At 38.2% G+C, this 274,784-nt stretch overlaps 7 protein-coding genes and 1 long non-coding RNA gene across 10 annotated transcripts; 5 read left to right on the top strand and 3 right to left on the bottom strand.

Annotated features, from left to right (window-relative positions):
* Positions 1–2,697: 2,697 nt before the first annotated feature.
* LOC127436121 (homeobox protein DBX1-B-like) lies at positions 2,698–61,152 on the bottom strand. Of its 2 annotated transcripts, XM_051690060.1 has the most exons (6): positions 61,060–61,152; positions 51,283–51,616; positions 5,262–5,852; positions 4,942–5,043; positions 3,379–3,581; positions 2,698–3,284 (listed from the first exon to the last, which is right to left on the bottom strand). In XM_051690060.1, the coding sequence occupies exons 3-6, from the start codon at positions 5,617–5,619 to the stop codon at positions 2,985–2,987; spliced, it is 963 nt and encodes a 320-aa protein (XP_051546020.1). In that variant the 5' UTR covers positions 5,620–5,852; positions 51,283–51,616; positions 61,060–61,152; the 3' UTR covers positions 2,698–2,984. The 2 variants fall into 2 exon arrangements, with proteins under 2 accessions (XP_051546020.1, XP_051546021.1); XM_051690061.1 differs by lacking the exons at positions 51,283–51,616; positions 61,060–61,152 and adding an exon at positions 26,246–26,322.
* Positions 51,516–60,530, top strand: LOC127436120 (exocyst complex component 3-like protein). Of its 2 annotated transcripts, XM_051690058.1 has the most exons (13): positions 51,516–51,660; positions 53,838–54,013; positions 54,147–54,366; positions 56,489–56,901; positions 57,073–57,362; positions 57,447–57,564; positions 57,673–57,798; positions 58,026–58,126; positions 58,228–58,344; positions 58,485–58,755; positions 59,401–59,556; positions 59,652–59,785; positions 59,900–60,530. In XM_051690058.1, exons 1-13 carry the CDS (start codon positions 51,621–51,623, stop codon positions 60,084–60,086), a joined length of 2,349 nt encoding a protein of 782 aa, XP_051546018.1. In that variant the 5' UTR covers positions 51,516–51,620; the 3' UTR covers positions 60,087–60,530. The 2 variants fall into 2 exon arrangements, with proteins under 2 accessions (XP_051546018.1, XP_051546019.1); XM_051690059.1 differs by lacking the exon at positions 51,516–51,660 and having other exon boundaries at positions 53,895–54,013; positions 54,151–54,366.
* A 46-nt stretch (positions 61,153–61,198) lies between the features above and the next one.
* On the top strand, positions 61,199–80,386 carry LOC127435998 (protein arginine N-methyltransferase 7). The gene is made up of 17 exons (XM_051689865.1): positions 61,199–61,421; positions 61,718–61,754; positions 66,860–67,009; positions 67,115–67,223; positions 67,338–67,450; positions 69,567–69,796; positions 69,889–70,069; positions 70,161–70,285; positions 70,437–70,572; positions 70,675–70,758; positions 70,864–70,911; positions 70,995–71,084; positions 78,550–78,711; positions 78,808–78,882; positions 79,071–79,231; positions 79,314–79,410; positions 79,563–80,386. The coding sequence occupies exons 1-17, from the start codon at positions 61,327–61,329 to the stop codon at positions 79,719–79,721; spliced, it is 2,052 nt and encodes a 683-aa protein (XP_051545825.1). The 5' UTR covers positions 61,199–61,326; the 3' UTR covers positions 79,722–80,386.
* Positions 80,066–84,234, bottom strand: LOC127435999 (anamorsin-like). The gene is made up of 8 exons (XM_051689866.1): positions 84,097–84,234; positions 83,372–83,534; positions 82,429–82,572; positions 82,265–82,344; positions 82,017–82,185; positions 81,719–81,911; positions 81,456–81,537; positions 80,066–80,629 (listed from the first exon to the last, which is right to left on the bottom strand). Exons 2-8 carry the CDS (start codon positions 83,526–83,528, stop codon positions 80,519–80,521), a joined length of 936 nt encoding a protein of 311 aa, XP_051545826.1. The 5' UTR covers positions 83,529–83,534; positions 84,097–84,234; the 3' UTR covers positions 80,066–80,518.
* Positions 84,235–91,950: 7,716 nt separating this feature from the next.
* LOC127435619 (ubiquinone biosynthesis protein COQ9, mitochondrial-like) lies at positions 91,951–96,879 on the top strand. Its single transcript, XM_051689214.1, has 9 exons — positions 91,951–92,209; positions 93,433–93,652; positions 93,750–93,885; positions 93,967–94,109; positions 95,417–95,501; positions 95,667–95,771; positions 95,882–96,037; positions 96,177–96,230; positions 96,402–96,879. The coding sequence occupies exons 1-9, from the start codon at positions 92,092–92,094 to the stop codon at positions 96,435–96,437; spliced, it is 1,053 nt and encodes a 350-aa protein (XP_051545174.1). The 5' UTR covers positions 91,951–92,091; the 3' UTR covers positions 96,438–96,879.
* Positions 96,880–97,473: 594 nt separating this feature from the next.
* LOC127435621 (DNA-directed RNA polymerase II subunit RPB3) lies at positions 97,474–104,018 on the top strand. The gene is made up of 9 exons (XM_051689215.1): positions 97,474–98,463; positions 98,775–98,824; positions 98,958–99,026; positions 99,112–99,164; positions 99,266–99,394; positions 99,483–99,534; positions 99,640–99,808; positions 101,712–101,789; positions 101,924–104,018. Exons 1-9 carry the CDS (start codon positions 98,378–98,380, stop codon positions 102,066–102,068), a joined length of 831 nt encoding a protein of 276 aa, XP_051545175.1. The 5' UTR covers positions 97,474–98,377; the 3' UTR covers positions 102,069–104,018.
* A 32-nt stretch (positions 104,019–104,050) lies between these two features.
* LOC127435624 (SH3 and multiple ankyrin repeat domains protein 2-like) lies at positions 104,051–262,159 on the bottom strand. The gene is made up of 25 exons (XM_051689219.1): positions 262,138–262,159; positions 253,911–254,104; positions 252,874–253,077; positions 247,869–247,940; positions 244,632–244,740; positions 243,016–243,167; positions 238,687–238,854; positions 237,157–237,273; positions 226,140–226,217; positions 220,044–220,110; positions 205,160–205,511; positions 179,831–179,988; positions 179,075–179,188; positions 165,526–165,607; positions 162,735–162,737; positions 159,095–159,225; positions 157,149–157,273; positions 115,771–115,906; positions 115,331–115,411; positions 114,794–114,802; positions 114,133–114,153; positions 112,122–112,246; positions 111,667–111,778; positions 109,077–111,444; positions 104,051–105,666 (listed from the first exon to the last, which is right to left on the bottom strand). Exons 2-25 carry the CDS (start codon positions 254,094–254,096, stop codon positions 105,129–105,131), a joined length of 5,508 nt encoding a protein of 1,835 aa, XP_051545179.1. The 5' UTR covers positions 254,097–254,104; positions 262,138–262,159; the 3' UTR covers positions 104,051–105,128.
* Positions 159,301–177,106, top strand: LOC127435625 (uncharacterized). The gene is made up of 4 exons (XR_007896258.1): positions 159,301–160,895; positions 160,979–161,063; positions 176,392–176,447; positions 176,546–177,106. It is a non-coding gene; the product is annotated as an uncharacterized LOC127435625 (long non-coding RNA).
* Positions 262,160–274,784: the final 12,625 nt, after the last annotated feature.

Here is a 274,784-nt window from a genome sequence, read left to right as displayed (position 1 = left end):
TTTAGTTTATTTGTTTATTATGTTTGTTACATCTGTCATGTCTGTTTTGTACAGGAATGGAGACCCAGTTCTATGGGCGTGCTTGAGGGTGCTAAGCACCTTCAAACGAACCTTAGAGCACCCTCAATTGTAGACCAGGAAAAACTACTACCCTCAGGTCAATATATCATGAACGTTTTTTATTAGATCTTTCATTTATCTGGCTTTGGGACCCTTTGCATGCACAAGCTTGTAATATGCTCAGGGTTGCCAGATAATAGATGCAACACCCCAAGCAGAGATTTATAAATGCACAAATAGGAAATATTTCGCCTTATGTCACACTTAATTTATGCAATCTGGCAACCATGCATGCGAGTGCGCGCGCTTTCTCCTCTTTGAAAACAAAAACAAACAAAAAAACAAAACAAAAAAACCCTTAGCGCTCAATAATGCAATATTCTGCTCAAAGAAAAGTGTGATGCAGCCACTCCGTGTCCATTCGTGAGGCTGCGTGTGCTGTTTAGTGCGAAATCTGCGAGCAAACCTTTTTAGTGATGAACTTTAGCATCATTGGCACACAGAGGAGACAGGCGAGCAAAACCAAGTGAGAGAGGACGATGTTTGTTCTTTGTGAAATTCTGAAGTCCACCTGTACGCGAATGTTACTCTGGCAGTAATCATTTATCAGTGTCATGCAGCCTGTTTTATTCAGTTGTGTGCTGAATGGGATGCCAAACAAACCATTGACAAGACCCACATCATGACCCATGAGCATGTAAACAGGTTGATAATGCTTTCAGAATAAAACAATAAACGGGTCCACTTTGCGGCCAACTTTAATATAAGCTTTTAGAATCTGTAATTTCCGAATATTTTATTTTACTATTAAACCAGACTCCTGATGTAGTGTTAAATTGAATACTAAACTACCACAGCATTGAAGTATGGTAAAATAATTAATAATTATACTCAGTCTTTATTCAGTTAGTACTAACACGTGATAGAAAATTAGATGCAAAACTTTAAGCAATCACTGAATGGTCCCATCAGCTCTTCAGAAAATTGTGCATCTTTCATACTTCTGGGCTTAAAAGCTACAACTATGCAAAGATTGTTATCTTCTCTCTTCCATGTTCTACTTAACGGCTGATGTGGCCCCTGTACCAAAATAACTGCACACACACCTGCTCAATCGAATATGTAAGACTAATACTTTAAATTGGCAAGCAGATTTCCTTGAATCCCAGCAAACACAAAAATCTCTGCATTTTGTGAACACACAAAATGCAGCATCAATGTGCAGTACTGTGCAAAAGTCTTAGGCACATAAGATGTTGTCTTAAGATGGTTATTTATATCTTCAGCTTTAGTGTGTCAATAGGAAATATAAATGTTAGACTCCCAAACGTTACTTTTGCAAATAGAAAAGATTAGAATAGAAGAACAGGGAGCACTGCAACAGATATCATGGCCCCCACAAAGCCCCCCACTGAACATTGTGTCAGTCTGAGAATACATAAAGAGACAGAAGCAGTTGAGACAGCCTAAATAGATAGAAGATCTGTGGTGAATTCTCCAAGAAGCTTGGAACATCCTATCTGCCAACAACCAAGAAAAACTGTGTCCAGGTTAACCCTAGAGAATTGGTGCTGTGGCAAAGGCAAAGGTTGTCACACTGGATACTGATTGAGCTTTTTTATGTTTACTGGACTTTGTATGACATTAAGTGATAAATGAAAACTATTTATGTGATTATTTTTAAAGACATCCTCACTATGCAACATTTTTCACAAGTGCCTAAAACTTTTGCACTGTATGTCCTAATCTGCAGGTGCAGCATTTTGCTGTGATTTTCAGCAACAGATCTTGTGAGAAGAAAAAAAAATGAAGCAATAAATGTTTTGTACATGAAAACTGTTCTTTACATTGTTTTAGTACAATTTAAACGATTTAATCTATTAAAAAATATGTAACGATACATCTCCACTTTATACAGAGCACCCCCACTATTTTCAGAAGCACCCTTAGTGATTTTGATCTGGAACCGGGCCTGCAAGAATGTGTGTGTGTGCAGGGCTGTAGCAATGTATTCTGGACCCTCTGACTGTATATTGCTCAGGGCCCCTTTATATTACAAAAATACAGTTTAGAAATTGTTGTGGGGCCCCCCTGGACCTGTGGGCCCCTAGAAACGTTACCAACTTTCACCCCACTAGCTACGGCCCTGTGTGTCTGTGTGTGACTGTATGTGTATGTGTGTGTGCATGTTTGTTAACAAGATGCAGTCCCAGTGACAGACAAAACAGTGTGTGGGAGAGCAGGTATGGGAATAGGGTTAATGTAAGTGGTGTTTATAAGAAAGGAAAAAATCTAATTCATAGATGTACAAAAAATACATAAAGCAAAAAATAAAAAATGTAATGGTTTGAACAAAATTATTGAAAAATCTTAAAAAATGTATGATGTGTATTTTAAGAGTCTTGACAAAGTAACAAAGTTTGGTTCCCCTACTAAAAACTATATGTGGTATTTAAAAATTAGTATCTACCTCTCCCGGGTCAAAAATGACCCGAAGGCAATAGGATGTTTACTGCAGGCCAGACAAGTACAAATTGGTTTGTATTTTTAATTTGTAAACATTTTTTTCACATGTATATACAACTTTACAAAAAACAACAGTATACAAAATAATATACGAATTTTAAGTTAGAAATGTTCCATCTACCTATTTTAGATTATAGACAGAGAATCCAAAATCATCAAGAAAGGGTATAATAATCTTGGTATAAAAATTCCATACAAAATATTCATACAAAACACTTTATACAAGCTGCCAAAACGCAGCAGTTAGGTCAAAATGAAAAGTCTTCAACTGTAATGTTTCCTATCAATTAAGTTCACAAGTTGAAGTACACAGCTACCGTTGTGTGAACCAAAGTACAAAAAAATAAAAATAAAAAATAAAAAAAAATAGAGAGTTTTGTGCATAAACAGAAGTGTGATTATGACACGGTTATTTCTTCGTCCTCTGATTCTGAAAAGTCCGAGTGCTTGCTGGAGATGGAAGATGGCGTGAAATGTAAATCTACGTTGTGGATGAGCTCGCGAGACTGGCAGAAAGGCGCGCGCGGGCTTTCTCTCAGAGTCACATCATTTTCAAACTGTTTTCCAACATCGCTCAAGTCGGGGTTAGGGTTCATTTTCGTAGGTAAAGTTTGTTCCCGGCAACCTCCAGACGACAGAAGCTCTCTTTCTTTTGAATTGCGCCATTTCATTCTTCGGTTTTGGAACCATATTTTTACCTGGCGAGAAATAGTGAGCGAAACATGAGCACACCAATTTACCTCAGACATTTACCAAGGTTTGAATCGATAAATTTGTACAACATGAGCGTACCTGAGAGTCTTTGAGGCCAAGTTTTGTCGCCAGTTTCTTTCTGTCTGGTTTGCTGATGTATTTTTGTTTCTGGAACATCTTTTCCAGAGCTTTGCGCTGCACGTCTGAGAAAACGGCCCGTCGGAGCATTCCTCTCCTCGGCTTCCCTCGAGCTGTGAGAGGCCATGCGAAAGTTCCGGGAATAGGCACTACTGAAGACGATGCTTAAAGAAAAAGAGGCCAATTTCACCATTAGACTGTCACTATTAGCAGCTGTCCCTCAAAATAAAGCTAGCGCAACGAATCTTTTCTAAGAACAGGAAGTAGTCATTGGGCTTGGAATGAAAGTTGGACATTTTTAAAACACGTCCGTTTGAGTGATACAGAACGAGAAAGCTAATTAGCACATTGCTTGGTTCCCAAAAGCATTGGTATGGTAACAAGGGCGAGCAGTCATTCAGAGCGCTCCAGTGAAAGATAGAGGTGCTAATGAAGCGTGGACGGTAATTGTGTAGTAATGAACTGACTGAAAAAGGCTTAGGACAGGCCACTAAAGCCATATATTACAGCCACAAAAGAGATTTACACTTAAAAACTAAACACAACGGCATGCCAGGGACATTTTGAGAATACTGATGGCGGGGGACTATGTTTGCCCCCAAATATTTTCATTAAATGGACACGAAAAGCCATTCAAACAGCTCAAGTTGTTTTGTTGACGTATTCACACCGCAGTGAAAGGAATCAGTCTATTATCGTCGATCTGAATGAGTGTTTTATAAGCCACTTTCAAAGACTGTTTGTAGCACGCATTCATTGGAGTGATGGACATGAAGCTTAACTCAAAATGTACCTAGATTTTATTGGCTTTATTTGAGATAAATGTGATAGATTAAGCGTTAGGCAACATGCAAACACAACTGTTGTAATCATTAAATTATTCAGAGTAAATTCGTATTTTTTAAACCACATAATCCATTTAAATTGCCATTAGAGAACAGAGTAGCCTAATTAAGACTACTTCGCCCTGTTAGGCAATTTTCATGCTGCTACATGAGACCAAAACTTTTGCTTGGACGTCCCGTAAAGACCCCCACACGCTATGTGGTCTTGTGAGAATATTGAAACACTGAATAGAAGCTAATAGGGGAATTAGTCCATGACTGGTAAATGCCTATCAGCAGCATGCTTAAGTCAACGACGGGTCTGTGTGTGGCTGCCCAGAGGGAGCTGACCAATTGGTCATGGTGCTGAAAGCATTGTTGCCAATCAGTAACTAAGTACACTGGCTCGGTGGGAAAAGGCAGCGTTGAAGAGACGCCAACAGTTTTGCTTGTAAGAGTGGACCCGCCTTAAATTGGGACCATGGCAATTCCGGCTAATTTGTGGATTAGGGGAAGCGGTGCAAAATGTCAGCAGTCACTGCGTTTGCTAAATAGGGTCTCAAATTAGCGAGACTGATTCCAGAATGTACTACAAATTCAAGCATTGGAAGTAGATTCTGAAGACCCATCAGTTTGAACAAATTAAGAAATGACACAGCACTTCATAATAATTGCAACATATAAGGAATAGCTGACCCACCTGGGAAATATGTTGCTCTGATGAATGGGTGGAATGAGCCATCAAAACATGGGAAAGGAAATGTTTTCGTGTGCATCCCTTGCACTGAAGGTGGTGGTGAAGCTGTTACACAAAATAAAGGCGACCACAATCAAACAAACAATAAGGACAAATATGGAAAGTGTTTGCCGTTGTTGTGGAAAATTAAACAATGAGTGCCAACAGTGAGTGTTTGACAGAAAAGGCAAAGGTTTAAGACAAATATTCCAGGCATGCTGACGCTTTTACAGTAACATCTAGTTTCCAGTTTATACATTGCCATGGCATAAGATAAAACTTACCGTTTCGCGTTGTTGACGCAAGAATCGCATTGACTCCAAATTTCAAGTAATTTGGATCGTTGTTGGAAATCGATGTTTGTGGTGAGCTTGATCTTTTTGGCAAAGATGTAAACATGGCATCGTGGACTGGAGAGGAGTTATTCAGAGTTGTGGCTCCCGTGGCCGGAGGAGATGCACTTGGAGATGGGATGCTCCTGTGCATGAAGGTGGCAGGTCTGCTGATCCGCAACAGGTCCTCCACCAGGAAACTCGAGTGCGTGGTAAACGCCGTCTGTAAAGACGGAGAGAAGGAAAGCGCCGCCGAGGGCCGCAGAAAGTGCGGATACATCGAAGGTGCAATAACACTTGGAAACATCATTGCACCGTTTTCGTTGAAAATAAAATCGAAGAATTCACGTGGTGCTACTCTCACTGCAGAGGCTTGCGTAGTTTAATGTCCAAGAGGTTGACTGAAGGAGCTCTTGCCTGTCGCTCTTTTCCAGGGGTTTTATAGTGGACCGCTGGAGAAGCCTTTTCAGTGGTGACAGCTCTAACAATGAAGTTCAACCAAAATCTCCCCATGAGATCCGTTTACTCTAGAATCTTAGCGCCCTGATTGGACAGAAAAAGAAACAATTTTAGATTGGATTAGACTTCACGGCTCTTTACAAGGGGAAACCCCCATAGTGTGAGGAGGGACTTTGATATAGCTCGGCTTAATAGGTTATTAATGATCATCATCATTGTAATGTGTTTCAAATGTTACAAATATTGCAATCAAAGATCATTTTCTGCGTTACCATCCACCCGCGAATTGCGGAGAAATGGTTATCTTTGTAGCAATAAAAAGGTAAGACAAAATTGAGTAATTAATAAACAAGACAATAAGCAAAAATGATCACCAACGTAATAAATAATAAAAAATAAAATGAAAATTGGAAAATTTGGTGCATGGTTGATAGCTGACCAACTTTATAGCCTATTCATTATTCATAAAGGTCAACGTAAATATATCAGAATTGAACTTTTACATAAAGGGGCAATATTTGCCCCTGGATTTGATTTTCAGGCGTATTTTTTACATTAATGATTTTTTCCAACCATTTAAAACATTAACGGTGAACATTATCCGTTTATGTCAAATACGTAAATGTGATAAACAGCATTTATAAAATGTTCTTGAGAATTTATTGCCTCTTACCCTAAGAATTAAATCAGCATCAACCCAATTGTATGCCATGATATGTAGGACTATAACAACAAGAATATAAGTTACTAATAAACAAAAGAAAATAATTCATTAGAAATAGAATATAATTTTTTTGCCAACATAATTTTTTACTTTTGGGGCATTTTTGCTCCAAGCCGCCCTGATACTGTATATATTTAAAGTGTATGTTACTTTCCCCTATAAATACCTACAACTTTTCTGCTTATTCCAAATGGCTGATAAAGGGTTTCTTACCATCTATACCATAGATAGATAGATAGATAGATAGATAACACTACTTTCCCCTCACGGTTGAGTAAGGCTTCATAGGTCACACACATTTTCTTCCACTGAGTAACAGAGAGTGAAAAAGAGGAATTTCATTGTGAGTGAAGCTGGGTCAGAGAACATGCTGCGCCACACGTGGATAAGGTTTAATATGCTATGGCAAAGCACAACCTTTCAAGTATTGCTTCTGAACCGCAGGGGGAAAATGGCCAACGCCTACCGATAAAATGAATTATAAAACGAGAAAACCGAGAGGGAACAAAAGGATTTCTTCTTGGAAGGTTTTTATTGGGACATACGCTCTCTTCTGTCAGATGCCCCAAAAGAGGTGAATCCCGCAGCCTGTGGGCTAAGACCTGTGTCTAATGGCGTTTGACCGCTGCTCTGTCAGGATTTGTCCTACTAACCATTCATTTTCGATCAGCTACCTTCACATTTATCCCCGCGGAGTCAACTTGTGTGCTTTGATTTGGGCAGAAGAAGAGGTGAAGACAGTCTGCGTGAGCCCTGAGCGCTGACACGGCGAGTAAATCTCCATGAAATTATGCACCAGGCGTTGCTTCTTTGCACAAATGGATTGCAATACTGGATCTTTAGACAATATTTCAGAACTTTTTAAAAGGGATCAGGTCGACAGCCTTCTTAGTCCATCTTAAGAAGTCTTAGCAACCATCTTAGTAAAATCAGAGAAATCTTTGTGGGGGGCATCGATGTGTGTAGCGCCAAGCAAATGTTAGGACAACTGTAATTCACGTAAATCACGTCTTCCATTTATTTTTTGTATTTTTAAAAAATTTTTTTATTTTTTTTATCGTAAGCAACAAAGATAACCCAAAACGTTTAATAGCTTTATTAGATGTATTGGTGAATTTCACTGCTATATCACAGTGGATTGATATCCTATTTTCTTCGCGGACTAAACTGCAGAATTTTATGCTGACCACAGCCACAGCTTTACTTTTAGCTGCTGCTTAAACAAGTATTAAAATCTATCAACGCACGCCAATAACATGACCATAAGTTAGTAAGCATGTAATTATTCCTATTTTTACCAAATAATACGACCGCAGATTTGCATTAGATGTGATTAGCACCGCCCGGAGCAGTCGTATTAAGACACCTCATCACCTTCAGGAAACCAAGAGGACTGCTGCACGTTCAAAGCACTTATTCTTTCTCTTTGCACTTGAAAATCCCTCTATTGTACCTATCAAGCAGATGGTTTGCAGCAAATATAGCTTAGCCTTGGTGACCGAAACTAATTTCTGCCTGCTTTCCAAGCCTGCGGCACAATTGTTTTTTCTTTACCAAACAGTGGGAGTACATCTGGTCGGGCACTGAATTAAACCTATTAAAGACACATTTCTAAGATATTATATCCACATAAATGTGCCTTCCCTCCTCCAGGCACACACTAACATGCTAAACAGATTCAGACATTTATCCCCATTGGGTGAGCTCATAACAGCATAAATCGAAAATTATTTGGTTTAATTTCCCATACAAAAATCTAATATGGCAATACATAGGGTATTTATACATAAACTATGTATGTTAATGGTTCATTGATGTGTTTTACTGATATAAAAACAGGTAGTCCTATGTCACATTGTACAGTATGTACTGTATATATGCAACATATATTTCAAAATACTACACAAATGGCCTTTTTCTTTTATATATTTTACCAAACAAACATATATGGCATTTCTATGAATTTCATATCACATGTGTTTTAGACTGCAGAAGTGTATTTTTGCATATATAGGTTACTTTAGAATAAATGTCAAACCAATAGTGGAATTGGAAATATGTACATGTCCACACGTGCTATAATTATACATGTTCACATGGCCATATTTCAGATTTATGAATGGATTTATTATCTAGCCTTGATTCTTAAGTGATAAAATGATAATGCAATGATGACAGCAAATTACAAACCTAAAATCATTCATAAGGCTACATTTTGTTGAATTAATTTTACGTAGCATTTTAACACTGCATTCGTGTCTGGCTTTAACACCTTAAGCCGCCCCTTCATGCAGACCCTTTTAAGGCAGGCCAGCATCTGTTGCTAGATCCGAAGACGGCAGAACATTGAGGAGATTAACAAAGGGCCAAATTACAGAAGAGCAATGACAGGCATTAAATTGATATTAACTCTGCGTTAAACATAACGTTGGCACTCAGACGGAGCAAATACAAGTTTCAGAACAAAGCCTTTTGATTTGCATCAGACATGCACCTGTTCTTTCGGTTAGGCAGCATAGCCGCATAAATTATGGGCTGCCTCACAAATCACCAACAGGAGAAACTTTTGTTCATAAGAGCAGTATACAGTCTTGTCATTAGGTTTTTATATGTATTATGTTTTACTTAAATCATGTTGACTAAATGATTGAGAAATGAAGACATTTTGCATGGGTGAAAAAGTGGCGAACCTCTAACACAGGAAACACAGAAAATGTCCTGACACAGAACATGATAGCAACAATAGAAACACAAAAATATGCATAACAAGAGCTAGTGCTTATGAACTTACATAATAATTCATAAAATTAATAAATTTTTGTTTTTGTAGGGTTGTCATGGATCAACACTTCAATTTTGAATGCTAAGAAACTTAATGACCCAAGCAGCCTTGACCCAAGCCAAAGGTCCATAAAATTGTGATCGACTGAATATATTCAGAATATATTCAGAAGCTTTAAAATAATCTACGAGTCTGACATTAACATTAACAACTCCAATTCTACTTTAGCTGCCACATATATATTAAATAAACTGTTGTTATGACAGATAAAGTTTTAGGGAAACATAACAATTTGTCCTGACAGTGCTGCACCAGAGACCGTCCAATTAATTGCTAAAATAGCATACAATTTATCTATAATTTATTTTAATGTAACCTAATATATCTATCTATCTATCTATCTATCTATCTCTATATATATATATATATATATATATATATATATATATATATATATATATATATATATACTATTATTATTATTATTATCATTATTAAATATATAATAATTAATGTATTGTTAATTAATATAACAATATTTTTTATTTTTATTTTTATTTTTTTTATCACACTTGGTTCTCTTAAAAATAAGTCTTTATTCAAATAAATTTTAATATCATTAAGATATAACTTTTCATATGCATTTCAAAAGAAACAACAAGCTTTTGAGATTAAAAAAAATCTCACAGAATCTATTCATTAGATTTAAATTGGTCATGGGAGCTCAGTCCACAACAATGTGCCAAATGTATTTTATTCTTATTTTAATCTTATAAAGTTTCACAGTTACGGCAAATCTCTTCAGAGTCCTTAGCACCTGGTAGGTTGTTTTGCAGAAAGCTTGTAAATGGTTCTAGTTAAATTGTGTTTTGGGGAAGCCCAATCGTTGCTACGCAGCCTGAAAAAAGGAACAATCCTTGTGGTTGTCAAGACCACTTTAAATTAAGGGCTTGTTACTAACAAGCAATCACTGCTCCAAAAAAATGACCCTAGGTCATGTTAACCTGTGCCATTTTTCTTGATGATGGTTATAATGGGAGCATTAGAAAAGACATTCAATGAGTTTCAAGATGGGATGCAAAAAAAAAACAAACAAAAAAAACAAACAAAAAATAAATAAATTTCACAGAGTCCTTGGAGGGAGGATTCTCTATTTAAAGCTAAATGCTTGTATGGGGCTGTAGGGTGGTGTTGAGAGTTTGAGCCCAACAGCACAATCTTTAGCTTTGTTTTAGACCTAAACTCAGAGTGCAGGGAAGAGAACCTTGTCGAAAGGGTTCTATTGAGGATTCCTGATAAGTTGAACATGGGGCAAAGCAGACGAAGCTGAGGCGCTTGTGTACTGAGGAGGAGCTGGGGTTGTTCGCTGGCCACTTGAATGGGGGACGCCAGCGCCCGTTGGCTGACTGGTATTGATGTGGTTTAGCTGAGTAATCGGATTGAAAGTGAGCCACGGTATTTGTGTCATTTCACATTTCGTCAAATGCATAATATGCAAGACCTTGGTGTGGGGATTCTGTATTGAGACTTTGGCTTGCAATTCAGTGTTATAAAAAGGAGAAGCCTCATTTAATTCAAATATAACTCTCACTCGAGCATTTAAAGACTGCTATATTTGCATAACAGCAAAGAACTTTTGCCTTTTCAAGGTCTGGGTATGTGTGGGTCACTTTTTCCTGTGCTTCTCTTTGGCCAGGCCTTAAAAGGGGGAAAATGTAGGCAAATGTGCTAAATAAATGTGTACATCGTGAAGGATTGGCTGTTCTCACAGGGATAAGCAAACAGGGGTAAGGGTGAGAAGAAGTTAGACTATGACATTTAGCTTTTTCTCACTGTTGGAGCAATATGTCGAGTTGGACAACAAAGCAAATGTGCTATGGTGGTGTAATTTTCCTTAAATGAAGTGAACTCTCACACTGTAGCATTTTTGAATGGGAATTCATTCTGGGTTTTGCTGTCATGTTTCAATTATTATTATTTATTTATTTTTTTTGTAATGTTTTTACACTTTTTTGTTTGCTATGTGGAGTCCTCATTTTATCTGTAATTATGTATCGCTTAGAATATTTTTTTTTTACTACAATATGAAATACAGTTTTAATAGTCAGTTTAATAATCGTCTTTGATCAAAAATGTTTTTTCTCATGGATAGAACATAGACATATTGTATTATGGGATTCTGATTTTTTTTATTGTTAGTCAGTAATAATAAAGCACACACTTATAGGAGTGTAGAGGTCACCCTTCCCTGAGACTGAACCAGCAACAGTTGCAATGCTAACCCACAGCCTAAAGGTGAGGTCACGTTTACCTTTGCATGGCAAATTTCCACAGGCCAAATACAGTCATTTCAATGGGAATCCGCACAATCTTCAATTTCGCGTGACGGACTTCCAGTGGCAAAGACTTTCCCCTTGCAGATTTCACGTGGAGTTCAAGTTTAGTGAATTTTGACAGGTAAATTCGTTGAACAATAGGAAGTTGCTTGGTTTGGCAGTGACCTCTGTGTGGGTAGTTCTTCGTACACAGCTACACTGAATATTTACAATGGACAAGGTTATCTTTCTAGCAGCAAGTTTCTTTTTAACTTCACTCTCACAGAGTATAAAGTGCAGCATTAAAAAGAAGCTGCTTGGCCATTAGTTTTCTGCAGGTTTCACACACGCTCAACCTCTGCCCACGCCTTCTTCGGCTGCGGAATTTCGCCATGCAAAGGTAAATGTGACCGTGCCTTTAAAGCTGAAGTGTTGAGCTGAACTTTTTCTGTTAAAATATTGTCTCTTATCCAAGCTTTATATGTAGAGACAACTGTAAGTAAACCATTTTTAGGTTAATTTTCTCAAAAACTGCAAACTCTGTGTCTCTGTAAACTATAAAAATTCCTCTGTTTGTTTTGAGCAACATACTAACACAATAACCTTGACTCAACCAATGGCGTGAGTTAGGGGCATGACTATCTGTTTGTTTGATTAACAGCCGGGGGGCATTCAGAAAGCTGTTTGAAAACAAACATTTATTTTTGCGAATTCATTCAGTGGTGCAAGTGGCGCTGAAATTACTCACTTCATCTTTAACTAATAGGCGTAGTTCTGTCGATGTTTTTGTATAAACTCTGTTTTCCGTTTAATTGGGTCATAGTTTTCTAAAGTGTGTGGTAGAGAGCATTTTTTAAAGTCTTTGCTTTCGCTGGAGAAAAACGAATTCCAGTGTTCCAGTGAGGAAGAGAGGTGTAAAATATTGCACTTTTTAACCAATATTGTATTAATGTGGACGTAGCCTTGTTTGGGGTTCCTGCATGTTGTTTGTCTGAATAACTTGAGTCTTTCTTTGTCTCCAAACCCAAGATCATCACAATAAAACAAACAATATCTAACAAAGTACCTGAAGGTATCAAAATGCAGAATGCTGTATGTTCACATCTCATAAAAAGTGGATACCCACAGGCCCTAGAGTGAATTTACAGATATTGTAATCTTCAGACATGCTCCACAAGTAAAGTGAAAAAGGCTTGTGAGGCCTAAATACATTAAAGAGAAGGGAGGGGATGTTTCCTACACCATGGAGCTGTGCTCATGGTATCAGACTCAAATAAACTGACATACACACCTTTGTGCTGAACTTGCTGCTAAGATGTGTTGCTTGAGAGATGAACACTGTAAAACAAAATGTAAGGTAACCTAAAAAACCTGTGGCAGCATCTAAATGAACTGGGTTCATTCAGGTCAAAAGGCATTATGCATTACGTGATGTTTGTCATGCATTCAGACCATTGTAGCACAGGGGTGCTCGGTCTTGCTACTTGAGAAATATAAATCTTTTTGCAGTTTAGTTCCAACCCTGCTCTGTGTAGCTGGTTCATGTGTGTTTGATTAAAGCTGGAATTAAACTTTGCTGGAAGGTAGATCTCCAGTAGCAGAACCCTGTCATAGAGTTTCAGGTAGAATTAATATGTTTATGTTTCCACTGGTTGAAGATGCTTCACCACTCATTTAAGTGACTTCATCAGTAATGTATTGCTTCATGTGTTATATCAGTTATATTCTTCACTTGAAACCAATATAGCTTTGACAAATAAAGGCAGTTGTTCTCAACTGGTTTTGCTTCGGGACCCAGATTTTACATTGGACATAAAGTGGCCAATCACCATAGTAAAAAAAATAAAAATGTAACCTGTAATAATGTATCCTGGTACAGATTTTCTTTTATCTTGCATAGTTTTGTTCATGGTTTTCAAGTACAAGGGCACGTGTCAAGTGACATTATTTTTGTTGTTGATGCCAACAACAAAAGATACTGGAGGCCAAAAACAAAAGATACTGGAGGAGCCCCCCCACCCAAAAAATATAAGAGCCTATTTATTCATATGAGCCCATTATATTTATCATCCCGTTTATTTCCTAATTTCAAACATCATTCAAACAGAACATATATTACACAGGAGGAAAACTTAAGTTGTCCTTAAGTCTTAGAGGTTCAGACTTTAAAGCCCTTAATGAACTTGCCCTTATATTTACAGCGCAATGACATAGTACTGTATAAGCGAAGGTAAGAGTCGACAATGGATGGCTCCTCATTACCATGGTTAGGTCAATGTAGCTAGTCTTAAATAATAATAATAATAATAATTCTAAATTATATTATTTATGAAAAAATTGTAGCCAAAACACATTTATACATTTTAACTACAACTGTCACAACTGTCTAATAGATTCAAAAGTCTAATAGATTCTACCTAATAGATTATTTAATATGAAACTATATTTTTTGTCAAAATATCAGTTACTTTTACTACTGTAAAATCATGAAAACATTTTGTAAAGGGGATGATGTTTAATGAAAAAAAAAACTTTATTTTGGTGCAGGCACAGTGTTTCTCTTTTCCTCCTCAGTGCTGTTTAGCATGTCGGCATGCCTACTGTTTGAGAGGTTTGACTTCCTCCATAGCAATTTAAACTAGAAAATTCTCACTAGAATTAAAATGGGTCACATCAGATTTAAGGTATGTGCTTTGCAATATCGAGGGAAGCTCGGTTGTTGTGAGCGTGCCAAAGCAGCAGATTCAACCCAGTCTCATGGAAATTTGTACATATTTTACGAGTTGGTTATTTTGTATGATTTCGTACGAGTTCATTCATATGAATTTGTACGATTTCATCATGTGCAAATTCCCCGATGTCTAATGCGGAAGCGCGAGTTTTGCGCACGAGGCCCTTACCCAATTATGCCCTTACTCAAACACCTTATCTAAACCTAACCGATCGGTAGAGTGTGTAAACATGATAGGATGGTGTTGTGTGTGACAGAAGCAAGTAATTGTCACATATTAGATGGAAAGATGTCCAGCGACATCATTGGCTGTAGTGAAGTCGTATGATATCATACGAATTAGCCAAATTTAGAAGTCGGATGAATCCTTATGATTTCGCCGTGAGAGTGTAGGTAGATTAGAGCAGAACAGATCATTAGCGTGACCTAATGAGAGAAGCCTTTAGCCGAATGCGAGATTATCATTAAATTTGTATAGGCAGACCTAAATTTCAATTGGGCGGCCGCCGATAAATTTTCAATGGGAGAAGCATGGTATTGTTCTTTCCTTGCTATCTGTGACCCAGTCCGAATAGACCTGCAACTCACTTTTGGGTCGTGACTTGCCAGTTGAGAAACACTGCTTAAAGGGATAGTTCACCCAAAATTTTCTTTTTTTTTCTCACCCTGTTTCATTCTAAACCTGTACAACTTGTGTCAACTTTTCCAGAATGTTAGGGACTGATGTTGTCATTCTAGTAAATATCTCCTTTCGTGTTGGTACACATAAGAAAGAAATTCATACAGGACTGGAATGATTGGGTGACTAAATGATGACAGAATTATCATTTTTTAATAAACTATCCCTTTAGGTATTAAAAGCTACACAAGCAGAGAATGAACTAGACATCACTTTGGCTGCTGTAAGAATGATACCCTATTCTTATTTCTAGAAAACACCAGGCTTTTGAACCTGTCTCCATTTTCTGGGCCAAATCCATGTCCTTGACTTTCATTTGGTTCCTACCCTGCTCAAACTCCAAAAACAGATGCAACAAGACTGCCACTCTTCCAGTGGAGAGTGTAGGGTACAGGAAAGGTGGTATTAATATCAGCATGTCAGACCTGAGATTAATCCTAATCTCCTCTCTGTGTGTTGAAGGACATGGGGTTGAAAGGCATGGGGAAGTACCAGCGGGGGTGCTCCGGCCCAGGATCTCCTGCCCAGAGAGGATAATGCCAGTGGCGAAGCCTGCTGGTCCAATGGAATCCAGCCGGAATCCCCACTGCTCTGGGCTTTCAGCACACACTTCCTGAAAAGGTGCATGATAATGGCCTCCCTCCTCTCTGGCCCAAAGAAAGCCCCAGCTAACAAGCTGTTTCTGTACTCCTAAAAGCTGTTTCTGGTGAACATCAAAGTTAATGCCACTTCTTCAGAATGTGTGGAGATGTGTGCAGGACAAATGAATGTTAATCTCCATATGGAATAATTCCTTATGGAGAAAGAGAAAATGGCAGCAACAGGGCACACATGGTTATCACTGGTATCCTGGTAGGTCAACAATGAGAAATCAAATTTAAGTCACTTTACAGAACAGGTTTGTAGAACTAACAATCACTTCAAGACAACACTAACCTGAGTTGACAATTCACCTCAAATCTTTCAGGCTTTGAATTGAGGAGATCCGATCTCTCTAAAATTCTTCCCTGCTTCTCAAGTCTTTGGATGTTCTTGTGCATCTACTCCTCTCTGTGAAGCTAAAAGCATGCCCTCAACCTCTTCTTAATCTCTCCCTCTAAATGCGGTGAATGAAGACAGAAGCTAAGAGAAGCACAATGCTTGAAAAGTGGAGGTAGAGAAAGAAAAGAAAAAAAGGCCAAAGAAGGACTTAAATTCTTCTTTTCTGAGGGACTTCATAAAGTGAACAGCCACTCTAGACTTGGTGTTATTTTCTGATGTCCACTGATGGTCAAGACTGATGGCAGCAAGGATCTATACATTGCAGCGAGACCTTTGACCTCCTATACATTCTAAAGACGCTCTTTCAAGACTGGCATGTATTCAAGCTCTTGGCAGTCCTTTTGCCAAAAATGCAGATCAAATCGACATAGAAGGCCACAAAACTGTCCAGAAAAAAATATAAAACTGTATATTTGCTACATCGTAAAACCATATGGTTGAAGTGGGCAGTATTAATGTCCCACAAGACAAATTTATTGTCTTTCCTTTCCTTAAAAAAGGAGTGCTGGAGGCCTCTCCTCAATTTTTGCACAAAAACCCATCCATGAGTAAAGAGGCCGGCTGAACACTTGGCCTGCCCAGCTGCCTTGAAGTGAATGGGTTTTCCTTTTGAGGCCATTCAATGCTTTCTGTCTCTCTGCATACAATGTAGGTGTTACTGCTTAGAGAGAGAGTGAGAGAGAGTCAGAAAAATAGTCACTTGAGAACTGAGGCTGTTCTTCATTCTCAGTCAGTCATGAAATCATTCCTTCTTCAGATGAGGAGGGGTCCCGCTCACAAAGGGCCAGAGGATTCTCAATAGCTGTCCTAACATTTTTATGGGACCCTTTCTTATCCCAGATAATAAATCTGATTTTGGATAAAACATGGATCCTCCTGTATATTCTTATATGCTAAGGACAGCCATTGACCCATTCTGCACTAATAACTTGTACGTTTGGAATGCATATTTATCAGCAAACTCAAGGACCATAATAATCATACAGTTCTTAAAGACTCTCGCACAGTCTTTTGTGCACACTTGACCTGATATTAAAGGACATGCCATCTCTTTCTCGTTTGGATTTTTATTTTAGTATTTTACTGACTTCTTTTTCCTTTTCCTTATCAGTCTCAAGTCTAGGGACAAAAGGAGCTCTTTCAGCAGTCTATAACCCTTACTGGGTCAAAGCGAAATCTAAAGACTATTAGTGGCAAAGAGAGAACAAAAGATTGGTGGGGGGAGTTGTGAAAATGGAAGCCCACCATTCTACTTCAGTCGAACGGGATGTGGAGAGTGAAACTTTCAGTTTAGATTTTGCCATATTCATGGAGGTCGAGGACTGAATGGGAGTCCGCTGGATGTCCGCAGCGGCGCAGGGGACTTTTATTTTCTGCAGCATTTTAGGGCACAGTTTGACTTGCACTTAAAAGGGTGGCATGCTGGAGACTTCGACCAGAGGTAGCAAATGGCGCAGGCATGCGAGCCTGTCTGTCTGGCAGGGGGTTACTAATCAACACCCTGGGTTCACCAGTGGGCCTGACATCAAGAGGCTGCCTCTAAGAGGCCAGAAAGTCTCTTCCCCTCCCTACTGTTGTTTTGAGTCAGTATGGAGAGACTTTTTATGCAGCTGTCTGTGATGCTGAGAGCAGGCTGTCGTTAGAGAAATATCTATGTTAGACATTTTCTTAAAAACCAACATGAATAGATTATTTTGCAAATGGTGCAGTGTTAACCACTTAATTGAAGAAGTGGCATCCACTTTGACGGTAGAATAATGTTTGAGATTGCATTACATTTAGGACATTGACAAATAGTTTGCCCTTTTGTTCATTTCCTGTAACCAGATGAAAGTGATTTACTATAAATGAAAAGTTGTCAATGTCATCTTGGGATTCCAGGCATAAAGACATCACCACTTCATAATTAGGTTTAGGCTATACTGGAAAAAAAAAAAAAAAAAAAAAAAAATCACACCATAATAGATTAAGTTATTGTTTACAAACAAACGCTCGGCGGCTGCACTCCAGAAACGAACTGCTTTCAATGGGCGCTTCGTACAAATTTAGCTGAAAATGCCCAAAAACTGGTATTTGTGGGGTTAAACAACCCTGTAAACAAGATTATCAAGACATTTGGGCTCCTTTCGATATTCATCGGGATCAATTAATCAAATATTTATTTGAAATTATTTTGAATGCATTAAGTAACTTTTACAATCAAAATTGTTATTAAGTTTGAATATTGAATAAATTCAACAGTAAAGACGCATCTTGTATGTCTGATGGTAGTTTTTATTTTGTATTTGCCACATTTCTCAGGTTTTAGAAGTGTGTTAAACGTGCACTGCAAGTATTTTTGTCTTGTTTTCTAGTAAAAGTACCTAAACATTCGTAGAACAAAATACATTTATTTGAGAAGACAAATTACCTAAGATATTTTATCTTGTTTTCAGAGAAATCAAACAGAAATTAGTCACTTACAAGAAAAACGATTTGCCATTGGGGTAAGAAAACAAATCTTGATTCAAAGGGAAAACAAGTTTATTTTTCTTACACCATTGGCAAATTGTTTTTTTCTTGGTTTAAGGATGTTTAGACATTTTAACAGAAAAATAAGGCAAAATACTCAGTAAGAAAATCCATAACCATAGACTACCACTATAAACCATAGGCATCCCTCTATAATAACATTTATTACTGGTAACAAACATTATTACATTATATAATGGTTAACAGATTATTAAAACAACAGCGCTGCTTATATCCACCATTAACTGCTACAGCTCTGAAGAACCTGTGTGACATTACTAGTTCAAAATCACACACTTACAGTATGTTTTAAACTTGATTTAAAATTTTGTTTAGATGCCTAAATCTGTTTCCCTGGCATTTGGCATAATAATTATATTTAAGTCTGAGTCTAATTATAACATTTTTGACTGATCCTAATGTTCTTTTGACTCTTTGACCTTTCTAATGACATTTGATAATATTAGACTTTTGTACCAGAGTGTCTAAAATCTCCATTAGCCAAAATGTGTTTTACTATTCCCAACAAAATCTGCCCTCAAACTATACTTGCCCTTTCAATAAATTTCTCCCTAAAATGTAGATAATTGAAATGACCCATTCTATAATATGCAGAACGATTAATAATATGCTTAAAGAAGTTTTAAAGATGTGTTAAGTCTTGTGTGTGCCATGATCCATGGGTTCATAATCATAAGGAAGTTTAAAAATACTGAGAAAGTGTAGGCAATACATTATTGTCCTAGTAAAAGATCAGAGACAAAACACAAAGCGAATAAACAACACAATACAAAAAACAAATACAGTTCTCTCCAGAGAATGATCACGTGCATCTTTTACTTCTCAGTTTGAGAGCCGTGTCGTGTTCACCATACTTTCTCTAACATTATAACACACGCTCAAGCTGCCTTCCTTTCAGTCAGGGCCCCAAATCAGATTTCTCAAGGGTTGTCGTCACACACACACCCACACACAGAGAAATAAAAAGCAAAGAGGAACTTGCAGCTATTCCCAAGCAATGCCTGCTCTCCGCATATTAGCCCCTGTTGAAAAGGGGTCTCGGCAAATGAAAGCATTCACTGGTCATTTATCTCCCATTGGCTGGTACTGGTTTGCCAAAATGTGCCATATCTGTAACACTTGAGGAAGTCCAAAGGTTAGGCAAGAGTGAAAGCAGACACTTGATGCACTCAGTGTCTTGGTGGTTATGGTGTTTGCTCCTTCTTTGTGGCTTCCCAGCAGGAAGCCTGTTGTCCAGTCACATTCACGTGCTGTCGCCACACACTGGAGCCCTTCACCTGTTAGGGAACCACCACCAGTCTTTTAACACCAGAATATCTCCCTTTGTGCTTTGCCTGCTCTGACCCTTTCACTAAACAGACTGTAATTTCATCCATTTTTCATGGCTATAGTTCCCATGAATGCTTTACATTTCGATGTCTAAACATCAACAATGAGGGAATTTCATGAACCGTATTGGCTAGATACTGCTGCTCACAGCTTTAAAAAAAAAAAAAAAAAAAAAATCGGACAGCTCTAAAAAGAAACACTTTTTCAGTCTAAAAGCAAATAGTGATTATTATCAACCTTAGAAGTGTCTAGGGAGGGTTAGCCGACTCTTTTTATTTCTCGCAACTCTACGATAAAATGGAACATTGAAATGAGATATTAAGATGCATTTACATGCATGATTTTACACCGATTATGCTTAATAAGCCGATGTTTTAAGCATAAACCAATCTGCACATCTAGATTTTTGCCCATTACGGCTATTTCGGGTTGCATGTCAACACCTTAACTGGAGTTCTTACCAGCTTATCCAATGTGTGCAAGGATTGTGGGCATGCCTGTTTACGTTTTGACATTAAAAGCAGATAATAATCCAATGATTTCAAGTCTAATATATAAATGCAGATTTCTTGCATTGTCAGATTTTTTTATTAAAGGGATAGTTGATGAAAATTCTCTCATCGTTTTCTCACCCTCATGCCATCCCAGATGTATATGACTTTCTTTCTTCTGCTGAACATAAAGATTTCTTGAAGAATATTTCAGCTTTGTAGGTCCATACAAAACAAGTGAATGGTGACCAGACCTTTGAAGCTCGAAAAAGCACACAAAAGGCAGTATAAAAGTCATCCATACGACTACATTCGTTAAATCTATATCTTCAGAAGTGATATGATAGGTGTGGGTGAGAAACAGATCAATATTTAAGTCCTTTTTTTTATTACTATTAATTCACCTCCCTGCCCAGTAGGTGGTGATATGCACAAAAATGGGAAACACCAAAAACAAAACAAAAAGAGTGAGAAAGTGAAAGATTGATAGTGGAGATTGATGGTAAAAAAGGACTTAAATATTGATGTTTCTCACCTTCAAATATCACATTGCTTCTGAAGATATGGATTTAACCACTGGAGTCTTATGGATTACTTTTATGCTGCCTTTACGTGCCTTTGAAGTTTCAAAGTTTTGGTCAACATTCACTTGCATTGTGCAGACCTACAGAGCTGAAATATTCTTCTAAAAATCTTTGTGTTCAGCAGAAGAAAGTCATGCACATCTGGGATGGCATGAACTATTCCTTTAAGCTGATATTTGATAGTTATCAGCGTACTGGTGTGCATGTAAATGAACGGCATCTTTTCAGTATCTTTATCACTCAACAAGTATTTCCACATCAAACTGCTCCATGTCATGCATTCTACTCTTCGGATTATGTTCAAGACAAAAAATATGTTATCTGTTATAGTTTTCAGAAGGTTTCAGTCGAGCAGTACTTTTATCATCTTCAAGATAATTACTTTTATCCTTAGGAGGCTGTAAGTCTTTGTTAACTACTTCTTGTATGAGAGCTGATCTGGGCATCAAGTGCCCGAATCTGATGGATGGGACACCCTTCACAAAAGTGTTTCCAGCGGTACAGACAGACGGCATTACCTCCCTCCTAACGGTATGCTTTTGCATTTGAATGCATCGGCGAGTTCCTTCTGTGGCAGAGGGCCGCGCCACTAACATCTCTAATCCCTAAAATATTGTCAGACACCATGAATGCGTGCAATCCAGGCATATGTGTAATTATTCTGTAATTCCCCCACAAATGTGATTTCTCTTGTATGAGTTACATCGACACCCCCCACTCTTTTGTCATCCAAATAATTGTTTCTCTTTTTTGGATAACTCTGGGAAGGGAAAGGGAGGCTCAGTAGATAGAGCGACATGAACAAGTCTAATATGAGTGTGCAATTTACATACTGATGGTTTCTTCCATCTCTAGATTTGAACAAAGGGGGCAGTTTGAAAAGATAAGTGAAGATGACGATGGATTCAGGGGCGTTGTTTCAAAGAGAACAGTATTCTTGGAGCCAAGTCACGTAGAAAGTGTTGACTACAATACTTTTGGGCCGCTTTTAGATTGTTATTTTGAAATAAACAGTGCCACAAATCTTCAAATAGTAAGGGAGATTAATATTAAACAGTAACTCTGCTCTGGTAGCAAAAGCGGAGATAATCTAAATAAGTCGAATATGTACTAGGATTTACAAGGAATGTTGAAATATTAAGAAACCATAATAATAATAATAATAACAATAAAAACATAAAAACTGGATGTGCATAGTGTCTAAAACAGTGTAAAATATATTTAAATTCTTAAAGTCCCTTATAATATATAAATAATTAAAAGTCATACAGTTTCGGCATATCAGAACACCTATGGAAAAGAAGAATCATAGAGATCTCTTCAATATCTCAGTTGTTTCACCTAGGCAGCAATTGAATTAATTCTGAGATTAAATGAATGAAGAATTTTGTTCATATTTTCTCCTAAGATCTCAGAGTTGCCACAAACTGTGCTTAGATTTGTCAAGAGTCTGCAATCAAAAGTCAGTGTTATCAATGTGAACAAATTTTCTCAAATTCTTTCGACCAAATTATCATGGCTACACTATGAGATTCTACATTATAATTTAGCCCTATAGACATTTTAGGAGAAAAATCTTAAAGTTGATACTTAAACATAACTGGAGACTTGAAAATGAAAGAGCAACCTGTGAGAAATACATTTTCCTCTGGGCAATTTCAGAGACTGTTGTCGTTTACGGTTCTGAGGTCTGCTAATTAATTCTGCAACAGTTGTCACATTTTTGAAAAGGCTGGAAAGTTTCCTTTAGAAATGAAACACTATTTAAATCACAGAAACTGAAATGAGAAAAGACCCAGACACCCAAAGAACCGTCACCCTATCCTCACCACAACAATCTAAGATGATACGCATCCACACTGGAGTGCTTTCCAAAAGAAAAAACTGTTAATTACCAACAAGGGTGGTTTGAAGGGGGACTTTGAAGATGCTGTATTCTTCTCCCTTTCAGTTCCTCATATTGGAAATAATGAGAGTGGATGACATAGGCCGTGGAGGGGTCTCGCCAGTTTTAATTTGAAAACCTCTCCAAGTCATTGTATCTATTAAGACCTTACACTGGCAGCGCCAAACAAGCTGAACTTAAAGTGCAACTTCACACTTCTCTCTGGCTTCTTTCGGCATTCAAGAAAGGAATCCCAAATAAGCTGAGCCTGCTTGTGATTCTCTGCCTTAATTAAGACACTTGTGCCCAACTATAGGGCTTTCTTTCCCATAGTGCTGCTCACGAGTGTGTGCAAAATGAGAATGAAAGGAGCGAGAAACCACAGAAGAAGTGTTTGGAGAGAAAAACATAGAGATTAATTAATGGACAACTTAACTTGAATTAGGTGGGGGGGAGGGGGGGTATTTGCGATCATTAACTCATCCCAGCAGATGGGATGAAGCATCAGTAAAAAGAATTCCTTAACAAACAATTCATTTTGCATTAAAAAGAAAAATAGTTTTACTTTGAGACAGACAACCACAACACAATTTTCTCTGTGAAATGTCTTTTGAGTTCCTCCAATTGGGTCTCACGAAAAGTGTATAATAGAAAGAGATGGCGGAATCATAAGAAATCATACGAGTAAAAATAAACAATCCAACGAACAATGTTATTGCAATTTTCCCTAAGTTTAACCCCTGACCCAAAGCTAACCATAAAGTTTAAACTTGTAATAATGAGTTGTCATGAGACTCTGTTGGATTCCTCTCCTCCCTGCCATTTGGCATAATAATTGTATCTACTGTGAGTATGAACATACAATGTATGACTGATCTGCCTCCTAATGTTCGTTTTACTCAAAGGGTGATATAAGCCAAAAGTTTTGGTGCCAAAAAGTGTATCTCGATTTTTAACCATTAGCCAAAATGGTTTTTCAGTCTTTTTTCTATTATTTATAATACTTTCAATATTTGCCACTATAAATGTTCATATTTAACTTGGACTCGACTGGCCCCTAAGGAAATAATTTACCTGTCCTATGATATGCATATAGATTTTCTTCTTATTTTGTTCCAGTTAGTTAGTGAGTTAGTTAATTAGTTAGTTCATTTTCAAGGATTAAACAGGTTCCCATATAAAAGGTAACAGCTTGCACTGCATAAATCCCATTCCCAGAGGCCTACTGTTTTATGAATACATTTACTTCTTATTCTCTCTTTTTCCTCACCTCCCTCTTCACTCTCTCTCTCTTTCCCTTTAATGTTTTCCTTGATCTAAGCTTATAGTTTCTCAGAGCTGGGAAGACACATGAGGTCAAGGCATGCCACAAAAGGCATGAAAGCTGCTCTCTCATATTTCTTTGAGACATTTTTCTAATCTTCTACGTCAACCCTGAGTGACTCACTGATAAGTCAGATTATAAACAGTGGCATTAAAGGACAGAGATCCTGTGATCTTGAGGGGATTTGGCCACTTCTTGGGGTGTCCAGGTTCATGATGTCACTCTTCAGGCTGTCACTCATTATACACCATACATGGCCATTGTGGCACTCTGTGTCATTTAGTGATGGATCATGTTGGAAGTGCATTCATGAGCAGATTTTGCACGCTGCGGTAGAGAGATTTCATTAAGGTGTGCACGTGTGTGTCCAATTAAAGAAATATGCCACTTGATGCCATTTCAAAATCACTGTAACACAGTCTTAGGTGGCTTATTACTTATTTAAAATGGCAGCAACAGCAATATGATGAAAGACATCAATGTTTAAAAAAAATTATTTAGCACGGAAGTATTTGCAAATCTGCATTGTTTTCGTTTAACCTTAGATCATTATTTAGATTCTGCGTCGATGGACAACTGTGTGCATCCTGCATTAGAAAGTAGCTAGTGTTCAAATAATGGCCAGATTAGCTTGGTCACAGTCCAACATCTAAACACTGAGCACATCAAGACCATGTTTAAGCAGAGTCTATTCCCTGTCAAAAGACAATGTCAATCAAACCCACTTAAAAATTATTTTGAATATCTTTACACCATTCCTTAAACAGGTAGATGTCATGCAAGCAAGAGACAAAGTATCCAGCTGAGAGACATTAAAATTGTTTAAATCTTCCAACTGGACAGATCCAATAAAGCTGTTAGTCATATGCAGGCCCAGAAAGAATCTGCTGACTTCTTTGCATTTTCCTTTCTAAATTTTGGGGGAATTCTGTGTGTTGGATTTAAAAAATTGGTAGAATGCGAGCAGAGAGCACCTCGCTCATTGGTAAGGCATGATCAAATTAGCTAAAATATTCAATAATTGAACATGCAAAGGGGCCAAGGATGTGCAGAACTTTGTGAATGACAGGCATTCCAATTTTGTAGAGGTCTGCAGAGATTTTTTTACAGTTTTGCAGGCGCAAGTTATATGTGGGCCTGGTCATATGGCAACTAGTTGTGCTGTGTTTTATAAATCAAATCACTATTAATTGCCTTTAGTCTTTTACACTAAAGGACTTCACATTTGAGATTTCATACATTTTGGGACTAAGTAGATTGTTTAAGTCTGTCCACAATAAATATGTGGCACTTTTTCAAAAAGCCCAAGACTAGAGAGAGTTGAAGACAAAGATTTGTGTCCCTGGAGCCAAATCTGGATGCCAACAACATTCTTTGATTTCAAAGTGATCTCATTCCACATTATTAGTCTACAAATGGGCTGTTTTACAGCAAAATAACCCAAATATCTTTCTGGATAGATCGATCAGCAAAACGTAATGGTTAAAAAAAATAAATAAAAAAAAAACATTTATTTAACGGTTGTTTTTTTTTAAAATAAGATTTTATGTGATTTCTTTGTCTTGCTCTTTGGCATGACATGCCTCGAGTCCATTCATGTGATCTATAAAAGTACGTTTGTCGGCATCTGCATTGTCTTGTTAGCTTAAAACCCTTTGACATTGGAGGTAATATTTAACATGTCTTTAAAGTAGTTAAAGATCTCATACAACAGCCCAGCATGTTCTTCACAGTCTTGTCTCATTGACAAGAGAACAACAATCCACAGGAAGTAAACACGACAGTCAAGATGAACAGATTTCTCTTCTTCATCAAGGATGGAGACAGACAATCCCTCATTGTACAGCTTCTTATATATATATATATATGTCTAGGAGCTAATTGAATATAAAATGAGAAACTTACTCAAGACAGAAGCATAATACTTAAGTGTGGTGATGAGAACCAATGGCATCTATCCTGCAAGAGCCAATGCAATTTTAGATATTTTATTTACAATGACGTCACTTGGGTTTTTACATTTTCAGAGAGCTTTCGCTACTTGGTTTAATGCGCTGTACCTGCATATTTGCAGGCAAGATGGATAGATTGCTCTTCAGTGTGCAGGCTCTGGGTTGATGCATCCTCGCCCTTTGTGCATGTGCAGAGAGGGGTGGACCCGTCGGGCTTTGATTCTCAAACAGACTCCCTTTTCAGATACTTCCCCCAAGCCTGGCTGTGAGCTCCTCTGCTCACATCCTCGGAAAATTCAGGAGGAGAAAAAGTTTATGGAGGCAAGCAGTAGTTTATTCACCAGTCCGCCAAGGCCTTTCAGAGCCCTAAGAGTGAGAGTCTATAAGGAGGCAATCAAGCATGTGCTGGGAATAAGCTCAGTTGCCTTTCTACCTGTGACGGCCCCCCTCAAGTGCGGCTAAGAGACTCATTGAATGGTGGGAAGAACAATGGATGAGAGGAACAAACAATTCAGAGAAGTCTATCATTTTGTATGCTGTTATCTTAGGCACTGAATAAAAGCAGACTCCCCCTCTTTCTGCCTGATAGTCAGCACTATTTTGAGGGAGCAGTAGCACTCCTCAGGTCCCTTTCAGAAACTCTCAACAGGTTCACAAGGGCAAGAAGGGTAGTATATTAAAAAAACTGAGGTAGTAACTTCACTTGACTGGAGCCACGGAGACTGAAGTGAGCAGCCAGAGCTGCCAAAAACAGAGCCTTTGTTTGGGTTTTCCAGAGTGTATAACAAAATACAAATAAATCAAGCAACTAGATTTGTGTTCAATGATACAGCAACATTGGCTCAACCAATGGTGTGCATTTAGGGCAGGGTTATCTGTTTGTTTAACCAATGGCAGAGGAGAGTATTCAGGAAACCTGTTTGAAAACAGACGTAATTTTTGCAATTCTAGAAATTACACACTTCACAGTATTAAGTATTTTTCAACCTCACAGATTGATATTAAGATTTTTGCAAAATTATTTTCCCATGCCATTTTCCTGGTGAAATGAACATTAGAGGTGCTAAAACAACAAATTCGATAGTCAGAATTGAGTGAGCTGCGTTGCTGTCTACATAGGGAGCTGTCATCTATGGCAGCATCCTTACTGAAATGATGCCTCATAAGAGACGAATTTCAAATGCTCTACATAGGCAGTTCTGCGCATCATTCAAATAGCGCTCGTCACACACATCGCACACAAGACTCATCCTGATTTCAATACAGGTGACGCGAGAGGAAAAATGCGATACTCTACTGAGCATAAAATGTCCACACACATTTTGGGTAAAATAGTCAGTTTTCTATGATATTAACTCATTTTTTACAATACTTTTCAGTATTTAATGGATTATAAGTATATTTATCACCCAAATTTCTCTAGGTTTGTCTGCCATCTTGGATTAATTTTTCCACCGAGTTCATCAAGGTGCATTCTGGGATAGCCTACCTGGGGAAGGATACATGCAGTGATAACTTAAAATTTGTTCAAATCTAGGTATCTTAGGAGGCAGCATAATTATAATTAAGATACCTACTTTTTGGAACAGTCTTCGCATCAGGAGCAAGCCTATGATGTCTTAAAATGCTGCTTCCGAAGGAAGCTTAGTAGGTTTTGGAACAGACACAATGATTCCCCTTTACACAACTCACAAGTAAAATGGTACTTACTTTCCACCCTGTTCCTCACGCAATGCTATCTTATGACATCAAAACACTTTTACTATAGCACTTGAATTGTAAGGTGATATTTTAACATTTGCTTTATACAATCAACTACATTTACAAACTTTTCGAGTGTGATCAAGTTGCACGGTGGCTCAACTGATAGAGCTTTTCAACTTGCGTTGCAAAGGAGTTGGGAAAGAGTCCTTGAGGGCATGCAGGTCGACACGTGAGGCGAAAGTGTAATAGAAGCACCACAAACTGACATAGTTGCTTCAGCAATAGCGTTTTTCATGTTACCAACATGGACCAGATTTTTATGACACTGTCGGTTAAGTTTAGGTAAAAAGTTTAGGGTAAGGTGGTAGGTTTAGTTTTAAAACTCGATAGAGCATTAATCTGTTTTGGTGAAAAATAGCTTGTTTTTAGCACCACTCAGTGGACATTTCACCTCGAAAAATATCTGTAAGGAACCATGTAAAATCATTTGCAAAAATTTCACCACAGTCATGTAATTTTCATGAGATTAGGCTGATGATTTTAAGTAAATCATATTTTTTCTTTTTTGTACAACTTTTAAGAAATAGGAATTATGGTTCAGTTTTAAGGATTTTCCTTTTGCAGAAACATCACTGTCAAAAACCATTGTAGTTGCAGTCGAAGAAAATCACATCTCAATCGTTCTCCCTTACATCCTCATTTCTCTTCCTTTCGTCATCTTTTTAAAGTAAAAACCCCCTCATGTCTAAGTAATGCCATCCAAGACCGTAAGCTCTTTTTATCTTGTGTGAGGAGTCGTAAAGCAGGGCTTCCTGGCCACCAGTGCACTGCCTCACAGATGCACTGGCCCCTGCCTGTGGGAAAAGGGGAACCATGACTTATCTGAACATATGGTTTCCCAATTCAAGTCAAAATGTCTGAGCCCTGTTGCATCTGGTGCCATTTTAGTTGGTTAAAAATGCCACACAGGACTGTGACGAAAGGGGAAGAAACAGAGGAAAATACAGTTATTACACACCCATGGGCTCATTTTTTCAGCTCATTAGCCACTGGCCTCCGTGACCAATTAGGCTTTGTCACCATTGCCGGGGTCATTATGCTCACATCTTCTTGCATGCTCATTCAGCTCTCTTTAGGGAGAAAATAAAAGATGCAGATAGAAAGCTCATTGATAGAGGCAGGAAAAGGCAAACCCTTATAAATTGATTGAAAATTAAAGAGAGAGTCACAGTGAGATCATTTTGCTGCCAGTGCTGTCTTTAACGGTTGGGTCTTCATGAGTATGTACGTGTGGAATTTACAGACAATCCCTAAATGTCTCCTAATTGATGCCTAACCATTGGGTCACTTTTATTTTTTATTATTTACATATTTTTGTCAGGTGCACAATTGACTGCATTAAAACATTGCTCAATTAATTGGAATTTTGTGACAGTGCCCGTATCTACCTCTTTAATTTGTTTGATGCTTTGATTTGGCAACTGCCTAAATTCAGACGTGCATACATTCTCCCCTTCTCTTTGTTTTTTTACAAAGTGGTGGAAACGTTTTAGCAGTTTTAATCTTGTATCACCAATGAAACAAAGTAACTTTAACTATAAGCAAATAATAAACGTCTAATGGCTTACCTGAAGTCATAAGTTAATCTCTACTTAAAAACTCTCAGCGAGCGAAGTAAGGCAAAAGCCAGTTGAAAGATTGGTAAGTGTGTTACCTCCCCTGTGCAGGTCAGTTTCTGGCCAGTATGTGTAAATGGGGTCCATGGGGAGAGGGTAGACCCGATGTCAATCAAAGAGTTAGCCAGTACAAAAGACCATAATTGGCGTGGGTCCACCTCATCCCTGCATCCAAGAGGACTGTTGGCACCATGGAGCCTCACGAACCCCCCACCACCCCCAGACTGACCACAGGCCATTTATCAGAGATGGGGGGCAGCTTGGCAGCCCCTACACACACACTCCCCTCTGAAAGCAGTGCACACACTCTCAAACAAACACACACACATGCATACGACCAAAACAAATATGTTGGGGACCGTGGCAGACACACCATGTAACAACAAATTTACAACAGCACCATGGAGATGGCTGGGTCAATATGATGACTAATGGTGTAACACTGCGTAGATAACAGAAAAGTGTGAAATAACCAGATTGCATGTTTAGATTTAGAGATCGGAGCATCATCGGAAGGCAAGAGAGATCATTCTGTTGGCAAATGGGGCTAAAGTAACTTATCAATTAAATTAAAGAAAATATAATGAAAATAAACATGGAAGATCATGAAAGATCATGCAGCAAAAAATAGATGGGGTTTTGATGCATAACATGTCTATAAGCTACAATTTTAGGTAAAAATGTATGAGTAAATTTATATTTTTAAGTACAACGATTCCATATAATCTCTCAATTAAAATAAGGTTATTTAAACTGCATGAAAAATTCTACAAGAATGATCAAAATACTGTTTAAAATAGTTTTAGATGGAGTATACAGGTGCATCTCAATAAATTAGAATGTCGTGGAAAAGTTCATTTATTTCAGTAATTCAACTCAAATTGTCAAACTCGTGTATTAAATAAATTCAGTGCACACAGACTGAAGTAGTTTAAGTCTTTGGTTCTTTTAATTGTGATGATTTTGGCTCACATTTAACAAAAACCCACCAATTCACTATCTCAAAAAATTAGAATACATCATAAGACCAATAAAAAAAACATTTTTAGTGAATTGTTGGCCTTCTGGAAAGTATGTTCATTTACTGTATATGTACTCAATACTTGGTAGGGGCTCCTTTTGCTTTAATTACTGCCTCAATTCGGCGTGGCATGGAGGTGATCAGTTTGTGGCACTGCTGAGGTGGTATGGAAGCCCAGGTTTCTTTGACAGTGGCCTTCAGCTCATCTGCATTTTTTGGTCTCTCGTTTCTCATTTTCCTCTTGACAATATCCCATAGATTCTCTATGGGGTTCCGGTCTGGTGAGTTTGCTGGCCAGTCAAGCACACCAACACCATGGTCATTTAACCAACTTTTGGTGCTTTTGGCAGTGTGGGCAGGTGCCAAATCCTGCTGGAAAATGAAATCAGCATCTTTAAAAAGCTAGTCAGCAGAAGGAAGCATGAAGTGCTCCAAAATTTCTTGGTAAATGGGTGCAGTGACTTTGGTTTTCAAAAAACATAATGGACCAACACCAGCAGAAGACATTGCACCCCAAATCATCACAGACTGTGGAAACTTAACACTGGACTTCAAGCAACTTGGGCTATGAGCTTCTCCACCCTTCCTCCAGACTCTAGGACCTTGGTTTCCAAATGAAATACAAAACTTGCTCTCATCTGAAAAGAGGACTTTGGACCACTGGGCAACAGTCCAGTTCTTCTTCTCCTTAGCCCAGGTAAGATGCCTCTGACGTTGTCTGTGGTTCAGGAGTGGCTTAACAAGAGGAATATACGACAACTGTAGCCAAATTCCTTGACACGTCTGTGTGTGGTGGCTCTTGATGCCTTGACCCCAGCCTCAGTCCATTCCTTGTGAAGTTCACCCAAATTCTTGAATCGATTTTGCTTGACAATCCTCATAAGGCTGCGGTTCTCTCGGTTGGTTGTGCATCTTTTTCTTCCACACTTTTTCCTTCCACTCAACTTTCTGTTAACATGCTTGGATACAGCACTCTGTGAACAGCCAGCTTCTTTGGCAATGAATGTTTGTGGCTAACCCTCCTTGTGAAGGGTGTCAATGATTGTCTTCTGGACAACTGTCAGATCAGCAGTCTTCCCCATGATTGTGTAGCCTAGTGAACCAAACTGAGAAACCATTTTGAAGGCTCAGGAAACCTTTGCAGGTGTTTTGAGTTGATTAGCTGATTGGCATTTCACCATATTCTAATTTTTTGAGATAGTGAATTGGTGGGTTTTTGTTAAATGTGAGCCAAAATCATCACAATTAAAAGAACCAAAGACTTAAACTACTTCAGTCTGTGTGCACTGAATTTATTTAATACACGAGTTTGACAATTTGAGTTGAATTACTGAAATAAATGAACTTTTCCACGACATTCTAATTTATTGAGATGCACCTGTATATAGCACATCACAGACAGACAGACAGACAGACAGATAGATAGATAGATAGATAGGACTCACTGAGCACTTTATTAGGAGCACCTGTACACCTAATTATTCATGCGATTATCTAATCAGCCAATCGTGTGGCAGCACTGCAGTGTATAAAATCAAGCAGATACAGGTCAGGAGCTTCAGATAATGTTCACATCAACCATCAGAATGGAGAGAAAATGTGAGCTCAATGATTTCGACCGTGGCATGATTGTTGGTGCCAGATGGACTGGTTTCAGTATTTCTGTAACTGCTGATCTCCTGGTATTTTCATGCACAAAGGTCTCTAGAGTTCACCCAGAATGGTGCCAAAAACAAATAACATCCCGTAAGTGGTAGATCTAAGGACAGAAATGCCTTGTTGAAGAGAGAGTTCGATAAAGAATGGCCAGACTGGTTCGAGCTGACAGAAAGGCTACGGTAACTCAGATATCATCTCTGTACAATTGTAGTGAGCAGAATAGCATCTCAGAATGCACAGCACGTCAAACCTTGAGGCGAATGGGCTACAACAGCAGAAGACCATGTCGGGTTCCACTTCTGCCAGCCAAGAACAGAATGCTGAGGCTGCAGTGGGCACAGGCTTACCAAAACTGGATAGTTTAAGACTGGAGAAACATAGCCTGGTCTGATAAATCTTGATTTTTGCCGAGGTACACAGATGGTAGGGTCAGAATTTGGCACCAACAGCATGAATCCATGGACCCAACCTGCCTTGTGTCAACAGTCAAGGCTGGTGGCAGTGGTGTAATGGTGTGAGGAATCTTTTCTTGACACACATTGGGCACGTTAATACCAATCAATCATAGCTTGAATTCTACAGCCTATTTGAGTATTGTTGCTGATCATGTGCATCCCTTCATGGCCACAATTTACCCATCTTCTAATGGATACTTCCAGCATGATAAAGCACCATGTCACAAAGCAAAATTCATCCCAAACTGGTTTCATGAACATGACTCGGAGTTCACTGTTCTTCAGTGGCCTTTCCTGTCACTGGATCTGCATCCAATAAAACACCTTTGGGATGTGGTAGAACGGGTGATTTGCAGCATGAATGTGCAGCTGACAAATCTGCAGAAGCTGTGTGATGCAATCATGTCAACATGGACCAGAATCTCAAAGGAAAGTTTCCAACATCTTATGGATCCATGCCATGAAGAATTGAGGCTGTTTTGAGAGCATAGGGAGGCCCTACCCAGTATTAGTATTGTGGTCCTAATAAAGTGCTCAGGAGTGTAGATATTTTTTATGCCAGATTCCAGTACTTCTCAGCAGGCTGTGTGTTTGCTCTCTCTTTAAATGAATAGGAAACCAGGCTGCTAACAGCAGGCTGAACAGTAGGCTAATTCCCTGTGTTTAATACAAAAGGACCAATTATATGGTAATCAGCACATCTCAGCACCACTTCAGCTCTCCATCCTTCACTGGCAGCACAAGAGTTAGTCATGCTTCCTTTTGGGCCACTGACTTACCAAGTCTGTAGTTAAAGAGCTCTTGTGGGCCAATTTATCATTCAAAGTCTGCTGTGGAGTTCTAAAATTAATTGATTGAGAATTTGTTGAAAATTAGTAAAATAAGCCACTCTTAAAAATGTATTTCATTGCATTTGAAAACTAAATGACCAAGTTGCATTTATTTGAAAGAAAGTCAGCAAACACACATTTCAAGACAAATGATTTACAAAAAGAATTGTTTTCGGTTTTAACTTTTTAAAATATTAAGATTAAAATACTGTTCAAAATAAAGACAAGAAGTATTTGGACACATTCTGGTTTGCCAAACATAGTGGAACATGTCCATAGTTAATGTGATGAACTACACCTGTGGTAACTCTGCTAGGACACTTGTGTAAACGTGAGTGGCATTATACATCCACATAAAAATGACTGTTGGACCAGTTTGTTGCATTAAACTGCAAAAATGTCTAAAGTGAAGTTATTCACATTTTTCATTTTTAATTGTGGCTTAAAGGGATAGTTCACACAAAAATGATGTGTATTGTCACAGTTCTGGTAAGCCCGCAGGTTTGTTTCGTCATTTTCTCTCCCTCATGTTTCGCAGGAGCGCTCAACTGGCATGATCGGCGTTTCCATGGGAATGTTCATTGTTCTCAGGGCAGCGCCGATCATGCCACTCCGCAGGAGGTTTCCTCACCAGCCCCCGCGACGCCTGTGTATTCTTGACATTTTGAAGCCCGCATTCCGTATCCTACCCCGTATTCAGGTGAGGCTGCAGCGCATTCATCTCACAGTGTACCCTGTTCTTTACGTTGTAACCCTCCACGTTCGCCTCGGACACCATAAGAGTGGCTTGTGTCATTACACTCCTCACCGGTAGGGCTGGTGGATTGGGCACTGCTATGTGGGACAACCAACTTCCCTGCTGCGCTTCATATCAGACATTTATTTCGAAACTCTGCTGAGTGTTTGATCGCTCGGCTCAAGGTTGGGAGGTGGTGAGGATTTTGTCTGGACCCTCCCAAGGATATCGACGTGTTGTGGATTACACGATCGAGTTTCGCACTCTTGCTGCTGCTTGTGAATGGAGTGATCACACTATGAGAGATCGCTTTCTGCACAGGCTTTCTGATAACATTTTGGATGTGATTTATTCATTGGATTTACCTCCACGCTTCGATTATTTGGTGGATTTGGCTATTAAAGTCGATAAACGCCTCGCTCTACGTCACCATCACCACAGACGCCGCTTTCCACCTGCTATGGCGGTAGATCATCCTGCCCGCTCTGCCTCGCCAGCCTACTCACTTGACCATCGACCTGATCATGAACCATGCAAGTCGCCAGGACTCAAATCTCCTGTAGTTACACCTTTTGGATTGGTCAACGCCCCCGCCATCTTCCAGGGGATCATGAATGACATGCTTCGAGACATGGTCGATCGGTTCGTGTTTATTTATCTAGACGATATTCTGATCTTCTCCCAGAATATCCAGGACCATGTGCAGCATGTCAGGCAGGTGCTCCAGCGACTGAGAGAATCGGCTTTTCGTCAAGGCGGAGAAGTGTGTTTTTCATATACAGTCGGTTCCGTGTCTGGGGTTCATCGTTTCGTCCGAGGGAGTGCACATGGACCTGGCTAAAGGTAAAGGCTGTTTCTGATTGGCCTGATCTGGAGATCAATGAACCCCAGAAACCTCTGCAAGGCCTTGCGAGACTCTGGGGTTCTCTGATTTTTATCGGAGGTTTATTAGGAATTACAGTCGGCTTGTCGCACCTTTGACGGATCTCCACACGCATTGATTTTTGTTGGTCCCCGGTAGCCGAGGACGCTTTTTCAAAATTAAAGAAGCGGTTTTCTACCGTGCCTATTCTAATTACTCCTGGTCCTGCAAATCAGTTCGTTGTGGAGGTGGATGCGACGGAAATATGCATCCGTGTGCTTTTTGTTCCACATCGTTTAACCCCAGGTGAATGGAATTACGATGTCGGCAACCGAGAATTATTGGCTGTCCCGTTGGCCTTGGGCGAGTGGCGTCACTGGTTAGAGGGTTCGGGGGTACCTTTCGTGGTCTGGACAGATCATAGGAAACCTAGAGTATATTCGTAGCGCCAAACGTCCCAATTCTAGGCAGGCCTGCTGAGCATTATTTTTCACACGCTTTAATTTTTTTGCTGTCGTATCGCCCGGGCTCTAAAAACATCAAGCCCGACTCTCTCTCTCGATGTTTTGAAGTCGAGACCTCCACTGTCCCACCGGATACCATTCTACCCTCCACTCGCGTGGTGGGTATGGTATCCTAGGAGGTGGTTGGCAAAGTCCGCATGGCGCTACGCAACACTTTGTCTCCAGCCACGTGTCCAGCGGGTTGGTTATTTGTGCCGCTATCTGTCCAGATGCATGTCCTACAGTGGGGTCACTCGTCTAATGACTCATACCCAGATGTTCATTAGACAATGATTCTGGTGGACATCACTAACACAGGACATACGTCGCTTCGTTGCAGCTTGCCCCATTTGCGTGACTAACAAAACGTCCCGTGAACCCTCAGCCGGGCTCCTCCAACCGCTGCCTGTAACTTCGAGACCCTGGTCGCACATAGCCATGGATTTTGTAACTGGTCTCCCCCCCTCCCATGGTAACACAGTCGTTTTGACTGTAGTGGACCGGCTCTCGAAGGCAGCTCACTTTATTCCCCACCCCAAATTACCTTCAGCAAGGGAGACAGCAGTAGCAGTCATTAATCACGTCTTCCGTATTCATGGCCTCCCGGTCGACGTGGTTTCTGCCCCCAATTTGTGTCACGTTTTTGGGCAGAGTTCTGCCGACAGCTGGGGGCTACAGTGAGTTTGTACTCTAGGTTCCATCCCCAAACAAATGGGCAAGCTCTGCATTGTGTGGCCTTCCATAATCTGTCTTCTTGGAGCAATCATTTTGTCTGGGTCGTGTATGCCCATAACTCCTTGCAGTCATCATCTACAGGGTTATCGTCCTTCCAGTGCAGCCTCGGTTACCAGAACCCTCTGTTCCCCGCACAAGAACCTGACGTCCAGTTTCCGTCCATTCACGCCTTTTTGCAGAGGTGCCGACGCACCTGGAAAGCTGCCAGAGAAGCCCTCATGCAGAATGGCGCGCGCATTAAGAGGTCTGCAGTCTGGCACCGGGTTAAGGCCCCAACTTAGGCCATGTGCCCACCAGAGCGCATTTTGCCTGCTGAAAATGCCAGGTGCTCTTCTGAAAATGCCCAGCTAGGAGCGCTTGAGCGCGCTTTGGTGGTGCAGCGTTTTTTCAGCTGAGACAATTTGGTTGCTATTATACGGAATATCCGCGGAAGTAATGCGTTGCAAGTGCCTAATTTCTCGCAGATAGTTTGTGTTATCAACAAGTACTGAATGTAAAAATGTCAGCACAAGGAAGAGTACTTGCTCTGGCCCTTGCTCTGACCCTTGCTCTGGATGAAGGTAAAGCTGATGAATTATTTTTCATATTAGTATTGTGGTAGTCCAGGAATGTCATCTTGTACAGACATGAATCCTCAGAGACCAGCAAACTTCTCCACTGTTGTTCAGTCATTGTACAAGTAGGATGTGACGGTTGGTTGGGGTGGTATTTGTCCTGCCCCTCCTCCACTGTGATTGGACGGCTGGGTAAAAATTGACAGTGATGAGCACTGCGTTTAACCCAAAGTTGAAAATTTTTCAACTCTTGACGACCAGAAAAAAAATGGTAAGCATGCAGCATTCAGCGTGGAATAGATGCTCAGTGCCTCGTCACGCTGCTGGCTTTTTAAATACGCGGCACTCCCATTGCAAACAATTGAATAAATACACTGGCCTCAGGAAAAAAGGCTTTGGTAGACACACAGCCTTACATGTATGGGCAGAAGGTTTGGTTGTCCTCTAAGGACATCCCTCTCTGACTCCCCTCACTTAAGCTGGGTCCCAGGTATATCGGACCGTTTCCCATCGCCAAGGTCATTAGCCGGTGGTGGTTCGTCTCAAACTACCTCCTCAGTTCAAGCGTATGCATCCGGTTTTTCATGTTTCTAAAATCAAACCCATTTTATGTTCTATGTTACATCCCGCCACTCATGTCCCTCCGTCTTATTGACGGCTCTCTGGCGTACACACTCAGGAGACTGACCGCCAGGAGGCCGATCATGCCACTGATTGCTTGTCAAGCAACACCTGTTCCAGCCTGATGAGTCCTTTTTTTTTTTACCCTAAATCTAGATTTAGAGTAAAAAAAGGACTTACATTTTTATGTTTCTCACCCACATCTATCATATCACTACTGAAGATGCAGATTTAACCATTGGAGTCTAATGGATTACTTTTATGTTTTGATTATCATACACTTGCATTGTATGCACCTACAGAGCCAAGATATTCTTCTAAAAATCTTCATTTGTGTTCTGCTGAAGAAAGAAAGTCATGCACATCTGGGATGGCATAAAAGTGAGTAAATGATGAGAGAATTTTCATTTTTGGGTGAACTATCCCTTTAAATGTCCAAATACTTTCCGCAGCCACTGTATTTTAAAAGTATTTTGGTACGCATCACTGTTTAAAATACATTGTGTCAAGATGCAATTGCAACTCAAAATAATAAAATAAGGAACAGTTAAAAAGTAGGTCTCAACTTTCCACATAAAATTCCTTTTTCCTCACTTTTTGGAAATGTCAATCACACCCACCAAAACCAGCATCAGCACCAGAAAAGCGCCCATAGCAGAGAGGAAGTGAGTACCCAATGTCTTGGCTAATGATTATCAGCCTTTTGTCTTTTCACAAAATCAAACAGCATGCCTTATAGTCTTTCATGAGACCAATTCAGCTGAGGAGTCAATTGTTTTAATATGAACTTCCTTAAGTGTTTTCATTAAGTGTAGACTAGCCCACTGCTATCCAAGCGGCCTCACCCCATTGGAATATCTCCACCCCCAAAGACCCGAAGTGTCTTTCTTAATCAAATGTACATTTACTAGTCGCTTGACTTGAGACATCTGCCCCAAGCAACCAGTCAATATTGTGGCCCCAGTTCAAAGCAGTCAGTTCATTAGCTGTGTCAGCTTTACAACCAGAAGGTAATGGGTTTGAAAGTGAGCAACGACAATGCACGGCAATACCGGCCTCATTTAATAGTGATTTATCACCAGCCAAAAGCCCTGTTTAACCTTTGGCCAGTGCAGACCTCCCTTCTTCTCTCAAAGGATCTATTGTCAGCTCCCCAGGGTATCTTACTGTGTGAATAAGCGAAAGATGATCTAGTTAAAGTCACATTATATCAGTATCCATATCATTATAAGTGGAGTTGTTTTTACTGGGTAGAGCAACTGGTTGGCAATTCGAGCATGCAGACAGTATTTTAAATGGAGAAGTTTCTGTTATTGTCAAAGTTGTTTGGGTTTCCAATATCAGCTGAAAAACAATTTGATGCATGCAAAAGGTTGTGTGCAAGACGTCATTTGCCATCACTTTTTATGCTTGCTTGTGTCTGTTGTATCTTTTTTCATTTAACCTTCTAAACCCAAGCACTGACATTTATGATGCATTTTCTTTTTCCCTTTTTGAAAGTGTTTTTAGGAAGCCACTCATTATAAAAATCTAGAGTTCTTTTTTCCACATAATTTTCTTTGGGGTGAATTTTGTGCTTTTTTGTTTTGTTTTACTTTAGCAGACTGTGAGATTTAATATGCCATTTTTCCCATCGAAAATGTTGTTGTGATACAGTTAAAAGTGTCAGCTACTGTTGTGTAGTTTTTTTTACAGTTTAAAAAAAAAAAGTATTAATTAATTGCTTTAAACAAATTTAATTCTGCTATACACTCTAAGGGTTAAAGCACATTATTTTTAATGTAATACTAAACAGACACGTCTATTTCAAATTCCATTCAATATAATCATGCCATCATCCTTTACCATTGTGAACACACGAGCCAGTCACTGAAATTTGCATTAAAGAGCACAGAGCACACAGAAATATGAAAGCATAGTGTTCCATGCATATGATGCCCAAAAATGCTGTCTAGGTTGGTAGCTTTAAGACACAGCTATAGACTCAATTCAAAATCAAGATTTTATTTAAATACAAACTTTTGTAACGGAGTAATAAAACTACATAGAAAAGAAGACTTCTGCTCTATATAAGTCGATTTGGCCCCTGCTTCTAATTTTATGGTATCTTGGGTTACCAGCAACGTGGTCTGCATATGTTATGCTAGTGATCTGGTATAGTTAGACCAGAACGGTCCTGTTAAGTAGTCCAGTGACAGGTTTACAATAAGTAAGCTTGGTGTGGTCCATATGGACCGCTTCGGTCTTTGACAGCACCCTCTGCACTTTATTAATCGCATGTCTTGCCAGCGCTTAGTAAACTGTTTTGTTAACAAAGCTTTGGCAGGAAGAAGAAAAAAGGGGGTCGGCGTTGAAAATGTGAACAGTTGGTGCGAAGTAAAGATGCGGAAAGCCTGATGGTACCTCCCCCACCCCACATCCACTTCACCTCCCTCTCTGCCTTCAGTCTATACCACTCCGCCCCATCCTTACAAGGCATGGCTTAGTCACACCAGCTGCCTGGACCATTCTTCACAGGTTGATCTGTCCCCTGTCAGGGCCAGAAGCCAGAGTCTTGCATCCACCCTGCTAAAGAGAAAATGCCAGACGGGTTAAGTGGGCCAAAGTCTGAGGGTCTTGAGATGAAGTGATCAGTACAAAACATATATTGGACCAGAGAACACAGAGAGCAGTATTGACAAGTTAGAAAAATTGTTTAACAACTGCCCTGCTTTGAGTTCCTTTAACTGAAAAATGTAGATCAAATTCAGTGTTAAGACAAAAGCACATACAAACGTGTGTATACACGTACAAGTGTGGGTGAGAAACAGGTCAATATTTAAGTCCTTTTTTACCATAAATCTCCACTTTCACTTTCAAAATGTGAAAGAATGTGAAAGTCGAGATTTAAAGTAAAAAAGGACATACATATTGATCTGTTTCTCACCCACGCTTGTCATATCACTTCTAAAGATATGGATATAACCACTGGAGTCATATGGATAACTTTTATGTGGCCTTTATGTGATTTTTGGAGCTTCAAATTTCTGGTCACCATTTACGTGCATTGTAAGGACCAGCAGAGTTGAGAAATTCTTCTAAAAATTTTAATTTGTGTTCTGCAGACGAAAGAAAGTCATACACATCTGGGATGGCATGAGGGTGAGTAAATGATGAGAACATTTTATTTTCTCTATAAAGAGGGGGAACTTAAGTCATTGCAATAACAGAACTATTATGTATTATAAAGTATGAATTTTGCTATTAAAACCTTAATTTATGGATCTCCATGCTTTTCAAAAAATAGAAGACATTTTATGGTCATTACATAATTCCCATATTCTATTTGTGTTATTTTATAGTTTTGATGACTTGTGATGATTATTCTTATAGTACTCTATTCTAGGGATATTCCATGTCAAATCAATCTAATTTCAAATAAATATAAATGAGATAAACACAAATTAGAACAATCAATATTGATCAATATTTAATAAATAATCAATTATTTTGTAGTGTGACAATGATAATGACAATTTTTGCCTATGAATTTGGAGCAAAACTCCAGTTTAAAAATGTTTTATGACTGTAGGAATGTGGCAGTGTAATTATTTTATTTTTACGCCGAGATAGGTATGTCTATTGCTACAATGAATTGACTTCAGCACCCCTTGTTGCATTATATTCCAAAGCTGTGAATTAATAAATTGGGAAAACAATGTGTGTGTTGTTTTTCCAAAGTTGGAGTGCCAATAATTCCAAAAGAATGAATAATATCTTTTCCTTTTAGATTCTAGTTCCGAATAAACTGTCATTTTGGTATCTTCAATTTTAGGCCCAATGTGGTTAAATCCAAGAAATAGAGGACTCTCAATGTGGCTCCATCCATAAAGTTACATTTTACAGTTTGCAATGGTCGAAAAACAAATGTTTGTCACAAGGTATGAGGCTAGTTTCTCTTGTCCAAAAAGACAAAGGTCTGAAGTACAAATAATGTTGGAACTAGAAATGTACCCTAATTATTGTATTGTAGTGTATATGTATTTTCAGTATTTTGTCACATTTTACTAGTTCCTTTTTCACATATATATTTCCTATTGTTAAATATTGAAATTCATCAGAAGTTGAATGACAGGGAAACTTTGACCTATCAGTTCAATTTGGCAAAAGATTGTGATCTTAGAATTAATCTGTTCTGATGAAATCCCTAATCAGAATTCTAGTACAGATGTTCATTCGGCAGTTCACAAACCAGCTAACTAAACTAAAAAAAAAAAAAAAAAAAAAAAAAACACACACAATGTAGGCGAAATGACTGAACTCCATTTAGAGCCTTACAATAATCCTTTTCTATCCTGACAGAATTTGTAACATTTCAATTTTCTTTGAAGTAGTTTTCGGCACATTTGATGGTGAGCTTCGAAAGCACAGCATTATAGGCGCAAGAATGGGGCTTTTCAAGGTGTTTATAGATTTCAAAGATCTCTCTCTTGTAGAGCACAGATTGTGTGGTCTGATTGGGTCATTCCCTCAAGAGTCACTTGAAAAATCCACAGTATTTGGTCTTACTGCCGATACTATGCACAAGCCATGCTAAGACTCTAAGGCATTTGCTTTGTAGCGGAATCTGCTTAGTTTTTTAGTAAGCATGCAGAGGTTGTGCGACACAAAGAAGCCCACAAAAACATTCCCAAGAACAAGTAGTAAAATTGAAGAATGGAGCGACCCATCTACTGAGCAAACAGAATGAACTAATGGATCAGCCATCTTCTCCTCCCATTCCAATTATCCAGAATCCATGTTAAGAATATGGCCACATTGGGTAACGGCAATGCTAATACAGATAATCCCTAACATACATATACATATCACATTCAGACCGGTCAGTTAGCCACCAAGCCACCCAAGCAGTCAGAGTGCAGGAGTTGAGACCGCCAAGAGAGAAAGTGCATCCTTCAGGTTTGAACAAGCTAATGAGGAATATGTAAATGCTGTTGGGGCTTATGAGATTACCACTAGTCTGATAGTTATTACAGGTGTAAGTAAACCAGAATTAGGAGCCTAGTTAATGATAGTACATTCAGAACCTGATTAATCTCTTAATACTGGTGTTTGTGGATGTGTTTGCTGCCCTGTGAGGACACAGGCTTGGGCTGTGGTGGGTCCACACTGTGTACTCAATGCTCAGGCAAAAATTTGCTCTCTGATTTGCTCATTTTCTTACTTTTCTTTAGATTTCTCCCTCTCACACACTTGTTTGCACATGCACACAGTATACAGTGACATAATATGCTTGGACAGCTTCAACAAGATGAATTCAAGCACATAGATGTCATCTTTCCCATTTTTAGGCTTTTTCATCCAGATTCAAAGAAGTCTTTGAGTGTCCTATTCCTATACCTTAGTCTATAAACTTCAGTTTTTCCATGAAAGTCTCCATTTTATATTTCTCTGCTCATTCTCTCTCTTTGGAACCAGCGCTTGCAAGTTTAAGTCATTAAGCTTATCCAAACACCACAAAAGAAAGATTTTGCAATGGCAAACAAGAGCGTCAAATCAAACAGATTTGCCAGAGAGGCTTTGGTGTGAGTTGGTGAGGTCCATACCAATTTGGAGATTTCAATGCTCTCTTTCTCACTCCTGGGAAAACCACTGAACTTGTTTGAAGAAGACAAAAGCACTAAATATGAAGAGAACAACTCAAGCACTGATGTAAGAGATGAAAGATTCAGTATCCCATTCCGCAAAGTGAAACTCACTAGAATTGTATGTGCACCTCTGTAGACAGCCAAGTATGGAAGTAAGTTTATTAGAAAATGTATCCAGAACTTATTTCTTCAAAAAAAGAAAACTATATTTATACATGTTCAAATCCAGTATAAATGTATTTTTCTGTAGCCCTCAACTATAAGATCAAACTTCCCTCTCTGGATCAACAATTGGCAGGACCAACTGACCATGAATATCCTGTGAGTCAATTAATGACAATAAGATAAGACAATAAAGCAGTATGTACTACTGAATTTAAAGTAAAATATCACTGCTCACTCCAATTTCCACCACCTGGCCAGAGCAGTATTTTTTAAGATTTGCCTCTGATGGGTTGCAAAGTTGGGGGAAATTATTGAGCAGATCACAGACCAGAGACTCGTAGCACAACATTCCTCAAGAATGTCCTAAATTACAACATTCTTAATTGGTCTATGAGTTAAAATACAATAAAATTAGGAAATGATGCATGGTCAATAAATAAAAACTCAATTTAATTTCTCATGATCAGATTTAAGCCTGTTTTTCAAAGAATGAAATGTCACTACTTAATAAACTTAATTATAACGTTAATTTATAATTGACTATTTTATGGCACTAATTTATTAATTATTAATGCGTAATCATGTTTCACTAAATCAGCTATAAACAGATGTATGCTTTTAAAAACTTCTCTGGAAAACCCAAGCATAGATACTTTTATAAATAAGTTAAAAAAAATATGCTAAATATTTCAATTGCTCCAACTATAAATCTGCTTCCATACATTTCCATATTTACGTAGTTGGGACTGCCAAAATAAAGCCAGTATTTGAACTTGTTATGAAACAACCATATCACCTTGGTGAGAATGAAGTATTTATCATTCATATTAATGGGGCATAATTGGTGTGAAAATGCATCGCAAGTTCATGGGAAAGCCCACTTAAATAGACTTAAATGGCTTAAGAATTATGAATGCAAAATACTTTTACTGTCCATGCTAATGTCGCCCTCTGCTGGCTGCAAAAGGGAACACATTTGTGGACGTACCTTTTAGAAAGTTTTTAAAAGTAGCCTATGGACCCTTTTCACATATCCGTGTTTGGAATGCAAAAGTAAACAGTAGCAGGACAAACTTGTATAGCGGTGTATGGGAGACCACAGCAAATATAATTTTTGTTTTCCCGTTGAGAGAGAGAGCGAGAAAGAGAGAGAGAGAGAGAGAGAGAGAGAGAGAGAGAGAGAGAGAGAGAGAGAGCGGGTTTTAGCAGTCAGAAAAGAGAAAGATGGCAAATTATTTGTCACTTCCTCTCAGCTAACTCGTTTTTGAAAACTTATTCCAGGGTAATATAATAAAAAGTATAATATGATACATTTACTCTAAATAATTAATCATTGCAAATTAATAATAAAAAAAAAAAAGAAGGAAAAAAAAATAAATAAAAAAAAAAGTTTATTTTGCAAAATGAGGCGGAACTGTGAAAATGGTCCATAACGTTTTATTGAGCAAAAACGAACAGGACAACACACGCTCACGGCAAAATCGTAAGGAATCGTACAACTTTTCTACATTTGGTTAATTCGTATGATATCATAGGATTGCACTCTTATGAATTCGTACGACTTTCACTGCAGCCAATGACGTCGTTGGACATCGTTTTCATCTAATACACCACAATTACTTGCTTTTGTCACACAAAACATTTTCCTGTCATGTTTACACACTCTACTGATCAGTTAGGTTTAGATATAGGGTTTGGGTAAGGGTATAATTTTAATAAGCATGTCCTTAACGCCTCATGCGTGGAACTTGCACTTACTTCCGCATTAGACCTCTGGGCATTTGCACGTGATGAAATCGTAAAATTTATAGTAAAGAAATCCTACGAAATAGCCAACTCGTAAAATATGTACGAATTTTCATGAGATCGGGTTGAATAGGAAGTGTATTACTGTTTAAAAGGGACATGATAAGGGATTCTAATGTTAAGTTTAAGGCCTATAGGCCTATTAGATATTTTTGGGTTTAAAAAAAGCTTTTCTTTTTTTCTTTTTTGGAGGGATCCAAAAATATTAGTGGCAGGAAAAAAAAAATTACCAATAAAAATCAACAAGTATATATGTAAAACATAAAGAAAGAAAGAAAGTCAGAAAGAAAGAATAGTTGACAAAGGGATCACAATGATTGAAAACATAAAATGCCCATCAAATAAGATTTAAATGTGTTAAATGTGTTGATTATATGAGCGAAAACTAATGTTCTTTCCAATATTGTCACAACAAAGCTGTTCCCTTGAGAAAACGCTAAACACCATGTAATTTCAACTCTGCCGCACCGTTTAAAAATTCATTGTGTTTCGCAACCTGAGACGCATTTGCGTGATTCATTTAAAAGTTCTTAAACGTGATGTTGGTTTCTTATGTTCCTCTTGTTCCAAATGTGACAAACAACACAAGCCTCGTCATTGTAACACGGCACTATTCCACTCTGAAAAAGACCAAGAACGATGGGAATTCACGATGCCAGCATTATTTCGGAGGTGCCACCTATTTGCTGCTCAGAAAAACAATATTTAGGTTGTGCTCAAGCGTCACCTCGCTGAATAGGCCCTATTCATATGGGGTTAAGAGTGTAGCGTGGGTCCTGTGAGGAGGTAGCGTGGGTCCCTGTGTTTGAGGGAGGAGCTGCTTCGGAGGACATGGAGAATAGAGACCCGCCAGAGTCTCATGCTTGGGTTCGAACCGTGGCGATTTAACTGCATAATCAGATTGAAAGTGAGCCGCGGAATTTATGTCAGTTCACATTTAATCAAACGGCGAGTGTGAATTGAAGTCGACAGAACAGAGGGTTAATCCAGAACTAAAGGCAAAATAATTAGGGGGCCCCCCATCTAATCTCCTGCTCATTCTAACACCCTTGAATGACATTAAAATATGGCAACGCTTGCTGTTGGCAGTCAAATGTGTTTCCCAACTTTAAATGGGCCAATCAAAGCCCGGCCATGGAATAGCCGAGGTTTGGTCATAGGATCCAAGAATAGTTTGGGCTGAACGGGGATGTCATCAGCAATTAATTATTCATTGAAATGTATTATGTCATGATTAAACATGTATAGGAACATTTATAGGAAAAACTGTCAATAGAAAAGCTGCACTAATGTAAGTATATCAATTCATATTAAAGAATTTCAATTTTGTGGTTAGTGTTTGGCGCAGACACTCCAAGTTGTATTACATATATTTCTGCAATGTTTCCAAGACATAAAGAAGAGCATTCTGACAGGGAAATGACCACAAGTTTGTAATTTTCTTTTTGAGAAGTAAATTGTAATGTCATATCCTGAATTCAAAGTCTATTGATAAATAAATTTCAACCTTAAAGGAACAGTATCCCAAAAATTTAAATTCGGTCATATTTACTCACCCTAATATCGCTCCAAATCTGTATGACTTTCTTTGAACACAAAAAGTGAATTTAAAAAAAAAAAGTCTTCACAGGGTTTGTTTAGACAGGGTTTATTCATTATATAATGAAAGTGAATGACTCGATCTTTTAAGCTCGAAAAAACAAACAAAACCACAGTAAAGTCGATACGACTCATGAACTATATTCCAAGAATTCTAAAGCCATATAATAATAATTTTGTCTGAAGAACAGAATTTAATTTATTCAATCTCAAATCAAATCATCAATAAAGCGCTGAAATCAAATATGATGGTTACGTCAATAATGTCAAAACTTTTTTCATCCTTTTTAGAGTTAGTCAGACCAGATTCGCTTTCATTACATGACAAATAACCCCTGTAAAGACTTTTTTAAATTTCTCCCTTTGTATTTCATGGAAGTAGAAAAGAAATTCATGCGAGTTGGAGCAACAATACGTAATACGAGTAAATAATGAGAGAGTTTTCATTTTTGGGTGAACTATTCCGTTAAGACAAAGTGTCATTTAACAGTGATCATTTCAAAAAGCTCACCAAAAATCGCTTCCAAAAAACAGATAAAATCTTAACCATGGCCACCACCCTGACTTAACTAGTCTGTACTATGCAGGAATGTAAAGCATTTGTTCCCAAGCTGTTAAAGTGTGTCTAACATTGTGAATTGTTCTCTAAAGACAGGCATTTCTAAAATGCACTTAAATGGTTAGTTCACCCAAAAATGAAATCTCTCTCATCATTTCCTCACCCTCATGCCATCCCAGATGTGTGACTTTCTTTCTTCTGCTGAACACAAACGAAGATTTCTAGAAGAATATCTCAGCTCTGTTGGTCCTTACAATGCAAGTGAATGGTGACCAGACCTTTGAAGCTCCAAAAATCACAAAGTCTAAGTAAAAATAATCCATATGACTCCAGTGGTTTAATCTATGTCTACAGAAGCTATATGATAAGTGTTGGTAAGAAACAGATCAATATTTAAGTCCTTTTTTTTTTTTTTTTTTTTTTTTACTATAAATGTCCACTTTCACTTTCAAAATGTGATAGAAATTGAAATTGAAAGAGGAGATTTATGGTAAAAAAAAGACTTAAATATTTATCTGTTTCTTACCAACACCTATCATATTGCTTCTGAAGACATAGATTAAACCACTGTAATAGTATGGATTAATTTTATTTAGATTTATGTGATTTTTGGAGTGTCAAAGGCCTGGTCACTATTCACTTGCATTGTAAGGACCAACAGAGGAGATGTTTGTCAAAGTCTTCCTTTGTGTTCAGCTGAAGAAAGTCATACACATCTGGGATGGCATGAGGGTGAGTAAATGATGAGGGAATTTTTATTTTCTTGGGTGAACTATCCCTTTAAAACTCATTCTCATAAGTTATTGTCTCTTACTGATGAAAAAACAATTAGATTCTACTAATTCTATTAGGTTTTGTGCAAGACAGAGAGATTACATTAAAGAGCCCACATTATGCTAATTTACAGGTTCATTATTTAATTTTGGGGGTCTACTAGAATAGGTTTACATGCTTTAATGTTCAAAAAACACATTTTTCTCATACTGTACATTTCTGCTAAACCTATTTTTATCCTCTGGCCCAAACATTCTGATTTAGGTCCTGTCTCTTTAAAGCCCCCCTTTCCAAAAAACCCAGTCTGCTCTGATTGGTCAGCTGGCCTAGTCTATTGTGATTGTAAATGTAATGCCCCTTACCATAACTGAGTTTCAGGCCTCCTTAACAGCTGCAAACACTACTGTAACTATGGTAACAATGGCGTCAGTTTTTGTCGTACCAGTTTGAGTCTGAGTCCGATAATGAAAGTTTGGAAGAATAAGCTGATTGACCTGAACCACCTTCGCAAGCACGACTTGAGCAGGACGTTTCACAGTGGTATGTTTTAATTTTGTAGCTTTCTTACAAGTACACTGTTGATTATTGTGAACCTAACAAAGCTTCAATTAAGACACATAGTGCATCAAAGTTAGTCATCTTTTCTGGAATGGGTGTAGCCAATCTTTTTTCGTCCGAGATATGAACAGAGAACAGAGGCTTACTCCCGGTTGGACATTACCAGGTGTATTAGAGAGTTAGTGAGCAAGTTAACCGTGGACTACTGTGGATAGCATCCATAACATTACAGCTTGTAATTATATAATTATATAAGACTCTTGAGATCGACCATTTTGTTACACAGTTTTAGGTAAAAGCCGGCCCACAGCTGAATAGTAAACCCTTACCAAAACAATAACATTACATAGCAAGTTAGCCGAGCACTACTGTGGATTGCAGACGTAAAATTACCGTTTGTAAAAATAGATCCATCTCCACACTTGGTCACTATTCATGATAGTAAGAAAGACAAACAATCTGCATAACTCTACACAATTGTAGGTAAAAGTGGGCCCGCAGCTGATTAGCAAAACTATTTCAACACAATAATATTAGCTAGCAGGTTAGCAGAGGCCCACAGCAGTGCACTGGGTGTATACCATAGCTACAACACAAAACTCCACTTTTGAACTCTCGGTAGCAGATAAATCCACAAATAATCAAGCATACTTACAGGTTGTGATCCTGAAGTGCCAGATTGTCCCAACAAAGTGGGAACTGTACCATCTTTCAGGACTAACCTTCTTGAAAATCCGGCATTGATTGTGGTTGTACTACTGAGCAATAGTGGTAAAAATGAATTTTAACCACTCATACTTCAATTCATCTGCCTTTGGAAGTCCAAACAAAGAGGTTTTGCTTTTGCAGTGAAGAAAACAGCGTCTTCTCAACATGGCGACAACACTAACCCAACTCATCCTGGCCTCTGCTATAACTACGATTGTTTGAGGGTGGGCCAAAGTAGCCCTTAGGTGGGCATTATGCAAATATGTTACATAGTGACGTAGATACTTTACGGAAAAATGACTGGACTACAATCCAGCGGTTTCTTGTAGTTCTTGAGCAGTGTTGTCTGTGGGAGAGAATAACGCCCTTTTGCGTGGAATTTGTGCTTTGTAACTTTGCAGACCTTTTACATGCACAAAGAGCTATATTACACACTAAAGGAAAGGTAAAATCCCAAAAAGCATAATAGGGCCTCTTTAAAATTACAACGAATTAAAATCTGTGTCCTTCAAATCACACATTCTAATTTAAGTCTCCTACATTGCCAGTTTGTGTTGGTCAGGAGTGAGATTTTTATGCACGTGTCATAAAGTGTACATTTGTCTGTCCATGTCTGGGAAAGCTGAGGAGAAGCAGGAAGTCAGCCCAGGTCAGGAATGTCAGACAGGAAGTCCTCCTGGTGTTTGGATGACTACTATTGAAATAGACTTCCTGTTCCCTAAAGCTCTGATGAGTACAGTGGTGTTTAATTTAAGGTGGTGATATGGGAAGGTGACTACAAGAGGCAAAACTGCGTAGGCCTTATCTGATGATACCTCAGAAAGAAGGGGGTAGCAGCACTACAGTAACAGTGCTGGATCTAGTCCGGCAAAGGTAACAGCATAATGCAGTGTTATAGGTAAACTGGTAGAGGTGACCCTTGTATGCTTGCTGACAGTGTGAGAACAATGGCTATGCAGCATTGAGGGATGCATCTCTACCCTTCTAGAGGCAGCAACGTCACTGCATATTTCAGTTCAAAGAAAACTATTACCATTGGCGGAAAAGCTCAGTTAGTCTCTCATGGTTCTCTGATTATTATGGTGCTTTGCAAAGACAACAATGTCTAGTCACAGCTATTTTTAGGATATACTGCTGCTAAGGAGCAAAGGTGAAAGATGCCACTTTCAAATCTTGCCCCAGAAAGCTTGCAAACTTTCAATAACCACAGAACAATTTGAATCAACTAGAAGGCAATATAGGTAGGAATAATGTACCGTTAGTGGGTCATAATTGCAAACTAACTCAGACAAGGTGATCAGGCTGGTATCACCCCGAAGGGGGTTGTTTTGTAATAAAGACCGGATGACAATATGTTATCCTACTTATTACATGGATATTTGACCTATAAATACATAAATAGACATTAAATATTTATATGAGTTGAACTTATTCTATTATTTGAGATGAAAGCGGAGTGAAACTAGCAGAGCTCTGTAGAAAATTGGTTGCAACAAAAGTCAATTATACAGTTTAGCAGTCATTACACAAAATATCTGACCACAGAATGCTATGATTGACCAATCAGAATCAAGTATTTCAGAGAACCGTGTAATAATACAGTCTATTTTTGTATAAACCTATTTTGTTTCTCATCAAAATCTATTTTCTAGCAGTGGATGGTGCGTTTCATATGTTAGTGAAGATTGTATCGACGTGTGTTTGGTATAGAGACTAGTCTGGGGAGCCAGAGAGAGATATAAACAGTCACAGGCCATGACACTTACACAAATAAACACATTCATTATGGGGCATCTGAGCTTAGATTCCTCTCATGTTTGCTCTACAACCACAGCTGTGAACAATCACAAGAAAAGATAAGAATATTCTAGAAATATAAAAATTATAATATGTCCACGACCATGTAAAAGGAAAACAAAATGATGTTGATCCATACAAAACCTCTGTCTGAGCACTTTAAAACATTCTCTAAAGCATATTGGATTATAACTACCTTAGACACAGAGAGGCACTGTTGTACATGAAGCCTGCCCCCATGCTCAGTCATTGCTCACCATCTGGATCATTTAGAGGGAGGAGTGCCCGCTTTCACTCCGTCCCTCTTGCTCTTGCTCTTTCTCCCTTCCTCCCTTCCCTTCCTGCCGGCCTCTGAGCAGAGGATGTGTCTGGGAGTGTGAAAGAGGAAGGCTGGCGGTGAAGTGGGTATGTACCCTCTCTCTTTCTCCCCTTCTTCGCTCTCTCTGCTGATTGCTGTATCTGGGGACAGTAAGCAGGCCCTCTGGGCAGGGCAGTCTCTTAGTGGAACAGTGGACGGTTAAGCAACAAGCCTAAATGTCAGACGGAGACAAAATTGGCTGTGACAATCATGAAGGTACACATCCTTTCTTTTTACTGGCTGTTTGCTTGCTATGTACTGATGCATTTAGAAAGTGTTTGTTTATAATGTCATAATGTTGAAAGATCTGGTTAAAAGAAAGAAAGAAAGACGATTATCAAGTCATAAAACAACATGAATATATAAAAGAGTCTATATGAAAACAGAGAACAGAGAAAAATAAATTGAAGAAAGGCACAGAAATTAATTTGTTCTTATTATTGTAATAGGCTTTATCAGAATGTACAATGTACCTAACATGCACAATATCCAAAGCCAAGTAGCTTTGACGTGTGTCAGTGTTGACAAACCTGGAACTTTTATATAAACCTGAACACAATGTAACAAGGGGCTATATCCAAACCAGATACAGATGTATATACAGTATACAGCACAACAGAAGGGTTCTAAATATAACAATCCCATTCAAAATCTCTAAAATTCATTTTTAGAAATGTATAAAATTACCACAAGCTCCGATATTGTTAATCTATGGTTTATGCTTCTGTACATGCCACAAGTCAGTAAAATTATTTAATAAATCATGTATAAATGCTGTTAAAATACTACACCAGCCACATTCCCAATTCCAATAGGAACATCTAAACTAAGACTGTCAAGAACCATGCTGTCATTTTTCATTGAAAGGGAAAAAAACATGTACTTTCTGCCCTGAAGCTGTTTCTCAGTAATATATTCTTACAAAATGTCTTAAGAGCTTGAGCACCCATGGGATTAACTCCTATAAAATGAAAATTCAGAAACTCTGACCTTCAAGACACAGCTGAGTCAATTCTTTGGGAAAGGGGTGAACTTAAGACTGACGTCAAACTCTGTTATATGTAGCCTTGTGCTGGTTTAGATCATCTCAGTCTCATGTCCATTAGCAAAATAAAAAAAGACTTTCACTGTTAAGAGTAGGGTTAGGAATCATAAGGAATTTTACGATTCTGGTTCCAGTAACGATTCCAGTAATTCTGTTAGGAATTTATTTTTAAAAGAATTATTTAGAAATGAGAAATGCAATTCTTATTGCATTTACTACCCTCTGCTGTCTGTTACCAAATAATGAGATCATTTCAGATTTGTACAGAGCAGATATAACAAATCAGAAATGCATTTAATACAGTTCTTGATAAAGGTGTGTTTGCAGACTTTTTAAAGACACATTACAATCCAATAATAGATCCTTACTCTATTTTAAATAAAGAAATCTAAACCAACACGAAATGTGATGGCATATTTAATTAATTCATTTATTATTTTATAAAATTCCACTTATTACAACAAAACTTGTGTATCTTTAATTATAAATTGTCATATGAACAACCAGTCAGTAACCGCACTGCTTGATTTAATAGAGACACAAATCATCATTAAATAAACAGAAACAGTACCAGAGACAGTTTAGACTGTGTTTTGTACCCTAATGTTGTACTTCAGGCTTGTGAGACTTCAACAGTTCTTATTTAATTTAGAGTTGGGCATTCATAACTTGCACATCAGTATAAGATTACTTGTATACTGGAAGCGTTGTATGTTTCGCACTGTAGATTCAAAAGAACCAGCTCATTAGAATGGTTCTTTTGGGATCGGACTATACCGGAAGCACCATACGTTTTGCACTGTTAATTCAAAAGAACCGGCTCCTTTGAATAATTATTTCTGGAATCGAACTGTACCGGAAACGCATATATTTCATGCTGTAAAAAGAGCTGGCTCAAGATTCATTCGATTGGGAATTAAATACACTGGTAGAATTGTGTGTTTTTATGCTGTAGAGTCAGTAGAGAGTTGCGCTGCTTTAGAGATGCGCTGCTGGAAACACTGTTAGAGTATTTGAGGATGGTGTTCCAGCCACATCGGCAGAAAATTGCATGCTGGGGAACCCTTAACGGAACCAAAAGTCACAAAGATCATATGATTTCGGTATTTTTTTTAAAAGAATGGAACCGGTTCTGAACAAGAACCGGTTCTTGGTTCCCAACCCAAGTTAAGAGTCATTCGCTGTGCAAGTCAGGCAAGACTCTCAAAGCGTGCATTCTTGTGGTACACACTGTAGCAATAATATAGCATTGCATCTGAAAAACTGCACAATTTTTCTCTGCTGTGAACATCGCCCTTTTGGCTTTGTAGCATATGGCAGAGTCATTTTTTCCTATTTTGATTGACAGATGCCCTTGTCCCAGTGGAGGTGTGGCCAGAGCTGGAGAGAGCCGAGTGTTTGGCTCGCGGTGCTGCACTGAAATGGGCCTCAGGTGTCTTTTGCCGTCCAGAGCATCTGGAGAGACTTGGACAATATAGGAAAAGGGAGAGTCAACGAACCACTTCTATTCAATCCAGATTAAAGGTAAGAGTAAGAAGTGATAATACTTTAATCATAAAAACAAAGCATCTAAAGTTTTTTTGCATTTTCAATATGTTAGTGTCTGCAGAAGCTGCAAGAAAAGTTACCTGTTCACTCTTACTTTTCTTATTTGAAGTCAGTTGTACAGTCCTATTTGGAAGGTGTTGATTGGGGTCTTGGTCAATTGCGAGAGGCACGAGCTGAGCTGAGAGAAGTGTCTTGTGACTTGCACAAGGCAAGATTGGAGACCAGTAAAAATTCTGATGAGGTAACTACACTGGAGACACTTCGGGAGGTGTCTCTCAATCATCGCCAGCTCCTTGCTGCAGTTAGCAACTTGCCACGCCTCTACAAAGGTTAGTGATTCTTCTTTCTTGAAGCAACATGGCATTTTCAGTGCCCTAAATGTCCTTCTAAATTTTGCATCCCTTTTATTAAAGGGTTAGTTCACCCAAAAATGAAAATACTCTCATTATTTACTTACCTTTAAGCCATCCCAGATGTGTAAGACTTTCCTTATTCAGCAGAACCAAACTGAAGATTTTTATAAGCACATCTCAGCTCTTTTTGTCCATACAATGGAAGTATACAGGTGTCATTAGTCTGCTGGCTGGATCTGATGGTCCAAAAGTTAATCCACATGACTCCAGTCGATCAATTAATGTCTTCTGAAGCAAATCGATAGGTTGGTGTAAGAAACAAATAGATATTTAAAACGTTTTTAACTTGAAATCCTTGCTTCCGGTTGCTGTTTGAAATGACCTAACTCTTGCGTGATGTTCGTTACTCTGTTGTATACCAACAGGTTCTAACTCCCAAGGCGTCAAAGACTGACGCTTGTGCAAGAGCCCAGCGCGTCAATCTACAGACACCAAAAGCGCCCTCTGGCGTCAGTTTTATGACTCATCCGGCAAGTGCATTTTTTTCAACGAGAAACCTTTGATGTCAACTAACTGACGCAATGGGCATTCGAATTTTAGTATAGTTTAATTATACTTTGGGGTACAATTTTGTCATCGTGACATGATGGGGGTATGATTTTCATTTCTTTTGAAATCAGCTACATTTATTGACAGTGGTTAATATTGAATCTGTCTGTACACATCCTGCACTGCTGAAGTCACCCGTTTCATTCCGGGTGTATTCCGAGCCTTACAAGCATTTTATGTGAAGAACAAACCTAAATGTACGTTTTTAGTCACCGATCACGGTCACCCGGTGTCCACCGTAACACATCCTGCACAAGTTTCGTTATAACACGAAATTATAGTTATATGCCTCAAGCGTAATGACACGGGTTTGATGCGTGTCTTGTGACCGATTGTCACGAGCTCAAGTATTTACCATTGGCTCTCACGTGTCTTGTGACCGATTACAACGACCTCAAGTTTGGGTGTACATGTATTTTTTGAAAAAGACTTGCCGGTAGAATCAGGATGACACAGGATCAGGATGCCTTCACGGAGGGGGAATATTTTTACCGATTAAAACCTTCAGTTTCACTCTGCTACTCACATAATGCCATCGTATGATTTGGAATATTATTATAGTGCATTTTATAAATAAATGATCATGACTGTACTTTATCTGCTTATGTCTTTTCTGTTGTTGAGAACTGGTTAGGCTTAGGCATAAATGTGCATTGGGTGCTTAAAAATATCTATAAATAGTGTAATGTATATCAAATTATGAAAATCTAAGTGTCTCTTTTATGTTTTATATTTCTGATTATCGGTTAGGTTTAGAAATGGGGTTGGGTTAGGGGATCTAAAATATATGATTGTATATGTAATATCACACTAATATATAAGTATTATAAAACATTGAGGTTAAGCACACAATAATATTCAAACATTGATAACTGACGACAAAGTTTTCCCATTGAAAATAATGGTTTCTCACCATGTCAGTGAGAGGACGCCAAAGGGCACCTTTGGTGTCATCATGCAGATGCAGACGGCTTCTGCACAAGCATCAAAATTGGATGCTTAGGGAATGATAATGGGTTGTGTATACAATGCGCGTGCTTCAACTTCTTGCGTGAACGCACTATTGCGCTTATGTCACTGATGTGTCAACTGCTAGCAGGAAGCGATTTTTTATAGTTAATAAAGGTTTAATTATTGAATTATATTTTACACAAACCTATCGATTTGCTTCAGAAGACATTAATTGATCGATTGGAGTCATGTGGATTACTTTTATGATGCCAGAATATGCCTTTCAGACCGTCAAATAGCTAGCAGACTGATGGCACCTATATGCTTCCACTGTATGGTTTAAAAGAGCTAAGATGTGCTTATAAAAATCTTCGCTTCGGTTATGCTGAACAAAGAAAGTCATACACATCTGGGATGGCTTATAGGTAAGTAAATCATGAGAGGATTTTTCATTTTTGGGTGAACTAACCCTTTAAAATGTGTTGGATAAGTTTCAAATGCCTAAGTCTCTCACTTTATCCAACCTTATTTCTGTCAGTGCGGAGTATGGTTCTAGAGACTGAGAGGCTTGTGGAGTCTCGGAGACTACTAGAAGCTCATGCTCGGCTAATGGAACTAGAGCGCTGGCAGGATGAGGTATTGCTACAGCTCCAGGGACCCAAGGGACCATCCGGGACAGGGATAGCTTCTGCGGATGAGGAGCTGGTGCTGAATTATTTTTCAGGTGTTGGACGCTTGGTGGATGCCCTTGCCAAGGAGCTCTGGGCAGTGATCGGGAGTGGGTTGTCTCTCTCTCATCAGAACCCCACACCTTTTGTGTCAGCTGTACGTATAGTGGAACGTGAAGAAGCGCTAGATGAGTTCTTTTTGGAGGAGCGAAGGTCAGCATCAGGACACAACAGACCCATGCCCCCTGGAAGACCACGCTGCTGGAGGAAACATTTCTTTGAGGTTTGATGATGAGGAGCACTAAATTTCCTATTGAGAGAAGTACAGGCAAAAGCTTTGAAGCCACTCTCAGAGTTTTTCTTCACAAGACTGCACAAGTTATATTAAATTTGTAAAAAGAATTGTGAATGTAAATTTACTTAATCTGTACCCTTTCCTCAAAATTTTGCCCAGGTGTTGGAGGAGGCAGTGTCATCACGTTTCCGTAGTGTGTCGTACTTGCACACTCGAGGACCAGGGCTTGCTAGTCACTTGTCTGCGCTACAGCATGGCATTATGGGAGACCTCTCAACAGTGCGCAATCTTTTGGAACAGTGTGTTCCACCTCACTATCACATAACAAGGGCCTATCTGCGCTCCTGCCACCAGTTCTTGCAAACCCATCTTGGGCTAGTTACCGGATGGGAGCTAGAAAGTGGAGAAATATTTGCTGTTCTTAACTGGGTTTTGCACATTTACAACAGGTAGGTAAAGCAAGCATATCATTTTATTTGAATTTTGGCTATTGGTAATCCTAAAGGCCTGCATATGAGAACATGTTCTTTAAGCTCAGAGATGATGGGTGATCCAGACCTTGTACCTGAGCTACAAATTGAGGACCTGGGACCCCTGATATCTCAGGAAGGTATAGAGCAGCTGCAGAATAAATATGTCCAAAAAGTTCGGGTAAGACCCGGGGTGGTGTATTAGTTTATAAACTTTTAACATCTACATTGTCCTGTCTGGATAAAAAGGCCAGAAGTACTAGACAAGTGTGACTGTGATTGTTTGTAGAAGAGTGTCTCAGAGTGGATGCACAAGGCTCTGGAGGTAGAGCTTACAGACTGGCAGAGGGACCAGGAACCAGACATTGACCATGAGGGCTGCTATCACACCAGCCTTCCAACCATCATCACTCAGGTACTTTAGATATGGCTAGTGCTATAGTACCTAAAATGAGAATGATTGTGTCACACGAGCATTGATATGCTTTAGACCTTAGTCAGGGTAGACACCATATTTAATTTTCCCCCTTAAGCGTTTTGCCGTCTGTTGATTCAGGCGCCCCTAAGTGGTGCAAACATTGCATATATAGTTTTTTTAAGCCCCTGCATGTATATGAACTATTCTGGTGACTGGATTTGTAGATGCTAGAAGAAAATGCTCGGGTGGCCTTGATGATAAGTGAAGCTCTGCGGAACCAGACAATCCTTATGGGTCTTTACGAGATGGAGAACCTCCTCAGTCGGTGTGTATGACTGATCATTACTGACATACCATTGTTGAAATGACTAGCATATCAAATGCAACATTTGTTTACTTTCCTATACTCCCTCTACATCAAAACAGATTTCGAGGTGCCATCATAGAATTTGGGAAGGAGAATCACAGGAATGCAACCACAAACAGTAACAAGTTCTACCTCCATTATCTGCTGGCCTGCATCAGCAACTGCATCATCCTCAAGTGAGATGGTGTACAAGTATCTTTTTACAGTATGTCTGTGCTGTTTGTTTGGAAAAAGTGTGCATTTCATTTAATGTTAATGTGTCAGATGCTTGCTTGGAAGAAGTATATTTACATCTTTAATATAAATGTATATCTAGAACCTCTGCAGAATGTCTGCAGCAACAGCTGTGCTCCTTTCCCTCAAACCGGTTTTCGCGTGTTCCACCCGGGCCTCTGGCTGCCCTGGACCGTGCTGTGAGAAAAGCTTGTCGTTTAGTAATGGACCACCTATTGTTTGAGTTGCAGCCCCATCTACAGGGGCTCCTGTGTCGTACCTGGCTGGTCCAGGAAGATGTAACCCCAAAAATGTGTGAGGTTCTGGAACGTCACTGTGAGCTCTACAACAGGGTGCGCCAACCTTGTCGTCAGGTAAGTCTTTAATCATTTAGCATCCTTAAGGGCTGATCGCACAGAACTTGATATTATGTCCATCTACTGTTTTTTAATTGTTTTTCTTTTTAATCGTTTTTTAAAAGGAACATAGCTGACCATTGTGAAATGTCTTGTCTCGCCTCGAGCATGAGCACAGCGGTTTTAATATGCATGTCAAGTTAAAAAAAAACTTTTTTGTACTTCTTCAAGAATGAGCAGTGTTATCAATGAGTTTGCAGGTTGATGTATGGAAAAACTGGTGCAACTGCACAAACTGAAAGATTAGAAAGAGCGATGTTTCTGATGCAATTTAACCACAAAAATACAAACTTGTTACTGAAAATTGCCTATACACAATTTATCTCCTAGCCTAAGCTAAAGTCAGTAATATATGTCATTTGATAATGTTTTGAGATAAATTTAATGAAAAACTATGTGAGTAGTGCTAAGTGGTGTAAAAGAATCTGTAGGTGGGCACAGTCAATGGACTGCGAATGGCGGCAGCGGTGTGCATACATTCATAAAAAACAACGGTTTCAAATTTTAGGACTCTGTATGCCATCTGCCTGACACGATTGGTGTGTGGCCTCCTCTAAAGGCAAGACTTGATATCATTACAAGTGTCATGTGACCTGTTTATAGAGACTGAAGGAGGAGTGTCAGAGGCTAATTGTTGTTGAGTATGTCCGCACATTAATGCAGAAGAGACTGGTCTGTCGAAGTAATGATGAGCGATGCCAGTTGGCCCAACGCCTGGCACAGGATGCTCAACAGCTAAGGGACCACTTTCAAAGCATGGTGAAAACCATTTACAAATACATTCATCTATTTGGACATTTTTAGTGCTTTAACAATATACAAAAATTGTCAATGTGATGTTTTAACATTTTAAGGAGATTGATGGGACCATAGGTGAGGTGAATCCTACTGCTTTGATACTTGCACTGGCAGACTTAATCAATTTGAAAGACCCGAGCATGCTAACACTGGAGATTTCTGAATTGGTAACCAAGTACCCTGATATTAGGTGAGATTTCAGACCAAGCACACACAACACATCTTCAGATCCTAAAATAACTTGTAATTCAGCGACTAGTCTACATCTTGAGATGTTCACAACTTATAAAGTGTTTCTTTTCAGTGAGGAGCATGTCTCTGTGCTGTTGGATGTAAGAGGGGATGTCCCCAAAGATGTGCGGGGGTCTGTCTTAGATTTTCTGGAGCAGAGTGCCCCGCCTTTACCACCAGGATACCGCCCAATCTTCTCAGAAATCCTTGTGCCCTCTTCCAGCATGCCATTCTGTCTGCCTAATGCAAAGTGTACTTGAGAAGCACTCACAGAAGCAATGGATATTCATAATTAATTCATCACTACTCCATAAGATTAGCCTTTTCATTGTCAGTGCTGTCATGTCTGACCAAAGCCTTGTTATATTAGTAAATCATACTGTGCAAAAATATTTACATTTATGATATTCATCGAAAAATACTTGTAAAATACCCTCAAAAAAGTGCACAAATCATGCAAGTGTCCCCACAATAGTAGACTAAAGTACAATCTGGCTCATTTTATTTTTACATATTTTGGGAGGGAAATGCAAATTATTGTCCATTTTAGAATGTAAATATATTACTGTGGTATTATTACCAAACATAACGTTCCCAAAGATATTTTGCTGGATATAATCTATTGGTCTTTACAAACTTGTATATTGTGGTTCACTATGTATATTGTGGTTGACTATTGAACAATAAAGTAATGCATTTTAATACAAACCATATTTTTGAAAGCCATAATTCATAAATTCACAGCAATAACAAAAGTGTGCCATCATACCATGGTATTTTACTGTTTTTATCATTTAAATAGTATGGCATTCTTTAGACTAATACCTTGGAGTCCCATGTACAGGTAAATCCTATGATAATCATTTAGAACAAGGGTAGTGAAACAATGCCAACAATTGTTACAGTGTTGCTCCGTAGCTACCATAGTATTATTTTCAAATACCATCAGTGTACCATGGTACTCCCACAGTGCTTTTTGTAAGGTTAAAATTTGTTATGTAGAAGCTGTTAAGTGTTTAATGGCTTTCGACAGTTTTTGCACTGCATGCAAATCAGTCTGCATTCATAGGAGCTCTTTACAATGTAATGCAAACTGCTAACCGGATCTAATAAAACAGATTGACAGCTAAATTATGTGCAACAACACAACACTACAAAAGTGCAAATTAGTTCATTCACTTTAAAAGTGGTTTTCGTCCCCAAAAAATAAAAAAGACAAGGACATGAACCTACCTTGATTAATAACCGTAACATTGGCGTGGATATGGTCTCTTTTGAGTAATACAAACACATCCATTTTATAAGTTGTATGTCGTTTTGGCAACCTCTAACTGAAGGGAGGGCGCTCTGGTGATGTCATCTTAAAGGCGTGTCTTAGCGGAAAAACATGGCCGCGCCCTAAGAGATCATGTTGGATTAATCTTTTTATGCACGAGTAACACATTTATAGAGCAAAATACATTAATACATAGGTTTTTATCTCTAAAGACTAAGTGTAAAATGAAGACATTTTGCGGTCGTGCAAATCCAACAACCGGAGCGTTGGACTGGGTGGAGGAGAGCGAGGAATATGATTATCATCAGGAGATTGCCAGGTGCGTAAATGAGTCACAGAATCTCATGTAATGTTAAAACGCATAAATAACAAATAATCCTTGCGGAATTGTGTTGGACCGATCTGTTATGTGATTTATATAAGCGGACTCCCAAAACTACAATACAATTGTTGTTAATTGTTGCACTTGCTATTGACACGTGGACATGTTGCTGACTGTGACAAATCTTCAGTTATACTGAATCTAATAGTAGTTTGTCATGTGCTGTCTTGTCATGGGACAGAGGGTAAATTCATTTGACGTGTCCTGATAATTGTTTTGTTTTTGTCTGCCAGGTCTTGCTATGCAGATATGCTCCATGATAAAGACAGAGTGAGTTTTGTTGTTTACATTCCCACATCCACTTGCATACACATGTGAAAACCATTCATGTAGATAAGCTGATATTGGAAACCACAGATCACAGTTTTAACAACCCTTATCAGGGTTCCCACAATCGTGGAAAACCTGGAAATATCAGGAAATTTAATATTCCAAAAATTTTGATTTCCAGGCTTTGAAAAGTCATTAAGAACATCTTAAAAAGCCATGGAAAATTATTTAGAGAATATAAAATTGTATTGTTATGTTTAGATCTAAAATATTTCTTTAGCTAGAAATCGCTATTTCCGAGTGCAATCTATCTATAAAATAATGTTTAGCAATCCTTCATCCAGTAATCACAAATAGAAATTTAGCCAATAGGGGTAAAATCTTTACGTGGCAGGGAGAGCCGCCACGGAGACCTGCCACCGCCACCTCTCACTCGACCTGCCCCCGCCACAGGCAGCTCTCACTCAAACTGTTACTGCCACAGACAGCTCTCACTCGACTCAACACCGTTCTTTGCGTCACCCCCTCGATGCGTCACAGTTAGTTGCGTCTCCGTCTCTATCCGTCACCGTTCTTTGCGTCTCCCTCTCTATGTGTCACAGTTAGTTGCACCTCCCTCTCGATCTGTCACCATCCTTTGCATCTTCCTCTTGATATGTCACAGTTATTTGCGTCTCCCTCTCGATGCGTCACCATTCTTTGCGTCTCCCTCTCGATCTGTCATTTTTCATTGGAATGGGTGGGGCATAAGTGTATAAAATTAGGCTTTACTATCTGCCCCGTTAATATGTTACTCTTCAGGAGCCTCAGTTTGAATCTTTATGTTCAAGTGCAAGTCGTTTTGTTGTTATTCAGTACCACCAGGATTTCACGGCACTTTTTCCTGAATTTTTGGGGTTGTTTTGCAGTGCAAACTCACAAATCATCATTATATACCTCTGTAATTGTGTTAATTACATTTTAAATGCAATTATATGTAAATATTTTATTGCACAATAACTAAATATGCAGTTAGCAAGAAAAAAAAATTACACACAAAAATAGGCTACCATACATTTAGGTGAAACCTGTTGGTATTGGAAGACACTTTGTATTAATTTTCTGCCTCAGAAAATGCAAGAAAACTCTAAGTTTAAAATAGATGTGCAATAAATCTGTAAACTAAAAACACAAATGTGGATTCATTAGGCATGTTGCAATTATTACATTGTCTGATATTGAAATCTGATATATGGCCATATACAAACAAATACAATTACAGTTACATTAACCAATCACAACCAAGTGTGCTGATAAAGATGAAATGCATGTGACTGCCCGCTGCTGTCCTTGAAGTAGCAGTAACCTCAGCTTATTATCAGAATAAGAATGAGCTTTATTGCCAAGTATGCTTACACATACAAGGAATTTGTCTTGGTGACAGGAGCTTCCAGTACACAACAATACAATACAGCAATAAGACTTCTAAAAAATAATTAAAATTGAATAAAAAATAGATAAATATTGAAAGAAAAAAGTATATATAGAATACACAGTAGACAGTGTGTGTGTATATATATATATATATATACATATACATTTACATATACACACATTATATACAGTTGTGCTCAAAAGTTTGCATACCCTGGCAGAAATTGTGAAATTTTGGCATTGATTTTGGAAATATGACTGATCATGCAAAATAACTGTTTTTATTTAAGGATAGTGATCATATGAAGCTATTTATTATCACATAGTTGTTTGGCTCCTTTTTAAATCATAATGAAAACAGAAATCACCCAAATGGCCCTGATCAAAAGTTTACATACCGTTGAATGTTTGGCCTTGTTACAGACACACAAGGTGACACGCACAGGTTTAAATGGCAATTAAAGGTTAATTTCCCACACCTGTGGCTTTTTAAATTGCAATTAGTGTCTGTGTATAAATAGTAAATGAGTTTGTTAGCTCTCACCTGGATGCACTGAGGAGGCTAGATACTGAGCCATGGGGATCAGAAAAGAACTGTCAAAAGACCTGCGTAACAAGGTAACGGAACTTTATAAAGATGGAAAAGGATATAAAAAGATATCCAAAGCCTTGAAAATGCCAGTCAGTACTGTTCAATCACTTATTGAACCGCTCTGAACAGCTGAAAGCCCGGCAGATGTAACGTGCTGTCCGGAATGGCTTCACTCAGCCAGGTTTCTGTGAAGCACGACCTTGTTTGTGCGGGTGAGGAGATGTAGTTCGTCCGTTTGTTTAGGGAGAGAGCAGAGATTCGCTAGATGAATGCTCGGCAGCGTTGTTCGAAAGCCCCGCCGATGGAGTTTGACCAGTGCGCCTGCTCGTCTCCCTCGCCTGCGTCTCCTAGCGAGTTTAAACAACACAGCCGCGCCTCTGACTAAAATGTCAAACAAAACGTCCGAATATTCAAAATCCGGGAAAAGATTGACTGGTATATGCTGTCGAATGTTCAGCAGCTCATCTCTGGTAAAACTGACTGGAAAAAGATTACTAAACACTGGACAAACAAACAAAAACAACAAAACAATAGAAGCGCTCCACACCGAGGCGGCCATCCGCGGCGCCATCATGATGTATTATGACCATATTAAAGAAATTATTTGCCGTAGGACCCCATAGATAACTTCATTTTTTGCGCAGAGGCGCTGCTGTTGCTCGCGGAAGAGATACGGGCAATGTGAACGTCCAACGCGACTGTCCCGCTCACAGAGAATGTGTGAATCCGGTGTTCCGCTCTCTCCTGTGAAAGAGGAGAGTTGTTATCTCAGTAAATAAAAGAATTTCTGACAGCGTTTCACTGTCAGTGATAAAATGATGGAGAAAGGACCTCTTAACACTATTTGGTGTACAAAACAAGCCCAGATGGCACTTGTGATAGAAATCAAGTATTTTTCAGCCTTTGTCAGGCACATTTTAATTAACACAGAAGCACACAAAATCTTAACTATCACCAAAATGCAGAGTGAAACGTTTTTGTTTGTAAGTGCTTTTTAAGAGGAGATCAAAGCACCGCACGACGCTGACGTTGACGCCCTATCGCAAATCATGAACGCAGCTTCACGATTGCTGTAACTAAGTCTATAGCCACAGTCTACTGGCAAATTAATATTGTGGCAGTTGAGAGTTTAAGGGATTTAATGCCCATTGCAATGAATATGCAACCTATAGTGGGGACTTGTTTTTTCAAACTCCCACTAAAGACTTTGGGAAACATTTAATGTTTCTTTAAATTGAATTTAATGAATGGGTGCTATTTTAGTGCATTGTCCTTATATTGTTGAAGGCTTTGTTTGGAAAATGTTAATAAAGCATTATATTGATACATATTGTTTTGTTTTCTTTCCTAAGATGGAAAACATTTATTTTGACAAGAAAAGAATATATATATATATATATATATATATATATATATATATATATATATATATATATATATATATATATATATATATATGTGTGTGTGTGTGTGTGTGTGTGTGTGTGTCAAATTTCAGCACTTCTAAAATGTGCGATTAATCGCGATTAACTACAAATAATTTTGCGATTTAATCAAGATTAAAAAATTTAATCGACTGACAGAACTACTATAAATGTTTGCTGCAAAGCAGTGAGTTGAAATGATTTCCTCAGTCCAGTCAGCTCTGTTGATGGCTTGAAGCTGTCTACCAGAGCCCTCGAAATAATTTTTCAACAACGGAATCCGATAAAAGTTTACTGTTTGCACACGGTTTATGCCACCACTTCCTGTGTGATGTAAGCGGTGACGTTGCCGAAGGATTGGTCTGTATTTTTTATATTTTAGATATTTTATATTAATTAGTTAATATATATTAATTTTAAATATACATATTTTTGAATATTTAAAGGTGCTCTAAGCGATTTTAGCATTCTGAAGCTTTCACGTGACTGAGCCGTTCAAGTAGCCACGCCCCCTCTTTCCAAAACCCGCCCTCCAAAAATAATTTTGAGACAAAAAAAGAGCAAAACAGCAGCATTTTTTGTTCCTGTGGCTGTCAAATAAAACTGAAACCCTGAACCGCACCATGAAAAAAAAAAGTGTTTTTAGGTGTCTAGTGCCTTCCTGAGCCTATGTCCTAAAAAAACAAAATTCTCTCTAAAAAGTTTTCTCAATATAAAAAAAAAACAACATTTTCTCAAATGTGTTTTTCTCTCTCTCAATTTTTTTCTCAATATTTATTCACTCCAAAAAACAACAAAATATAAAACAATTAGTATGCGGTACCAACCTTGGTCACCAGGTGCCACTATCAGTAAGCATGAAATGTGCTTACAAGGTGACAAGGTGACAGATGACAGCTGTGGTACTTGATCTGTTGATTTGTAGTTGTATAATACTCTGACATGAATGTTTTTCAAATCTTAATCAAGGAAATAAACACATTTGAGAGAGAGAAAAAAAATGTAGACAGAAAAAGTTTTTTTTTTTTTTTTGTAGGACATAGGCTCAGGAAGACACAAGACACCTAAAAAAAAATAAAAAATCCCTTACTGACATTTTTTATCAAATCAAATCACTTTATTGTCACACAGCCATATACACAAGTGCAATGGTGTGTGAAATTCTTGGGTGCAGTTCCGATCAACATAGCAGTCGTGACAGTGATGAGACATATACCAATTTACAATAACATCAAATTAACACAACACAATTTAAACATCTGATATACACATAATTACACTCAACAATATACAAATAATATACTGTTTTCACAGTGTGGTTCAGGGCTTCCGTACAATAGCGCCCTCAACTGACAAACATTATGAATCATAGCCTCAGTGATCCGCTTCAAATGAGAACGAGCAAAATGATTGACAGGTGAAAAGCGTCAGTGTCCGCAGACACATTTTTGTTTGCTGTTTAAAAAGTCTACAGCTGTCACAGAGATCGATGACATTTCTCTTAGGACATTTATTTCATGAATATCTTTACAGGAGTAGGTATTTTGTTGCATACTTCTCCATGAAAAAATCGCTTACAGCACCTTTAAATATAAATATTATGAATATAAAAATGATAATTGTTTGTATTGTATTAATGTCATTAATAATGTATTCCGCTACATTTTGATCTTTAGAATGAGAAGTACTATCAGGGCATTCGAGCAGCAGTGAGCAGAGTGAAGGCACGCGGAGAACGAGTGGTGGTTCTCGATATTGGAACAGGGACTGGTCTGCTCTCCATGATGGCAGTGACTGCTGGAGCTGACTACTGCTACGCCATAGAGGTACCCAGTAAAACACGTTCATGTGGCGAATGGTGATTAATAATTGTGATATTTGGTATTTGAAGACAAATATCCAAAAACAACATAAATCTATGCTATGCATAGGTGTTTAAACCCATGGCACAGGCTGCTACTTGCATTGTGCAGAGGAATGGCTTCTCAGACAAAATCAAGATCATCAACAAACATTCCACTGAGGTTACAGTCGGACCAGGTTAGACAACAACCAAGTATATGTGCTTGTTATACCAGTAGACCTGACAGGTTCAGCATCTACTCTGTGTAAAACAGTTGTAATTGTAAGAATTAAATAGCATTTTATCTGCAGATGGAGACATGCAAGAGCGAGCAAATATTCTTGTAACGGAGCTGTTCGATACTGAGCTGATTGGCGAAGGAGCATTGCCCAGCTATGAGCATGCACACATTCATCTTGTCCAGGTAACTACAGTTCAGAATTTCAGTGTGCCTTAAAGTAGTAGCACACCCAAAAACGCAAATTCATTCATTATATACTCGCCCTCATCTTGATTGTTGCCTATGTGATTACTTTCTTCCACTGTACAATTCAGCCGGCTCCGATGTGATTCACAACATTACAAACTTTTATTTAAAGAAAAGGGTTCACCCAAAAAGGCCATCCCATATGTGCATGACTTGCTTTCTTCTGCTAAACACAAAGATTTTTAGAAGAATATCTATTCAATACAATAGGTCCATACAATGCAAGTGAATGGTGGCTAGAAATTTGAAGGTCCAAAAAGCACATAAAGGCAGTCTAAAAGTAATCCATATTACTCCAGTTGTTTAATCCATGTCTTCAGAAGCAACATAAGTGTGGGTGAGAAACAGATCAATATTTAAGTCCTTTTTTACTATAAATCCCCACTTTCACTTCCACGTTCTTTTGATTTTGCCGATTCGCATTCTTTGTGCATATTACCACCTACTGGGCAGGGAGGAACATTTATAGGGAAAAGGGACTTAAATATTGAGCAGTTTCTCACAGATAAATATTTTAAAAAGTTGAACGCTTCCTTTCAGTTAAAGGTGCAATATGTAAAAATGTTCATGTAATATTCGCCTTTTTTTGCCAATGTATGAACGGCTTGTAACACAACTTAAAAAAAATTAGCCCTTCCCGGACTTCGTAGGTTGCCTATTAAAGCCTGTAGACTGATTTTCATGCGAAGGGAGCGGGTCGCTTTTGCCTGAAAAATCCAAAGGATGTGAGGTTTTGCGCGCTCCCGAGAGCCTTGCCTCAGTGCTTCCGCTATTCAACAGCGACAACAAACTGCAACACTAGGTAACGTTATTTTAGAGATGGAATCCAGCAAATGTCCGGCTCCCACAACAACACCGACTCCTACACAAACTCCGAGTAAGCCAAAAAATAAAAATAAAAAATATATTTATCTACTGAATCCCATCTGGCTAAGCGGGAACGTGATCGTGGTCGAGCGAAAACTAGAGTCAACATCGGCAGGGCATTTGATTCCTGGAGGGACTTACGTTTGGTTTTGGGGATCAAAACCGACCCTTAATTGGCGTTCTTATTGGACAGGTAAGCTTAGATAACTGCAAAGCATGTGAAATATAGTGTCATAAGGATTGATCTGTGTAATTTTAGCTAACATGATCTTGCCTGCTAACGCTGACGAATTGCAAGCTACCTTGCTTCGTAACTTACAAATAATTTCAACGATCTTCTCTTTATTCTAAAAGTCAGGTTAATGTCAATGTTAACCTGTAATTATTCAGCAAGATAAACTACAATACCACATGAAATGAATGCTAGTCAATGTTCAAGATAGTGCAAAAAGCTCCATTAGTGTAACGTAACTTGGTTATACAGAAAATATATACATTCTATTATTATAAAACAATAGCGCATCGATATATCAAAATGACAGTTGTGATGGAATCACATCAATACTGAATTGTGTCAGCATACTTATAATGTACAGTCTATTTTATAAACCGCTACTGTCATCATCCACCAAATTTAGCTAACAGCTTTTGATAAAGCTGGCTAGCTAGCTAAAGCCGACATAGGCTATCATATAAATGCTGTCGATGTATCATGCAAAGAAAAGTGATTACTTCAATCAGTCTCGCATAGTCAGACCTATATCCACACTTTGTTTTAGCCCTGTTCCAGCAATGGAGAGTCAAATATAATATGCAGTCTCAAAGTTTGTAGTAAAACAATCATAACTGTGTAATTTTAATTATGCTACCTCATCTGTCAGCATGATGCCGGTGAATCACGTTCAGTCTCTTTGTTTTAGTTGATGCTCTTGTCCCTATGGAGTGTGTGCGCGCTAGCACGAGCAACAGGTAGCTGGCTGCAGTTCCCTTAACGGCCACAGGTGTCATTAATAATAAGGGTTTATGAATCTTACATACTGCACCTTTAATTACTTAAATTTCAGGCTGTACAAAAAAATAATACAGGTTTCAAATGATATGAGAGTGACTAAATGATAGCAAGATTTTCATTTCTGGTGCACTATCCCTTTAACCTAAGTGTTTAAAGCTTTTCTAATTGATGCAGGTAGGTTGTGAGGCTGTGCCACATCGTGCTACAGTCTATGCCCAGCTGGTGGAGTCTGATATGCTGTGGAAATGGTCACAGATTCTGCCTATTGTGGTGGATGGGCACAAACTGCTTCCCCCTCCTGCTGTAGTAGAGTGTGCAGGAGCGCCCTCTGTTTGTGACATCCAGCTCAGTCAAGTGTCGCCACAATCTTTCACTCCCCTCGGGCCCATCTGCACCATGTTCCGGTACAAGTTTTTTATATATATTAGCTCTTCAAATGAGGATTCTTCCTTCTATTTTCCCTGCCTCAAGTAACAAATTTTTTCCTCTGCTTTAGTGTTGACTTCAGCAAGCCAGTCAGCAGTGCTGCTCAGTCATACAAAGCACAATTCAAGGCCCAGACTAGCGGGAGGGCACAGGTGGTCTTAACCTGGTGGGATATCGACATGGACCCTGATGGAAACATTGTGTGCACAATGGCCCCGAGTTGGACCTACCCAGAACCTAATTCTTACCCTGTAAGTATTGGGCCTTTGCCAATCCATCCTAATATGAAAATGTAATACTGTATATAAATGTATTGATTACTTATTGTTGTGTGCTGTACAGTGGAGAGATCACTGGATGCAGAGCGTCTATTTCCTCCCTGCAGAGAAGAACGTGTCTGAGGGAGAAGAGCTCAGTTTAACAGTCTCCCATGATGACTACAGCCTCTGGTACAGCCTTTCACACAGGTAAGGATGCATTTAATTGCAATTTGTTGTTTAGACATATAACTAAATAACTGTATAGACATGAATCAATAAAACAAATAAATGAAGACAGTGTTGCATTTTGCAGGTCTGTTTAACTGCTTTTGTGATCTATTGCATTTAATGTTTTTAGTCAACACCATGATGTCGAAGTGACACCTTTTCGGCCGTGCTGTACCTGTCAGGCCCATCTGGTCTGGACAAGGCCACGCTTTGGGGAACTGAATGATGAGCAGAGGACTGAGAGTTACGTGAATGCGCTACGCAGTGTGAGTTTGACTTCTATAATCTCTGTTGATGGAAATATGAACTTGAAGTGCTGCTTTTTGATGACTGCTCATATTTAAATATGTTTTAATGTATCCTTGCAGATTCTGAAACCAGACAGTGTTTGTTTATCAGTCAGTGATGGCAGCCTGTTACCCATCTTTGCTCATCTGCTTGGAGCTAGGAAGGTAAGCTTTATCATCTTTTTTATGCCACTCAAAAAAACAAAAACAAAAAAACTGCTTGGGTCACAAGATTCACATATTTACATTATAATCATTCTTTCTCTCTAGGTGTTTAGCTTGGAAAATTCTGGAATGGCAAAACAAGTGATTAAACAGGTGAAATTTTAATGGTAACATAGCTGAAATGTGTGCCTACATGAAGTTCACTCCTTAAGATATGTTTTTACTGTCATTCACAGGTTCTACAAACAAATTCACTGAACCATGGAGTACAGCTATTGGGAATCCGGTCCGAGCAGCTCACATTAGATGATTTGGAGGGAAATCAGGTACAAACTAAACCGAATCTATGTATACAAAGGCTGTCAATCGATTAATAATTTAATTGAATTATTGGCATGATGTGCTGAATAATTAATTGAATTAAAGTTGAACTCAGTCATTTTTTGTATGTCGAAGTATGACTTACACTGACACCTAGTGGCCTGGATGCTGCATTATTCAAACATGGTAGTGTTTCGTTACTAATGCCATAGTAGAAATTCACTATGCATAGTAAACCAGGATTAATTTAATCCATGAGTGAAAGTGTCCAATAACAGGGCAGTTACTGAGATTAAGCGAGTAGTATTTAGCTGGTCATGTGATGCTAACATGGCTGCCTGTAAGGTTACTTGCTTCTGTAAGGTTACTGATATGACTGAACTCTTCATCTCACATGTGAGTGGTCATGATTTTATACATATGTTTACAAATAACTATTCTTTAGATGTAAAACTTTTTAAATGAGAAAAAGAAATTACTGAGTGCTCCTTTAATAACTATTAATCACATGTATCAATATAACATAATTTAAATAATTATAAATATAATAATTCAGATAATTCAAATCAATTAAATTACTTTAGCAGATGAGTAAAAAAGTGGCATTAGAAGTCAAAATATTGTTTCTTTTCCATATAATTGAACAGAAGCCTATTATTCATCTACTCTCGACAGCAATCTATGTTCAGTTGAGTTCCTCAATCTCTCACAGGGTGCGTTCCATCTGCGCTATTCGAATTTGTACACATGCGTCAGACGGAAGCTTTTGGTGCGTCTCACATGGGTTGCATCGCAGTTCAGCATCTCATGCCATAAACGCCACATTTTAGGATGCTGTGCTAAGATAAAAATAGTTTGTAACTTTGAAACACTTGTCCCAAGATCCCTGCAGTCTTGGTCCAGCTGTCTTTGAATGCAAAAGCGTGTCATCTGTGAAAAGCTCCTAATTAATTTTTTTGCTGCCTGCTCTCATTTTAAACTCTATGGGCCTCCCGGCGGGTCCAAAGGGGGGCGCTGTATCGTGAAATAAATTTATGCTTAAAACGTTATAGTCCCTGGATACATAAGCCAGGCATTTGTGGTATCATTTGAAAGCTTAGAATCTGATCTTTTCATGGAAAACCACCATTTTTACATTTACGTTATATAAAATACCAAAATAAGGTCTTAAATAAGCACCACCTAGAGATAATGTGGTAGAAATATTAATATGAATATAAAAGTCTTTCACATAGCCCGGGTACGGCACGAGACCCATCTTCTTGGTGGTAGCTCGTGAAAGGAACAGTGGCATGCTCCTTCCCTCCATAGTGCTAGGGTCTTCTCCTTGGGCAAGAGAGAACAACCCTTGAGCCCCCTTCATGAGGGTTACAACTTTCTTGATTATACCTTTTGCACACGCCTTCTCCATCTAGATGTGCTAATACCATCCTTCATCTCTCTGTAAGGATCCAGAGTAAAATAGATCCTCAGTACCCCAATGCTGTTCGCAAGGAGCGATAAAAAGGGGCGACTTTTTTGCCGTAAGTTGCGACCCGTGTCGGTGGAGGAAAAGATCCTGGTGCCTGAGAAATACGGTTTGCTGTGGCTGCCACTATTTCAACACTGTACTTTGGCTCATACTTCACCTAGACGGGAGGTTGGAATGGCTCACTCCAATCAATCGGCTGGTCAAGACATGCTCTGAGTGTTCTGTGATAGCTCAACAACTGCTAACTTTCCAGAATACCCAGTAAGCGTTGGCTAAGGGTCAATCGAGTGGATAGAGCAGTTTACAATCTGCTCTACCTGCTCGAGTATATCATTCTAATAGCCCTGATGCATATTCTGCTGGAATTCCTTGGTGCTGTGCATCCCTTTTTTTTTGGGGGGGGGGGGCTCTAAGGTGGGTGGGGGCTCCAAGGTGGGTGGGGAATAAGAATGATGAAACAAAAATCTTAAAATATGGCTTCAAAACACACTTCCAAAAAGCGGTTTTTAGACTTGGAAACAGACTGTATTTCAGAGAGTAAATGTTTACTCATGCCAAATAGTGAAGAGTGGACAAAGTTTATAATCCTCGAAGCAGCATCACCAGATTTGCCAATCACTAAACTTTCTCCATTTGCTATACACAAGGGTATCACAGGAATAGCAGGAACAGTGAAAGAAGTGAAAAAGTTACGATCTGGACAAATTCTAGTGGAATGCCGTAAAAAGGCAAATGCAGAGGATTTACTACGAGCCACACTACTCGCTGGAGTTCAAATAAAGGCATCACTTCATCCAACATTAAACTACAGCAAAGGAGTGATCCGCACCAAAGAATTGGATGATGTAGATGAAATTACCTGTGAGCTCAAACCCCAAGGAGTAGTAAATGTGAAAAGAATTATAATCAAAAGAGAGGACAGAGTTATTAAAACTGGTACATACATCCTCACTTTTAATAAGCCTCTTCCCCCAGAAAGAATTCAAATCAGATATCTGAGTGTCACAGTGGATGTATTAGTGCCCAATCCATTACGATGTTTTAAATGTCAAAAATATGGACATGGGTCAAACAGTTACAAAAATAAAAGCATCTGTTGCAAGCGTGGTGAAGAAGACCACAACATGTAGAGCTGTCAGAAATTACCAAAATGCTGTAATTGTACAGGAGACCATTTGGCTGAAAAAGAATATCCTACATGGATCAAGGATAAGGAAATCCAGAGAATCAGATGCACAACGAAGATCAGCTACCCCGAGGCAAGGAAAATGGTAGACGCTGTCCCTTCTTTTACACTGAGTTAAACATATGCTTCTGTTGTCAAGAAATCTGTGAAGACCACGGAATGCCAGACAGACTTCACCTGGATGCACAAAGATAAACCTCAATGTAAACAGCAATAAATCTCTCCCAAGGACCAAGAATACAGGAACCCAAAGTAAATCTACCTCAATCAATACTCAGTCTAATCAGAACTCAATAGAAAATCAAACTACAAATAGAAATACAAGAAGATCGAGTTTTTCACAAGCAAAAGATGAAATAGCAAAGACAAAACAAACCAAAGATGTCGAAATGAAAGAAAGGGAGAGTCGGAGTAGAAGTCCATCCCCAAAAGGAAAAATTAGGGGAAATATTCCTATTTTTCCTATGTGAGAATGGAAAATATTTTTATCCAATGGAACTGTCGTGGACTCAGGGCAAATTTTGCAGAGTTGCAACGCCTAGCTACAATTCTCAACCCCCTTGGTTTTTGTCTTCAGGAGACAAAACAACCACCAGATTTTTTTACCTTCTCTTTTAAAAATGTTTACAATTTTAAATACTTTTGGTCCTACTAATAGACAGACTTCTGGTGGTACAGTCATTTTAATCAGAAACAATGTGATTCATAGTCGCATCAATGTGAACAGTAATTTACAGGTAACAGCAGTGCGTTTGACCCTGCAGAGAACCGATACAATATGTCCCATATACATTCCCCCTAATATTACTGTTACACACAAGGACCTGGATGAGCTAGTAGCCCAACTCCCTTCTCCATATATACTCATGGGAGACTTTAATAGTCACAACACTCTATGGGGAAATACCCATTGTGACACCAAGGGAAAGAGGATAGAATAATTCCTAGACAATCACGCCTTATGTCTTCTAAATGATGGATCCAGCACTTACCTACACCCAGGGCACGGAACATACTCGGCAATTGACCTAACAATTTATTTTTAGATCTTTCATGGAAAGTATGGCAGGACCTATGTGGTAGTGACCACTTCCCATTAATACTAACCCTAAAAGGAAAATAAGAAGCTCTAAGAATACCAAAATGGCAGTTTAAAAAAAGTAAACTGGTATAATTTTCAATCGCTTTGCTATGAAAGGTTTAATGAAGTCTCTGAAGGTGATCCAGATGCTATTAAACAGTTCACCAGCACACTCATCTCCATAGCAAATGAGACCATTCCAAAAACATCATCAAATGCAAAATACAAACGGATGCCATGGTTTGATGATAAATGCAAGACAGCTATAAAAGAACTAGTAGAAAGATTATTCTTCAGAAGGCCAACAAATGAAAATCTTGTTAAGGTTAAAATAAGTAGGGCACAAGCTCGAAGAATAATAAATTAAGCTAAAAGGATAAGTTGGAGACAATTTGTATCTGGTCTGACATCAAGTACCTCAACAAGAAAGGTCTGGAAACTGATTCAAAGGATGAAGGGCAGGAATGATGGAGCTCAAATTCAGCACATCAAATATCAAGACTCTATTCTAACTTCAAAACAAGAGATTGCAAATACCCTAGCAGAAAATTTTGAAAAGAACTCCATTGAGAATTGCCTTAATGTCTTCCAAGTTTTTTGAGCACAGGATGAAAAGAAAGGTATACATTTTTCATCTAATAATAAGGAACCATATAATCAACTGTTCACAATGGAAGAATTGACATGAGCTATAAACAGAGCACATGATACGGCAGTTGGACCAGATGATATACACTATCAGTTTTTTTTTTAAATTTGCCTCACATTATCCTGTCTCTACTTGGATATCAGGGAATATTCCACTCTCTTGGAAAGAAGCGATAATCATTCCCATCCCAAAAACAGGAAAAGATCATAATGACCCCAACAATTACCGCCCAATAGCCCTGACAAGTTGCTTATGCAAAACCATGGAGAGAATGGTTAATGAACATCTAGTATGGATCCTGGAATCGCAACATCTCATAAGTAAAGTTCAGTGTGGCTTCAGAAAAGGGAGAAGTACTGTAGATCACCTCATCAGCCTTGAAAGCTACGTACGAGATGCTTTCATCAGAAAAGTACATGCAGTGGCTGTCTTTTTTTACTTGGAGAAAGCTTATGGCATCACTTGGAAGTTCGGTATTTTAAAGGATTTATATCAACTTGGTTTTAGAGGACACTTACCCATTTTTATTGCTAATTTTCTATCAAACAGACATTTTAAAGTCAGAGTAGGTAATACCCTATCTGACCCTCATAAACAAGAGCTAGGAGTACCACAAGGAAGCATTTTATCAGTTACCCTTTTTAGGATCAAAATCAACGGCATTGCAAAAGCCATCGGGTCGGGAATCCATTGCAGTCTTTATGTTGATGACATCGGTATTTGCTACAGAAGCAAATCCATGACTAACACTGAACAGAAAATCCAGCTGACAATTAACAGAATGCAGTCCTGGTCAGTATCAAATGGTTTTAAGTTTTCAAAGACTAAAACTGTTTGTATACATTTTTGCCAGCTACGCTCTCTCCATCTTGACCCAGAGATATTCATGGCTGGTGAACACATCAGAGTTGTTAAGAAAACCAAATTCCTTGGAATAACTCTTGACCATAAACTGAATTTTATCCCTCACATAAAGATTTTAAAAGATAAATGTCTTAAAGCCTTGAACATTTTAAAGGTTTTAGCTAAAACAAAATGGGGTGCAGAAAGTTCAGTTCTTTTAAATCTCTACAGAGCACTAATTCGATCACACCTGGATTATGGAATTATAGTGTATGGATCAGCCAGGAAATCATATATCCAACTCTTGGACACAGTACATCATCAAGGCATACGTCTGGCTTTAGGGGCCTTTAGAACATCGCCAATTCAAAGTTTGCATGTAGAAGCAAATTATCTTTCTCTGGAGAACAGATGTCTCAAACTAGCCCTACAGTATACAACAAAGCTGAAGACCAACATAGAAAACCCAGCCTACCATCCTGTTTTCTTAACCCCTTCTTCAAGCCTATACGAACAAAAACCAAGACATATCTGTCCTTTTGGACTACGGATCAAACCACATTTACAAAATCTCAAATTAGATCTGAGCATACTGGAACAGACACACTTCAGTAAAATTCCCCCCTGGAACTTTAAAAAACCAAAAATAATCTTAGACTTAACAAGAAACAAAAAATCTGAAACCCACCCAAATGACTTTCAACAGCAACTCCTATTCATTAGAGAAATATTTCCATCACATATCCCTATATATACAGATGGATCAAAATCTGAGGATCATGTATCATCTGCATTTGTGATCAGCCATAAAAATAAAAAAAATCACAACTCAATTTTTACAGCAGAGGCAAACGCTATCGTCTCAGCACTGGACTTCATAAAGACTATGCAACAGAGAAACTTTCTGATCATTTCAGATTCAAAATCATGTCTTCAAGCAATGTCATCTTTAAAAATGATCACCCAATACTTGTAAAGATCCTTTGCAAACTGCTGGATTTTGAGGCCCAAAATTTCAATATCTGCTTCTGCTGGGTACCTGGACACTATGGAATCCCAGGAAATGAGGAAGCAGACGCTGCTGCAAGAGGCTTTATCAGAGGATTTCAAAAAGTGTCCAATACCTCCCACTGACCTAAAACCCATAATAAATTCATATATTAAAAACAAATGCCAAACTGAGTGGGATCAATGCACCATGAACAAACTCCATGAAATCAGCCCTATTGTTGGCAAAAGAAGTTCCTCTCTGTTTTCAAATCGCTGGGACCAGATCGTCTACACCCGCTGTCGAATATGTCACTCCAGGATGACACAAGTTTTTAATATTAGGAGAAGATTCACCAACATGTACCTTCTGCCAGACTGTACTGGTCTTTACCCATGAGAAACCTTTTTTATTCAGTCAGCACTCTGGAAGAATGCAAAACCGAATGCAATTTTAGAGTTTTTAGGAAAAATAGATTTTAAAAACCTTTTATAGAATTCCTTACACATTTCTCGCCATGGAAATAGCCATAGAAGCTGGCATGGCGTTAAAAACAAACAAATTGTACTGGCTGTACTGTTTATTTTGTTGCCCTTATAACACAGTTCAAATGATTTTCAAAGGAATCACAGAGTAAAATATGATTTCTGTAAGACATCAGATGCAAACGTCTCTTTTATGTGCTGATCACTGCTGTTGTGAGGCACGAGTAGACGAAACCTTTATATCTGCATTTAGTTTTCCTGTGAGTTTGCTTGTGTAAATAATCAAATATTTATATATCTTAGATGTCCAGAACAAAATATGCAGTCCAGAAGGACAATGCCATCCCAGATGTGTATGACTTATTAAATTAAGATTTTTAGAAGAATATCTTTTTAGGTCCGTACAATGCAAGTGAATGGGGTCCAAAACTTCGAAGGTCCACAAAGCACACAAAGGCAACAAAAGTAATCCGTCAGTGGTTAAATCCATATCTTTAGAAGCAATATGATAGGTGTGGGTGAGAAACAGTCCTTTATTTATTTTTTTTACTACAAATCTCCACTTTAAGCCCTCCTAAACGCTTTTCTCTCCTAAGAGTTCTTCTTTTGTTTTTGACGATTTGCAATTTCCGTGCATATCTCCACCTAATGGGCAGGGTGGAAAATTTTTAGTTTTCACAGAGTCTAAATATATGTATTTTTAAAAATTGCATATGTGAATATTTAAAGTCTTAGATGACCTTAAGCATTGCTCCAACCCCCTTCAGATATCAGTTTTGATGGGAGAGCCGTATTTCAGCACCAGCTTGTTGCCCTGGCACTCTCTTTTCTTCTGGTACTGCCGCACCTCTGTGGCCCGGCTGCTCCAGCCCAATGCCACCATTCTGCCCCGTGCTGCCACACTTTACATAGTTGCTGTTGAATTCAGAGTAAGTGATGTTTTGCTGACTTGTTGGATTCTGTGACATACCCACTGTACGTAATTATGTACTTCAAATTTTACATTTGAAACACTTAACTCTCAGGATCTGTGGAGAATCAGAGTTCCTTGCGGTACTTGTGAGGGCTTTGATGTCAGTCCCATGGATGAGATGATTCAGGTATGAACTGTTCTGCTTAGACTTGTACTCCTTGATAGTTTTTGGCCTGATTTGATTATGGAGAATTAAGGGATGGGCCTTGAAGTCATTCATTTTCGTTAATTACAGTTTTGCTTTTGGTGAAATTTTAATGCAAGTGAAAATCCTTACTGATACCGTTTGATACGAACTTAAATGCCCCCACACAGCGATCTCTGGATTTCCGTGAATCTTGGGAGGCAGAGCCACACCCACTGTGGGAGTACCCTTGTCGTGCCCTGACCAAACCACACCCAGTCATGATGTTCGATTTTACACAATGTGTTCCTGAACAACCAATCAGCAGTCAAGGAACTGTGCCACTCACAGGGTAAAATCAGAACAGATAATAATATATGCAAAAGCAATGGTTTATCTTGATGGTTAATTTCATTTATATGGTGACATTGTAGGAGAGGATGTTGTCATGCCGTTGCTCTCTGGATGGAGTATCAGCTGACAGAGGACATCACCGTAAGCATGGGCCTATCAAAACCAATTGACGAAGAGGTACTGTTTAAATATCTTCTTTGATAGATTTGCATGCTAAACAAATCAGAGCACCGTTCATTGAAATGTTCTTCAAACTGATATTCAAACGAGACAGTAATAAATTATACAGTAAATCAGTCGTAACCTATGCATCTTTCTTTTTTAAACAGGGAGCTTGTGAATGGAACCCACATCGAAAACAAGGAGTGTTCTTCTTTGGCTCTACTAATGAAAGTTCTGGAGATGGAAGGGAAGATCTCTTCTACAATTTAACCTTTGAACCTCATACTGGTGACATTAAAATGGACTTCTCTGTTACCGCACCTTGACCAATGGCCATGATGGTCAGGACCCAAATGAACTACGTCATCATCAGTTCACATTTTGTTTCTAAAATGATGCTTATCCAAAGAATTCCTTACATGAGTTTATAGTTCTTTTATCCTCCACATAATATTCATATTCACAGTTAATAAGCTTCAATAACTTATGTAAACAATCTGTGAAGTATTGAGATGAACAGACAGATTTTATTACTTAGAACTGTGTGTTTAGATTAGTTTGTGTGGTATATGAAAACATAAAATTGTGTGGAATTACACAAGTTCCTTTCATGCTGCTTTAAATAGTGATATGACATCTTGCCGTATGAGAGGTGAGACAAAGGTCCATGTATTCTTTTAAGATTTTATTTAACAGCTTTTTTTTTTAGCTCAAAACAATCACCTTATATTATACAGATGGCAAAATACACACAGAGCTACTTAAAAAAAAAAAAACATACACCCAAAGTGAAGATTCTCTGTTTCTAAATAAAGATGTGGGATGGATTGATACATCATTAGAGATTCATTTATATTTTGAGTATGAATTTGAGTGAAGTGCTGTTCAGTTGCTCTCTGGATACTTAAAACTCTTGGACAGATTAAAAATGTAACAATCTGATGGAATGAGACACTTCCAACTGAACTGTGCATAAATGTTTTCTATTGTATTAACTGTGGGTATCATTAGTTCTTTCATTTTAATAACATATTTAAGAGCTGCGTGTCTGTTAATTACAGAGATGGAAAGGTAATCCGGAGCCCAGAGTGAACGGAATGAAGTCTTATCTCATAATGAGTATCTATACATCAGCTATGTCAGTGTTGGCCAGCAAAACCTTTTCTCCAGGTTTGAAGGCAGGCATGCCTAAATACGGACAGCTGGCACATCGGAAGGCATCACCCAGATAACACTAAATGCCAAAAAATATGATAAAATGTGTTAGGTCATGGTACCATGGGTAATTTTACAAACAGCATACGACTATATTTCTCCTACTATTGCTGCAGTACATAGCATGTATAATGTGCTCAGTATGCCGATTTTCTATATGGACAGTGCGTAACAGAGCACACTGCACATAATACTAGTCCCACAATGTAATACACTTGTCCTTCCATTTCCAGTGTGATGGATGATCCGGAAGTAATAAATATGATTTTATGTCCTTGACTCATTATAGCATACTACTGTTTGAAACGTTCATAGTGAAATAATGCCTACTGTTTCACTTTTTCTTTTTTTTTAAGTACGTACTAGAGGTAGACCGATTAATCAGTGTTGATAGTTGCTTTATCGGTTAACGAAAAAAATATGTCGATAGTTTTCTCATAATTTCGACATTTCAAACTAAGAGTCCCCGGTGTGTTTCAGGCTTGTTTATACTTAAGTCCAGCGTTATGCACTAAATCTTTTTTTCTGGTTATTATTGGGATTTTGGTTGAACAAAAATACGCATCCAGGATTTTATTCATTTTGGACTCTTTGTCTTTGCCTGCCTTTTTACATTATATAAATCGATTTTAAAAACTATCGGCCGATTAATCTGTTATTGGCATTAGCAAAATCCACTATCGGTTGACCCCTAGTAGCTACTATACATTGTATACTACACAGATTCAGTAAGTAGTAAGCTAGTATTCCATTCTGAACAAAGCAGTTATGAATTTTTAACATTTCAGCAAAAGATAATGATATAGATTTTACTAAATTTTAAAGGCTTTGATAGAAATACTTACACTTCCACAGGCTGATTTAGGCAGGCTGGCTTTCTGAGTGGTTTTAGTTTCCTGTTCCAATTCCTCAGCAAGACCACATGTGCTAAACATAGACAACAATCATGTTAATCGACAAAAACTTTGTTGATCTCAGAGGGGAGGTTGGTGTAAACAATGTGTTATTAATACTTTAAGTCACTCCTACTAGAAAAGTCAAGAGTTAAAAATCACAGCAAAAGCAAGTTGCTTGGGAAGACTTGTGTGTCTCAATTTGAAGTAATCACCAATTCTTGCAGGCTTTTTTTTTCTTTTTTGAATCATCTCCACAGGGCGCCTTGAGCGAGGACGGGTCAGGCTTCTTCAGATCATCAGCATCCAGAAGTGCATCGGAGTCTACCAAATCCACATCATCATCATCTATATCATTGGCTGAGAGAGTCCACATTTTAGCAGTACTCGGATCAAGGGGGGGTTTCTCTGTAGAAAAAGAGGGGTAAACTTTGGATTGATCGTGTTTTTTGTATCAATTAACGTCCTATGTCAAAAGCCAGATTAAATGTTTAGAAACTGAAAACTACAGACCTGTTGTTGTGGTTTTCTTGCCAAAGGAGAGTTTTAGCTGGGTAGAGGAGCCAACCTCAAAGTTGGGTTTAGATGCAGACATGCGAACCCTTGAAAGTGTGTTTCCCTGGAACTGATTGCGCTCCTTTAGAGCTGCAATTGCTTCTGGGCTCAAGGGCTCTGTCTTGACCTGTCAAAATTAAACAAAGTTAGACTTAACATGCATTCGACATGCAGACGTCATTACAATCGGGTTTATTAATACTGACCTCTGAAACCGACACTAAACCAGAGAGTTTCAAAGCTGACATCAGCTTCCCAGCGGTTCTAACACCATTCTCCTCAGATCCTGAGAAGAAATATTTTAAGTCAAAGCATCAGCAACTAAGGTCTAAGCTTTTCTCTTGTATCATCTCTCCGGATTCCATCTCACCCATCACTGGCTCCTCTAGCACAAGTTTCCCACCAGGTTTCATCACTCTGGCGATCTCTGCCAGTATTTCAGAGCTGTGGATTGGTGAGCTGTCAGTCATAAGGCCTGAGAGAACCCAGTCGTAACTTGAAGCTTGTTGAGAAGCTGAAAAATACAGTAGCTTTAAAGTGATAGTTCACCTAAAAATGAAAATTCTCTCTTAACTGGCCATCCCAGATGTGTATGACTTACTTTCATCTGCAGAACACAAAGATTTTTAGGAGAATATCTCAGCTCTGTAGGTCAATACAATGCAAATTAATGTTGACCAAAATTTTGAAGCTCCAAAAATCAGCATGAAAGTAATCTATGTGACTCCAGTGGTTTTTAATACATGTCTTCTGAAGCAATGAAATCACTTTGGGTGAGAAACAGATCGATATTTCAATCCTTTTTCTTTACTATAAATATCCACTTTCACAATGTGAAAGAATGGGAAAGTGCGAGTGGGGATTTACAGTAAAAAAGGGCTTATATATTGATTCTTACCCACACCTATCATATAGCTCCTAAAGATATAGATTTAACACATATGGATAACTTTTATGCTGCATATATGTGCTTTTTGAAGCTCCAAAGTTCTGGCCACCATTCACTTGCATTGTATGGACCTACAGAGCTGCGATATTCTTCTAAAAATCTTCCTGTGTGTTTAGTAGAAGAAAAAAATCATACACATCTGGGATGGCATGAGGGTAAGTAAATGATGAGAACATTTTCATTTTTTGGGTGAACTATCCCTTTAACATTAACCATCAGCAGCATATTTCACTAGAACGTTTGTAACTGGTAAAAATAAAAATAACAGACAAGGCACTGTGAATAATGACAGTTTATAACTAAACTAGTAATAAAATGTGCACCAAAAAAATAAATAAATAAACTTGTATGCCTCTATACTCACCAAGTTGTAGTCTCTCCATGTTTTCCAAAGACACCAGACTCTGGTTGCCAACAATCTTGCCGATACGCTCAGCAAACTCCTTCAGTGCTGTGGAAGAAGATGGCTGGGTCCAGACCAGCAGAACTCGGTCTCCTTCCTTCAGTCCAAGGTCTGCCATCACCTTCTATATGTAAAAAGAGGTTGGACTCCCTTAACTGACTAGTACCTTATTAGAAGATTCAGATGCATTATGGTCTTATCTCCTTTATTTTGGCTCATGCTGTCCTAGATAAATCTCACTCACACACACACACACACAATACTTCCAATAGATAATACTGGATATGTGTGTGTGTGTGTGTGTGTGTGTGTGTGATTTATCTAGGACAGCATGAGCCAAAATAAAGGAGATAAGACCATAATGCATCTGAGTCTTCTGATCAAATGCACACTAAAACCACTGAAAGTGCAGCAACATCTTTTGTTAGTTGTTTTTTGTTTTGTTTTGTTAAAAGACACCTCGAAGACCATTTATAGCACAATCTGCCACAACATGATGACAAAGCGATAATAACAATACAATGTAAACAAACGCCATTATTTGGAAAGAAACAGCGAGATATCGCATTGCCATGTGGCGAAAGAGCCTAAACACATGTGATTAATCTCCCAAAAAAATATATGACAATCAAACAAAACAATAATAAAACAAAAACAAGTTTTAAGAAAAAGCATATCTGTCCAACCTGTTTGTCGTGTCTCTAAAATACCAATCCTGGTTTCTTCGCACCGATCACTATAAAGTCGCAGCTGTAATGCCGCAGTTTGTTGTTAGTGGTGTCGCAGTGAAATGATGTCACTTGCTTTAGAAATCAAATAAGCATGTAGAATGGAAACAACCGTACACTAAAATAAAAGTGGGCGGAGATTAGAGGCCCAAAAGCGGGTTCTGATTAGTTAGGTACAGTAGGGCTAAATAATAATTCTACTATTTTAACATTTCAAAACAATGACATTTAAAGATTCTTAGTAACATCAATAACATCCAAGTGTAAAGTACTGTCCAGATCGCTGCCAAAAATATTACAAATATCACCGTCTTTTCTTGTGCTACCTGTGTTACTTTTCTATGCGCTGTTAGTGATGGGCCAATCACAGTCATTTGTGATTGATGAACATGGAATTAAACTATAAAGTATATATTTCAAATCATTGGCTATTAAAGTTGCTCAATATCATAATACAGATGTAAATTGCTGTCCAGGCTACATAGACGGCATTGTCATGTGGTACTTGTTACATTTCTCTGCGTTGCTCGGGAGGGGCCAATCACAGTCTTTTGTGATTATTGTATATGGAGTTTTGCAGTTTTATTCTACTATTCAAATCAGTGGCTATTAAAGTTGCTCAATATCATCATGCAGGTGTAAGTTGCTGTCCATTGCTGGCTATGTGGAACATTTTCCCAAATGTAATCTTTCAGCTGGTTAGTTGAGTAGTTTTTACTAAAAATGCAACTATGATGTTGGGAAACTACCAGTGAAGCTTGCAAACTTTCATAGAAGCACCTGGCTTCTTATATGGACCCTAACATACAAACATAATTTTTCACCTCATAATCAAAATTAAAAATCTGGAATAATAGGGATATCAATAATAATAATAATAATAATAATAATAATAATAATACAATTCCTAAAGGATTGGTTTGAAAATAACATAATATGGGTTAAACAGTTAATTAATGAAAACTGAACGTTTTTAAATTATACAGAGTTTTTGAACCGTTTTGGTAATTCCATCAGTCACAAGGAGTTTGAAGAAGTATTGAGATTCATCTATAGAGGGGTGAGATCACTGTTGAGAGAATTTTTAGATGTTGCAATGTATAAAAAAACAAGATTTCATATCCTTTATTCCTTTAGAAGATGTTGATATTAGAAAGTGTAGTAATAAATATATTAGATCTATTTGCAGATTAATAGTCGGTTTGACATCAAAAGTAGAGAATAATGGGATTATTTCAAATGTCATATAAATGCGGATTTCTTGCCTTGTCAGATTTTATAAATAAGATGATTTTAGAGATTAATCAGCATATTGGTATGCATGTAAACGGGCTTATTACTATTAAAGTGGCCACACTGAAGATTATTTATAGAATATACCCTGTCAAATATTACATTATTAAAAGATGTAAGATTGAAATGAATGATAAATATGCATTCTGTACAAATGAAACAGAAACATTATCCCATCTGTTTTGGAACTGCCACTTTGTTAAAAAAAAAAATGTTGAATTGGGGCCTGGGTAGTAAAGACGCTGACTACCACCCCTGGAGTCGCGAGTTCGAATCCAGGGCATGCTGAGTGACTCCAGCCAGGTCTCCTAAGCAACCAAATTGGCTCGTTTGCTAGGGAGGGTAGAGTCACATGGGGTAACCTCCTCGTGGTCGCTATAATGTGGTTCTTGCTCTCGGAGGGGCGCGTGGTGAGTTGTGCATGGATGCCGAGAATAGAGTGAAGCCTCCACATGCGCTAGGTCTTCGCGGTAATGCGCTCAACAAGCCACGTGATAAGATGAGTGGATTGACGGTCTCAGAAACAGAGGCAAATGAGATTCCTCCTCTGCCACCCAGACTGAGGTTAGTAATCGTGCCACCACGAGGATTTAGAGCACATTGGGAATTGGGCATTCCAAATTGGGAAAAAAATAAAATAAAAATACATATATATATATAATCAAATTGTGTGTAGGAAAACAAAGTATACAGTCTCCCTTGAAGAAAACAATGTATCAGGCCTATTTAATTTTCACCAACGTGACAAATATTTCAACCTTTCTTTTATAACAAATTTCTTAATCATTTATGGAAGATACTTTATACATAAGATGAAATGATCAGAAAATAAACTCAACTACAATGTATTTCTGATAGAATTGTAGTGTTATCATAATATGATAAAGGTATGTAAAAATAGTAAAGCAAAATTATTTGTTAAAACGTTTTATTTATATAGATTAACAGATATTAAATGATTTTTGCCTTTTAAAACCCGTTTTTTTTTTTTCTTTTTTTTCATAATGTCTGTATTATATTTGAACATGTTTACCATGTTTGCTGTTTCAATCATATAAAAATAAAAAAAAAGCATTGTCATGTGGTACCTGTTACTTTACTCTGGGCTGCTCGGGATAGGCCAATAACTGTTCTTTGAGATTATAGACTGCATAAATTCATTTAATAACTTCAAAGATTTTTGGGGGCGAATTATTTCTAGTTTTCTATCAGATACAATTTTGAGTATTACTAGATTAAAAAATTATACATTTTAGAGAGCAAATGTCTCCATGAAATCAAAAAGGGTCCTTACATCAATAGTATCCATCTGCAGAGCCGCAGAGCCATACGTCACAGCAGTTTCAGGCCAGGGCAGCGCCATAGACATACATACAGTATATGTCTATGAGCAGTATCAGGCCAGAAGTTAGGGCGGAGCTAATGACAACACAACAATCATGCGGAGAACACAGTGAGTTGTTGTCTTTGTAATATCTTAATAAATCTATCATTATTTGGTGAACAGTGAATCTACAGTTGTGCTCAAATGTTTGCATACCCTTGGAGAATTGGTAATATATGTACCATTTTTAAAGAAAACATGAGTGAGCAGGAAAAACACATTTCTTTTATTTCTTATGGGATTCATATTCAACTGTAGGTTATAACAGAATGGCACAATCATAAAACAAAATGTGGCAACAAAGAAAAAAATGAAATGACCCCTGTTAAAAAGTCTGCACACCCTTAGTTCTTAATACTGTGTATTGCCCCCTTTAGCATCAATGACAGCGTGCAGTCTTTTGTAATATTTGTCTATGAGGCCCCAAATCCTTGCAGGTGGTATAGCTGCCCATTCGTCTTGGCAAAATGCCTCCAGGTCATGCAAAGTCTTTGGTTGTCTTGCATGAACCGCATGTTTGAGATCTCCCCAGAGTGGCTCAATGATATTAAGGTCAGGAGACTGTGATGGCCACTCCAGAACCTTCACCTTTTTCTGCTGTAACCACTGGAGGGTCAACTTGGCCTTGTGCTTAGGGTCATTGTCGTGCTGGAAAGTCCAAGAGCGTCACATGCGCAGCTTTCGTGCAGAAGAATGCAAACTGTCTGCCAGTATTTTCTGATAACAATCTGCATTCATCTTGCCATCAATTTTCACATAATTCCCTGTGCCTTTAGAGCTCACACACCCCCAAAACATCAGTGAGCCACCACCATGCTTCACATTGGGGATGGTATTCTTTTCACTATAGGCCTTGTTTACCCCTCTCCAAACATAGCGCTTATGGTTGTGACCATAAAGCTCTATTTTGGTCTCATCACTCCAAATTACAGTGTGCCAGAAGCTGTGTGGCGTGTCAAGGTGTTGTCGGGCATATTGTAACTGGGCTTTTTTGTGGCATTGGCGCAGTAAAGGCTTCTTTCTGGCAACTCGACCATGCAGCTCATTTTTGTTCAAGTATCGTCGTATTGTGCTCCTTGAAACAACCACACCCGTCTTTTACCAGAGCAGCCTGTATTTCTCCTGAGGTTACCTGTGGGTTTTTCTTTGTATCCCGAACAATTCTTCTGGCAATTGTGGCTGAAATCTTTCTTGGTCTACCGGACCTTGGCTTGGTATCAAGAGATCCCTGAATTTTCCACTTCTTAATAAGTGATTGAACAGTACTGACTGGCATTTTCAAGGCTTTGGATATCTTTTTATATCCTTTTCCATCTTTATAAAGTTCCTTTACCTTGTTACGCAGGTCTTTTGACAGTTCTTTTCTGCTCCCCATGGCTCAGTATCTAGCCTACTCAGTGCATCCATGTGAAGCTAACAAACTCATTGACTATTTATACACAGACACTAATTGCAATTTAAAAGGCCACAGGTGTGGGAAATTAACCTTTAATTGCCATTTAAACCTGTGTGTGTCACCTTGTGTGTCTGTAACAAGGCCAAACATTCAAGGGTATGTAAACTTTTGATCAGGGCCATTTGGATGATTTCTGTATTCATTATGATTTAAAAAGGAGCCAGACAGCTATGTGATAATAAATGGCTTCATACGATCACTATCCTTAAGTAAAAGTCAGTTTTTTTTGCATAATCAGTCATATTTTCAAAATCAGTGTCTAAATTTCACAATTCCTGCCAGGGTATGCAAACTTTTGAGCACAACTGTATTTATTAATGCTTAGTTTTTGTCTGCTTACTACTCAATCTGTGGGTGTGTCTTGTTATTCTTATTGAAGCTTGAATTTTTTGACATGCTTTAATAAATCAAATATTTTTCTGGGGACATTTCGATAGCCTTCGGATTGTGTTTTGTAAATAGGCATTCTGATAAAGTCACTGAAACCTTTTTTTATATATATTTCTGAATATAAATGTGTTGTTCCCTTTTGTTTTGTTTTATTTAGGCCTGTGGTTTGTGAGTTTATGGTATCCTACTAATAATACTCTTGAGCAGGGCCATAGCTAGTGGGGTGAAAGGTGGACTTCTAGGGGCCCAAAGGTCCAGGGGGTCCCACAACAAATTCTAAACTGTATTTTTTAATAGGAAAGTGGCCCAGAGCAAGATACAGTCAAGGGGCCCAGATTACCTTGTTACGGCCCTGTTCTTGAGCGCTGTACATATTTTGTTGCATTCGTCAAAGTTCCCGAAATTGAGCAATGCGTGTGGTGCATTTTTTCCCCCTTGTAGAGACATTTTACCAATAGGAGAGGTCAAACATTACTTCAGTTACAGCAATGCAAAACCTGTTGCAGCGATTTTCACAGCCCTTTTTACATGACAAGTGTGTTTAAGCTAACAAGACTGGACAAATTAAAATTGCATCTCCAAAGCCACTCCAGCAAGGCAGTTGTCCATGGAGATATAAACACCTTGGGCTGTTTGTCAATATATGTAGCACAAATATTTATATTTACTTTACGTTTCACAGATGTGGCTTGGGCTGTAGCGCATCACTACATTTCCACTGTCTGTTCTGAGCAACTACAGTTTTAAGGAGAGATGATTTTGAAAATCATTCACATGTTTGTAAACATAAACAGTATTCCACTTCAGCCAAAATGCCACCAACCACCAGTGCAACAGTGCCCACTCCAGTGGTCAGAGGACAATGTTGTCAAACATATAGCATTCGAGTGCATGAAAAATGTTTCTCACCATTGTGATTTCAAAATTACCAGTAATTCATGACATTACATTACATTGCATATTTCAGTGCTGCTTCTGGAAGAGAAATTCGGCTAAATGACGGTGAGAAAAACTGCAGCTCTTTTTTGTAAAGTGCAATATAGCACAGGTTTAGTTAAAAAAAAAAAAAAAATCCCTTGTGATAAACACTATTTACTGCCAAAACAACAACACTGTAATCCAAGAAGAAATACACTATTTCATGTTAAGTATTTTATCTCCCATAAAAGTAATTACTACTAAGACTTGTACTTATTTTTTTTTTTTTTTTTTTTTGTGTGTGTGAAAAAAATACTATTTTTTATTATACTGAATATAAAATTCTATATTTGACACATTAGTCATATAGTCTACTACAAACTGATGACCCATATTTTTAACAGGAAACCAATTCTTTGAGCTTTAAAAATGGAAAAGTCTTAAGTTAATTATGGGGAAGAAAATGCTTGACAGAATAATGTCTTTCTCTATTGATTGCAGCTGCATTCTTTTGACAAAAAGTAGTGTTTCTTAAAAGTGAAGATTGATAGAAATGAGTTTTTCATTTTAAGCGTATTAGGGGCTGTTCGCACCGAACGCGTTTTTGTGTCCGTCCGTGCTGTTTTCAGTTGTTTTTATGTAAACATGCTTTAGATGGACCTCTTTAACCATTGTACAGCGTGTCATGCTGGAGCCCTGCTGGAGAAAAAAGAGTTCCATATTTAAAGCTGTAATGTCATGTATTTGGCTGTTAGAAAGTTGGCAACCCTACACACTAGTCACCCCCTGAACGATAATTCTAAAAATCAACCAAAGATTTATGTTACAGGACAGATGCCTTTGTTCAGGAGTCACTTCCAAGAGAACAAGGCACACCCAGCAGCAATGAGGTACAGTATGTGTCAAATATAGACATATACATATAGATATGTATGTATATATCACACACGCACACACACACACACACACACACACACACACACACACACACACACATTTATATACTGTATATGTATGTGTTGTTGCAAAACTTAAAACCAAAAATTAAATTATTCTTTACTCTTCTCTAATGAAGGAGCTACCAATCATAAAAGACCTCAAAACAGTTGTGAAATGGCTGCATGGGAATTACAGCAGTTCAGGAGCACAATTGAAGAGCCTCATTTCCTACAGTTGGAAGAAGAGGACAAGGAAAGGGCCATCCACAATCTTTTTGAAGAACCAGAACTTTTCAGAGAGACCTTCACATTTTATTGTCTTTTTAGGGATGACATGGAGATTTGTTTCCTGGAATTACATAAGACGGGCCTAAGAGTCAGTTGTTCTTTTGATGAGTTTTAAGTTGTATATGTATTCTATAAAGTTTGAGTGTTTCTGTTAAAATGTTGCTGTTGTTTACAAGTTGTTTAAATTATTAATTTAGTTCTATTTTATCAATATTAACATTTCTAATTATTTTTCTAATTGTTCAGTGTACATTTTTGCTAGGCTTTGAAATGGAATGTTTATTTTTAATTTGATATGATTAAATATATATGACATTAAATGTCCATTCTTTGTTCCATTCTTAAGCACTATTTTTAACATCATGAACATGAAGGAAATCATATTATCTCATATAAAATAGTCAAATGGGTAACACTTTAAAATAAGGTTCCATTTGTTAACATTAGTTTACTAAATTTGTTAACATGAATAACAATGAGCAATACATTTTTTAATCTTGTTTAATATTAATTTTAACAATTACTGATATGGTTTTTAATTAAAAGTTGTATATGTTAACATTAGTTCATGCATTATGAACTAACAAAACCAATTGTGTGTTTATACATTAACATTACCAAGATTAATAAATAATGGTTAAAAATATAGTTCATTGTTCGTGATACCTACAGCATTAACTAATGTTAACAAATGGAACCTTATTGAAAAGTATTACCATTAAATGTTTAAGATAGTCATCAAATGGAAGTCGATGTGAAAACAGCGCCTTTTAAATCTAATAAAGTAAACAGAAATAAGAAATTACGCTTTAAAACTGTAGGTGGCGCAAGCATTGGTCCAGAAACTGCTGTGGCTCCATTAACTCCGCCCTAACTTCCGGCCTGAAACTGCTATGGCTCCATTAGCTCCGCCCTAACCTCCGGCCTGAAACTGCTGTGGCTCCATTAGCTCCGCCCTAACCTCCGGCCTGAAACTGCTGTGGCTTCATTTGCTCCGCCCTAACCTCCGGCCTGAAACTGCTGTGGCTCCATTTGCTCTGCCTTAACCTCTGGCCTGAAACTGCTGTGGCTCCATTAGCTCCGCCCTAACATCCGGCCTAAAACTGCTGTGGCTCCATTAGCTCCACCCTAACATCCGGCCTGAAACTGCTGTGACGTGTGGCTCTGCGGCTCTGCAGATGGATATATCTCCCTTACATTTGAACGCTGCTCAATGGAAGATTCGGCTTTTAGAGCCACCAAGCGCCCCCTCGAGGAATTAAGCTATATGTCTCACAGAAAAAACGATGTCATGCAATCCGTTACATGAACTTGTTTATTGCAGTGCTTGTCCGCTGTCGGTGGATATGGCGGCGCTGATTAGAGGACTGAGAGGTGGAAGGGCCTTTCGGGGTCTTGGCAGCGGTAAGCGGGGAAAAGTGAGATTGTGTCTGGTGTGGTTTTCATTTTAGTCCCCTTTTCTCATGTCTATAAATTGATTCTGGTCATATGTTACAGCTGTTGAAGGTGTTGTTATCATGTTAATATTTATGTCTGCTTCCAATAATTACAATGGCAAAAGTAGCAGTCCGTAATATCATGTCAGCTGGGAGACTAGGGCAAGGTGATCATGAAGGGCACTATATGTATATCCCAAATCCGTACTATTTAACGTTGGATTCAGTCGAACTGTAGAGGCGTTAATGAAGGTGAACATAAACTTTACATGTGATAAAACAAAGCTGTTTATACACAGAGGAGGCGAATTGCAGCAAGTTAAATGTTTCCTAATATTTTCAAAGCAAATGCCTCCTTTGCAAAGTAGGAAATACATGCACGCTCTAATTAATAGGGTTGTCAGAGTTTCACATTCACTGCAGTGACACAGAATCTGGCCCAAATAATTTATAATCAAGAACAATCTGAAGGTTTCATGTGCTAACTTTGTATTGTTGCAGTGTACTCATATATTTGTCTTGGGCATGTTTAATGACTTCATTATGGAGTATGAGGAAGCTTTAAAGGAATAGTTCACCCAAAAATGAAAATTATTTTATAATTTACTTACCCTAATGCCATCCCAGATGTGTATGATTTTCTTTTTTTGCAGAACAAAACACAACGATGCAGAACACAAAGATTTTTAAAAGAATATTTCAGCGCTGCAGGTCTTTACAATGAAAGTAAATGGTGACCAGAACTTTGAAGGTTCAAAAAGCATATATAGGCAGCAAAAAAGTCATCCATACGACTCCAGTGGTTAAATCCATGTCTTCAGAAGAGATATAATAGGTGTGGGTGAGAAATGTTTAAGTCCTTTTTTTATATAAATCTCCACCTTTAATCAGCTCCAACCAGTAGGTGGCTTAATGTGAAAGCGGAGATTTATAGTAACAAAGGTCTTAAATACTGATCTGTTTCTCATCCACTGAAGCTGTATCAATTACTTCTATGCTGCCTTTATGTGATTTTTGGAACTTCTGTTCAGGTCACCATTCACATGCATTGTGTGGACTTATTATTTTAAAAATTGAGTTGAAATATTATTTTAAAAATCTTTGTGTTCTGCAGAAGAAAGAAAGCCACACACATCTGGGATGGCATGAGGGAGAACTATCCCTTTAACTTTGCATGATAATTATATTCAGTTGCAGTTCAAGCCAATCTCAGTCCCCAATGTAACAATGTGAGACGTGGATTCTATCGTGCCGCCCTGTTACGACTCGCTGATGACCCAAAAAGTGATACATCTGTACCACCTCCATTTTACCATGAGATCCACACAGCTGGAGAGAGCTCATTCACTTCTGCTCAAGGAGAATCTTCTGATGCAACTGCCGGGCAGGAAGATGCCCAGCCAAACACCAGGTTCGAGCCCCAATCCTGCAAACCTGTAGATTTAACATGTGTTTTTAGATAGTTAAGCAACATTTAGCATATGCTTTGTTGTTTTTTCATGTCTCAGTTATCAAGACCAGAGTGGTGAACACGGTGAGGATTATGAGACCGAGGAGCAGCTCCAAGCTCGAATCCTGACCTCAGCACTAGAGTTCGTTCCACAGCATGGCTGGACTGTGGAGGCCATTGCAGCTGGAGCAGAGGTTTGTTTCCTGACACAAGCCCTAATGTTCAAGCATTTTACTGATGTTTTTATTAAAATATTATAAAATTTTGTCATTCAGACTCTTGGCCTGTCTGCAGCCTCCACTGGGATGTTCAACAATGGAGCCGGAGACTTGGTATTGCATTTTGTTGCACAGTGTAATGCTCATCTCGCAGAGACACTCGGAGAGCAACATAATCAAGTGCAACTTGGCCAGGCAGAGTGAGTTATAATTAACATATAATTGACATCACTGCTTTCAACTTGAGCTACATATCTGCTGATTGTCTCGTCATGGCTATTGCTACATTTCTTTTCATTACATTTAATATTTTTTTATTTTTTTTTATTTTTTTTTAGGTGATATTAGTGATAAAACAATATCTTATTATTTTTATTGGTTGTTTTATTATATTTTATTGTTATTATTAACATTTTTATAGGCATTTTTTTATTATGGTTATGGGTAACCAATATGATGGAGGATTTTACTATTCTATGCTATTTTGTCTGTTTTTAGACTAAAAATATACTGTTCATATTATGTGAAATCACATGTGAAATTGGGCATCAAAAAATTGTAAGGTGCAATTGAAAAAATGGAAGACTGTTTAGTATATTTGAAATTTGATAAAAGGTCTAAAATTGTCTGCTTCCAATAGCTGCCTAAAATATGGAGTGAGAACAATGACTAAATTATTTTATAAATTTGTATGGTAACACTTTACAATAAGGTTCCATTTGTTAACGTTAGTAAACAACATTAGTTAACATGAACTAAACACCTTAACACCTTAGTTATCGGTTTTGGCAAAATCCACTATCGGTCAACCTATACTTTTTAAAAATCAAAAGTTGTGTTTGTTAACATTAGTTAATGCACTATTTACAAACATTAATAATTTTATTTGTATTAACTAACATTAACAAAGGTTAATAAATGCTGTAAAAAAAAAAAATATTGTTCACTGTTAGATACATAATGCATTAACTAATGTTAACGAATGGAACACTATTGTAAAGTGTTACCATTTTTATTTTTAAAAGGCAGATTTTTTATTTTAAGAGGGGGAATTAGGGGGAAATGTATGGGAAAGTAGAGGTTATCAGAATATTCAAATATAGAATTTTGTCCAATTACAGTAATTAACTGGATTTCTGGTAGCTCTGTGGAAAAATGGTTTGTTTACGATCTGAATTTCTGAGATCTTGATTTGGAATTTGGAATTTCTTCTTCATCTGAAAGTTTGAACCTGTAACTTTATTATCTGAATAAATCTGTTGTTCAAAAATACTAATTTATAAAATACGCCACAAAATTCCTCAATTTTATTTGTTGTCAAATGTCTAGAATTCAAATGAACAAAATTCAGATTCAAATACTTTAGTCATTATTATAGCTCCATACTAATCAGGCCAATATAACAAAAATTACAATGGAAAATTAGAAATAAAATGCTAATTATTGCAGATAAGGATATGATCACTAATTTATTTTGTATTTCTTTGATAAAATGGTTTTCTGTTAGTCCAAAGAAAACAGCTGAATTTCTGAAAGACGCAGTGGAGATGAGGTTGCGGATGTTAATTCCTTACATTGATACATGGCCTCAGGTACCAGCCACTTTATGTAACAACTGGTCTCCCAATAATTAAACCTTACTTTTATCATTAACCAAATCACAATGCAATACAGATCATCATATATACATAATATTTATATATATTTAAATAAAATTATGAATGTCCTTAGTGTTTGTAACACTTTTGACTTTGTAGGCTATGAGCATCCTTCTCTTACCACACAACATACCTGACAGCCTGAAGCACCTGTCAACGATGGTGGATGACATCTGGTACTATGCAGGCGATCGCTCAACAGACGTGAGTGGCTCCTCTAATCCAAAATTCCCATCTCCTGCTCTCTTTCACCCCCACCCCTCATTGGTCTCCTTATCCACCTGTATTTGACTGCGCTTCTGTGTGCCTTTCAGTTGAACTGGTACACCAAACGGGCAGCACTGACCGGGATCTATAACACCACAGAACTAGTGATGGTCCAGGACTCGTCTACTGACTTTGAAGAGACCTGGGCCTTTCTTGACAACCGTATAAAAGACGTAGTTAACATGGCTAACACTGCTAAACAGGTGTATAGTGTTCTTGCATTCCATTACAAATAAGAAATGGACATATATGCAGATAATAAGTGTCTTTTCTTTCTGTGCCATTTCTTTTTGGAAAGTGTAATGACTATGTATAGTGACTAACATTCAGTCTTTGGTCTAGGTTCAAGCCACAGGAGAAGCTGTGGTTCAAGGTCTCATGGGAGCTGCAATAACGGTAAAATACACTGTAGTTCATGAAGATTTGCTCAAACTTAGTCTTAAACATTGAATTATAGTTGTCTAATTAAGTATTTGAGATAGTTGCAAGAATATTTAACACTTACGCATGTAGTGAAATGTGTTGGTAGCATGTTTTTGGTGCAGTCTTATTTTCTCTCTTCTACAGCTCAAGAATCTAACAGGGATGAATCAGAGAAGATGAGTCCGTTTCTGTCTCTTCTCCTGTCTTCCTTATGTCTTGTCTACAACTCAATGACCCCTTGGCCAAGCAGCACAAATGTCTGACATCTCACTCAACAGCTCTAGATAAAAAAAATACAAATGAAATAATCACAATGGCAGAGGTTGAGTTCAAATGCATGGGTTGATCTATTATCACATACTTGCCACTTTTAATAGGTCTGCTGTGCCATAAATAACTCCTCTGTCCATTTCATAAGCAGAGCCCAATGAAAAACTAGTTTTTCCTCTTAGACATTCTCTCTCTCTCTCTCTGCATTCACTTCCTCTCCATTTGTAAAGAGAAAAAACTAAAGAATATGAATGTACATTATATTTAAGAATCCTATGTTCATTCGGTTTGTGTTTTACTCATTTGAGAGTCCCTCATTAAAAGAATTAAAGGATAACCTATTTACAGAAAAGTGTCTCACTCTGTGATATTTGATGCAGCAATCACTTAAAAGCAGTAGTATTAAAAAATGTGCGTTTTTCAATATTGAAGCTTCACAGATCCTGCCAACACTTACAAAAATGGTAATAATAGTTTCTGTTGAAATGCCATAGTCACTAGAGTTGTTTCTACTTCAATAAAACTGATCCCTTATTAAAAAGTACTGTGGAGATACTATGGTACACTGGTGGGATCAGATGATAACACCGTAGTGCTTTGATATATAATATTTCACCCTGATCACCATATTCATGTACCATGGAATTTACATGGTTCTCAAAAGTACTTTTAAACAATAATATGATACTTTTTTGTTAGTGATATTAGGAATCACTTCAATAAAAATAGATAAAAACAAAATGACAGGAAGCTTCTGGCAGCTCAATATTAATTTATTTTGATTTTAAAGTAATTTATAAATGTAGTAATTAAATACATATTGTTTTCCTTACTTTTTGTATAGTTGTAATGTTTTTACTTTTTTTTTATGGTTTAAAGAAATATTCCGGGTTCAGTACAAGTTAAGCTCAATCGACAGCATTTGTGGCATAATATTGATTACCACAAAAAATAATTTTGACTCGTCCCTCCTTTACAATTATAATGAGGCACTTACAATGGAAGTGAATGGAAGCCAATCTGTATCTGTATCACTATTTCAAGTATAGCGACAAGACGTAAACAATATGTGTGTTAACATGATTTTAGTGTGATAAAATTGCTTACTAACCTTTTCTGTGTAAAGTTATAGTGAATTTGACAACTTCGTTACCATAACGATGTAATGTCAACAAACCCTAAAACGACTGTAAAAAATGACAATTTAAACAAATTTACAGCTCAAATAATACACAAGCTTTAACAGAAAAGTGCTTTTATATAATTATAAGCTTCACATTTCTGCCTTTAAACCCTCCAAAAATGGGCCCCATTGTAAGTGCCTCACTGTAACATCGATTTTTTAAATTATTTATTTATTTATTTTTAAGAAAAGGATGGATGAATCGAAATTATGTTTGTGGTAATCAACATTATGCCACAGATGCTATCGGTTGAGTTTAACTTTTATTGAGCCCGGAATATTCCTTTACAATAAGGTGGAATGTTTACGGTACCATAGTAGAATTTTGTGTAAATGCTAATTTTACTTAAAATATTTGAAACTGGGGACCGATAGAAAAATGACCAAACATTACTATGTTACGAAATCAAAAAATTTGCAGAGTGCCTATTTGAAGAAATTTTAAAGTTTGTCGTTATTTCATCCCTCCTCACGATAAAGGAAAGGACTTTTATTCTGGATTGACTTTTAACCGGAAATAGTAGCTGGAGACGGATGCTAGCCAAATTAGCGCTGCCGTTTGTTTTGTGCGGAGCAGGCGCACACCGCTGCAAAGACTAGAACCGTTGACCTCGCGTATAGTTGATTTATTTATTACCGTCATTATAACTGTGGGCTTATTTTCACCATGCCGTATGCCAACCAGCCTACAGTAAAAATCACAGAGCTATCAGACGAAAATGTGATGTTTGTGATCGAGAACACCGATCTCGCGTGAGTGATATGAAATAGAGACGCAAAATTATAATTTTAGTGTTTATTTAAAGCAAGTGTGATACGTTATTATATTAAATCTATGTTTATTGTTTATGCTTTAATTCATATATTGGGTTATATTTATCCATATGCAGTAAATTGTTATTGTAATACCATGGAATTATTTTTATGTATATCTGATTCATCACTGTAAATGGTACCACCACACCACTATACTGTTTATGATCTAATAATATTACATATATAATTAATGTGCTATTTTTTAATTGTTGTAATGTTTTTGTTTTTTGCTCTGTTGGTTGTTACAGGGTGGCAAATTCGATTCGACGTGTGTTCATGTCAGAGGTTCCAACCATCGGTAAGAATCAAGCCATCTCAGTCTTTTGTTTACAGAGTGTTTTTGATTAAATGCATCTAATTCTTCATGTTTTGATCGTGCACTTTATATGCCATTTTCCTCTTAAACTGATACAATGTGTATTATCTGCCAGCTATCGACTGGGTTCAGATTGATGCCAACTCTTCTGTGCTCCATGATGAGTTTATTGCTCACAGAGTGGGTACGTATTTTATAATCCAATTTATTCGTTTCATTATATTGTACTGTTGTTAGTATTAAGTTTGAATTATGATATCTTTTTAAAGGGTTGATTCCACTTACAAGTGATGATATTGTCGACAAGATGCAGTACTCCAGGGTAAGTGTATTACACAAAACTCTGCATCAGATTTATTTTAAACTAAGGGGCTCAAAGAGCCATGCAAGGTTTCTTATTTGCCTTCTTTTGTTTCCTGTTAGGACTGCACATGTGATGATTTCTGTCCGGAGTGTTCGGTTGAGCTCACGCTTGATGTCAGATGCACAGAGGATCAGACACGACACGTGACCTCTCGAGATCTCCTTTCCAATAACCCCAGAGTCATCCCTGTGCGTTTATTGTGCAGTAACTCTTACATGTACGCCTGTAATCATTTTTACAGTGCAGTTCAGAATTCAGTTGCGTTTTGTTCCTCAGGTAACATCCAGAAGTCGAGACAATGATCCCAATGACTACGTAGAGCAAGATGGTTGGTCTAATTTGACAATGTAATATTCTGTGTGTCATAATTTCCTTACTTTGCAGAATTACACATATTTGATGTCTTCACTGAATGTGTTTATGTGTCACACAGACATCCTGTTGGTGAAACTGCGGAAGGGCCAAGAGTTGCGTCTCAGAGCGTATGCTAAAAAGGGTTTTGGCAAGGAACATGCCAAGTGGAACCCTACTGCAGGGGTGGCCTTTGAGTATGACCCAGACAATGCACTGAGACACACCGTGTACCCCATTCCACAGGAATGGTATGATCTTTTATAGCTAATTTTGATGACGTTATGAGTATTGCTTAGTTCCAGTAACCAATTTGCATAATATCCACATACATGAATAGTATGCAAGCTTTACTGTGTCCAAAATTATATGTTATACTATTTCTGGTGGGTATTTGAAGTGTGCATCCATACACACCCCTTTTCCATTTTTGTCTTTTGTACCACTGCACAATTCTGACTTTCCATTTCCCTTTTTGATTTGTAACTAGTAGCACCTAATACACATGCAAAAACAAAAAAAAACATATATATATTCTAGAGCAAAGAGTTTTACAAAAATTTATGTCCACATATGTGGACATTGGGACTAAGTTGTAATTATTATTATTATTATTTTTTTCAAATAATACCAAGTTATAGAAAGTCAGTTTATTTTTTGTTTTTGTTTATTATGGTTCAAGGAGTGTTGGTTATTCATGTTTTTGTGACGTTACAGACATTACAACATAAATTAGCATAATTAATTCTGATGTACAGTAATGGCCACATCATCCAATCACTGCCAACCAAGTAAAAATAAAATTATACATTATAAATTCTTGAAATACAGTACTGTGCAAAAGTCTTAGGCACATAAGATGTTTCACAAAAGCATTTGTCTTAGGATGGTTATTTATATCTTCAGCTTTAGTGTGTCAATAGGAAATATAAATGTTAGACTCCCAAACATTACTTTTGCAAATAGAAATGATTAGAATAGAAGAACAGGGTGCCCTGCAACAGATGTCATGGCCCCCACAAAGCCTGCCACTGAACATTGTGTCAGTCTGAGATTACATAAAGAGACAGAAGCAACTGAGAAGAGCTGAAGATAGAAGAACTGTGGTGAATTCTCCAAGAAGCTTGGAACATCCTATCTGCCAACAGTGTCCAGGTGTACCTAGAAGAATTGGTGCTATATTAAAGGCAAAGGTGGTCACACCGAATATTGATTTAGCTTTATGTTTAATGGACTTTGTGTGACATTAAGTGATAAATGAAAACTATTTATTTCATTATTTTTGATGACATGCTCACTACGCAACATTTTCCACAAGTGCCTAAAACTTTTGCACAGTACTGTATGTTCTGATTAACATTATCGTATGTCTGCTCAACATGTTGAGTGGTCCAAGCATCATCTGCAGCCTGAAACTGAACTTTTGACCAGATTTTAGGAGTGAATGCACTTAGTTGCATAGAGAGCTATGGGAGGGATATATATATATATATATATATATATATATATATATGCTCCCTTGCTCCCTATTTAGTGAATGACTTAAACTCCAGTGTACTGTCTGTCTGCACTGGTCTCAGAACAGTTCAAATGCTCCTTATTTTCATCCTAACTTCATATAAAACCTCTGAAAGCATCATTTTTCAGCTTTTGGATGAACTCATTGATTCTCAATGCGATAATGCACAGTAAATATAGGATTTATAAGGAAAAATGCACTAAAGTACACATTAGTGTACATTGTGTTTAGCAGCGTGGCATTTTGTGATAAATCAATAACATTTAAAAAATGGAATATCGGATGAAACTATAAACTATTCTTTTGACTCAAACAGGTTTCAATGTAAAAACTTAGGTTGCTTACCATACGTTTCTTCCAAAGACAAACTCCGCTGTGATCAGTGCCATGTTGTTTTGTTACATGACTCCATGCATTGAAAGTTTAACCCTTTACTGATAGCTCAGAGTCTCCTGAACTGAGATCAGTCGTTTTTAAATGAATTTAAATTATGCATTAAGTATAGCGAAGCCAAAATACAACGTCCTCGCATTTGTGCGCAGGGTCGCATTAGGTAATTATAACTAGTGTAGAGAATTACCTTGTGCAGAATATTGTATCATATGTATAATTCTGTACCTTTGCTAAATTTTCAGGCCTAAAAGTGAATATTCAGAGATTGAAGAGGATGAGAGAGTTCAAGCTCCATATGATCCTAATGGCAAGCCAGAAAAGTAAGAGACTTTAAATTCTGTATTATATTACATATGTAAACACAGTATGGAAGTTTGTGTTTTATTTATGAAAAACATCTCGACACAGAGAACTACATGAACTACTTGTGTAATGTTGTGTTGTTGTCATCCAGGTTCTATTATAACGTAGATTCCTGCGGTTCACTCCGGCCGGAGACTATCGTCATGTCTGCTTTTGCCGTGTTAAAGAAGAAACTGAGTGATCTGCAAACACAGCTCAGCCATGAAATTCAGAGTGACGTGCTCACCATTAACTGAAGTTCAGTAGCCAGAATGTACTATACAGCTTTTTAAAATTTAGATTAGAGGAATTTGTGGGGATATATATTTTTTCAGCTGTTATTTGTTTTTCCTTTGATGAAACCATGTTATGAAGGGTGGAGAATTCTGTTGATAATAAACGCAAGAAGTGTTTTGTGAAACATGTTTAGTTACACAATGCAGATAAAACATCATGTGGGTTTTTTAAATTATGTGAAGAGGCCATTCTCTTGATAAATATATAATCATGGCAAGATAGTTTGTATGAATATGAGAGAGCATCGAACCGCATGCTGATAATGGGAAAAATTTATTTCAAGCAAAACAAGCCCTGTAATGGATATGTAACAAATTGACATAAAACCAAGCGAAGATAAGCTATGTAAACAAAACACATGGAAGGGCTACATGAGTTCAACAACAGATTGTGCAATCATATTTATTTCTTCCTGTAAATTTTGGTTTTTCATTACATAAGTATTGAGGATTTTGGGGAAAGTGCAGTCACAAAAATGTCTCTCATTTTAATCAAGAATTCTATTTTAGCACAAAATTACATCAACATAGATCAAGTGAATGCATTCCTCACAGTAAGTGTGTGAGAGACAACTATGAAGAATAAACTGAGAAATTCTTCTGGAAACTGAGTGTCTTCATATAAAATGCTTTTTCACTTAAAATTGAAATCATTTTAAGGTGTAATTTGGTCATACACCAAGTTGGAAATGTTTTCGCATATCGTACGTTGTTAAGTGGCATATGTGCTCGTTTTTGTTTCGTCAAATATACACACCACACAAATCGACATTTTAACTTCTTTAATTACATAATCTAAAAGAAGCAGGTGACAGCCATTATCTCATTATTTTCATATGTTGTAATTCACTGAGACCTATGTATATGTAAATTTCATTTCATTATATTATATACTGTACTGTGGTATACTGGCAAGGAAAACCCAAACAGTGTTCTTTATAACTTTGTGTATTGCTTCTTAACTGATACCACATAGATTTTTGGCACACCATATATCAGAGTTAAATTTCATAAAAATTTCATAAATATTTCTATAAATCTTTAAAATACTGTGCTGTTTCCTAAAATAAGATATATAGAGATGATAACTCTAACTCCTCTAAGGTTGAGAGATAAGCAAACATATATAATTTTTATTTCTGAATCTCTTCACTGCATACTTTAAACAGTCATCATACCTTTATTTCATTCACAGGCATTCTCGACATCTATTAATTTCCCCTCAGTTCTGATATTACCCACAGTGTTTTGAACTTAATACTGAAGGTGACATGTATAATGCTGGCTTACGATCTCTTCGTGTCTGGTGAAAGAATGTTTCAACTATGTATTTATCACACAACTATATTAATATTAATCTCATCCCATACCTGTGTAGTTATGGAATATTTAAACAGAAATGGCTGTGGGATTTTTCTATGGCGTTTATAGTCCAAAAAAATTGAATCAAATTTTTGATAACTGACAATAACGACAATAAAATCACAACTAACCAAGAGATGTTGTGGTGTGAGATTGTAACATGGATAGGCACACGTTGCAGTTACATGTTTAGATAGAATTAACAACTTAATATGACAGCAAAATCAAATGTCTCTCTACTTGTCGCACAAAGGCCCTGTGGATGTGGTGCTATCAAAAGTTTTGCAGGACATAAATGAAAAGGACATTTCAATAAAAGCACTTTGATTTTAAGCTGTGGACTATTAATCAAGAATGTGAAAGTGTTTTGACTGTGGACACTTAAAATTGGCTGAAGTTTGTCTGCCCGTATCAAATTTCAAACAAAAATAAAAGTAGCCTACTATTCAATTTACAGATATGATATCCTGTACCAGTTACAATTGGCGAAATTGATATGTATAGATCAAGGTTTCCTATAGCGTTCTGGACGTTCTTTTTTTACCATCCACCAAGGATCTAGTGAATTATCGTTTCGAATAAAAAAAAAAAAAAAAAAACAATGGTTAAAATATTAAGAATCTGTCACATATTTAAAGTAAAAAACATACATACTGGCCCTTTTATAGAGTGATTGTGTCAGCATTCAACTCAAAGCTGTCAAATAACCATCTTAAATCACGTCATTTATGTTCACCCATGAAACTCCAAATCTCGATATTTCAGTATACACAACAGTTCAACCTTATGTGTTCCTGCAAAGACCTATTATTTTAGTTCCAGTGAAAACAGCTGGAAAATAATTGAGTTGGCAACACTAAGCAACAGCGCAACCTAGTGTTGATCGAAGGTACAAATAAAATATTGGTGGGAATGCCGTAGACCTCCTTACCATATGGAAGACACCTAATAGTAAATCACAATTCAAAAAGACCCAAGAGAATTTTGATCATTCAGACAAACACCCAGTGTTAGCGTATTCAAAAATTAAAGATGGTGGAGAGACCTGCTGCTTGCTACTGTTACGTTTGTTCACATGTAGGGAGAATTTACCTCTGTTTCAAGTGACCATGCCCGTTCTAGGACTGTCAGTGAATGAACTGAGGGACATGAATTTATGTCCACCAATCACATCTTAGAGATTCGTGTACCTCTTGGTCAAAGGTTTAGTAGGAGAAAAAAAAAAGCAAGATATTTTATAGGCAGCTGATACATAGACAAAGGTTCCCTTTTTTCCTGAAGAAATATTCTCTGTAGAATTGTCTTAGCAAAGATAGAAAATGGATCCCCAGCTCTGCTGGTTTCAGTGCATTCAAAGGAGGCCAAAGTCCTTAAAAGCCAAAGAATGGTAAGCTCAGGTTTGTGGACTCCAAACAGTGTGTTGGCTTCAATGTCTTCTCTGGTTCCGGAGGTCTTGGAACAGAATCGCAGGGAACCGCTTGTGCTTACGTGGATATTTCAAACACTTTGTCAAAACTGTAGTTTCTTCAGGATGTGAGAGTCCCTAAAATCCACCGAAAGCATGATAGGACAACACATTTTTAAACCAAAATAAGGGAAAGGGAAACAAAGCTTATGAACAAGATGCGTCGAGTCCCAGAGAGGACGTCTCGCCCAGTCTCATCTGTCCAAGAGTACTTTTAGCGCCCGCTCGATGTTCATTCGGTGACCCACACGGGTCACACCCAAGTCGATAAGATCCTCCTTTTGCAGGTTAGGTAGGTGGCTGCCCTCGATGTCGTTGTCCATAAAGGCATCCCTGTGCTCACCTAGATTCAGGCTCTCGAGCCAATCGGCCACATCCTGCTTGCTCCACATGAGAACAGGTTTGGTGGCGAACGGCTTGTTTGATACAGCCTGGATGAGGGTGAGGGGGGAAGGGGAGCGGCTACGCCCTGTGCCCAGACTGAGGGGCGGAGTGGGCAGACCAAAGACGTCCGTCATAGTGGGGGAAGTGACCGAGGTTGGGAGGGAAGAGGCACAACTGAGGCCAGAGTCCGGAGGGGACATGATAGGGCTTGGGGCATGGTGGTGAGGGGGCAGGCTTTCGGCCTGACGGCAGGGTGATGGGGCAGGCACATTGGGGCCAGGCTGGGTAGTGAAGGTAACGGTGGTGTTCTGCTGTGTACCTGAGATGAGGGATACACCATCCTGATTTCTGTAAAGAGAGAGGAATGAAAGTGAGGGATATATTGAGAAGAACATGAAACTTAAAGGAATAGTTCACCCAGAAATTACAATTCTGTCATCATTTGCTCACCCTCATGTAGTTCCAAACCCATATGACTTTCTTTCTTTCATGAAACACATGACTGTGTCCGGGGAGTGAATTTCGAGGGGGGACGGCGTTCTGGTTCAAACTGATTACATTTTAAGTGAATGAAGAGGATATTTATTGTTTTACCTTTTATCCACTGAATAGCCTACGAAAGCTGTGTAACTTACACACATAAATGTAGTGTGATCTATTGCATCTGTGGTTGGGTAACCTGCATTGTGTTGACTTTCGTGAATGGATAGAAAAAACGTAATACATGTAGCCAATGGGAATGCGTCTCTGTCAGTGTGCAACTCTGCGTCCTCACATTACCTCAGGCTCAGACAGAGAATTTACTTAAGGTAAGTTGACTGAGTCTACGGATGCACCGAATGATAATCTGAACAGAATCCGCTACTTTAACAGATCCAATAACAGAAACTTTTCAGAAACGATTACATTACATCGATAAAGCTGCATGATCATACATGAGATGATCCAAGTGTCTTGCCGAAGAGCTAGCGTTTAGAGTTGATGAGACACGTATTGAGTGAAAACCTCATAACCTCCCACATATGCGCTCAACAGGTTCATAATTAGTATGGGGATCCACAAGCACGTGACAGATTTACAAATGCATACATACATTAACAAATGCACGCAACAAATCCTCACACACTCAGTTGACAAATCCACAAACCAGAAGAATGTACAAACATACTTCACTCATGAGTCACCATACAATAAACAAATAAACTGCTATATGTGTAATTTAGTGCACAAATAAATGCCGTTTGTACACACACGAGTGCTTCATCATATGCTGGGGGCATGGTTTAGCATGGCTGACACCATTTACTCAGCACTAATTCATTATGCGAGAAAAGGAGAAATATCCAGTAGATTTGGCTCTTTATTTAAAATTTTTTTAGGAAAAATGTGTTTAAAAGTTTTCATTTTGGTGCATCACTACTGAGACTATTTTAAAAGTCCTTACTCATTTTACTATTATAGCTTACTAAGCATTATATCCATAGTTATGTTAGCCTAAATGTGTATTGTAAATAGAAACTATGTATGTAAATATAGAGATATTTGGACAGAATTGTACAGGTAATTCCAAGCACAAATTCTGTTGAATGAAAGGTATTTTATGCACATATATTTCATAAATGTTTTTCAGTGACCTTTCACCCCCTCCACCCCCATTAGGATCCCCCCAGTGAATCTCGGCCATTCCTGCCTCTGGTGTTAAGTGGTTTCTGGGTAATCAAAATCAAAAGTGTTTGCTGGACAAGTTAACGTACCGAAATGTAATTTTTATGGTTAAAGGTTTATTCCAAGTTTGTGCAATAGTAACAGTGATGCTTGTGTTATTATACAATTTCTATTTACAAAGACCAAAGTGTATCAGAAGTATGTGCATACTGTAGGTGGGTCAGCTTTAAGGAGGCAGTGGACGTGAGGCTCTGGCAATGCAATGTCCTTGCCCCAGGTTTCAAATCTCTTTGTAACCAAGGTATGTTGGCCTCAATTTAGTTCCAACATTTGCATCGAATGTAGCACAACAAATAAAACCACTTTGACACAAAACTACTAAAAAATGATACAACGAACGATACAATATGTGTATGTAGTGCTTAAAGGAATAGTTCACCCAAAAAATGAAATTTTGCTCAATAACTCACCCTCATGCCATTCTAGATGTGTATGACTTTCTTTCTTCTGCAAAACACAACGAAGATTTTTAGAAGAGTACCTCAGCTCTGTAGGTCCACACAATGCAAGTGAATGGTGACCAAAACTTTGGAGCTCCAAAAAACATATAAATGCAGGATAAAAATAATCCATATGACTCCAGTGTTTTAAGTCTTCTGATCTGATCCAATGCATGATTTAGTTGAGAACATACCAAATATTAAAAAAATGTCACTATAAATGTTGACATCAGCAGTCTCCTTGGCGATCATGATTTCAAGCTCGATTACACTTCCAAGCACCATCTAGCGCTTTGCTCATTTGTCAAGTACTAGGAAGTGTAATTGATCTTGAAATCAAGATTGTGCATAGAGACTGCTATGGCAAGATGTAGGGTTATATTTTGGTCTGTTCTCACCCAAAATTGATTAGTTGCTTAAGAAGACGTGAGTTAAACAACTGGAGTCATATGGATTACTTTTATGCTGCCTTTATGTGTTTATTTCTGAGCTTTAAAGCTTTGGTCACCATTCACTTGCATTGTATGGACCTGCAGAGCTGAGATGTTCTTCTAAAAATCTTTGTGTTCTTCAGAAGATAGTAAGTCATACATGGCAAGAGAGTGAGTAAATAATGAAAGAATTTTCCTTCTTGGGTGAACTATTCCTATTAAGGGACAATTCACAAAAAAAAAAAAAAGGAATTGAGATGTTAGGCAGAATGTTAGCCTCAGTCACCATTCACTAATTTTTTTTTTTTTTTCATTACAATGACCGTGAAAGGAGACTGAGAAGATCGCCTTTTATGTTCCATGGAAGACAGAAAGTCATAGGGAATAACATGAGGATGAGTACATGACAGAATTATTTCTAATAATTTGGGCTGGAAAGTTACAAAGTTACATTTCCAGCCCATATCTTAAGATAAAAATGCCTTGGTTCAAAGATAACTAATAACCAACATGCTAACATGCAAACATCCATGCATACAACAAATCTACTTTTTTTCATAGCAAAGAAATATACAGATTTCTGGCAGTGTGTACTATATAATGCTCTGCCTGGGCTACCAGAGCATTTTAGGGTCAGTTCTCTGGTCTGTAAATAAAATCATTCAATAATGAATGAGACTTGGGACTCAGTGGGGATGGCAAACCACTGCCTGTACAGTGTGGCAGCAGGATATCTGCATAGACATGACTCGCACATGCACAAACAAGAGCTGTAGTCAATTGCTGATGTTTTGCAAAATAAATATGACATTCTCTGAAAATGGGAACTCCTTATTACCCTACATGTTTTTGACGAAATGAAATATAATATATAATTTATGATTTTGCTTAAGAGAATCTGAAGATGTCTTGTGGGATCAATTCAGGTGATGTGATAACTAAGTAACAAATGCACCATGTTGTAACAACAAACGCATGCACACACCTCCCCCTTCTGTGGTATGGTCTGTGCTCATCATCACACTGACGTTGCTCATCTCGTCCTCAAGGCTGTTCTCATTATTAGGTTGCTAGGCAACACTTTCATTCTCTGGCAGAGCACACACACTAATCTGAGTGCCTAAATGTTTGCCTATGAAACAGTTAGGAAAGGAGGGCATACCTCATTCCAAAGTGAGTCCTGGATCCCGTTGGAGAGTCTAATGCTTCCCCTGGCTTTGGTGCTTTGTCCTTGTTCACATGCTGCAGAACTGAATTCAGCTCGCCCATTCCATGGGGCTTGGCTTCTGGGCCTTTCATCTCCGGAGGGTCGCCCCAAAGCTTTGAGGTCCTTTGCGTTGGGGTTTTCAAGGGCTCTGGTGGAATATTTGCAGGGGGCGGAGGTGGGACCGTTGAGGGGAATCTGAAAGAGCTCACATTCTCCTCAGGCAAAGGGTCCTTGTAAAGTGCATTGCTCTTGATGGCAGGTTTGGGTTTTGGCTTGGACAGGATTTGAGACCTGTCCACCAGAAAGGCTTGTCCATCTGCATAGACGGTGCAAGTGTCCAGGGTCTCGCCACCTTCAGAAGACAAGGTGGAGATGCTGGACACAGTGGAGATGGTGCTGGTAGTCTCCAGCTGGGGGTCACCACTGCTCCGGCTGTCTACCTCAATACCCGAGTCAGTGATTTGTTCGTAGGGCTCTAGCGGCCCTGGAGGGAAGCTGGGAGGTGTGCAGTTTGTGAGAACCGTTGGTCTTTTGATTTCGGAATTTCCGCCACCTAAAGCTGGGTAGTACGGAGTAAGAGAAGGCCCTTTCGTGCCATTTGTTTTCTGTTTCAGCAGCTCAGCTATACTTCCCGCTTGGTCCTCAGGAATGTCAAAACTGTTGGCAAACTCCAGTGGGGGCGGCAAAGGTTCAGCGAACACAAACTCTTCATCAATGTCGACAGAGGCCAAGGGCGGTGGAGGGAAGCCGAAGGGCAGCTTGACAGGCTCATCCACGGAGCTAACAGTTATGATGGTTTTGCCGTGAGGAGCAGCTGATAGCTGTTTGGGAGCCGGGGGTTTAGTGGGAGCTGGCTGGTTGGGGTCGCGAAGCTCCCCTGGAGTGTTGTCGGGACTAACTGCATCGTCCCTGTCACCCTCTGACAAGCTGTTATCCTCCGATTTTGCCCCATCTGTGGTGTGTACCATCAGCAGACCAGCTGACTTCTGCTGCGAGGTGTCCACGATGTCAATGAGCATGTTCTTCTTCTCCTCTGGCCTCTTCTCGGGCTTGCCCAGATCGAGCTGATACTTGGATTCGGTCTCATATTTGGACTCCGTCATCTGTCGGCGCAGGCCTCCGCGGGGACGACCCATGGTGGCAGTACTCGAAAAACCAACCTCCACATTTGATCGAAGCTTAGTGTCGATGAAAAGCGGTTTATTAAGATCAAGTTTGGATAGGTCACTCTTTAGTGGAAGAGGTTGTGATTGCTCCCTCATGGCTCTGTCGCGGGCCGCTAATGCTAAAGCTAATGGTGAATTGGGGTCTAACGGTTTGCCTGTAACCGGATGAACATAATTCCCGCCCCCTGAGCTGTAGGACTTATGAGCAGGCAAGCTTACTGGGCTGTGTCCTGTACGTGTATTCAACAGTTCCCGTACCATGGTGGGCTCAGGGCTGTTGAAGTCTGTCACATTGCCACCACCTCTAGGAATGCTAAGCAGTGATGAGGGAGGTGCCATGAGCCTACGCAACCGCTCATCACTACTAAACATGCCTTCATCGATAGACTTTGAGTGTCGGAGACGTGGGGCTGGTGTTGGTGCAACATCCTCGTCACCTGCATCTGTAGACTTAAAAGATGGGGAGTTTCGATGAGCATCAAGCCTCTTCTCCCTGTCTCTGACTGCACCGGCGATCGCAGCTGCAAAGGGACTGGCTGGATTGAAGCCATCTTCAGGACGTAGCTGCCCTGGGTGGTCTGGTGTGGTCGTTTCAATTTCCATACTGCTTCCCTGGCTGCTCTTGCCACTGCTGCTGGTGGAGGGCTCTTTGATTATAATAGTAGGAATAGGTATGGAGCAAGTTTTCTCAGGACTGTCCTCCACGTTGGACTGCTTCACAAGCATGCCCTTTCTTCTGGCAGGTTTGTTAGGAACAAAAAGTCCAGCTTGTCCCATCTTACCCACATCTGAGTAAGGATTCTCAGGGATCTGGGCACGGCGCTTATGAAGACTCTGCTGGGCTGTTGGGCTGTGATTGTATCCCTCTGAATCATATTTCTCAGGGCTGTCTCGATAATACATGCCCTGATCTCTCCACCCGGGACCTTCACCTTTGTCTGGGGCTGTGCTGTTTGCATTTGGACTCTGGGAGCTAAAACCTGGTCTGATAGTGCCATATCCTCGACCAGCTTGGACGAGAGCATTATTTTGAGGTGGAGATGGAGGGGATATGGCTGGAGGGGGTGGAATATCTTCCGATGTGTCGGGCATTGAAAGACTTCTTGTAAATTTCAACATTGGAGGAGTGAGGAACTGCTTCTCTTCTTCGGTTACACCTGTAAAGAAATAAAACATGAAAAACAAACAAAACAACAACCTTTAGGATGCATTCATCAGATGAAACTATACCCAAGGAGCCACAAAACCACTGTTTAGGCAAAACATGCCAGTAAGCCCTCATTACCCCCCCCTTTGAAAAAGATTTTCTCAAAGTGAAGGGCTGTGTACAAGTATACAGATGTATTTTTAACAATAAAACAACTTAAACAACCACATACCTATAGACGTTTGTCTTCGTATGGTTCCCTTTGGTACACCCAGGTAGGGGGTTCTAGGACTCACTGGCTGTGGTAGCGAGTCTACAGCTGTATCCTGACTATTGCAGAGAGACTGTAAAAGACATAATAAGGCTGACATGATAAAAAGGACTGGTAAAATTCAGCACTTTTGAAGTGTGTAAACTCAATCAGTTTAAAAAGGCTCAGCATAATTTGTTGAAATAATTTCATAAAATGATTGCTGATGTTAAGCAGTGAACTTGTCAACAACTCTGTGAAGAGCTACTATTTTAATTTAAGCAAACAACAACAAAAAAAAAAATATTAGCATGCATGGGCAAATGTTTTATCAGACTTGCAAAAAGAGGTTATTACAGTCAGACTAAAATACAATTATCAACATTGCCACTGGAGACCAGAACACTCGGGGGCATTAGGTGCAAAAGTAAGCTTACATTCATTTCAGGGTTGACAGCGAAACATTTGCTAGTCGGGCGTGGTTTGATTGCTGCCACCCTCACATCTGCGTTTGAGTTGTCCCACATGGGTTTCTGAGGCGGCACAACCTCGTCCACTTTATCTGCAAGACAATGGTATCTCAAATTAGAAAGCAGGAAGCTACATTTAAAACAAGCTCAGTATCAAATTTTGCTACGTCCTCTAAAAGAATCCTCAGGCTGAGGACTAGAACCGAGCAAGAGAGGCGACAGAAATAGGTACAACGACAATGGTCAAGGTCAAAGCCGTGCAAGCGCTTCCAGGTTTCGTTGGAGAAATCTTAGCACTTCTTTCAACGGCCACTGCGCAACATGCTAGCATTGTTTTAGACAGCTCCCATGCATGGGATGATTACTTAGTGTGACTTGAAATACAATCCTCTTCTTCAGACCGTCATTATCTGAAAGCTGATCATCTACACAGAAATGGAGGAAAGGGAAATTCAGTCTGGTTTCCTAGCATAAAAGTCATCAAGGCTGAATCTAGTAAGGAACACACACACACACACACACACACACACACACACACACACACACACGTTGGTGCGGCTATCCTTATGAGGACTCTCCACAGACCATAATTTTTATAATGTACGAACTATAGATTCTATCCCCTAACCCTACCCCTAAACCTAACCCTCACAAAAAACTTTCTGCATTTTTACATGTTCATAAAAACATCGTTTAGTATGTTTTTTAAGTGATTTGAATTATGGGAACACTAGAAATGTCCTCATAAACCACATTTATAGCATAATACCCTTGTAATTACCAGTTTGTAACCTATACAATTTCCTCGTAAACCACATAAACCTGCCCACACACACACACACACACACACACACACACACACACACACACACACACAAACACACTCAATCAAATACTTACACCTCTCTATTCTGCATAATATGGAGATAAACACTCAAGGAAAAACTGATTTTAGCAGAAATTTACAAAATGTGCCATTAAGGAGAATTTGTGGTCTATTTTATATTCAGAACACAAACAACTATATAGCAAGGACTACAGAGAGCAGGAAAGGGTGTGTGTTTGTTTTTATGAACAAGTCTTCTTTTAATCCTTATATATGGATTTAAAAATTATTCTGTTTAAAGAACAAGACTTCCTAGGCTGTTTTAAGGGCACAGCAGGCGTACAATATAGCCAGCCGCATTATGTAAATGTAAGACTGATGCCTACAACTATTCAGAAAATGTCCTCATGTGAAGACAAAGGAGTTCAGCAGTGTCAAAAGAAGTTGTATCATATCTGCGCAACAGTCACACGCTGATCGTTTCTATCACCGGCAGTAGCTGTACACTGAAAATATGACATTACATTTTTCAGGTGGAATGTTTCTATATAAAACATATGCAGCATTATTCCCATGGCAACACCTTGTTTCAGAGTGATTTGAAGCTAGAGAGGTCCCTTGTATGATAACAGTTAAAAAGTTGTTCTTTAAATGTTGAAATGATATTTAAAATGCCCAGCTTTAGAATGTTATCTTCTCAAACTGAGTGAAATGGGGGCAGGTTTCATTATATCCATAGGAACAAGGTTTTATATCTGAAGGCAGATTTTTTAGCAAGGGAAATTCTTGGCTCCTGCTTTCTCAGACACATCCCTTTTTTAATGGAGGGCAGGCTGTTGAATAATATATTCCTACATTGCACTTTTGAAGATCTGGGTGGTCAATAAGTAAAGCTAAAGGCTTATGGAGCATTTTCTTGTGTAAACACATTTATTTGGTTTTCACAGTAAGCACTCTTCCATTGTACTGTTAAATTTAGATTATTTGAGAGAGAATAAGAATATTTTGTGCATTGCTTGCCAAAATAAGTTTCCACTGAATCGTATCAAGCCTAAAATTCACCCAAATTTAAAATTTAGTAATGGTAAAAAAATAAAAATAAATGACTACTAAGTTGAGACATATTTAAACAGTTTTTAAATTTAAACTCACCCTTCTTTTTCCTCAAAGTGGCTTTAACATAAAAAAACAATTCAGCTTTATACATGTATAAAAATCAAATAATCTCCAGAAAATATGACGAGGAGAATTTTGGAATACACTGTATTCCTCTACATGGCATTGACCTGTGCATAATGTAATGCCATTTTAGACAGAAACTAAACTATCAAAAACAACAAATGCATGCAGTTATTTTCCAATAATACTCCACAAGACAAAATTGACAGACTGAAACCCTATAGATCAAAGTGACGAAAAACAAAATAAAACCATATACATCTAATTTCTGAAAACATAACTTACTGCTTACCAACTGTGCCATTCTTTAATTACTGATAATTAAATCAGCATGACCCATCAAACCATCGATTTAGTTGTGATCCCTTTTCACCAGAATAAATCCTTCAAAATCCAACAAGGATACGCTCAGGTGAACTGTGTCTTGCCTTAACAGTGAATGTGTTGTGTGCTTTTAGTTTATTTAGTGGAGGGGTACAACATGAGATTTACATGTTGTCGCACTGAGACACACAATGTCCATATATTCACCAAAACATATCTATACATCTAAAAAAATACATACAACAAAGGCACATGCATGTCAGAAAAGCACAACAGTAAAATTTGTACAGATTAATTAAAAACCTCATACCTTTATCCACTTTTGGGACAGCATGCAGGAAAACAAAACAACATCAAAGTTCATTTTATAATGAACGGTGGCTGTAGAACAACAACAAAAAAAGTGTCCCATATTAAAAAATGCATTCTTAGGGACCGTTCTCACAGAACGCATTCTTGCTTTAAAAAAAGCTACATGCAGCGCAACGAATGGAACAGAATGCAGGTGTCTCGAGACATGTTTTAAGCTTGTGTCTTAAAAACCATATGCTCATGGCAGTTGAGTTTGAAAACAGCAAGACGAAGCTCAACTGAATGGTTTTAACTGTTTTTAACTTGACACCATATTTTAACACAGGGCTTATGCTGGAAAACAACAAGGCATGATGCAAGTCTTAAGATATCCATCTGATGCATGTTTACATAAACCAACAACTTAAAAAAATCAAGATGGAATGCAAGAACGTGACCTGTGTGAACGGCTCCTTATCTTGTAAAAATGTATTAAGTGACAATAGACATTGGATAAGATGTGGTATTTGCATTTGCTTGTTGTGATACGGCTTACCTAGGTCTTCTAGCTCTGAGGTCATAGATTTTGAACGCATGGACAGGGCTGTAGATGGAGCCCTCCTTGGAGGTGGTGGTGCTATAGCAACAAACCAAAAAATATACAGCAGGTACAGTAGATGCTTTGCTGATTCTCCCATGGGGAGGCTTTTTGTATACAACCAATAACTCCATGCATTCAGGGTTTGCCTGAATTAAAGCAATTCTCAACTTAAATAATGAATAAGGGAGGAAGAGAGAATTGTCAAACACTTAAAAACACATATTGGTAGTGTTAGTAAAATCAGCAATTACTATAACCAATATTAGCATTATGGAAAAGCAATGGCTAGAATTTTTGCATGGAAAGAGCTATGTCAGTATTTACTTCAATTTCGAACATACAGTATTAGTTAAAATATTCCTTAATTGAAAGCGTTAGTCGAGAAATCAGTTTACCTTTCTTTCGAGCTGTGTCATCAGGATCCAGATTTCGACTGACCGTCACGACTTTGATGATTAAGTTGTTGCCACCATGACGAATCATGTTGACTACTTGCTTGTGGCCAACTTTGACAACATTGTCTTGGTTCACCTATGAAAAGAGGACCAATTAGACATTAACTGTGTGTTACAAATGAATAAAACAAATTATGTCAGCCTTACAGGAATGTTCAGATTTTCAAAAAGCAATAAATGGTCAAATGCCACACAATGTGTCACACAATGGCACTGTTGTGCATAATTAATTTCCTGCCTTTTGGTGTGAAAAGACCCCATGAAGTGTTTTGAAGAACACAATGTTTGGAATGGCATACTACCATACTACTCTTATTCTTTCTGCCATAGACATATATGGCAGAGGTAGTAAGAGTAGAATGGGTAGTATGCCATTCCAAACTCAGCAAATTTACTTGTGTTGACATACACCGATCAGCCACAACACTACATGCCTAATATAGTTTAGGTCCCCCTCGTGCCACCAAAACAGCTCTGACCCATTGAGGCATGGACTCCACAAGACCTCTGAAGGTGTCCTGTGGTATCTGGCACCAAGACATTAGCATCAGATCCTTTAAGTCTTGTAAGTTGCGAAGTGGGGCCTCCATGGATCGGACTTGTTGGTCCAGCACATCCCATAGATGCTCAGTTGGATTGAGATCTAGGGAATTTGGAGGCCAAGTCAACACCTTGAACTTTTTGTCATGTTCCTCAAACCATTCGTGAACAGTTTTTGCAGTGTGGCAAGGCGTATTATCCGGCTGAAAGAGGCCACTGCCATCAGGGAATACCATTGCCATACAGGGGTGTACGTGGTCTGCAACAATCTTTAGGTAGGTGGTACGTGTCAAAGTACATCCACATGAATGCCAGAACCCAAGGTTTCCCAGCAGAACATTGCCCAGAGCGTTACACTGCTTCTGCCGGTCTGCCTTCTTCCCATAGTGCATCCTGCTGCAATCTCTTCTCTTAAACGATGCACCCGCACCTGTCCATCCACATGATCTAAAAGAAAACATGATTCATCAGACCAGGCCACCTTCTTCCATTGCTCCATGGTCCAGTTCTGACGATCACGTGCCTATTGTAGGCACTTTCGGCGGTGGACAGGGGTCAGCATGAGCACTCTGACCGGTCTGCGGCTACACAGCCCTATACGCAACAAGCTGCGATGCACTGTGTGTTCTGACACCTTTCTATCATGGCCAGCATTATGTTTTTCAGCAATTTGTGCTTACAGGAGCTCTTCTGTGGGATTGGACCAGACGGGCTAGCCTTCGCTCCCCACATGCATCAATGAGCCTTGGGTGCCCTTGGCCCTGTCAACGGTTCACCGTGTCCTTCCTTGGACCACTTTTGGTAGGTACTAACCAATGCATACCGAAGGAAGACCTGCCGTTTTGGAGACGCTCTGACCCAGTCATCTAGCCATCACAATTTGGGCCTTCAAACCTCATCAAAGTTGCTCGGATCCTTACGCTTGCCCATTTATCCTGCTTCCAATACATGAAAAGCAAGAACTGACTGTTTACTTGCTGCCTAATATATCCCACCCCTTGACAGGTGCCATTATAACAAGATAATAAATGTTATTCACTTCATCTGTCAGTGGTTTTAATGTTGTGGCTGATCAGTGTTTTTCCTATTGAAACAGGAAGTTGGGGCGGGACATATCAAAGGGTTTGTTATTTTTTCATAAATGACTAATTTCCTTTAGTTTAAAACACACCGTAGCTACAGTATGTTTGGAATGGAATTCTTGAGTCCTACATACTTTACAATATATACTGTATGCTATGTACTAGTTTTAAAATAGTATGTGAAACAGTATTATATATATATTTTTGTTTACATTTTATTTTATTTTTATATTTTAAATGTACTGTATACTTTATCTGCTAAAAGATTGTTTTGACAGCATTTAGGAGTGCACTAGCATATTGAACACCTCAAAGCTAAAAGACATGGACTAAAAGCCACATTTTCCTTTAATGAGGTCTTTAAAGCTAAAGTATGTGATTTCTGCAATACTAGCGCCACCGAATGGAATTGCAAAAATGTAACAATGTTTTCAAAACAGCTTTCTGAATATGCCCCTCATCTGCTGCTGTTCAACCAGTCAGTTAGTCCCGCCCTCAACTCACACTATTGGTTAAGTAACATTATTGGGTGGGATCTAAGCGTGTCGCTCAAAACAAACACAGGAATTTTTATAGCGCCACAGACACAGAGTTTACAGTTTTCGAGAAAATGTACCTATGAATGGCTTACTTACAGTTGTCTCTGCATATTACGATGGGATAGAAGAAAGTATTTTAACACTGAAAAAGTTACATCTGCTTTAACTTTTGTATACTAAGTCATAGTGTAACAAATTGCTCTCAAGTAATTGGTCACCTAAAAAGTGATACACTGGATCCTGTGCACTTGCTTATACTACAAAACAAGCATCAACACCAAAGGTACACAATATAATTTGTCAGAGACCAGCTATAAAAACCTCATTCATCTCTCAATGAATCACCCTATTAACACCACAGATACAAACAATATATTAAACAAAAAGCCATTATTTTGTCCACAGTATGTTTTCATCTTTTAGAATTTTCCTAATATTTTCCTTTTTAATGGTCACAATTACATGGAGGGCCGTCATTGGAATGGCATAAGAGAGCTGTAAATCTTACTGTATTTAAATGTGTAAGTGGCATATTAAACCTGCCGTCGAGCCATTACTGCCGAACTCAATCGCATTCAGCTAAAGCAGAAATGATTTGCCAGTGGTAATATCCATTGATATATGAACAACATTCATCAATAGATATTTTTTTCTCATCTCTTTTAAAACAGAGGTGTAAAGTCCAATGACTCCAACTGCACTCATTTAAAATGACATATTCTGCGGGAGGAATGATTTGTATTATTTATATATTTTGCCCATGCTGCACAAAAGTGGAACAAACTCCCACCACTATTTGAAGAGGCTCTAAAATTTTATTCATCTGCCATGAGTTATCAGCTCACAACACAACTTTAATAAAACATTTTTTTAAACACAGAATTTTGTAAGATTGCAAACAAAACTAAATTTAAATACTTATAAATACATTTGAGGGGTGCTTGCCCATTCAGAACTCACGGCCACAATGTCAGGGTGTTGCTATGGTGTTCTAAGAGGTTTTCAGAGTAATGCTATGAGGTTGCTAGGGTGTTCTGGGTGGTTGCTTACTGGAGCAAGTTCAAAGAGCCCACCCCCAAGACTATGATATACTGGTCCCTAGATAAGGCATGTGTCCCACTTTCAAAGTAAGTCTATTGGATGTTTTCACCTGTTTATCATCTGCCAGGTTAAAACTGAAAGTCCGATCACTTAAAATTGTAGTAGCATACCTCGTTTTCAATTTTCCTCTAAATTCCAGTTTTTATTATTTTATTTTGTGGACATATTTCTATTTTGTTTTTATATATTTCAGTTTCAGTTTTAGTAATTATAGTTTAGGAATTAACAGTATACTTCCAAAGTTACCCAAAAATGAAGCAGTCAAACCTTTTTTCCTCAATCCATCTACACATAGGCTACAGTCACTTTGCGCTTCTCTCTCAGCATTTCCTTTACACAGCGAGTTTCCATTTGCATTTTTAGTGCAATCATGGCATTCATTTGTGCAGCACTTGGAGGGATGAACTTGGGGTTAAGAACAGCATTAAAAGTTTTGAACGCTGCCGAATCACACAGTCTAGTGGACATACTAGTCTCAACAAACAAATCTACAATTGCATTTTCGTATTTCTTAAATTCATGTTAACTTGTCACCCAAATATCAGTCTTTGTAAACACAAGGTCAGAGTCTGTTGCACAATGTCTGCTTCTTCCCAAGTTGAGAGCTACTAATACAGACTTCATTAATATCGATGGTACTCTTCCTTTCCCGTATCTTTAGCCATTAATGATTTTTACTCCTCGCGATGGTTGCTTTACAAATGCACTTTTGGGTTTGTGGGATTTTTTCCCTTTAATTTTAACTCCACAAATTGTACGATTGGATGTAACAATGCATTTGCTATTTCCAGTTTCATAATTAAACTGCAAATAATAATAAATAATCCCACACAAGGCTCTGTTGTTTCCTACCAGCCATCTTTCATGTTTCTGTCATCATTATCAGTATCAGCTAACCTCACACGCATCACACGCCATACAGAAATCTGTAGGTCTTCATATAAACAGCCACACAGGTCAGATAACTCTGCTATGTGATAAGTCAGAGCTTGATGATTATAAAAACAATCCAATTATTTTTGATGATCATTATTTTATTTCAGTTCGTTTTTTTAATAACTGTTCTTAGTTTAGTTCAGTTTTTAAATCAGTAGTTTTCTTCTTCCTTTTAGTTTACAAAAATAACCTTGTTCTCCACAAGCTGGGAGTTGAGGTATCATTCATGTCTGCAACACAAATTATAAACTTCAATATTTAGGGGTTTGTTCAAATCCCTAACCTTCTACCACCCCTGGAGTCACGAGTTCGAATCCAAGGTGTGCTAAGTGACTCCAGCCAGGTCTCTTGAGCAACCAAATTGGCCCAGTCACATGACCGAGGGTAGAGTCACATGGGGTAACCTCCTTGTGGTCATGATTAGTGGTTCTCCCTCTCAATGGGGCCAGGGTAAGTTGTGCGTTTCTCGCGGAGAGTAGCATGAGTCTCCACATGCGAAGTCTCCACGGTGTCATGCACAATGAGCCACGTGATAAGATGTGCGGATTGACTGTCTCAGAAGTGGAGGCAACTGAGACTTGCCACCCGGATTGAGGTGAGTAACCACGCCACCATGAGGACCTACTAAGTAGTGGGAATTGGCCATTCTAAATTGAGAGAAAAGGGGATAAAAAAATAAAATAAAAAACCTAACTTTAAGTATGAGCAGTATTGAAGGAATGTTCTGATTTGTGTGATTGAGTGATTTGCCTCAATCTGAGTGGCGGAGGATGAATCCCAGTTGCCTCTGCGTCTGAGACCATCAACCCGCACATCTTATCACGTGACTTGTTGAGCGCGTTGCCACGGAGACATAGCGCATGTGGAGGCTACACGCCACCCACCGTGCTCAACTCACCACACGCCCCACTGAGAATGAACCACATTATAGCAACCATGAGGAGGTTACCCCATGTGACTCTACCCTCCCTAGCAACCAGGCCAATTTGGTTGCTTAGGAGACCTGGCTGCTGTCACTCAGCGAACTAGCAAGCGCCAGGGGTGGTAGCCAGCTTCTTTTACCACTGAGCTACCCAGGCCCCCTACTGTAAAACCTTTATTAATGGAAATGAAGGTGACCATTTTATAAAGATACACACTGTTTCAAAATTATAGCAGCATGATGTAAACATAAACATAAAATCACTTACTAACCTTTGTGTAAAGTTATATCCAATATTACAATTTTGTTGTCATAACGATTTAACACTGGTAAAACCTGTAATCTGGTAACAGTCGTAATGCCAGTAAATCCATGATTTTATCACACTAAAATCATTTTAACACATAATGTTTATGTTTGTGGTTATACTTTTGTAACTGTGTGTATTTTAGTGTTTATGGACTGGTCCCATTCACTTCTTTTATAAGTACCTTACTGTAACTATTCTATACTATAATACAATTTTTTTTTTTTTTTTTTTTGTGGTAATTAACATTATGTCCAAAATGCTGTTGATTGAGCTTAATTTGCACTGAACCCAGAATATTCCCTTAAAAAAATCAAGAGTTATCGCAAACTTGCTGTAAATTTGCCATTCATTATTTACACATGCAAAGTAGAAGTAGAAGTAAACCTGCAGCAAACCTTTAGCAACAATGGACAATTTGCCGTTGCTGGCAAACACTTCTATCTTAAGCCTGTGGTAACAATGAATAGTTTGCCTCAAAGCTCATTTGCATGTGAAAATGAGTGGTAAATCTGTGGCAAGTTTAACACAGGGGTTTGCCAGAACTCTCGATTTTTGTAAGGCTTTCTTTAATAGCCTTTGCATGCACCACTAATGACTAAGATCAGATGCCTTGATTTGAATCGTCTAATAAAAGGCAAAAAAAAAAAAAAAAAAAACGGCACTCTGAAAGAGATCAGCAGAGAGAAATGAAAGAGGCACAGGTTTGGAAGAGATTTTAGAGTATGCCTTTTACCGAAGAAAAGGTTACGTGAATAAGCTTGGGTAACCTAGGAAACAGCCGAGAGAGCCGAAGTCATCTTCATGACGAACAGAACTGAGCTGCTCCTTTTATTCCATCGTGTTTGTGATTCATAAATGCTGTGCGTGTGATGGGGACTAGGGAATATGTGTATGTGTGTGATAGAGAGATATTGCCATTGTTCTAAGAGAATAAAATTTGCTGAACACAAGTTATAAAGCAAGACGTAATCAATGTGGAATTGGGAGTGAAGGGCCCAAATGGAGATCAAGGTCTGTTTAAAACAAAATACAGATTTAAAGGTGCTGTAATTTTTTTTTATTTTTATGAAATTACATGCAGAAAACGTCCCTATTACCTGTAAGATATCACTGAAATAGGTGCCATGAAATATCACGTGAAACAGTGGGGGAAAAGATGTTAGTTTAGGCAATCAGAGGACTTTCTGCCTGTTCGTGTTCACAAGGCAGCCCAAATACGCTCTGGGTTTTGGAAAGAGGGGGCGTGGCTAATTCAATGACTGGTCTGGTGGAGTTGCAGATCAGCTAAAATCGCTTACAGCACCTTCAATGTCAATCAACTTTATCTGTTCAACATCTCTCCCTACTGTGGATTGTTGATACTGCTCATTTCAGAAGGTACCAGAATACAAAATAACTTTACATGACATTTTAGAATGTAACCTTATGACAATATAAATTTAGAGTAAAAGCAAATGAATCATGCATGAGGTGCAATCACAAACAATGCAGAGTTTTGCAGTGCTCCAGATTTTGGGGGGTGCAAATAGAAATTTCCCAGCATTCTCACTGACCTCCAGTTTCTCTGCATGTCACAGGCTGGTAATGAGATTTGAGCTCATTTAGGTAGGGCTGGGACCAGATTTAGATAAAGCTCACAAAGCAGCACAATCTCACCATGGCCACTTCATCTTGATAATCTAATTATGTTGGACCGTAGACAAATTCTTACAAGCTGAGCAATCAGCACAGGGACCTGATTTTTGTTTTAAATATCAGATTCAGGATATGAAAGGAATAGTTTACCCCAACTACTTTTTCTCCCCTTTTTCTCCCCAATTTGGAATGCCTAATTCCCAATGCACTCTAAATCCTCATGGTGGCATAGTGATCCAAGCCTCAATCCGGGTGGCGGAGGACAAATCTCAGTTGCCTCCGCATCTGAGACCGTCAATCCACGAGGAGCGTGAGATCCGAGAACCACATCTGGGTGGGCCAGAAGGTTGCTACTAGGACGACCTGCTCCTCGTCCTCCCTGACCATGCACAGGGTCTGTGCAAGTAGGCTCACTAGGGGAAACGCATATTTGCGTAGTCCAGGGGTCAGCTGTGTGCCAGCGCATCTATACCAAGGGGTGCCGTGGTCAGGGCGTACCAAAGCAGTGGGAGGATTCCGGGAAGGAAACAGGTCTACCTGTGCTTGACCGAATCGACTCCAAATCAGCTGGACCACCTGAGGGTGGAGTCTCCACTCTCCCCTGAGGGTGACCTGACATGACAGCGCATCCGCTGTGGTGTTGAGGTCACCCGGGATGTGAGTGGCTCGTAGCGACTTGAGGCGCTGCTGACTCCAGAGGAGGAGACGGCGGGCGAGTTGTGACATGCAACGGGAGCGTAGACCGCCTTGACGGTTGATGTACACTACCGTCGCTGTGTTGTCTGTCCGGACCAACACGTGCTTGCCCTGGATCAATGGCCGGAACCTCCGCAGGGCGAGCAGTACTACCAACAACTCTAGGCAGTTGATGTGCCAACGCAGCCATGGGCCAGTCCAGGAGCCGGCGGCTGTGTGCCCATTGCATCTGGCGCCCCAGTCCGTCTTGGAGGCATCTGTTGTAACCACGACATGCCTGGAGACCTGCTCTAGGGGAACCCTTGCCCGTAGAAATGTAAGGTCAGTCCAAGGGCTGAAGAGGTGGCGACAGATCGGCGTGATGGTCACGCAATGAGTCCCGCGGCGCCATGCCCATCTCGGGACTCAAGTCTGAAGCTACTGCTGAAGCGGTCTCATATGCATCAACCCGAGCAGTGTGGCTGCTGCTGAGGATGCCATATGCCCCAGGAGCCTCTGAAAAAGTTTCAGTGGAACCGCTGTCCTCCGTCTGAATGCCTTCAGACAGTTCAGCACCAACTGTGTGCTCTTGTTCGTGAGGTGCGCTGTCATCTCCAAACTGAGAAAAGAGATGCTCTGAACCGGGGACAGCTTGCTCTTTTCCCAGTTGACCCGAAGCCCCAGTCGGCTGAGGTGCCGGAGCACGAGGTCCCTGTGTGCGCACAGCAACTCTCCAATCCAACATTAGCCAGTCATCGAGATAGTTGAGGATGCGTACGCCAATTCCCTTAGCGGGGCAAGGGCTGCCTCTGCGATCTTCGTGAAGACACGAGGGGACAAGGACAGGCTGAAGGGGAGGACCTTGTACTGGTTCACCTGGCCTTCGAAGGCAAACCGCAGGAAGGGTCTGTGTCGATGTGAGACCAAGACGTGGCAGTACGTGTCCTTTAGGTCTACCGCCACAAACCAATCTTGATGCCGGACACTTGTTAGAGTGCATTTTTGCATCAGCGTCTTGGACGGGAGCCTGTGCAAAGCCCGGTTCAGTATGCGCAGGTCCAGGATTGGTCGTAACCCACCGCCTTTCTACGGTACGATGAAGTAAGGGCTGTAGAACCCTTTCTTCATCTTGGCTGGAGGGACAGGCTCTATCGCGCCCTTGCGCAGAAGGGTAGCAATCTCCGCACGCAAGGTAGCGGCGTTCTCGCCCTTCACTGAGGTGAAGTGGACACGCTGAACCTGGGCGGGCGCCTGGCGAACTGAAACGCGTAGCCGAGTCGGACGGTCCGTGTCAGCCATCGCAACGGGTTGGAAAGCACGAGCCATGCGCCCAAACTCCGGGCGAGGGGGACCAAGGGAATGATCACGTCGGACGTACTGGCGGGTGGGGCCTTGCGGCGGGGCGGAGCTCAAGGTGCCACGTCGAAGGGACTCGAGCCCCGTGGCCGTGCTGAGTCCAGGGACATCGAAGCCCTTACCTGGCTCCTGCTGCCCACCATAAGATTGGCCGAGGAGGGGGGAGGAGGAATCTCGTCCCTGTAGTCCACTGGAACCAATCCCGTGTGGGCATGTTTGTGCCACAGCTGGGCGCACAGGGGCAGGGGGTCCGCCACTGGAGCGCCATACCTGCCAAAATGGGACGGTGGACGGTGGTCGTGACGACGGCCATGCGCACCGGATATGTGACCCAGGAGACGAGGGAACCATTCTTTTGTCAGGCTTTTGGGTGACGCAGCCTCCTGGGCATGCGGCGAAAAATGACACAAACGATTCTCCTCCCGGCCCTCCACCGGGGGATGGCGTGGTCTGTCGACCAGCCCCAGAGAAGTGGGTCTCCTCGCCCCTAGGTCACCTGTCTCGGGGGCGCTTCGAAGCCTTCCTCGGGTTCTTAGCGGCCAGCCGTGAGATGGGTGGCGTCAGCTTCCTGCAGAGGGCTCCACGCCGGAGCCGGGCCAAGGGGGCGGGCTGCAGCGAAGCCGGTGTTGTTGCTGCAGGAGGACGCCCTTGGCGACAAGCAGACAGGGTGCGGTGTCTTAAGCCGCGCCGGGGCAGGATATGTTGTAAGGCCTCCGTCTGCTCCTTCACCGCCAAGAACTGTTGGGCAAAGTCCTCGACAGCATCGCCAAACAGGCCAACCTGGGAAATGGGGACGTCAAGGAACCGTGGCTTGTCCGCCTCTCCCATCTCGACCAAGTTGAGCCAAAGGTAGCACTCCTGGACCACCAGGGTGGACATCGCCTGCCCGAGAGACCGCGCCGTGACCTTCATCACCCAGAGAGCGAGATCGGTCACCGAGCGCAGTTCCTGCATCAATCTCGGGTCAGAACTACCCTCATGCAGTTCTTTTAGCGCCTTGGCTTGGTGTACTTGCAGGAGAGCCATGGCATGCAGGGTGGAGGCAGCTTGTCCAGCGGCACCGCAGGCCACAGTCGTCAGGGACAACGTAAACCTACGTTGAAATGCACCGTAAATCCAGCAGTTTTGAGGTTTCATCTTTGGAGGGAATTGAATTCAGTGCACTGAATACAACCGCTCGGCTCCAAAGAGAAAATATGAATGAGTGGTTGCATACCAGTTCCTTTTATACCCGTATGTCCGGGGGAGTGGCATGCAAATTCCACTCGCCAATTCTCATTGACCTGTGTTTGGGGCTCCCAAGAGTGACTCCTAGTGTCACTACATCGACAACGTCGAGTGAGTGACAGATAGGGAACCCAACCTTTTAATCCTGGAATTCCTCAACATCATAAATTAAAGGACTAGGCACCAATAAGCCTTGTGGAGGCCTGCCTTTGGACAGTAAAATGGTCAAAGATACTGAAACGGCATGATTTAAAGTAAAAAAGGTCAATGGTCAGAGAGGCCCCTCAGCATGACCTTCTGAAGTTCCACACAGAGCTAAAGCATGATTTCTTTGAAAGATTTCCATGTAAAGACCCTCAGATTTGCACGATCCTAATACTAACACATTTTATCTTAATCCAGGAACATTTCACACAAAGTCACAGTACTTTGCTGAGTTAACCCTCTAAAATGTACAGAATGCATTTGGACCAAAATATACACCATACCTAGCCTTGCTAGATAATTTTGAAAATGACTCGTGATCACTTTTATAACTGAAAAATTAATGATTATAGCCAATATACCTTTTAAAATATGTGTAGTTATTTGTAATCACTTATAACTGACAAATCAATGATTATAATCTTTAATCTTGTATTATTCATCTCATTCTAATAAGAATGATAACTATTCAAGGCTTAACCTGATAATATACCCTGACAATCAGGTTTCTCATAACGTGTAATGTTTTATCCATGTTGTAAAACCAATGAATTAACCAGTATGATTTGTAATAAGGGATTTTCATGTTTTGTTACTTACACGTATAATAGTCATGAAAGTATGTCACATTTAGTATGTAAATGCTTGTAAATGCTACATAGAGAATATTGATGACAATGAATGTCATGACTCTTTCACCGTTTTCAAGATATAAAAGTTCATAATTAAACATGCAATATTTTGAGTGGGAATTTGTAAGAATCCTCCACAAAAAGGATCGTAAATCAACTTTGAAAAGGACAGACCAGTCGACCATGTGACTCTGAAAAGCCACTTCTGATTGGCTTAGGACACCTTTGGGGTGTGGCCAATTTCAGTTCAAAACTTTCCTACCAAGGAAAAACTGTCTCTTAGGAATCCTCTTTTTGGAACTCGTCTCTTGGTCCTGTCTCTTGGTCTCCTCTCTTCTTCGGCTCTCTTAAGCTCCGCAGCCTCCGTGCCATGTAGAGTCCAAGGAAAACTAGGGACTCGAAGTCCCGAGGAAGCCTCTCACTCTCTGCTCTACGGTTCACACACCCAACGGGAGTCAAAGCCCACCTCATCATCCATCAAGACAATAACTATCCGCGATCATTACAGAGTCCAAGACATCGACAGAATGAACTTTCTTCAAACGCCAAAGAACCAAGCAACACAAGGAAATGCAACGACACGCAAGTACATCTCCAGACTTTTGCTCAAAGTACTGGTGTATTAGTTAAATACTTCGGGTAATCCAATTACAAATCGATTTAGACTCAAAGAGGGATAAATGGTTCTTAAGGCATTGTCAACAGACTCCATAAAGTTCATTTTCTATGTATTGATCATTTATTTCACATTCTGTCACTATTCACCAACCTGTTTCATGTTGTATGTGTTAGATTAGTTTTATGTTTAGATTAGCAATAAAGTTTGTCTGTATTCAAAGATAATTTGACTGTGGTATATTTTGATAAATAATCTCATTCCTGTTTTTAAAAGATTTCGCTTCAAAGCTATACCTAAATATGTGTGATATTATTTTTACTCCAATAAGTGAATTAATCATAATTCCCTTATTAAAGCTAATTCCTTACAATAGAAATTGTGAGCGAATACAATGAGATGTTGTATTACGATTTTAATGGTGGAGAATTTTATTCAGACAAATAATCAAATTATTTGTGATTTATCTTTCTTATAATGGTTGTCGAACGCGACTAATTCCATTATACATTTCCTTACATAATAATCATGTAGAATAAGGACAGTTTAATTTAATTCCTAGCTCACACATACTGTTTCCTACACAAAATTGGGGAGAAAAGGGGAGAACCCCCCCCCCCCCAAAAAACATTCCATTTTTTAATATTATTAAAATTCATAAGACTTTAGTCCACCAAATCAAAGTCAAGTGGTGTTTGCAGGTAGCCATTGTTGTCATGTAAAAGAAAACAGAGAGGACCACTTCAGACCCTCATAAATGCATGCACATTTTTAAAACTATCAGATATTTCAAATTTTTATGAAAAGGCACATATTGTTCAGGTCAAATGGAGTAACCCTAAAACAATTAGAGATATTTAAGAAAACTTACAGATATTTATGACTCAAAAATTCATATTTGTAAAACAAATAAAATAAAAAAATAAAATAAAACTTTTTTAAATTAAAAAATATGTTTGAAATCAATTATTAAGTTGTGTACTCTAACATGTATTCAAGGTACAACTGAAGTAGAGTATTACCTTTTACTTGATGGTTACACCACTTTTTAAAGCCATTAAATAATTGTATTGTAGAAAATGCTGAAATGTTCAAAAATGTATAAAAACCAACATGGACACAACGATTACATTTCTATGAACTTGACACATTTTAAACTAGATTTTTGAAAAAGACTTTTCATTTGTATCACCTTGGTATACCTTATTTGTCAATGACCCACATAGCTACGAAATCTCATTCACTTATATGCATTTTCAAACTAAGCACATCAATACACGCTGCAAATTCCATTGGTTCTCGCATATCTGACGTGGCAAGTTTGAATATGCAGAAAGTGCGAATATGAGATTTCAGAGATACAGTGGAGGAGAAGTTTATCACTAAATAATGACTTAAATTGCTGCCTGTTCCTCATTCAAAGCTATCGTATGGCTGTAGAAGCTGTATAGTGCTTTTTATCCTTTTGTAGCTTTACAACCACTGGCCACAACATGATTATTTCATTGTATGGAAAAGAGCAGTGTGAAATTTCTTCAAAATGTCCTTTTGTGTTCCAGGAATGAAGTCATGTGGGTTTTTGAATGACATGGTGAGTAAATTACATGAGTAATTTTCATTTTAGGGTGAACTATTCCTTTAAGAGTTAACCATGTTGATTTGAGTCTCTCTATGTCACGAAACTGAAACTAGGTTAAAGACAGCTTGGGATGCAAAACTGGATTTTGGGAGGTGATGTTTTTATACACACATATTTGCAGACACACACACAGAACACCAATGAGCAGTTGTAAAATTACTTATTACAATGTTAAATTACTTTGATTATAATAATTTGTGATTTTGCGGCGCAATAACAGACAAACATGACGCACACGCACAATTCTTCACTGATGGATGTGTGTGACATGTGGTGAGCATCCCACACTTGATTAAAATCTGATGAAATTAGCAGGCGGTTATCCTCTCCGCACAGAGTCAGCACACAGGAAATAAACCATAAAACGATAAGCCTTCCATTTGGCTAATCATATCAGTTCTGCTCAGGGTCATTCTGGTCACACTGTCTCAATACACACACACATACATGTTAAAACAAGAACTCATAAACATGTATTTCATAGCTTCTCCACAGTCCCCTAATGCACGACACAATACGTTTATAGCACCATTCGGATGGGATTTGTTTTCCAAACAATGTTTGACTTACAATTATTAACAGAGGATGTCTATTTCACTGGGTTTTGTGATGCACACATCCATGCAGCTTTGGTTATTGTATTCTTGGAAGGTCAAGATAAATTAGGAGAAAATATTTGTATACTTCAATCACAGTCATTCCTCTACTGACGGTATTACGCTAGATTTCAGAAAGGACTTACTTCGGATTTCCATGTCCTGTCCGAATAGTGCTTAGATTGATTTTTTTTTCTCTGTATATTTCATAGAGATTGTCTGAGAAAAACATAGACATGTTTCATTCGCATGGGATTAAAATCACAAAGTATGTCTGTGAAACACAAATGCACATAACCTGCTAAGGAAAAACTAGTCTTGTTCGAATTGGGCTTATGCTTGCTGTTCTATTCAAGGACCTTGGATATTTGTGTGCGTGTGTGTGTGTGTGTGTGTGTGCACGTGCTGTTCATCCAGCTTAGGTTTGTAAGTGTGTGTGTGTGTGAACCTCCATATTTCATAAAGTATGATTTTGTGTCACATCTGGTCACTTCCAGAAGAATACATTTGTGTGCCACACACACACACACACTCTTTTACGCAAGCACTTACTTGACACACACAAGACATGTGCACACACACTCATATATATACTTGCTCACAAAGCCATTATGTAACAGTCTATCCATGTTCACCCTCATGCTTACATAATGCCACTCAGTGAACTAGGAGACCCCCTCCAGGTATTCTGACATAGACTGAAGACACTAACTATTACTAACAGAACTGAGAATGCAAGCATGACGGAAGACTGCAACTATTTAGAAACAAAAAGGAGCCACCCATCTACAGACCAGCACAAAAACATCTACACAATGTTATGGTGTATAAGACTGACACAAAGACCAGTAAATGTTTATGAGGTCTTCTGAAATGTATTAAAAGTGTAAGTCCCCTTTATGAAGCTATAGAACAGTGGGATGTGCACACGCTCGCAACATGTAGGAGCAATTGGTTCACGGGGATCCAGGTTCATGTCCAGCTTTAAGTCCTCAACCCATTCCCATTCTCTCACCCTATTCTTCTACTCTGTACTATCCTATAAATAATCCCAAAAATAAAATTGATGTAAATGAGTGCATGCAGGGCTCAGCAATATGTTTTTTTGTTTGTTTTTTTTAGTAGTTCAGATATTTACTGTCCCTGCCAGGGTTTTTACTGGCCCTACCACAAAAATCTATCAATTTTATTTTTTAGCAATGCATGTATGTGCCAGAAAGAATATTTATATTGTTTTACGCTTTCTTTACAAAAGTAAATCAGTAGACTTTCAATTTGCAATAACAGCTGGAAAGTACACAGCTATAATGTATCTCAATGACAGCTTGAAATTCATCACACATTTTGCTCAAAATTGATGGCATATAATGCAAAACATTACTGATTGGTTTGGAATTCTCAACCCATTTTTACTGATGCTTTCATGACTATTACACACAAGTAATTCTTATAATTTCTTGCTAAAATCTGTTAGCTAGTGGGATAACTACTGTGGTGACATTTTAAATCAGCACAGTACTGCATCAACAATTTTAAATTTTTCCAGACATAAAAACACATGTACATGTTCAATGAATGTAAGATGTTGTCACAATGCAGTCTGATAGGGCAATTTATGGTTGCATCAGCTGGCCCAAAAAACCCGCCAAGGACCAGCAGGCCATACTTATTGTTGAGCTCTGGCATGATAAAATATGTTCAGACACTTGTGGTAATTTTTAGCTATGTTACAGCTCGACGTATTGTAAGTGCCGGGTAGTAACGGAATACAAGTAATCTGGATTACATAATAAAATTACAAAAATCAAGTGCTTGTAATTGAATTAAATTGCTTTTTTTTTTAAATACTCGTAATCGGACTACAGTTACTTTTTTATAGATTACATGATTACATATTAGCAAGGCAACAGCAGTAAATTGTCAATAATTTATTGATAATTTTCATATCAATATCATCATATTCTTACCCTGAAGTGCAATAGTCTCACAGATGAACATTTTGAGCATGTGCTCCTTTTACATTACAACAGTAAGATCTGCACCTCAGCTAAGGAATAGGTGATGGACTATTACGAAGTAGTAAGGGTAAAAAGTAAGTGTGTCATAGTTTTGAGCTGTAAGCTTTGACCTAGCAATGTCATTGCTGTGATTTCAGGTTCACTGAATGAACTAGATATGTTTTTACATTTGTTTTATTATTTCTTACTACCTCACCAATGGTGTGCTCACACATTGAACTTAACTGCTTCAAAGGATCAAGTGGATGCCATCTCTGAGGGTCCTGGCCGCAGGGTAGACAAATTCAACTGCAAAATGTGCAGCAACATGGAACAAAGCCCATCACTCTACTGTTGCTGCTGATGCAGTGGAGTCCATGAAACTTGACATAAAACTTGACACAATTGTTCCTTGTGTGACTCAGTGGAACTCCTTATAAAATATTCTGCTCTTTTAGAATATTCTTGCTGTTCAAAAGATAATATATTGTACCTCAGCTTTGGAATAGGTGATGGACTATCTGTTAGCAGTAAGGGTTAAAAGTGTTTCAGTGTTTTTACATGAAAGCTTTGACCTAGGCAATGTCATTGCTGTGATTTTATGGTCATTATTTTTTGTTAATTTTATGATCATTTTATGTTAATTTTATGGGCATTAATGTTTGTAATGCTGCTTTTGTTTTATGCACTTAAAATTAACTTGATGTCTCAGTGTTTTGAATTATAAACTTTGTCCATGCACTGCTGTTAGATTTAATATTTATTTCATTCATGTAATGTTTTATGCACTTTTTAAAAATGAACTTTTTGTGAGGCTCTTTTTGTTAGTAATAAAGAACAGAATACATTTTCTTCCTCTTTTTTCTTTTATTAAAATGATTATCCTGCTCAAATGCATGTGACAAAATAAAATAGAATTAGGTTGAAAGTAATCACAAAGTAATCTGAAAGTAATCGGATTAGATCACCCTAAAATGTAATCTATGAGATTACATTACTGATAAAATTTTTGTCATGTAATTTGTAATCAGTACCTGATTACAATTCACAAGTAATCCGCCCAGCACTGCCTATTGTTGCATATTGCTAATAAAAAGGTGCTTACAAGGATATAACATAATGGTTGATGTTCATTTTATTCAATCCGTTCACACAGAAAACAATGCTCAGACCGTCACTCATATTTTTCCCCTCAGGTGATAAACTACATACTCACTAGGACATCGCAGAGTGCTGTGCGGTTGGTAGTAGAGGTTTCTATTCGACTACAGTACTGTAAAAGGCACTGGATCACTGTCTGCACCCCACTGGTAGTTGCTGCTCGTTTGTATGAATTTAAACTCTGTTCGCCTTTGTCGCATTATGGTCACCGTTGCTCATGACACTGCAAAATGCCAATTCTCTGTTAGTTTACATAAATCTTTTTTTCCCCAAAAAAATCAGACCAAAAAAAATAAATGTGTTTACATGAGACTTGAAATCATATGGTTATTCTCTGCTTTTGCTGTCAAAATGTAAACAGACAACACACAACACTTGCGCACATTGGATAAGTTGGTAAAAACGCTGGTAACGTGTTTACATGCAGAACAAAATCGGGTAAAAGAGCAAAAAATTTAAACCTTTGATGGCCTTACCCAGATAAAGAAAAAAACTGTTTAAAGTGTTTACATGATCTTACGTGTTACCAGCTTATTATGCATAAATGTTGTTCAGTAAACGCTCATTGAAAATGCATGACTTTGGTCGCTTGGTCACTGAGAATCAGGGTCAATGGGATCAACTCTTGATAGTTCACACAGAAAGATATTATTTACACAAGCATTGCAGCAGAATATAGTTCTAAATTTAAAGAAAACAAAAAATGATTGATGCACCAATATCGCTACAGACAGCCGCTATTTACTTTGTTATGTCCTATAACCAATATGGTGACCAATATATTAAACCAATACTGTTTTGGTTACTTTTTATTTTTTTATTCAGATTAAGGCTTTGACTGAAAATTTTACTGTTGAGAAAAAACAGGTATCAAAACATAATGTAAATTATGGTATTAAAAATAAAGGAGTATAGTAGGGCCCTATGGTTTCTGCTAAATGGAAAACTCAGACGGAATGACGCAATCCAGTCCAAAAAACTTAATTAACCATGGAATGTCACAAAATTTGACATATTCAGGATAAATTGAATATATAAATGCACAATTAATCAAAGTAAAATCATGATATGCCTAGTATGATGATTAAACCACAAATTAAATAAATATACAGTCTGCATGTGCTGCATGATTTAAAGAGATTGTGTGAAGCCGGCTGCTCCTACACTGATAACAACTCATTATAAATATCACGCATATTCTGTGAGAGTGTAGACAAAGAGCAGAGCACTTATTTACTGTGAAGCACGCAGAACATGCAGGCTATATATTTATATAATTAAATCACTGCTTTTTGCAGTTTAATAAGCACATTAAGCCATATAGCGAACTGCTTATCTGGAAGTGATAAGCTGTTATTAAAAACATACAAACTAAAAGTACTTCATTCGGTTTTCCACCAAAATAAAAGCTCAATTTAAGTAGACAAGTGAAATTGAAGATATTGAGACAAAAATATATTACTACTGTATTGTAAAATGTAATATTCAATGTAGTATTAATAAATAATAGTAATAATAATGAGAATATATTAATAATAATTACATGTAAGCAATATCTCACAAGCAAGAGTGTGGTTGTACTAAATAAGTTTTCATCAATGCTTTCATTAATACTGTAATGCTCTGGGGCCTGGGTAGCTCAGTGAGTATTGGCGCTGACTACCACCCCTGGAGTCACGAGTTTGAATCCAGGGTGTGCTGAGTGACTCCAACCAGGTCTCCTAAGCAATCAAACTGGCCCGGTTGCGAGGGAGGATAGAATCACATGGGGTAACCTCCTCGTGGTCACGATTAGTGGTTCTCGCTCTCAATGGGGTGCGTGGTAAATTGTGCATAGATCGCGAAGGGTAGCATGAGGCTCCACATGCTGGGAGTTTCCGCGGTGTCATGCACAGCGAACCACGTGATAAGATGCACGGACTGACAGTCTCAGAAGTGGAGGCAACTGAGACTTGTCCTCCGCCACCCGGATTGAGGTGAGTAACCGCGCCACCACGAGGACCTGCTAAGTAGTGGGAATTGGGCATTCCAAATTGGGAGAAAAGGGGATAAAATACTGTAATGCTCTGCTGTGCAGCACTGTATTTGACAAAAAATAACTCCAATGTTGTGTTTTGGATTGTGTTGTGAGGATCTGCAAGCACTTCAATTTATAAAAATAATGCAATTATATGTTATGTTAAAAAGTAATCGTTCAGTTTTCATTTGATTTAAGTTCTATGAATTTATTTGATTAGACAGTATTTTTGATGATACATTTTAATTAAACTTTAAAACACGTCATTCGGAAAAAATAAAAATGGAAAACACGGAATTTGGGAAAAAATAAAACAGAATTCATAGGGCCCTAGTATAGGCCTATTGTTTGAACTGGCAAAAATAAGCCCCGACATTAGCTACATCCAATAATCAGAGCAATTCCCACAACAAAAACAGTAATATTGGCTGATACAGATATTGTCACCAGTATATTGCAAATCCTTATTAAAAATCACTCTCAACAAAGCACACGGCTCCCATATATTAATCCGCACGTCAAATCCACTGTCATTACCGAACAAGACCCCACACCAACATAACACTCTCTAATACGGACTAGAGAGCCCGCAATCACTGCACCTCTGGCCTGCTTTAAAGATTTACAGAAGGTTGTCAAAGGGCAATCATCCAGTCCAAATGAACCTCCATCCCTCCAAATGTAATCTCCCTCTTCTCTGTCCTCTCTGGAAAGGAGGGCACTCTTTTGTCTTGAGTGGGCTAATTTTGAAGAGTACAGGGGATCTGTACTGTACACGCACATGCACACCCTCATTTATAAGGTCTCATCCATTTCCCTGCCTGCTTTGCTCTGCGATAGCAGTGGAGCTATCGGCTTAGCCTGGCTTGCACTTAAAGTGAGGTTACATGATAAGACCACTGTGGTCAAGTCCTCTATAGAGGAGATTAAAAATAAGATACTGTGATTGACTCACTGAGAGGACATTGAATTTTCATTAAAGATAGCAGAGCTGACTGCTTTCTGAAGTTTAATCAGGATAGGCTACATGCTGTAAATAGTATTTCTGGATGCAGACAATGTCCTGACACGTTGTAGAGTTTTAATCCACTGCAACTTGTATTTACTTGCATGGAAATAAAAAAGTATTACTTCGATATTACTTTGTATTAATTTTTCAACTGGCTTTATTTGAGTGGTTATGGATGATTTGCTCTGAGAAGACTTGATTACAATTTTTATTTAAATTATGCAATGATTATTGATTATTTAGGGACAAAATAATGCATTCGTGATGCTTTTTGCCAGCATAGAGGTACTGAAGCGGTTGTCATAATGAACCAGCTGCTCAAATAGTCTTTTTAACATAACAAAATCTTTATTTTTATGTTACAAACATTCAAACAATCACTAAATAAAAGTTAAAAGCTGTTACCGTTGGAGCGCACTGTTTTGATGCAGTGATGCAGCCATGTTTTCTGACGTTAAACAAAGAATGCATAAACTAGTCAGTTCACTAGAGCCTTCTCCCATTCCATCCGTCACTCATACTCACCACTTCCAGTGCAAAAAAAGTGGAAGGGCTAGGTTTTTAGAACCTTCTGTGTTTGATGAACTCAGAATCCCATGCTGCATTGCAATGTTAACAATATGGCGGCGAGCATAGCTGGAAATCGCATCTGATCTATCATAATCAGTCATTATAAACATGTTAAAAATCACATTATATGTTTGATAATACTGCATATAATCTGTCCTCCAGAGCACCTGTTGTGAAGTGTAAGATAAGATTTTTTTTTTTTTTTAATTACAGTGTGCTTAAAAAAAAAAAAAAAAAAAGAAGAAGAAGAAAAAAAAACACACTGTGGGATCTGTCAGTACAGGAAAAACTCACATGTGAAAGAGTTAAAACCAAAAACTTTTTGAAGAAAAAACAAACAACTTGGGCATAAACAGTTTGGAATAATCTTTCATAGGGATGTCAAAAGTACCAGTACTTCAGTACCAAGTCAATACTAAAATGTAAACAAAATGTCACGATAGCAGCATTTATGCAGTACAGGTAGTACAGAGCACCGACTCAATTCGATACTTGAGCGATGTCTGACTAACACAAAAGTGCTTTCATATGCTCACACAACAGATTGACATATTTTGGATAAAATGAATGCTTAATTTAATCCAATTAAAATTGCGATAGGCCCTATAATGACTATTAAACTGCAAAAGGATGAAATTTAATTAAATAAATATACTGTCTGCATGTGCAGCACACTTTACAGTGAATATGTGAAGCCGCTCATATGCTAAAATCACCGCATTAAGAGCACTGTGCGCTATGCGTGTTGTAATAGATGACAGAACAGAGCTCTTATCACTATAAAGCCAGTAGTGCCTGCAGACTATATGTTTACGTAATTCAATCACAGTATTTTGTGCTTTAATAATCACACTGGGCCAATTAAACAACTGCTTATCCAGAGGTGTGAAGCTACCGTCAAAAACACACACAAACTAAAAAGTCTTCATTTAAAAATAAAGCTTGATTCAGAAATGTTAATACCGTATAGTAAAATGTAATATTCACTAACATGTAAAGTATGTTCACAATAATAATTATTATGTTTACCTATGACCAAGCAAACCCCATGTTTTTTGGACACTATATGATGGTAACACCACAATATCCTTTTGAAGTACCGTACAGAACCCTTTAAATACCATGGTACAGGAATAAGTTTCACAGTACCATGGTATACTGTATATCAAAGTAATATGGATTTTCCAACATTGAACCATAAAACCAATGTAGTACTAAGGGAAGAATGCATTGTCTCTCTATTATCCGTCCTGCAAGCATCGACAACAAGCCTGTTTAGATTACCTCACTGTGCAGAAACTCTCAAAACAATCTTGGGAAGGCCAAAATGGAGCAAGCCAGGATCTCAAGGGAACACTGTCATATTGCATCCGGCAGATAAATCCAGCTCTAAACTAACCATGAGAGCTAATTTCTAATTTCTAGCATGTAATAGAATTATTCTCCTTTGAAATTCAAACAATTAGGTATTGGAATCCTGCACGGAAGTGTATTTTTGCATCAATACAAACAGGAGAAGAACTGTTTACATGTGGCCCAGTGCCGCACTCCAACGAAAAAAAAAACTGCTGCCTTGCTTTCATCACTACGCTCAGACTCAATGCTGGTGCCGTTGCTAGGCCACTGTTGCTCTGTGTTACAACATGAGACCTGGACCATCACACAGAACACACATGAGGCAGGTCAGCAACATCACTAGATTTTGTTTTTGCAGATGTATTATAAATAAGAACATCTGCTGATTTAGTCATCCACTGCTTTAAAATGGAAATCACATGAGCAAAACCTGAAATTTTGGCTGGTAGCTTTAAATTGAGTGTCACCGACCAAACACATGTACTGTTCTATATTGGTTTACAGCGCATGAGGAGCAGGTTTTGGTGACAGGTTGTACGGTTATCAGGCCATGAGGATGCTTGCAGGCATCTCCAACAGTCCACAGACTTCCTCCCTGCTGGTTCTCTCTGTGCACAGAGAACGTTCTGGAGAGTGAGCATTAGAGACGAGGAAAGATGTCCAACTATCACCAAAAAACAATAAAAAAAATGTTTTGTTATTTTTATGCCATCTTTACATTTTTCTTACAGCATGACAGAGCTAAATCTATTTGAGGACCAAAAATACAACCATGCTTCTTTTCTAAACAACTCTAATTGGAAAGCAAAACATATAATGCTAGCATATGTAAACCATGTCAATGAACATTAATATAAAATTAATAATATTGCATGGAAAATTATGTAATAATCTGTTTGGGCAGATATAATTATATAGAAAATGAAAAAATTGTTTGCAAGATTTTGCTTGAACATGCATGCTATTACGTCACATCCATGAATATGTTTACATTTTTCCCACAACATGACAGAGCAAAACCATAACAAGAACCAAAAATACTACCATGCTAAACATCTTAAATAGGGAAGCCTTAACACTGATGTTGAAACATCTAGATCTGACATTTAATGCATTTACAAATCATATCAAAGGACATTCAAATCCTAAAATGAAAATACATAAATCCTCCTGTTTGAGCAAAAATAAAATGCTGTTTCATGCAACATCCATGATTATGATTACCAGCAATTGAACAAAAGCTTATATTACTCTTTTAATTTATGGTGGTGAGCTTTGAAAATGTGATATGGGTCAGTAAACATGGATTATTTTATGGAATTTGTATCTCAAGCCCTAGGCATACACTGTTAGCTCTTATAGAAATGCTTAATCTTACAAGTCTAAACTGAACTGAACTGTTCAACAAAGAACTGAGGAAAAGGAGAAGAGATACGTATAAAGCACTGGTAAGAAAAGATGCAAAAACCCGATAAGAGCGACCAGATGAGAGTAAAGAGAGAGAGAGAGACTCATGCCCACACACCAAGGGCCAGTGGGTGTAGATATATTTTCAGTATATCCATCACTCTATTTTGTACCTTCCAGGTTGATCACCAACACCTTTCATAAGCTACACAGCTGAATCTGTTTCTTATAGCCAATAAGATTAATCCCTTGGCTCTCAGAACCTTCATGAAATGTTGGAGAGAGAACCTGTAGTTCACAGAAGGAAAAATAAATAGCTTTATATATATATATATATATATATACATACATACAGGGTTGGGAGGGTTACTTTTGAAAGGTATTCCACTATAGATTACAGAATACATGCTGTAAAATGTCATTTGTAACATATTCCATTAGATTACTCAAGGTCAGTAACATATTCTAAATACTTTGGATTACTTCTTCAGCACTGGTAGATTTTTTCACTTGTTTTGACTATAAAAACTCTGCCAGTACAGCAAGACAAAATATACATGTTAAAAATACATTCTCTGAAAAACCTAAATATCTTATGCAGTGTTGTTTCTAAAACAAGATCAATCAAAATTGATGTTGTTTTAAGGATTTTTAGATATTTTTACAGGAAAACAATACAAACATTATTATCAATAATACGATTTTTGCCCTAATATCAAAGATCTTTATTATTTTAATTTAATTTATTAAATTATGATCCAACGTGAATTTTCTTGATATAAAAACATGACCGTGCCTGGTAACGTGCATGTAAAATGGCTAGAAATAGCATTTTAGCTTAGCATAAAGCTGAAAATTTACACAAGGTTTATTTCTATTTCTTCTCCTTCAAACTTACTTCAAACGTACTTCTCTGTCTGCTTGTATGAATGTAACACATCATAAGAAAGTGTTTCACCGCTGTTCAAATGCACTTTGGATCGAATCATTTATATGTATAAATGTTTTCCATCTGAAAGGACTAAATATTAAATGAAACAAATGACAATAAAATGCAATGTAATCTCTTCAGTAATCAAAATACTTTTTGAATGTAACTGTATTCTAATTACCAATTATTTAAATTGTAACTGTAGCGGAATACAGTTAGTAATATTTTGTATTTTAAATACGTATTCCCGGTACATGTATTCCGTTACTCCCCAACCCTGTATATATATATATATAAATAGACATCTACATCCTACAATATGTATTGCATGCATTCACCATCACTGTAATGTAATTTGGCTAGAAATGAGGTCAAGTTCTCTGCCAGTTTTTTGCCTTGCTCAGTCCATAAGACTAGATCTTCCCTGGGCACTAACGCATTCATACCCCAAGGTGTGAGAGAGCAAAACAGCACCATACCTCAACCTGATTTGATCAGTGAAGCTTGCTTGGCTCCTGAGGGACTGACGGTCAATATTATTGACTGGACGATTAAAACGTGTTTATTGTTTCTTAGGTATTTGGGGGGAAGAGACGATGAATGAATTTATGTATACAAACACTCGCTCTCTCCCTGTTATTCTAACCCTTGCCGTTTTTACATACACAGTTCATGCATTGTGTCAGATTAAAATGGATTTTGGAGCGAAAGTCACCACTAGGGTTTAGAATACTGCGTTTAAAGAATGCATAGACTGCATTGTTATAAAAGGATAATTCAGATTCTAAATTCAGATTAAATTATAAAAACACACCTATTCTGTACAAACACACACACACACACACACACATACATTCAATATTAGGCCACGTCCACACTTTTCAGTTTTTTTTTGTTTTTGTTTTTTGCAATAAACAATTTTTATCGATTCCAATGACAAATCCAGTAAACATAACAGGAAACACGGAATCACATTACATAAACCTAAACCCTTCCCACCGAACATTCCCACCCCCCCAACCAACACAAACACACACACCCCAGTGGCCTGACATCAGACCAATAATGACACACAATATAACAATAAATCAACAGACAATATTCAGAAATTTTTTTAATAAAATAAAGAAATAAGAAAAAATTAAAAACAATAAGAACGTACACACACATTCAATATTACCCATCTCCCTCCACCATCTCCCCCCGAGAGCCCTCCACAAAATCCAAATACCTACACCATTTTTGATTACATAATCCCGTGTTGCCCAGCCTTCTACAAACATCCCCTCAAAAGCCGCCACCCTGCCCAAATCTGCGCACCACTCCAAAAATGAGGGCGCTCCAGCTGATTTCCATCCCCTAAGGATGACTTGCCTTCCGATCATGACACCAACCAGGACCCAACTCTTCATGAACCCATCTCCTACATCAATGACTGTCCCATCGCCTAGAACACAGAGCCTGGGGCAAAATGAAACCTGAGCAGCCAACACCTCACAAATAAAATTCTGAACCCTCAACCAAAAATCTTGAATCATTTCACACCCCCAAAAAACATGGGTTATGTCCCCATCTTCTGATTGGCACCTTCAGCAAGTGGGTGTCTTTGAGACCAATTCTATACAATCTAGATGGGGTCCAATAGAATCGCTGTTAAACCTTAAATTGCATCAGACGCACCCTTGCATCTCTAGATGTAGACTTGATGTTTTTTAGAATCCTAGCCCACACTTCCTCCTCCAATACCAAATTCAAATCTTTCTCCCATACTCTCTTAAGAGAATTTGAAGCTCCGTCACCCAGACTCTGAATTAACAGGGAATAATACACTGATGCCTCGTGACCTTTTCCAAAGGCAGTAATCACCACTTCCAGAGTATCTGCCGCTTTAGGGGGGTGTGTGCTACTCCCAAAAACAGTGCAGAGCAGGTGGCGCAGCTATAAATACCTATAGAATTGAGATCTGGGAATCCCAAAATGTTGAATCAAATTTTCAAAAGATCTCAATACTCCACTCTCATACAGGTCACCGAGTGTATTAACCCCCTCATAATCCAGTCTGTCCAAAAGAAAGGGGACTTAGTAATACATAGTTTAGGGTTCAGCCATAAGCTCGAGGCAACATTTAGATAAATATCTGAATTAAACACTCTGGACACTTTTGTCCATACCAAGTACAAATGTGAAATAACGGGGTGTGATTTAACTTCTCTGGTTAGATTGATAGAAAGGCTTTGCAATGTCAAAATAGGGGCAAGAACTTCCTGTTCAATAGAAAACCAGGGAGGGGCTCTTTCAGGTGGAAGCGACCAATGAGCCAAATGCCTGAGACCGAACACATAATAATAAAACAAAATCTTGCGTAGGCCTAGCCCACCTTTGTCAATCGGCCTATGTAATTTGTTGAAATGTAGTCTGGGACGTTTACTATTCCAAATGAAGGACTTCGCTATGCAATCAAACTGCTTGAAATAAGAGAGGGGTACATCTATAGGGAGTGACTGTAGCAGGTAGTTGAATTTTGGAATACAGTTCATTTTAATAACATTAACCTTCCCAATCATCGATAAATGTAATGAAGCCCACCTGTCCACATCGCTCAAAAACCTATTTATTAAAGGGTCAAAGTTAACTCTAACTAAATCAGACAAATTTTCTGGGAATAAAATACCCAAATACTTAATGCCCAGTTTGGGCCACTGGAAGGCGCCCGGCTGGAAGGCCGTTACTGGACAGTACACTGTCAGAGCCAAAGCTTCGGATTTAGACCAACTAACTTTGTATCCTGAAAACTTGGAAAAGGAATTAATTATTCTGTGGAGGCAAGGCATAGATCTAGTAGGGTCAGAGACAAATCATAAAATATCATCTGTGTAAAGCAGAAGCTTATGCGCCACACCTCCCGCCATCACCCCTGGAAAATCATCCTCCTTTCTTATCACGGCTGCTAATGGTTCCAGGGCAAGACAGAACAATAATGGGGAAATAGGGCAACCCTGCCGAATGCCCCTATCCAGAGTAAAATAATCTGAAATTAATCCATTTGTTTGTACTGCTGCTATAAGGTGTCTATGAAGTAACTTAAACCAATAAATGTACTCCAGAACTCATAAATTTCCGAAATCTAAAAAAGATAATCCCATTCTACCAAATCAAATGCCTTTTCGGCATCAAGTGAGATGGCAGCGACCGGAGACTGATCATTCACCACTGACCACATGATATTGATGAAACGCCTAATGTTATCAGAAGAGCTATGGCCCCGCATAAACCCCACCTGATCTATAAGTATAAGAGATGTCAAAACTTTACTTAATCGGTTAGGCAAAATTTTTGACAACATTTTTACATCTAGCTGGATAAAGGAAATTGGATGGTAACTTTTACACTCGCATGGATCTTTGTCCTTTTTAAGATTCCGACTGATCCGGGCTTGTGTCATGGTTGGGGGAAGCTTTCCATTCTTTAATGATTCTGTATAAACGTCTAACAAAAGTGGAGCCAATTCTGTAGCATTAGATCTAAAAAATTCAGCAGCAAAACCATCTGGCCCCGGAGCCTTGCCTGTAGGTAAGGCCTTAATTACCTCGTCAAGCTCCTCCAAGTTTATCTCAGAATCAAGAGAATTTTTTTGCTCAGTCGTCAATTTAGGGAGATCTAATGGTTCCACACATTTACTAATACCTTCATCAGTAGACAAAGACGTGGAACTATAAAGATCAAGATAGAACTCTTTAAAGGCATTATTAATATCAATGGCCGAGGTAAAAATTTCACCACCAGCAGATTTCACTGAGGGAATGGTAGAAAAAAACTCTCTCTGCTTTATATATCTAGCCAAAAGCTTCCCTGCTTTGTCCCCCAACTCAAAGTATGACTGTCTTGCCCTGAATAACCAAAACTCCACTTTCCACAACAAAATAGTATTATATCTGTATTTCAATCGGGTCAATTCTCTGAGGCTATCAGATGACATTTGGCACTTCAGCTCTGCCTCTGCACTTTCAATATTCCCTTCCAACTCCACGAGTTCTCGTGCTTTGGATTTTTTGGTGAATGAGGCATACTGTATGATCCGACCCCTAGGAACCGCCTTAAGTGCCTCCCAAGCCACACCAACAGAAGATACTGAGAACCAGTTGGTCTCCATATAAACACTGATTTCGGTCTTTATCATTTGTTGGAAATCAGGATTTTGCAAAAGGGATACATTAAAGCACATCTATATGATTTCTTTTTCTCCGTATGTGGCAACATCTCTAAACTCACCAGGGCGTGATCTGAGACTAAGATGTTTCCAATTGAGCAATCCACAACAGATGAAATGAGGGACTTAGATATATATATATATATATATATATATATATATATATATATATATATATATAAATATTATTCTAGAATAAATATTATAGACTGATGAAAAGAATGTATAGTCCCTACCAGATGGGTTCAAAAGTCTCCAGATATATGTTAGACCAAGATTCTTACACATCCTGTGAAGCATCAATGTTGCTCTAGGGGGCTTACACACATTTGCTTCACTATGATCAAGGACTGAGTCCATCAATAGATTAAAGTCTCCTCCCAATATTATACTGTATCATGAGGGGTGCCAATGGTTTGCAACATCCCTTCAAGATCTATAAAAAAGCCCTGATCATTAGCATTAGGTGCGTAAATATTAGCCAAAATCAAACTTTGCCCCTGAATTTCAGCTAAACCAATAATGACTCTTCCTAATTCATCATTAATCTGTTTGAGAAATTTGAATTACAGATGTTTATTTATCAATATAATGATTCCCCTACTTTTACTTGAGCCAGCACTAAAGAAAACATTTCCACCCCATATCTTCCCAAAGTTTTCATCTTCCTGTGGGGAAAGATGAGTTTCTTGAAGAAACACTATATCATATTTCTTACATTTAAAAAAAGAAATAACCTTCCTTCTTTTTCTGGGGTGCCCCAACCCATTCACATTCCATGTGGAGAGAGGCAATCCACTAATTGACATAATAGAAAAATAAATTGTGTGTCAAAAACAAAATTGTAAAGACCACATTTCAACGTTAGTGCAACGATAAAACCCTGAACCTCCCCCCGAACAAAACAAACAGAAAAAAGAAAAACGTGCGCATTAACCCCGCGCACGACAGCGCCAACCGGCGTTGATCCCTCTAAACTCAGAGTCATGAACGCCTATGAGAACCCCCGCGACAACTTTGCCATCGGATTGCTCGAGCCTCTATACAAATTTTGTGAGGCAAAATTACACAACAGAAAATACTTTGTAAAACAAACTCCAGCTAATAGAAGGCATAAGCACAAAGCACAAGCAGATTCATCCACAGCTGTCCCAAAGGTATGTTCCTCCACAAAACAAACTCCAGCCATGAGGCGGAACCAGCACAAAAAGAAACAAAACAGGCGTCCTGGTTCCTCGGACAGTCAAGTGTATATTTAACGAGTCAAGTTGACTCAGAGGCCACATAAGAAACACACCATGATTTCCTCAGTCCATCAACTCTATAAAAGACATCGCTTGTTGTAGGCATGTAGATATTTTGCGGTCATCCTTATCACTGGCCGGGAACTTCAGTGTAAAAGCGATCTTCCATCAATGCAAAAGTTTCTTGAAGGAGTGTTATTCCACAAAACAAACTCCAGCCGCTAGGCGGAGCCAACACAAAAAGAAACAAAAATGGCACCCAGCTTCCTCAGACAGCCAAGAGTAAGTACAGCAAGTCAAACTACTCACATGAGAAACACCAAATGGCTTACTCACTCCAATGTTTTTATGAAGGACAGTGCTTGTTTGGGGCATAAAAATACTTTGCGGCCTTCCTTAGTATTTATACTCAGTTTGGCCGGGAACATCAGTGCAAAAGCGATCTTCCGTGATGTAAAAGCTTCTTGCATTCCTTGAATCGATCACGTTTCTCTCTTGTCGAATTCGCAAAGTCTGGGAACAAGAACATTTTGTGATTCTTCCAAGAAAGATTTCCTTTGCTCCTCGCCTAACACAAGATCTTTATCGGATGATCTCAGGAATTGGCCAGGACTGATCTATGAGCCGGAACCCTGTGAGCTCGCTCAAATTCCATCTTATGGCCTGTTATGTCGAGCAGACTCGGGAAGAGCTTGTCTAGGAATTTCACCATATCTCTGCCCTCCTCATGCTCAGGAATTCAAAAAATTAGGATCTTATTCCTGCAGGTCGCCAGCGGATTATCAGATAATTCTCTATCCGATGACTCCAGATAATCGATCCACTTCTCAACATCTGCCACTTTGTTTCTATCGCCATAATTGATCGACGTATTACAGCGAGATCTTCTAAATCAGCAACAACTTTCATTAGCATCACAAACATGTTGGACAGTTGACGCTGGATTGCAGGCCAGAGTCCCTGGTCTGCAGGCCCGTCAGAGGTTTCAGCTTGAGCATGTAAGTGTCTTTTAATATCTCCAGAGCCTGAGGATTTTGAATTTTTTGATATATTGACTTCAAAGAGCAAATATGTAGCAGGGTGTATCAAATCTCACCGGATTATAACACAAAAATAATTAAAAACTAGCAAAGTGCGCAGAGCCCGTCGTCTACACATCTGCTCCTCGCATGGCATCACGTGACCGAAAACCACTTTTCAGTTTCTTAAAGGTGCACTCAGTATTTTTTCCTCATCAAAAAAGTTTTACTCCTATAGAAATGAATTGTAATCTTGAAACAGCTGTATAAAATCATGACCACTCACATAAGATGAAGACTCTAGTCATATCAGTTACCTTATTAAAACATTTTATTCTAAATGGAGAGGGTCCCCTCATGGGGGCTATCATGTTAGGATCACATGACCAGCTGAATACTACTTGTTTAATCTCAGTAACTGCTCTATTTTTGGACACTTTCACTCATGGATTAAATTAATCATGGCTGACTGAGATTAGTGAATTTCTACAATGGCATTTGTTACTGAAACTTATACAGTGCATCTCAAAGAGCTTCCTAACTCCCTATGTTGTGAATCAGTATATCTTGAACATGAATTCGGGCACTGGTAAGGGTGTTTATCCACTGAACAATGGGACACTTATGAATCAATCGCCTGCAACATGATTACGAGCTTGCGCATTAAAACTGTATTAATCAAAAACATCGCTGTATAAATGAGTCTGTCTTGCATTTTTGCTGTTGATATTCAAACATATAGTGTTATTATGAAAAATTAATTACTTAAATAAAAAATTCTATAAATTCTACCAACTATAATATTTAAAAGATTGTTTCCCTTTTATGGTAATAATGGAAGAAAGACATTACAAACAATAACCTCTTTTAAAGAGAAAATAATGCTTTTACTTTAAAGTTTTACACTTGTGCTCATCTTCTAACGACTTAAAAGACTTCAGAAGACATGACGATGTTTGCCATAAGGGAACTGTTACAAGGTTAAAATGGGAAAGGAGGAGGCGGGTACTGGCTGAACAATCAAAGTAATATTTTAATAGGAACTTAAACAAAAAGACACAAAAACATAAACGCACACATGGCAGCTGCAGGTGGCTCTCTCTCTCTCAAACTGCCATGTTCCACTGCACTTATCCCTCTCCTCGGCTGATTAGCCCAATTGGGGGCTGGGCGTGCATAGGCCCCGCACTCCTCCTCATCGCAGGAACACAGTGAGCAACGATGCTCCCTGGTTTTTATGGTGCATTCTAGGAATTTTTAGGGAGCGTACATTTCAGTGCACTGGAACAATTTTGCGATTGGGACAGCCCTAGAAATGGCCAACCCCCTGATCAGTGCCTTGACTACTGAACTAGGGAGCTGATTGAGAAACACCAATTGATTTTGAACGATGTTGCATCCACACCGCTAGATGCCACTGTAAGTCTAAGATGAGACAAACAAAAAAGTTACTGAGTGCACCTTTAATGTCATCATTTTCCAAAGTATGTGATACAAGAGAGCATTTCTCAGCTTTTCGTGGAGGAAAGCACTGTACCAGTGTGGATGAGAGGCATACACGTAGCAAAATCGGTGCGTTTTAAAACGAAAACATATTAGAGTGGAAAGATGCTGTAGTTAAACTAATGAACTATAGTAATTGGCATAGGAACAATTCATTCTGATTATTATTTTTAATATATTAATCTATTTAAATATAACTATTTAAACATTGGTGCCTTTAATCATCCTGCAGTTTTCACCATTTTATAAAAACAATAAGCCATGAGAGGCTGTGAGTTACAGTGATTTTACCATGGTTAAGGGGGTAAGAATACCTCTTTCCAATGGTAAAATCACAGTAACACACTGCATCTCATGGCTTATTGTTTATTATTTCACGGTTCTCCACAATACTCGATTCTAAATGGTCAATTGCGCCTCCCTGCGGTCTGATATTTCTGAATAATGACCACACATCCAAAGATATTTCACCAGTCTCCCGTATCACTGATATCTCAACAAGTAAGCTAATAAAATTATTAACTGGAAAATTATATAAAATTAACTGGAAAAAAATTATTAATGTCCATTTATTTATTTATTTGGCAAGCAGTCTTATAATACGCTGGATAATGAACAGTCAGACAGTAATTTTTGCACTGTAAACACCGTCAGATTTCCAATGCAAACCAGAGGTTGAAATCAGCTGTTTCACTGTCTTTTTCTCCTCGCATAATATAATTTTAACTCAGATCATTATTTCATATCCATTTAATTATTAATTTGGTAAGTAGCCGTGTAATAAGTGGGACAATCTACTGTTAGCCGGTCATTATCACAAAATAAGCCCCTTCAGGGTGATACAAGACTCCTAGTCAAGGTCCTGACCACTCAGTTGGGGTTTATTTGCCTTATGAACTGCTGACTGTAAATTATCCCTTACATATACACATATATTGTATTTTTATTCAGTACATACTGAGGAAGTACCAATTGGATACAGAAACTTTTTTTTTTATCATGGAGTCCAGTAATTTGAGAATGCAGGCTGAATTTCCTGCAAAATTACATAATCAAAATGCAGCTACTGCTGTTCTATCATAGAGACTTTCTGGCTTAGATACATTTGACTTCTGGATACAGTAAGGGGCTAATAATTCATAAAATCTAAGATGCTCATGAGAGCCAATCGCATTCCTCCCTTATCAGCCCTTCCATGCACTGCAGAGATCTTGGATCTGCTCTGTGTGCTTTAACACAAAGTGAGTGCTCTCTTGAATTTTGCATGCAAATGAACTTATTTTGCTGATGATGAGAGGAAGATGATGTTCCCGATGCTTCTCATGTCCTATGGTCAGTCTTTGCTGAAGTGTCAATTCAACCAGAACTGAAGGGGGAAGGGGGTGTTTAGCAGATGAGCAGGGATTGCGTTAACTGAAAATTCTCTGTCACTTACAGATTTGTTCAAACATAGGCACCATAGCCATTTAAACCTGGTAATATGCAATTCTTTTGACTACCTGTGTTGGGATTTCAAATTGGGGTGGGTATTGCAACAGATTTCCCAATTCGATTCTGATTCACAAGCTCTCGATTCAATTTAAATCTGATTTCGATTCAATTTGATATCCATTCATATGGGTATATTTCAGTTATAATATCCCTTTTGCATACATAATGAAATAAATTTTCTGCCAGCTAATGCTGTTAATTATACAGGGGACCTACTAACTAGGTACATTACGAAAATATGAATTTTACTAATTATATTTTATTAGTTTTTCATCATTTTTGTTAACATTTTTGCTTTTAAAATGAACAAATCCATGTGTTCAATGAATAAATATAATATACTGCAAATATTATTTTTTTGTTACATGTTTATTGTTTATTAACATAATTTGTACTATTTACAGGTATTTACATTGATTTGTTAAACACGTGTTAAAAACGGGTACTGTCTCTTTAAGAAAGATGGCTTTTCTTTAAAGAGCATCTGTAAATGAGTGCATGTTAACAAGAGAGGACTCGAACAGCTTTATCTCATCTGTCCTATGCGTGATTAGAATTAAATGTTTATTTTTCGTTGTATCTGATCAAAAACTGACTGTAGAGAACAGAAAGGGTATTAAAAGAGACATTATTTAATGACAAATCGGTTGCGTGGATCTCATTCTAGTGTGGAGATATGTAAAGATTTGAAGGCTGTTGATCCAAAAAAGTCGCCTAGACCCGACAATTTGGATCCTTATCTTCTAAAGCTTTCAGCTGATTTTATTGCTGAGCCGGTTGCTGAAATTATTAATCAGAGTCACCAGACTAATACTAGGGCTGCCCCCTGATAGTCAACCAAATGTTAGTCGATGAGAAGAGTTTTGGTCGGCCAAGTTTTGATTGGTCGTTTAGTCGCAGAAAAAAACTCCACAGAAAACCGACGAACACCGGTATTACCGCTGGTTGGACGCTAGGTGGTACTATGGGGTAATTTTCATCAAGCAGGGTTAGGTTAAACCTACACAATAAAGCAAGACACCTTGATTTCAAACTTAGAACTTTATTTTTTATTTATTTTAACTAAAAATTCCAATGAAACTGGGAAAAAATAAGTGCAATTAAAATGTGTGTTGTTCGGGGCCTAGGTTGCTCAGTGGTAAAAGACGCTGACTACCACCCCTGGAGTTCGCTAGCTCGCTAGTTTGAATCCCAGGGTGTGCTGAGTGACTCCAGCCAGGTCTCCTGAGCAACCAAATTGGCCCGGTTGCTAGGGAGGGTAGAGTCACATGGGGTAACCTCCTCGTGGTCGCTATAATGTGGTTCATTCTTGGTGGGGTGTGTGGTGAGTTGAGCGCAGATGCCGCAGTGGATGGCGTGCAGCCTCCACACGTGCTATGTCTCCGTGGCAATGCGCTCAACAAGCCACGTGATAAGATGCGCGGGATGATGGTCTCAGACGCGGAGGCAACTGAGATTCATCCTCCGCCACCCGGATTGAGGCGAATCACTACGTGACCACGAGGACTTAAAAGCGCACTGGGAATTGGGCATTCCAAATTGGGTGAAAAAAAAAAAGAAAACATTTTTACAACAGTTGTCAACATATCTCTGGCAAAGAACCTACTTCATCTGTGCATTCTCTACCGGTTGGGTATTTCGTTATCCGTGAAAATACATCATGTGTGTGAATACATTTTTTTGTTCCCTCCTTCACAATATACATATATGCATATATATATTATATCGCAATATCCAATTACATCGGCAACCCCTGGACTGAGGAATCGGTGAATATTCTTGCTTTTGTGATTTTGCATTGAAAATGTAATTTATTTATTTAAAAACTTAAATCAAATACATTTCTAAATTCAAATTGCACTCCAAATGAAATGAAAAAGCAAATAAAATAATGTGATAAAAGAATAATATATATATAATAATAATAATTAATTATAATTTTCTTTATTTATCACACATTATATATTTGCACATATACAGTGAAATTCTTCTTTTTCACATATCCCAGCTAGGCTGGGGTCAGAGTGCAGGGTCAGCCATGATACAGCGCCCCTGGAGCAGATAGGGTCAAGGGCCTTGCTCAAGGGCCCAACAGTGGCATCTTGGCAGTGCTGGGGCTTGAACCCCCGACCTTCTGATCAGTAACCCAGAGCCTTAACCGCTGAGCTACCACTGCCTCGCACACACACACACACACACACACACACACACACACACACACACACACACACACACACACACACACACACACACACACACACACACACACACACACACACACACACACACACACACACACACACACACACACACACACACACACACACACACACACACACACACACACACACACACACACACACACACACACACACACACACACACACACACACACACACACACACACACACACACACACACACACACACACACACACACACACACACACACACACACACACACACACACACACACACACACACACACACACACACACACACACCCCTTTCCATTTACCATCAGGCAAGTATCTGTCTAAAAACATGCTGGCAGAAAATTACTTACACAAATGAAGACAATTATAAATGTAAAAATAATAATGGCGATAATAATCACTGAAATATAAATCATGGTTTAAGGTGAACGTGTTTTTGTATTATTTTATGTTTTAATCACAGATGTATTGGCTGCAGAGTTGGTCACAATGCTCTGTGGAAATAAAGTGAACTGAACTCAAAACACCTCCTGAGCTGAGATGTCTGAGGTCATTTGCAGCACTCATAGACGATACTGTTCTTGCAACAAAAAACAAAACAAAAAATCAGAAGACAGAAACAAAGAAAGAGTGAGAACCTTTTAGATGCACATGTTCCACGAGACTGCACGCCTCCGTATCAGCGCATCATATATGCGCATAGACGGCTTTCTGTCATCTGTTCTTAATAATATAATAAAGTGTTTCTTCAAGTGCACGTCTGTGTCTCTATGGGCAAATAATAATAATAGCCTAATAATAATAATTATTTATTTTTTTTCACCCAATTTGGAATGCCCAATTCCCAGTGTGCTTTTAAGTCCTTGTGGTCACGTAGTGATTCGCCTCAATCCGGGTGGTGGAGGATGAATCCCAGTTGCCTCCACATCTGAGACCATCAACCTGTGCATCTTATCATGTGGCTTGTTGAGCACATTGACAGTTGACACTGGACAGATCCATGCCATCAACTGTGGCATCTGTGCTCAACTCACCATGTGCCCCACTGAGAATGTACCACAATATAGTGACCACGAGGAGGTTACCCCATGTGACTCTACCCTCCCTAGCAACCAGGCCAATTTGGTTGCTTAGGAGACCTGGCTGGAGTCACTCAGCACGCCCTGGGATTTGAACTAGTGAGCTAGCGAACTCCAGGGGTGGTAGCCAGCATCTTTTACCACTGAGCTACCCAGGCCCAATAATAATAATAATAATAATAATAATAATAATAATAATAATAATCATTTAATACATCAATGGGAAAACAAGCCAAATATCATCTTGACATCGTCAAAGGCATCAACTATTGGCGATCACTCTGACCATCGTCGATCCCCGAGATCATCGTCTGTCGGCACAACCCTAATGTGCATTTCTCTCTATAAATTAACAAAATGTTCAGACAGTCTCTTTGCTGGTTTTTCCGACACATTCAGGATCATTACCGCTTTTGCTGGTGTCACTGCGGCTCGCTTCGTGCGTGCGCTTCTAAAATTTAGATTTTAAAGGTTCATTATTACGGTTTAGTATTTCTCTGTAATGTAGAACAGTGTTAGCAATGTTACTTTCTTCCATTCTTCCTCAGCCCTGGAACTCAAACCATTTTCTGATGCCCCCCAATATATATATATATATATATATTTAATTAAATTAATATCATAAACCTGCGACTAGTCGACTAATGACTTAAATTAACACCTACTAGTCGACTAGGAAAATCTTTGGTCGGGGGCAGCACTAACTAATACCATCCCTAAAATCTAGAAAGCAGCCTATGTTCTTGCTTTATCGAAGGGTGGGGACCCTTCAAATTTAAACAACTCTCTACTCTTGCAAGATTCTCGAATCTCAAGTAAACTCTCAGTTGAAACAATCCTTGGCAAACAATAATATCTTAAGTGAAAGACAGTCTGGTTTTAGATCAGGTCATAGTACCATATCTGCAGCTATGTTGGTAACAAATGACATTATCAATTCCTTGGACAATGCCCTACTTGTTGATCTGTCAAAGGCATTTGATTCTGTTGACCATGAGCTGCTGTTAGGCAGACTCAGTGATGTCAGGTTGGGTGACAAGGCTATAGAGTGGTTTAAGAAATACCATGCAGATAGCACCCAGTGTGTATACACAGATGGACATAAGTCAAGCTTTTTGGAAATCTCTAAGAAAGTCCCCCAAGGTTCAATTTTAGCCCGTGTTGTTTTCTATTTTTATAAACCACATTGGGAGGGACATGTCTACAGCTAAAGTGCATCTTTATGCAGACGATATGATAGTCTACTCAGTTGCCTCTTCTCTGAACCAGGCTGTTGTTGATCTTCAGCTTGCTTTTCAAAAGCTACACGTCTTATTGTACGATCTTAAGCTGGTACTTAATGCTAAGAAAACCAAATTTATGCTCTTTTTTTAGAGCCTACTCCCAGACCTCAGATATTGTTGGCATTTATACTTCAATTGAAAAAGTATCATCTTATAAGTACTTGGGTATCTGGGTGGACGATAGGCTCTCTTTTAGAGTGCATACTGAACACCTAGTGAAGAAGCTGAAGGTTAGGCTGGGTTTTTATTATCGAAATAGGGCCTGCCTTAATTTAGCAGCTAGGAAAAAGCTTGTACAGGCTACATTCTTAAGTGTTCTAGATTATGGAGATATTATTTACATGCATGCTGCTTCCTCTGTACTTCACCGTCTAGACTCTGCGTATCATTGATCTCTTCGTTTTATAAGCAATTCTTTGTCTAGCACACATCATTGTGTACTTTATAATTTGGTCTCTTGGCCTTCATTAAGCTTAAGGTGACAGCATCACTGGTATTTTTTTATTTATAAAGCCATACAGGGAAAACTACCTCCTTATTTGTGCAATCCTCTGTCACTCATCAATAACTGTTATGATTCTCACTCCTCTAGATGGCTACACTACAGGGTACCCAGGATTTGCTCTGATCTTGGTAAAACAGCTTTTTCTTATTTTGTGCCATCTTAATCACTTTGTTAACTTGGGTGAATTAAAATCTTTGATAAAAAAAATGGTATGACTGAAGAGTGCAATTGCTATGCATAAGCTGGATTCTGTAATTGTAGTCCATTGTTTTTATTAATGTGTCTCATTTTTGTCTTATGTCTGTTTTTGTTGTGTTGATCTTATAACTTTTTTACCTTGTATGGTGTGACTTCTTGGCCAGGTCTCCCTCGAAAAAGAGATTTAATCTCAAGGGACTTCTTGGTTAAATAAAGGTTAATAATAATCTTTGGACATGCATTACACAGAACAACTTTTACTCTCAACAAGCAGTGAAATGATCTTGCTGCCGAACACTCCACCACAATACTACACAATCACCGGTAAATGAAATCTAAACATTTACCAGACATTTGCCAATATACATTTTAATCGCATAGCATGAAAATTGGTTGCTAATGTGAGCGATTTCCTCACATTGTAGTGGGGGTTTGCGCATAGAGTAAAAGATCAATCTTGGGATTTAAGAATCAATATCGAGATCATTTAAACGAAGATCGCGATGCATCAGAAAATCAATATTTTTACCCACCCCTAATTTCGAGTGGAGAATCTCTGATTTCATGAATGCATTCATCATTCATTATGTCAGTGTGTTACTGCATGATAATAAAGCACAAAAAGAAAGTGCGAAAATATTGGCATATCATTTTTGCCAATTATATTTGCATTTAATCTAAGCACAAACATGACTAATTCCCAGTTGTTTTAATGGAGTACCTGTGTTAACAAGCTTCAGATGTGTGCGCTTCTCATCTGTGTCACTTTATGTTGATATCAGGCACACTGAAAAAGTTCAGTGAACTTGTGCATGTGTCTATGTGCTTTTTCAAATTTTCAGATTGGACGGTTATTTCCTTTTAAAGCCGCACGTAACCGGCAAAGTTCAAAAATCTTCTTTTAGCACAGTGGTTGATTGACAGGTAGAACTTTCACCACACTCACTTGGACAGTCAAAATTCTATTATATATCCACAGTCATGTGTATACCATTACAATGGAATGCTACAGCCCTGAATGCCCAAGTACTTGTGAAACGAAAACAAGTATAGCAGATAAGAAAAGACTACGACGAAAATTGTACAATTCAGTTTGTCAGAGTGATGGATCTTTTCTAGCGCAACCTCTGCATATGAGCTCTATTTTGGAATCATGGGATTTGTAGAGCCCTAACAAGTGCATTTAAAGAGTTAGTTAACCCAAAAATTCACCCAACCTCATGTCATAAACCCAAATTACTTACTTTCTTCCATGGAATGAAAGTGAATGGGTACAGAAGCTATTAGTTCCTAATAGTATGCCTTAAGTCTTAAGGGGTTTGGAATAACAGAAAGGTGAGTAAATTATGACATAACTTACATTTTTGGGTGAACTGCCCCCCTTAATGTAATACCTTAGTTTACCCCAAAGCAATCCGGTAAAGGATGTTAATCCTATGTTCACATTTGAAATAGTCAATGTAAGCCCTTATCATGATACCTCTTGTCTGTCTTTGCTGCTTTTTTTGGCTTGACAGGTTACAGATCCAGAGTACTTCCGAGACATTAAAAATTTACAATATCCAATAAATGCAAAATCACTCTCAGACAACTGTATCAAATTCAGACCCGACTTCTACAAAGAGTTAGACTGATGGGTAATCTCTGGCCTGACATTTTCAACTTTTAAATGAATTCAAAGTGTTCACCTTACACCCTTTTTCATTAAAAATGAGATTAAAAAAAGATAAGCAAGATTGCCTGCGCAAAGGTTAGAAGTTTAAATGTAACCCAGACCAACGGCTCAAAGGACGAGACATCAGGAAACTGAGTTTTTGCACAAGACAGATCTCTATACCTTCACAGCTTTTTCCAGGAGTGCTCATCTCTCATTAAAGATGTCACCATGACCTTTCCTCATATTCACAAGCTCAGACTGTGCACAAACATTCTCCTGTTTGCACTAACGTGTGAATGATTCAGCGACTCAGCTCAAGATGAAGTTCAGACATCACTCTCTTCAGCAGACCTCTTAATCCCTTCACCAAACTGTAAAGTTGGTCTCAGAACTGCGGCAAAAATAAGCATCTACCTTTCAAGAAACTGTAAGCTTGTGGAAACCCAATCGTATGCTTACCTCGATGAGGAAGTCTCCAGTTCTCAAACCAGCTTTCCATGCCACCCCTCCTTCATCCACGGACTCCAGATACTGCAAAGCCGGAAAGGCTGGGGTCGGGGTAAACTCCTCAATGGGGGTGTCAGCTAAAGGTCCAGGCCGAGCCAGATAAGACAGAACCAAGGAGAGAGATTATAAAAATAAAAAAAGATGCAGGGCTAGGTTTTAGGGCCCAGGTTAAAAGCATAGTTTACCCAAAACTGAAAATTCTGTTATCATTTACGCACCCTCAATGTCGCTCGAAACCTGCATGACTTTCTCTCTTCCGCACAACACAAAAGGTGAATTTTTTAATAATATCCTAGCCATTTATTTATTTTTTTTTGCATTTAATGAATGTTGAATGAGGACTGGGGCTGTCAAACTGCAAAAATGTCAAAAAAAGAGCATTAGTGATCCATACATCTCATGCGTTATATTCCAAGTCCTCTTAGTCATGCAACAGATTTGTGCAAGGAACTGACCAAAATGTAAGTCGGCATCAGAAGACCTGGAATATAATGCATGAGTTGTACAGACCACTTTTATGATACTTTTATGGTGATTTTCTGTTTTTATTTTTCATTTTAGAGCTTGACAGCCATAGCCCTCATTCACATTCAGTAAATGGAAAATATTGGCCAGGATTTTCTTCAATAATTCACACTGTGAGTTTCACGGAACAAAGAAAGTCAAACAGGTTTGGAACAACATAAGGGTGAGCATATAATGAGAATTTTCATTTTTGGTAAAGTATTCTTTTACACCTAATCCTGGACTGCATTACATTTCCATTCAAGACGAAACATCTGAAATACAGTGTTTCTCAAGTCCAGGATTAAGCTTGATATTAGTCAAGACAAACTGACAATAACATGCTCTTACATGACGAGCACACACAGTAGAATCTGTTTTAATATATATGATGCTCAAATGGTGTGAAAAGTAAAATTCTTATGAAAATGAGTGATGTCAAGGAGTGCCTTAGTAACACAGTTGATAATGAATGAGGCTAAACAAGAGCATCTGGTCTGACGATACATGATGCAAGCTGCAATGCGTCCATCCAACCAAATCAAAAATGAATGCAGGAGTTGGGACGTTTATATAACCAGAGAAAATGCATGCATGGATGTCACCACTGACAGTGTGAGGAAAAGCACTGGTCTGGAGCCTGACAGAACAGAGGGCATCGCAAGAGCTGATGCAGAGAGCAGCCACAGTGCAGTACTCTCTACTAACACTCTAAACTCCTGATTGTAGAAGCATTGCAGTTGTGAATGGGGGCCTAGTGCAAACTAATTCTTGCTGTAGTTCTGCGAGTCACTGCATTGCATGAAGGTTTGTCATAGTCTATATAAGTGTCTTTAATGCATTTGCATCATTTGCAAGAGCTATAAAACATAGATTTAGTGTCTTGAGACACTTAAAGTGGACTGAAGTGGACTGTCAGAAAGCCCTCCAGCCAAAGTGCCAGAGCCCTAATGCAGTCCTCTGGCGCTGAATGTCCCCAGTGACAAACACAAGCCAAGCACATGGAGCAGGGAGTGGGTGGGGGCTGTTTACACTTCACATATTTGACAAAACCACTTAAATGCATTGCAAGCCAAGTAATGGAACCGCTGACACCGAGAGATGCACAAAAGGAGTTTGAACTTGCATTAATTCAGAAGTTCTTGACATGGATGCAATTCATGCAGCTCGAGCCACGCAGACACATGAAATCAAGTGTGAGTGATGACGCGTCAGTGATTGAAATAAACAAAAATGACGTGAGGTGGGTTAAAAAAGACAACACGAGGGAGGGACAAGAAATAGAGAGAAATGAACGACCAACACTGTTCAGTTCTCTCAGGGTGTGAAACATGAAGTGAGGAACAGCGTCGGAGACGACGATGGAGACGAGGGGTCCGTCTTTTTTTCCCTACCTTTCGCCCCTCGCAGCACGAAACCGAATCCCTCGTTATCCTTCTTCTGCAGCACGACCGTCTTTTCGTTGATAACGCAGTCGCTGTGGAGAAAATTCCGCGAATAACGACCGTTATTACAGCCTATCATCCTCATCATCGCCACCGCCGCGCGCGCGGAGTGATGCTTCATCCTAACAGGAATCGGCTGAGCGGAATTCATCATTTTTGCTATATGACGAGAGTTGTAACCGTTGAAAAACGCAAAGCCGACTTTATCTGTCGAAGAAGGAGCTGTGACACCGGTTAAGAAATGCAGGGCCCGGTCGCCGGCGAGATAGCGTGTCGTAAGCGCGAGACATAACCGCCAGATAAAGGATGAAATTCACCAGAGGAAAACATGAGCGGTAATCTTGGAGGAATGGGCATGGAGAGAGAGAGAGAGAGAGAGAGAGAGAGACGGTTTACAGTGCCACAGAGGAAGAGAGCGCGCGCGATAGAGAGAGGGGAAGAATGTATGCATGTGTGTGCGCGCGCATTGGCCTTTGATGAGCGCGCGACTAAAAATAATTCTATCTGTCCATTAAATGTAAACACGTTCTGCAATTCATTTCGGCGACAAATTATTTCTCTCTCTTTGATAGGCATTAGTTGCTCATAATCTTGTCCAGATACGTCATAGTTACATAATATAATGTTACTAAAAACCTTTCCGTCATTGACTATTTAAATCGGTTGCTTTGAAGGTTCCTGTGCTTGGTCCTAAAAGTTTTGTACCTCAGTGGATTTAAGGTCACTTGTAGTGAGAGATTTAAGAGAATATAAGCTGTTTCATTGGTCAATTTTTCCTAAAGGAGCAATATAAAACATACAAAAATTGGCTATTTCAATTTGTACAAGTTAAAGTCAGATTAATCAACATTTGTTTGCACTACAAATCTATGTTCTTATTGGAAGGTTACTCTGCAGCCTTAACACAAAGTATAAGAAGCTAATATGTGGATCAAAGATATTCAGTTGTGGTTGATGCACTCAGTAAATAATTATCAAATGGCCTGCCAAATGTCCTAATTTTTGATGGAGAATTGATTGAAAATGCATGTTATGTATTTTTTCCTTCTTATGTGTGAGAGACTGAGGGTCATCACTAGAAAACTACTCATTAGGCCAACATAGAACCATTATCTAAACATACTGTCCACCCACTTAATCAGACGTCTGAGTTCCGTAAGTATTTTCCCCATTCATTTTTTCCCATAGACTTTTCATAAAATCCTTCATAAAAGAGTTGTAATCCATGAACCAAACTAACCAGCTCTGAGGTAAATCACAACATCACAAACTTTGTTTTGAGGCAAAAAAGTATTAAAAAATCAGACAAAAAGAAAAAGGTACGAGACTGTGTATTTGCTGTCTTTCACGAGGTCATGAACTACAATCCCATGAAGCATTGCGAACGATGTAATTGAATAAAAAACTATGGGAATATATAAATTCTATATTCTATAATTCTAAAAGTTGATTATAAGTATAGAAACAATATATTTTATGTTTATTGCAAAATATTCAGATATGTACAAATAGATAAGTAGTTCAAGGGAGATGAGAGATGGGCTCGATTACGTCAATCACATGTGAGCGCACGGTCCCTCCGAGGCACGTTTTGCGGGATTTGGCTGCAGTTCTCTGACTGACCATAGGTAATGTAGTTGTTCACTGGGATTACCACTGTCAAACACAATTTAAAAAAAAGGAAGTTGAAATAACACAGATGGATGGCTTCAACGGCATATACCGTTGATGAACAACCTCAGAGCTCAAGGTAGGTCTGTCTTTAAAGGTTTATAAGTTATTGTAGAAAATCATTTTGTCCATGGAAAAAATTAATAGAATTCTTACTTCCAGAACCAGACTGTTGCGGTCTATTGAGAAGTGCAGTTTAACTGCCTGTGGTTGTCCTGAATGAAATTACATCATTGTGACACTAAAGGTGAGTCCCAAATCTCACACTTCTGCACTATTCTACGTCATTTTGTAGTGCAAGTAGTGCGAGTACAGTTGTGGCTTGCCTAATGTAGCGAAAGGGGCAAATTTACATGGCCACAATGCTGACCTTACAAAACAATTGTAAATAAAGGAAAATGTGGCAACTAGTTAAATGTCTGTGGAGACAGCACCTTACATATGTGACCCCACGCTGTGTGAATGTGTACATTGTTTGAGATACAAGTGCTGAAATTAGTTTGGCTAATGTGCTAAAGCTGGCGACAACACATTGTGTGCGTTTGAAATGTCACTTCCAGAGCTGAAAAACGGCGAATGCTTCTGTGTAGTAAAAAATGTTAGTGTTCCATTTGGGACGATACTAAACTTTGGAAAAAGTGCGTAATTTGGGATACAGCTTAAATGTTACCTCCTGCCTAGCACCATCAATATCATTTCCTAAAATACACCTCTCATGCAAGCAGATGATTTAAAGGAATATTCTTGGTTCCAAGATAAGCTCAGTCAAAAGCATTTGTGGCATAATGTTACTATAAATTACTGCAAAAATTCATTTCTACTCATCCCTCCTTTTCTTTAAAAAAGCACAAATCTGGGTTACAGTAAAGCACTAACAATGGAAGTTAATGGGGCTAATCCGTAAATGTTAAAATACTCACTGTTTCAAAAGTGAATGCCTGTTAACATGATTTTTGTGTCATAAAATGGCTTACTTAACTTTTCTGCGTAAAGTTATATCCAATTTTACAACTTTGTTGCTATGATGATGTAACGCTCTAAACCCTAAAACGTCTGTTAAAACAACTATTTAAACATCTTTACAGCTCAAAAAATACATGAGTTTTAACATGAGTTAATCTAAGTGCTTTTATAAAATTATATGCTTCATATTTCTGCCTTGAAACCTTCCAAAAATTGTCCCCATTCACTTCAATTGTAAGTGCCTCACTGTAACCTCGATTTTTGCTTTTTACAAAGAAAAGGAGGGACAAGTTGAAATTATTTTTGTGGTTATCAACATTATGCCACAAATGCTCTCGATTGAGCTTAACTTGTACTGAACCCGGCATATTCCTTTAACTGGAGTGTTTAACCTTTGAAGGCACAGAAGTCTACATTTAGACAAAATGGGCATCAGGCAGCATGACCAAGAAATCTAAAGACTGTGATAAAAAGCTGAATTTCAAGCAAATGCTTTCTTGAAATTGAAATGTTCTCTGTCTTTCCCTGAAGGACAAGAGGACTTACCATCTTTTAGATGGTGCGTTAAATCCAGTCGATGGCCTGGAAGTCAAGCCTGGCCACTGAATAGGTGCTGAACTGCTCAAACTGAACTGTCCAAGGCAGCTTTAACAAAGAGCTAGAGTTTCATTTACACTTGGTACATTGTCTTCATTCATATCAGCAAATGGGATTGCGGCCAGTGCCTTTTCATTTTAGTGCACCTAGTATCTTTACTGTGTCCTTAGAACTGATTAGACTTTCAAGATCTAAAGTAAAGTTAAATTCTCTAGAGGCTGTGTACAGTGGCTCAAAAGTTTGAATAATTCAGTAGCCTGAAATGCATTCCAATATCAATTAATAACCCCGTAAAAACTTCAGTTGTCATATTGATAAAATGGTCTTAACCAGTGACCACAAAATTTACTTACTTCACAGACTTAAACTATAATATAAAGTCTTATTGAAATTCTCAAATAGCTCAGAACTCAAAAGGCAGAGAGCTGACTCCTGAGGAATGATGCATGGTTGTCAAGGCAACATAATCTGCTTTGAAGGGACACTGTGGCGATGTCACAGAGCAACAAGGTCATTAATATCCTGGCCTGTTAGAACGGGCTCAGTAGCTGGGAAATATAATTTGTTCATAATGTATTTATACCTGTGTGGTATTTGAGTAAAGTGTTCTCATTCCAAATACCTCTTGTTGTCTGCAACTCAATACATTCAGACCGCCATCCATCATGGACCGGTTCTTATACTGTACTGTATATCAGTGCATGTTAGCTATTTAAAGGGATAGTTCACCCACTGATAAGAATTCTATCATCATTTACTCACCCTTATGTTTTTCCAAACCCATATGATATTCTTTCTTCATTGGTACACAAAAGGAGATGTTAGGCAAAATGTTAGCCTCAGTCACCATTCACTTTCATTGTATGGAAAAGAGATGCAACGAAGGAGAATGGTAACATTCTGCCAAATAGCTCTGTTTGTGTTCCAAGGATCCACTTAAGAAAGTAATATGGGTTTGGAACAACATGATGGTGAGTAAAAGATGATAGAACTTTCATTTTGGGATGAACTATGCCTAACTAAGACTAAATGATGTGTTTTTTACTCAAAATCGTAATTTGGCCGATTTCCATTCAGTTTGAATTAGAATCCATTGCTAATTTATTTATCATAAAATCAGGAGAAAATCATTCATTGTGTCTATAAGCAAGTCAATACATGCATCAAACTGATAACAAGGCCGAAGTGATGAACAGGTATCATACATGTATCTGTGACAAAGGACTAAGCACTAGAGCAAGTTCACCTAAAAGCACCCATGTCCCTCTGTCCGCCTGTCACTCAAGCTCCCTGCAGCAGGAAGTAGTTGACACTGCATTGCCATGGATTCTCTGTCTCCATGACAACCAGCTCAGAGCGAGGGGTGTGTCTGCTGGTTTGGAGTGCTGCCGGATGTGAGAGGATCTGTCTCTTTTTTTTTCTTTGGTCATTTTAGCACCCTGTTCCCGTTTGAAGTTCACGGTATAGCAAAAATAAGCTCTTTAGAAAAAAAAGTACCCTTAAAGGGATAGTTCACCCAAAAACGAAAATTCTGTCTTTTACTTATCAACATATGACTTTCTTTCTTCCATGGAACACAAAAGGAGATATTAGGCAGAATTTCTCAGTAACCATTGACTTTCATTGTATGGGAAAAAAGATGCTATGAAAGTGAAAGATGACTGAGGCTGTGATTCTGCCTAACGTCTCCTTTTGTGTTCCATGGAAGAAAGTCGTAGGAGTTTGGAACAACATGAGGGTGAGTAAATGATGACAGATTTTAAATTTTGGGGTGAACTATCCCTTTAAATAATCGAGAACCGGTGTATTGCTATCCGTCTAGACAGCCATTTCATTTTAGATTCATTATGAGCATCACCATGGGTGAGGTTGTGCCTTGCTAAATTAGAATCGTTTTTCAGCCACATAATCTGACATCATAATGTCATAGGGCTGATTTTTTAAAATGTCATCAACTTGTCTGCATGACGCAGTAACGACCCCAAGCTCAAGCTTTGCTTACATAACCACCCATTTAAAGAGAATTTTCACACTCTTCAAACCCTTTTTCCCCTGTGAATAACAATGTACTTGTGCAGCACTCTGTGTTAAATTAAAGTGAGGTGTCAAAGTTTTGGCAAATGATGGTTTGCATGGAAATCAATAAATAGATGGATGAGCAGGTAAACTTGATGAATCGCACTGCACTTTGATGGAGTGACATGAAAATAATTCACGCAAACTACCCACTGAGGAGTATAATAACGCAAATAAATAAATAAATAAATATTCTAAAAACGAAATTTACTAATAATACTTTGTTCTGTCTAATAAATATTGCCTTGGAATACACTGTACTACAACCATACCAGCAGTCTGCTGATTCAAACAAAATGTCTCACCTAAAATGACAATAGTATTTAAATGTCAAAAATCTCTCTGAAGCTGAGCTAATGTTTGTTGTAGTGGGGAAGATGTTAATGATTCTACACTAGAAAAAGTGTTACAATCAATTAACCTTTTGCCTGCAAGTGCCTTCAAAGGCTAGTGAGAGGCCAATCGGCTCATGAGAAGGAATTTAATGTATCACCTTCCATGAATAATTCACTATTGATCTTTTCCATCATCTTCTTTGCTTAGACTTTGTAGACTGATCATCCAGTAGACTCAAATTATTCATTTAGTGCAAGTAAATAACGAAATTTAAGAGGAGAATAAGAAAAATGTAACAATCTATTTAATCAATACATATTTTCTTATGATTTTTAAGGAAAACAAAGCGAATTCTGTAACCAAAATATTAGAATTGCTAAAATTAGTACACATAAAATTAGGTCAACAATGGAACTGTCATTTCAGTCAGTTTATTTCCGTTCAAGGCCCCGGACATCAACATAGCGGCTTTTAAAAAGGGAAGACGTATTTAAATTTGAACCTGCAAAATTCCGCATACTGAAAAATGGTTATATTCAAGACAAGGCTTAACATGACTGTATCTTTGTCTGAACTGCAAATATATATGTAATACAGAGCTCATTTAGAACTTACATGATGTAAGAAATGATGTCATATAAGAGAGACATTCTTGTTGAAGAACACTTTGATGAATTTGAATCTAACCTCACTTCCTAATATATAGTCAGGAATATTATGGAAATGTTTAATTTTACCTTGATGCATCAAAACTGTCATAAGATCCCACAGTGTAATGTCGAAAGAGCTTGCGTCTCTCTGATCGGTCCGCCCGGGCATCTGTGAAGACATATTCACAAACATTAACTTTAGATCACCGCAATTAGGTAATTTTTTAAAGTTGCATACTGCTTAGAATCTGTGCCACTTTCTAAATGCTATAGTCATTTTTATTTATTTATTTTATATATAAATGTAGGCTTCTTGTCTAAATTTTCTGGTGTGACCGTGTTCAAGAACTATCTTGTTAAACTTTAAAAGCTTAAAAGATCACAGTCAACATTATCATCACATTTACACTGAATGTAAAATGTGCAAAAAGAATAAGAAAGGAGGAACAGAATTTTTGAGAAAGACAAAAAAAACAAAAAAAAACAAATAATAATAAAAAAATGACAGTAGATGTGATGTGAGAATGTTATAAAAAGTTCCGTTACATAAAGGTATAGAATGTTTTTTTTTTTTTTAAAGCTGTCTATAGTCACAAATTGATCTTAATGTGTGCCACATGTCACCAAGTTCCAGGTGCCATTTTTTTAAACAAATTTAATCATTCAGTGAATGAGATCCCAACTGTGCTCTAGAAAATAAATAAATAAACAAACAAAGGTGGGTACAGTTCCATGAGCAAGTACCTTGACATGCAAATTGTTACAACTGAAAATCAATACCAGCATGGGGATTTAACACACTAAAATTATGTATTTCTCTGTCACACACAGAGCCACTCGAACAGCCTTGATGAACGCAGCTAGTGATTTTAGAGTGATTAAACAGTCAATCCAAAATAAACAGATTGCATAAAATAGCATAAAACAACGCAGGCCTGCTAGTGCTACAATAACTACAGCACCCTCCCCATTTTATTGCAACCTATAAAAAACCCTTTGGAAGACAGGGACCATTTGGCCCATAATGGAGCCAAACTAGACAGTCCTCAGAGAGAGCTCAGGAAGGCCAAATATTGACTGCGTTTTATGGAGGGAACGCTAAGAGCCAACAAAGCTAATGAAGAGACTTTTTTATGTGGCTGAGATTAATCGTCTGTGCGGCTCCACTCTTCAGATTAGCTGAACATCTCTAGGGAAAACGTTCATTCTAGGCCGTTCCCATGGCATCATGTTTGTTGCGCTTTATGGGAAGTTGCGTCACGATCAAGCTTACAACACCTACACAACCAGTCTTACTCATGTTTCAAATATGAAACAACTGTCCTTAAAGGGATAGTTCACACAACAATGACAATTCTCTCATGTTCCCCTCATGTTATTCAAAACCTGTATTACTTTTGTTTCCTCCGTGGAACACATAGGAGACATTTTAAGAATTTTGATGCTGCTCTTTTCAATACAATGAAAGTGAAAGGGGACTGAGGAAGTCCTTAAAAGAATATTCTGGGTTTAATACAAGTTAATCAACAGCATTTGCAACATAATGTTAATTACCATAAAATATAATTGTTTTCATTAAAAAAAAGCAAAAATCCAGTAAGGCACTTACAATGGAAGTGAATGGGGGCCAAATACTCTCTGTTTCAAATGTTTAGCCACAAGACAGAAACAATATGCATGTTAACATTATTTTAGTATGATAAAATCACTTACGTTTTCTGTGTAAAGATATAGCCAATTTTACAACTTCGTTGCCATGACGATGTAATGACAACAAACCCTAAAACCCTTAAACAGTTGTAAAAATGACAGTTTAAAAACATTTACATTTCAAATAATACACAAGTTTTAACAGAAAAATGTATGTAAGTGCTTTTATAAAATTATAAGCTAACATTTCTGCCTTTAAACCCTCCAAAAATTGGCCCCATTCACTTCCATTGTAAGTGCCTCACTGTAACCTCGATTTTTAATTTTTAACAGAAAAGGAGGGACGAGTCGAAATTATTTCCTGTGGTTATAAACATTATGCCACAAGTACTGTTGATGGAGCTTAACTTGTACTGGACCCAGAATATTCCTTTAATATTATTCCTTGTTACTCTAATACTGCGTAACATCTCCTTGTGTTTAATGAAGAAAGTAAATCATACAGGTTTGGAAACGACATAATGGTGAGTAAATGATGAAAGAATTTAAATTTTTTGGTGAACTATCCCTTTAAGGGCAGTTTAAGTGATGACAATAAAGATCCATTTCCTAAATAACAGTGCTGAGCTGCAACCAACTGTACAAACACATTATTTATTCCTTAATAAGTTTCTTATGGAGTTTGTTCTTTGCAGGCTGCAGCTTCTGAAACAGCACCATTAGTATTGTCCTCTGCGTTTCTGTTGATACATGATGATATCAGTAGTCAGGAGGCTGCGTGGGATTCAACACTTTCCCCTTCCAACCTACTCACTGGTTAGCTGTTAAAGTTACAGAAGCTCAATTCTTTGTTGTGCTGAAACGTTTTGATATGCAAACAAAAGAAGGTTTAGATTCAGTGTAATTCTACAGAGACAATCTGTATGACTGCTATTATAAGATGACCTTCCAATATGTCTGTGTTTTTTAAAGTATAAAAACGCTCTAATCCAGATTGTGCTAAAATGTACGTCAAAATGCGACCATCTAATGGATTTAGGTTAAATTAGTGAATAATATTAATGAGTTTAATAGTTAAATAGGCTTTAATAGCTTTATATTTTAAATATTAATCATGACTCTTTCTAAAAGTAAGCAATTCATGCACTAAGTATTAACTTTTACTTGGCAGATACTTGGAAATGAATGAAATCACATAATATTGCAGTCAAACAGAACATATTATACATCAAACAAATAGATCAAAACCGAATCGTTTGGGTGTGCAAGTGAATCCTCACATTCTGAGTTTGATGTTACCATTTATAGATGTGTTTTGTCAGGTTGTACATAATCCAGCTTTGAGCAATACCAGATTTTATGTACATGAATCTTTCAGTATTATATAAGAGCATTTTGCAGTAGACTTTAGAGAAGATTTTAATATAAAAAATATCTACATTATAATTAACTAGATTAGGTTTAACATGGGTTGCTGCCATCTTTCCATCTCTCTTTTTATTTCTCTTTCTCACATCTTAATTGAACACCCTGACAGTTTTCTTCAGCAGCTGTGTCTTCTTTCCAACAAAAAGCTTTCTGGCACACACACACAGAGCCACACGTACTTGAAACAAGCGTTGTTCCTCCATGGACAATGTGAGAAAAAAAGTCTATTGGACATGAGGGTGAGCAGTGATGACAGCTGCTACAACACTGGATTTCAAATCACCAGGGGTAACTAGCTCTGGGGCTCACTTGATACATTTTGTAAAGATAGTAAACGGCAGTAAGTAAGACTTGAATGAGAACACAAAAACTTTTATGGTAGTGAAAGCCACGCAGGATTTAAGGGATAGATCTTCCAAATAAGAAGATTCTGTCATGATTAGTCACCGTCATGTTGTTTCAAACCCATACGACATTCTTTCTTTAATGGAACAAAAAAGGAGATGTTAGGGAAAATGGCTCAGTCACAATTAACTTTCATTGTATGAAAAAAAAAAAAAAGTAAACAGTGACTGAGGTTAACATTCTTCTTAGACAGGAAGTCACTCATGTTTAAAACTACATGACTTAAATGATGACAGAATGAACTACCACTTTAAATAATTTCTACAATATTCTGCCAATCAATAATGAGGGTTTACAAACCCCACGACTTGAATACAAGTTCAATAAAAATGTTTTATGCTGATTTTGCACTATTTATCTTTCATGTCAAAGCTGAAAAACAACGAATAAATGAATAAGATCTTTAAAAAATGATCACAAGACCACAAATTTTCCTGGATAATGTCATTATTCTTTACAAGGCTCTGGAACGGACACAGTATAGAGTTTATATAAGTCATTCGAATGTAAAAAGTGACCTCAAAACTTCAAAAAACCTTTAACTGAAAAGATATATACAAAAGTCACAAGATATTCAGCAGTTACCTCAAGTTACCTTGAGGACAAACTATTTTGCACTGCTAGAAAATTAACATGCTACTGCAGAGCATTCAGCTTCATTTGATCTTAATCACTTATACTGTAATTAGCGATCAACAACAGACTCCAATAATCTTTCGTACACAAATGCCCACATTCACAATATCTCCCATCAGCGCAGAGCAAAACATAAAATTACTAGTCATAATTCATCACAAACCTTGTCAGTTTTCCACATCATCCCATCAACATACCTCCAAAATGAACCTTCTTTCTGGATCTACTATTATCATCCATTGGTCCTCTTTATAATTCAATCATCAATCCCAGAAACACTCAATTCTGCCTGAGGGGCGGTTGCCACTTTTCTCGAACCCTCAGGCCCTGACGCCTAACTTCCCATCTCCCAAAACTCTCGTGTCTCCTTGTGCGCCCAGGTGAGAACTGACCATCAGCACCACACACATGGATAAGAGAACTGTGGCATTGAAAAAGATTGTATGTATGCACTGTTATCAGTGCCGTGAGAGGGAGAGAGAGTGTGTGAGAGAGGGAAAAAAAGCCACAAAAAGAGGAAAAAAATCTTACCAAGGCCCACTCCTTAGCAACAGGGTTTATACAGTGTAGAACATGTTTCCATGGAAATATATCAATCAGGGATGTGCATGAGTGTTGCACGGAAAGGTTCAAGAGACTTGTGGAGAATACTTGTGCTATTACTAACCAGCCAATGCTGGTTTAACGGTGAGAGATTTTTGAATATTGCATTGGATACATTTTAAATGGGAAACCCCTTCAACTTTCTGAGCTATCCAGGGGCATATGTATGGGAATGTGATCAATTCCGACCACTTCTTGGATTTCGGTTAAAAATAAGTAAAAACTGATTTATGCAACACTCTTCAATAGGAGTGATTACAAATAGCACAGAGAGCATCGCCATGGCAACAGAGTGACGCTTTTCTAAATAAACGCTGTCCTTGCCACTCTTCTCTAACATAAAAACAACTCAATTTTTTTCAATTCCAATGAGTTCTTGTGACATGCACTGTAGTAGCAATGGATTTCAAGGCGACCGTTTTGAATGCCAGCCAATGGCTCCCATCACAACTGAGCATTTCTCACCTCTTCACACCGCAGTCCTGCTCCTTTACCAACACTAACAAACATGGATGAGATTCAAAATGCATCAGGTGACACCTAGACCAAACATAGCAAGCATTTTCACCTCAGATTACTGCTAAAATTTATGGAAATTGATCAAGCCAATTACTTAGACATAACACTGCAAACAGAAGGAATAAAATGATATAAAAAACAAAAGACCCACTTTCACCCCGAATACGGATTTTGCTCATCAACTATGCAAGAATAATTTGAACATACCAAAGTGATCTCATGAAAATGACATGACTGTGGCAACATTTTTGTAAAATAACAAAATGACAATGTGCAATGATCCACGTATCGCGGCAGATCTGAGGTGAAATGTCCACTGTGTGGTGCTAAAAACGAATTAAATGTTTTTTCCAAACAGATGAGGTTTTTAAGGTTAATGCTCAATCAAGTTTTAAATTAGAGGTCGACCAATAGTGCATTTTGCCAATACCGATAACTAAGTTGGTGGGAAAGGCCCATAACCGATTAATCGGCATATAGTTTTTCAAATTAATTTATAGAATGTAAAAAAAAACAAAAAAAAAACAATTCTTATTCTTTCTTTATTATGGCAGGCAAAGACAAAGAGTCCAACATGAATAAAATCCCAAATGCAGTTTTTTGTTCAACCAAAATCCTAATAATAACCAGAAAAAATTAAGATTTGGTGCATAACGCTTTTAAGAATAAACAAGCCTGAAACACACTGGGGATTCTTATTTTGAAATGACTACATGATGAAAAAACTATCAGCAACTATTGACAGATTTTTGCAGATAACCGATAGTTCCAAAAAGCAACTATCGGCACGATTAATCTGTAAAACCGATATATCGGTCTACCTCTATTTTAAATCAACAAAACCTACCTCCCTACCCTAAACCTTAAACCTAAACCTAACCAATAGTGTCGTAAAAAGCAAACGTGAGATGAAAAACGCATTTGGTGAAACAACCACGACAGTGAATAAAAGTAATTGTTGTTGTAGCGCCTACATGTGATATGTAAAAAGAATTAGTTATGGTTATGTGATTCCAGGTTGAGACCAGGTAACAATGTTTAAAGGTAGTGTCATTTTTTCAATGTTATGTAAAAGGTTACTTTCAATAATTGCTACAACCTAGTCCCATAGAATTAAAGTTTCTATAACTACATTTCTGCAAACTAAGTTTTACATGCTGCTTTCTACATTTTGCTGCAGATTCCTGGTGAAATTAACACTAGAGGCGCTACAACAACTGTGCTTTATATTTACTTTCACACAAATCACGGGTACTATAGCTGTTTATGACTGTATAAACACATATTTTTTGCTCTATTACTATTAAGTGTTAATATATCAAAACACTTTAACTCTAACGCATAATTTGAAAAACAATACATTTTAACGCTTGTATTACAGACCCACTTACATTTACACACTTATTCCAATGTGATTAACTTGCACTTAGCTCACCTGATGGACTTTGGACTCGGAGACTGAGCTTCAAGCCCAGCCAAGCATGCTCAAAACGAAAGTGAAAGTGAAGTGAAAGTACCATAGAAGCGACACAAAATGACGTGATTGCTTCAGTTAATGTCCTTTTAATGTTGAATTTGCTTTTACAATACTATCGGTTAGGTTTAGGTGTTGGTTTAGGGTAAGGATGTCTGTTTTGTTCACCTCTCATTTTTTATTTATTTATTTATTTATTTTTTAAACATTATTGGTTAGGTTTAGAATAAAGATTTAGGTTAGGGAGGTAAGTTTTACTCATTAAAACATCCTTGTCTGATTACAACATAATTTCACTCAATTTTGGGGCCCCCACTGGACATTTCTCTGGGAAACTGCAGCCAAACATGTAATGAAGCACATAATTTTGATTTGCAAAATTTTTGCAATTGTCACATACATTTCATGAGATCAGGCTGATTACCTCTATCCCTTTCTCCAATCGCATTATATGCAGAGACAACTCTAAGTAAGCCATTCGTAGGTTGATCCTCCAAAAATTGTAAACAATGTGGCACTATCAAAACATTGCTAAACGTTTGTTTGAGCATCCTGTCCAGCCCTACATAGCAAAACTGGATCAACCAGTGGTGTGAGTTTGGGGCAGCATTATTTGTTTGGCAGACAACAGTGGTGTTCAGTTTGAAAACAGTCATTATTTTTGAAATTACGTTAATAAATCACTTCACCATAAAAATCACTGTATTGCATACTATGCTACACCAAAATAACCTTAAGGCAAATGTCATGTTCTATCACATGACGAGTAAACTTAGATGTTACAGTCTGAGAGCTGAGTCAGCCATACTCTTTCTTCCAGCTCGGACAATGAGTAACATTGGCCAAAGCCTCTTGGCCAATGACAGCTGTCGTTTGCCACACTTCCATTCTGTGTGCCACATGCTGTCATGAGCAGCTCTCCTCAATGCTTCCATTTGCTACATTTAGCTGCCAATTACTGTCTTACTGTACATGGTCACATAGCCACAACCATCTGGACTACTGCAGAGATTAATGTTTGTGAAATGAAATTCACAATTTTTTTTACTAAATTGTGAATACTGATTAACAACAGGATTCAGATTTGAATCAGTCCAATAATTATGTTGTGTGTAATTGTGTCACAGGAGTTACATTTTTCCCACAATTTTTGACCAATGAATTTTCATTATTATGATTGTTATCATGATTTTAACTCAGTCAGTCAGATTCTGACAGATTCGCTAATATGTCAGTGAGTGCCATTTAGAGGTAGACCGATATATCGGTTTTACTGATTAATCGTGCCGATAGTTGCTTTTTGGAACTATCGCTATAGGCAAATTCTGTTGATAGTTGCTGATATTTTTTTCTTCATTTAGTCATTTCAAAATATGAGTCCCCATTGTGTTTCGGGCTTGTTTATACTTAAGTCTCGCGTTATGCACCAAATCTTTTCCTGGTTATTATTGGGATTTTGGTTGAACAAGACACTGCATCTGGGATTTTATTCATTTTGGACTCTTTGTCTTTGCCCATCATAATTAAGAAATAATAAGATTTTATTTGTTTTTTTTACATTGTATAAATCAGTTTGAAAAACTGTTGGCCGATTAATCGGTTATCGGCTTTCCCCACCACCTTAGTTATCGGTATCGGCAAAATCCACTATCGGTCAACCTCTAGTGTCTTTACATGCACGATCTGACACTAAATTATGCTTAATTAGCCAACAATCATGTGTAAGGTCATGTAAACGCCATTACCCCAATTTAACTTTGCATGTATGTAAACAAATGTATCGGCTTATCCAATGTGCGCAAGTGTTGTGCGCATACTTGTTTACATTTAGATGTCAAAAGCAGAGAATATGCTGATGATTTTAAGTTTTATGTAAACATGGCTTCCTTGCATTGTCAGAATTTTTATCACGTGTTGATGTGCATGTAAACACGAATTCATGCAAGTTTTACTCTACCTGAAAAGCAATATGTGGTGTAAATATTTTACAGCAGAGCATAACTACAAAAAAAAAGTGTTTTTTTTTTTTCAGGTTTTTCATGACCATAGAAATTCTGTACTCATGATGGAATATGTCTTTATATGATGCAAAATGTATATGATCAAAAGCCTTTTTATTGTTACAGTTCTTCATTTGGTTCATTGGAACTGGATCAGGGTCGGTTTCAAAGAAGAAATCCTCTAAACATCTCTATGACACATGCACCACACACACACACACACAAAGACACTTATAGGGCTGAGAAAAACACAGTAGTCCTGCTGTGAGGGCCTTTTATATGTTAATGACTGTCAATTGTGAGTGAAAGGTGTTAGGTGCTTCAAGCTTGCTGTGTTTTCAGAGTACAGGGGAAGGCAAATAACTGAAAGTTTGGCTTATTGTCCACTACAGCAAACTACATTACTGTACAGACAAACATGCTAAAATAAACACCCTGAAATGAAAAATTGTTAACAAAACAGTGGTGGTATTTAACTCAATAATAACTACATTTTATTTTACTTGACATTTTTGACAGATATTACAGAAAAAACTATGATTTTAAAATGTATTTATATTTATTTATTTTTTTGTTATATACATTTTCAACACATACACTGTTACAATTGTGCTGACATAATAGTTATATTAAATGGCTTATGGATCATTCATAACAACTACCTAAAATATTTGGTCAATAGCCATGATCACTTGGTCAAGAAATGTCAACAAAACTGTATTGCAGAAAATCATATAACAGTTTATTACAATATATATATATACACACTACCGGTCAAAAGTTTTGAAACACTTGCCTGAAATGTTTCACATGATCTTAAAAATCTTTTGATCTGAAGGCGTATGCTTAAATGTTTGAAATTCGTTTTGTAGACAAAAATATAATTGTGCCAACATATTAATTTATTTCATTATAAAACTAAAATTTAATTTAAAAAAAAGTTTTTGAAATTGATGACTTGGACCAAATAATAAAGAAAAGCAGCCAATAAGTGTCCAACATAGATGGGAACTCCTTCAATACTGTTTAAAAAGCATCCCAGAGTGATACCTCAAGATGTTGGTTGAGAAAATGTCAAGAGTACATGACTGCAAATTCTAGGCAAAGGGTGACTACTTTGAAGATGCTAAAATATAACACAGTTTTGATTGATTTTAGATTTTGTTTAGTCACAACATAATTCCCATAGTTCCATTTATGTTATTCCATAGTTTTGATAACTTTACTATTATTCTAAAATGTGAAGAAAAAAATTATAATAAAGAATGAGTAAGTGTTTCAAAACTTTTGACCGGTAGTGTGTGTGTGTGTGTGTGTGTGTATATATATATTTCATTTTATTTTTTTTTTACAAAGTACGAGTACTAAAGAAATTGAATGCAAACAGTTTAATCTGTCCAATTAAAAAGATTTACTGTACAGTACAATAGTAAAACAAAATAAAGAAGTTAATAAATAAAAAAATAAAATAAAAATAAAGTAATAAAGGCAGAAGATAAAGTTAACCACCCCCCCTGTTGTTATAAAAATAATCTCCATAAAATCTCTTCGTCCATAAAAAAACAACAATATGAAAACTTTAGGGATCATATAGGCCAACCATTGTGCAGAGTGGTATTACTACTGATACCTTCTCTTTTGTCTAATGGCACTTTTCCACTGCACATTGCGCCGCCTCTACTGCCATGACATCATCTTAAACGCAACACAAACATTACTGACCATAAACAATAACATGACCACTAGCTGTTAGCTACTAGCTCATTGTGCTGCATAAAGCAGTTGTTGCATGGTGATTTTACACAAGTGTAACAGTGAAATTGGCCTGGTTGTTTTAGAAGCAAACTCTCCAGTAGCTGGTCAACTAAATAAAGTGAAGCTTTCAAGCAAAATATAGAGTTAATGTAACAAAACGTACCATCCTCCATCGTGGACTCCAACAACCCCGAGTTCAGGGCACTCTCCCTCCCATTGCTCGCCAGTCTATTGCCATAGATAGCGTCCATTTGGTCGAACCACTTCCACTTTCTTCTGTTTGAACCACTCCAGCTGTTGTGGTCCTTGATGGTTATGTAGTCACTTTTAAGTTTTTTTAACTTTTCCCTACACTGTTGGTAGGTAGCCGTGTGCGGCCAACAGCTGAGACACTTCCTGAAAGACTTTTTCGTTTCGTGTAATTTCGTTCATAACTAACGAGAGGAATGTCTGCACCTAGTTTATGATTCCTCTTTTCCACAGAACAATTTTTTCCTCACGTGACCAGACTCAACTCATCCTCTGAGATTATACAAAAGGTAACATTTAAACTGTTGTTGCAATCTTTTAATATCCATTTTTATGTTGATTTACCTATTCAGTCTTCTGTTACTAACAATATTTTATGTCTTTTAAGTGTACTGCAAGACTTATAATGAGACTATGAAGAAGAAGTTTTCCTACTTTCATCCTGGAAAAGGCAGAGCTGAGAAACTAAATCAAGATTGTGGCAAAGGGAGAGAAGACTAAATTTTAAATCTTTTATACAGTTGATGTATCTTTTTTTTTTTTAATGCATATGTTGTTAGGAGTTCTTTAAGTGGGTGTTTTCAGTGGTTAAATGATTGTTATGTTTTGCAGTTGCTGGAGACCAGGTTAACAGAGACAGACACAGGCGTATTTTGTATTCCGTTGACATGATGTCTGATGAAGAAGATGGTGTTGTCTACAGGAGGCCAGTGTGAGTTGTAGAACACACAGCTTTGAGAAGCTCTGTTCCAGGAGCTACAGAACAGACTTGATGCAGACCCACACTATACTGGGAACTAATCACTTGTGTGATGACAAGTGACAAAGTCAGATGCCAGTTCATTTACTGAACTCTATTTGAAGCATCACAATGTGTTTCAGATTTTTGTATATTTTATTATAGTTTAGTTTGTATATTTCACGTTTTCTTTTTAAATAAAGATCTTTTAACCAAGTTATTGTCTCAGCATATATGTTGTGTCAACATTGTTTAAAGGCCTTTAATAAGAGGCATAAGCTAAATGCTGTTTTGGATTTGGTGAGCTAAATTTTAAGTTTAACCAATAAAATTAAAACCAATGCATGCAGCTGTCCAATAGCTGTCAATAATTAGGGATGTGCTAAATAAATTGTAACCAATAAAATGAAAGCCAGTGTATGCAGTGACCCAATGGTTGTCAAGATTTAAGGTTAGGTTAAGTTTAAGGGCAGCCAGTCTAGTTTGAGATAAATGACCAGTAGGTGTGACCATTTAATCTAGAAGGTGAGAAATACAAATGTGACTCAGGTGTGAAAAAGTCTCCTGTATATAATCAGATGTATACGGGCATGTGGAATTTGAGGCTCTGGGCCAGTAGATTTCTGAATACGTCCGAAATACAGCGGTTTATACAGGAGTCTACTGGTCCGGATACAGCTCTTTTCATGCAGTGTGCACTGATGTGGAAGGCATTAATTTGGCCCAAAATAACAACTCTCAACAGAATGTTGCCCCTGGCCCCTTCTGCCAATTTGCACAGAGAATGTTGAGTGCACACATACCAAAGCAACACAAAGCCAATGATTCTATTAACAACTAAAAACAAACTACTGCTATACTCTCTTATTTCGATATAATACACAAATTCTCAGGTGCTTATTCATACTGATAGTGACAAATGAATGCAAGCATTTGATCTGAGAGGTGAACATGTTTATATTGTGGCCTAGTTGCAAATGAACACTAACTGAATTATCAGCCCGCTATACCCGCAAGGCTCCTCACATATCCTGGGGTTTATCAGAGCAATGGAGAAAGACAATGTAAGAAAGAGACAATAAGAAGATGAGAAAGAATGCTTTCTTCTTCACCACATGAAGAGTTTCTCCATTGCATAAGGTTTGCACTTCATAAATGATAATTCACAAGCTGCTTAAAGAGATAGTTCACTCAGAAATAAAAATGCTGTCATCCTTTAGTCACCTTCATGTCAACTTTTTCTTCAGTTGAATACAAACAGTCAAGTCATTTTTATTTGTATAGCGCTTTTCACAAAACACGTTTCAAAGCAGTGTTTACAGAAAATCATGCATTAACAGAAAATGAAACTGTAACATCTATAGTCTTAGAGTCATCATTGTGTAGTTTGATTAAATATGATTGTAAATTGTGTATAAAAATAAATAATTAAATAATAATTGTATTTAGAACGCCAGTGAGCAAGCCGAAGGTGACTGTGGCAAGGAACACAAAACTCCAGGAGAAGTTTAGCGGAATGTTGACGCTGCTTTTTTCCATATATAGTAATGGAAGCATATAGTGACCACAGGCTGTCAAGCTCCAAAAAAGGACAAAAAAGTACCATAAAAGTATTCTATTAAACATTTATTCCCAGTTTTCTGAAGCCATATGATAGCTTTGTGTAAGGAACAGACCTGAAATATAAGTTGTTATTTACTCTTAATCTTCCCCTCCACCACAGCTCTGAAATCTCATTTGCATTAGCATATTTTCAAACATAGTTCATAAAGACATGTCGCGCCAAGTTTGGCATCCATGATGCCAAATTTTGTCATTGATTGTCAAATTTCTTGTAACTAATCACAAAGATCCAGTTTAAATATTCCTAAGTGCAAGGATTATCAGTAAATAATTACTTAGATTCCGGCATGTTCCTCATAAAAAACTATCGTATGGCTTCTGAAGACTTGGAATAAAGTGCCCAAGTCATATGGATTATACATTTGTTAAATAGAAAAGAGCAGCATGGACATTATGCCTTAAATCTCCTTTTCTGTTCCACTGAAAAAAACGTAAATGATGACCACATTTTCACTTTTGGGCGAACTAACCCCTTAAATTGGCATGTCAGTGAATGAGTCAACTGAGACCATGTTCAAAGTGTGTTTTTGTGTGTGTTTGTATGTGCACACTCACAGGGCCTGTCCTCATTGGGTTTGCTTGGGATCTCTTCCACACATTCTGCTGGGAACCAGCCTACATTCCCTCGAGCACTGCCTTCCCAGAATCCTCCTTCTCCAATACTGAGAACTACATATAGAGAAAATCAAACAATAAATAGCAATCCGATCATTTACTGTACATACTGTATGTGCATTCTTAAACATTACACCATTCTGATTAAATACCTAAGTATAATAATCTACATGAGCAATAATATTTCAGACCCATTCCAAACTGTTGTTAGAGAGTCTCTCGCCCATCTCTCTCAATTTATGAAGTGTTGTTAGCTCAGGCCAGGCATCGCCTGGTGCCGAAGGGCAGAATCTGTGAATTCTTACTCTCCATATGGCAGGAGAAACTGCACTCCACAGTTACAAACCAGCTTGTTTTTGTTTGGTGGACACACTCTTAAATCATGTTAATATGTTATTTCCAAGAGTCAAAATCCTATCTGTTTTTACATTGTTTAATTGGTAAATTGTTTTCTGATTTTATGTTATCTCAAGCAGTTAAAGGAAAAGTGTGTAATTTCTGCACCACTAGTGTCACCAAACAGAACTGCAAAAGTAATGATTGTTTTCAGTGGTGACTGAGGCTGAATTTTGCAACATTCTGCCTAACATCTCCCTTTGTGTTCCACAAAGATTTGGAACGGCACGAAGGGGAGTAAATTATTTTTTTATTTTAGGGGGAACCATCCCTTTAAAATCCTGATAGAGAGATATTTACCTTTGACCCTGTCATTCTTGTACAAAGCGATTTCTCCCTCTGCTTGTGGTTGGTAAGATTTGATCACCATATAGTGTCTTCCTGGCACAGCACTGTACAGCTTGCGTTTGAATCCTGGGATGTCCATAGCGGAGAAGGTGTCCCTATTGGGACAGGGACTGGTGGGAATACAAGCAACAAAATCTTATTAAAATGAGGTGATGCATACATACATATTTGTGTTGTACCATGTCCTAGTAGATGTTAAGCTACTGTATACTTATGAGCAATGAGGCACGCTAGAGAAGTGAGAGGTCTCCCTCTGCTGGATAGCAACCGTAAGTATACGTTAAAACCTAAATGTTTCACATTCAAAGTCTAAACCAGTACAAAAAGGATTTTTTTTCAACTAGTAGTTCAGATTTATAGTCACCCTGCAAATACATAAATTGGCCCCACCAATAAATAAAAATGATATATTAACACGCAAGTCGGTGTGTGAAGTTTTAAAAACAAATCATTATTTTATTATATGATTAAATATCAATATTTTGAAATTTGTATGAAAAGGCACATTTGGTTCAAGTCATTTGGTGTAACCATGAGAAAAATTTTAAATGCATGATATTAAAAAATATATATTTTTCTCACTGAAACAGTTTTTGAAATGAATGATTAAGTTGCTTACATTCTCATGTAATCAAGGTGCAAGGAAAATATTTTAATACCTTTTTCTTGATGGTTACACCAGATGACATTTTTAAAGTCATCAAATCAATTTTTGTAGAAAATGCTATATATATTTTTTGTATTATTATTTAATTTGTAAAACAACATGAACTCAGATTACATGTGTACGAACTTGACACACGTTTTAAACTAGATTTAAAATATTTCAAATTTGTATCATATCGGACAACCTGTTTTGTCAATGACCCATGTACAGTGCTGTGGAAAAGTGTTTGCCCCCCCTCCTGATTTCTTGCTTTTGTGTATTTTTCATACTAAATTGTTTTAGATCTTCAAATGAGATAACATAAAACAAAGGCAACCAGAGTAAACACAAAATACAGTTTTCTTATTTTTATTTTTTTTTATTTTTTTATTGAAGCAAAAGTTATCCAACACCTATATCACCCATGTAAAAAACAGACTGCCCCCTTAAACTTAATAGCTGGTTGTGCCACCTTTAGCAGCAACAACTGCAACCAAACGCTTCCGATAACTGGAGATCAGTCTTTCAAACCGCTGTGGTGGAATTTTGGCCCACTCTCTTTTGCAGAACTGCTTTAGTTCAGCCACACTGGAGTGTTTTTGAGCATGACCTGCCCATTTAAGGTCCTGCCATAGCATCTGGGTTCAAGTCAGGCCACTCCAAAACTTTCATATTGCTTCTTTTGAGCCATTCAGTGGTCGACTTACTCCTGTGCTTTGGATCATTGTCTTGCTGCATAATCCAGTTGCGCTTGAGCTTCAACTCACGGACTAATGAGCGGATGTTCTCCTTTAGGATTTTCTGGTACAGAGCACAATTCATATTTTCCTCAATTATAGCAAGTCGCCCAGGCCCTGAAGCAGCAAAGCATCCCCACACCATCACACTACCACCACCATGCTTGACCGTAGGTATGATGTTCTTTTTGTGGAATTCTGTGTTTGATTTACACCAGATGTAATGGGACCCCTGTCTTCCAAACAGTTCCACTTTCGACTCGAAAGGTTTGAGGATCATCAAGGTGTGTGGAATTCTGTGTTTGATTTACACCAGTGGCCTATGTCACAAAGCAGGATTAAGCAGCTAGCTAGATAAGTTTCAACTTAGTTTAAGCGAACTCTGAATTCGCGGTACCAGTAAAGTGGATTTGCTATCATCGGTGGTTCCTCGCCATAGTAGCTAATCGGCTAACCTGCTCCGGGGCAGGTTATGTTTCCGATCAGAGATCTCATCCAGATACTGGACCAATCAGCTGTGAGCGAAGTGACAGTCACTCTTCCCAGTATCTCTCACTCCAAACCCCTACAGAGGCCTGCAGTTCCTTGGATGTTGTCCTTGGCTTTGTGACTTCATAGAGGAGTCGTCGCTGTGCTCTTGGAGGAATTTTGGAAGGTCAGACACTTCTGGGAAGGTTCAGTACTGTGCCAAGTTTTCTCCATTTGGAGATAATGGCTCTCACTGTGATTCTTTGGAGTCCCAGAGCCTTTGAAATAGCTTTGTAACTCTTCCCAGACTGATGTATTTCAATCACCTTTTTCTTCATCATCATCATCATCATTTCTGGAATTTCTTTCGACCTTGGCATAGTGTGCAACTGGGTGAGACCTTTTAACCAACTTCATGCTGCTGAAAAAGTTCTATTTAGGTGTTGATTTGATTGAACAGGGCTGGCAGTAATCAGGCCTGGGTGTGTCTAGTCCAGCTGAACCCCATTATGAATGCAGTTTCATAGATTTGGGGATTTAGTAACTAAGGACAAATACTTTTTCACACAGGCCCAGTTGGTATTGGATAACTTTTTTGCTTCAATAAATAACATTATCATTTAAAAACTGTATTTTGTGTTTACTCAGATTGCCTTTGTTTTATGTTAGATTTTGTTTGAATTTAAAAAAAAAATGTAGTATCAGATATGCACAAAAACAGAAGAAATCAGGATGGGGGCATATACTTTTCCAAAGCACTGTATATATACACACATTTATATATTTTATACATTTATATAAGGTACATTTTATTTTTAGAAATATATTCTTTTTTGTGTCAAAAATAAATATTTTTTATTTACTGTACATTTTTCAGTAATCACTTCTTTCTTCACACACACACACACACACACACACACACACACACACACACACACACAAAGTATTTACTAGGTTTTCAAGCAATAGTAGCTGGACATTATGCACCCATAATAAATTTATAATAAATAAACATACTTTTGGCTGAAACATGATGGCCTACTCAGATTTTAACTGATGCTGATGCTTCCAGGACTATCACAAGTCATTCTTGCATTTTCGCTAAAACCTTATCTATGTTAGCCAGCTAGATAATTTTACTTTGGTGACATATAATAAAGGGAAAGTTCACCCAAATATGAAAATTCTGTCATTATTTACTCGCCGTTATATCATTTCAAACCTGACATAACATCTCTTGCTGTGTTCAACAGAAGAATGATAGTCATACGAGTTTGGAACAACATGGAGGTGAGTTAATAATGACAGAATTTTCATTTTTGCATGAAATAACCCCCCCCCCGCCCCAGTGGATACAGTCTCACACTGACCCCGTGCCATCAGTCCATCCTTATTGCTGAGCCCTGAAATCATTAACGTATCCAGCTGAGCTCTTCCCTGAAGTGGCTCGGAGTATAACTTCATATACTCTGTTGGAGCAGAAGGCTCCTATCCAAAAACTTGCTGACATGAAAGACTAAAAAAAAAAAAAAAACGATGTTGTTAATGAAGGTGTTAATGAGGGCGCAATGGACCTGAAAATAACATTGAAACTCTCACTGCAAAAGAACATCCAGTTTTCGGAGATGACATGCATAATCTCTTAGGCACATACAGTATCCTCATTTAACATATAATGGTTTGAATTTAACATATAAATGGCAAATATTTTTGTATTTTGTAGGGATTTACGGCACCCATAAGGAACCAGATTTAGAACAGCGTTCTCTAGAACAAATATTCAAAGATTGATACCTTGAACAAATCAAGTTTAAAATTGACCAAAAAAGATACATTCAGTATATCCTTCACTCTGAAATAGCATCACAAAACATAGCTATCCATGCTGTAATGGTGTCTCTTAAACTACAGGCACTTTTATATCCCAGGGCTTCATTTGAATGGAAACATTTTATCAGGCCTTTAACGTTTGTTTTAGCAGATTATGCAAAAAGTGTGAAAATATCATTTAATTGTGTGTATTTAGTATACACAAAATGCTTGCTTTGAAATTAGCCCTAGCAAAACAAAGTAGTCTGTCATTGTCCTCCAAAAATGTTCAAAATTCCATCACAGAATGCTATTAAACACAACACATCATTTGACGTGTTGAAACGAAAAAAATTTATTGCATATTCATGCATATTCAACTTTGGGCACTTTCTGTCCCAGGGTTTGATTTTTACTAAAACAAACAGATCTGAACAGATTTGTATTATTATTAATTTATTTAATGAACTTAATTTATTTATGGTACTTTTCAAATGCCTTTATGTACATATTTAGAGATTTTACTGTTTTAGCCTTGTCCCAGACAAGACTTTCAATTTTAAACTAAACATTTATAAAAACTAAAAAAAACTAAAAAAACAACAAATGCAAATTATTACATATTTAAAATATAAAGTTGTATTATATAGTAGTTCAAGTAAAAATAAACATAGGTGAAGTAAACATTAACTATTTCAACATTTATTGTGGCAAAATGTTTTCCATCAGTTTTTTTTTTTTTTACAAAATTACTACTGTCCCACAGTTGTGGCATCATTTCCAACACACCACACCTTTATAATTTTTTTTCAAAGGATAGTGATATTATTTACAGAGTTAGCAAAAGTGTCAGTGAAGAGCTTAATTGAGATGAAACATGAGACAAGTGATGTCTGAAGAAAAATCTATGTAAACATCCCTTGAGAACAGAATATTATTATTGGCGGCATTTTTTGCTGTGTATTTAGGATACATAAAATGTTAACTAAAAATTAGTCTCAGCAAGACAAAGTCTGACACTTTTTTTTTTTTTTTTTTTTTTAAACGAACAAAATATTGTTCCATTACCGTCATTTCCACTGCGGAGTTCAATTAAACAAAACAGAATTACATAAACCTCCTATGATGCATGTACATAGACTGTTGGACATTGTCAGTGGACACATTTAAAAAAAAAAATTGCTGAGAGTATGAAATATATTTGAACTAGACTGTACTTTATAGAAGTCCACAGTGCTAAAAGTGCCCGAAGTTAAAAAAAAATAATAATAATAATAAAAAATAAATAAACACCCAGTGTTGGACATTGTTAGTAGACAAACTAAATAAACTAGTGAGAGTGTGAAAAGCGTATTTTAAGAAAGTTTATTTTATAATATCCACATGGCAAAAAGTGCCCATAATTGTAAAAACACCCATAAATGATATACACTTACATTCTGGATTCTAAATAAATATCATGAAACAGCTATCCATGCTGTAGGTATATAAATGATATTGGGGATAAACAGTACAAGTGGCTTCCTGCTCACACATGACATGGCCTACCTCACAACATCTCTAAGTCCCTGTGGCATCAGGTTACTTCAGCCTATAGGAGCAGATGAAATTGGGACAAAGAACCTACCGATGCCCTCCACATGCCTCTTGCTTTTTTAAGCCTCCACTGAGACCCACTCAATGTCACAGCCCAAAGTCAACATACTCAGATTAGCTCTCTTACATAATAAAGCTTTACGAAGATCATTCAGATGTAATATTAGAGCTCTAAAAAGTAATTGCAATGATAAATGGAGAGTGTCAGATGCACAACCTGCAACACCTGGAAGAAAATAAGATAAAATCCACATGATACAAGCGACACAATACAAAACAAAACACTGTGCCAAACGTTTTAAGAGCAAATAAAACTAAATTAAATTCAAGCTGTAAATTTTATGCTGAATTGGCAAACTAAAGAGATCTAAAAGATGGTCACACTTAAATACACGTGTAAAGTCACTGATGATCTTTAAAGGACCATTAAAGAAGCACTCAGTAATTTTTTCCTCATAAAAAAAAAAAGTTTTACTTTTAAATTAATAGTAATTTTGAAACATAGGTATAAAATCATGACCAATCATGTGAGATGAAGACTCCAGTCATATCGGTAACCTTATAAAAGTTGTTTTATTCTACATGGAGAGGGTCTCTTCATGGAGGCTGCCATGTTAGAATCACTTGACCAGCCAAATACTACTCGCTTAATCTCAGTAACCTCCTTGATATTGGACACTTTCACTCTTGGATCAAATGGATCATGGCTGACTGTATATAGTGAATTTCTACAATGGCATCTGTAACCGAAAACTATTGATTTTGAATGATACTGCATCCACGCTGCTAGCTGTCACTGTAGGTCTAAGATGACACAAATGCAAAAGTTACTGAGTGTACCTTTAACAAAAATACACTTACTATGACAGAAATAACTTGGATGAAATGAGCATTTTCTAGTAATTAAGCCAATAATGTATATATTGCCTGTTATGTTGTTAACTAAAGCAATAAGCCACTCAAGGCTTATTGCTTTTAAAAAACGGCAGCAACAGCAACGTGATAAAAGACACCAATAGTCAATAAATAGTCCTCAACGTCTTGCACTCAGATATCCCACAAGATTAGCCAAATTTCTGTATATGTTTCATATGGAGAACCCTAAATGCATGGGTCCACTATACAGAAGAAAACAATTTGCTGATATCTGCTTGTATTTCAAGTTAAAATGGCCTCACATATGCAATCCACAATGGCTGGTACACATTACAGTTTGAAGGGTGCTAGGGACGGACAAAAAGCACCATATTTCAGCAAAGCATAAATGAGTGGCTTACTTATTTAGAGCACAGCCTATGGCAGCCAACAGGTATGCCAGTGCAACTAGCTGTCAAAACCGTGAATCTTTCTTAGCCAGCTTCATCCAAAGACAATTACATAAGCTCGGATTCACATCTTATTTTTGGAGTAAAAAAGCAAAAGAGAGTTAATGTGGGCTGAGGTATTTATGCAAAACAGGGAGGAAGGAAACAAGGCAAGTAAGTGTTAGATAGGTTCAAGCGGCGCATGTATAGTCACATCCAAATGTCTATTTTTAATCAAGCTCCAAGCAAAGAGGGAATAACGTCTCAGCATCTTTAAGATTTTGATGCAGCAATCAAAAACAACAGCCACAGTGACAGAATAACTGCTAACAAACACATGATGCAAACATATGCACATTTGTACAATGAAATTATGCTATATTAACAGATATAGAGTTAAACTAAATCCGGCTTCACTTAACTCTGTCGGAGTTAATTAAATACCGGTAATTTTACTGAGGTCTGGCTGTGTGCATTGTTTATTTGATTAGCATGTTGTTTGCTATGGGGTTCCCAAGCTGTGAAATGTATAGCCTATGACCTTTATGTTGTTTGACTTGTTTGAGGTATTATAAAAAGAGTTTATGAAGAGAGCTTTTCCATTTTTAATTAAAAAGAGGGAAGTTTGCAAATTTACTATTACAAATGCAGTTTTTAGAACAGCTAAGCTGTAAAGTTAATGCTAATGTGAAATCCATTATGCTAACTAATGAAACCAGAAAATACTGAATGGGATCATTGCAAAATGAAGTTAGCTAAGCCAAATCGCGCTTAATTTAACTCTGTAGGAGTTCATTAAATACTGATAATTTTACTGGGGTCCGGCTGTGCATTTTGTTTGTTTGATTAGCATGTAGTAGGCTATGAAGTTAAAGCTATGGAATGTATTGCCTACAACTTTAATGTTGTTTGACTTGTTTAAGGCATTATACTAAGGCATTATGAAGATAGCTGTCATATTTTTAAAACAAAGAAGAACATTTGCTAAATGTATCACAATAGTGTTTTTGGAGTGGTAAAGTACTAATGTGAAATCCATAATGCTAACTATTCAACAAGGAATACTGAATGGCATTATGGCAAAATGATTCAAATTGTTCCTCATAATTTGTTTTAAGACATTAAAATTATTCATACGTAACATAGCCATACTAGTGTTTCATCAATGAAATCCACACAAAGTTTTCCCTCCTTTTTTAGCAAAAAAGCATCACAAACAGAGGCCCTGAATTTCACAATCAGTTCACTTGGCATGCCATCTTTGCAGACATCTCCAAAACAGTTTGTCAAGATTTTGTTTCAATAATATATTTCAAATTAGCAATAAAATCTTACAGCAATGATGTTATACATTTGGTTTTTAGCTCAAATCAAACTAAAAAACTATTTCAGGGTGGTCCAGTTAGGCTAATGCACATACTAATGTAAACAAACAGGCAATCGGTTCTTTCAGTCACATTCAAGAAGGCGAGTGCTTCATCTTCTCCCTCTAATACTGTCTCTGACCAAAAAGCACCAGTGCCCCACTGGGTGACACACTGTGCCCCAGCAAAACATGTTAAATACATGTTAAAGTTTTATCTTCTCTTTGCATTGGATGCTAGTAATAGCACATAATATGTATAACTTTTGGCAACAGGATAACACGCAACTCAAAGGAACACTAATCTCCCCAAGGGTAACTTAAAACTGTCATTTAACATAAAACTGCATACTGAACACTAAACGGAACTTGAAACAGAATTATAACCCCAGATTAATTTTAAATGTCAATTAATACCATACCCAAAAAGTCCCCAAACCTTGCACACCCTTTCAAAAAATCTAGAGTTCTAGCAAACTAGCTGCAAACTTGCCACAAATTTGCCACTTATTATTTTCACATGCAAATAATCTTGTGATTCGATGCAAATGTTTGACAGAAGTTTGAAGCTCTTCACCGCTGAAGTAGTGAACCTGCTGCAAACCTTTGGGAACAATGGACAATTGCTGCAAGTTTGCCACAAAGTTAATTTGCATGTGAAAGTAATCAGTGGAGAATTTGCGGCAAATTTGCCATGAAGTCTCGATTTTTGAAAGGGCAGACCTACTTTATTTATTATTCAAATACAACAACCAATGGCTAGTCAGTGCTGGGTAGTAACTGATTATATGTAATATGGATTACACAATCTGATTACAAAAAAGAAGCACTTGTAATTGGATTAGATAATATTTTAAAATACTTGTAATCAGATTACAGTTACTTTTTATGGATTACGTAAATTACATAGATTATATCCTAGTCACTAGGTGATTTTCATATTAATGAGGCAAAGACATTAAATTCTTCAGAATTTTTTGATCCCTCTATTTCGACATTAATTTTTAATATTTTTTTATTCTTACTCAGTCAACAACTGATAAATGTTTGGTAAGTCTTTGATTGTTTTCAAATGGACTCGGGGGGGGGGGAGGGGGGGTGTGATATATGAAAATCATATCAATTGTCATATTTTGATCCATTAAGCAACATTATGTCAAAATGTACCAGCCTATCGTACTAGCTTAGTTCATCCAAAAATGAAAATTCTCTCATCATTTACTCATCCTTCCCTGATGTGTATGACTCTCTTTTATCTGTATGTCCATACAATGCAAGTGAATGGTGATCAGGCCTTTGAAGCCCTAAAAAGCAGATAAAGTCAGCATAAACATAATTCATAAGACCCAGTGGTTTGGTCAATGTCTTCTGAAGCGATCCAGTTGGTTTTGGGTGAGAACAGACAAAAATATAACTCCTTTTTCACTGTACTTCCTGGCAGCAGTCTCCTTGGCGATCATGATTTCAAGCTCTATTACACTTCCTATTGCGGAATCTAGTGCTCTGCTCATGCATCAAGCACTAGGAAGTGTAATCAAGCTTAAAATCATGATCTTGACTACAGACTGCAATAGCAAGATGTACAGTGAAAAAGGAGTTTCATCTGAGCTGACATGAGGGTGAGTAAATGATGAGATAATTTTAATGTTTGGGTGAACTATCCCTTTAAGCAACATTATGTCAACATGTACAAGCTTATCCTACTTAAATGCATTTGACATCAAATAAACAAGGTCAGAGGAAAATTAGGTGAGAAGTAATCCAAACGTAATCCTAAAGCAATCAGATTAGATTTATTTAAAAATGTAATCCAAGAGATTACATTACTGACTACAATATTTGTCATGTAATTTGTAATCAATACCATATTACTATTCAGCACTGCATTCTCAGACTTAAATTTTGGCGGTGCTGTGTAACAGCTGGACCAAATTATTTGTATGGTGTTCTGAGATGTTTTAATATAAAACTTAGTCTATTTCAATTATAACTACTGACTATGCTGTCTTGTATAGTGGCGTGGACATTGTTTTTTGTCTACCTCTGTCTCAGATCTTACAAAAATGTGACCCCTATGAAAATGAAATGCCTCCCCCCAGTCTATACTGTATGTTCTGGCGACGACCCTGACCATGGCACTATGTTTTTTTTAGACATGATACCATGGTTATACCATATTTTTTGGACACATACCATCGTAGTACTATGGTTTTATTTGAAGTACCTTGGAGTACCATGTACAGTAAATACCATGGTACATTAACATTGGAGTCATTCAGTACCATGGTATATATCAAAGTACCCCCTGATTTCATCAATGTACCATATATTGGTAGATCTTCAAAACATACAAGTATCTTACAACTTAGAACAAGCAGGGGTATGTTTTTACAACATGACCTTTACTGGCACGAGATAAGGCTAATCTTCAGTGTCCCGTGTTTATAGCCATCAACAAATGGTAAATGCAATATGATGCTATAACTGAGTACATCTGCTTTAGTTTGATTTGGCGCCTCTGAAGAGCAGCCACATTATCTAATACACCATGGAGTAGAAGCGGACATAGACACAGAACGAAAGTGGCACGCACATGCACAAGTACACACACCATATGGCCATAGCCATAGCAACTGCTGCTGTAACTAGGGGATGGCGTTCCATTTGAGCTGCACATGCAGGCACGAGAGCCAATGGTATTTGCATGGGTTTGACACTGGCAGTAGATGCAATCAAAGTTCCCAATTTTTGAGCTGAACCCAGAGCAGTTTAAATGCCGTCCTAAAGTCTGAGACTACATTGAAATTTTGGAATTCAACATTTTCTTTATAAGAAACAAACAGAAAGCTTTAAGATTTTTAAACAGTTTATACAAAGAAACATTATGAAGTAAAATAAATAAGGAATATTTAAGAATCTGCACTATTTCTAGGTCAGTAATTAAATAAGCAAATTTGTGACACTGATCATGTTAACTCCTTTGTAGAAATGGTCAGATTTCCAAGATGCTCTTTGGAACATTCTCAGATCATGCTGGGATAACATGGAGCATCAGGTCTCACACTTGTGGAGTCCATAATGCATACTGTCATTAAGGCAAAAAGGGGGCATATAAAATACCAAGTAATTCTGAAATTCATGTTAATTTTCACTCAGATTGTTATGTTGATAATATGAATTATAAGGGGAAAATCTTTATTAAATTAGAAAATGTAAAATAGAAGCATTCTCACTAGTGGTCTAAGAATTTTGGACCCCACTGTACGTCAAGCACAACAAGCGGATCTATATAGGCAGCAGCGTGAGAGGAGAACAGGGTCAAATACCAAAGGAGTTAATTCTTCCTTTTTAAAATGACATCTAATTAGAGGAGTTTTTTGCAGTGGAAGTGAGTAATTGGCCTGGCCCACTTACTGTACCGAGCCTGCTCTTGCGCTAGAACCCCCATTGAGTGACAAGATTCGCACACCCACCCATGCATGCGCGCAGACACACACACGCATGCACACGTGCACGCTGAACTTTCACTACATGGTGAGCTCCCACGCATGCATTCACTCACACGGAAATATATATGCATGGACACACACACATATGCACACACGCTTTCTTGACTCTTTCTATGCCCTAATTGTTTGCCAACTCTCCATATTGCACCTTTGTGTTTAGTGCTGCTGTACTCAAAGTCACACAGCTATAAAAAACAACAGCCTGGGCTTCCGTCCAGCCCCGTCCTGGATCAGGTGCACAGCACATTGCAAATGCAACCAAATCTTGGATGCTCAGTTATCTAACGGGCAGATGTCCAAATATTTTTCACTGTTTCTTTTGAAGACCATAAGCAAACCTTTTGGGGGAATTTTTTTCTTCCATGCACTAAGATTGATACATGTACCATTACAAACATATAGGCAACAAACAAGTCCTAATCAAGTCTCAGATCATTATTGGTAATAGTTTTTATGTGCTGCAGGTTAATTTTATAAACACTGTTACAGGGCATTTAATTACTTATATTAAAAAAAGTATTATTTAAAGGAATTTAGGGAAATTAAAAAAATCTAAATATCAAATGTATACACTGGCGGCCAAAAGTTTGGAATAATGTACAGATTTTGCTGTTTCGGAAGGAAATTGGTACTTTAATTCACCAAAGTGGCATTCAACTGATCACAAAGTATAGTCAGGACATTAGTGATGTAATATTTTTTTTTTTTTTTTTTTTTTTTTGCGATTAACACTTTTTATTGATTCACACACTTGAAACAGAAAAGCAAAACATATATTCACCAAATCAGTTTTTAACCCCCATTGTTCCCTTTCCCCCTCCCCCTCCCCCTCTCAATCCCCAACCCCACCCTGACCCTCAACAAAAATCCCTGTGGTCACAACTTGAGTTACACACACACACAAAAGAAAAATATATATTAAAAAGAATAATAATCACACAAATTTTAAATTGCACATCTCTCTCCACTGCCCCTCCCCGAGAGCCCTCCAAAAAGGCTAAATAGCTGCCCCATTTTTATTAAATTAATTTAAGTTGCCTAGCCTTCTACATGACATCTCCTCGAATGCCGCTACCCTGCCCATCTCTATGCACCTCTCTTGAAATGAGGGCACTCCAGCTGACTTCCATCCCCTAAGAATGATCTGTCTGCCGATCATAACACTGGCTAGGACCCAATTTTTTATGCATTTATCCCCTATACTAATGACTGCCCCGTTGCCTAAAATACAGAGTCTGGGGCAAAATGAAATTTGAGTGCCCAATACATCACACATAAATCTCTGAACCCTCAACCAAAATTCTAACACACCACCAAAAAACATGGGTTGTGACCCCGTCTTTCAACTGGCATTGCCAGCAGGTGGGTGTGTCTTTAAGACCAAGCCTATACAATCTAAAGGGGGTCCAATAGAATCGATGTAAAATCTTAAATTGCATAAGGCACACCCTTGCATCTCTAGATGTAGACTTGACCTTTTTTAGAATCCTAGCCCACAATCCCTCCTCCAATACCACATTTAAATCTTTCTTCCATAATCTCTTGAGAGAAGTTGAAGCTCCATCCCCCAGACTCTGAATTAGCATGGAGTAATACACTGATGCCTCCTGACCTTTTCCAAAAGCAGTAATCACCACTCCCAGATTATCTGCCACTCTAGGGGGGTGTATGCTACTCCCAAAAATAGTACAAAGTAGGTGGTGCAGCTGTAAATACCTGAAGAATTGAGAATCCCAAAATGTTGCACCATATTTTCGAAGGATCTCAACACTCCACTCTCATATAGGCCACCGAGCATATTGACCTCTCTCACAATCCACTCTGTCCAGCAGAAAGGTGATTTATTAATACATAATTTGGGGTTCAGCCATATGCTCGAAGCAACATTTAAATAAATTAAACACTCTGGACACTTTTGTCCATATCACGTGCAAATGCGAGATAATGGGGTGCAACTTAAAGCTAGGGTGTGTAATCCAGAGAGGCTAGCAGTTAGCAAGCTAGCTTTGAAAGCATAGAGTCCGCCCTCACTTCAGAGGTGTCTCCAAAACCATGCCTCCTCTATCACACATGAACACACACACACACAGAGCAGAGTCTATGTGCCAGTAGGAGAGACGTTTCTAACATGGTCTTTCTTTTCTTGTTTCCTTTTACTGGTGGTTCAGGAGGAACATAAGGTAGCTGCAGTTCGCCTTCCATTCTCATGCTTGCTCTGCACAGTGTCAAGGAACCCGCGCTGATGACGTGTGATTGTCTGTGTGAACAAGTTGCGTGGTGGTATGCAAATATAGATTGACAGACAGGAAGGACATCCTATCATTACATTCAGACCGAATGCAACGATTGGTCGATCATTTTTTAGTCCTGTCCCTTTCACAGAAGATATATATATATATATATATATATATATATATATATATATATATATATATATATATATATATATTTTTTTTTTTTTTTTTTACATTTAGACCACTTAAATTTTTGATTGCTATCAGGATGTGAAGAGACTTTCAACCAGTGTAACAAAAAATATTTCTGGAAAAGATTGCACACCCTAGCTTCAACTTCTCTGGTTAGTTTGATTGAAAGGCTTTGCAATGGTGAAATAGGGGCAAGAACTTCCTGTTCAATACAAAACCAGGGAGGGGCTCTCTAAGGTGGAAGCGACCAATGTATAATAATAAAACAATATCTTGGGTAGGCCTAGCCCACCTTTGTCAATCTGCCTATGTAACTTATTGAAGTGTAATCTAGGACATTTACCATTCCAAATGAAAGACTTCGCTATGCTATCAAATTGCTTGAAATAAGAGAGGGTGAGATCTATAGGGAGAGACTGTAGCAGGTAGTTGAATTTTGGAAAACAATTCATTTTAATAACATTAACCTTCTCAGTCATAGATAAATGTAATGAAGCCCACCTGCTCACATCGCTCGAAAACCTTTTTGTTAAAGGGTCAAAATTAATTAACTAAATCACACAAATTTGCTGGGAATAAAATACCCAAATACTTAATGCCCTGTTTGGGCCACTGGAAGGCACCTGGCTGGAAAGTCATTACTAGGCAGTACGCTGTCAGAGCCAAAGCTTTGAATTTTGACCAATTGACTCTGCATCCTGAGAACTTAGAAAAGGAATGAATAATTTTATGGAGGCAAAGCATAGATCTAATGAGGTCAGAGACAAATAATAAAATATCATCTGCGTAAAGCAAAAGCTTATGCACCACACCTCCCGCCACCACCTCTGGAAAATCATCTTCCTTTCTTATCACGGCTGCTAATGGTTCTAGGGCAAGACAGAACAATAATGGGGAAATAGGGCAACCCTGCCGAATGCCCCTATCCAGAGTAAAATATTCTGAAACTAATCAATTTATTTGTACCGCCACTACCGGCTATAAGTATTCCCGAACCCATATATTTCCAAAATCTTAAAAAGATAATCTCATTCTACGATATCATATGCCGTTTCAGTGTCAAGTGAGATGGACGCGACCGGAGTCTGATCATCCGCCACTGACCACATAATATTGATGAGATGCCTAATGTTATCAGAAGAGCTGCTGCCCCGAATAAACCCCATCTGATCCATATGTATAAGAGATGTCATATCTTTATGTAATCGGTTAGCCAGAATTTTTGACAATAGTCTAGCTGGATCAGGGAAATTGCACGGCAGGGCTGGAGTGGCAATCGGGAAGATCGGGAGAATTCCCGCTGGGCCAGTTAGGTCCGCATGTTGATTGACAACCTTTCATCATATGTTGCATAACAATTGCCAACAGTCCGTAACATCCGGTATTTAAAGGATCAGAATTGCGTTCCGTATTATTTTATTATCTCACACCCAAACAAATGAGAGAGTAGCCTGTGAGAGACGAAACTGATGTTGCGCCGCTTCACTTGACAGCGCGGGAAGGATCACGGAAGATCCATCGAGAACAGATAGGCTACTAATAACTGAATGGATGAACGTGCTTCAGGTAGCCTACAAGATCATCACAAGTTTAACATTGACTGCAGTCTCACAATCTCAATCAATTTATCTCTGAAACCCTCTTCCCTAGCAGTGCAGAATGATAATAGCAAAATTATTGTTTTGTCACAAAATAACAGAATACTTAAAGTAAATGAATACAGATGCAACAGCACGACACGGTACGAAAATAATGGGACTTTACAGCTCTCAAAAGATTAAACTCAATGAAACAATCTGCACAGAGTGCCTTCAATGTTGTATAATGCAATAAAACCCTCTTAAAGAGACAATAACCATTTTGCCTTTGTCCTGAACACTTACATTCCAAGTAAAAGAAAAGTACAAATGTGTTATTTTTAGTCTTTTATTTCACTCTTATCATTGTAAAATGGCACGTTTTTGAATGGCATGTAAAAACAATCACTCAACCTTAATTCTTTCACTGGATCTGTTGCTATTTTAATTATCTAAAATACAAAGCACTGACCATTTAAATTGAGCCTGTACATCTTGAAAGAATTATAAACATTTACAGTTCTATAGTGTTATTATGTGCCTAGATAGTCTTTAAAATAAACTTAGTTTACCCAAAAATGAAATTTCTCTCATCATTTACTCACCCTCATGCCATCCCAGATGTGTATGACTTTCTGTCTTCTGCTGATCACAAATTAAGCTTTTTAGAAGAATTTCTCAGTTCTGTTGGTCCTTTCAATGCAAGTGAATGGTGATCAGAACTCAGAAGGTACAAAAATAACATAAATGCAGCATAAAAGTAATTCATACAACTCCAGTGGTTTAATCTATGTCTTCAGAAGCGATATGATAGGTGTGGGTGAGAAACAGATCAATATTTAAGTTTTTGTTTTTTACTATATATATTCTCCTCCCTGCCCAGTAGGGGGCGATATTCTTATGTAAATCACCAAAAACAGAAGAAGAACTCTAAAGAGAGAAGAGTGCTTATGAAAGTGAAAGTGGAGTTTTATAGTAAAAAATGACTTATTTATTGATCTGTTTCTCACCGCTTCTCATTTACTTGCATTGAATGGACCAACAGTTCTTCTAAAGATCTTCATTCATGTTCTGCAAAAGAAAGTCATACACATCTGGGATGGCATGAGGGTGAGGAAATGATCAAATATCCCTTTAACATTCACTTATTTTTACAACACATACAATGATGTCTTATAACAAAGTGAAAATCTTAGTGAATGCCATATGTGGTATAATGACATGGAGAGCTTAAATAATTTTCAAGTAATTACATATATTGCATATTTTTGCTGTAATCTTGTTTTATTGTTATCATCTTCACCTCCAACCCCCCTTTTGGGTGTGGGCTGACTTGGACATGACATCCCGGGCTGAATATGAATCCCACTCCAGCCCTGTTGGACGGTAACTCTTACACTCGCTTGGATCTTTGTCCTTTTTAAGAATCAGACTGATCCGGGCTTGTGTCATGGTTGGGGGAAGCTTTCCATTCTTTAATGATTCCGTATAAACTTCTAACAAAAGTGGAGCCAGTTCTGTAGCATAAGATCTAAAAAATTCAGCGGCAAAACCATCTGACCCCGGAGCCTTGCCTGTAGGCAAGGCCTTAATTACCTCATCAAGCTCCTCCAAGGTTATCTCAGAATCAAGAGAATTTTTTTGCTCAGCCATCAGTTTAGGAAGCTGTAATGGTTCCACAAAGTTTCTAATATCCTCTTCAATAGACAAAGACATGGACCTATAAAGATCAAGACAGAATTCTTTAAAAGCATTGTTAATATCAATGGCTGAGGTAAATATTTCACCACCAGCAGATTTCACTGAGGGAATGGTAGAAAAAGACTCTCTCTGTTTTATATATCTAGCCAGAGGTTTCCCTGCTTTGTCCCCCGACTCAAAGTATGACTGTCTAGCCCTGAATAGCCAAAACTCCACCTTCCGTGACAAAATAGTATTATATCTGTATTTCAATCAGTCAATTCTCTGAGGCCATTAGATGACATTCGGTGCTTCAGCTCTGCCTCTGCCCTTTTAATATTCCCTTCCAATTTCACGAGTTCTTGTGCTTTGGATTTTTGGGTGAATGCAGCATACTGTATGATCCGGCCCCTAAGAACCAACTTAAGTGCCTCTCAAGCCACGCCCACAGAGGATACTGAGGACCAGTTGGACTCCATATAGACACTAATTTCAGCCTTTAACATTTGTTGGAATTCAGGATTTTGCAAAAGGGATACATTAAAGCGCCAACTATATGATTTCCTTTTCTCCATATGTGGCAACACCTCTAAACACACCAGGGCTTGATCTGAGACTAAACTGTTTCCAATTGAGCAATCAGCAACTGATGAAATGAGGGACTTAGATATAAAAAAATAAAAATAAAACTATTCTAGAGTAAATCTTATGGACTGATGAAAAAAATGTATAGTCAAAAGTCTCTAAATATCTGTAAGACCAACATTTTTACACATCCTGTGAAGCATCAATGTTGCTCTAGTGGGCTTGCACACTTTTGCTTCACTATGGTCAAGGACTGAGCCCATCAAAAGATTAAAGTCTCCTCCCAACATTATATCATGAGGGATGCCAGCGGCTTGTAACATCCCTTCAAGATCTATAAAAAAGCCCTGATCATCAAAGTTAGGTGCATGAATATTAGCCAAAATAAGACTTTGCCCCTGAATTTCAGCTAAAACTATAATGACTCTTCCTAATTTATCTTTAATCTGTTTGAGACATTTGAATTGTAGATGTTTACTTACCAGTGTAATGACTCCCCTGCTCTTACTCGAGCCAGCACTAAAGAAAACATGCCTACCCCATATCCTCCCAAATTTTTCAGTTTCCTGCGGAGAAAGATGCATTTCTTGAAGAAACACTATATCGTATTTCTTATGCTTAAGAAGTAAAATAACCTTCCTTCTTTTTATGGGGTGCCCCAGCCCATTCACATTCCACGTGGTGAGAGACAATCCACTCATATTAACATTTCACATTTTGACATATAAGAAAAAATAGATTGTGTGACAAAAACAAGATTATAAAGACCACATTCCAACATTAGTTCAACCATCAAAACCCAAACATCCCCCAGAACCAAACAAACAGAAAAAAGAAAAACATGTGCATTAACCCCGCACACGACAGCACCAACTGGCGTCCAACCTTCTAAACTCAAACAGTCCATGCATGCCTACGAGAACCCCCGCGACAACTTTAATCAAGTCCAGTGTTTCTATACAAATTTTGTGAGACAGAATTACACAGCAAAATATAATCTATAAAACAAACTCAAAGAGCGTGTAGATTCATCCATAAAACTGTCCTGAAGGTGTGTTACTCTACAAAATAAACTCCAGCCGCTAGGCAGAACCAGCACAAGAAAAAAGCATGCAGTTTTCTCAAACAGTCAAGCGAATGTTCAATGAGCCAGTCCACTTGGCTGCAACGTGAGTACAACAAGATGACTTACTCACTCCATTGACTTTATGAAGGACATCGCTTGTTGTGGGCATGTGAATGTTTTACGGCCATCCTTAGCATCTATTCTCAATTTGGCTGGGACTATCAGTGCAAAAGCGACCTTCTGTTGATGTAAAAGTTTCTTGCATTCCTTGAATCTATCATGTTTTTCTCTTGTCGAATTCGCAAAGTCTGGGAACAAGTAAATGCTGTGGTTTTTCCAAGAAAGCCTTCCTTTACTTCTCACCTCGCGTAACACAAGATCTTTATCGGATGATCTCAGAAATTTGGCCAGAATTGATCGGGACCTGTCTCCCTCTGCGGATCGCCGAGCAGGAACCCTGTGAGCTCGCTTGATTTCCAGCTTATGGCCTGCTATGTCGAGCAGATTTGGAAGGAGCCCATCCAGGAATTTCACCATATCCTGTCCCTCTTCACCCTCAGGAATTCAGACGATATGTACATTATTCTGCCAGCAACGGTTCTCCATGTCCTCCAACTTCTCCCAGACACGCTCCAAATCTACCTTGGTCGCCAGCGGATTAGCAGATAATTCCCTCTCCGATGACTCCAGGTAATCGATCCGTTTCTCGACATCCCCCACTCTTATAACCATCTCAGTGAACCTCGCCTCCATGGCAGTGATCGATCGACATATCACAGCAAGATCCTCCAAGCCAGCAACAACCTTCGTCAGCACTGCCGACATGTTCAGCATCTCTCACCACATTTCCCGCACTTCCCCGACTAAATTGACTCCCTGGCTTCTTAGAACAGTTATGGAACAAAGTGTATCAAATCTCACCAGTTTGTCATTAAAAGTGTTAAATTTAACAAAGTGCGCAGAGCTCACTGTTCACATGTCTGATCCTCGCATGGCTTCACGTGACCCGCAAAAAAGTAATTTTTTATAAAATCTAGACAGGCCCCATTTCCAGCAGCCATCACTCCAACACCTTATCCTTGATTAATCATGCTAAATTGCTAATTTGGTACTAGAAAATCACTTGGCATTATATCAAACACAGTTGAAAGCTATTTAGTTTGTTAAATGAAGCTTAACATTGTCTTTGTGTTTGTTTTTGACTTGCCACAGTATGCAATAGACTGGCATGTCTTAAGGTCAATATTAGGTCAAAAATGGCAAAAAAGAAACAGCTTTCTCTAGAAACTCGTCAGTCAATCATTGTTTTGAGGAATGAAGGCTATACAATGCTTGAAATTGCCAAAAAAACTGAAGATTTCATACAAAGGTGAACACTACAGTCTTCAAAGTCAAAGGACAACTGGCTCTAATAAGGACAGAAAGAGATGTGGAAGGACAGATGTACAACTAAACAAGAGGATAAGTACATCAGAGTCTCTAGTCTGAGAAACAGATGCCTTGCATGTCCTCAGCTGACAGCTTCATTGAATTCTACCCGCTAAACACCAGTTTCATGTACAACAGTAAAGAGAACACTCAGGGGTGCAGGCCTTATGGGAAGAATTGCAAAGAAAAAGCCTCTTTTGAAACAGAAAAAAAGGTTAGAGTGGGCAAAGAAACACAGACATTGGACAACAGATAATTGGAAAAGGGATCAGCTAGACTGTAAGGTGCGTGAGAAGTGCCTGACAAGACAGATTGATTGAAGTGCTACAGATGATATTTTATTATTCATCTCTGACCCTACTAGATCTATGCCTTGCCTCCACAGAATTTATTTTCTAAGTTCTCGGGACAGAGTTAATTGGTCTAAATCTGAAGCTTTGGCTCTGACAGCGTACTGCACAGTAATGGCTTTTCAGTGGCCCAAACAGGGCATTAAGTATTTGGGTATTTTATTCCTGGCAAATTTGTATGATTTAGTTAGTGTCACACCTGAGACTTTTGCCCTAGCAGCCACCAGAGGTCGCTAGGTGTTTAGGAAACTTTTAGTTTGAAGTTTTGATTACCTTCTTGCATCTCTGCTCCTGGTTCCTGCCCTGATTGTTCCCAGCTGTTTCTCATTTACCTTGTTTGCCCCACTGTATTTAATATCCTTGTGTTTGCTTGTGTCTTTGTCAGTTGTTTCCTGTTATCCCCATGGATGCAACATTTGTTCTGTTCCCGTGTTTTAGTTTTGCTCTGTTCCCGTGTTTTAGTTTTGCTCTGTTCCCGTGTTTTAGTTTTGTCTCTGTTCCCCTGTTTTAGTTTTGTTTTGTTCTGTGTTTTCCAAGTTTTGTATCTGGACTCGTTTTCTTATTAAATTAAAGATGCACTTAGATCCTGCTCTCTTGACTTCTGCCTGGATTCGTTTCATAGATTTAATTTTGACCCTTTAATAAAAAGGTTTTTGAGCGATGTAGGCAGGTGGGCTTCATTACATTTATCTATGATTGGGAAAGTTAATGTTATTATTAAAATGAATTGTATTCCAAAATTCAACTACCTGCTACAGTCTCTCCCTCTAGATGTCCCCCTCTCTTATTTCAAGCAATTTGATTGCAAAGCGAAGTCCTTCATTTGGAATGGTAAACATCCCAGATTACATTTTGGTAAGCTGCATAGGCTGATTGACAAATGTGGGCTAGGCCTACCCAAGATTTTGTTTTATTATTATGCGTTTGGTCTCAGACATTTGGCTCATTGGTCGCTTCCACCTGAGAGAGCCCCTCCCTGGTTTTGGAACATGATGTTCTTGCCCCTATTTCGCCATTGCAGAGCCTTTCTATCAAACTATCCGGAGAATTTAAGTTACACCCCATTATCTCGCATTTGCACTCGGTATGGACATAAGTGTCCAGAGTGTTTAATTCGGACATTTATTTAAATGTTGCGCCGAGCATATGGCCCCCCCAAAACAGCAGCAGAAAAGGTCATGAGGCATCAGTGTATTACTCCAATTGGTGCTGTTTTGCAGGCAAAGTTGGTCACAAATATTAATTTCACTTTTTTTTATGTTTACTGGACTTTGTATAACGTTAATTGATAAAAGAAAACTATTTATGGCATTAGTTTTGAAGACATCCTTACTATGCTACATTTTTCACAAGTGCCTAAACTTTTGCACAGTACTGTACATGTGCTGTCAGAGGTGCTTCCTTACTCAAACGTCCTCAGGAAGCTTCCTCTGTCTTCGATCCTTGTCTCCTCATGTAGAAAATGAATAGATCCTTCAAGATGGCGGACTTTTATCGGTTTACGGGTCACATGCGATGGACAGAGCACAACACGTCTTCTTTTAGCCCACCCTGAGATTTATGTTTTAAAAACAGCAAAATATCTCTGGTGAAGAAATGTTAATCTTAATGCTTCAGTAGAATCCAGTTGTACTCATCATTTGCAGCGGTGGATTTTTTGTGCACTGGAGCTTACATATGCAGCCGTCATAAACTTTGCTGTTGTCATGACAATCACAGCAGGAGTTAAGAAATGTGTCCCCATATGACAAAATTTTGCCAAAAATGTAATATTCAGGTAAGTGAAACTTTGATTCTCGTGATTAATCCATGTACGCTGCATTTTAATGTGTGCAAACAAATGTTCGTGGTATAAAATAGCACAGGCATAAATTGGGAGAAGTCTTCCTGTGGTTACGGCAGGATTATACAGTTACATACAATGTGGAATGATCGCTGACTGTTTGTGCATCCGAATTGCTTTGTTTTAAAGCTGCCCATAACTACTGCTCTAGGATCAGTTTGCATCCAAACTGCTCCTGGTTAAAGCATTTAACATTTGAGTGAAACACGACTGATTCATGTTTAAATACATGCTGCATTAAAAAAATCAGTAAACGCGTTAAGGCAGGGGGATTATAAGACTAGCCTTCCATGATATACCCATCAGCCACAACATTAAAACTACCTGCCTAATATTGTGTAGTTCCCCCTCGTGCCACCAAAACAGAGCCAACCTGCATCTCAGAATACCATTCTGAGATGTTATCCTTCTCACCACAATTGTACAGAGTTGTTATCTGAGTTACCGTAGACTTTGTCAGTTCGAACCAGTCTGGCCATTCTCTGTTGACCTCTTTCATCAACAAGGCATTTCCGTCCACAGAACTGCCGCTCACTGGATGTTTTTTGTTTTTGGCACCGTTCGGAGTAAATTCTAGAGACTGTTGTGCGTGAAAATCCCAGGAGATCAGCAGTTACAGAAATACTCAAACCAGCCCGTCTGGCACCAACAATCATAAGTGTCCCAATGTTCAGTGGATGAACACCCTTGCCAGTGCCAAAGTTCATGTTCACAATATACTGATTCACGACATAGGGAGCTAGGGAGCTGATTGAGACACAGGGTGTATTAGAGCTCCCTGTAACTAGGAGAATGGGATGAGTGAAGTGAAAAATATTCATTTATTCATCAGACTTATACCTTGAACAAGTTAGGTTGGCATTCCACACAGAATTTTATCCTGACTTCTGAAAAACATTTCAAGTTGACTCTAGCAACTTGATAGGGCACCACATATGATGACAAATGATGAGGGTTCAGATGTTGAACTTTGTTGCATTAGGTAAGACAATGGTTATTCTTCATTATTCATGTTGGCTGCCATGTCAATGGAAAAACAAATCATGCATATTCCAGTTATTGAGTCTTTATCATAAATATGACATGAAGACTACTGATTGTAGACTTTCTAAATATCTGTTTGTTTAGTATGTTGTTTTGACATGAGTGTTGTACAGTACCTAGTATGACCTGTAATGTCTCTTGTATGCAATGCATGGCTTATTTGTGTGGAATGCATAGCATAGCAGAAGAGAGAGTGGAGGTGACAAAAAAGTTACGCTAAAGTTATGCAAAAGTAACGTAATACTTTATTTTCCAGAAAAGTTACTTTTTTATTAATTTAGTTACTTTTTTTTAAGGAGTAACGCAATATTCTAATGAGTTACTTTTAAAAGTAATGTTACCCAACACTGGTTACATGTACTTCAATCTTGAATACAGAATATACATACAGATCAGGCATGATCAATTGCGTAAGTTTTTCTTGTGCATGATGTTTTATATAATTAATCATACTAAATAAACATGCTAAATCAACAGCCTAAATATATTTATATTGCAGAAACACTGCAGACTGTATTAAACTATTTTGTAGACTCTTTCGGTATTACATGATACTGTATTTCAAGCCTGTTTTATTTGGTAAACTTTGCAGAGATTTGCTTTGCATAAGCAGTAGTTGCTGTGTGCTTTACTTGTCTGACTGTCATGCTTTAAACCTTAGGACAATAAATCAGTTATTTTCATTGCGTTGTCTATTTTTTTGAGACTTAAGTGCAACTAAATTTTCCATCTCTGCTAGATATATTTATAATCATATTGAAGATTCTATGAGGCAAATTTTATGAAAATCCACTTCCCATACACCAATTCCCACATATTTGACCTATTTGGATCCACACGTGGCCCTATAAAAACAACACAAATTTGCCATAAATAGGGCCTCTGGTGTCGATGGATAAAAAACACTTTGTCCTCGCAAAAAAGGACACACTTTGCTCTGGGCATCAAGAGATACTCTTTATCCCAGAGAGAGAGAGGGAGTCAGCTTGCCCCTGCCAAAAAGTGGACACACTTGACCATTGTCAAAAACACATTTAACGTCCTGTGCCAGTCTCCTGACAGACTGGCACAGGTGTTGCAGCATAATTTTACATAAAAAAAATAATTAAAACATACTGGGCCCTCAAATAGAGTGCAACAGTGTCTGACATCTTTTTCAGTGTCCTTGGTTCAGAAGTATTTTCTCATTCATTTTCTTCTTAGAGACTTCAAAAAATTCTTCAATACAGAGTTCTAAACCATGAACCAAACCAACAAGCTCTAAGATGAATCACATTACAAACTTTCATTTTAAGCCAAAAAAGTAAAAAACAACAAAAAAAACATAAATGTGTCCTTAAATTCTTTGATGAGGGAATGAACTACACAACCCATGAAGCATTGCGAATGATGTATTCGAATCATAATTGAAGGCATAATATAAAGTTACTGATTTATAATCACTATAAAAAACAATATATTTTAGTTTTACTGATTTCATTTATACTGCTGAGCATTTGTGGCATAATTTACATTTCCACAGTAACTGACACTTCTCTGATTGGTGGATCACTCTTCAGAATTATGGGTAGTGTACTGTAGTTGTTCACCGAAAACTCTGTAATTCAAAAACATTTTTAAATTACACTGACTTGCTTCTACAGTAGATTATATCATCACCTCAACCTCATAGGTCTGTCTTGAAAGGTTTAAATATTATGATTAAAAATCAGTATATTTATGGAAAAATGAAAGGGGTTTTTATTTCTGGAACCCTACTGTTGGGCTCTATACCATCTAGTTAGACTTTGTTGGATCCAGTCCCTGTTGCTTTGCCACCCTCTGGTCATTTCATATGGGTGGGGACTCACCTGCTGTGACGCTGAGGGGTCTGTCTCCGGGTGTCTCCCTCCCCCAGCCGGCCCAGGGAAGGGGAACGGCTTCGGGGGGAGCGTCCCCCCCGGGCCATGGTCTTCACCGTGCCATTGGGGCTGTTCTGCATCTGCTGGGGGTGGCGAGGCAAGAAGCTGCGGAGGGGGGAGGTGGCAGGCGAGGGCGAACAAGAGCGGTCTGGCGGGAGTTTGTTGATGTTCAGGTTGTTGTCACTGTTGGAGCGGAGCAGCACACGTGGGGCGGCTAGAGTGCTCCTTCCCGGGTGCTGCACTGGTGTTTGCTGCAGCGGCCTGCTCCGACCTGTGCCTGCCGGTGCCTCCCAGAAAGGCACTAGGACAGAATGAAAATGACATAATGTAGATTAAAAGTATAGTTCACTCAAAAAGGTTCTTTCATTGTACAGAAAAAAAGTGCAATGAAAGTGAATGGAGACTGAGGCTGACATTCTGCCTAACATCTCCTTTTGTGTTCCACTTAGAAAAGAAAGTAGTACAGGTCTGAATCAACATGAAATTGAGTAAATTATGAAATTATTTAATAAGGGTATACTATCCCTTTAAACAAGAAGAATAAAATAATGTTTATACAGAGTATGAAGTGGACTTTCATCTACTGCACCAGTGTCAAAGTAGTTCAGCTTTTTTAAGGTGTTATTCATTCCTTTGTAGGTGGAAATAATTAGAACACTGTATGAAGTGATCAAGTACAAGCTGTTAAGCTGCGCTTGGCTTGTTACTACATACAAAGAATATTACATTAAAATACCAAACGCTGTCAGCTCATCAAGTTCACCCAGTTCGATGCTCATTAAAGAAATAATGAACTGAATTTGTTGTAGTTTAATTAATTTCCTGAACTGACCAAACTGAAATCAATCCCAAATGTGATACCTAACTATTGTGCAACTAATTAAATACACAGTGTGAATTCTTCAGGTATTATTACGGGCTCTAATCAATTTAAAGGGATAGTTCACCCAAAAATGAAAATTCTGCCATCATTTACTCAGCCTCATGTTGTTTCAAACCCATATGACTTTCTTTTTTCCGGTAAACACAACAAATGTCTCAGTCACCATACTCTTTCTCTTACTCTTGTATGAGTTGTCATTCGACCTAAAATCCCCAAAACTTGTTTATAGTAATGTCCTTATATTGGATATACTATATGGGGCATTTGTAAAAAAAAAAAAAAAAAAAAAATGAAATGTAACGCTTGTATATTTATTAAAACACTTATATGTATCAATCATTACAAAATGTTTATTATTTAAAGGGATAGTTCACGCAAAAATGAAAATTCTCTCATCATGCTAAATGTTTACATTCTTTCACATTAAAAAAGTGAAAGTTAAAGTGGAGATTTATAGTTATAAAAAAAGTAGACTTAAATATTGATCTGTTTCTCACCCACACCTAATATATCGCTTCTGAAGACATGGATTTAACCACTGGAGTTGTATGGATTGCTTTTATGCTGCCTTTATGTGCTTTTTGGACCTTCAAAGTTCTGGTCACTATTCACTTGCATTGTATGGACGTTCAGAGCTGAAATATTCTTTTAAAAATCTTTGTTTGTTTTCAGCAGAAGAAAGAAAGTCATACACATCTGGGATGGCATGAGGGTAAGTAAATGATGAGAGATATTTCAATTTTATGTGAACTATCCCTTTAAGATGTAAAATTGTCTAAAGCAGAATGACAGTTTGTCATCATTCACTTTTAATGTATGGGGAAAAAAAAGCCACCATGAAAGTGAATGATGACTGAGTCATTCTACGTAACATTTCTTTTTGCGTTCCATGGAAGAAATAAGTCAAACAGGTTTGGACCAACATGAGTGTGAGTAAATGATGACAGATGGCAGAGTGATGAATTGTATATAACTGATACTACACGGAGGCACCATAGACAACAATCCAAAAACAATGATAAAATGCCTAAACTCTACGGTAAATCTTCGGTTAGAGTATTAAGCCGTTCCATCCGCAAGATTCTCATGGACCACAAGTCACCAAAGGCCAAGAGACCCCTGAACTACACTGACCCCAGAGTCATGGCACACTCCAAATCCCTCTTAAGACCAAGCATCACCTCTTACCTTCTTTCTTGAGGGCATTCAGTATAGACTTCATATCTCCTCTAAGTTTATTGCTGAATAACTCCCTTGAATGTCAGATTTGTCTTGAGGAACTTCAAGCAGAAGGTCAGGTTCTCCTAGAATGGGGTTCCTTGGTCAGTAAAGAGCAACAGAGAGGGTGATGGAGAAAGCAAGCACTGCGGTGACAGTGCCTACTCCACATGATGCTGTCTGTGACTGCGAGAGAAAACGGCAGAGTGCACAGACCTCGCACGTTTCTTCACTCTAATCTCCCTCTCCCTGACACACATACGTACACATTGACTCTCTCTCTCTCTCTGCTTCTTTCCATTTCGCCCTGCCCCCCTTTCTCTCACTCTCTCTCCTCAACACTCTTCCTAACCCCCTCAAATCATTCACTGTACTATCATTTGAAGTTTCCCCCCCATCTGAATTCCTCCAGGAAGACAAAGTAAAGGACTGATTGGAGTGTGTTGTTAAATCAGCTGGGTGACATGTCCATGCTGGGATAATTCTGTTCAAAGCACCACCATTATGACACAAAGTACTGAGATAAACACAATTCTCCCAAAATTCCCCAAGTTTGGACCATCAGTGGCTTACAATACCACACAAGGGGTTTTTAAATCGGTGCAGACCGCCCACTGAACCGTGCAATCAAGGCGCTCGAATTAACTCGCAAATATGAGGTGTTATTGATTAGGGATTTTAACCCTTGTCGCCTTGCTGAAACAGCTGTATGGGAATCAAGCCACCGAGTGTTGCTAAGCAACCTAAGGATGGATGTCTAAATTAGTCAGTGCAAGTCTCCCGTTACCCATGTATGTGGGCTGTCCTTTCACACCAGCGATTCACAATTGCCTCTCCCTTTCATTCTCTCTCTTTTTATCCCCCTCCCCTTTCTGGCATGAGATGAAATGAAAATCTTGAGGAAACAAGGAGGAATGCAATTCTTGCATTTTAATATCTGTGTCAGGGTATGATGTCATTAGCATATAGATTTATATCTGATTCATATAGAGTGCGCTCCAAAAGTCTGAGACGACTAGTGAAAATGCTTCTTTTTTGTATTCTTTTCTGATTTAATAGAACATTTTGAATTAGAAATTAATTTTATTAGCATAATAAAAGAATTTCAATGAAAGCTGAACTGAAAAAATTTATCTAAATTTCAGAATTTCTTTGGTATTAGTATTTTGGTACACCATTAGTGTATAGATTTACATTTGTTACACATACAGTGGAGTCCAAAAGTCTAACACAACTACTGAAAATGCCTCTATTTTGCATTATTTTCCAATTTAATAAAAAAAGAGATTTATTAGAAATTATATTATTAGCATAATTAAAGAATTTCAGTGAAAAGTTTAACTTAAAAATTTGGTAACACTTTACAATAAGTTTTTTTACAGCATTTATCATTCTTTGTTAATGCTAATTTATAAAAAATATATTTGTTCATTGTTAGTATATGTTAGTTCATAGTGCATTAACTAATGTTAACATATACAACTTTTTATTTAAAAAATATATTCATATTAGAGCTGTCAGAATTAACGCATAAATACTTGCGATTAATAAAAAAAATGTAATGTGTTATTTTTTGCGATTAACACATTTACAGTTAATACAACATTCACCAGCCAAAACACTTGTTGGAAATGCAGAACCTTTGTAATGTGTCCGCGTAATGTGGCGCGGCACTCCCACAGACATTCTATGGGCAGTACTGTGGTAACACGCTAGTTGTTATCTCAGTAAATAAAAGAATCTCTGCACACAAACACATCAGCGGTTCTGTGATAAAATGATGGAGAAAGGACCTCTTAATGCTATTTGATGGGACTTAATGCCCAGATGGGACTTGTGATAGAAATAAAGTATTTTTCAGCCTATGCAAGGGGCATTTTAATTGCCACAGAAGCACATCAAGTCTTAACTATCACAAAAATGCAGAATAAGACGTTTTGTCTGCAAGCGCTTGATGCTGACGTTGATGCCCTGTCGTGAATCATGAATGCGGCTTCACATTTGCTGCAGGAAAGCGGATAACCACAGTCTACTGGCTGATTGATATTGTGGAGGATAAGCGTTTAAGAGATTTAATGCCCATTGTAATGAAAATGCAATCTATGTGGGGACTAGTTCTTTCAATTAGTCAAACTCACACTTGTTTAATGTTTAATGTTACTTGAATTAGTGCTATTTTAGTGCATTTCCATCTTTATACTGTGGAAGGCTTGGTTTGGAAAATGTTAATAAAGCATTATATTGTTACATATTGTTTTGATTTCTTTCCTAAGATGAAAATAAATGCATTTTGACAGGAAAAGAAGTATTTATAGTGTCAAATTTCAGCATGTTCAAAATCTGCGATTAATTGCGATTAACTACAAAATATTATGCCATTAATTGCCGTTAAAAATTTTGATCAACTAACTGCACTAATTACTATGTATGTTGAAATTAACATTATAAAATATTAATAAATTCTGTAAAAGTATTGTTCATTGTTAGTTCATGCTAACCTCTTAACGACGGGCGGTTCAAAAATGACCCACTAGCGAATTTATTTACATTTAATTTATGTTTAATGCATGTTTAAACTGTGAAATTATAAATTAATATTGACATCCAATATATCATTTGAAAGATCTGGGTCTCAAAATCTTATATGTTAAAGCGATTTTGACGATCACAAAGTTACAACAATAAGATTTTATTAAAGGTGTCAAGAGTGAAAATCAAAACATGGAAAATGAAACGGAAGTTCTGACCTTTATTGTCTTCCTGCCAAACAAAGATGAGCACAATCATCCAAACTTCAGTATGCTTTTCAAAACAAGAGTCCAGTAAATAAAATCCATTAGAGATTTTAGTCCAAAAATGTACAAATATGAAGAAATGTTGATCAATCTTTGTTCAGGTTTTACATATTCAACACGTTATCATTCATGTCCATTCTCTCCACAATCTTGCACTTGATGTAGTGTTTCAGTAGAAAAACTCCCAAACATGATATTTGGGTGGGTCTTACGAACAAAATGAGCCCTCCCTCAAAATTTTCTGTGCAGTTGTGTTTGGATAGTCACTCAAAATAGCCAAACAGGACAGTTGACACAAGTGATGTAAAGATTTGCGTCATCCATGTTTGTCTCTGGATAAAGCCAGCCAGTTAAAAGCTAGATCATTTATGACTGATGGGTTGTGTAGCCAATGAAAAGATGAAAACAATGATATAAAGGTTGTTTATATCCCTGATGCCGATTCACGAAGGTTCGTGTTTGTCTGTGTTTGCGCTTTTACGCACGGTGTGCAGTTATAGTGTGTTCCTGCTGTACTGTTGACAAAGAACTCGGCTTTTGGACCCATGATCTGATCCACCCTCCTCAGCTTCAGTCACCATCGCTAAGAGTTTGGAGAACACACGCTCCCGACTGCATTTTTTCATCAAACCCCCTGTTCAACTGCACATCCAGGGGGCTCTGACATGTCATTCAAGCCGAGATGAGCCACCCTCCACGGCTTCGCTCACCGTGAGTTAGACCCTGGAGCACACACGCTCCCAATGCTACTAAGGCATTTTTCACTGATTTTTCTTTGCCGTTCACCCAGGGCCTTTAGCCTCTGCCTCAAGCCGAGAGGTACCACCCTCTTCGGCTTCAGTCTCCATCACAGTGAGTCAGGAGGAACAGCTCCTCCAGACTGCATTTTTTCATCAAAACCCCCGTACAACTGCACATCCAGGGGCATTGACTTTTTTTCCACTGCTTTTCGTTCAATTTGCATCGGGAGCAGGTGTGCTCCAGGCTTCACTGACGGTGAAGCTTCCACTGGCTTCCAGTGGCTAACCCTGGGTGAATGGCTAAGTCAATTTACATTTGTATGGGGAAAAAATAAACAGAAGCATCTTTATTGTAAGTAAAAGTTTATTTCCATTGCAACATTTCAAATTGTAATGTTCTTTTCACATTGTTTATAAAATGCATAAATATATATGGAATGCATTATAATATATTCCCAAATAAAAAAAAAATGAATAAAAAAAATAAATAAATATATATATATATATCTTCATGTATATTTTGGTTTGTGTGGTATTTTTTACATTGAAATATAAACAAACTGTGTGTTTTGAACCACTTTCAACATTTGGTTTACTAGTTACTACAAGTGGTCTATTGGCGCCTCCAAGTGGACTTTTTTTTTGGAAGTACACTTACATAAATCATTATGGAACAAAGAGTTTTGATCATATCAACTTCAAAATTGTGTCAATAGCTTTGTATCAGATGTGTTTTTGGGGCACTGCGCATAGTCTTGCATATTTAAAAATAAAAAATATTTTATAAATAATATTTGTGGTCACTATTCAAAATATTTGAATAGCTCTAACAAATTTTTTATACTAAAATGATACATTTTTACTCTTGAATAACAAATGTCTAAGTGTTTATTTTCAAACGAGCCCAAGTTTGTGTTTGTAGACCAAATGGTTCAAGAACTAGAAGAGCTTTACTTTGGGTATGTCGTTTTCAAGCTCATGCACAAAAAGAGGGTGTATGTTAAGGGGTTTTAACTTATGTTATTAACTTATGTTATTAACTGTTAACAAATGGAACCTTATTGTAAAGTGTTACCAAAAACATACATGAATTTTGGAATTTCTTAGTATTTTGGTATTAGTATGTCATTAGCATAGAGATTTATATCGGATCGGATCAATTTACAGTGGGATTCGAAAGTCTGACAAAACTATTGAAAATGCTTCTTGTTTCACATTCTTTTCTTATAAAATCCAAAATTTTTCATTAGAAATTACATTATTGGCATAATTCAAGAATTTGAGTGAAACGTTGCACTGAAAAAAGTTATATGAATTTCTTTGTATTTGGTATGTCCCCCACTTCCCAGCATGATTTGAGAATGTTCCAAAGAGCATCTTGTGCACATCAATGGAAGCAAGGAAATCTGACCTTTTGTAATGCATCATGTTTAATATATTTTCATTTATTATTAATAATTACCTAAATAAACCTGTCTTCCACTAAGTAATATATCTCATTAACCTAAATGCAAGCTGTCTGCAGTTGCCAAGTTGTCCCAGATTTTCACTGTGGTCTCAGATGCTTGTATATCTACAAATGTACAATGCTTATTAGGTGACTTGTATACAGTGGGGATAGACAGAACAGAACAGTAAATCCAACTTCATTTGTGCATTATTAGAAATCTGAATTCCATCTCTGTGGTTGGAAGTCGGTTGACCTAATGAGCCACTGACATGATGAAACTGACAGCTCCTACATCTAAATGAACTCTTACACAAGCAATGACACCACAACTGGCAAAACGGTTCAAAACATTTTCCCAGGGGAGCTGTGATCGTGCTTTAGAAGAACAATTGTGATATGATCATGATTCAAAATAAAACAAGCTGCACTTTAAAATAACCCAAACCCTGTGAGTTGACTCCCTGCGGAAAGCTTCCTCTTTCTTTTCTCTTTCTTCTCGTTTTTTTCTACCTTCCATTGCGCCATTTGCAACCCTGACTTTCAAACCACGCTGATCGTCCTTGCTTCAGTTGCTTTGATTTATCTTTCCTGATAAAGAAAACATCCTTTCATATGTGTCAGCATTTTCTAATTCTCCGCCTGTCCAGAGCGTAGCTAAAGATGAATAGACGTGTTCGCCCAATTAAGGACTCTTTATACGTAACAAACAATTCCACGGGCCTCTGAGGGCCACTGCAGCTGGTACTCACAGTCTCATTAAATCAGTAGTCATTAAATTGCACTTGAAACTGTAACTGAAACTAAAGTGATCGAAGGCCAGTGCCCTAAGAGGTTTAAACTTGGGGCAGCTACATGAAATCCATCACTCTGTCATGCTGTGCATTTGAATTTGAATCTCACTTCCACATAATTCACAGCATATTTGACTGCACTTTGAAATCTGCACAATTTCATATGCTTTAACAAGTCGATAATAAGCCAGGCTCCAAAACCTCCATGGCTTCTTAAGCGCGACAAGTGCGCACAAGGCAAATTCACATCCCTTAAGCCAATTATTGTGTGGATCTGGAAACCATGGCAACCACCGGGTTGCATTAAATGGGATGTCCATTTACATACATAAAATCAGTGCTTGTTTTAAACATACAGGCCTGGTTTCTTGGCACGTAAACATAAACAGAACAGTTTCGAATGCACTTAAATAACGCAAACACCTCCCAAACGTTTATGAACTGAACGAATGATCGTCTAAAAATCAAAGCGCCAACTGTGTGCCCTCTGCTGTGGTCTTACATGTGACACGTAATTACTGGATCCCCTGCTACTATGCACATGAAAAATAACAAGCAATTCTTATCGTATTTCTCCTGAGTGACGCATTGGACGTAATGGCAATCTGTAAAACTATTGAAGATTGTTCAAATCAAAATCTTATGAAAACAATATCTTTGCACAGCTGGCTGGCCATTTTCTTCTGTCAAAGGTTCCCTTTACCTGAAATTGAAATATTATAAATAATTGAGAGCCTGCTGATTCCCATATTCTTTGGATAGAATCTCTGTGTTTTATGCTAGAGCTGTTATTCCGAAGGTAAAAGGGAAACCTGAAAGTTATAGTGAAGTGGAGAAGAGACATTATACAAGGCATTACATCTATATGTCAGGTCAGCATTATACTCTGAATAGAATTCTGTCATTTTAACAGACCCTAGGCCAGGCCAAAACATTATAGGGGAGACCAGAGCTAGTTGTCACACTTTACTTTAAATGTACTATATGTAAGATTGACAACAAGCGTTTGAAATGGGTACTGCAGTCCAAATTCAAAATATTGGAGAGTTGTCTGCCCCGCCCCAGACTCGAAGCACATGCGGGTTGCCAGAATTAGAACACGCAATAGGAACGAGCGAAACTGAAAATGTCAAGCGACGAGCTTTACACTGTAAGTTGATCAGCTAATGTATACGTTTGCAATGTTTTTATTGTTTGCAAATTATAAACCAGCTCGTGTGGATTTTTTCACGATCCAGTTCATTTGCTGGCTTCCATGGCTGCAGCACGCAGTGTTGTTTGCCTGCAAATTGTTCAAGACCCGGCGGTGTCGAAATACTATTGGTGAGTGGGCAGTGGGCAGGATCACACGGGCCAAAACATAAACAGAAATTCCGGCCCGGAATGGAAACTTCAAAGTAGAATATACTGGCTGTAGCATTGTTATCGGAGAAGCCAGTTTTTCAACTTAGCATTTCAACTTCAGTGTTCAATACAAGTTAAGCTCAATCGACAGCATTTGTGGTATAATACTGATGATCACAAATGTTTATTCCCTTTTGTTTAAAAAAAAAAAGCAAAAATCTGGGTTACTATGAGGCATTTACCATGGAAGTGAATGGGGCCAATCGGTAAACATTAAAATACTCACTGTTTCAAAAGTATAGCCACAAAACATAAACAATATGCATGTTAACATGATTTTAATGTGATAAAATAGCTTACTAACCTTTTCTGTATAAAGTTGAAGCCAATTTTACAACTTTGTTGATATGATGATGAAATGTCAACAAACCATAAAACTCTAAAATGACTCTAAAATTATGATTTAAACAACTTAACAGCTCAATTAATACATGAGTTTTAACAGAAGAATTAATGTAAGTGCTTTAATAAAATTATAAGCTTCACATTTCTACCTTTAAAGCCTCCAAAAATTGGCTCCATTCACTTCCATTGTAAGTGCCTCACTGTAACCTCAATTTTTGCTTCTTTTTTTTAAAGAAAGAGCCGAAATATTTTTTTATAGTAATCAACATTATACCACAAATGCTGTCGATTGAGCTTAACTTGTATTGAACCTGGAATATTCCTTTAAAGTTTTAGCTAAAGGCCATGAAAAGTTTCACCATTATTTCCCAGAAAAAGATACAGTTAATTAAGCACACATTGACCCTTTGTGACAACATGCTCCTATATAGTGTAAGTTGTCATAAATAGTCTATTATTAAAGGCTTTAAACTTTAAAAAGCCACATTTAAACAGTTACAATTGTGATCCACAACAAATCATTCATGAAAAAACAAAAATGCAAAAGGTACAAACAAATACATCAAACCATTGTTCTGGCCAACAGAATAATAAATTGCAAATTAATCAATGGTATAACATTACAACATTTAAAACATGTAACAACCTGCCCTGATATAAATGTGACAAGGTGCCCAAACCTGACATTTATGAAAACAAAAAACACAATTCTAAAAACATATTTCAACCACAATATAGGCTGTATAGTTAGTTATTCTCTTTGCTAGTTTACCCAAGGACTATAGCAAAATTATGATATTGGAATTGTCCTTTGCAGGGGTTTTTGAAGGTGTTTGAAACAACATACAAAACCGCTGCTACAAAACAAGTATTGTACAACAGGACTTTTGACTCAAAACCTTAAAGTTACTGAGATACAGTATAAATCTTGTGATACCTTCCCCATGTGACAACTAGCCCTGATCTCTCTTTTGCTGTATATTTCCACTGATGTAGAGGGAAAATGAACTGACAAAGCAATCAAAGTCATTCAATGTCATTCAGTAAGCAGGTTAACGATTTTTGTACATTGATGAGATGAAGAATAGCATTGCAGGCAAGAAAAACCAGGACAAATATGGTGGAAAAAAGCTTGATAGGAATGTGAAAATTTCCAATTACATTCTAATAAACAAACATAGAATTTGTAATGTCCTAAATCCAGTACAGGAAATAGTAGGAATTCTGCCGGTGTTGTGTGTGTGTGTGTGTGTGTGTGTGTGTGTGTATTTATGGATGAGTCTCCTCTTCCTGTAAGGTCTGTAGCTTATGTAGGTCAGCTCCACTGAGAAACGTTCTCTCTAGATGCACAGTTAGGTTCAGTGCTGGATACCATCTATAGGGTGCGACGACAATGAGCAACGTGTGTGCGCACACCCTTCAGGGTAAAACAAAGCCGTGCACTATCATCATTATTGATAAAGCATAAGGCACATGGATCATATGTTATATGTGGAGCAGAATGCAGTAAATATGTACATGCAAAACGCTTGCTATAAATAATGCACATATTAATTCGTTATTTATATCAGTCGGTACTCGTGTTGCACATTTTCTACCACATATCTCCCTTGTAAAAGTTTTAACATAGTTTAAGAAAAAAACTAAAACTAAAATTAAATGGAAACATTTTTGTTAACTTAAAAATAAAACATTACTGGATAAACTTAATCTAAACTACAATACAATTTACATGACTTTGAAACATACTAAAATAAAGTAAAAATGTTCACCAATAAATTATTATTATTATTTTTTTTTTTATTTGATTTTTTTTTGATGAACAGCATATTATAATATTTAAAAACTTTACAACACACCTTTTTTAAAGATGAAAATACAACTAGATAGCGACAACACTCGACGGCGCTGAAAAATTAAACTGCATTAAACCAATTTTAATTTAATGAATTAATTAACTTTGGGAACTCTACAATACTATGGCTAAAATTAAAACTTAATATACTAAAAAAACTCAAATTAAAATGTAATCTAAAACTAGAAGTCATAGGTTAAAAAAATACTAAAGCTGTCAAAATTAACGTGTTAATGCATGTGATTAATTAAAAAAGTTTAATGTGTTTATTTTTCTTAATCGCGATTAACGCATTTGCCATTAATACAGCATAAACCAGCATAAACACTGGTTGAAAGGGCGCAACCTTTGCGATGTGTCCGCCCGGAGTCATTACACTGACACACACTACAAACACACACACACAGCAGTGATTCAGTGTCAGTGATAAAGTGATGGGGAAAGGAGCTCTTAATGCTATTTGTTGTACAAAACAAGCCCAGTTGGAACTTGTGACAGAAATCAAGTATTTTCCACCCTGTGCATTGCACACTTTAATTACCACAGAAGCACGCCAAATCTTAACAATCACCAAAATGCAGAATGACACAATTTTGTCCGCAGGCATTTTCATGTTGAGTTCAAAGCCACGCTTGACGTTGACACCCTGACACGAATCATGAACGCGGCTACATGACTGCTGCAACAAAGAGAATAGCCACAGTTTACTGGCAGATTAATATTGTGGAGGATGAGAGTTTAAGAGATTTAATGCCTATTGCAATGAATATTCAATCTATGTGGGGACTAGTTCTATCAATTAGTCAAACTCCCAATTAGACTGTGGGAAATGTTTAATGTTACTTGAATTAGTGCTGTTTTAGTGCATTTCTATCTTTATACCGTGGAAGGCTTTGTTTGGAAAATATTAATAAAGCATTATATTGTTACATATTTTGTTTTCTTTCCTAAGAAGTAAAAATAAATGCATTTTGACAGGAAAAGAAGTATATTTAGAGTGAAATTTCAACACTCAAAATCTGTGATTAATCACGATTAAAACATTAATTGACTGACAGCACTAAAAAATACTAAATTAAATAAAAACTAAATTAAAATAAAAATGTTTTTAATAAAAGCTAAATAAATAATAAAACAAATCTAATTAAAATGTACTATTCAAATATAATAGCCCTGCCCATATACATGCTACATATAGAACATACTGTACTGTATACAGTATATGGGGACACAGTATCTGTGGCGTGTGAAGCCTTTTAAAGACCATTTACATTTTATCTAAATCCTCTACTTTAAGGTTGCCAAATGATTCATTAAATCTGTTGTGCCTTCCCTGGCTTTAATGAGGCAAATTATTATGTGGCCCTTTAATTGAAACAAGTACGTTCAATCGTTGGAGTCCTCCGAGTGTGGCTGAAAAATAAGTGTGGTGTAAGAAAAATATGCAGATGCATTTTACTTTTACTAAATGAATACTGACATCTGCTACATGTGTTAGAGCTGTGGGAGTAGAGAGTAACGTGTGAGGTACAAAATCATTCGTAAAAAGCCAAAACATTCAGCTGAATATGCATAATCATGACTCTTCGTATTTACTAGAATATACACTCACTGAGCTCAACACTCACTTTATTAGGAAAACCTATATTTTTGTAACTGCTGATCTCCTGGGATTTTCATGCACAACAGACTCAAAAAAAAAAAAAATCCAGTGAACAGCAGTTCTGCGGATGGAAACACCTTGTTGATGAGAGGTCAACAGAGAATGGCCAGACTGACAGAAAGCTGACAGAAAGGCTACGGTACCTCAGATAACCGCTCTGTACAATTGTAGTGAGCAGAATAGCATCTCAGAATGCACAACATGTCGAACCTTGAGGTGGATGGGCTACAACAGCAGAAGACCACGTTGGGTACTTTATTAGGACCATAGTGTTCCTAATAAAGTTTTACTGTAAGTGAGTGTATAGAGCTGATCGTAAATTACAGGACAGCTGGGCACAGCTATGAGAATCAGATTTGCTAATATGTGCAAAAAAAAAAGTAAAAAAAAAAATACAACTAATCATGATCTTTTCTTCCAGTTCACCCAAAAATGTTCCAAACATGTATGCTGGTATTTCCCCCACAGAAAACAATATGAGAAATTTTTGACAAATCGTTTCGAGAATTCAAAAATGTTGCATCATGTTCATTTATAACACTCGCAACAATCAGGGCCGTTTTGGCATCAATGATGTCGGAATGTCATTTTTTTTTTTTTTATTTAGACGGGGATGCAGGCTTAAATTTCAGTCTGTTCCTCACACAAATCTATCGAATTGCTTCTGAAGATTTGGAATATAGCACACAAGTCATATGGACTGCTTTTATGGTGCTTTTTGTCCTTTTCAGAGCTTGACAGATGTAGTCACAATTAACTGTTATTTTATGGCAAGAACTGCATTACGATTCTTCAAAAATAGTATCATATTTCCCATTGAATGCCAAAATAACAGAACACGATGAATAACAACATGCTGCTTTTAAGCATCATGAGGGTGAGAAAATAATGACATAATTTTCATTTCTAGGTGAACTGTTCCTTTAAAAAACAGTAGAAAGGCATCATACAGTATATTCACTAGGGGAACAGACCAACAATTATAAGCTAAACCACATCAGGAACCCTAGAGGCACATATTGCTGAGGCCTAGCATTATGACACTGCATAATTATGGGAATCACTGGAGATGACGTACATTGTGCCATTAGCAGCAACAGTTTCTTCACCTTTATCACATACTGTAGTACAACTTTTACACCTGCAATTTCAGCTGCCTGCCTGATAATTCGATCATATCAAACACCTTAATACTTATCAGGCTCTCTTGGGCATTTTCCTGAGGAAAAGCAGTTTTAAATTAAATAAAAGTTTCAGTATAATCAGAGGTGATCATAACACTGTGTCCTAAACAAGTGTGACGCAATTTGACAAGTTTAAGGTGATAAGTAATTTTTCTGTCCACAGTGAAATTGAAGATGCTGTGCCTTGCAACACAATCACAATAAATCAGAACATATTTGATGTTTAACATCCAGCTATATGGAGTGAGATCATGTCCCAATGAGACTTCATTGACGCACAAAGTGACAGAAATAGAAACCATACACCTTACAAAATGTCCTGTAACCAGTCGTGGCTGATTAGGACAAAACTATGATTTACACAGATGAGATTATGACTTTATAACTTGCTGCTTTATTGCTTTGAGCCTGGTTAAGGTTTGGTAAAAGGCTACAAGAATTAGCCGGTTAGGAAAAGGCAGGCTGCAAGCTGTTTTTTTAAGCAGCAGCAAACAATCAAACTTACCAATATCAGCGTCTTTGTGATTCTTTATGAATTCCGCAAGCTCAAAATTTCCAGCAATTATGGCCACCTTAAAAAAAAAAAAAATGAGAAAATCAGATTAGATCAAAGCATTAGATATTCTTATGCTTTATCACATTTTTCTATTTAAAGTGCTTTTGGTTGAGGCTGCATTAAATGAAAACACACACACAGTAGTACTGAATCAGCAAACCTGCAGTCAGACCCTCTGAATCAATAAAAAGACCACTGTTACATAACACACCTACCAGCTAAAAGTCTGGAGACACATGTATTTATTCTTTATTAATACTATTTTCCACTTTTTATAATAATAGTAGATATCAAAACTATAAAATAATGAAAATTGAAGTATGGGAATTATACAGGGACCAAAAGATGTTAAACAAGTAACAACTTTCATATATTTTTGCCTAGAATACAGCAGTGCACATTCATTCTCTCAAACAACTTCATGAAGTCTTTTTAAACAGTATTGGTGGAGTTCCCATGTAAGCTGCTTTTCCTTCACTATCCAGTCCAACATGTTTTTATCAAAATTTTAGTGTTCATATGTAAAAAATCCATTTGTAGGCACAATTTATATTTGTCTACAATACTACTTTCAATCATTTAAGCCTTTAGAACAAAAGTTTTTTAAATCATTTGAAACTTAGCCAAGTTTGTCCACAATTTTGACCTGTAGTGTAGATGCCGTTTTATCAGTTTAACACAGGTGTAACCTCAAAAAGGGATTAATAAGAATTTAAAATATAATGTATATTCAATAGCCAGGCTTTCAATTCAGCATTGATTCATTTCTATTTAATAACTTTAATTTTACCACCCTTTAAAAAAGTTGATTACCCAGTCTATTATAAGATCTATAATTTACACATCAGTCTGGTCACTAAGTCTGGTTGTGAGAACAAAACTGGGTTTTAAATGCTGCATGAAAACACAGCATAGCATAGTATGCTAAAGGATTTTGAAGTAGTGTCTTCTTGATAAAATGCTTTGTGATAAAATGCAGGCTTCATTCACATTAGGCTAGATGAGTTGCTAAGATTTATGTACTGTAATTAGCTTGAGAAGAACTGCATTCCTTTTCAAATGAAATATGGTGCTTGGCTGCAGCTCAGAGGTGCAATGATAGATGGGGTATAAAGAATAAAAATGAATCTGTAACTGACAACTGCAGGGTAAGTCACTCGACACAGTAAAATCCACAGACGACCAGCCTAATGGCGCTGTTGTCTGGGAACTTGCGCCCAACAACTCCCTGCGTCCATCCTCCTGGTGTGCGAAGACCTGAAGAAAGCCATCATGCAACGGGTCAGCTGACGCCAAGAGCAACATCGCCAACACTTCCGCTCACTGTCGCTCGGCAAGCTCGACCGCTTGTTCACTCGACAGCTCTGTGACACCTGCCGAAGGTGGCTGCTGGCTGAAGATTGTGCCGCCGAGGAGGTACTCGATCTGGTGGTACTGGAACAGTTCATCGCCCGGCTACCGAAAGGGACAGTGGAGTGGGCCCAGTGCCACTGACCGGCGTCACTGGATGAGGTGGTCCAGCTGGCTGAGGACCATATGATGGCGTATCTGGGGGCCGGTGAGCCCTCTTCTTCTCTCTCTCTTCCCTGCCCTCACCCTGTTCCTATTCCCCAGAAAAGGGGAATTCCTATCCCAAAACCAGTTACATGATCCCGTAGCCCCTTCAACCTGCTGGTTTTCCCTAACCCTCTCTGCTCTCCCCCACAGGCTGGTGAATCTGCTGCCGCGGGTGTGGGTGTGATGTCTGGGCCGGTCTGCTGGAGCTGTGTGGAGCCTGGGCACTTCCAGGACAGATGCCCTGCAATGGAGGTGGAGACATTGGTCCGGATCCCTGACGCGCCACAGGCTGCCCCTGATCTAGCAGGAGCGTACTGGATACCTGTGAGTATTAAGGGAGGTACATACCAAGCCTTGGTGGATTCAGGTTGTAATCAAACCTCCATTCACCAAAGCTTGGTTCAGTCTGAGGCTTTGGATACGAGCCAGTGGGTGAAGGTAAGGTGTGTGCACGGGGATATACAGAATTACCTTGTAGTGGCAGTCATTATCCAATTTCAGGGACAAAAACATAATGCTGAGGCTGCGGTTAGTTCCCGCCTCACCCATCCACTAATCTTGGGTATGAATTGGCTGGCATTTACCACTTTATTAAGGGGAATTTGTGTGGATGGGTCCTGTAACAAAGTGTCTCAGTGTGTGGTTTGCAATTCGCTGGCTTCGGAGCGGATCCAGGGCCGTCTACATCAGCTCCGCGTCAGGATGACATAAGGGAGGGGGAAGTCTCGGCTTCCCCAGCCCTTAGAGGATTCCTTGCAGGGGATTTCCCTCTGGAGCAGACACGAGATGAGACCCTTAGGCCCAACTTTGACCAAGTTAAAGTGATTAATGGTCAGTGCCTCCAGCCAGACATTGCATTCGCATATCTGTACTTTTCAATTATCAAGGATCAGTTGTATCGAGTGACGCAGGACACTCAGACAAAAGAGGATACAACCCAATTATTAATACAGCGGATTATAATTATAATCATAATCCAATGGTGGGTCACTTAGGACAGGAAAAGACAATGAACCATCTAATTGCTTCTATAGTTTCTATTGGCCGGGCATTCGCGGGGATGCTAGCAGGTGGTGTGCAGCATGCCATGAATGTCAGCTGGTGGATCCGCCAGCCACACCAAGAGTGCCATTGCAGTTTGTTTGGGGCCCCAGCTACATTTCAGCGGCTCATGGACAGAATCCTCAGACCGCATGCTGCTTATGCTGCTGCCTATCTGGATGACATCATAATTTTCACTAATGATTGACACCGGCACCTGTGGCACCTGAGGGCTGTCCTGAGATCGTTGAGACTGGCGGGACTCACGGCAAACAAAAAGAAGTGCGCAATTGTAAGTACGAAGTATGGTATCTAGGCTTCCAATTGGGTCATGGGCAGGTGCGGCCCCAAATTGATACGACCACAACAATTGCAGCCTGCCCGAGACCTAAGACCAAAAAGGAGGTGAGACAGTTCCTGGGGCTGGCTGGCTATTATTGTAGGTTTGTGCCTAATCATTCGACCGTCACCAGCCCTCTGACTGATCTGACTAAAAAGGGGGCACCAGATCCGGTCCAGTGGACGGAGCTATGTCAGCAGGCATTCACGTGGGTGAAAGCTGCACTTTGCAGCGGGCCATTATTGCACTCTCCTGATTTCTCTCTCCCTTTTATCTTGCAGATGGACACATCGGACATGGGGGTGGAAGTGGTACTGTCCCACATAGTGGAGGGGGAGGAGCGCCCTGTGCTGTACATTAGTCGTAAGCTCTCGCTGAGGGAGACTAAGTACAGCACAGTGGAGAAGGAGTGTTTGGCCATCAAGTGGGTGGTCTTCACCCTCTGGTACTATCTATTGGGGCGTGCTTTCACCCTCTGTTCGGACCGTGCCCCGCTCCAGTGGTTCCATCGCATGAAGAATGCCAACGCGTGGATTACCCGTTGGTATCAAGCTCTCCAGTCTTTTAAGTTTGAGGTGGTCCACAGGCCGGGGGCGCAGATGGCTGTTTCCATCTCCAGAAATGGGGGGAAGGAGTAAGTGACAGGCCTGAGTCGAGCGATGGGGGTATTTGGTAATGTGGGCGTGGCTGAGCGACGTCTGTGAAGAGCGAGGCAGGGAGAGGAAGAACGGTAAGAACTGACACCTGTGGGGAAATCACCTCTAACAGCTGTTTTGTGTTTCACTGAGAGCTGGAGAGGGATAAAAGGGCAATCCAAACCGCCGGAGGAGAGAGAGAGAGACACGCAGCAGAGTTGAGCTGTGTGTTTATTTGTTGTGCTGTAAAGTAAACCATTTGTTGTGACAATGAAAAGTGTATAAAATAAAGTCTTACGTTGGACATTTACCCAGCCCTCGCTTCCTCCTTAAGAAGAGAACTAGAGATCTGTCACACCATGTTATCACAACATGATATATTGAGAATGTTCCTAAGGGCATCTTATGTGATTTAATGGAAGAAAATCAATCTGACTTTTTGTACAAAAAAAGTTAACATGGTCATTGTCACACATTTCCTTATTTAATTAGTGACCTTAAAACAAATATTTCTTCATATATATATATATATATATATATATATATATATATATGAGAGAGAGAGAGAGAGAGAGAGAGAGAGAGAGAGAGAGAGAGAGAGAGAGAGAGAGAGGTAATATAATTTGTACAAATTGAATAGAGGGCCGCGAGTCACAGCACACTTTCAGTTCTTGCTGGAGAGAAGTTCTGTTTAACCAGGCGAATGGGAGTGATCCAGCGCAGAGCCTGAAGTTTCATGAGCTGCTTAAATGAGTTGTAATTGAGCGGCCGCCGAGGCGTGAAATATGATTTTAGCAGCATGAGATGAATAATACAGCGCATTAAACAACGCATCAGAGGAGCGCTGATATGTACATTACATAAACACTTCACTCCTACGTCAGGTTTGGAGTGATCAGGGTCAGTTTGAAGCTTTAGAGGTTGTAAACCGAACATCTAACACAACAAGGCTAAAAGTGAATACCCAACAGACCTTAAACTCCGAATGTTCCTAATGTTTGACTTGAAATGCTCAATAAATCTAGAGTAGACTAGGGTAATGGTGCTACAGACTGCAAAACGAAATGATCTCAGCTCTATTCAGTTTTTTTTTTTGGATGTTTGCCAATGGATTGTCGGAATGATCATATTTACTCAAGGTTTGGGATTAGATTATTTCAGTGTACTTCAAGTTATGTGGAAATTATGGTATTTGCATCGAAATGATCATATTTAATTACGTCTTTCAAGCTCGTAAATACGAACTTCCCAGGAGAACTTGAAGGCAGCAACTGTTGTCATATCTTGACAACAAACAAAAAAACAAAAAACTATTTCCTTTAGGCACAAACAACCACCGATATGAGTACTGTCACAGCACCAATACGAGCAGAGTGTTTTCCGTTTTGTACATTGCATAGGAAACAGTCCTTAAATATTAAGCATAATCTGAATACTACTTTGTAAAAAAGGCTTTTGTGCAGCAAACATCTCTGCATTAAGAATCAAAAGTGATGTAACTGCAGTGAATTTCAAAAAGGCTACAGTTAGTTGTGTCAAGGAGGTTGCATTTCAAAGGGTTAAGCCTACATTTTGTGGGTGGGCTAGTACAGTATTGATGCTGGCGTGTTCTTCATTAAGAGGGTTTACTGTACGTGTTATTTTGCCATCTTTGAAACTTTAATGACTCAGTTCATTATGATATTGATATGAGTTAAGATTAGGATTAGGATTATCAGTCATTCTCGTTATAACGGATTACAAAATTATCCAAAAAAGTAATAAGAAGAGGGCTTTTTAATATTGTATCTAAAACATCCTCATTCAAAATCAATCATATATATACTAAATCATCTAATAATCAGAATTAATGACTATTGGCATTCAAATTACAGCAATTATTGAGGGCCACTAAACAGTAAAAGCAATTTTGACATCAGCCAGTGACCACAGACTTGGATCACGTCCATTGCTGTCAGAAAAGCTATTGAATGTCACAACCTGACATTATGGAAAGAAATTCTCTGAGTAAACAGACCAGAGAACAAAAGATTTTTATTAATAAATCCAATGTGGCTGCTTTTAAATAATCCAACAACAATTGCCCTTAATGATTTGACATGCTTAATTCCACCCAAAATGTAATTCCTAATTATCTAATGATTCCAAACTATGAAAACAAACATTCTAAAATGATTAATTACCCCCAAGCTTACTCATTGTTCTCCGAGTGCTGTCTTACATAATGCATGTACTTTCATGTTATGTTCTGTCTAATTAAGTGCTTTGCGAACAATAAACAGACCAAGTTAACTTTGCTCAAATCATCATTGTATTTTTTTCAGCCCTAAACCAACAAAATATAATACACTTCAGTGCTCAAATGTAGACCCAAGCTCATTTGAAATAATTGTAAATAGAACAGTTATCGTTCAGATGCATTAGGCAACATGTTGCTGCATTGACAATGAATACTTTTAAATGTATTCGTACCTGAAAGGGTGTTTGTCCTCGGTAGTTCTTGACGTCTTTGCTGGCTCCCCGAACCAGAAGAACCCTGGCACACTTTTCCTTCAAGAGACAAGGAGATGATACAGAAATGAAGGGCTTGCAGAACTCGTCTTAAATATCACACTCTATTGTATTCTTTTTGTTTGATTCAATTTGATCCAACTCTAAACTGTGATATTTTTATCTATTCAAGCTCAGCGTAATCTGTAAACCAAAAAATGTTCTACTGTCTCCATTTCTAAACCCTCTTATACCAATATTAGACACATCATGAGGTATCCCATCTCACCCTGTTCAAATCCTCTTCATTTATAAGTGACAGACTTCTCCCTCAGCTTTGTGGACTCCAATTCAAGTGTAAAAATGTGAAGCTACAGCAAAGTCAACACCCAAAGAGAGAGGAGAGGGGGTGTCTGCAGCAATGTGTGCATGTGTGAATGTGTTTGTGCAAACGAAAGACAGAGAAAGAGAGGGAGAGAGAAAAGATTGTAGTGCCAGGGCTCTGTAGCTCTCCAGCCCACTATATCCAGCTGGATTCAACAGCCCACCTACGGAATGCCTCACCACTAAACCGACACACACTCAAAAAAGCAGATATACACACACACCTCTGTTGCCTTTTCCTCCTACCTTCCTTCTAATACTAGTTTCGCAGTTGCTGCCAGCCCTTGTATGAGACATAATCACATGTGAGGATGCTGTTTCTATTTCCTGCACATGAAAATATCACTGGCCTGCATTTGGCACGGGTACAACTTCCTTGTTGACTTGGTGACGGATCGGCGCAACTGGTTAAATCACAAACTTTTTGGGGGTTTTGAGTTTGACTGCCCTTGAAGAAACAATTTACCTATGGGAAAAATAAACTTAGTTCAAGATATATTTTCTGGAAACAAGTCTACAGTATACACAATTTGGTTCTGATTAAGATATGTTTTTTGTTTTTTTTTCCTCCCCTTTTTCTGCCCAATTTGGAATGCCCAATTCCCAATGCGCTCTAGGTACTCATGGTGGCGTAGTGACTCGCCTCAATCCGGGTGGCGGAGGACGAATCTCAGTTGCCTCCGCGTCTGAGACCGTCAATCCGCACATCTTATCACGTGGCTTGTTGAGCGCGTTACCGTGGAGACATAGCGCGTGTGGGGGCTTCACGCTATTCACGAGGAGTTTACCCCATGTGACTCTACTCTCCCTAGCAACCGGGACAATTTGGTTGCTTAGGAGACCTGGCTGGAGTCACTCAGCACGTCCTGGATTCCAACTCGTGACTCCAGGGGTGGTAGTGATTAAGATATTTTTTTAAATATTTTTTGCTCTGAGGAAAGACAAATTAAAGCTCACCAGTGCCGGCCCTACCTAATAAGCAACACAGCAGCCCCTACCACGTGATAATTATTTGCACTAAATGTAAATAGCATTGAGCACACAGCCTGTCTATATGCATGTCAATTGTTCAAAAGAACCTGTCAAAACAATGAAAAATATATCTTTATGTCTTTTCTTTAAATAAATAAATATGTACATTTTACTTCTGTTCAGGGACTAAAAACGGTTCAAGGAACGAAAACAAAAGAACAACATTTTTAGCAGAACGTAACCGCAAACCAGAACAAAGTGATTTTCAACTGTTCCAGAGTTAAAACATTATTTTTAAATGCTAGTAACCGGTTATAACCGGTTAATTTTGTTCCGATAATTTTTTCATGAAACTAAAGACCAAAGGATTTATAACAGTAAATGTTTGGAACTTCACCACTTCATGTTGCCCGAAAAAATGAAACATATGCTTTTATCCTGAAGAAAACTGCTGCATCACACATTTCTAATTGCCCATTGTGGATGTCACATTCTCTGAATGTAGACCTTTTTAACAACTACGTATAAAGACCACATATACATGCAAGGCTAATCCAGATACAAGGGAAATATTATTAGAGGTAAAAACTATGTTTCCAAGTCTTCACTGAATTATCGTTAGACATGATGCATTAAAACAGATTTGGTGCAGCCAGGTTTTGACTCAGAAGCAGATCTGTAAATAAAATTATACTTAACTAAAACTGCTTGTTATAATTTCTATGCTGATGAATCCACCACATAGGAAAAAATGTATTGCTTATTTTTGCTTAATTTGCTGAGGCAAGTGGCTAATTTTGGGCTTGTTTTTCCAGACCAGGTCTCTTGTTTCTCTTGCGAGAATTGGTATTTCACCCACCCCTTAGCGCAGAGTACAGTTATTTTAAAAAGAACATTATTAACTGGTAACCATTTGGAAAAGAGGCTGCGGAACTTCTGAACCGGAATGAAAAAATACTGTTTTTGCTCAGAACGAACCAAAATGAAAATAATTTTGTTTTTAGTCCCTGCTTCTGTTCACTTAAGAACTGGTGTAGCAACATTAATATGACTTATTTATTTGCACAGTCTTACAATTTTATTAGTTAATTTCTAATTAGGGGCCAAGAACTGAAGGTGCGTAGCCCCTATTGTATCCATTATTATTATTATTATTCCTCCCCAATGGGAGTCTATGGCAGCCCATAGAACTGTTCGTAGGAAAATGATAAAAATTTGGCACACTGATAGGGGTGGTCATGAGTAGTCCCCATAGCAAATTTGGGACCTCTAGGACAAACTCCATAGTGCCACCACCAGTCCAAAAATTCAATATTCTTATGCGTGTATCTTTTGAACCATTTGTCCTAGAAACAAAATTATTTTTGATTACTCTCCTCTTAATATTTCAAATGTACCCCCATACTTTATAACTCCACCCAATACAGTAGCTGCCATCTTGGAAAATGATGTTTACAGTTTAAAAGTTTCACATCCTTCAAACTTTGTCCAATTTGTCCAAACAATGGCTCAAAATAATCTCCAGACCAAGCCGCACAGAAATGATAGTAAAGAATTTACTTTTTTTTACTATGGATTTTTTTATTTGTTTAAAAGTTACGGCAGCACAAAGTTAACGAGGCTGATGTAAAACTGAATGTGAAGCTTTATCTTGGCAACGGTTTGTCCTATCAAAACAAAACTTGGTATGCTTCATCAGAACCATGATATGAGGGCTCATACAAAGTTTGGAGACAGCGCCACCTATGGGTCACAAGAAAACATTGCTATTTTTGGTCATAACTTTTGATCCATATATCCTAAAATCATGAATTTTTCTCATGTCAGCCATACTGTCCGCCACATTTAATTTGATTAAAACGTGATATATCTTTTAAAAGCATTGTCAGATTTAAAAGAAAATGTATAAGCAGTATTGAGTATTTAATATTTGAGTATTGAGACAGTGCCACCTATAGTTCAAAAGATAATCCACACGTGTGTGCTGACACTAAACTTCCAAAGTCTCTTTACCATTAATCTGACATGTCAACTGAGCGGCTCAGTGTGTTAAAGCACAGGTTTATGGTTCTAAAAGTTGTGGGTTCAAATACCCACCTTGACAAATCACGCAATTAAAATTTCAGTTGTTACAGAGATCTTTGCATTGGGCTTACTAAATGGTTGCTGGGCTTCTCTCCAATCAAATTTTTATTTTGTTGCAAAGTTACATGATTATGAAGTTGATTACGGTGACTACGATGATTGGCTGTGACTGCTCTATGCTTGGTACGTCCCTTTGGTGACTGTCAATGTTGTGGCTCTGTAGGTTCAAATCCATCCTGAGGCAATGTGTAATGTTTTGTGTGTTTGTGCTTTATGTCATATGTGATCTTTGGGTTGTGATTAATAATGTGCAATGCTTGCCATTTCAGTGCTTGGCCCTGTAATTGCTGCTTTCAGCTATATTTTCTAAGTTGTGATTGTTGGTTAGCTAAAAAAAAAATTCTATTCTTTAATTTTTGAACCTCTGAAGCAGTTATACCTACATAATAAACTAATAAAGCAAATAAAGCTAAAGCTAATAAACTACAGTACAGTTGATAGTTTTGCATTTTTAATCTTTATATTTTGAACAAAACAACTTGTTTGTTTGCACAGTTTAAGCTTGCTTAGCTGTTGATGTTGGGTGTGTTTGGTTAGGTGTACCAGTAAGTAGGGGGCCCCATTTTGAAAATCTGCATAGGGCCCCCAAAATGCTAGGGTTGGCCCTGAAGCTCACAGTATGAGATCCTTCATCAAAGGCCAGCAGAGCATCCACTTTAATAACAACTCACAGCAGCCAATCATTAATGACAAATAATGTCCCCACTGGTCAGCACGGGGTGAATGTAGAGATACATAATGCATCATATGTGACTACTCACCTTGAATGCTTCCAATAATCAATAAATCCCACCTGCCATCTTTCTAACTAAAAAGAACATGATTTAGTATGAAACGATGAGGGCTGGTGGAAATTGTTTCCACTAGTTCTATCACTAAACTAAACAACAACAAAATGAACTTATTAGGGGACAGTCTCCTTGGAGCAACCTGGGAGTATGTGCCTTGCTCAAACACTTCAGTCAAGGTAAATGGCCTATTTGACACAAACGAAAAAAGGCTGTGAGGGATAGATGCACAGTTTGTTAATAAGTTGTACTGTTGTGTACATTCAGCTGATGAAACATTGAAAATATTTGAAAAAATTCTAGTGGACAAAAAATGGATACACTTTAGGAGGAATCAACCCACAAATGGCTTATTTACATTCAATTGGAAAAAAGTATCTTAACAGTGTATAAATGACACACATCAACTTTTGCATTTACTCTAAATAAGGTCCATTTTGGAGGATCATGGCTCATTCCTGGATGGGAACAAACCAGCAACCTTACGATTACCAGAGCTACACCACACCATCCAAAACGATGGGGAAAAGAGGGGGAAATGCAAGCCATACTCAAACTAAAATTCTTTGATATAAGCATCACAACTCAACATGTTGTAGCATGTATGCTAACTGCTAGGCCACTGCTCCAAATAATATACTGCAGGAATATTTTGTTATATACAGGGCTAAAAATGCCACTAGCGCTAGCAGTTCTGGCAGACAATGGTGCTCATGCTGTGACCCCGAGCAGACAAAGCAAACTGGATCTCCCACAGAGGAAACATAAGGTGATTATCAGCCTGGCCTCTTAATATCTTGAACGTAATTGTCCATTCATAAACACTGAATGCTGGAGCTAATGCTAATGTACATTCCAGCTGATTCCAGTTAATTTTGGGATTTATTCTAAACATAATGGGACACAATGGTGACTCCTGGACAGTGTAATTAGCAGCAAGCCATGATTGCCATTTACATTTGTGGCCACAAATATTGGCACCCTTGGTAAATATCAAATAAAAAAAAATCATATCACTTTATTGTCACACAGCCATATACACAAGTGCAATGGTGTGTGAAATTCTTGGGTGCAGTTCCGATCAACATAGCAGTCGTGACAGTGATGAGACATATACCAATTTACAGTAACATCAAATTAACACAACACAATTTAAACATCTGTTATACACATAATTACACTCAACAATATACAAATAACAACATACACTGTACAGTATACTACAATACGCTGTTTTCTTTTTTTTTTTTTTTTTTTTTTACTATGTAGATACACATTATTCAATAAAAATTAAAAATAAAAAAATATATATATAAAATATATATATATATATATATATATATATATATATATATATATATATATATATAGAATGTACAGTATTGTACTGTATTGACATTCAGGCTGTCGGTTGATAGTCAGTTGTTAAGAGAGAACATAATATAATAATAATAATATAATTTATAATAGTCCGGTGTGAGATATAAGAGTAAGGGTAATAAAGTGCAGTGCTGATGTATTTTGATGGTGGGAGATCAAGAGTTCAGAAGTCTGATTGCTTGGGGGAAGAAGCTATCATGGAGTCGGCTGGTGCGGGTCCTGATGCTGCGATACCGCCTACCTGATGGTAGCAGTGAGAACAGCCCATGGCTCGGGTGGCTGGAGTCTCTGATGATCCTCCGAGCTTTTTTCACACACCGCCTTGTATATATTTCCTGGAGGGAGGGAAGCTCCCCTCCGATGATGTGTTTGGCAGTTCGCACCACCCTTTGCAGTGCTTTGCGGTTGTGGGCAGTGCTATTGCCGTACCAGGCGGAGATACAGCCAGTCAGGATGCTCTCCACAGTGCAGGTGTAGAACCGTGTGAGGATGTGGCGGTTCATTCCAAACTTCCTCAGCCGTCTCAGGAAGAAGAGGCGCTGATGAGCCTTCTTCACAACGACTTCAGTGTGGACGGACCATGTGAGTTCCTCAGTGATGTGGACACCCAGGAACTTGAAGCTGCTGACTCTCTCCACTGGTGCTCCATTTATGGTGATGGGACTGTGTTCTCTGTCTTTTCTTCTGAAGTCCACCACAAGCTCCTTTGTCTTACTGACGTTGAGGGAGAGGTTGTGCTCCTGACACCAGTGTGTCAGAGTGTGCACCTCCTCTCTGTAGGCTGTTTCATCATTGTCAGTGATCAGACCTACCACCGTCGTGTCATCAGCAAACTTAATGATGGCATTGGAGCTATGTGTTGCCACACAGTCATGTGTGTACAAGGAATACAGTAGTGGGCTGAGAACACAGCCCTACGGGGCTCCATGTTGAGGGTTAGTGATGAGGAGATGTTGCTGCCTATTCTAACCACCTGGCGTCTGCTTGACAGGAAGTCTAGGATCCAGCTGCACAGCGAGCTGTTTAAGCCCAGAGCCCGGAGTTTCTCATCTAGCTTGGAGGGCACTATGGTGTTGAATGCTGAGCTGTAGTCTACAAACAGCATTCTCACATAAGTGTTCTTTTTTTCGAGGTGGGAGAGAGCAGTGTGTATTGTAGATGCAATGGCATCATCAGTGGAGCGGTTGTTGCGGTAAGCAAACTGCAGCGGGTCAAGATTGAGTGGCAATACAGAGCAGATGTAATCTCTGATTAGTCTCTCAAAACATTTGCTGATGATGGGGGTCAGAGCAACAGGACGCCAGTCATTTAAGCAAGTTATTTTTGATTGTTTTGGTACAGGCACAATGGTGGATGTTTTAAAGCATGTGGGGACTACAGACAAAGAGAGGGAAAGGTTGAAAATGTCCGTAAAAACACCAGCCAGCTGGTTCGCACACGCTCTGATGACGCGGCCCGGAATGCTGTCTGGGCCCGCGGCTTTGCGGATATTCACCCGTCGGAAGGATCGGGTTACATCCGCTATGGAGATGGAGAGCGAACTAACCTTTGCAGCTTCGGCCGCGAGAGCTCTCTCTGCGAGGGCGGTATTATTTCCCTCGAAACGAGCATAAAAAGTATTTAGCTCATCCGGTAGAGAGGCAGCGGTGTTCATGGCGGAGTTTTTATTCCCTTTAAAGTCCATGATGATGTTAATTCCCTGCCACATGCTTCTAGAGTTGGTGGTGTTAAACTGTCCTTCAATCTTGCTCCTGTACTGGCGTTTTACTGTTTTGATAGTTTTTCTGAGGGCATAACTGGCTTGTTTATGCTCCTACGCGTTCCCGGAATTAAAAGCGGTGGTCCGCACCTTAAGTGCTGCGCGAACATCGCTATTGATCCACGGCTTCTGATTCGGATAGATTCGTACAGTTCTGGTCGGAATCGCTTCCTCTACGCACGTTCTGATGAAACACATTACGCTATCAGCGTAAAGCTCGATGTCGTCATCAGAGGCGGACCGGAACATCTCCCAGTCCGTGTGATCAAAACAGTCTTGTAGCATAGAGTCTGATTGGTCCGACCAGCACTGGATCGTTCTGAGGGTGGGTGCTTCCTGTTTCAATTTCTGCCTGTAAGCGGGCAGAAGCAGAATGGAAGAGTGGTCCGATTTGCCAAATGGTAGGCGGGGGAGGGATTTGTAGCCATCCCGGAACGGAGAGCAGCAATGATCCAAAACCCGGTCCCCTCGTGTGTTGAAACTAATGTGCTGGTGGTATTTTGGTGCGACTGATTTTAAACTGGCTTTATTAAAGTCCCCGGTCACAATGAACGCGGCCTCAGGGTGCGCGGTTTCCTGCTCACTTATAATCCCATACAGTTCCTTGAGTGCCCGGTCTGTGTCGGCTTGTGGGGGAATGTACACAGCAGTGATAATGACCGCTGTGAATTCCCTCGGTAGCCAGAATGGTCGACACAGAAGCATAAGAAATTCCAGATCAGGAGAACAGAAAGACTTGATGGAATGTACGTTCCTCTGATCACACCAGGATTTGTTGATCATAAAACATACACCACCTCCTCTAGTTTTACCTGAGAGGTCTTTCGCTCTGTCCGCTCGGTGCTCGGAGAACCCCACGGGTTCAATGGCTGAGTCTGGAATCTCCGCAGACATCCAAGTTTCTATAAGGCAGATAATGCAGCAGTCCCTCGTCTCTCGTTGGAAAGAGATCCGCGCTTTCAGCTCGCAGAGCTTGTTATCCAGAGACTGACAATTTGCCAGTAGAATAGTGGGTAGCGGGGGTCGATTAGCACGGCGTCTTACTCTGATGAGAACGCCGGCTCTGTTTCCCCTTTTTCTCCTGCGTTTCCGCGGCCGTGCTGCCCAGACAAAGGGCTCTGCTTGCGTGTTTGTAAACAGCGGGTCGGCATTGAGGAATGTGAAGTCCGGTTTTCGGTGTGAGATCGCTGAACCAATGTCCAAAAGTGTTTGTCTGTCGTAGACAATAAGGCAGACAACATCCAAGACGAACAACATAAGAATTGTGAACAAAACAAACAAAACATTGCTATGTTGAGTCGGAGCTCACAACGCAGCAGCCATATTCGGCGCCATCTTGAGTCCGGAGTCCGGAAATATGGCAAAGAAGGCTGTGAAAAACATGTCTTTATTGTTTATCCTTTTGATCTTTCATTAAAAATGTTCACAAAAATATATCCTCTAATGGATATCAAACAATTGCAAACACAAGTTTTATCACAAAACAAATATTTTTGTCAAATATATGTGTGGCACAATTAATTGCACCCTTTTACTCAATACTTTGTGCAACCTCACTTTGCCAAGATAACAGCTCTGAGTCTTCTCCTACACATGTCAAGGGATCTGAGACCATTCCTCCATACAGAATCTCTCCAGATCCTTCAAATTCAGAGGTCCACGTTGGTGGACTCTCCTCTTCAGTTTCCCCCACAGGTTTTCTATGAGGTTCAGGTCAGGGGACTGGGATGGCCATGGCAGAACTTTGATTTTGTGTTCAGGGAACCATTTATTTGTTGATTTTGAAGTTTGTTTTGGATCATTGTCCTGCTGGAAGATCCAACTATGGCTCATTTTGTGCTTACTGGCAGAGGCAGTCAGGTTTTTATTTTTGTATTTTTATTTGTTGGTATTTGATAGAGTCCATGATGCCATATATCCGAAAAAGATGTCCAGGACTCCTAACATTAAAACAGCCCCACAACGTTAAAAATATACCACCATATTTAACCGTGGGCATGGGGTACTTTTTCATATGGCTACCTCTCTGTGTGCACCAAACCCATATTTGGTGTTTGCTGCCAAAAAGCTCTATTTTTTTTATCTGACCATAGAACCCAGTCCCACTTGAAGTTCCAGTAGTGTCTGGCAAACTGAAGACACTTGAGTTTGTTGTTGGATGAGAGCAAAGGCTTTTTTCTTGAAACCCTCCCAATCAACTTGTGGTGATGTAAGTGAATTCTGATTGTAGTTTGAAAACTTTCTGACCCCAAGACCCAAATCATTTCTGTAATTCTCCAGCTGTGATCCTTGGAGAACTTTTGGCCACTCGAACCATCCTTCTCACCATGCGGGGAGACAATATAGACATGTCCTTTCTAGGGGTGCGCATAATTGTGGCAAACGTGTTTTTTACGCAATGCATAATTTAAATACATTTAAACTGACTGATCTCAGTACAGGGTTAAACATTTGATACATGAAGTCATGTGACAAAACAACATTGCGCTGACCACAGCGGAGTTTGTCTTTGGGAGAAACGCCAGCAAAACTACGTCTGGTAAGAAACTTAATTACGCTTTTACATTGAAACCTGTTTGAGTCAAAAGATTAGAGTCTCTAGTTTCATCCAATATGCCTTTTTTTTTATTTTTGCGATTTATCGTAAAAGGCCACACTGCTAAACACAATGTACATTAACTTTAGCAATTTTTTTTCTTCTAAGAAATCCTATATTTACTGTGCATTAGCACATTGAGAAAAAATGGATTCATCCAAAAGCTGAAAATGTTTGCTTTCATTGCCTTATATGGAGTTAGAATGAAAATAAGGTGCATTTCGAACTGTTCTGAGACCAGTGCAGAAAGACAGCACACTGGAGGTTAAGTCATTCACTAGATAGGGAGCAAGGGATCATCCTATAGCTCTCTATGAAGCTAAGTGCATTCAATCCAAACATCCTTTCAAAAGTTCCGTTTCAGGTTGCAGATGATGTTTAGACCTTTCAACATGTTTGGCAGACATGGGACAATGTTAATCAGTACTTTATAATTTACTTTATAAGAATTTTTAATGTATAATTTTATTTTAACATGGTTGGCAGTGATTGGATGATGCTGGCCAATACTTTGAATCAGAATTAATTATGCTAAAACATGAATAACCTACACTCTTGGAAACATAATAAACAATAAAAAAAAAAAAAAAAAAAAAAAAAAAAAAATCATACTTTCTTTAGCTTGTATTATTTAAAATTTCACAACTTAGTCTCTCTGTCCACATATGTTGCCATACTTTTTTAGGAAAACTTTTTGCTCTAGAAATTGTTTTGCATGTTTATTAGGTGCTACTAGTTATAAATCAGCCCCACGCATTCACCTCAAAAGAATCACATCTGCCCTCAATCTAAGCTCTCTGGCCCCATGCCATTGATTTTCACCTCAAAACGTTATTGATCCAGGAAAGAGAAAACAATGTCTTGTAATATTTTCTTATTGATAGTGTATCTGTTCAATGACGCCAATAGCCTTATTTTATCGACTGTTTAAATAGAGCTGACTTTGTTTTTTAAAGGTGCAGTGTGATTACATACCTGTTTGTACAGGGCACAGATATGGAGAGCCGTATTCCCAGATGCGTTTTGGACACTCATGTCCGCTCCATAGAACAAAAGATGCTCCAGGTGTTGGACATGGCCATATCGACAAGCCTGATAAACAAACAGGAACAACTATTTTTTTATTGTTTATACTATACAGTAACCCCCAAAAAATATCTGTACACTTAAGCCACTTAAAATGTATTACATTTCTTTGCATTATATAACAAAATATCAAACCAATGGCATTTCTTTTAAAGAAATATCACCAAAAAAGTTTAGGTTCCAAATGATAAAACAAATTCAAAATTATTTGGGCACTTTCTCCTTGTCAGACTTTAGTGGAACATGTCCATACTGTAGTTAATGTGCTGAACTACACCTGGGGTTACTCTGCTAAGATACTTGTGTGAACCTGAGGGGAACTCATGCATGAATTCATGCATCCACGCACTAAATGACCTTGAGACCTGTTGGTAAATAAAATGGCTAAGAAAATTGTTAGTTAGTTCTGAGAAAAGCTCTAGCATCATTTGTTTGCAGATGCCACATAGTTTAGTAATTTGTATCTATTGAAGTGGCATTCAGATATTTTTAAGTGTGACTTATTTGTCCAAAGGTGTCCAAGTACTTTCTGGGGCCACTGTAATTTTTGTGGCAATATATTAAACAGTTTCTATGAGGATAAAAACAGAATTTGTAACAGTTTCTGCTGGTGTACAGAAAAGCATTTGAGAGTCTTAAAAATGTATACAGTACGACTGATGTAGAAGTCCTTTGAAACATAAAAACATCATTAAGTCTTCAGTACAGTCATCTCATATTTTTCAAAGAATCTGTGTATAAAAGTAAACTATACATCCTTCTTTTCCATTTTCCCTTGAATAGAGAGATCAAATACATCACAGAAATAATTTGACTGACAGGGTAATAACATTGTGCAGTCCACCTGTAACAACACTAGATGTCAGTACGCCGTCACAACAGATGATGTTGATTGGTCCATTTTAAACTAGTTTGATCTTGCCACTTGTCTATTAATTGAACAAAGCTGCTGTCATACAAAACTGCAGCAATTTTATAACCTCTTTATAAAAACTAACTACTAACTTACCTCCCCTATACATATATGTATAACCCCAACTGTTTTTGACTCTTAAAGGTATAGTTCGCACAAAAAATTCTGTCATCATTTACTCTGTTGCTCCAAACCCGTATTACTTTCTTTCTGTGTGGAACACAATAGGAGATGTTAGGCAGACTGTTAGCCTCAGTCACCATTCATTTGCATCTTTTTTTGAACAATGGAATTGAATGGTGACTGAGACTTAACATTCTGCCGAACATCTCATTTTTTGTTCCACAGAAGAAAGAATATCATATGGTTTGATGATGAGTAAATGATGTTTGGGTTTTTAGCCAAAAGAAGGCTTTTTAGAAGCCTTTAAAAAAAGAGCAAGTTCACACCCTTTTTACTGATTGTCGCCAACTAACTACTGATAATAATGTGAAAGACAGCGCCACCTGGTGGATTTCATGCCAGCCGTTCTCATCATGGCTTCCGACACTGGCGTGGGCACACAGTAGTACCTCGCAGCAGCTGGGGTCTCCCCCTACAGTAACTGTATGGTAGAGTGGAGTCAAACCCTGTCGGTCCTTATAGTCTGGAGATGCACCTAAATCTAACATAGTCTGCAAAGAAAAAAGTCTTAGCATTAGGTTTCCAGTGGAAAAGAGAATACACTGAAATGTGGTACGAAACAATGCAGTTACATAAAAAACACCATATTATTGGATCAAAATTGTAATAAAAATGTTTCCCCATGTTGGGAATCACTGCACTAAAAAACTCTGCGAATATGCAATGTAAATATGTAAAGCATAAAGCTATACATATGCATGTAACCAAATCTAATAATACAAAACATGCATCGCAAACGCAATCACACTTAGCAAACGCAATTTCTGTCTTGGGGCTAAACTGTCTCATTGGAATTAATATGTACAGGTTTAAAACTTGTCATCCAATCTTTACCCAACCAAGCGGTTTCATGACTGAACGACTACAAGCACTTTCTTCCTTTCTCTAAAATTACATAACCCAGGCTCTCCAGTAACTAAATGAGGAAATCTATGGTTCTAACATTTTGTAGTGACACAAACTAAGATTCTGTGAAGAGGCCTTTATAAATGGCAAGTAATATACTGTGAGTTCAGCAGCACAGAGGAAATTGTGTTTTACAATTGAGGGCGCAAACAAGTAGTACATCAGCAGTATTAGATTTCCAATTGTTGTCAAGGATAAAAAGCAATGGTGATGAAATAATTATTGAAAAAAAAAAAACCTTAAATAACAGAATTACCAATTACTTTTTTAAATAATAAATTAGTTTGTGCAGTGTACTTTCAAAGAATGTTCACTCTTTCCGAGAGATACGTATACAGTACTCTTAGTAAGATAAGACACAGCAGAGTCATTGACACAATAATACATTTCTGTAGCTGCACTGTACTAGATAACACAAAAAAGAGCCAAAAAGTAATATGGTACTATGGTTTTTGGATATGGTACAATGTTACTACCATCACTAACAAGAAAGTGCCATCACAGCACCAAAAATGCTATGGTGCCATACTATACTGTGCCTAGCATAGCATTTTTGTACTGTGAGGGTATTTATTTTGTAATGGACTTTTTTCTGACATGTACCATGTTAGTAGGCTACCATGTTTTATTGGGGGGGGGGGCATGTACTTAGTGTTGCCACCCTTCCCATAAAATATGGGATCATCCCGTATGTAAAGATGAAATGATACGTCCTGTATCGAATCAATACAGGGCGCATTTTGTCCCGTATTTAAGGTGGTCCGATTGCTATAGGGCAAAATTGTTCAAGATCCTTAATTTAACCGTGATATTTGCGTACAGTAGATAAGAGACCATCTGAAAAGTCCACATACTGTGCTAAAATGCGCAGGACCCTCTGAAAATGTCAGCCACCAAACACACCCACCATGTTTTAATGCAGGGGGTTTCAACCTTTAAGGACATGTGCCCTCCTCAGTTGTAAAAGGAACCTGTGCCCCACCCCCACCTCAACCCAAAATTCACTTAGAAAAAAAGTGTGCTAAGGTCCATGATCACGGTTGGGAGGGTTACTTTTGAAATGTATTCCACTACAGATTACAGAATACATGCTGTAAAATGTAATTTGTAACGTACACTATATTGCCAAAAGTATTCGCTCATCTGCCTTTAGACGCATATGAACTTAAGTGACATCCCATTCTTAATCCATAGGGTTTAATATGACGTCGGCCCACCCTTTGCAGCTATAACAGCTTCAACTCTTCTAGGAAGGCTTTCCACAAGGTTTAGGAGTGTGTTTATGGGAATTTTTGACCATTCTTCCAGAAGCGCATTTGTGAGGTCAGACACTGATGTTGGACGAGAAGGCCTGGCTCGCAGTCTTCGCTCTAATTCATCCCAAAGGTGCTCTATCGGGTTGAGGTCAGGACTCTGTGCAGGCCAGTCAAGTTCCACACCAAACTCGCTCATCCATGTCTTTATGGACCTTGCTTTGTGCAGTGGTGCACCGTCATGTTGGAACAGGAAGGGGCCATCCCCAAACTGTTCCCACAAAGTTGGGAGCATGGAATTGTCCAAAATCTCTTGGTATGCTGAAGCATTCAGAGTTCCTTTCACTGGAACTAAGGGGCCAAGCCCAGCTCCTGAAAAACAACCCCACACCATAATCCCCCCTCCACAAAACTTCACAGTTGGCACAATGCAGTCAGACAAGTACCGTTCTCCTGGCAACCGCCAAACCCAGACTTGTCCATCAGATTGCCAGATGGAGAAGCGTGATTCGTCACTCCAGAGAACGCGTCTCCACTGCTCTAGAGACCAGTGGCGGCGTGCTTTATACCACTGCATCCGACGCTTTGCATTACACTTGGTGATGCATGGCTTGGATGCAGCTGCTCGGCCATGGAAACCCATTCCATGAAGCTCTCTACGCACTGTTCTTGAGCTAATCTGAAGGCCACATGAACTTTGGAGGTCTGTAGCGATTGACTCTGCAGAAAGTTGGCGACCTCTGCGCACTATGCGCCTCAGCATCAGCTGACCCCGCTCTGTCATTTTACGTGGCCTACCACTTCGTGGCTGAGTTGCTGTCATTCCCAATCACTTCCACTTTGTCATAATACCACTGACAGTTGACTGTGGAATATTTAGTAGCAAGGAAATTTCATGACTGGACTTGTTGCACAGGTGGCATCCTATCACAGTACCACACTGGAATTCACTGAGCTCCTGAGAGCGGCCCATTCTTTCACAAATGTTTGTAGAAGCAGTCTGCATGCCTAGGTGCTTCATTTTATACACCTGTGGCCATGGAAGTGATTGGAACACCTGAATTCAGTTATTTGGATGGGTGAGCGAATACTTTTGGCAATATAGTGTATTTAGTTAGATTACTCAAGGTCAGTAACGTATTCTTAGTACTTTGGATTACTTCTTCAGCACTGGTAGATTTTTTCACTTGTTTTGACTATAAAAACTCTGCCAGTACAGTAAGACAAAATACACGTTAAAAATACATTCTCTGAAAAACTTAAATATTTATGCAGTGTTGTTTCTAAAACAAGATAAATCAAATTAATCTTGTTTTAAGGATTTTTAAATATTTTTACAGGAAAACAATACAAACATTATTATCAAGAATACAATTTTTGCCCTAATATCAAAGATCTTACTAGAAAAAAAGAAATTATGAACTGAAGGTGAATTTTCTTGATAAAAAAATTTGATCGTGCCTGGTAACATGTGCATGTAAAATGGCTAGAAATAGCATTTAGCATAAAGCTGACAATTTACACAAGGTTTATTTCTATTTCTTCTGCTCCAAACTTACTTCAAACGTACTTCTCTGTCTGCTCGTATGAATGTAACACATCATAAGAAAGTGTTTCACCGCTGTTCAAATGCACTTTGGATCGCATCATTTATATGTATAAATGTTTTCCATCTGAAAGGACTAAATATTAAATGAAACAAATGACAATAAAATGTAAAGTAATCTCTTCAGTAATCAAAATACGTTCTGAATGTAACTGTATTCTAAATACCAATGATTTCAATTGTAACTGTAGTGGAATACAGTTACTTATATTTTGTATTTTAAATACATAATCCCATTACATGTATTCCGTTACTCCCCAACCCTGTCCATGATATACTACTTGACATACTATTTAAATGATATAACTTAGGTTATACACGACATACACATACCGATTCATAAAATACATACACCTTTACTTACCGTATTTAGTGTGATGGCTGAGCCTGATTCAAAGAGCACTTTGCGCCAATCTGTGGTTCAATAACCAACACAGCTAGTCGTAAATCATCCTCCACTGTCAATAAAAGTGAGCGGTACTTGCTGTATGGAAAATGTGGCTTCGCACTGTCATTTTGCAGGTCATTTTTAGTTTTTGGTTTGTCAACCCTGGTTATTTTCAGCAGAAGTCAACCGTCTTATCTTTGAACGCCTGGTGTTTAGTTTGTAAGTGAAACTGTGAATCTATATTTTATGTATTGTTTGTCATTTTGTCGAATTCTTTTCAGCAACAACTAGTAACAACAACATCTGTTTACTGTGGTATTTTTGTAAGCACTTTAGAGTACCATGTACAAAAGATTGTGCTGTGGTGTATATCTAAGAGTACCATAGTATTACCATCTGATACCATTACTGTATAATACCAAACTGACAATCAAAGAAGAGGATCACTCCAGCACAGCTATAAACTCATACCGCCACTGGGAATGAGGTCATTTATTACCTTAAGAGCTATCTCATTCTTTGCCCTGGCTGCTTTATGGAGTGCAGTCATTCCATCACGAGAGCGAAAATCTAAATGAGCTCCACCATTTTTCAATGCCATTATAGTTTCGACCATATTGTCCAGGTGGGCCGCAAGGGTTAGTGGTGTCTCTGTGGACCAGATGCACAAAAAACGCATTAAAGGTTAAGTCACTCATTATAAAAGATATAAGATATTACTCAAGAAATTTTATTACAATTAATCAAAACAATAATTAGGGATGCATGATATACCAATGTTTAAATGGTATTGTCCAATATTAGCATTTTTATTTTATCAATCTTAATCTGTACATATTGAAAGCTGATAGTATTAGGGTTTCTTTTTTCCAATTCAAATGGTTAACTCTTTCTATGCCAGAGAACAAAAGATCTAAACAATGTCCATCTTTTCCATCACACATTAAAAGAAATGACTTGAAGCATGAACAATTCTAAATTAAAGATATTATTGTGAATAGTTTTTTGAAAACAACTTACAAAAGATATTAAATAGTGGCTATCGTATCTGTTAGCATTTAGTATTAAGTGGTGTGTAACAATATAAGTGTTCATAAATCAATCAACATTATTTGCAGCATAATGCTGATTGCCACAAAAAATTATTTCAACTCGTCCCTCCTTTTCTTTAAAAAAACGAAAGAAAACAATCGAGGTTACAGTGTGACACTTACAGTGGAAGTGAATGGAGGCCAATTTTTTGGAGGGTTTAAATGCAGAAATGTAAAGCTTTTAATTTTATAAAAGCATTAACATTAATCCTTATTTTAAAACTCATGTATTATTTGAGCTGTAAAGTTCTTAAAATCGTTGTTTTTAAGTCCATTTTAGGGTTTTAGGTTACGTCGTCATGGCAACTAAATTGTAAAATTTGATACAAGTTTACACAGAAAAGGTTAGTAAGGGATTTTATCACACTTAAATCATGTTTACATGCATATTGTTTATGTCTTGAGGCTATACTTTTGAAACAGTGAGTATTTTAATGGATGTGTATTGGCCCCATTCACTTCCATTGTAAGTAACTCACTGTAACCGTGATTTTTGAAAAAGAGTGATGAGTCAAATTTTTGTGGCTATCAACATTATGCCACAACTGTTGTCAATTGAGTTTAACTTGCATTGAACTCTGAATATTTCTTCAATGAGTAAATATGTTAAATATAACCTGTAATGTAAAAAATTATGTCATGTTTTAACGAAATCGATAAACAAGAAAATGATCTAATGGAGCAGTAAAGAAATCATTCAAAAAACCTCCTGAAATATCTGGTCTGTCAAAGTAAATTACATCTAACATGCATAGCCCCAAAGCTTAAACAGACAAGAAAACTGTTGATTGCTGTAATTGAAATTCAGGAGAACAGGTCATACAGCAAAACAAAAATAAGATTTAGCTCATATTTTAAAGCTGTGAGTTTTTAAATGTGTGTAAGTTCAGGGTTTTTTTTCCATACAGTGAAAACATATGGAGACTGAGACTGTCCAACCCTAGGTTTGGAACAATATATAGGTAAGTAAATTATGCCAGAATTGTCATTTTTGTCAAGTAGGAGGAAGGAGTTTATCCCCTACCACCAGTTTCAGGATCATGATAGTTAGGATCCAACCCTCTCTCCAACATCTTGGCGACTTTGTCCACCTGATGGTGCTGGATGTATTCCATAAATTTCCTCAGGTTGGCCTTAAAAGAGTTAGATAGAGAGAGTGAGAGATCAGATGAGGTTAGCATAAAAAGATAATGTAATGTCTAATGATTGAGGAGGAAGAGAAGGGACAGGAACAAAAGAAGGAAAAGACAGACCATTTGACAAGAGTGTAAAGGGTCTCTGCTCACTTCCTCTCATGTTGAGATCTTTGGGACACACATGCTGCGATACAAGGCTGGTTAAAAATAGATAGGAGAGCAGCTCCCAGTACAGGGACATCAGAGAGAGAGAGAGAAAGAAAGAGAGAGAGAGAGAGAGAGAGAGAGAGAGAGAGAGAGAGAGAGAGAGAGAGAGAGAGAGACCACAGCTGCCTCTGGCGAGGCAAAGAGATAGCAAGAGACCACTTGGGGAGAAACGCCATATAACAATCACAGATCATCACAGATAAGCCCCTGACGGACAGCAGACACAAATATACACATCGAAGATGGTCTCCAATATGAGGCCAAGAAAACAAGTGTGGCAAGTGCCATATATTATTACCCAGCGTAAAATATTAAGTGTTTGCATTATTAAACCTTTGAATTCCATCCGAACACTGCTAGCTTTCAATAATTCACACTTTAGCATCAGCCTATGGCAGCAAATGACTTTAAACCCATTAGGCTAACTACAAAGATGTTATCCTGTGTTCAACACCATTCCCAATGACAACACTGTAAAAAGTGTTTTGTCATGTAACCTAACATGCACTTCTTGTGGTAACATTAAATGAACTGAGTCAAAAATATTATTTAAAGGAACAGTTTACCCAAGTAAAGTAAATTCCAATGACCAAAAAAGCACCATAAAAGTACCATGAATGTGGTCCATATGACATCACTGGTTTTTGATTGTCCAACGATCAAATGTCATTGACATTGGCTCCATGTCTGATTTAAAGGAATAGTTCACCCAAAAAGGATAATTCTCTCATAATTTACTCACACTCATATCGTTCCAAACTCTTGTGGCTTTCTTCCTTCTGTGAATGAACATAAATGAACATATTTTGAAGAATGTACGATGTTTTTGTCCATACAATGAAAGACAAAACTGGGCTCCAAAATTTCAAGCTTTGAAAAATCATAAAGTCTGCATAAAAGCAATCCATACGATTTAATCCATGTCTTTTAAAACCATACGATAGCTTTAAGTGCGAAACAGACCAAAATGTATGTCCTTGTTCACTATAAATCTTGACATCTGAAGTCTCCTTGGTGCATTCATGAGTGAAGCTAGTTCACATACTTCTAGGTGAAAGAGTTAAAATTTTGATCTGTTTCTCATCCAAAGTGATCATATCGCTTTGTATGGATTATACTTTAATATTGTCTTTATGTCCTTTTTGGAGCTTGAAAGATTTGGACCCCATTGACTTTCAGAACACCTGGTACATTCTTCAAAATACTGTATCTTTGCTTGAGTTTCACAGACGAAAGTAAGTCATTTGAGTTTGGGATGACATGAGGGTGAGTAAATAAAGAGTGAATGTTTGGGTAACTATCCCTTTAAGAGCTACAGTATAATAATAAGACTTAAATATGTGTTCCTCACACAAAGCTATCATATCGCTTCAGAAGACATGGAAAATAGTGAATGAGTCATATAAAGTAGACTACTTTTTTTCCTGCTTTTTCTTTTGGAGCTTGACAGCCCTAGTCCCCTTTCACTTTCACTATATGGAAAAGAGCAGCCAGGATATTCTTCAAAAAAGTGTATTTTTTGTACCACAGAAGAAAGAATGGCATATGGGGTTGGCACGACATGAGGGTGAGTAAATAATGACAAAATTGTCCTTTTCTGGGAGAACTATCCTTTAATATGCCTGAATTAAACATACTACCTTTGGTTATTCCAGCAAAAGTCTTTTTAAAGGGTCGGATCAGGTAGAAATCACTCCTTAAAAGTACAGTGAAAAATTAGTTATATTTTGGTCTGTTCTCACCCAAAATCAATTAGATCGCTTCAGAAGACATGGATTAAACCACTGGGGTCTTATAGATTACTTTTATGCTGCCTTTATGTTTTTTTGGAGCTTCAAAGTTTTGGCCACCATTAACTTAATTAACATTAGCATTGTTACAGAGCTGAGATATTCTTCTAAATATCTTCATTTGTGTTCTGCAGAAGAAAGTCTTATACATCTAGGATGGCATGAGGGTGAGTATATGATGAGAGAATTTTCATTTTTGGGTGAACCATTCCTTTAAGGTAACAAGTAACTTTTTCACTTATAATAGTGTAGTCAGACTATTTTTAAAAGCAAACCCCTCCAAGCATTCACCCATGTGAATCCTGTACTACAACTACCAATAATGCATTGAAATTCCATCTGAAGAAGGATGAACATTATTTCTTTGGACGTGGCTTCCCGAAACAAGTGCGTACACAAAGGATGTTCTTACGTCATCCTTAGCAAAACCCAAGCGACTTGCGAAGCTTCAATATAATAACTTATTAAGAGAGCTAGAAAGCTCAGTGCAATGAGAGGGAGAGTTTTAAATGCAGAGGGAAGCAGTGGGGACTGCAGATAAATTGTCTGCGCAATAAACTCGAAGACACAGCTCAGCACAGGACACGCAGTGCTAGAGGAAGTAGGCAATTAAAAACTTGGTTCAGAGCTTCAGGGTTGCAGTTTGGGGGGGGGGGATGGGGTTGGTCATGGAAGAGCCTCAATGAAAGACCTCAAAACCACCTGACCAGTGCAAAAACAGGCTGAAAACACTAAAACGTGAACATCAATGACCATCTTGATCGCAAAGTTTTTCTAAGTCCAAAACATATGCAAATGCACCGGTCTGCTGCATTATTTATCAGCACAGTCTAAAATGAATGTTGTGTGTTAGATATTCTCTCCTAGCAAGAAAAAATTTGATTTTGTGATCTTTTATGTTTCTTTTTCCTGTTTAAACAGACGTATACCAAGAAACCCTCTCCTGCTCGCAATTAAGCAAATAGCTTTAATTTTATATGTATGTTAAATAGTCAATTATCATTACGGAAAACAGGTTAACCACCACCTGGGTGTCAAAAAATAGACATACGCTTTTTTGACAAATATGCATAGTAGGCTAATCTACATATGTCAAAGCAAATGTTATAATAATGCAAAATGTCTCACCTGCGTGTGGAGCTTTTCAATCTGTTTCTCGTTGACGTTTGGCTGCTGGTACACTCTGCTCTTATAACGAAACTGCAAAATATAGATGGAGATAATAATTTATGATAGCAAGAAAACATTAACAGTAGTAGTCATTTAAAGTAATAGTTGTTAACTAACTACAACTAATACAACTGAGCATTTCACCGTCCGTCCAGAGAGTGCGACCGGATTTGGAAGAGTCCCTAGGCAATTGCCTACTCTGCCTATAGCTAGCGCTGGCCCTGAATTTAACAGTTCACTTCAAAAAAGAAGATAGTGTCTTCTGGCAATGTCCCTTTCACCCTTATATTGTGTTCTGGTCAATCTGACCGATTAACTTTCTTTTTCTGAAAACTGTAGTTTATTTCATCCAGTTTACTTTGTTCATACAGGGCATCTGAACACGCAATTTATTTTTAGATCTTTTTCATAAAATGTTATTGGTTTTATTTAACTTTGTTACACCTGTAGTGTTCCCAGTCTAAAGTGGCAGGCCATTGGAAATGAATTGATTAGGCTACAAAATACAGAAATATTAAGTGTTCAGGAGCATCCCAATCCTTTAGATAACCACATACAGTATGTGGATGTGAGTTTGCACACACAAAGTCCTCGAACATTTGCACATGCACACACAAACAATGTGCGTTGAGTGCCTTTTTGTGCATCGTCTTTCCATGTACATGCTTTGAGGAATATTTCAAGATGTACTTATCATATTATGTTGTGTTTGGGCATATTTTAATCAGGATTGTCAGGAACGCTATCAAGCGTGAAGAGGAGAGGACCCAAATGCAAAAGGACAATGAATGGGCTTTTATTGAAAATAACAAAACAGAACACAAAACTCTCACGATGGAGAGAAAACCGAAAATCAACAATAACTAAACTGAACTAACTTTGAAAACAGAAACAAAAACTCACAATGGAGAGACATTAATCAAAACAGAGAAACTGAAAAAACTGGAAGCAAACAAAGATGACCGACCAAATCAGAAACCAGAGCTAGACAGATCGAGTGGCAAGGACCAACACACAAAACAATCTGGCACAGGACAGAACACAAGAGGAGCTTAAACAGAGGAGAAAACAAGGAGATAATGAGGAGGGCAGGTGAAACAAATAAACTAATAATCAGACAAATAACAAGGCAAACGTGAGGGTGGGGTTATCACTGAAGACAGACATGAAACAAAAACAGTAAACAAAAAACATGATTAACGGGGGGGGGTTGTGGGGGTCAACAAAAAAGTCCAAGGATGTGGCTCCATATTAGGGGTGGGGTCAGGCGGCCTGACAGGATGCTTCAGGTAGGTGGCAGGGTCAGGCGGCCTGGAAGGAGGGTACAAGTCAGAGGCAGGGTCCAGTGGCCTGGGAGGAGGGCCCAGGTAGGAGGCAGTGTCAGGAAGCCAGGAAGGAGGGTACAGGTCAGAGGCAGGGTCCAGTGGCCTGGGAGGAGGGTCCAGGTATGGGACGGGGTCTGGAAGCCTGGAGGGAGGGTCCAGGTAGGAGGCAGTGTCAGGAGGCAAGGAAGGAGGGTACAGGTCAGAGGCGGGGTCCAGTGGCCTGGGAGGAGTGTCCAGGTAGGGGGCAGTGTCAGGAGGCCAGGAGTGCGGTCCGGTGGCCTGGGAGGCGGCTTGAGGAACCGAGATGAGGTCCGGCAGGAGCTCCGGGATAGGAGCAGGGTCAAACTGGGTGGCGACCACTGATTAGGGACCGGACTGGACGTCGGCCACTGGCAAGGGTCTGGACTGGGCGGCAGCTGCTGGCGAAGGGTCAGATTGGGCAGCGGCCGCTGGGGGAAGCATGGAGACGTGAGCAGCCCAAACACACAGGAGGGCAGTAACCAGGTATGAGATGGTAAGCATACCAACCTCCGTGATCAGGAGAGGAAGCGCTGCTGGCAGGGGAATGGCCTCTGTGACCGAGGGTGCTGACAGCATCAGGGGAGCAGCCTCCGTGGCAGAGGATGCTGGCAACGGCAAGGGAATGGCCTCCGTGGCCGAGGACACTGGCAGCAGCAGGGGAACAGCCCTTCTCCCCCCCCCCCTTCTGGATGGTCAGAAGCACTGCTGTGGGAACGGCCACCGCCTCATGGCAGTCATCCGTGAGATTCCTCCTCTTACGGCAACGTGAAGCCCGAGAAGTGCCCGGGGCGAAACAGGGTATGGGTTGAGGGGTGGTTCTTGGATCTGGCATTCCATCTCTGCAGCAGGTTTTCAACTTCCGCAAGGCTGCAAACATGGTCCAACAGATCCCAAAAGTGTAAAACAAACATCTCGCTTAACACCTCTGTGCTAAGCGGATTGTCCAAGCCCGAAAGGAAGAGCTGTTTTAACTGGGTCTCGTCAAAGTACCACCTGTGAGTCTCACTGTGTAGACACCAAAGCCATAACTGTTCTGGGAGCTCGCCATGGTGTGGTTGAGCTGAGCGGTACTTTGAGACCAGTTCCTTTCGGGCCGGTGCAAAGTAATAAAATAATAAAATGCCCATTGCCTCTTCTGGGTCCATTTTGACCAGATTTTTATGTCATTGTTATGTCACATTGTGATGAGGGAAGGACCCAAGTGCAGGAGGCAATACAATGTGCTTTATTATAAAAAATAACACAAAATAGAACACAAAACTCTCATGGAGAGAAATCCAAAAATCAATATAATAACAAAATTTGAAAACAAAAACTCACAATGGAGAGACATGAATCAAAACAGAGAAACTGGCAGCAAACAAAAGATGACCAACCGAATCAGGAACCAGAGCTAGACAGACTAAGTGACAAGGACCAACACACAATCTAGCACAGGGCAGAACACGAGAGGAGCTTAAATAGAGGAGAAAACAAGGAGATAATGAGGAGGGCAGGTGAAACAAATAAACTAATAATCAGACAGTTAACAAGGCAAATGAGAGGGTGGTGTTATCACTGAAGACAGACACGAATGCACATGGGAATGAGAAAACACAAATCCATCAAAAGTACATTCACACAGTACGAGACAAACACAAGTGCATGAACTCAGCCACAGAGTGAATAAACCGAACCAACCAAAGTGGCTGAATCCAGACACAAGACACAAAACAGACAAAGAACATGTACATGTCAGGGCTCTGCCACAAAGGGGAAAAAACAAAACTAAGGGCAGAACCCTGACACGGGATAGTCTGCTGTAAGTTTCAATATATTATTCTGTTTCAGGAAGTAATAAGGAAAAATGTGGCAAAAAGACATTCCTGTTTATTATATTTATGTGTGTCAGTGGGAATTTCATACACTTATACTCACTGAAGTTTGGCCCTTGGAGTAAAACAAATTAGCTCATTGCATTTTACTAATTGAGACCTTTCCAACAATATATAACACATGGCTATCTCATCTTTTTTTATGTTTTTACAAACTCTGAATATAATTTTTGTGATAACAAATTTGCAAATTATGTTCTAATTTGTCAGCCAATTAAAAAGCATTATTTAAGAATTGGTAGGATCAGCTATATGCATAGTAAAATCCAGATTATAAGCTTTAAAACAACACCTATTTTGTGTAGATCAAGCAGGTGGTTATTAATTTATTACATAATTTTTTTTATTTTTTTATTTAATTGTTTCTGCAGGTATAAGCTCAGTTCAATGAACCCTTCTATCAATAATGTTTTTTTGTTTTATATATATATATATATATATATATATATATATATATATATATATATATATATATATATATGTTCAAAAAAGAAGTACAAAACCTGTCATAATTACTAAAAAAGAAGTTGACAAAAAGATCTTATGCAATATATTGGGATAATATATGCAATATGAGAGATTTATTTACAATCTTAATGGACCCGTAATTTTTGACCAGGAACCCAAAAGGTGTTAGCACAAATGAACACAACACAAGGGTTAAGGCTGCGCAGGGGCTTAATTGAATTAGTGAATAATTGATCAGTAAATCATCAGTGAACATTTACATGAACCATCCGAGCATCCGACTTCCTAAAATGAAAATTGTGTACCTAATGCTAAATATAAGTCAATAATTTATTTTAACCACATTTGCAATATAATGTGACAAATAAAGCCTACACCGCTAATCGGTGAAAAAATTTAGCTTGTAACTAGAAAAGTTACACTATTGTGTTGAGATCAGAGAGTATTTAGCAGAGACAGGCCACTTCTATTAAAATGAATGGGAAAAATTGGAACGGTCAACGGATGTAGAAAAGAGCCAATCACCTTTAAGATACAGACATTGCCTGTCAATCAACCAAGAACGCGCATGTGCATTAGCTAAACAAGTGGGAAAAATTGCGTTTTTTTGTGTGATCTGAGCTAAAGAAGCACAATTTATGACACCAGTTTTGTCAGCTAATTTGAAATATGTTCTTAAAAATCTTCTTAATAAAATCTTGACCAACCGTTTTGTAGATTTCAGTCTTTCCTCATTCAAGAAGATAGGAGCTGCACTTGTGTGCCGCTTGTTTACGTAGATAAATAGCTGCCCAGCCTGCCAGAGAGCGTTCCAAAGATGGCCACCAAGTGGACTGACTTGCTAAAAAGACTTTGGCTGAGATCCTGTCATGCTACTGAAAAAATTTAGTTTAAATAGTTAATAGTTAATTTATAGCTTCACTGCTTTTAGTTAGTTACTACCCAACACAGTTTTGTATACATATCATTTGCGGTCATTGTATTGTAAATATGTATATATTAGCATTAGCCTATATCAGCCATAGGCCACCCTACTCATTAAAAAAACTATACTGGTTTTGCACAAAAAAGCACTAAGTGAATTAGTATTACAGTATTTATGTACTGTAAACACATGAATACTATAATATATAGTGACATAATAGCAGCACAATTATATTACAATTGATAACAGTAATACTAATACTAGAAATAGCTGTACTAGCATTACTAATATTCGTGAAAGTTTTTCCCACGGTTTATGGTCAAAGTTCCTCTCTAAACTGGGACAATAACCTCCAGAGTAGGAATGCTCTTGTTGGTGGGCAGGGGGTAGTCTTTTAATGGTCGTTCCTCCTCTAGGAAACCACTTTCCCTCCCATCCACCGCTGGCTGGAAGAGCCCATAGTTGAGCACATCTCTTAGGCTCTGTGTGAGTGTACACAGGATCTGCTGCTTAGCAACCCATACTGTGGCATCAGGACTGAACCTCATGGATTTCTGGCAAAGCCACAGAGAAAGGATGAGAGAGAAAGACAGGGAGAGAGAGAGACAGACAGATATATGCTCTATCAGGCTATAGCAGGTGTACAGATTAACCAGGGGAAAACAATTGTGTGCTATAATGTAAAAACGGAGGAAAACAAAAAAAGAAATGAGGAAAACACAGATCATTAATTTATCATTATTTGCCTTTGATTGACTGACAAATTAACAAGGATTAAATTTTATAACCATTTTTTTATTTTACTTTTTTTATTGTTCTATTTGTTCAATTTGGCCCACTAATAATGTTTGTCAAATTTGTATACACCAAAAACATTCATAATTTAGCATTTTTATGACTATGTCCCATCTTTTCATTGACTATAAGAATTAAATGGGCCATTGTTTTGCATCTCTACCTTAACCCTCTAAACTAAACGCCTTCACATGTGAAATTTGCTCACAGGTTCATATCAGACCTGGGTATAACCAGTAAAATGGCCAATTTTAAATATAGAAAAGGCCTGTGTTAAAATTACTTTGAGCTATACCGCACTTAAAACTTCTGAGAACTTCTTTCCCTTAAAGCATGACAATGTAATTTTCTACTTTGAGTGAAATAGGTCAAAAATACTTGTTGCTCTGTCCCAATTGCATAAGTTAAAAAAAAAAAAATTCACTAAAACCCAAACAGCTCCAGAGAGAAGCTGAAACTGTAAGAGGGAAGCAATTTACTGTAATAATATAATTTAGCAAAGACCACATGGCCCAACACCCTGAGACGAAACAGCAGTGTTTATGTGTGTGTGTGTGTGTGTGTGTGTGTGTGTGTGTGTGTGTACACTCACAGACTGCTGCAGGTCAGGGATGACTACACAGATTAGCATTGTGTCTCTCAGGCTGTTGTCCAATCGGCCACTGGTAGGTCGATCCAGCCTGGAAGGCTCATCTCTGGAACTGTCTGATTCCGAGCTGGCTGAGTCAGAAAAACTCTGAGCCATTTCCTCCTCGCTGGACATGGGGCTCCGCGGCATGATCAGCACTGCAGAGGGAGAAAGGTTGCATTTCTCAAGGAGAAGGAAATGCACAAACAAATTTTAAATTAACATTTATTCATTTGGAAGACACTTTTATCCAAAGCGACTTAGTGGCTTTTTCCTAACCAGATACAATGTGATAACAATCCAGCGATAAGCACATTTTCTGACCACACTGAACGCGAAAATGCAGCATGACGTGGCATAATCACATTTACAGCCAATCAGAAGATGTTTTAAGGTTTATTGATGTTACTTTTTTATGTTTGACCCCATGAAATAAAATTTTTAGTTTTGAGTCCATCTGTGTTAGCTTTGAAGTAATCTATATGCTAGTGTACTCCTAAACACTGACAAAATTCCCTTTTAGCATTTCAAATTTACAGTCTGTCTTTTCTAGGAAAGCAGACCAAAAATATTGATGACTCAGCCTGCACTACACAGATTTTTGTCCAATCAAATGATTTCTAGAATGAGAATGTCCCTCCCCTTAAAACACAATTGAGTGCAACAGTGCCCGCCCACTTTTTCAGCCATCTTGATTCCAGAAGTATTTTTTCATTATTTTTTCCCATAGATATTTCATAAATCCTTTCATAAAAGAGTTTTAAGCCATAACCCAACCAGCCAGCTCCGAGGTGAATCACAACATTACAAACTTTGATTTGAAGCAAAAAAAAGTTTGGAAAATTGGATAAAAAAACAGTGTACTTAACATTTTTCATGAGGGACTGAAATGCAATCCAATGAAGCATTGGGAATGATGTAATTGAATTAAAAATTATGGAAAAATATAAAACTATTGATTTAAGGTTGTTAATTATAAGTATAGAAACGATATATTAAAGTATATTGCAAAATATTCAAATAAATGCAAATATGTAAGAAGTTTGAAAATGTAGTAAGATGGTCACTACAGAGCTCTTTTGCCACGGTTTGTTTGCTGTGATTCTCTGATTGGTGCATTGCATACCAGGATTGAGCCCAGGGCCGTATCTAGCTATAAGTGGTATAAGCAGCCACTTAGGGCCATGAGCAACCAGGGGGCCCTGCAAAGCAAGGTTGTTTTTATTATATATATATATATATATATATATATATATATATATATATATATATATATATATATATATTAAAAGATGAGGGGCCTCCAAGTAGGATTTTGCTTAGGGCCCCCATATGGTCAGAAACGGCCCTGACTGAGCCACAAAGTGGTTGCAGCATTAGTGGTGCAGAAATTTCACACTTCAGCTTTAAGAAAGTAAATAGGGTCCATTTTTATTTAATGTTGACTTTGCTAGTGGCTTATTATTCCCATAAATAATATTTTTATTACTGCCTGGACATTTACCTTCACTTGTTTATCACTTCCCCAAATACAAAAGGCTCTCTGTGGCCTTTTGTGACTTCACTGGGTTCACAAAATGTTGCTGAACAGTCCCTGTCTGACAAGACTGAGCATGTTTATATTTTGTCTCCAGATGATTTTAGGAGCGCAGTGGTACGCTGAAATGTCAGACTGTATATCACATCATTTTAATATATCTACTATAAACATTATCACATTTTTTGGGTCTTCACTACTTGGTGGAGATAATTGAACTGACACTCACCTAAAGAAAATGGAAAAGACCTTGTTTATCAGCAGCGTCTAAACCAAATATGGAATTTTTTTCTTTTATGTTTTTTTTTTTTCAATGTAAAACCATTTTTACCCTGTCCCAGCGTAATATACATAGACAACTAAAAGTAAGTAATTTGTTGGTTGATTACTCAGAGAAGTGTAAACACTGTGGCTCTGTGGCCCTATCAAAATATTGCTCTGTTTCTTTTAGCAAACCAACCAACCTGAGACAGCAACATTTATTTAACCAATGGCGTGAGTTTTGGACAGAACTATCTGTTTGTCCAAACAATGGTAGACAAGGAGAATGTTGAGGAAACCTGTAAATTTTTTAGCAATTCCGTTTTTGGTGACACTAGTGGCGCAGATATTACACACTTAACTTTCAAATATATATATATTATTTATATATATATATATATATATATATATATATATATATATATTATTGTCCATTATTTATTGAATTGGACAAAAAGGTTTCCAACAGAGACAGATGGAGCTGTTGCCTTACACAAGCCATATTTCAGAGGTGTACACAGGCGTCAGCGATCACAACAGGATTTTTGAAAGGCAAACAAAATGCCTGGGTGGTTGGGGGAAAGACAGCAAGCAATATCAGACAGTGACAGAGAGAGACAGAGAAAAAGATATAGAGCCATGGAGGGAGACTGAGGCAGAGTCAGTAACTAAAGCAAAGAATTCAGGTTAGATATCTGACTAGCGGCACTGTTCTATAGCCTAAATCATCACTAAGGCATGCACAAATGAGATGAGGCAAGACTACTGAAGATTGATAGCACTCATCACATTCCCTGTACATTTTACTCTGTGAAAGGTTGTCAAATAATAAAACTGACCTTTCCATGTGAGCGCGGCTTAATAATGCCTAACTACCATGTGTAGGTGTCTCTAATAACTGTGCTATTGAATAAAATCCACCACTATAACGATGAGGGGAGTTCTGGGCAAGAATAGGCTAGTATGAACCAACAATCCATTTGTTACAACAGCTACATAATGAGTTGAAGTAATGTTCATCCATTATATTTTATGGAGTGACTATTTGTACTACGTGCAAATACCACCTGCCACACTGTGTGGCTATTTTCACTCAAATGATACTATGGTTACTGTAGTAAAACCATTGTTGATTTGATTAGGGTTCGGTTTGGGGGTAGGGATTGGTGTAAGGGTAGGCATTTATTGCAAATAGCCTCTCCCTATATTTTAACCCTTTAGAGACCTGGCATGTACATCTATCAAAAATGGATCTACAAAATGTCCAGATGGGTGAAATATTTTCAAGACAATTAGAAAATAAATCACATAAAATATATTTGTATATATTTTGATGTTTTATTTTTCAAATATCAGAGATAATGCAACAAATCAGGACAAATCTAGAACAAAATTCATTACTTTCATGCTGAAATGTCATGAGATGCAACTTGCTGTCAAACACATATTGAGCTACTCATAACACATAATCTACACATAAGCTACACATTTTCTCAGGCACTTGTTGAGTCTAAATAGATGCTCAACTTACATATTTTCAGTAGTACTTCACATATTCCCTGTTGTTTGTATTGACTTTTATGTTGAAAGTCTGGTTTAGTTCCCTGTTTCTGTTTCCTGTTAGTTTTGTAGTCCTTTTGTAGTTTCTTTTCATGATTGCTTTCCCCTGATTGTTTCCCCAGGTGTTCCTCGTTCCCTTGTTTTCCCTAGTCTGATTCTTAAAAAGGACAAAGATCCAAGTGAGTGTAAGAGTTACCATCCAATTTTCCTGATCCAGCTAGATGTTAAAATTTTGTCAAAAATGTTGGCTAACCGATTAAGTAAGGTTATGACATCTCTTATACATATAGATCAGGTGGGGTTTATTCGGGGTCGTAGCTCTTCTGATAACATTAGGCATTTCATCAATATCATGTGGTCAGTGGCGAATGATCACTTGATGCTGAAAAGGTGTTTGATATGGTAGAATTGGATTATCTTTTTAAGGTTTTGGAAATATACGGGTTCGGAAATACTTTTATTGAATGGATTAAGTTACTTTATAGACACCCGGTAGCGGCGGTACAAACAAATATATTAATTTCAGATTATTTTACTCTGGATAGGGGCACCAGGCAGGCTTGCCCTCTTTCCCCATTATTGTTCTGTCTTGCCCTGGAACCATTAGCAGTCACGATAAGAAAGGAGGAAGATTTTCCTGGGGTGATGGTGGAGGTTTGGCACATAAGCTTTTGCTTTACACAGATTATATTTTGTTATTCGTCTCTGACCCCATTAGATCTATGCCTTGCCTCCACAGAATTATTAATTCCTTCTCTAAATTCTCAGGATACAGAGTCAATTGGTCTAAATCCGAAGCTTTGGCTCTGACAGTGTACTGCCCAGTAACGGCTTTTCAACCGGGCGCCTTCCAGTGGCCCAAACAAGGTATTAAGTATTTGAGCATTTTATTCCCAGCAAATTTGTGTGATTTAGTTAGTTAATTTTGACCCTTTAATAAATAGGTTTTCGAGCGATGTGGACAGGTGGGCTTCATTACATTTATCTATGATTGAGATGGTTAATGTTATTAAAATTCATTGTATTCCAGAATTCAACTACCTGCTACAGTCTCTCCCTGTAGATGTCCCCCTCTCTTATTTCAAACAATTTGATTGCATAGCGAAGACCTTTATTTGGAATGGTAAACGTCCCAGATTACATTTCAACAAGTTACATAGGTCGATTGACAAAGGTGGGCTAGGCCGACCCAAGATTTTGTTTTATTATGCATTTGGTCTTAGACATTTGGCTCATTGGTTGCTTCCACCTGAGAGAGCCCCTCCCTGGTTTTGTATTGAACATGAAGTTCTTGCCCCTATTTTGCCATTGCAAAGCCTTTCTATTAAACTAACCAGAGAAGTTAAGTCACACACCGTTATCTCGCATTTGCACGTGGTTTGGACAAAAGTGTCCAGAGTGTTTCATTCGGACATTTATTTAAATGTAACCTCGAGCATATGGCTGAACCCAAAATTATGAATTAACAAGTCCCCTTTCTGTTGGTCAGAGTGGATTGTGAGGGGGGTTAATACACTCGGTGACCTGTATGAGAGTGTTGATCTTTTGAAAATTTGGTTCAACATTTTAAGATTCCTAGATCTCAGTTCTTTAGGTATTTACAGCTACACCACCTGTTCTGTACTATTTTTGGGAGTAGGGGTTTAATGTGAATAATTGATTCCGTATTTTATGTTGTGTTTGTATGTTTTATGATTGGAATCAATAAAAAATTGCTAATAAAAAAAACAGGAAAAAAAACCATCTTCATTCTGCAGGGTGTCTCGCCTCCTCGCAGATTTGCGATCACCTTGTCACACAGCTCTGATACACACGCAGCATGCGCTTTCTGCAAATCTATGTGTATAACGTATAATTATAGACCATTGTATGACTTTCTCTCCTTCCGCAGACCAGGAGGAATGTTTCACGCAGGTGAAATCAATCCATCTCTTTAATCTCACAGTACATCTTCTCTATTTTGTCACGTTATTGGTTATTTAAATATATTTTAAATTATTGGACCATAGACTCTTAAAGAGCACCTATTATGGTATTTAAATGTGACTAATTTTGTTTTAAAGGTCTCATACAATAGATTTACATGTATCCAAGGTCAAAAAACACTTTAATTTGCTCATAATTTAAATTGCAGCTTTACCTTTTTTTTTCCCAGTGTCAAAAATGACTCGTTCAATGATCTGTTCCAAAGGATTCATTCTAAACTCCTCCTTTCAGAGAGCTTACTCTGCTCTGATTGGTCAGATGTCCCAGTCTGTTGTGATTGGTCTACCGCTTAGTGTAGTGTTTGAGGGCAGGCCAAAGCTGTTCGCGAGCAGCTAATGAAGACCAGAGGTTGGTTTTTTGTTACCAAATTACGTAGGTTAGTATAGGAAGTATGTCTGGAATTACTAACGACTCGTTTCAGGTGTTCAGAATCGGTTCTTTCTTTTGGGAGTCAATAACTCCATTTGTCGTGCACTTTGATTTTTGAAACTTTGCAGACTTTTTTACATTCACAAACAGCTATATAACACACTACATGAAAGGTAATATTTGAGAAACCATAACAGGTGCTCTTTAAACTTTACCTTAGAGCCAAATTTGTACCTATGTCTACCTTTAAATGTGGCTCACCAAATCTGTTATAATTCAATGCTCCACACAATCTTAAAGTAATGTGTTGAAATCAACGCCGGCTGATTCGGCCTCGAATATGGCTTTTATCCTCAGAATATTTAAGTTATTCTGTAGAATTTATTACAGGATATAATATATAGAGGCTGTATTCATACTACACTACCACAAATGGTGTCCATATATTTTTAAATCCAATTCTCAGGCACAAACTCCAAATCATTTCGTAAGCCCCGTCATAACGAGACCAGTCATCTTGTCTAATATAATACAGAATGAATTGAATTACTCACAATACGGTCCCACAATACAATCACCATTATAGCTGCTCATGCACTTCCTTTACACAAATGTTTAAATGTTATTCCCTTCATAAGCTGTAATAATAACAAAAATCATAAGTGTCTATTACTTTCCCCCAAAAGGTGTCCGCAGATGCCACGTTTCGTTCTTTCTCCCTCAACAAGCATTTGAACATGGCTACTTTGTATTACACGTGACTTCAGGTGTCTTGCAACACCTATTCGGTGGCCAATGGCCTTTGGCCCGCCGATTACCCTTGGGCCAAACAAGGCGGAACTTCCCAGGTTATGTATCCAGTGCACAACGGTGTTTGAAAAAAACAAAAACAAATGCAGGCACAGTACAAATCCGTTAAAATGCTCAATGGACAAAGTGGTACCCAAAGAAATTACTTTCCATGGTTCGATGAACTTCCACAGATGGTGTGCTGAAAAATCGTCCTGCTGTTAGTGGAGAGACCACTCGGGACACCATGGCTGTTACAGTCGACACAAACTTATCTTGCTGTTTACATTTGATATAAACTCAATATTCTTGATAACATGATACCTCAGCTTGAGATTGGCTCTTGCTTGTGAAATGGGTGGGATGTGTGACATTGGCGGTGTAATAAGGGTGGGTTTTTGGGCAATGCTGTGTATAGGCCCGATGGTGGAAACGCAGATTGATTTTGGTCTTGCGGTTCGAGCTCCGATACTATTGGCCTCGGCTAGCCAGTTTATAGCCCTGGCTCGCACTGGCCTGACAGGGGGAAAGCAGCTAATATGTGTTTGACAGCCAGTTGCGTCTCATAAAATTTCAGTGTGGAAGTAATGAATCCTGTACTATCGTTTGTTGCATCATCTCTATGATATATGCAACTAGGGCTGTCACGATTATGAAATATGGCTGATGATTAATTACGATTATGACGATTAATTGTCTGTTTTATGGCTGTGACAAATAATTGTTTCGTTAAGGGCTTTCACGATTAATTGTCATATAATTGCCATATTTTTTAAGGTGTGCTTTTTTCTGCATGTGTGCTTCATACACCTTAAGAAGTCATTTTTACCTATTTAACTTCAAATATATAAATCAAATAATAAAATAGGGATAAACTATGATTTCCTTTTAAGGCTTTAAAAATTTATGAATGACATGAAAAATAAAATAAATATCCAAATATTTCTAAATCATTAAAATATGTCTCTTTTTTTGGTCAACTTTAGTTTTGGTCAATTTTACATTTACACTTGTTTTTTGAACTCATATATTTTATAATTCTTTCAATAAAATACATTTTTTATATATATATTTTATTATATTTATATTATAGTTTTATTATATTATGCAGTAGTAAAATATTTCTCTCCTAATTTGTTCACTTTCACATAGTATTTTTATACTTTGATTAAACCCACAAGCCCTTATTTGTCATGAAGCAAAACCTTTGAGAATACATTTCATCATTTTATCCCTCCACAGATATCGATTAAGTGTGTGTTTCTTCCTCTTTGTCACTGTGTGTCATAAACAAATCATGTATGAACCAGGAACATTTGCCATTACACGATCGTTTAAAGTGAAACTGGAGCGCTTTGCGTTCAGTATCAAAGTTAATGCTTGTTCGTTTATACTTTCGCGGGAGTTTGGTGCGAGCCTCTTCTGACAGCGTGCGCATCAGAAGCGCGCTCTTCAGGACAGGAGCTGGTTAACCTCTGCGGTGCTGCTCAGTAATGCTTGGATGTGGAGTTCAACTGAATGACACACAAACGTGTCGTTCATAGTAGTTATACAGTGTATTAGCTTAAAATTCCCTTATTTGGGCATTAAAATGTGATTGGAATTTGAATGCCCAATAATCGCGGTTGTCTGAAACAACCGCGGTTAGATCAAATAACCGCGATCAGACGGTTATTTAATAATCACGACAGGCAGGGGGCCTGGGTAGCTCAGCGAGTATTGACGCTGACTACGACCCCTGGAGTTGCGAATTCGAATCCAGGGTGTGCTGAATGACTCCAGCCAGGTCTCCTAAGCAACCAAATTGGCCTGGATGCTAGGGAGGGTATAGTCACATGGGGTAACCTCCTCGTGGTTGCGATTAGTGGTTCTCGCTCTCAATGGGGCGCATGGAAAGTTGTGCGTGGATCGCGGAGAGTAGCATGAGCCTCCACATGTGGAGTCTCCGCAGTGTCATGCACAATGAGCCACGTGATAAGATGCGCAGATTGACTGTCTCAGAAGCGGAGGCAACTGAGACTTGTCCTCCGCAACCCAGATTGAGGTGAGTAACCGTGCCACCACAAGGACCTACTAAGTAGTGCAATTAGGCATACCAAATTGAGAGAAAAGGGGATAAAAAATATAGAAAATAATAATAATTATCAAAACAGGCCTATATGCAACATAAAACATCAAAATATAACAAAATATATAATATTCTATTAATTGTCTTGAAAATGGTTTGAACATTTTTCTGGGCATTTTCTAAATCCATTTGAGATAGCTATACATGCCCGGTCACAAAACACTAATGCATTTAAGGGTTAAGCTTAAGTGTATACTTTCTGCACAACTAGCATCACCAAATGGAATTAAAAAAATAATGAGCACGCCCCCAATCGCTATTGTTTGGACAAACAGATAGTCCCGCCCCAAACTCACGCCACTGGTTTTAGGAATCAACCTAAAAGTGGCTTTCTAGGAGCAACATGAGGGTATTAAATAATGTCCGAATAATGTCAGAATTTCCAGAATTCCTTTAAGTCTGACCATCAACGTAGCATGCTAGCTACATTTACCCAAAGCAAAACATGAACCCAGGGTTTCATAAGCAAAATGTCGCATGCAATAACGTGTTTGCGAAAACCAGCCGTGCTGGTGTCTCTCTCCCCAGTGGCTCGGTCAAATGGCCCCGTCATTCATCAGGACTGTCAGTGTAGGTTTTCTCACCGACCTTTACAATCACCCACCACAGAGGCAGGGATTCAAGAGGCAGGAAACATTTTGTCGACTCTGGCCTGAAGGGTACCACCAATTAAAACCTTGCAGTGTAGAGAGGAAATTGCACCCACATGCACTTTAGTGCTAAGAAGCTGCCAGTAGATTTAACACATAACTTGAGTGTTGGCAGATAAACACACGGACACATACTGAAGGCCTTTCGCAGCCATGTCATTGCGCGCTGGGCGATATATGGCTCCCTATGAGGTGAAAATATTGTCAAGCTGCGAGTATTAAAATAAATTGCACAGTGTTTGCTTTCATCTTGTGGAATTAATTAGACATTATTTGCTTGTAACTTGTTCAAAGCAACATTATTGCATAACATAACCTTGCAAAGGTTATATGCAGATATAATTAACAATGATTTATTAAGTAAAGATAAGCATGCAATAATGTGCAGCATAATAATCATAACATCCTCTAATGTGCAGCCCTGTCACATGACATCAATTAACTAGTATAATTCTAATGTAAAATTCACAATGCAATAAAATTTGACTGGGAAAAAAAGAGTTTTCTAAAGCAACAAGGGGTGTTCAAAATCCTAAGCAGCATTACAGCTTTTATAAAACAGCGAAATGATAAAAGACATCAATATTCAATAAACAGTTATAGTAACAGTTAATTAGCCTTACTGTAGTCTGTTTATGGTTACCAAGCAACTAAGCAATGCATTAATATAGAATGTGGGGTCACCCATGAGCCTTTATTTGCATTTTACACTGAAAAACTTTTTGTGAGGTAAGCTACAAATGGAAAAATGGATATTAAAGGGAACATTTGTGGGTTACCCCCTTTTTTTTTTTTTTTTAGCATACAGTAGCTTCAAATGCAGCTTATCGAGTAAAAATTAAGAGTCTGAGCTATTTGTTTTATAATTAGATTACATTCTTCATACATTAGATTTGATATGACATTAGATTTTGACAGAATTATACATGAAATTAAAAAAGCATGTATACAATTTTATTGGTTCATTTTATTATTATTAATTCAGAGACACTTGTTTTAGATGAACATTTGCCCTTTTCACTGTCATGGAATTATGCTCTGGAAAGTTTACTATTTTGGCTAATTATTTATTCCACTTGGTTATGTAAGATCCCCAAATATGGCAGCAATTCTCAAGAATGAGGGGGAAAAAGCACACCCTGACCTAGAAGCATAATTTATTTAATCAGTTAAAGTTTTGCCGGTTCCTTGTTAACTTCAATAAACACACATCCCAGGGCCTTTTCATTATGATAATTATTCATTAAAAGTAATACCAAATTATTAATTACAAACACCGTTGCCATGACAACTACTAAACACGTTTATATTGTTATCTTTAATGGAAGTGTAGAAATGCATTACACTTTTTAAAAATGGCAGATCTGCTACAAAATGTCATAATGTAAGGGGGTTCTTTTGTCTTCAAAACGTGTGTTATACACCTCTAACTTAATTTCGTACACAGATTCTGCATCCATCAAAGGAAACTAAAACACGAGAACAATTCAACAGGGAATCAAACCCACCAAAACGTCTCACAAAGAACAAAAACAGAAAACACTTTTTTCTTGCTGCGAAATGTCGAGGAACATCTCCTAAAAAAGTATGAAGGTTCAGTTCTACATAGTCAGAAAACCATTTTATACGAGTGGTAGCAATGAAGACTAGGTTACTCTCTTCCAAAAGCCTGCCTGAGGGCAGTCAAACTTGCTGTTTCATACCATGGACAGTACCAGAAACTGACAGCTATTCAAGAGCTGAACCTTCTTATTAACAGAATACATCTCACACTGTACCCTTCATTAAACCAATGCACAACCATTAATATTTCATAACCAACTTATTTCTCATAAAAAAAAATTGCTGTGGATGTTACATTAAAAGCTTTTGGCTTCACATTTCGCAATATAGCAAATTTAATTATCCAAAATCCCATCCTAATAAAACAAAAACAGATCAAGAGCTGTAACTAGATAGAAAATAGAAAATATGAGTGGCTTTTGCCCAGGCAAAACTTGCCAAGATCATTGTTATGCGGTTGCTAAGGTGTTCTTGGTGGTTGCTAGGGTATTGCTAAGTGGTTGCTTGTTTACTGGCCAAAATGTAAATAAAATTCACCCCCATGTGTCTGTGGCATTCTCGTCCCTATATACAGTATATCGCTCCAATGAGCATTTTTTTTTCTTTTCCCGTTTTATTCTCCACCAAGCAAAAATCTTACATTCCGACTGCTTACACAAGAAATCAACATGATCATACGGTAACTTGTCATTTTTCTACCGAATGTTCCGGTACCCTAACATCAACCCCATTCTGCCGAGTTAAAGTGCCATCTCCCATCAGACATATTTGCTTTAGGGCTGTCAATCAATACAATTACATGGTATGCCGATTAATTAATCCAATTAATTGCAATTAATCGCATATATAAATATTAGCTGAGAAATCACCTATAACAATTCAATAATAATTAAGAAATTATATATAGTTATTAGTGCTGTCATTCGATTACATTTTTTAATTGTGATTAAATGCATACATTTTCATAGTTAATCACATATTTTGAAGGGCTGAAATTTTATTCTATACATATTTCTTTTCTTGTCAAAATCCACTTATTTCCTTCTTAGGAAAGAAAACAAAACAATATGTAACAATAATGTTTTATTAACATTTTACAAACAAAGCTTTCCACAATATAAAGATAGAAATGCACTAAAATAGCACCAATTCAACTAACATTAAACGTTTCCCAAAGTCTAAGTGGGAGGTTGACTATTTAAAAGAACTAGTCCCCTTATAGGATGCATATTCATTGCAGTGGTCATTAAATCACTTAAACTCTCATCCGCCACAATGTTAATCAGTCTTCTATGTTAATCTGCTTTGTTACAGCAATCGTAAAGCCGCGTTCATGATTCGTGTCAGGGGCATCAACGCCAGCGTCGAGTGCTGCTCTGAACTCCACATGAAAACGTTGGCAAATGTGTCAATCTGAATTTTCGTGATAGTTAAGACTTGACGTACTTTTGTGGTAATTAAATTGCACCTTATAAAGGCTGCAGAGTACTTGATTTATCCCATCTGGGCTTGTTTTGTACAACAAATAGCGTTAATAGGTCACTAACATGGAATCACTGTTGTGTGTGTGTTTGTGGTGTGTGCGTCAGTGTTATGACTCAGAGCGGACACATTACAAAGGTTCTGCCCTGCTCCGGCCAGTGTATATGCTGGTTTATGCTTTATTAAAGGTAAATGCGTTAATAGCAATTAAGGAAAATCAACGCGTTACTTTTCAAAATAATCGCATGCGTTAACACGTTAACATTGACAGCTCTAATAGTTACATTTAAATAATTATAAATTATATATATATATATTATAAATAATAATAATTCAGATAATCAGAATGCATTACATTATTGTGGCAGATAAGTAAAGAATTGATTAGACAATACAAAAATTGGCTTTAGAATTCAATATACTATTTATTTCCATGTTATTAAACTTAAGCCAGTCATTGGCCAACAGTTCACAGCAATACATTTGGCAACTGAATTGGTCAATCAGTCCGAGATCTATTATGAGGGCTTGTCTAAGGACATGACAATGTACACCTGCGTCAGAAAGAGGCTTTTGAAAATTCTCACTTTGGTTGCTGTGTCAAGTTAAATGTAGTTTGAAACAAAAAAAAACAAAAAAAAACAAAAAACACGTCATGAGATCCCTGCATTTGGATTTGCGTTCCATAAAGCTGTGTGAAAAGCTGTTTGGAAACAAGAGCATGTTCTCATCTTGTGCTGTCTGCTGTCGGTGATTGTGGTTTGTTGTTCTCCATACAGCTGCGCGTTGCCTATACAGCTGAAGTTTCGCTTACTACACCCTGGAGAAAACATGTGGTACTTCAAGCTTAAATTCCTCCGATGGTAGTAAAATTTCTTATTTTGGTCCGGGGACATGTTTAATTGCGTAAAATTTTTTACGCGTTATTTTTTATATAATTAATCGCACTGAGTTAACGCGTTAAATCATCAGCCCCACTTTGCATCAATTTGTATGTGTTTCCCTTTTTCTGTGGCATGACTAATAGTACATTGTGCGAGCATCTTCCATAACACAGGTTCTGGTCCCGAGGGAACCAGGAAGTTGTCGCATTCACATAATGAATTATGAGCATGATTCAGAGGTTGCATTTTTCCTCTAAGATTACATTTTTACTCCACTGATAGTTAAGTTTAAGGTTGGGGCTTGGCTCAGGGCATATGGTTAATAAAATATGCATTCCTGTTCACTGTATTACATCATTTACAACTAAAAACAACTCACTTTACAAATCGCTTTCAGCACCAGTCTGTGGACATTTCACCTGAAAACAGGAACTAGCACCCAAACGTTCAGCAACATTTCTAGCTTCAGCCACTGGGGACAGTGGTTCCAATTTTCAGTAAGCAATGACCGATTTCGGCTGAAGAACTTTGACATACGGTCACTGAATTCACAATGAGATGAGTATGAAAACTGTGCTTCCAAAAACAAAATTTTCTTTTAAGAAATGTTTTTCTGGAAAACAAGACAAATACCACTAATTGCACCACTAATTACAATCAAAACCTCTGTCAACTCAAGCAGGGGTTTCATCTGGGCCACCAAGTAAACAACAGCCATGGAAACAGAGCTGTGGGTCTCAGAAACACATCAGACAGACAGTCCATAATAGAGTGAGACAGAGTAGGAGACAGGGAAGAAGGGAGGGAGAGTGGCACACAGAGGCGAAAAGAGAGAAAGAGAGCCAGGGAGAGCGAGGAGAAGGGCGGGTTGGCCTGGATCTGCGTCCGCTTGCCTTACCCCTAGTGACTTAACAGCAACACCACACAGCTGTAAAATAGAGCAAGGCTGGGGCTCAGGTATACGATGGTGCAAGACTGGTTGGATTTCAGCAAAGCAATTCTTGCTGGTGGTGTTATAAACAAGCGAAGTGAAACTGATGAAAAATAAATGAGAACCAAGGCCCAGTTCTATAAAAACCTGTCATCTTACCTCCCATGGATGCATTCAATCTAAGCTCGTTGCAGAATCCGCAAGTCAGTACAGGAATAATTATTGCACCCAATGGGTTACTGCTGCCTTATGGCAGTATATTGTTTCTCCAATCGGTTTTCATCTTTGTATTCATCTATCCATTCAACCATTCCCTCTCTGGGGAAAATAAATCAATTTAGAGGCTCCATGTAATGATTTGTCACTCTATTGTCAAGTACATAATAATGGAGCACATAATATAATAATGAAGTCATTACATTCTAATGAAATAAATGCACTCATTTACACTAATTTGACAAAGGGCCACTATAAATCTGGAATCCTTGGTACCAAAGAGTACTGCCATGGGTCTGCTTAGCCGCTTGTGTGCATAAATCACTTAAAAGCTAGAAGTGGACAGTGTGTGGCAGCAAATTCAGTGCCTTAAATCCTCCTCTCCGCTTCTTATCTTTGTGGGACACAGGATAACACTGAGCTTCCAACCCCATCCTCGTAATGGATAGATCCACATCCTCGCAGCTGCGGCTTACAAGCAGAATCTTTGACCAGCACGCTGAAGATGCCTCACAATGCTGATAATGTTGAGTCTCTCTTAATTACCGTTTTCTGGTGGCAATTTGGCTGATATCTTTTATGCACAATCACAACAGCAATCAAATGCATTGTGTTCTGAATGTCAGAAGCCCTACTGAATGGTTTTCTAATAAAAAGAGAGCGCTGATGTGTCTATTTGGACTCTTGAGAGAAAATCACTTCTTCAGATTACTGTGTTGTGGTTATGACATGTTGCTTTAAGTACAGTAGGCTGGGAAAGCTACAGTGCCGAGCTCGTTGCAAAGACAGAATTTGCTGAACTGAACTGTCAATGTACGTCAAGTTGAAAGCCGAGGTGCTCCAGTAAATTTCCTGGCTGTCTTCTCAGTTATTGGCTCAGTTATTATTATATGAATCCCCTGATTGTAGCCCCAAACTTAGCCTTTTTATATAGTTTCTGAAGATAACGGAAGAAATATTTTCTTCTTCATATTAAAGCAACAAGACCTGAAGCAAAATATATTGAAACCAGAATAAAGCTTTTTCAAAAACACACTGATAAAGGCACTGAGCACTGGCTGCTTTAGGTCAGGAGTCTTCTTAAGACTCGAGATACTTATCTAAAGAGATACAAAGGATTGCGGCGGCCCCAAGAAGTGTCACTACTAGAATCAGTCTTTACCGTTGCTATGGAGTCGCAGGTTGGAAAGCCCAAGAGACCAGCAGTACCTAAGCAAGTAGATGGGAGAAAACCTGAATGTGCACATAATTTGGCGTGCCTGAATAATGCTGACCTAAAAACTCTTTTAAGAGGCACATAAATTATTGTCAAATTTCCTGGAGGATTTCAAGGTCCCATGGGATACTAGCAGTCATTTAAGCTTTGAATTTTACCAACAACTTTTTGGGTTTTTTATACTGAGGGTATCTCCAGCTCAATAGAGTATTGAGCTAAAGAAACACTGCAAAAATACTCGAGGGCACTCAGTTACCATTTTGCACAACAAACAGCACCTATAAACTAGTCTTCCTGAAAATGTTTATAATCTCATCCTGAAGTGTCTTTTTGATATTATAAAGTTTATTCTGAAATGATTAAATGGTATCAAATGGGCTGAGGATTTGTACTCTCCAGTGTTTGAATACTCATTTTAACTGGAGATACCCTCAATATAAAATCAAATGTTGTTGGTCAAATAAACGCGCCTCGAGAAACCTATCTGTTCTATTCGTCGCGCGAGAACGCGTTCGGTTTAAACTGCCCCTAAAATGAGCGCAATGTGACGTTGTCATGTTTTCAATTCAATGTAACTTAACTACAAAGAAATTTGCATATACTGAGGTCTTCAATGACGGACTAAACTTTAAGCATGGTTAGTAAGTCCATAAAGATCGCCATTATTAAATCAAACTGTAATCTCACAATAAAAGCGTATTGATTATTCAGAATAATGTACAACAGTTTTATTGTACAAACACCTATATGAATGTCCATATCTATATAAGCAGTACGGAATGCCTAAAACGTCATTATACAGGCTACTGAGATACAGAAGAACTCCGCAAGTTGCCAGGAGCTTGTCCGTCACCTGCCTCGCATTTCCAGCATCACAGCGCTTCAGGTGTTGGTTCTGTCAAACAGTGCAAACTTCGGAGTTCCCTATCCTTAGCTTAAAGTCAATACACCTACCTGGAGCATTGCAGCTGGTAATGGGGAAACTGCAGGCACAGAAATGGGTGAATATGGAGAGATAACAATGATGCGTACCTTACAGCATCCGGCGCACTTTCCCCCTCTTCTTTGGCTTTTTATCCTTTGTCCAAAGGAATCCAAATCTCCGCAGAATCGCTCTGGTTTGTCGAGTAGTCCAAATAGAGATGGGAGTGACCCTTTAGCACTTCTTGGGGGGAAAGCACGGAGTATTCCGCATATGTGGAAAGTGTTAAATGCGCAACATCTACCCGCGCGCGCAGCACACGCCAAGGGGGGGCGGGAAATATTTGCTCTGGAATCAGGGGCTCTCTTGACCAGCAGCGCATCTAGTACTAGAGGGGTTTACTTCTGCAGGCGGAGCCACAGTCCTCTTAACACACCTGCACCTGGCACAAACACGTTGGAATTGAGTGTTTTGCCACATATACGATGGTAAAAAGCACTTTAAACGATACGTTAATTACAAAATGTTGATTTTATGTTATTTTAGCATGTTTCAGCGTGTGAATGAACATACTTATCTGTTACATGTAGCTACAGTAATTTTTTCCTCATTAAAAAAGTTTAACTCCTAAAGACGTGAATTGTAATTTTGCATTATATGTAGGAAGTCATGACCACTCACATAAGTCATATCAGTACCCTTATAAAAACTGTTTTATTCTACATGGAGAGGGTCCGCACATGGGGGCTGCCATGTTCGAATTACCTGACCAGCCGAATACTACTCGCTTAATCTCAGTAACCATCCTGTTATTTGACTCTTTCACTCATTGATTAAAGTAATCATGGCTGACTGTTAATACTACATTTTTACAATGGCATCTGAAACTGAAAACTATTGATTTTAAATGATGCTGCATCCAAGCCGCTAGGTGTCAGTGTAAGTCCAAGATGACACAAAGACAAAAGCTATTGAGTGCACCTTTAAAAATAGATAGATGAAAGTATTACATGATGTTTTTGAAACTACAACAATTTCCAAGTACGTTAAAGTCTTATGTTTGCACACTTTTTTGCATTCTGAGTCTGCTAAACTTGCCAGTATAGACAGATAGATAGATACAGGGATATATTACCCCCCCCCCCCCCCCGGTCAACAACTTTTAGACAGTCATACAGTTTGAGGGCACCATGACATCTGTTGCAGGGCTCCCTGTTCTTCTATTCTAATCTTTTCTATTTGCAAAAGTAATGTTTGGGATAGTCTAACATTTATATTTCCTATTGACACACTAAAGCTGAAGATTAAATAACCATCTTAAGACAAATACTTTTGTGAAACATCTTATGTGCATTTGCACAGTACTGTATGTTATCGATTATTGATGACAAAATGTTATACATCATCGCAAATGGGAGGATCTTAGCTTTCTAATGACACCGAGCTTCTAGACCACTCATAGGCTGAGATATTCAATGAAACAATGGGGGTGGTGCATGAATTGAAAATTAGACTGAATGTATGTGGACGAGCACATCTGTGAGGGGTAAAATGTGTTAGAGCTCCACCTACATTTTAGATCGACATTTTGTGATGGAAAGTGATAGAGGAAAATTCTTTTTTCTAGTTCTTTCTTCCATCTAGTGGATTAAAATAAGACTTTTTGTAGGGAGATAGAGTGAACAGAATTGCATGCTTACAAAGTTAGGACAACAACAACAAAAAATATATATTTTTTATTCTATTCATCATAAGATTGTAAACATATACAATATTATTTATGAATAATTTGATTTTTTTTTTTTCGTTGGGGTGGGGGTTCTGAAACAAATTAGACATATTTTTGGCAATTATTCCACAGTATGTGTAAATGGTGAGCTTTTAAATTTGAGTGTGAAAAATTGCAGGCAGCAGCCCCCAGAGTTGAAGAGATTAAAGGGGTCATGACATGAGGAAACAAGTTTCCCTTGATCTTTTGACATATAAGAGGTCATTGTACTATAAAAACATACTGTAAGTTTCAGAACTCAAAATTCCCCTCACTGCAAAAAGAGCATTTGTTGAAACCAAGCTGTTAAAACAACTTGTTCTCTTCCCCCACATTGTGATGTCACACTGTTGTAGACATTTGCATCTGACCGCCTTCACAGCACATCAACATCTACATTACCTTTCCTCACTTCAGTAGCCCTGCCCAGTAGTGGTGAGCAGTGAGATAGTAAGTAGAGAGCAGGTCAGTCAAGAGCAGAGAGCCAATCATAACACTGGGCGTGTACTGACAAGTCTTAAAGGAGAAGCAGCACCTAAACTGAGCGTTTCTGACAGAGGTTCAGAATGAGGGTGGAAAGTGATCATATTTTACAAATATATGACTTTGTGCAAAAACCTTTACTAATGTTATAAGTGAACCTCAGGGAACATATTAAAATAATAATAATAAAAAAGGCATGTCATGACCCCTTTAATTCAAGATTTATTCTCTAAAATCAAATTTTTTTCTCATACAATTTTGCTCATCTTGTGAACTTCCTTTTTTGAAGGATGTTTAGACATTTGTACAAAAAAACAAGACAAAAACACTGTTTAGGAATATGACTTTTGCAATGAACACTCTACAGTAAATTTGAATAGTAGATAGATAGAAGATTGCATTGTTCTGTACTAATCATGAACCTGCTGCATTGTACGCGAAAGAAAGGAGCAGTGAAATAGGATTTTAATAAGCATGAATAGGTTTCCAAAAGGATCTGAGCCTAGCACCTTTTCTTTTTCTTTCCCTCTCTCTCTGTATCCATCTCCCCCTTCTCTCTCTCTATCGCTCTCTCTTTTGTTGTCTAGATGCATTAATCACTGTAACCTCACAGATGTCTCCACCTTCATTTGTCTTTGATTTCTCTGTCAGTCAGAATTGGGGCAGCAGTCTGCAGTAATAAGTCTGGCTTCTTTAACCCTCTCCTAATGTATACCCTTTACAACCCACATCGTCCAAGATTCACAAAAACTGGGTCTCTGTTATAATTGGAACCCAAGGTGAGTGAAGCACCATCCGGCACACAATGTACTGTATAGACGGTGACAAATGCTTGGAAACCGTTGATGGAAACAAATGTATTTTTAAACCTCCAGCAAACATTCCTGAAGGATCTGTTGAAAAATGTGCCATTCCATAAATCAATGTTAAGTCCTCTTAAGTAGGCAGTGTTTCAAACACTGCTTAAGTAGATGTTTTCTACTTTGGGTTCATTTAGGAAAATTCTCTTTCTAAAAGCAGGAAAAAAAATCATGAATAATATGTAACAGAATAGTTCTTGATAGACTTGAGGATTATATAGCCAAAGTTCTAAAAGAAAAGTTCCCGTTTTAAAATCTATGAATCAATTATAGCAGCAACTGCAATAGTATTCTTTCCCTCAGATATTTTGCTCTAGATTGGTGGGTTTCAGCTGTAAGACACAGTGTACTATTCTGTTGCTCTGCCAGAGAGTATCAGCTGTGCCTCTGGCCTACATTAAACTGACCTGTTTTCTTATCGTCATCATATATTTAGGGCTATTGATGATCACAACGAAAACCCTCAGAGGGGAAGATCAAGTCTACGCTATCACTAGACAAAACAGCCGTTTTGGTTCAGAGACCCATGGGCGATCAAATTACATTATAAGGTGTATTAAGCAATGAAAGCAGCTCTGACGCAAGTTATTTTACATAAATTCTACATTAAGTTAGAATGATTTCAAAGGTGTTTTTTCATGGGTAATATCACAGCAGCAGTCTGCCATCCTGTGGTACTTGTGAAGAATAGTTTTTAAACCTGAAAGGTGTGTTGCTGCCTGAAGAAAAGTATTTCTATGTGATCATTGCAAAAACAAAAACTTTCTTGATCAGTATTGTCTTGTTTTCCAATAAAAGTATCTACTGTAATCATACATGAAAACAAGAACATTTTACTTGAGAAACAAAATATTAAGATAGTAAGACTTTTAACAATCAACAGCATTTGCGGCAAGATGTTGATTTTCACAAAAAATCATTTTGACTCGTCTGTCCTTTTCTTTAAAAAAATCGAATTCACAGTGAGGCACTTATGGTGGAAGTGAATGGGGCCAATTTTAGGAGGGTTTAAAGGCAGAAACGTGAAGCCTATAATTTTATAAAAGCACTTACATTAATTCTTCTGTTACAACTCATGTATTATTTGAGCTGTAAAGTTGTTTAAATTCATAATTTTTACATTCATATGAGGGTTTTCATATCAACGAAGATGTAAAATTGGCTATAACTTTACACAGAAAAGGTTAGTAAGTGATTTTATCACAACAAAATCATGTTAACATGCATTTTGTG

This window comes from Myxocyprinus asiaticus, chromosome 46 (genome assembly GCF_019703515.2).
Source record: "Myxocyprinus asiaticus isolate MX2 ecotype Aquarium Trade chromosome 46, UBuf_Myxa_2, whole genome shotgun sequence".
Taxonomy (NCBI): Eukaryota; Metazoa; Chordata; class Actinopteri; order Cypriniformes; family Catostomidae; genus Myxocyprinus; species Myxocyprinus asiaticus.
The sequence above is the reverse complement of the archived record's forward strand: the minus strand, read 5'-3'. Positions and strand labels throughout refer to the sequence as shown.

What these genes read in the sequence shown, in the direction of transcription:
- LOC127435621 (XM_051689215.1), top strand. Translation starts at nt 98,378, where the DNA reads ATGCCGTATGCCAACCAGCCTACAGTAAAAATCACAGAGCTATCAGAC. An exon ending in ATCGAGAACACCGATCTCGC is followed by an intron (nt 98,464 to 98,774) that starts GTGAGTGATATG and finishes TGGTTGTTACAG; the next exon opens with GGTGGCAAATTCGATTCGAC. An exon ending in GTCAGAGGTTCCAACCATCG is followed by an intron (nt 98,825 to 98,957) that starts GTAAGAATCAAG and finishes ATTATCTGCCAG; the next exon opens with CTATCGACTGGGTTCAGATT.
- LOC127436120 (XM_051690058.1), top strand. Translation starts at nt 51,621, where the DNA reads ATGTCAGACGGAGACAAAATTGGCTGTGACAATCATGAAG. An exon ending in ATGGAGAACCTCCTCAGTCG is followed by an intron (nt 58,127 to 58,227) that starts GTGTGTATGACT and finishes ACATCAAAACAG; the next exon opens with ATTTCGAGGTGCCATCATAG. An exon ending in AGCAACTGCATCATCCTCAA is followed by an intron (nt 58,345 to 58,484) that starts GTGAGATGGTGT and finishes ATGTATATCTAG; the next exon opens with AACCTCTGCAGAATGTCTGC.
- LOC127435999 (XM_051689866.1), bottom strand. Translation starts at nt 83,528, where the DNA reads ATGGCAGACCTTGGACTGAAGGAAGGAGACCGAGTTCTGCTGGTCTGG. An exon ending in CAAGAAAACCACAACAACAG is followed by an intron (nt 81,912 to 82,016) that starts GTCTGTAGTTTT and finishes CTTTTTCTACAG; the next exon opens with AGAAACCCCCCCTTGATCCG. An exon ending in CTAAATCAGCCTGTGGAAGT is followed by an intron (nt 80,630 to 81,455) that starts GTAAGTATTTCT and finishes TTTGGCATTTAG; the next exon opens with TGTTATCTGGGTGATGCCTT.
- LOC127435619 (XM_051689214.1), top strand. Translation starts at nt 92,092, where the DNA reads ATGTCATGCAATCCGTTACATGAACTTGTTTATTGCAGTGCTTGTCCG. An exon ending in CTTTCGGGGTCTTGGCAGCG is followed by an intron (nt 92,210 to 93,432) that starts GTAAGCGGGGAA and finishes AATTATATTCAG; the next exon opens with TTGCAGTTCAAGCCAATCTC. An exon ending in GATGCCCAGCCAAACACCAG is followed by an intron (nt 93,653 to 93,749) that starts GTTCGAGCCCCA and finishes TTCATGTCTCAG; the next exon opens with TTATCAAGACCAGAGTGGTG.
- LOC127436121 (XM_051690060.1), bottom strand. Translation starts at nt 5,619, where the DNA reads ATGATGTTTCCAAGTGTTATTGCACCTTCGATGTATCCGCACTTTCTG. An exon ending in TGCGTCAACAACGCGAAACG is followed by an intron (nt 5,044 to 5,261) that starts GTAAGTTTTATC and finishes TTTGTGTAACAG; the next exon opens with CTTCACCACCACCTTCAGTG. An exon ending in TTGGCCTCAAAGACTCTCAG is followed by an intron (nt 3,285 to 3,378) that starts GTACGCTCATGT and finishes ATTTCTCGCCAG; the next exon opens with GTAAAAATATGGTTCCAAAA.
- LOC127435624 (XM_051689219.1), bottom strand. Translation starts at nt 254,096, where the DNA reads ATGCCGCGGAGCCCCATGTCCAGCGAGGAGGAAATGGCTCAGAGTTTT. An exon ending in CGTGCTGCGAGGGGCGAAAG is followed by an intron (nt 157,274 to 159,094) that starts GTAGGGAAAAAA and finishes CTGGACCTTTAG; the next exon opens with CTGACACCCCCATTGAGGAG. An exon ending in ACGAAGACAAACGTCTATAG is followed by an intron (nt 111,445 to 111,666) that starts GTATGTGGTTGT and finishes ATTTCTTTACAG; the next exon opens with GTGTAACCGAAGAAGAGAAG.
- LOC127435998 (XM_051689865.1), top strand. Translation starts at nt 61,327, where the DNA reads ATGAAGACATTTTGCGGTCGTGCAAATCCAACAACCGGAGCGTTGGAC. An exon ending in ACTACTGCTACGCCATAGAG is followed by an intron (nt 67,010 to 67,114) that starts GTACCCAGTAAA and finishes TGCTATGCATAG; the next exon opens with GTGTTTAAACCCATGGCACA. An exon ending in TAGTTGCTGTTGAATTCAGA is followed by an intron (nt 78,712 to 78,807) that starts GTAAGTGATGTT and finishes CTTAACTCTCAG; the next exon opens with GATCTGTGGAGAATCAGAGT.